We start from the raw sequence: 288,358 nt of genomic DNA on the forward strand, positions 1-288,358 counted from the left end.
TGACAATAGCATGGAAAAGAACCGGGCATTTCTCAGTAAGGTACATTATACAATTTCATTGTATCGACCGCCAGAAAATTATTCACGGCATTCTAAACCTGGCATCCAAATTTCTCATACTCCCATGCAGTAATGAAGGCGTGTTGCACTGTTGGAGGGACTGTTTTTGGGATGAGTCATTAAACTGGCTCGTCTTCTCTCTCAGGTGGATGGAAAAGATTTGAAGAAGAGTTCTCCTTGGTGGTCCTGGCCAGTATTTATCCCCAAAATGAATTATCTGGTCATTTATCTTTCTAGTGTCTTTGGGAGCTTGCTATGCTGAAAATTGACTGCCAAATTTCCTGTATTACAGCACTGACTAAATCGGCTGTTAAGTTGCTTTGGGGCACCTTAAGGTCACGCAAGATGCTACAGAAATACATGTTCTACCTTCTTCCTAAATGGGCACCCATTGCATGAAGTTCTGCACCAGGACCCCTAAATCTAACCTCCACCACGCTCCCATCCCAACCCCCCAATCATTTCACATATAATTCCAGCTTGGATCAGTTTGTAGCAATCTCGCCTGTGAATCAGAGGATTGTGATTTTGAGTCTGCGCTGGAACATTTCAGTACATCCCCGAGTGCTCTGATTGTTGGAGATGCTTTTTCTTTGGATGAGAAATTAAAGTGGAGGTTAAAGCTGTAATAGAATTGGTATTGTGCAAGGATGAGATCTAATGGACTAATGGACCTTTGTCCTCTAAACAGATATTGTGGTTTCTTTACTGGAATATTTTGATCCTACCTTGGGATCTGTAGCAATATTGGATGATTTTGACCCAAGATGTGTACACCATTTGATTTTATCTGCCTCTCAATAACTGAAAACATTTCCTATTTCAGTTTTTTTTCAAAGTCATGCTGTAACTCTTACAGTCAGCCAGCCAACTTTCTCATGACAGTGGATGTGTCTCCACCAAAACTGCACTCTGATTTATGCACAGCAGAGGCAGGAAAGTTACTGAGATGTGTTATAATATCTGCTGCCCCTGTATTGCACAGTGTTTTCAAATTCATATTTAAAGTGAATGAGATTGAAAACACATCAGATTATTGTTGCACTCTTCTGTTTTGGGCAAACGTACCAATCATGCAACAAGGACTGGTAGAGCAATAATGTGGTTTCTTTATTTGAAGACTATATATGAGGTTATGTAGGCACATCTGGTCTATAGGACTGCCACTGTGTTCTGTCTACATGGTACATGGGATTATACATCACATCCTGCCTCATGGTGGATAGTGATGGACAGCAGTTTAAGATGTGCTCCCATCACATCACAGCACTTCTGTTCAAAAATTCTAAAAATCAATGTCAAAAATGTTCACTGTGGTGTAAAGCATTAGTGTTAAATATGTAACTATGTCATCAGTGATGTAAGATCACATGACAACAGAGCATACTGAGTGATGGTTCTGTACGAAGCTTCGTGCTAAGCCTTGTTCTGTATACAGTTAGAATAATGTTTAATAAAAGCTAAAGTTTATCAAAAGCCTTGCCTCTAGCTTTCTCTATCAATCCCGACCAAGGACAAACTTAAGTAAGACCCACAATGATGATAACAGATTCATATGCATTATAAGACATAACGGGCCATCGCTAAAGCACATTGCATGCTAGACTGCCAAGTACCACTTTGAGAGCAATGTAATATGCAAGAGCTGGTATTTACTGTGACCTTGTTTCATTGTGAAACATAGCGCAAATACTCGTGCATAAGCGATCTTAAGTGGCTTTTTTCAGTGACATACAATGCTCATGATTCCTTACATGCCACATCCTAAAGCTCAACGCTCAAATTTTCAGAAGCAGGCATGACCGCAAGGTCTGAGGTAAAATGGTTATTATGACTATTGCTGCATAATTCCATGAATCCAATTAGCATAAATTGGAGTCTGCGGCCAATGTTTTCACCCTGGGGTTGTCAACCTCCTCTACAGAAGGTTGAAAAAAAATTCATCGAGCATTTTAAGAGAGACTGTGAATGTAGACAAGCCGAATGCCAACCACTGGCTTCGGATCCACATGGGGAAAGTGGCAATGTGTGACCACAGGTAGAGTTTGTGGGGCAGTGAGAATGCAGGCTGGTGATCTTTAAAAAGAATTAGCGAATGAAGACCAGACGTGGGTGGAGAGCAGGTTCCTGTGCTGGAATACAGATCAAAGAAAGGAAAGCCACACGCAGCACAGGATCCCTCCCGAGAAGAGGTGAGATTATCAGTCATGGACTGACATCTTCTCCCTCGCAATTTTAATTATAATGGTAGGATAATATCGAGTGCCTCTCATTAAAAAAGGTGAGCACCACGAACAATCTGAAGGAGTGATGGCCCACTCAAACTAATTATAGCGAAGAAAATAATTAAACTAACAAAATTAAGTAAACAGCACGAAGCTGCATCTACTTCTGATTAATGTGACTTCACTGAAGGAGGCCAGAAGGGTTGCTGATGTGTAATAATTAGTTGTAACAAATAACATAGGCATTTTTGTCAGATTTTTGTTTGACTGTTTCCCCCACCCCTTTCCCTTGTTTGCAAGAGGTATCTCCAACAGATGATGCGGCACTACCTAGGCCAATTTGGAAAAAGCTCCTGTCTTCAAACATGTCACGTTCCTCATGGACACGAAGTGACCTGCTGTACTTTTAAATCTCACACACTGCTTATGTTCTTCAAGTACCTAGTGCCTTGCATCAGTCCCTGAATGAGGTTCTAGCAGACCTGAGAGTAGGGTCGCCAACTCTGCCTGGATGTAACCCTGGAGCGTTCCATCACATCACCTCCCCCTCCAACTGTCCCGCCCCCATGTTTTGCCTATTGGTCATCCACCATGTAAATCCTCACAGGCAACACCTCCCTGTACTAAGTGGAAATTGAACAGGCTCAACAGAGATGGGGTTGGAGACAACGGCGGGGTGGGACTGGGAAAATGCTGGGGCGAGGGGGAGCCGGGTCAGGATGCGTTCCCCTTTCTGCGGCACTTTCCCCAGGGCTGGGCTAGGAACAGGGTTGGCAGCCCATTCCACAGAGGCAGGCAGCCAGTTAGTCCAATTGAGGTTCCACTTGTCCAATGTGCGATGCCACTGATATTTTACTGATGCCCCTATTGGCTTTGGGCCTCTTTATTTTATGTATTCCATGCAGGCAACTGTGGGTGCCTCCATGTTGAGGCACTCTTGCACTTGTCTGCCTCAAACGATGGGGCTGCCAGCCTGATATCACCCTCTGATCAGCCCAGAAGCCTCAGGAGGCCACCTGCTCTCCTTAGAAGGATGGAAAGTGTGGAGGCCACCAATCAGGAGAGTGTGCTGCTGACATGGGCAGGCTCAGAATGCCTAAAAGGGCCCAATCTCAGGGTCCCAGTGCTTGCCAGAAAATCCAGCCCTTCATTAGGCTTCAAACTTGTTACGGCACAGCAGGTGATAAATGCTAAGCTGCTCAAATCCCAGAGAGAAACTTGAAGTAACTGCCACAACTATTTGCAATTTGTATTTATTTCAAGATACAGGCTTTGAATTCAGTAAAAAGGCCACCGAGGCTTAGAGGGTTTTTACAAAACTAAATTAAACATTTATTAATAAAAGAAATAATGTTAAGCACATACATAGAGGTACAAATTACTACTATGATAACTCCTAACTCCCCTAATTAATCTAACCCCCAGTTACACCTCCATTAAACCAACAGTAAAAACACACAGGTTTTAAAAGCCCCAGGCAAAGTAACATGATACCCTGAACAGTCGAATTCAAAATGAGTTCTCTTAACTTCAGTTCTTGCAGACAGCAGTTTGGGCACAGAGGCTGGAGGCTTTTCACACTTGTTAGATCTAAGAATGCCTTCTTTCCTACACACAACCTCACCTCCTTTGTACAGATTTCTCCCTTTTCAATGTAAATCCCATTGTCCCAATATGTCTTTTCAACCATAATTTCGAATAATAAAAATCTTTCATAGTACCGATTTTACCAGTAAGCTTTGCGAAAAATGAACACACTGTTTGACTTAGCCTCTGTTGACTAGGTGTAACACCTTATCACCTGTTTGAAATTCACTACTCGGGTCTATCTAAAAATGCAAATTTTCCTTTTACACCTCACATTCTAAAACTTTAGCCATGTTTACCTATTGAACATTTCAAACATTGGGTTTCTCTTCTGACACATCAAAGGCTTCAAACCAACTGTCTTTAATTCAATTAAGCCCCCCACACACACACACTATCCTGTCCTTACAATAAATTCCAATAACATTATGAAAATAATTATATTTTCCTGACAAAATGGACTCGAAACGTTAACTCCGTGTCTCGGTCTCTCCACAGATGCTGTCCGACCTGCTGAGTTTTTCCAGCATCTTCTGTTTTTATTCCAGTCCTTCATTATCCCAGTTGGCTGTTAGGCAAACACCTTTTCATTTCCATGTCCAACATCTTCAGAAAGAATAAACAAAAAAAAAGTTATTTTGGCTCCAGTGACTTTTCTCCTGGGTGTTGCTCCCATTAGTTTTCTAGAGATTAACCTTATATTCCTGGAGACTCCAGGGTAATCCTGGAGGATTCACATCACAACCTGTGGGTGTTCTTTTCTGACACTGTATGGATAAAACTGCATTATTGACATCCCACACGTTGACAAGTGTAAAAAGTCATCAAAATGAGAATCTGTAATGTTAATACAATGGTTGATAGAATTGTTTGAGTCTGGCCAACTGTACTTACCAGCTGGATTTGTCTTATCGGAAAAGGAGTGCCCCTTTAAAAATCCCAAGAAGCAGCAGCTATGATGTCCAGCTCAATAGCAAGAGGAGCCAAGATGAGGTCACAGGAGAAATGACAGTTTTCAAATTAAGAGTATCTTGCTTAGGAACGAAGCCAACTGTGAACCAATCTAATAGAACAGCTGCTAAAACAGTGTACGGCTTCTCACAATGATTCCAAATACAATTTTAGCAACTCACTGCAGGAGATATACAAAGGGAGAATCAGTTGTCCAGTTAAATAGCTGAAGACAATTATCTGCACTAAACACTTTTGTGGAAAGCACTGATGCATATTCAACAAGCTCTTCAGCTTTTGAGACCTACATTGCAGGCAAAGGTTGATGATAGGATTGCTGCCATTTTCGATCCATATTTTGTGAGGCAGAGGTTTTAATTTAAGCTGTACAGGGATGCGGTTAATAAATAAATTATGCAAATTTGAGATAAACTCCTGTTACATTAAAGGAGAATTTACATATTCCTTTATGACATTGTTCAGGTTACTCCTCACGATGCAGTGAGGGGTTCAGATTTCATGCATACTGCAACCTTAAGTACCCCTGGCAATCCAGGTTAAAATATTTGCACAACATTCATGCTGCACCTGCAAACTTTGGTTTACGCCAAGATATTTCAGCTAAATTTACTGATGTTTTATTAGTGCTAGCAGACCTCCCTACAATTGCTCACTGCAGGTAGTTCAAGACCCACTGCAGACTAATGTGGCAATAATGCACACATTAATTTTTGTCACCAGACCAATATATCAAGTGGCTGGCGCAGGGTAAAAATACTAAACACATTGCAGAGATTGGAACTTGCAAGCCTCACAGATTCCATCATTGTAACATTGATGCCCTGCCCCATTACAAAACTATTTTAAGGGTTTTTTTTTCATGCATTCATGAGATGTGGGTGTCACTGGCTAGGCCAGCATTTATTGCCCATCCCTAATTGCCATTGAGAAGGTGGTGGTGAGCTGCCTTCTTGAACCGCTGCAAGTCCATGTGGTGTAGTTACACCCACAGTGCTGTTAGGAAGGTGCAAAGTTAAAAGATCTGTGAATTTCTGTCTTTATCTCAAGTGTTTTTAGATGAGTAAAGCAAAACCAAATTTCACAAATGGCATCAGCTAACTGGGTCTTTGGGCAGTAGGGTTGCCAACCCTCCATAGTTGTCCTGGAGTCTCTGGTAATTAAAGGTTAATCTCCAGGACACAGCCGTGAACAAACTAAGAGAAAAATAATTGGGATATTAATAAGATGGTATTTATTTTTCTATTTCTTTGAACATTTTCATTTATTAATAAATTATTGGGGCAGGATTTTCCCTGTGGGCATCAGGACTCCACGTTCAGGCTCAAACAAGGGTCAGAATCCTCATCATGTTGGGAACAGTCACTTACCTGTGATTTTCCATGAATTGGCCAATTAATGGTCAGGGGACAGGGTCACCGTCCAATTAAGGATGGCAAGTGAGCTCTTGATGCTGGGGGGCCAATAAAAGGTGTATTCCAATGTTGGATCCAGCGCCCTTGGTTTGTTGGGGCTGAAGGATCTGGGTTGCATGCTTGTTGCAGGGTGACCGAGTCAGTATAGTGACAGAGAAGATCAGGAGATCGTTATTAGAATAAACCCATGTTGTTTATTTACAAACAAAACTCAGCAGCTACACTTGTGTGTTCACAACTCAAAACTCTGTCTTCACTCTTCAGTGTCTAACTCAAGACTCTCTCACACAGAGGTAGCCCGTGCTATTCTGCTATTGGGTATTAAGATCATGTGATCTTACATTACAACACTTGTCTTAAAGGTATATTACACACCAGATTACTACAGCCAACGTATTATTTACCTTTTTAATGTGCAATCACTTTTTAACTATGTAACTGCTTTATTTATTTTATATTAACGAATGTAGGCCAGTTGTGCTGTAACCCTGTGTGTGGGGCCTGTCGCATGGTGGTAACATGGTACATCGAGGTGAAAGAAGAACCCAGATTGAAGGTGAACTGCGCTGTGGGCTCAAAACGCAAATAACGATGGTCAAATTAGTCAAGTCCAAGCCTTGCCAGAATTAGCAAGGTCTGAAAAACAAATTAAATTGTGCAGGAGAACTGGCCTTGAACTGCAAGAAAGATAGACCCTTTTTGTGCTGGTTAAAGGCAGTAAAGACGCCTGTCTGTACCGGGGATTGATAACAGTGTAAGAGATAACAAAGCAGAATCAGGCTGGTTCTAATACTTCAAGCATGGGCTTGTGAGAGGCCCAGGACATACAGCCAAGAGAAAAGGCACAGATATAATTAAAAACCAATTAAATGGACTAAAAGCAGGCTTTACCTTATATGGCACAGGGTCAGAGCAAAAAAAAAAGACATAAAGAAAGAGTCCACAAAAACATCTCTGCTGCAGTGGGTTTTTCATCATCGGCAGTCCCTTGGAATTGAGGATGAGGCTTGGTGAGACCACATCCGCCGCCTGTGTGCGAAACCTTGGCTGGGGGCCTCCAGGTATCACAGCCAATCTTCCATAGCCACAGGGCTTTTGGTCTGACAAAGGTCTGCGCATGGCTCGGTTTAGCGTGGGGACTCCAGTGCGCAGCCGGGTTCCACAGGGCCTTGGCGGTTGGTGGCCGGGTTCAGTGGCATGCTGGCCCGTGATGACTGGGGCCACTTCCCTGTTGCAGCCTTCTTCTGCCTTCACAGCCATTGGGACTGCAGCCCTCCTCTGCTTGCTCCGTCGTTGAGGACTCCTTGGATCATTCTTTGTCTGGGACCTCCTCCTCAACCTTACCGCCATAGGAGACCCTACCAGGAGTGAACACTCTGGACGGCATCGCTCTCGGGTTCAGTGGGACACACAAGCCTCTCCACCACGGCAAGGTGACAATCCTCAGAAAGGAGAGGGTTAGAGCGATTTGGACAGTAGCTCAGAAGACACGCACGGAGGATTCGTCATCGGATTGACCACTGAGATGGACTCCAGCTTGCAGGGAAGCGAAGCAACTAGTATAATTGTGAGAATGTACTAATGCTTAGTGGTTTAATAAAGGTGTATCATCTTTGGTGAAACTTCACCCTAGTTGATGTGTGCTGTTGATGTCCAAGGCAAGAACCTTTAGACCAGGTAGAGGATCCTACAAAGGCCCTTAAAACGGCAACAGGATATATTTACAGGTAAGAGAGAGAGAAAGCAATTCAAAACGGAGGCATCCACCTCTCGCCAACACTTTGAAACTTTAAATTTAATAAAGGGCCTCAGCAGTCAGGTCACTGCTGTGGAGAGGTAACCCCTCCACAGGGCAGCTTGCAGCTATAGATGAAGCCAAACAGACAGGGAGAACCCCTAAATCTACCTGAAGTGCTGGCAACCCTACCTCACTCTGCTGTCAGGAGGCCGTTCCAGGCCTATTTCCATCTGCCTATGGGGACCTGCAGGCCGACTGGGATTTTCCAATAAATAGAGCTAAAGTGACCATTAATTGGTTGAACAGACTTTCCGCCACTTGACCGAATGCAGCCGGAGAAATGGCACACCAGCCAGCATGGGGTTTCTGTGCCCACCCCCACCTTTCGAGACCTAAAAATTCAGCCCTTGGTGTCAGGAAAAGGGCTGATTGGCAGTGAAGAATCACCCAGTTGATAACCGAAGGGTCTGTTCGCTATCTATGGCCATGGGAAGGCGGGGCCTGGTGAGGATGGACATGTTGGGTGACCAATGGCCAGAGCGTAAGGGTTGCGTGGTTGGAAGCAGGCGGTGGGGCAACATGCAATGAAACTTCCAGGAATAGATCCAACCAGGGTTGGCAAACTCTCCTATGAAGCTTCTATCTGGATTCCTTTGTTCTGTTGCCAAGTTGGTCAGTAAGTGCACCTGGACCAAGTGAGAAACATCTGTCTGAAAATGGTTTCATGTTTTAACCATTGTTTGAATCCATGGGAGTTCTTCCCTGGTATTATTTATTGGCATACGTACTGATGTTATCTCTCAAAATGTTTTTTTTTTCAGTGTGGTTGTTAAAAGTCAAGTCTAAATGGGAAAACAGGCCTTAGAATTCATTAAATTCCAAAACCTTCAATCCATTTTTCATTATGATGTGCGTCTGCTCTGATGTTGTTTGTCGAGGGGAATCTGCAAAGAGGCTCTTATTTTTTGTGCAAAGAAGCATCTCCTTTATCATTCAGGCAACATCTTATAGCCTTTAATCTTCTTCTAACCTTCACAACTACTGTGGCAGCTGGATCTCTGTGATCAGTCACCTTCAGCCTACTAGCAGGCATCATCAGTTCAAGGCCCAGGATATTCTGATACCTGGGCCTTATTTACATTTAGTTGGCCCACTGCCCAATGAAAACAGATGTCAATCGATCTGGGAAATGTCCATTGGCATTTGGAGGGAAGATAAGGGGTGCGGGTCAGGGTCCCTCAATTGGGGAGCAAAGTGCCTGAGGCCCAGATTTCCTTCACAGAGCCTATGGAAGCATTCCTGTTTCTTATGTCCCTTCAAAAGGAGAGTGTCAAAAGGAAAAAAAATGAATTTGCATTTATGTAGCACTTTTCATGACCACTGGATATCGCAAGACGATTAACAGCCAACTAAGTACTTTTGAAGTGTAGTCACTGTTGTAAGAGAGGAAACGCGACAGCCAATTTGTGCTCAGCAAACTCCCAAAAGCAGCAAAGTGGTAACAACCAGATAATCTGTACTTTTGTGATGTTGATTGCGGGATAAATATTGGCCAGGACACCGGGGGATAACCTCCCTCTCTTCTTCGAAATAGTGTCATGAAATCTTTTACATTCAAGCAGGCACGTAGGGTTTAATGTCCCATCTTTTCTTTAATATTCATTCACGGGATGTAGGCGTCACTGGCTAGGCCAGCATTTTTTGCCTATCACTAATCTCCCTTGAGAAGGTAGCAGTGCCATTTCTGAGGGCATTTTAAGAGTCAGCCACGTTGCTATGGGTCTGGGGTCACTTGAAAGCCAGACCAGGTAAGGTTGGCAGATTTCCATCCCCTAAAGGACATTAGTATCATAAAAACCCATCTGGTTCAATCAACAATGGTTTCATGGTCATCATTAGACTTTTAATTCCAGATATTTTTGAATTTTTTTAAAAAATTCAAATTCCACCATCTGCTCTGGTGGGATTCGAACCCAGGTCACCTGAGCATTACCCTGGGTCTCTGATGCAGGGACCATACCACTATGCCACCACCTCCCCCACTGAAAGACAGTACAGCACTCCCTCGGTATTGCACTGGGGTGTCAACTTTGATTTTTATGCTCAAGACCTGGAGTGGGTCTTAAACTCAAAACCTTATGAATCAGAGGTGAAAGTGTTACCAACAGAGCCACAGATGACCTCAATCTTTTTGGATCCCTTCTCCTGCTGTCCAGGTTTCAACCAACAATTCTATCATGGGAGAGGCCATTCTCAGCTGATGAGTGTTGTTACAACTGGTCCCCAGATGAAGTACCCCAATTTGTTATGCTCTCGGGTGAGGAGGAATGAACTGGCTTCCTTTCTTTATTCAACCCACTCGGTTGGTCACAACAAGGTTAATTTAAAAAGGACCTCTTCCCTTGTGGATACCTTTTCCCAGTCCAAATGTATTTATGTTTTAAAATGAGCCAATTTAACCAGGCTTTCTTGAGTCAAAGAAAGACAGAGTTTGTTAGTTACTAAAACGTGAGAGAAAAAAAAATCACACATACACACATATTAGAAATGAAAAGCAAGTCCAGAAATAGATGTTAAAGAAGGTATACGAATCAGTCTTTGGCTTGTCTGAGAAGGGTAGATGTTGAAATGTTGCAGCCTGGATGACTCCGGTAGAGCTGCCTTTGGCCGTTGAGCAGTTGGTTTGGAGATTTTGTTCTGCAGTTTAGCTGAAATGAGGTGTTCTGTTTCCTTTTCGACTATGGCTCTGCTGACTTGCGACATGTTTTCAGCAATCAGAGAGAGAGACTTTTTTATCTACAAGTGTAAGGATGCCCAGTTCATGTTCTTCAGCTGTGACCTTCACAGCACACACTAGCACCAGAATAAAATGCCAAAACTAGCACACAGAGACCAGGGTTGCAGTTGGCTGTTAACCCCTTTTCTTGTGTATTCATGGAAGGGAAAAACAAACCTGTCTTTTGCCCAGAAGCTGCTTTCTTTCAACTCTGTTCATGCCCAAATCTGGGATATAACTCAACAGGAGATGGTTTCTTCTGAGATGGTAATCAGTTTCTTTGCATTGCATCCCTTCATTTGAAGTGTCTCTGTCTGAAGGAGCCCTTGACACCTTTTTAGGTGTGACATTCCATTCTCTGGATTAGTTGGTCACATATAATCCACATAGGAATTTTCCAGCAAGTGGTTACTTTACAGTCTCAGCCAGCTTTTGCTGGAAGGTCCTTTTTAAAATAAAACACGTCTTACTTAAAAGTTCAATATGTCCATAAATAATTTGGTGCTATGATCCGTGGTCATGACTGTGTTCTGAGTTTGGGTCCTTCAATTTTATACTCCAGGCATGGGACTTGGTTTTTAAACAGACTGTGGACATACTCTAGCATCTGCTTAACACTTAGGTATTTTTTATTCGTTCATAGGATGCGGGCATTGCTGGCTAGGCCAGCATTTATTGCCCACCCTTGTTTATTAGTACTACATCTAAGTATTAGTACTATATCTAAGTAGGTTACAGAGTAGGCACATAGCATGATTCCATCCTCTCTGTCGAGAGTCTAACATATCACTGACCAGTGTCAGTGATGCACCATCGTCTATGTCATATATTAGCATGTACCAATGTTATACTACACCTCCCCCAAGTATGCTAACCTACTTTTTAACAACATGAAACTATGGCCAGAATTTTCCAGCCCCATTGGCATATGACGGGAAAGCCAAAAATAGGTTTCACACTGGCATGAAAGTTCAGCAGGATCACCCATTGGTGTCCGCCATGGCGGAACACCAACCCTTCTGGAGATCAGCACGATCCCGATTAGCATCCCAGTAATGGGATGGAAAGTAAGGCCTGACTGAAATCGGCCCCCAGGCCAGGTTTACTGTTACACCTGCGGGAAAACACGTGGGCCCAGAATACACCTGGACAAGCGCGACGTGCAACAGTCGGGACATGGCATTAGGGCTTTGCTCAGATCCCGAGCATCCAAGGAGCAGAAGCTGATGGAGCTCTACAGATACCGGACCCTGGAGGAACACATACATCGCATGCCGGGTGGACTCTCACACGCCATGAAGCAGCTCACGGAAAGTGGGAGGTCTCCGTTGATGTCTCGGGTCTGCTTCGGAACATCGCGGTCTTGGCCACGGGCTGCTACAGATGATCGGCGAGGGTGGGGGAGAGGAAGGACGAGGTGTGAGTGGGAGAGGAATGTGTACAAGGCGGGGGGGAGGGGGGAGGAACGAAGGTGTTGATGGGGGGTGGATGTGAGGTTGGGAGTTGGGGAAGCAGGTATCCTGGGGGGGTGAGCTTGGGAGGGAGAAAGATGGAGTCTGGGAGGAGGAGGGTGTGACAGGCTAGAATGTGGCAAGGGGGCATGAAGATGTAAGGGAGGTAGTGCGGAGGGGGGAAGGAGTGAGGAAGCGGGGAAGGAGTGCGGAAGGGGGTGAAGGAGTGCAGAAGGAGGGGAGACTTCGGAGTGGGGGGGAAGAATTCGGAGGGGGGGAAGTATTCGGAGAGGTGGGAAGGAATTTGGAAGTGGGAAAGGAATTTGGAAGCGGGAAAGGAATTCGGAGGGGGAAAGGAATTCGGAGGGGGAAAGGAATTCGGAGGGGGAAAGGAATTCGGAGGGGGAAAGGAATTCGGAGGGGAAAAGGAATTCGGAGGGGAAAAGGAATTCGGAGGGGGAAAGGAATTCGGAGGGGGAAAGGAATTCGGAGGGGGAAAGGAATTCGGAGGGGAAAGGAATTCGGAGGGGAAAGGAATTCGGAGGGGAGAAGGAATTCGGAGGGGAGAAGGAATTCGGAGGGGAGAAGGAATTCAGAGGGCTGGACGTTTCTGGGGAGGAGGGAGTTTGGAGGGGGGGAGGTGTCTGGGGGAGGAGGGAGTAAGGGGTGGGGGATGTCCAGGTGAACAAGGGAGGGGTCTGTGGAGTCAGTGACTGCCTCCTGGGAAGCCAACTGGGGGTGAGTGTGGTAGGAAGGAATTGTGAGTATGAGAAGGGACAGAATGAGTTGGAAGGGTGGGAGAGTGAGGGGGCGTCGGTAGCAGTAGAGGAGATGTTGAGGATGGTTGGTGCGGACTCGGAAGCAGACATGAGTCTGGGAGTGGGAAGGAGGAGGTCAGGGTAGTCGATGTGGATGGGGGTGGGATTCTCAGAAAGGTAGGGAACATGCATGGTCACCTGGACTTCCTGGAAGGACAAGTGCCTTGAATTAGTAGGTGACGGTGGGGAGGTGGAAGGTGATGCTGGGGGTTCGACAGTGATGTGGGAGAAGGACATGGGTGACCGGGGGAGGGAGAAGGACAGGGTTGCTGATCAAAAACTTTACTCCTACCATCATTGTCGAAATTGAAAGTGAGCGGAGCCTCATGTTGGACAGGCACAAGTGCTACTTGGGAGTGCGGTCAGTGGGTGGGCAGAGATGCAGGTCAGCTCAGATGGACAATGGAAAGGGAACCCACCACACTCACAATCTGGCGGTCACCATATGGACACGTGTCCACAGCAGGAGGAGGCAGGTTCAGCCAAGCTCCCTAGCACTCGCAGGACTACTGGGGAAGAGGCATCTGTGAGGTCCGAGTCAGATGCGAGCATGTGTGAGAGAGTTAGAAGTTTTGTCCTCTTGAGGTGTGAGATCCCTATGGATGTGTGATGGGTTTGTGAGCGAGAGAGTTGAAAGTGATGAGGTGGTTGACTTACCCTGGTGAAACGGATGAGAGCGTTCATCCTCTTCCTACACTGGAAGACTGACCTCCTCTGTGCTCCGGTGGCACTGACCACTGCTACCACTGCCTCCCAGGCCGGATTAGTGACTCTGGTGGACCTCCTGTGGCCAGAGCGGGGGTAGAAGACATCACAGCAGCCTTCAACTGTGTCCACCAGGTGCCCCCGAGAGGCGTCACTAAATCTGGGGGCTCCCATCTTCTTTGCTTTCGGGGCCACCTGTCACCTGGAGCAGTCCTGGTCTGCAGACATGAAGTAGGCTGTGCTCTGGTGTGCTTTAAATATGGCGCCCAGAGCAAGGAAGCACTGAGGTCATGAAGTGGTAGGCAAATTCGAGCCTGCCCACCAGCAAACTGGAGTGTTTCCTGTGAATTATTAATAAGGCAGGAAGCACCAGGACTGTTGCGATACGACACGAAAACCTGCCATCGTGGCCTGCAGCTAAAATGACTTTTTTTCCGCCAGCTACTGCATTTTGTGCAAATCTGGGACGATTCCACTCTATGTCTTTAACCAATTACATTGCATTTCTGTAACTCACTTTTTGTAACTCCAGATTCTGGCTAACTCCAGCTCCTACTCTTCCCCTCCCCAAGTCACAGTCCTGGGGGATTCAATTGCCCTCAGTATTCTTGGCCCTTCCCAAAGATGTCTTGGAGACAAGAGAGCTTTCTTCTGCATCTGGTAGGGCATCCTCATCTGCAGAATAGGACAATACTTTATCAGCGTTACTGGGGAGCTGAATCCAGGTTTCAGGATCACTGAACTATAAGGACAACAAGGGCTTTTCAACGAAAGACCGATCCAAATGACAAAGCTGAAGAGAATTGACCTTTGAGACCGCTGGGGCTTGAAGAGGAGAATTCAGGACACTGAGGAGCTTGTTTCTTCAGCGAAGGACTCTGGAAAGAAGCTTCAGAAGTGGAATGATCTTCAACTCCAGAAAGGAATGTTGCAGTTGCATCATCAATTGCTGTATCAAAGACCGAAAAGGTTTTGAAGATCTGAGATTTCAATGAACTTTGATGACAAAGGAAGAAAACGACCAATTTCCTCCAAGACTGTCAGGAAGAGAAGAAGATTAGAGATTTCCCAATGATATTTCGGGAGGACCATCTACTTTCTGTAGGCAGTGGTAAGAGAGCCACATTTCTCTCTATGTTGCTCCATTATGGGCAATGGAAAGAATTGCTGAGGACATGGAGACAAAACAGCGCCATCTTCTATAATGCTACTGGACCTACTGCATAAGGAAAGGGTCTAACTTGAAGCTTTTGCTCTTTTTCATGAAGACCTGGCACTGCTCGGTACTGGAGAAAATGGCATTTTCTTAACTCCCACTGCTGGCCTCTCTGCCAGTCTATCAAACGGGCAGGGTCTGCTCACTAGGTACAAGTATTGTTACCTCTCTCTCCAATGTGCCTCCTTCTACCGCCAACATTTCTTGAGTTAGTTTCAAAGGTTTCTTCAGTCTGTGCTTCCTTCAATACCATCAATATGTTTTTTACATTAATGTCTCATCTGTTGCCACCATGTTCTGTGATTGAGTCCTTCTATCTTGGACCCTAGGCATGGGACTTAGTTCTTAGACATACTCTGGTATCTGCTTAACACTTGTTTATCAGTACTACATCTAAACAGGTTACAGTAGCTCCTAGGCACGATTCCAACCTCACAGTCAAGAGTCTAACACATGACTGACTAGTGTCAGTGGTATATCATCATCGACATCACACATCAGTATATCCCATCTGCTAATCATTTATACTACAATGAGTAAAAGGATATTGGGATACCAGTGGTATCTTGGAACCCTGATCTTGAAATGTCAATGGGGATCATGTTCGGGTAACGTGGTGGGGGCAGGGTGGTCATGACTGGTTAAAAAAAAGAGCCCAGTTAGACTAACAGCTTTCCGGCATTGAACAGGAACTGGTAGTATACCTTTCAAGGTGATTTTAACTGCGCTATTGCCTCATTCCTGTTGCTGCGATTGAGTTATAATCGACCCCTCAGACTCCATTCACTACGTTTTAGGAAAAATTATTTCAGCTTTCACCAGGGCTCATATTTGGATTTAAGGACTGGGTTCCTCCAGTGCCCTGTTGGGAGTGGGGCATGGGAGAGGAAAATCAGGAGCAGTATTAAACCTATGCCCGCTTCTGTCCTACAGCTTGGATTTCCCTAGCTATTGGCTAATTCTTAACCATGTCCCAGTGTAGTGTTATCAGGATTTCCTCTTTCACAGCATTAGGCTCCATTGCGGTGAGGGTATTCCTCTGGATGCCTATCTGCAGGTTCATTCTGGCCAGCTAGACTTAAGATGGTGGTTCAGGATGTGACAGGAACAGAGGTCAGCTGTAAGTTCAGCCTCACTCTGCCATTCTACTGTGTGCACAATATTGCAGTGCTTGTTACTTCTCAGCCTTTGGCCAGGCTGTGTGTGGCTGGTGGTGGCAGAGAGTGAGCAGAGAGCTCAAAAGAAGTGGCAATTAACAATGTACGAATAAGTAACCCAATCTGGAGGCATGAAACATAATGGATGAGCAAGTGACAGAGCGGTGTAGTACATTATACACTCTTTCTTGCTTGCCTTTGCACAAAGTGGCACAAGGAAATGTGCCCTGTTTGCCACTCCAGCGGACTCCCCATAGATGGCAGTAGGGTACTATTGCCTGTCAAAAGATGGTGGCCAACAGTCTGTACAACACATGGGCGCCATGTGCAATGCTCCACAATCTTGCAAGCCTGTCACCCAAGTAAGGTTTTGAGCCCCATTTCCATAGGGAAAGTGATGGACATGTTAAGGCCTCTGTTAATTGCTCACTGCGCCTGTAAATAGCCAACTGACTGATTTGGCAAAAGTTGCCAGGGGTGGTTTAGAAACACCTGGTGGTGTAAAGTCTTAATGCAGCAGTGACCTTCACACTTATAGGAAAAGCCATGCTTGTGGTACAAGTTGTTTGCCGTGCTGAACACCAGCTGAGGTAACCGCTGTGTGACAGCCTGTCTTGCAAAGTGAAGACATCGCAGACAGGCCTCCTCTAACAGGATTAGGAAGGACAGCAGACTTACTCATAGATAATATTTCAGTAGCAGCAAGCAAATTGTTCAGGATAAGATTTTCTATTGGCGTTTCACTGTTGTCTCCGAATAAGGTTCTTAGCGCAGCCACTCAAAATAGGAAGCATAATCACACCTGTCTTCCCTTTCTCAGCCATGGTTCGGAGGGTAGCACTCTCACCTCTGAGTATGAAAATTGTTGGCTTAAGTCCCACTCCCAAGACTTGAGCATAAAATCCAGACTGACACTCCAGTGCAGTACTTCATAGATTGTCATGCAACAGGAGGTGCTGTCTTCCCTCTCAGATAGCTGTGAAAGACAAGCATTGGAGTTCTCCCTGGTTTCCCTGGCTGATATTTATCCCTCAGCCAACATCAGAAAAACAGATTATCTGGCCATGATCACATTGTGATCTTTGCTGAGTATAATCTGACTGCTGCTTATATTGCAATACTTTAAAAGTACTTTATTGGCAACAAGTGCTAAAGTGCTTTAATATGCCTCAAGGCCACAAGAGACACTACAGAATTGCAAGACTGTTCCTTGTCCAGTCACTATTTCAGTAGCAGCAAGCAACCCTGAGCAGGGTGGAAATTCAATCAGGAGTTTATATGGTGTCTTTGAATGTGGGTTTTGGATATGAAGTACAATCCCATCTGTTTATCCTTTCTCCTGAAGAACTTCTCTTCCTCCTCCAAATCTAGGAGCCTCATTGGAACCAAAGGAATTCCCATGGTGTCTGTAGTGGCTGCCACAAGTGGATGGGTCTCTGGAAGTAAGAATGGTGCAAGCAAAAGGAACTGTAAGAAGTTGTGTGTGAACTGCAAGGAAATAGAATGCACCAATAAGAATAGAGGTAATGTCAAATGACAAGTAACAAAAATGTTAGCTTTGCAACCAGCACAGAATCCCCCTTTAAGAAGACCAAATCTACAGACCAGCATATCCAGTCTGTGTTGTTTTATAAAGGCAAGCTGAGCTATGGGCCATGATTTTACCTCCCCCACCAGAGCAGGCTGGGAGTTGTGGGATTGGGGGAAGGGCTGTTTAAAATTGGGTGGGCTGCTGGTGAGTGCCGTATCCTGGACTAGCCATATAAATGCTGTGGCTACAAGAGCAGGTCAGAGGCTAGGAATAGTGCAACGTGTAATCCACCTCCTGATTCCCCAAAGCCTGTCCACCATCTACAAGGCACAAGTCAGGAGTATGATGGAATACTCCCCACTTGCCTGGATGAGTGAAGCTCCCACAACACTCAAGAAGCTTGACACCATCCAGAACAAAACAGCCACTTGATTGGCACCACATCCACAAACATTCAATCCCTCCACAACTGACGCACAGTAGCAGCAGTGTGTACCATCTACAAAATGCACTGCAGGAACTCACCAAGGCTCCTTAGACAGCACCTTCCAAACCCACGACCGCTACCAACTAGAAGGACAAGGGCAGCAGACACATGGGAACACCACCACCTGGAAGTTTCCCTCCAAGTCACTCACCATCCTGACTTGGAAATATATCGCCGTTCCTTCACTGTCGCTGGGCCAAAATCCTGGAACTCCCTTCCTAACAGCACTGTGGGTGTACCTACATCACATGGACTGCAGCAGTTCAAGAAGGCAGCTCACCACCACCTTCTCAAGGGCAACTGGGATTGGGCAATAAAGGCTGGCCCAGCCAGTGAAGCCCACATCCCGTGAATGAATTTTTAAAAAGTACCCGTCACCTTCCCATGGCGACTGGGATTTTACCGGTGGCAGGAGAGGTGATAAGTGGCACGCCTGCTCTTAGGGTCAATTGAGGCCTGTACGTGGCCAATTAATGGCTATTTAAGGGTCAAAGTACCCATAGAAGATGGGAAGCTCACAACGTGTGGAAGGCATCCCAGTGAAACCTGGCAGCCTCCCTGCAGACTCAGGGGTGTGGCCCTCCTGATAGGGTATCGTGTGACCCATGGAGGCCCCCCACTCCGGTGGCAAGTATGCCCCCATTAGAAGGCCCTCGCCCTCATGATTGACCCCTGCCACCACCCCGCAATGACCCCCTGCTGGAATGTGTGTGTATGGACGAGCACTACATTGAGGACAGAAGGAGGCTTGGATAATCTGTGAGGTTCACAGACGAGCAAAGGCCAGTGAGGTGAGTGTACACGTGACTTCGAGGGAAGCATAATCCGGCAAAGTCAATGACATCAGGAAAGCAAGGTAACAGAATAATTAGCATAGGGAATAAAGAGCATCTGTATTAGCAGCATTGCTCAATTTGCACAATTAACAGTGGAATCACAAATAGCACTCTCAGCAACAGCACCAGGCTCGGATTACCTGGATACTTGTAGCTTCATCAGCACATCCACTGCACTGAATTAGATTTGCATTAGAAAAAAACAGGAAATTGCGGAGTAAGGGAGTTATGCCATTGTTTGCTTCATGGAATCGTTTCCTGGTACTTCTTGTTAGAGAAGAGGAGGTTGAGAGGAGATCTGAAAGAGGTGTTCAAAATTATGAGGAGTCCAGAGAGACAAGATAAAGAGAAACTGTTCTGATTAGCATAAGCTTCGAGAATCGGAGAACACCAATATAAAGTGATTGGCAAAAAAAAACCAACGGCAATATGAGGAAAACATTTTTTCCACATTGAGTGGTTATAATCTGGACTATGCTGCTTGAGGGTGCAGTAGAGACAAATTCAAATGTGGGGTTTCAAAATGGACTGGAATAAACACCTGAATAGAAAATGCTTGCAGAGAAAGGGGAGGGACTGGGACTAGTTCAGTTGCTATTGCAGAAATGCATCATAGACACAATGGGATGAATGACCTCATTCTGTGCTGCAACCTACGATTCTGCATCACCCTGTCCTAGGCCCAAATATCTTCAGTTGCTTCATCAATGACCTTCCTTACATCATAAGGTCAGAAGTGGGGATGTTCGCTGATGATTGCACAGTGTTCAGTACCATTCACAACTCCTCAGATACTGAAGCGGTCCATGTCCAAATGCAGCAAGACATGGACAATATCTAGGCTTGGACTGACAAGTGGCAAGTAATATTCATGCCACACAAATGCCAGGCAATGACCATCCCCAAAAAGAGAGAATCTAACCATTGCCCCTTGACACTCAATGGCATTACCATCACTGAATTCCTTACTATCAAAATCCTGGAGGTTACTTACCATTGACCAGAAACTGAACTGGACTAGCCATATAAATATTGTGGCTACAAGGGCAGGTCAGATGCTAGGAATACTGTAGTGAGTAACTCACCTCTTGACTCCCCAAAGCCTGTCTACCATCTACAAGCACAAGTCAGGAGTGTGATGGAATACTCTTCACTTGCCTGGATGAGTGCAGGTCCCACAACACTCAAGAAACTTGACACCATCTAGGACAAAGCAGTTCGCTTGGTTGGCACCCCATCCACAAACCTTCATTCCCTCCACCACCATGCACAGTGGCAGCAGTGTGTACCATCTACAAGATGCACTGAAGGAACTCACCAAGACCTCCTTTGAAAGGACCTTCCAAACCCATGACCGCTACCATCTAGAAGGACAAGGGCAGCAGACACATGGGAACACTGCCACCTGGAAGCTCCCCTCCAAGCCACTTACCATCCTGACTTGGAAATATATCGTTGTTCCTTCACTGTCGCTGGGTCAAAATCCTGGAATTTCCTCCCTAACAGCACTGTAGGCATAAGTACACCGCATGGACTGCAGCAGTTCAAGAATGCAACTCACCTCCACCTTCACAAGGGCAATTAGAGAGGGGAATAAATGCTGGCCTAGCCTGCGATGTCCATATCCCATGAATGAAAAAAAAAACTTGCTGAAATTTTGAACATTTTATTTTTGTAGCCTTGCTTCCCCACTCAAGTCAATGGCAATTTTGAATTTTCTGCGCTTAATGCTAGTTTTCTCGATGCAGCCCCTTAAACTGAAAAATAATAGTGCAGAAAAGCCTGAATCACCTGGTATCGAAGTGATTTATGGCTTTCACAGCCTTCGAGGCCATTAAACCTGTGGAACTTCATCTCTGCAGACTGAAATCATGTGAACGACTATAATCTATCTATAATAAAAGAAAGGCTTTGACATTTGACTAGTACAAATAAGTTATTGTTGGATTCATTTTGAAATAGAGTTCTTGAGGTAAGTGCAACATAAGAAATCAATGTATTTAATTAGTGAATCTATTTAAATTCATGTGTTCAATCTAATTGATGAAAGTTAAAGGCCTCTGCTTTCTCTCGAATATTTAATTCTAAGCTAAAGCCCACACCAACACCTAACTTCTTGTAGGTTTACTGTGTATTGTGTAGAGTCCAATACTGCAACTCTCTGAGATCTCTGCATTCCTCCAATTCTGACCTTTTGTGCATCTCTGATTTCCTTCACTCCACCATTAGCAAGGATGCCTCAGTTCCCTAGGCCCTCAGCTCTGGAATATTCCTTCCCTAACTGTTCTGCCTCTCTACCTCAATCTCCTCTGTTCAGCCGCTCTTTAAAACCTATCTCTTTGACCACGTCATCAGTCACCTGTCCTAAAAGAATGTTAGAACATATTAAATAGGAACAGACGTAGGCCATTCAGTCCTTCGAGCCTGCTGCACCATTCAACAAGATCATGGCTAATCTTGTGCCTCAACCCCACTTTCCACCCTATCCCCATGTTCCTTGATACCCTTAGAGTTCAAACGTCTATCGCTCGCAATCTTGAATATGTCAGACAACGAATATTTCCTTGTGACTCAATGTCAACTTCTCTTTGATACAAAGGGAAGCAGCTGTACTAAAGTATCTGTGACTGTCATTGTTGAAAGTGAACGTTTGTTCCATATGAGATGGTTATAGGGATCAGCCTCCTAATGTCATCTTCTAAATAAATGTGAACAGAATAAATCGCTAGCTGAGAATATCTCTGAAATCTGAACACACCCCGTCCGGCCCGTTTAGAATTTGATGCAAGTGATCAGGTTTAGCACAGTGAAACAGTCGGAATTTCAGGATTTGATGGCTTTGGATCCTGTCGCTATTGATCTGCTTAATTAGCCCATTGGTCAGATAGCGGGGGGTAAAGCCCATTGGCTACGTTGCTTCCCACAATGGAAATTTTGGATGAATCTAAGGAGAAGCTGGATAAATACAATGCAGGAGAAAGGAATAGAGGGATACTCTGATAGGGCAAGATGAAGAAGGGAGAGGTTGTGGTTCATGGGGAGCAAAAATACTGGTATGGACCAGTTGGGCCAAATGGCCTGTTTCTCTGTAGATTCTTTGTAAGTTCACAGTGGAAATCCTGAAGTACAAAATGACACAATTAATGGTGTACATCGCCGTTCATGACAGTCCAAGAGATACCAGGCCCATGTCATTCTACAACTAACAACCGGCCAATTAAGAATGTGTCCATTTGAAAACATAAATACTTCAAAACAATATTAATTCCATCTGGACTAGCACTTAGCCACTATGCTGAAAAAGTCTGCAACAGCATAGATGTTAAGAGTGAGCAGACTGCAATGCATCCTCCCGCCAACCAGCATGAGCTCATTCCCCCAGTGTGCGGTACAATGTCCGCTTCAGCTTTGCACAAAATAAATTAGTCTCCTAGAGCCTGCAGTGAGGCTTGTTGCTAATACATCACTACCTTTTCCTTTTTTAATCTGATCAAATGTCAACATGTAATTCATAATGATATAGCACTCATTTTATTTTGGCTGTCTTCCTGTACAAATCTTAGAATGAATGAGAACACAAGAAATAAGAGCTGAAGTCAGCCATTTGGCCCTTCCAGCTTCCTCCACCATTCAACAAGATCATGGCTGATCTTCTACCAAAACCTACCTTCCCGTACTATCCCATATCCCTTAATTCCTTTAATGACCAAAACTCTATTGGCCTCTTCCTTAAATATCCACAATCTACAGTTCCCTGGAGAATTCCAAGGACTCACAAGCTTTTGAGTGAAGAAATTTCTCCTCATCTCAGTCCTAAATTTTTTATTCTGAGACCGTGACTCCGTGTTCTACATTCCCTGGGCAGGGGAAATGTTTCAATTAGACTACCTCTCATTCTTCTAAACTGTAGGGAATATAAGTCTTGTCTACTCAATCTCTCCTCTTAGGACAACACCTTCATCACAGGACCCAGTCTAGTGAACATTTGTTGCACTCACTCTAAGTCAAGTATGTCCCTCCTTAGGTAAGGAGACCAAAACTGCACACAGTACTCCAGGTGTGGCCTCAATGTCCTGTATAATTGTGGTAAGAGTTTTTTACTCTTATATTCCAATCTCTTTGTAACAAACATTCCATTTACCTTCTGAATTGTTAGTTGTACCTGCAAGTTAACTTTTGTTGATTCGTGTACAAAGACACACAGGCCCCTCTGTTTGCAAAGTTTCCCAGTTTATCATTATTCAAAACATATTCAAACTTCATGTGCTTCCAAGAGTGCCAAGTATTTCACTGTTTCATCAACAATATTTGAATCTACAGAATCAACTGGAGTCACACAGAGAGAAAGAATGACGGAGCCTGCAGACATCAGCAGCTTGGGAAATACACAGTGCCCCATGATATATTGTGCCTTAGACATCAAACCAATGTACCCTCAAGCTCTGGATGCAGAGTTGAAAAAAATATTCCTTCCTTTAGCATTGAAGCTATCGTCCAAACAAACACCCAGTTTCTTGCTGACATTGCAACAGCGGTAACTTAATTAATGTTGCCATTAACTTTGAATTCCTCATGACACATGGAAAAAAAATGCAAGCAACAAGCTGTAAAACAATTTAGAAACAAATGTCAATATGCCACTAGCAATGTCTCACTGTAATTGTCTGGAAGGCATGTGTACAGTTGTTTTTTGATAAAGATATAGTAATGTCTTCACTAGCCGCCGGTTTCATAGGGAAGAGTTCTTACAATCTGTCGAAGCAACTTCCAAGCATTGCTGGACGTCCCTAATGCACCCTCAAGTTGCAAGGATGCAAGCCTATTGAATTCAAATGCAGTACGACCACCCTCCTACACTTAAAGATACTTTACTGTCATAACACACTCATGGCTATCTCTCCTAGGAAGAAATCAGTAATGATTTATTTTAAGGTTGGTAAATAATGGAATTAACAAAGTAATGGTAATGTCATTATTCAGACATAGCTGTCAAAACCCTTGTTTTCTGACTAGTAGTTATTTATTCAGAACTGAATATGAATGCCTCAGCATGTAAAACAATCTATCAGCTGAGCTCAATGCCTGTTCATCTCTGATATTTGAGTTCTAAAACAATCCTGACTAAAGGGATAGAAGAATTCACCTCTGGCTTGTAAGATATGTGAAAGGCACTTGGCTACAATCCCATAGCAAAGAAACTCCCCATAACCAGACACAAATTGGCACCAAATTTTTAATCTCTTTCAGAAAATTCAAGGAATGCAAATATTTTGCATTAGAACAGTCAGAGCGTTCTTCGGAGAGATTCTTACTCTATATTCCCAATTAACATCTCCACTTGTCTGGATTAGTGTAACTCCAACAGCACTCAAGAAACTTGACACCGGCTAGGACAAAGCAGCCCGCTTGATTGCCACCCCAGCCTGTCATGACAGTGGACCATAGCCCGAATTACTTACAGACATATTGAACTTATAAGTAAGATGTGCATTTTTAGAAAAATAGAACATACAAGAAAAAGTTAGCTGAGGCTGTAAAGTAACCACTTGCTGGAAAATTCCTTTCTGGATTACACTTGACTATCTAGTCCAGAGAACGGAATATCTCACCTAAAATGTGTCAAGGCCTACTTCAATCAGAAACACGTCAAAGGAAAAGATGCAATGCAAACACCGAACTGTAATGTCCTGTGGCTGTAGAGGTAATGAAGGCTGATTATCATCTCAGTAGAAACCTTCTCCTTTGAGTAATATCCCAGATTGTGGACATGATGTAAGTTGAAAAGAAAGCAGATCTGGGCAAAAGCCATGCTTGTTTTTTTTCCCTTCCAGCAATACACAAGAAAAGGGGATAAAATGTCAACTGCAGCCCTGTGCTAGTTTTGGTGTTCCAGGCCTAGTGTGCGAGGGTGTGCTGTGAAGGTCACAGCTGAAGAACATCAACTAGACATCCCTATGCTAGCAAGTTAAAAATGTCCTCTCTCTCTGATTGCTGGAAGCAAGTCACAAATTGCAAAGCCACAGTCAAAAAGGAAATAGGACAGCTCCTTTTGGCTAACCTGCAGAAGCAAGAATCTCCAAACCAATTGCTCAACACTGTCAAAGTCAGCTCTACCGGAATCATCCAACTTAACAGCCGCAAAGTTTCAAGATCTATTCCTCATGGACCAGCCAAAGACTGGTTTGTATATCTTTTTAACTTTCGTTTCTATACTCACTTCTCATTTCTAATCTGTGTGTACATGAGTGGCATTTTTATTATTTTTTTCTTGCGTTTTAGTAACTAATAAACTCAGTCTTTCTATAACTCAACGAAGCCTGGTTAAATTGGCTTCTTTTAAAACATAAATACATTTGGATAGGAAAAGGTATCCATGGGGGGAGGGATCCTTTTTAAATTAAACTTGTTGCAACCAACAAAGGGGGTTGAATAAAGAAGAGGAGCCAGTTCATTCCTTCTCACCCAGGGGCATAATAATTTGGGGTACATCATCCAGGATCAAAACAAATTGGGACGACCTTGCCTGGGGACTGGTCGTATCAATCCGCAAGCATTCACTCCCTCCAGCACCAATGAACTGTGGTTGCAGAGATAATGAAGGCTGATTATTATCTCAGTAGAAACCATCTCCTGTGAGTTATATCCCAGATTGTGGACATGATGTAAGTTGAAGAGAAAGCAGATCTGGGCAAAAACTGTGGTAGCAGTGTGTACCATCTACAAGATGCAGTGCAGGAACTCACCAAGGCTCCATAGGCAGCACCTTCTAAACCCATGACCTCTACCATCTAGAAGGACAAGGGCAGCAGACACCTGGGAACGCTACCACCTGGAAATTCCCCTCCAAGCCACTCACCAACCAAACTTGGAAATATATCACCATCTCTTCACTGTTGTTGGGTCAAAAGCCTGGAACTCCCTCCCTGACAGCACTGTGGGTGTACCTACATCACGTGGACTGCAGCGGTTCAAGAAGGCAGCTCACCACCACCTTTTCAATGGCAATTAGGGGTGGTGTTATGACATGGCAAGATGATGTGTGCCAGGCAGATCAAATCTACGAGGGAAATTTGATCGCGCTATCACAACGGTTTTGCAATTTGTTTTTATTTTGAGATGCATGCACTGAATTCAGAAGTAATAAGTCCACCAAGACTTTTAGAAACTTTTTTAAAAACTAAATTAAAATATTAACAAAAGAAAACATTTTAAACAGATCCAGCAAATTAACACAATGCCCTGGACAGTGGAATTTCAAATGACTTTTTCCCAGCTTCAGTTTTGGTAGACAACAGGCTTGTCCTGAAGGCTTCATTAAGGCTATTCCACACACTTCTGTTAGATCTCACAGGGCCTTCTTCTGACACATAGCCTCATTCTCCTTTATATATATTTCTCTCTTCTAATACCTAAATTTTATTGTTTTATATGTCATTGAAACTGTATCCTCCCCACAACATAAAAACTTTCATGTTGCTACTATATATTGTCAGTAACCTTTGAGAAAAAATAAACACATTCCTTAACTTAGCTTATATGGCTATTTGTAAATAGACTGAGATCCCTTTGAAATCTGAATCTCTCTTCATCTATCTAATAATGCAATTCCCATCACACCTTGCTAAGCCAATTCCATGTCTACCTATTAGCACATCAAGCACCTAGCTTCTTTGATAAGTCAAAGCCTGCAGTCTATTTGATTCCAAATGTAATTACATCACACACAGTCAGACCTAACTTTAATTACCCCGATAAACCTACTTTACAATAAACCAGAAGAATATTATGAAAATTATTATACCTTCATGACAGATGGGCAATAAGTGCTGGCCTAGCCAGTTATGCTCACACCCATGAATGAATAAACAAAAAATTCTGGGAATGCTTGATGCTGGTGAAGGGTGAGAAAAGTAGAGGTATAGGGGTTAGTTGTCCTCCAAGTGCCAACAAAGGCACAATGTCAGCAGGCCAAGACCCCTGATCACCCAAGCTTGCATTCTCAGATTTACCCAATTCCCCAGGATCAAGAGTCATTTTAATATTTTGGGTGGACTCTGCATGGGAATCCCACTGATGGTGGGGAAACAATACCGGTAAAGGGAAAGAAACCAAGAAAGAAAATCTTGTGTTTGTGTAGTACCTTTCACAACCTCAGGACTTCCTAAAGCACTTTATAGCCAGTGAAATACTTTTTGAAATGTAGCCAATGCTGTATGAAACTGCAACAACCAATTTGCGCACAGGAAACTCTCAGAAACAGCAATGTGATAATGACCACATAATCTGTTTAAGTGATGTTAGTTGAGGGATTAATATTGGCCAAGAAATCAGGGAGAACTCGACTGCTCTTTTTGAAGTAGTGCCATGGGATAATTTCCATCAATTGGAGAGGGCAGCTGGAGCCTTGGTTTAACATTTCATTCAAAAGATGTTATCTCGGTGCTGCATTGTTCAGTACTCCACTGGAGTGTCAGCCTAGATTTTATGATCTAGTCTCTACAGATTTCTGAGTCAGTGGTGAGAGTGCTACCAACTGACACATGGCAGAGACAGAAGGGGAAACTTCTTTAGCCAGAGAGTGGTGAATCTATGGAATTCATTATCACAGAAGGCTGTGGAGGCCAGGTCATTGAGTGTATTTAAGACCGAGATAGATAGGTTCTTGATTGGTAAGGGGGTCAAAGGTTACGGGGCGAAGGCAGGAGAATGGGGTTGAGAAACTTATCAGCCACGATTGAATGGCGGAGCAGACTTGATGGGCTGATTGGTCTAATTTCTGCTCTTATGTCTTATGGTCTTATGGGAATCGCTGCCACAGCCATGAGGAATTTGCAGTGACTTGGCAGTGGCCAATGGACAGCTGAAGAACTGTTTACCTTTTCGCAAAGTTTTCTAAAATTGGGAGGAGGAGGGAGTACAATGAACCACCCCATAATCCCATTGTACTGTCTTGAGGCCCTGACATTTTAAACACCTCCTTCCCATGCTTGGCCTCCAGGCTTGCTTTGGCTCACAGAAATTAGTTTGTATGACATATTCCCATAGTTAACATGGAGACAGGCCATTTAGCCCAGCTATTCTGTGTTGGTGTTTACCCACTATGTTAGCACATAGTTCTAATCAAAACTGATCAATTAGTTCCTTTGTGGCTGAATTCTCCAGTTTATATTGCAGTATATATATTCAGGAATAACGTAAAATACTGTGCATGTGCAGAATTTTTACCTTTGTCAATTTAGCTGACATTTTCTGGATGTTAGGGTTAGTGTTCGCTCTACAATACAGCCCTGTGAAGAGTCTTGGGCATTCTATATTCTGTATTAAAGATGCCATACAAATACAAGTTGTCGTTATTGTTGAGAAGGTCAAAATCTCAGTCTCCAGCAGCCAGGGGTAAGATAGTGTCATGCCCAGTAAAAGGCAGGTCATATTCATAACATTAAACATGGACTGTGCTTGTAGGGAAGCTTCTGGAACTGCCTTTAGGAGGCGGAACCCCGTTCAAAGGTAGACTGTGTAATACATAAAATAAGGCTTTCAAGTTGAGATATGGCCTGATGCCCACTGCAGCAGTCACTGAGGGAGCCTCCTGAGTATGGTTCATTATGACACACTACTCCATGCAGACCCGCCTCATCAGAAACGTCAAAGTGCAAGGCACAACACAGAAATTCACTGAAATTACAACACAGAAACAGGCCATTCGGCCCAACCAGTCCAAATTGGCATTTCCTCTCTGTGTGAGGAAACAGTTCTCATCACGTTTCCCAGCCCGGTTTCACCTCCCTTCAACCCCTTTATCATCACCCACCTATTCAACCAAATCCTGAACATTGACGAAATCTCTGACTTAACCACGATCCCGCCAGGTGGTTTCCGCAGCCTCACAAATCTCTGCCTGAAGAACTTTCCCCTTGCCTTCTCTTGCATTTAGCCTCGTATCTCTGGCCCCTCATTCTTGACCCATTCGCTATTGGAAACAGCCTGCTTCTACCTACCCAGTCTGGGTCCATCGTCATTTTAAACACCTGCATTACATCACCCCATAACCTGTGGTGCTCTAACGAGAGACAACCCAGCATTTCAGCCTTTCTTCAGGTTTATATTTCCTTATTGTCAGGCAGTCTCTGAACAAATGTGTTGTAACCTCCCTAAAGCCTTCATTTCCCTCCTGTGACTTTGATGTCAATATTGCACACTGCTCCAACTGAGTTCTCATTAGAGTTTTACTGAGGCTCATCAATTGCTCTTGACTTTTAAATTCTATACCTCTTGAGATAAAACCAAGAATTCTATTAGCTTTTCTTTTTACAGTTTTATAAATCAATTATTTACACCTCATCTTAATACGCCCACCCAGCCTCACGCTGCGGACTGTGGTGATTTCTAGTTATAAAATCCTCGGAATGACAGCGCCTCACCCAAAATCACACCACGCGAGAGATAAACCTTCTCCCACGTACCATTCATTAGGACCGACTTATTGCATTGTTAATCGAGATGAACATAAAGTTCAACCTGAAGACATCAATTCAGAGCTTGTCTCAGCCCGACCGTGAATAGCCTCGAGCAAGAGTTCCAACTTACACTTCAAAACCAGCATAATCCATCTGAAAACATCCCATATCCAGGCTGGTTTCCCACGCTTCAAATTTTTCACAAGTATAAATGCCTTGCATATGGGTAGGTTAGCAGAGCAGTTACGCTACTGGACTGGTAATTCCGAGGCCCAGGCCAATGACCTGGAGACTAAAGTTCAAAACCCACCAGGGCAGCTGTTGAATATAAATTTGGTTCGTTAAATAAACCTGGAATAAAAACACTTGGATCAGAAATTGTGGCCATGAACCTATTGGATTTTCACCAAAAAAAAAACAACCGGTTCACTGATGACCTTCAGAAAGGAAATCTGCCGTCCCTATTTGGTCTGGACTGTATGTGACTCCAGACCCACAGCAATGTGGTTGATCCCTAACTGTCCTCTGAAATAGCCCAGCTATACACTCAGCTGAAAAGCGACAATCCAAATGGGCTGCTGCAGTTCAAGATGGCGTCTCATCGCCACCTCCTCATGGGCAATTAGGGATGGGCAATAAATTCTGGCTTTGCCGGCGGCGGACGACCACATCCCCTGAATGAATAAGAAGAAATATAGTCCAGAATTTTCCGTCCCTATTGGCGTCGGGCATCATGGCGGGCGTGAGCGGACAATATGGCGGGAAGGCCAAAAGTCGGTTTCATGATGTCATGAAAGAAGTTTGTGATTGTCCACCCCACCTGTCAATGGTGAGAGCCACGTTTCCCGCCACCGGGAACGTCATTTTAACACATCTGCAAATAATTATAATCCCTGTCTGCCAGAACCATCCCCCCACGCTGGATCATCCGGGTACCACGCCAAGGTGTTTCACAACTGTACATAAGTGACATGCACCTGGCGAGCTGCATTTTGCTCGGGACATTGAGGTTTGTTTGCCTACCTTGCTTCGGGCAGCACTCGCTCTCATCAGCACCAGGCTACGGCAGGCAGCACCACAACCCTTTCGGAGGACTCATGGGCAGGTCTCTTACTACCAAACCAGCCATAAGGCGGGGGTGGTTTTTCAGGGCTAGGGCTTGCTTAGGGAAGGGGGAGGAGGGGCCTCAGGCAAGGGAAGAGGCTGCAGGGCGAGAGCTGTATTGGGGAAGTGGGGGTATCTCAGGGTGTGTTGGAACACATGTTGATCTGTGTAAGTGGCCTCATGATGGTGCGGGCTGAGGAGGCAATCTCCAGAGGAGTTAAGGCCAGATGGGGTGTGTGAGAGAGAGTGAGTGATGTCCTAGGAGGAAAAACAGTTTGGACCAGTACTCTTATTTCCCAGTTTTTACTGTTTTTCCCTCCTGGGATCCCTTGAGCTGGCAGTGAGTGAGATGCCAATGAGTATGTTATGGCCTTGTGAGTTTAGAGTGATGAGATGGTTGCCTTACCCCCGCGGTACAGATGAGATCATTCATCCTCTTTCTGCACTGGATAGCCAACCTCTTCTGTGCAGTGTTGGCACTGACCACCACTGCTACTGCCTCCCAAGCCGGAGTGGAGAGATTGCTGGACCTCCTGCAGCCAGAGCAGGGGTGGAAGGCACCATGGGGGACCTCCAAAAGGCATTCCAGTGACGGGTCACTGAACTCTTCTTGGCTTTCAGGGCCATGGCTTCACGGGAGCAGTCCTGGGCTGCAAGCATTGAGAACTGTGTGGGTGGCTGCATTTTAGGTATGGTACCCAGAGTGAGGAAACAGTGAGCTAACAGCATGGCGAGCGATTCAGAGGCTGCCCGCCAGTGATACGGCATGTTTCCAGTGGCTGCATAATTAATGAGGTGGGAAGCCGATGATACTGCGTAAAACGTCCTTTTTCCTGCCCGCTACTGCGCTTGGTGCAAATCTGGGAAAATTCTGCCCACAATGTTCAGTATTTCTCAAAATAGCTGCTTTAATTTTAGTCAACCCCTTTCATGGTATCCAGAAATCAATTCATTAATTCACAAATGTACACCCAAGATGTGAGAAGGAACGGAACACATGGGACACACTGAAAGTTATTAGTGACATTTAATCACAGTGTGTGTTTTTGCACCCTCTGTTCAAGAATAAAGAGGAAAATGGCTGTTTCTATGTCATTTGACCTTGTAACAAATTATATGATTGTGGTTTCAAAACATGAGAAAGAAAATTCTCCATGTGGATGAAAATTATCAATCACTTATAATGTACCTGGATTAATGATCCTTTCACGCTTTGCAGGCAGTTAGTGAGCCACCTAACCAGTATAAATGTGGAAGCATTTGTTAATGCAACGGCGGAATGCGTTGCATTAGTGTAGAATGGCTCAAGGCCAATTCGTAGATCCCAGTTTTCAGGTAAGTGGGGGCAGGGACAGTCCCAGTCATGCAAATGTGGCAAACAGCATTCTCATTGGTCGCAGAGTGACATAACAAAAGCAAAATGCTGCAGGTGCTGGAAATCTGTGATTTAAAAAAGGCAATGCTGGAAATATTCAACAGGCCAGGCAGCATCTGTGGAGAGTAAAACAGTTAATGTTACAGGTTGATGATCTCTCATAAGAGCTGGAAGGCATTAGAGAGGTAATGGGTTTTAAGCAGGGAGAGAGGCAGGATGATGGATGAATGTAGGGGGAGGAAAGGGCAAAAAAGAAATATAGAGAAGGTCTGTGATAGGGTGGAAGGCAGGAGTGGTGAAAAGACGAAAGCAATGATGGTGCAAGGCAAGAGGGGTTGGTAATGGGGTGAATAAAGAAACAAAAATGGGTGTAGGGGAGGTGTAAATGGCAACAGCAGGGTCATTACCAGCACATGGTCTCCTAAAAAGTAGAAGCAATGGTTATGACCTGAAAATGTTGAACTCAATGCTGAGACTGGAAAGTTGTAAAGTGGGTTAATTGATAACCTCAGTGAAGGCACCCCTGGGTAGCAGCAATCGTAATATGATTGAATTTTACATTCAGTTTGAGGGAAAGACGAATGAGTCTGAGACTAGTATTTTAAACTTAAATAAGGTCAATTATGAGGGCAGGAAAGCAGAGCTAACTAAAGTGAGCTGGCAATTGAAGTTAAGGGATAGGTCAATAGAGAAGAAGTGGCAGACTTTTAAAGCGATATTTCAGAATACACAGAATAAATACATTCTAATGAGAAAGAAAACGTCCAAGGGGAGCACCCACCATCTGTGTTTAGCTAAAAAAGTTAAAGACAGTATCAAACTTAAAGATAAAGCATATAATTGCACAAAGGCAGGTGGCAGGTCAGAGGGTTGGACAGATTATAAAGAAGAACAAAGAATGACAACAAGATGAATGAGGAGAGGAAATTAGAGTATGAGGGGAAGCTAGCTAACAATATAAAGATGGATAGTAAGAGTTGCTATAGGTATTTAAATAACAACAGGGTTTAAAAAGTGAGCATAGGTCCTATAGAAGTGAGTCTGGGAATTAATAAAGGAAAGTAAAGAGATAGCAGATGAATTGAACTGGTATTTTGCATCAGTCTTCACTATAGAGGATGCAAGTAACATCCCAGAAATAGCTGTAAATCAGGAAATGGAAGGGACGGAGGAACTCAGGAAAATTACAATCACCAGAAAGGTGGTATTGTGCAAATTGTTGGAGCTGTGGGCTGACAAATTCCGGGTCCCAATGGACTTCATCATAGGATCTTGAAAGAAGTGGCTAGTGAGATAGTTGATGCGTTGGTTTAATTTTCCTTTATTCAAAAAGGACAGGGGGAGATAGAAAGCAGGAAACTAGAGGCCAGTTAGCTTAACATCTGTCATAGGGAAAATGGTAGAAGCTATAATTAAAGATGTTATGGCAGGGCACTTAGAAAAAATCAAGGTAACCAGGCAGAATCAACATGGTTTTGTGAAAGGGAAATCATGTTTAACCTATTTATTGGAGTTCTTTTAAGGAGCCACACGTGCTGCAGATAAAGGGGAACCAATGGATGTATGGTACCCAGATTTCAGGAAGGCATTTGATAAGGTGCCACATCAAAGGCTATTGAGGAAATTAAAAGCTCATGGTTTAGCAGGCAATATATTGGTATGGATAGAAGATTGGCCAGCCAACAGGAAACAGGATAACCATAGATGGGTCTCCTGGTTGGTGGGATGTAACAAGTAGTATGTGTGCCACAGGGATCAATCCTGGAGCCAATAATGTATATTGTACAATATACATTACTGTATATATAAAGGACTTGGATGAAGGGACAGATGGTATGGTTGCTTAATTTGCTGACAACACAAAGATAGGAAAGCAAGTTGTGAATAGGATGTAAGGAGGCTACAAAGGAAGGTTAAATAAGTGAGAAAAGATCTGGCAAATGGAGTATAATGTGGATAAATGTGAAATTGTCCATTTTGGAAGGAAGAATAAAAAAGCATATTATCTAAAAGGTGAGATTTTATAGAGCCCTGAGATTCAGAGGGATCTGAGTGTCCTGGTGCATGAATCACAAAAGGCTAGTAAGCAGGTACAGCAGGTAATTCGGAAAGTTAATAGAATGTTATTATTTATTGTGAGGGGAATTGAATATAAATGTAGGGAGCAGTTATACAGGAGCACTGGTGAGACCACATCTGCAATACTGTGTACAGTATTGGTCTCCTTTTACGGAAGGATGTAAATGCGTTTGAAGCAGTTCAGAGTTTTACTAGACTAATACCTGGAATAAGTGAGTTGTTTTATGGGGAAAGGTTGGACAGGTTAGGCTTGTATCCAATGGAGTTTAGAAGAGTAAGAGGCGACTTGATTGAAACCATTGACAGAGTTGATATGGAGAGGATGTTTCTTCTTGTGGGAGAATCTAGAAATAAGGGTTACAGTTTAAATATAAGGGGTCGCTCATTTAAGACAGAGATGAGGGGAAATATTTTCTCTCAGAGGGTCGTGAGTCTTTGGAAATCTCTTCCTCAAAAGGCAGTGGAAGCAGAATCTTTGAATTTTTTAAGGCAAAGCTAGATAGGTTCTTGATAAGCAAGGGATGAAAGGTTATTGGGGGTAGGCAGGAATATGGAGTGGAGGTTACATTCAGATCAGCCATGATCTTATTGAACGGCAGAGCAGGCTCAAGGGGGCCGAGTGGCCTACTCCTGCTCCAAATTCTTATATTCGTCTGTACAACGTAACCTGGCCACAAGTTCTCTGAAGAGCCTGTACAAAGGACTTTTCCTCAAGCCTGGGTAATAAGTCTTTCCAATTGTCCATAAGTGGTTGCATCATTAATTAAAAAAATACGCTTTCAATTTATAACATGCAGTCGACCCATGATGCTGTCTGCACGTATGGTTTTGGGAGTCATTTTAACTGTTGGCCCTTGTGTAGAATGAGCAACGTCAGATCATCCATTCTGCCCAATTTTCCTTTCCATCCTATCTGATATCAAAAAATATATTTACCTCCATTGTGTGTACTTTTTGTATGTTCAGTATTTATGTACTCTTCTTCTCCTTGAAAGACAAGGAGCCTTTAATGGCCCCATCTCATTGAAACATATGGACATGAATTTTACCTTTGGCATGGCGCACGCGATCAGCGGGCCTGGGAGCAGTCGGGAAACGGGCCACCGACCGCGATTTAACAATTAACGGCCAGCCAGCGTGAAATGTGTGCTGAAAAGCTCAGCGCTGCTGGGGTGGGGGTGGGAAGGGGGCGGGCGATGACATTTCCACGGGTGTGGGTGAGCGCTGCAAGAAAGTTCCCTGAAGGCAAACAGCTGCCTCGAGGAGCTGCAGACCTGAAAATCATCAAAGCTTTAAAAAGCTGCAAAAAAATTGTCTATGCATCGCAATGAGACACCTGAAAATATAACTGATAAAAATGCCACCCACAGATATTTATTTTTATTTTATTTCATAACGGAGATTTCATCCCGCCCTAGGATGAGGTTTGATGAAAAATGTAAAGGCCGCCTGACTGATTCGCCCATCCGCCAACCGTAATGTTGGACGGGCCATGAAAAATCAGAGACAATTGCGCCGTTAATGGTCTTAATTACCGTCTTAATTGTTGGCAGGCGCGCTTCCGACTTTTGCACGCGCCTGCCGAGTGAAATATCGTGTGAGTGCGCGATGACGCCGGGGCACTCGCCCAACGTCTTCTCGCACGATTTTATACCCAATCGGGTCAGGCGTGCACCCGCCTGCAGGGCGTAAAATTCAGCCCTATGAGGCTCAACAAGGTTGATGCTGAGAGGCTGTTTTCCATGGCTGGAGAGTCCAGGATCAGGTGTCCTAGTCTAAGGATAGGGGGTCAGCCATTTTGGAGTGAGGTAAGGGGAAATGTCTTCACTCAGATGGTTGAGAGTCTTTGGAAATCTGTATACCAGGGAGGTGTGGATGCTCAGGCTGAGATTGATAGATTTTTGGACTCTAAGGGAATCAGGGAACATCGGGAATGGGCAGGAAGGTGGAGAATAAGATTGAGGTAGATGATTATCCATGATCTAATTAAATGGCTCAAGGCTATCACAATGCACAACACAAGGAGGTTCAGGTGCCACCAGAAATACTCTATGCTTGTTTGGGCAGAACTTGAATATTGCCGAAGAGAGAGACATGTTGCTGAAGCTTTTCATTTTGCACTCATCAGGACTTGGCCCCCCCAAGTTGAGCTCCTAACATGGCTCATTTATGATATACACTCATATGCAGGGACCCATTCTCCGCAAACAAAAGGAATATGCTCAAGCCTTGAACTAACTGGGGGCTTGGAGAGCCTATACTTCCCCATTGCTTTCTCCATGGCAGTGACTCAGTCAATCAGAATAGACTTGACAACCAATCCACATCCTTTTCCCCTGTAGTATAAATTGTTGTAATCGATTGAAATTTGGCATTCTTGTGTTTGTCCTGATGAGTGCAAGGTGAAAAGTTTCAGCATGATGTCTCTCTTTTCATACATACACGTATATCTTCAAGAGGGAATTGTTTAGAGTGACCCATTCTCAGTAGCCAAAAGTTCTCTCCCATTGGGTGAGCACGTGCCTGACCCGAACAAGCGTAAAATGATGCGCGATATTTCGGTCAGCGGGTGCATGCGGGAGTCGGCAGCACACCCGCTGACAGTTAAGTGGCCTTTTAAGGCCCTTAATCAATTAATTGAGTAGAACTTTTCGCTGCCCATCCAACCATTCGGTTGGCAGGCAGGTGAAAAGGCCAAGTAGCCTTTGCATTTTTGATGAAATCTCACCACGGGCAGGCAGAGGTTTCAACCAGTGATTTTAAAAAAACGAAAACTGTTCACACTCCTATTTAACATGTCCCTGCTCGAGGACGTGTTTTCATTATTTTATATATCTTTATTTTTATTGTTAAAAATCTTCAGCTCCCTGAGGCATCTCTGTGCCTCGGGAAGCTTTTACTGTGTGTACCTGCGCGCAGTCACGAACTTCAGCGCTCGCGCTCCTCCCGCCCTCACCCCGGCAGCGCTGAGCACTGCAGCACGTGTTTCATGCTGGCTTGCCGTTAATTGGTCAGCCAGCATGAAATCTCAGTCGGGGCCCGATTGCGGGCGGCGGGCAGCTTCACAACTGCTCCCGGGCCTGTCCGCCACGCCCGCCTGCCAAGGGCAAATTTCTGCCCAGTTTCTCTGTTTCAGTCACATCTATTCTGACAATGCAAGCTTCCATACTAGCCCTTTCAATACGTCTTCCTTTTTCCACAACTGAGGACTCCCCCTAACAGTGGCTTATGGGACGCTCAATCATATCTGTTCCCTTTCATGCAGTTCCACTCTCACCCCTTCCCCTCCCTCCCAGAACTATGATTGGGTTCCCCTTGTCCTCACATACCAAACCACCCACCTCCATATTCAATGAATCATCCTCCACCTTTTATGCCACCCCCAGCATGATACCGTCACCAAACATATCTTCCCCTCTCTTCCCCTTTCAGCGTTCAGAAGGGACCACTCCCTCCGCGATGTCTTGGTCAACACCATCACTCCTGGCACCCTCTCCCCTTCCCACAGCACTTTTCCATTGCAAACAGGACTTGCGACACCTGCCCTTATACCTCCTTCCTTCCCAGCATCCAAGGCCCCAAACATCCTTCCAGGTGAAACAATGATTCATTTCTACCTCTTCCAATTTAGTCTCCTCTGCGCTGGGAGACAAAACTTAGGTTGGCTGATCGCTTTGCAGAACACCTCCATTCAATCTGCAAGTGTGACTCTGAGCTTTGATTACCTATCATTTTAATTCCCCACCTTGCTCCCACTCTAGCCCCTCTGTCTTCAGGCTCCTGCAGTGTTCAAATAAAATTCAACAGACGCTCAAGGAACAGCCCTCATCTTTCAATTAGGCTCTTTACTGCCTTCCAGACTCAAGTAATATTCACACCACACAAGTGCCAGGCAAAGACCATCTCCAACAACAGAGAATCTAACCATCTCCTCTTGACAACCATTGGCATTGCCATCGCTGAATTCCCCACTATCAATATTCTGGGAGTTATCATTGACTAGGAAGCCAACTGAATCAGCCATATAAATACTGTGGCTACAAGAGCAGGTCAGAAGCTGGGAATTCTGTGGCAAGTAACTTACCTCCTGACTCCCTAAAGCCTGTCCACCATCTACAAGCCAAGCCAGGAGTGTGATGGAATACTTTCCACTTGCCTGGATGAACGCAGCTCCAACAACACACAAGAAGCTTGACATCATCCAGGACAAAACAGCCTGCTCCATACCCCACCCAGCTTAAACATTTACTTCCTCCACCACCAACACACAGTAGCAACAGTGTGTACCATATCCAAGATGCACTGGAGCAACTCACCAAGGCTCCCTCGGCAGTACTGTCCAAACCCACAACCTGCAACATTTAGGAGGACAAGGGCAACAGTTGCATAGGAACACCACCGCCTCCCCTCCAAGTCACACACCAACCTGACTTGGAAATATATCATTGTTTCTTCACTGTCGCTGGGTCAAATTCCTGGAACTCACTTCATAATAGCACTGTGGGTGTACCTACACCACAGATACTGCACTGGCTCAAGAAGGCAGCTCACCACTGCCTTCTCAAGGACAATGGCAACAGATGCTAACCCAGCCAACGATGCCTAGATCGCATGAAATTATAAACAAAAAAAATACATTGAGCTAAACAATTTCATATCCTTACTTCTGCCTCCGTGTTATTTCCTTTCTCTTTACTGGTTTTGGTTTCTCTCCCCTGTTATTCCCTTCTCTTGCTTTTGGACAGCAGCTGTTCTTAATTTTGCCATTCGCACCTCCTCGGGTCAGATATTTTGTTTCTTTACTTCTCCCATTACCATTCCCTTTGGGCTTACGTCCTTTAATCTCTCCTGCCTTCCAATCTATCATAGACCTTGCATTTTCATCTTTCTCAACACCCCACCCCCGACAAAACCCCATTCACTCACTGAAAACCACTTATGCGCTAACATTTTCCAGTTCCGATGAAGGTCACAGGCCTGAAATGTCAGGTGGAATTTTCCCTGAATTGCACTAAGTGCGGTGGCGGCCGTGAAAAAAGATGTTTTTCCCGCCATCCGCAAGGGCAGGTTTTTGCCCCGTGTCGTCCGCTTCCCACCTTATTAATTATGCAGCCACTGGAAACACGCTGTATCGCTGGCGGGCAGCCTCTGAATCGCCCGCCACGCCATTACCTCACCGTTTCCTCACTCCGGGTGCCACATCTAAACTGCAGCCGCGCCCACAGTTCTTAATGCTCGCAGCCCTGGACTGCTCCAGTGAAGACATGGCCCTGAAAGCCAGGAAGAGTTCTGTGACCCGTCACTGCAATGCCTTTGAAGACCCCGCCATGATTTCCTCCACCCCGCTACGGTGCAGGACGTCCAGCAATCTCACCACTCTGGCTTGCTGGCGGTAGCAGTGGTGGTCAGTGCCAACGCTGCACAGAAGTGGTTGGCCATCCAGTGCAGAAAGAGGATGAATGATCTCATCCGTGCTGCCAGAGTAAGGCAACCATCTCATCACTCTAAACTCACACACTCACCAGCCCATCACACATTCACTGGTATCTCACTGTCTGCCAGCTGAAGGGAGATCACCACTCATTCTCTCACACACAGACTCCACACACACATTCCCATCTGGCCTCATCTCCTCTGGAGACTGCCTCCTCAGCCCTCATTATCTTGAGACCACTTGCACAGATCAACATGTGGCCCCCAACATACCCTGGGACACCCCCCTTCCCTAAGCAAGCCCTAGCCCTGCAGCTGTACAAAGCCACCCCCGCCTTACGGCTGGTCAGGTAGGTAGAGACCTATCCGTGAGCGCCCCTAAAAGTGATGTGGTGCTGTCTGTGAAGCCTGGCACTGATGACTGCGAGTGCTGCCCAAAGCAAGGTAGGCAAACAAACCTCGAAGTCCCGAGCGAAGTGCAGGTCACCAGGTGCACATCACTTATGTACAATTGTGAAACACGTTGGCTTGGAACCACACCGACATGAGCTCATGATCCAGCATGGGGGGATGATTCTGGAAAGCAGAGCTTATAATGAGATGCTAAATTATTGAAATTAGCTTCCCAACATGTGGCAGTGGGAAACCCGGCCCACAATTTACAGTTGGAGCGGATGATTGCAAACTGGTTTTACGAAGATATGAAGCTGATTTTTGCAATCTCCTGATATTTTCCACTCCTGCCCGCAATGAGGCTCACTGCAAATGAGAGCAGAAAATCCCGGCCATTAACTCTCTTCCTCTCTCCACAGGTGCTGCCTGATCTGTTGAGTATTTTCAGCATTTTTCTGCTTTTAATTCAGATTCCTGGCATCTGCGGTAGTTTGCTTTTGTGTTTTTTTTTTAAACTTAGAGTAGGTTAGATACCGCAAGCAACCCAAAGACCTCACTAATATACCTCACTAATCACAATCACACTTCTCATAATGAATGGAAAATAAATGGACTGCACTCGATTTGATTAATTGCTGGGAAATTATAACATTTGCTGCAATGAAGTGAAACTTTGAACAGAGGAGGAAAGGGTATTTAAGGAACTGCACAGGCAAGTAGAAGGTACTGATAAAGTTAACATGCTGGTGTGGATTGTGAGGATATGAAGCTGGGGTTTCTGACATTCATTGGAAGACATCCTAAGTGAGCAATTGCCCCACCAGCCTTTCTTACCGTGCTGCTGGTTTGGCATCTAGTTCCTCACGGCGACTATCACGCTCTCGCTCTACAGTGATGTCACCATCATGCCCTTTGAACTTCACTTTTTTCAGAGTGAGATTATGTACCATGAGGCAGAAAAACAACTGTTGGTGAAACGCAGGGTGATTTTGTGAGACACCCCCTCAAATTTGTAGCAGAATCGGAAATGCTGCTTCAAGCACCTGATGGTAGGTTTGATCACCGTTCTTCTCGTAGCACACGCCTTGTTGCTCTTTTTGTTTGTGGTCGGCACAAGGGTGTTGTGAGCTACGCTTGCAAAAATAGACTTGGTCTCCAGGGAGCTATACTTCTACAAATGATTGCTTTAAAATGGAGACATTATGAAGGGCCCTGGAGGACAGTTATTGATCAGCATGATTCTGTGCTGATGAATGTGTTGTAGCTTGACACTGAGGAAACAGAATCCTTTTCAGTGTATATGTGTACCCCATGTGCACACAAGCCCAAATAACAAGTGCAACCAATGAGTTTTTGGGCTCTGGAAAAATTAACCAATCTTTTGTCCAGTGTTGTATCCTACTACTGCTGCCAGCTATTGACAAAAGTGATTCCACTGCATTTGCTCTGGGTTATCAGGTATCCATGCCACTGGCAGCCCATCTGGGGTATCGACTTTATACAGGAGGATGCTAAATGCAGCCATACCCAAGCCCAATACATCCTCTTCCTTCAGGGAATAGAGGAGTAGCAGGAATTCTCAGGCTTGGGACACGGTCAATGGCCATTGCATGGATGGAGTGGACATAATCTCTATCCCAAAGATAGGCTACACTAAACACTTGGGGAAAGTGGGGACCTGAGCTGTGCAGTTTGCAACACATCTACCCCATTCCCACTGGAGTTTCAATACTATTGTACTGGAGGAGCTGTGAACATCCAGCCCTTTCATTTTTTGTTTAACCATTTATGCATTGAAGTGACAAAGTAAAAAATTTGAACTAAGAGTGTTGCTTTTTGTTGAGGGTTTCCTGTTCCATTTAGAGGGAACTGACATCAGAAACAGAGCCTAGAATAGACTGAAGAAGGGAATTCCACATACCCACAACATTGGCATGGAAAAATAGATATAACATTCAACTTGGCCAGGGTTGTAGCCAGATCAGTTCAGTTAACTTCAATGGAAAGTCATGTTAATGTGTATTTCGCTGCCCGTTGGAATCCCCTAATACATTGCATCAGGTCTGGGAATTCGGGTGCAAAACTGGGCTGGGTGATAGGGTCATATAGCCCTAGCAGGAAATCTTGTGGTTCTATCTGACCAGTCTGGTAGAGAAATCTGAAACTCTGTTCTGTAACCTTGCAAATCTGCATCACTTAGGCTAATGACTGTGGGTTAATCAGATGGACTGCTGCTTGGATGCTTGGAGTTGAGTACCATGTCCTTAAAGTGCTATTAGAACATAAATGGAATAACAGTGGTACCATTTGTTAAATTTAAAATATTACCCTTTAGTTGCACAACTAACAGTGATTAAACAGTAATAACTTTTGTCTGTTGCTGCACTAATTTTTTTCCATGTAAACCATCAAGAATTTATCTGTTCTCACCAGCTGTTCTCAATGGTGGAACGTGAAATGAAGGAAAATAATTTGTTCTTCACTGGCAAGAATCAATGTGTTCTCAAGTTTAAGAAGCTTGTACTACAATGGAGTCTTTATCACAGCTCACTCACTGAAGGAAAAAAAGAAATACTTCTTGCTGGCTGCTGGTGACCCCTGGGGAAATACAGTTCTCTATGTAAGTGAATTGCCATTCATTAAACGTAACTGCAAAAGAATTAAGCATAAGAGATAGTTGTTAAAAATGCTATCCATATCACACTGCTCATTGCACACTTTCAGTGTCTCCTCTACATTGGTTTCAAGCAATAGCACAATCTATTGGAATTTCTGGACAATTTGCAAACCTGGAGTTAATGTAACTATTTAGCCAATACAGACACAACTACCTGCACTCCCGAAACAGAGGCAAGGAGCAAAATCTTGCAGAAGTAATAGGGGCTTCACCTACCGCTGGAAAGTTGGGGATCGAGAGACCCAGGTCGCCTGCTTTGGAGAAGCCCCGATGAATCACAAGTCAATCAGGCAGTTGAGAGGCAGGACTTTCCCCAGGGTCAGGACCCCGGGGGCAGCAGTCCCACCCACTGAGACCTACTGGCCCATCAGAGGCTGGCAGCTGTTTTGCTCAACAGCATCACCAGGGAGGGGGTGGCTGTTGCCGGAATGACAGCTACTGGAGGCCGAGGATCGTGGAGCAACCCAGGCTGTTTGGGTTTTGAAACGCAGCCGTACTACATGTCCCATCTGGCTTGGCATGATAATGTGACTACACCATGAGGCAGTCTCTCAGGAGGCTGCCATCTTGAGATCGGTTCAATAAAGACCTACAATGAGAAAGTACTGAGAAGCACAGCTGTCCTTAAACATGAAACACAGCCAACAGTGATGGCAGAAGGGGTTTCACAGAGTAGGAAGGTGCAGAAGGGTTGGGAGTAAGGGCAGGGGGATAACTCACAGCAGGACCACCTCTCTCGATGTCAGGTCCCTCAATCAGACGCTTTGGAAGGAGGGACCACCCCCCGGGAGACAACAAGCACCTCGCACAGGTTTGATTGTGCTGCTCATGTGGTGACAGGCCTCAGCTAGGTCAATGCCAGTAGCAGCAGGCTGAGGCCCTTAAGTGGTCATTAATTGTCCACTTAAGGGCCTCAATTGGTGATGGGACAGGAAGGCTGACCATATATCTTCCTACCCCATACTTAATCATGGTAGAGGTGGGAAGGCAGCAGGGTGCTCACCTGCTACCCTCCCAGCTCATTAAATGCCCCCCCCCCTCCACTTCCAAACTTGCCACGAGAGAGGGCAGAAAATTATGCCCATGTTAGCTCCTCTTTTATCCATCTTATGTTCTTACTTCCAAGTTTGCGGACAATACAAAGATCGCTGAGACTGTAAGCTGTGAGGAGGACATTAAAAAAAGCTACAAGGGCATACAGACCAGTTAACTGAGTGGGCAAGAAGGTGGCAGATGGAGTGTGATGTGGGAAAATGTGAGGTTATTCACTTTGATGGGAAAAATAGAAAATCAGAACTTTTCTGAAAATGGTGTGCAACTTTTTAAATGTTGATGTTTGAAGAGATTTGTGTGTCCCTGTACAAGAAACACAGAAAGTTCACATGCAAGACGTTATGGCACAGCGGATGGTAAATGTTGAGTTGCTCAAATCCCAGAGAGAAACTTGAAACAGCTGCCACAACTGTTTTTGCAATTTGCATTTTATTTCGAGATGTGTGCCTCGAATTCAGTAGTAATGGGCGGGATGTCCTGCACCCGCCCGCCACCACCATCTTCCAGTCCCACCGCAAGTCAATGGGCTTCTGGCTGAGGCGTCCCTCACCAGCGACGGGGCCAGAAAATCCTGGCCAGGGCAGAATTCTCCGGTCGGCGAACGGGGTGGGGGGGCCGCTCACCAACACGTAAAATGATGCGCAGTGATGTCAGGCGGGCGTCCCGACATCACTGCACGCCATTTAGGTTTTCAGTTCGGTGGGCGTGCAGCCGAGTCGGCTGCGCTGCCGCTGACCTGTAAAAGGCCTATTAAGGCCACTTAAATAGTAATTAATTCAATTAGCTGAGCTGCCTGTCCAACCTTAAGGTTGGCGGGCAGGCAAAGAGACCAGGCAGCCTGCGCATTTTTTAAGGAACCTCATCCACGGACGGGATGAGGTTTCATGAAGTGTTTTAAATGTCAATAAAAAATTTTTAAATAATTCTTTCACATGTCCCAGCTCATGTGACAGTGTCACATGAGGGGACATGTTTTAAAAGTTTTTGTTCCCTTTATTTAAATTTACACATGTCAAACCAAAGTTCCTGAGGCACCTCTGTGCCTCAGCGAGATCTCTGCGCTCTTTCACACGCATGCACAAAAGAGCACAGGGAATGACTCAGGGAATCCCCCCTGCCTGCACAGAGAGTGCTCAGCACTTCCGGGCGAGCATCACGCTGGGCGGGGCCTTAATTGGCCCACCCACGTAAAATGGTGGCGGTGCCAATCGGGTTTGCACCCGTCCCTGCACAACCACCCCGACGGGGGGAAAATTCAGCCCATGGATTTCAACAGACCTAGGCAAAGCACACAATACCCTGGACAGGGAGATTCAAAGTGTGTTTTCTTAACTTTGGTTCCTATTGACAGCAACTTGATGCATATAGGCTGGAGGCTTTTCGCACTTGTTAAATCTTAGAATGCCTTCCTTCTTACACATAACTCATCTCCTTTGTACATGTTTCTCCCTATTTAAGGAAAATTCCATTGTCCCACTGTGTCTTTGCAACTTACTCTTCTCATAATATAAATCTTCCACAGTACTCATATTGTCAGTAACAGTTGGGAAAAATAAACACAGTGTTTGGCTTAACTTCTTATGGCTAGGTATAACATCTTACCATCTCTTTGAAATTCACTACTCTGGTTTATCTAAAAATGCAAATGTTCCTCACACCTCACATTCTAAAACTTCAACCATGTTTACATTTTAGCATTTCAAACCTAGCTTCTTTTTTTGATCACTCAAAAGTTCCAGAGTAGCTGTCTCTTATTCAATTAAATGCAACACACACGCATCCACACAGAGAAACTAATCTAAACCCCACTATTAACCTACCTTCACAATAAATCACAATAACATTGTGAAAATTATTATATTCTAATGACAAAGTGCAGCAAGGAATTAGGAAAGCAAATAACATGTTGGTCCTTATTGTAAGGGGGCTGGAGTACAAGAATAAGGGGATGTAAGTATAGTTACAATTGTATGGGGCTTTGGTGAGCCCTCACCTGGAGTACTGTGTAGTTTTAATCCCCTTATCTATGGAAGGATATATTTGCATTGGAGGCATTGCAAATATTGCTAAATTGATTCCTGGAAAGAGGGGGTTGTCCTATGATGTGTGGCCTATGTTCTCTGGAGTTTAGAAGAATGGGAGGTGACCTCAATGAAACCTATAAACTTCTGCGGGGACGTTTCATGTTAAAATGTTGCTTCTCCTGGCTGGAAAATCTAGAACTAGGGATCATGGTCTCAGGATATGGGATCGATTATTTACGAGTGGAATGAGGAGGAATTTCTCCACCCAGAGGGTTGTGAATCTTTGGAATTCTCTACCCCAAAGGACTGTGGAAGCTCCATCATTGAGTATATTCATGGCTAAGATGGAAAGATTTTTGGACTCCAGGCGAAACGAGGGATATGGCGATTGGGTGGGAAAGTGAAGTTGAGGTAGAAGAGCAGTCATGGCCTTACTGAATAGCAGAATAGGCTCAGGAAGTCATATGGCCTACATCTGCTCCTGTTTCCTATGCTCCTGGGATTTCTGCATTAGTGTGTAACCATATGTGTGCTGAGTTCATTTGTCTTTCAAATGACAGGTTGACATAAAAGATTCCATGGCATCATTTTGAAGAAGAGCAGGGGGTTCTGCCCAATGTTCATCCCTCAACCAACACCTAAGCATGGATTGTCTTGTTACCTATCACATTGATTTTATGGGAGCTCGCCGTGCTCACATCAGCTGCCCCATTCGTTACCTTACAGCCAGGACCACACTTCAAAAGTACATTGTCTGTAAAGTGCTTTGAAATGTCCTGAAATCCTGGCAGGTGCTGCAAAATGCAATTTTTTTCTCTTTCTCCCTGGCCATGAGCAGGTCCAGGCCAGAGGTATAACTGGATACATCTTGGCTGGAAAGCATACTGCAGCTTTTGGTCTCGGACTGGTATTACTGAAACAAGAAGATGTTTAATTGTGATAAATAAATTATGCATTCTTTTTGAACAATTTTCTCATGGTAACACCTCACCAGAATAAAGACGACATGCAGATGAAGTAGAAAATGCTAATATTAAAGTCTGCAGTGACAAGCTTCACAAATTAGAGTCATACGGACTCGGAAGGTCAACTGTTTTTCTCTCCAGAGATGCTGTTAGGCCTGCTGAGTTTTTCCAGCCTTTTGTGTTTTTGTTTCAGATTTCCAGCATCAGCAGTATTTTGCTTTTAAATTAAAGTTATATTGACAACAGCATGTGTTACAATTGAGGCAATCACTTAAAATAAAAATGAAAACTGTCACCAAATCACGGGTTAATAACCTAATCGCATCATACATGTTCATATTCATTAAAATGGAATGTTTTTAAAAATCACAGCATGCATAGTGCCAAAACAAATTATTTTATACTGTCTCCCTTTATCATTTTCATATTTCCCTGCACTTCAGTTCATGTGATAGGATTATCCACTGAATTGCTACCAGGCAGCTGCTATTATTACTCAACTTGAAGACACTTGAGTGTGGCTAATTTGACTTACCCTCCAGTGCTTTCTCTCTTCTTGAGAGGGGTAGCACTAGTACTCTGCTCTTAGCCTCCCACAATGGGAAAACAAAACATTGATGACTCATCCACCACCTTAAAAATTCGATGCGTTCAGTACTGGGATAACATGGCTGCAGTGTGTACCATCTTACAAAATGCGCTGCAGCAACTCACCAAGGTTATTTCAAAAGCACCTTCCAAACTCGTGACCTCTGCCACCTAGAAGGACAGGGGTAACAGTTGCATTGGAACACCACCAGCGCTTGCAAGCTCCTCTCCAAGTCACATACCACCCTGACTTGGAAATATATTGCTGTTCCTTCTACGTGGCTGGGTCAATAACTTGGAACTCCCTCCCGAACAGCGCTGTGGAAATATCTTCACCACAAGGACTGCAGCGGTTCAAAAAGGCAGCTCACCATCACCTTCTCAAGGGCAACTAACGATGGGCAGTGAATGGTTCACTAACGTCCTTTAGGGAAAGAAGTCTGCCATGCTTGCCCAGTCAGGCCTACATGTGACTCCCGATGCACAGTAATGTAGTCGACTCTTAACTGCCCTCTAAAATGGCCTAGCAAGCCATTCAGCTCAAGGGCAGTTAGAGATGAACAACAAATGCTGGCTTTGCCAGCGATGCCTACATCTCATGAAAGAAATGCTGGCCATATAGCAACGTACGCACCTCATGTAGGAATTATTTTTTTTTAAATATACAATCAAGGTTATGTGGCATGAAATTGTAAACTTGTCCTACAAATTCTACTTATGATTTCCATATAAGTTACAAAGCAAAGAAGTTTGGAAAATTACCTCACCACATGAGGAAGTGAGGAACCAGGCCTAACCTATTCACTTTACTGCCATGGAACCTGGAGACAAATTCATTTTCAATAGCTTTAGCTGCATTTTCAAAGATATAATTAAAATGACTAAGAACATTTACTCTAAACTTGAAAGAATTAACCAACAAATTACCAACTACAGAGTCCAGAGCATGAATTTATGATTTAAGAGAAAAGTGTGTTTAGATTTTTAAGTTATATGAATAATGGCCATTAGGTTGATTTAATACTATAGGATTCTTAAAAAGGAACAAATGCAAATTCAGCATTTAAATGTGTGCATTTAGGGTTTTGTAGTAGGGAGAAACTGTTCCCACCAGTGAAAGGATCGGGAATGAAAGGGCACAGGTTTAAAGTAATTTGCAAAAGAAGCAAAAGCGATATGAGAAAACCCTCTTCACGCAGCGAGTGGTTAAGGTCTGGAATGCATTGCCTGAGGGTGTGGTAGAGGCAGGTTCAATCAAGGCTTTCAAAAGGGAATTAGACTGTTAGTTGAAAAGGAACAACGTGCAGGGTTATGGGGAGAAGGCGGGGGAATGACGACAAGTAAATTGCTCATTCAAAGAACCAGTGCAGACACGATGGGCCAACCCTTCTGCACCATAAAAATTCTGTGATTCTGTAAAGTGTGAGAATGGATATTTTTTTTTAAATATTTTGTGGGAATATTGTGTTATTGTGTGAAGAAGGCTGGGTGTCTGTGTGTGTCTGTGATTTAATTAAGTTGGGCAGAGATTTATAGGAGTCAGGTTATCTGGGGTGGGTTTAAAACATGAAAAGGAAAGAAGTGTTAAGTTTGAGGTACAAGTAAATAGGTTATATCTAATATTTGCATTTTTAGATAAGTGGAGATTTTGTTTGAATATCAAAGGGGAGTCAGAGGTAGTGAGAAACATGTTTGCACCTTGCAGGATTTCCATAGGTAAATAGTAAGTGGGGGTATTATAGTTTATTGACCCCGAAAGCAAAGACAAGAAAGAAACATAAAATATTTTGTCTTTGGAAGGGTTTTAGTTTCAAAGAGGTGCAAGAACAATGGAACCAGAGATAAAAGGGGGGAAAAGGTATTTTAGAGTTACTGTGAAGAGCTTAGCTAGAGATAGCTGGAGCTGTTTGAGTTGTTGAGCTATAGCTGGAGCTCTGGGCTGGGAGGGGATAGCATTTGAACCAGCCATCCAGTTGAGCCAGGAAAGTCTTGGGCTGCAACAAGCAGTTTTATTCTGAAATGGATTCCACTGCAGAGTGGAAGAGGGTAGAGGTCATGTGGTATGCCTTTATTAAAACTACAGCAGTTTGCCTTGTGTAATATTACTGGATTTCTCTTATAGTTAACATCTATAAGGGAGTGTTGCCTGGAAGTGTTTACTTGTGGGTCTGACCAAGTAGAGAGTTTTTGGGGGGAATGTTTTGTTAAGACTAACCTTAATTGTGTAACTGTAATCTTGTGTGCTTAAATTTTCTTTTATTCTTGTTATAAAACTTTTACTTTTAATTTTTAAAATCCCAAAAGTGTTACTGGACCTCCTACTGCTGAGATCGGTGCATCTTCTTCTCATTTTCAGAATACAAAAAAAAGGGCATGGCCTGAAAGCCAAGTTTCCCTCTGGGGTTTGGTTTCCGCAGCAATTAACACCGGCTGTGATCATAATAAAAGTATTTGCATGAGAAGGTGGCCCTGACTCACATGGCCAAATTAATGCAATTGGTCACGTCATAAAAGCCGATTTCATTATTTAAATGTTAGCGATGTTCTCAGAATTGTTGGCAATGTGACTGATCTCGAAAGAGCCAGCACAGGTTTGATGGGCCAAATGGCCTCCTTCTGTGCTGTACTTTTTTGTGAACGTTACACGGAAGCATTCAATTCTCAAAGAAACTTTTCAATGTATCGTGCAATGATTAACACTATCAATCTGTAATCATCTTAAGACGTATTTGGAACAATATGCATACCTTTGGACATCCAACTTCAAAAGAGAATTGTTACTAAGGACAGAGAGTTGCAACAACAATGATTCTGTCTGCTGGAGTGTTAATGTTTGAGAAGTGTTATGACACAGTAGATGGTAAATACTGACCTGTTCAAACCCCAGATGGAATCTTGAAACAACTGTCACAACTAACTTTCAATTTGTATGTTTTGAGATGTGGGCTTTGAATTCAGCCTTAAGACCACCGAGCCTTAAGAGGTTTATATAAAACTAAATTAAGCATTTATGAATAAGAGGAAAGATTGTAAGCACATGTGCATGTCTACAAATTACTACTATAATAACTTCTAAATTCCCTAATTAATTTAACTCCCAGTTACACTTTCGTTAAGGCAATAGTAAGGCACATAGGAGAGAGCTTTCTCCCCATCGGGGGGGGGTTATGTAGGGGTGAGTGGGCACGCAGCCGATCAGTGCCCCCCATCGGCTGGACACCGCTATTTTCCCGCATGCATGTGAAAGAATGCAAGATCTCCCTGTGGCATAGAGGTGCCTCGGGGAGATTACTTTCACTTATAAACATTGAATAAAGGTTAAAAAATAGTTTTAAGGACATGTCCCCTCATGTGAAACTGTCACATGTGTTGGGACATGTCCATAACTTTTATTGTAAAACATTCTGCATTTTTTAAATCACTTTATTCCCACCCGTGGATGAGGTTTCATGTTTTTTCACAAGCCCGCCTGGGATCCTGGCCTGCCCGCCAACCTCGCGTCATTCTATGCGTCGGTAAGTGGGTCCCGCCCCTGCTCGCCGACCAGAAGATGCTGGCCTTAATTAACATTTCAAACCTAACTTCTCTTCCTACATCAAAGTACCCAGACTAGCTGCCTCTAATTCAATTAAATCTCTCTCACACACACACATACACACATAGACACATCCAACTATTACTCCATTTTACAATAAATTCCGATAACATTATGGAAATTATTATATATTGCTGACAGAAGTGATAAGTGATACATGGGAATCAACTGGTTTTCATTGTAATCAAGGTTGAACAGGGTATGTAAACGCTGAAAGGTAAGAATAATGTACATGGGGATAGTTCATTTGACTGACAGCACAAGCGTACAGCACAGAATGAATCAGTCTCAAGCAGGTTCATTGGATTCAATAATTGGTTTAAAATCACACCGCCTGATGTTAGCAGGCAAACTCTCACACAACTTGTACAATTTTCTTCTTTGTCAATGATATTAACTACATATTTTGGCCAATTTAAAATTTATGAATCATGTTAAATAGTGGACAATGCAATTTCATATGAATGCGTTTATGATTTGTATGTTAATATTGAAGAGTAGCTGAAGCTCAGGTATTCCCTTTGCTGGCAAAGTAGAGAATGTCTGAAATAAAGTAGTCTATCTCAAGTATCGTGGGTTATCAATCCTGGCATAAGTGCAAAGATTGATTTCCATGCGACTGGAGCTCTGAGTGGGATCAGGAAGGCCCTGTGGCTTTTATCCATTATGGCACAAATAACATGTAATGTGACTGTGACAAAGGTGAACTATCCCTTCTCAACCTGCCTTCAGCCTTTAACGTGGGTGACCACACTATCTCCCTCCAATATGCCTCCTCTGTCGTCCAACTGGGTAGGAGTGCTTTCATCTGGTTCCAATCTTATCTATCTAATCGTAGCCAGATTATCACTTGCAATGGCTTCTGTTCCTATTCCTGCACCGTTACCTTTGGTATCCACCAAGGATCTATCTCTTGTCCGCTCCTATATCAAATCTACATGTTGCTTCTTGGTGACACTGTCCAAAAGCAAGGCATTAGTTTTCACAAGTTCAATGGCGATACCCCGCTGCACCTCACCACAATCTCTCTCGGTTCTTCCACTGTTGTTAAATTATCAGTCTGCTAATCTGACATCTAGTACTGAATGAGCAGAAATTTCTTCCAGTTAAATATTGGATAAACTGAATTAGCCATTAACCCCAGTCCCCACTCCAAACTTCATTCCCTAGTTACCATCTCCAGCCCTCTCCCTGGCAACAGTCTGAGCCTAAACCAGACTGTTTGCAACCTTGGTGTCATTTTTGATCCTGAGATGAACTCCTCACCAGATATCCACACGATTACTGAGCCTATTTCCACCTCTGTGACATCATCTAACATTGTCCCTTCTTCAGCTCATCTATGTCTGTGTCACCTCTACACTTGACTATTCTAACACACCCCTGGCTGGCCTCCAACATTATACCATCCCTCAGCTTCAGCTCATCCAAAACTCTGCTGCCCAGGTTCTTAATTGCACCAAGTCCCATTTACTTATCATCCTACATTGGTTCCAGGTTAAGCAATGCATCAATTTTAAAATTCTCATTCTTGTTTTCTAATCTCACTATAGCCTCACCCCTTCCCTATCTCTGTAATCCCCTCCAACCCCATAACCCCTATCTAATTATATTCTCTTGAGCATCCCTGATGTTAATTGTCTTCAGCTGACTAGGCCATAAGCTCTGGAATTCCACCCATAAACCCCTCCACCTCTCTAACTTCTCTTTCTTCCTTGAAAAAGCTCCTTAAAACCTATTTCTTTGACCAAGCCTTCAGTCACCTGTCTCAATATCATCTAATGCAGCTCAGTGTCTATTTTTTTTCTTAATGACCCTCCTGTAAAGGACCTTGGGATGTTTTATTATGTTAAAGGTGCTATAGTAATACAAGTTATTGTTGTATCTGTTTCTTAGCACCAACATTCCTCCTACCTTTGAAATTATAATTCATACTGTCAATAGTTAGAAGCACTTTGACATTTATGAACAAATTCTGAACCATCTCTAACACAACACTGTGAGACCTGTGATGGCAGTTGTACAATCTTTTTTGATTGTTAAGTGGAATGTTTTGTGACTACTATTAGCTATGGCTTTCTCCAGGGCATGTGACTGGTTAGGTTCTCCCATGATTTGAAAAAGGAGAGAAGGGAAACTTTCATCAATTTATCGCCTCAACACATTGTTGAATTGTCTCAAAGCAATTCAACAACCTGCATTTATTTTGTGCCTTTCACATAGAAAAAGGCTTGACACAGAAGCATTATTAGCAACTCGATCAAAAATTTACTGTGTAGCACTCAAGGAAGTCTCTCACTCATGGAAGAAAATGCAATTGACATTTTTACACTCACCTGGTGGTCTTCATGCTTGGTCTCTATCCCTTCTAGGCTTCTCCAGTAAAGCAACCAACGGGAAACATCCACATTCATCCTTAACAAAATGGTAAACAAAATGGCCTCTGAGAACCATTCAAGATGTACTTGACCTTGGAAAAATAGCTGATCAGAAGGGAATTCAGGATGTGCAGCTCCAGAGGAGGTTTCTAGCTCAGGTTTAATCCTGGTGCAGATCCCAATTTTACCAATGGACCTGCTTCAGAATAGTCCCTTTCTAGAAAAAAAAATATAAATGTTCTTGATGTCATGAAGCAGGAATGGTCCTTCTGACCCCACAAGGAAAACTTGGGCCTCCCGGCTCAGGGCCTCTCTGCACCAACAACACTCCCTTCCCCACTCCAACCCCACCCAACATCCCCACCAGTTATGGCTATGCTGACCAAATCCCCCAGTCGGTACTTACTTTGCCTGGGACTTTTTCTATGGGTCCTGGTTAGCAACCTGAACAACACCGCCCAACCGCGCACACCCCCTCCCACCCCGCCCACTTGCCCTCTCACCAATATTGACTTCTACCCAGCAATGGTGACATTATTCCCATCGGTTTTCTGTCAAAGTCAGGGAAAACTCCTTTTCCACAACCTCAGGACATTCCAAGTTGCTTTGCAACCAGTGAAGTCCTTTTGTAGCAGCTGTTATAAAGTAGGAAACTCAATTATGCCCAAAATGCTATGAGGGGCATAACAAGTATGGTGGTGATGTGCTACAGTTCACTCTGAGCAGATTTGGTAACATGCATGTTGCGGTCTGGAGCCATGGAATGCGATGGTAGAGGTCCCAATATTTTTTTTTCCATCACATGGCTGACCAGGAATTTCTCCTGCTCTTACCACCTGCCATTGGCATGTATTGGAAGGATTTGCAGGCTGGTAATCAACCTATTTGGCTGCGTTATGAATGTAACTTCCTTAGCCATCAAGTCCTGGGGTGGAACTCAAGCCTGGAGCTTCTGGGTAAGAGGCAAGGTTCCACTGCACCACGTGACATTTGCATCATTGGACACAAATGCAGAGGAAACTTCAGGTCATATTCCCTGTACTTTCATTTCTTTGGCACTTTATATGTACATAGTCCTCTATGTAAAAATACTTAGTCACCATAGAGTGTGATTACAATTCAGGAATCTTTAAAAATGCACGAGAGCTATAACTCACAAACAAGAGAAAATAAAGGTCTATGCACAGATTCAGCCAGGTTGCATTTGAGCAGACCATATGAAGCACATTACAGGCTAAATGATAAGAAGTAATGCAATTAAATTAACAGGCTAACTACTGAGAACAACAATTTGATATTCTTCAAATCAGATGAGAAATCTGGCGTTGCTGAAGTTAAATCATAGCCTGATATTTTACATGATTCTTAGTTGTGCTATCACAACTGCAATGTCACCCATCTAGTTTGAATCACCAGGAATCTGACAGAGCAATGAACATCACCAAGTCACATCTCCAAATTAGTCGATTGACAATTAGGTATACTTTTCAAGGAATCCAATCAAAATAGGCTCCTTTCTAACCTGTGGTCAAACATTCATGAAGACTGGAAACTGGATATTGTGACAAGTAACTTTCATTTATACAATGAAAATTCCTTTGTGGCTGGTGCAGTATGACAAGACATAATCACAATGGGCCACAAGGAACTTCAGGAATTCTCCATGGCAACAGTGAATATTGTATTTCATGACAAGACTATGTTGGGAATTTATCCAAAAATGTGAGTACACAATGGTATACACTTATATAACATTATACTTCATAACATTTCTTTTCATGTTGATGTGCTACATCAGAAAATACAATCCATGTATCATCATTGCTATGAAGCTATTAATGTATGTAATATTTTGGAAAATACTTTTCTATCAAAATAGAGGTTTAGTCTGCGGTTGTGTCTTAACTGGATTAAAGCCAGCTAGTCTGAGTGCTTTGGTGGGTACTAGAATTGATATGTAAGAGAGATAGCGTATATTTGCATTTTTTGAATAGAGCATTCAAGAAGTGGGGTGAAAACTGATGCCTTCCTAGCAGCTACCAAGCAACATGTTTATATGACTAATAAAATTGGTACTATGAAAGGGCTTTTATTGTTAGAGATGTTTAGTTCAGAGGTTGTTGATACAATGAGAATTAACATTCAATGGGGCCGGTAGGTATAACTTCAGCAGTTTTCGGGTGTGCAGAGCAGAGGCAATGTGAGATCAAAAGGCAGCTGTAAGCCTCCAACTGGCACTCCAGGAACCAAGTGAAAGAACCCATTTTGAATTTGAAAAGTGAAAATGCTTTGCCTGGTGTTTGGTTAAGTCTATGGGCAGAATTTTAGGTATGACGTGTGGGTGGTGGACCCCACACTGAGCGCTTAAAATGTCGCGCGCTGACGTCGGGCGAGCGTGCCGATGTCAGCGTACTCCATCGCGAGATTTAGCTGGGCGGGCCCGCAATGAAGCGCGACGCGCACCCGCCATTAATTAAAGGCCTTATTAGAGCCCTTAACTCAGCAATCGACGCCGATTTTGAGGCGTCCGTGCAATCTTCGCCTCGGCACACGGGCCCAACGGGCAGGTGGGTAACTCATTTTTTAACAAACCTCACCCACGGGCGGGATATGTGGCCTCAGAGGAGTTGTTAATGTTTTATCTGAAGTATTTATTGCAGAAAGTGTTTTAAACTTGCCTGTTTGATTGTTGGCAGTTCAGATCGATTTCCAATAGCTTTCTCGGTACTTTGAAGCTTCAGCTCACCAGTCTGCAGACAGTAATCTTTATCGGGCCTGCAGCTTTCTGGAGGCCTCCATTTAGCCTGGGGGTATGGGTTCTGACATCTCCACTGGAGGCAGCTCCTTTGAGGAGGAAGGGAGGGATAGAATAAGGATAAGGCCAGGAGTAGACAATCAGCCTCCAGGGGAGCCACCTTTGGGAGGTCAGGCACAGGCACAAGGGACGCAGAGCCAAGAGGTTGTCCAAGGTGGAAGGGGCCGCAGAAGATGCCTCTATCCTGCTGCCAGGGTATACAGGCGGCGAAGCAGCTACCTCAATATGACTGAGGTGCAATCCCGAAGGAGGCTCCGACTGTCAAGGGGGACAGTGAACTATATCTGTCAGATTGGCCCTGAGATCTCCACTAACTCTGTGGGTGGACACCCCATGCCAGCGACTCTGAAGCTCACAGTTGCCCTCCACATCTATGCCTCTGGCTCCTTCCAGGGCTCAGTGGGTGATCTTTGTGGTGTTTCCCAATCAGCTGTCAATACTTGTGTCAAGCAGGTTACAGACGCTCTGTTCAGACAGGCATTGACCTTCATCCACTTCCGCTGTGACGAGTCAAGTCAGGCACAGCGAGCCAGAGGCTTCACAGCCATTGCTGGCTTCCCCCGCGTCCAGGGTGCAATAGACTGTACATGTGTGGCCATCAAGGCGCCAGCAGGTGAGCCCGGTGCCTTCGTCAACAGGAAAGGCTTCCACTCCATGAACGTGCAGATAGTGTGTGATCACAGGATGCTGATTCTACAAGTCTGTGCAAGGCACCCAGGCAGCTCCCATGACACCTACATCCTCAGACACTCGCAGGTACCGGGGCTCTTCAGTGCTCCGGCTCGGCTGGATGGTTGGCTGGTGGGTGACAAGGGCTATCCCCTCAGAAGGTGGCTCATGACGCCTCTCTGCCATCCAAGAACAGAAGCTGAGGAGCGCTACAATAGGAGCCACGGCAACACAAAGGCTGTGGTGGAGAGAGCCATTGGTCTTCTCAAGATGCGCTTCCGTTGTCTGGACCGCTCAGGGGGCGTACTCCAGTACCCCACAGATCGCGTCTCTGTGATAGTGGTAGCATGCTGCATTCTGCACAACCTTATGCTGGAAAGGGGGGATGCAGTTGACGATGAAGCTGCACATGATGAATCCAGCAGTGGCTCAGAGGATGAGGAAGCACAGGGCAATGATGAGGGGCAGCACGCCAACCCGCTACTACACCAAGGAGGCAGGGACACCTGGGCCAATTTAATCCAACAAACCTTCAGCTAGCTCCACACACATGGATCTGCAGGACCAGCATTGCCTGGCGCTTCCACATGTGGCACTTAGGTGCTACATATTCCACCTTATCAGCTGCAACTAAGGGCTTAGTAGAGAAACATCAATGTCCACTCAAACACTCATGAGATGTCTGTGCAACATACAAATGCAGCACAAAGGAAACCCCCTCAGCCACTGTTAGAAATGTGGACTTTATTGCCACCAAAATAAACAACACACGTCGCTCTGACGCAGATAATGAAACATCCCCTAATCTAGGGTCAACACAAAATCACCAGTGACATACCCGTGAAGTGCCTAAGATGCCTTATGCTTACGTTTGCGGGTGCTTCGTCTAGGTGCCGCCCCATCGCTCGGAGTGGCTTGTGAGACAGCCTGCTGACTCCGCTGTCCTGATGGCCTCGATGACCTTGGCGGGCATCCTCTGGCCTGTGGAGCCTGTGCTGGCTCCACCTGGGAGGGAGTGGCCAGTTGTCGCAGCCTCAATGGATGCAACGGTCACTAGCAGAGGGGCGGAGGAGCTGCTGCCCTCATCCAGAGTGCCCTGAGAGGAGCTCGCAGAGACGACAGGCAGCTGCTGCGCCGACGTGAGGTCACATTGGACCTCCCTGCTCACCGCAGATGGATGGGCACCGAGCTGGGACACTTGGTGCCCAGAACATCTCCCACATTGCCAATGACCACCTGTGGCCATTAGCGCTGTGAGGGCTTGCAGGTCATAGTGTAACCCAATCAGATCATTCTCAATCTGCTGGAAGACCCTCTCCATGAGAGTCGCCAATCTCTCAATGGAGGAAGCCTGAAGCTCTGAGGTTCATGCCATCACTGACACTTTGCCTGGATTCCTCCACTACATAGACCAAGTGAAGCACACCCTCATGCAACCCTGCCAGATGCTCCCGCGCATCCTGCCGCTTGTCCTGCAGCTGCTGCATTGGTGACATCTCCAGAGGCACATCATCACTGCCTGACTCAGCATGTGCCTGGTCCCCTGCAGTCCTCCGGCTGCTGGCGCCATCAGCACTCTCTGTTCGTGCCATCTCCTCCAGCGATTGTGAAGTGCCCTCTCCACTGTGCCCCGGGACACTAGCCGACGTTATAATCCCCACCGATGTGGTTGTCACTGCGCTGGTGCCTGGCTGGCTGAAATGATGTGACGCAAGTTGCAAGTATTGGCCCTCAGGTGTGGAGGGGGGGGCTCTGGACTTGTTTCTGGCGGCCATGCGGTGGTGATGCTGAAATTAACAACAAGGACAGTGCATCAGTTAGCGTTCAGTCAGTAACACCATTCATCCCTTTACCCCCCCAGCCTCATAATGCGCTCAACCTTCAAGAACCTAAGGAGATGAACGTTGGTGGGGTGGTAAATAGTCAAGAGGAGGCCCAAACATTACACGCGCATACAGACAGGCTGGGCAGATGGCCTAAGGAATGCCACATGGAATGTTATGTGGATAAGTGTGTGGTTAAGCACTTGGGCAAGACAAACAAGGTACGGGAATACATGAGTAATGGTACGACCATGGAAAGATTACAGGGACCTTGCTGGGCAGACCCGTTAAGGTAGCAGAACAGGAACATAAGGCGTTTAACAAGGTCAAAGTCAAACTTGCCTTTATAGCCAAGGAATAGAATGTAGGAAATCATGTTGCAAGTGCAGAAAACGCTGTCGAGGCCACATCTACACTTCTGCGTTCACTTGTGACCTGCGCTTCATGGGAGGGATGGCATTGGAGTGGAGAGAGTGCAGAGGTTCCTGACCAGGATGTATGTTGGCCTGGAGAGTTGGAGTTATGAGGAAACATTGCAAACACTTGCGACATTTGCCGTGGAGCACAGGAGATTGACAGGTCACATTGTTGACCTTCATACCGTTATGAGGGGTATAGAACGGGTGGACACAGGGCAACATTTCCCCTTGGTGCAGGGATCACTAATGTGGTGGCATTTAATTAAGTTGAGTGCCATGAGGTTGACGGGTGAGAAGCTGAGGACATTTTGGACAGAGTAATGTGGGATGCACTGGCTGAAAGGGTGGTGGAGGTACAAACGCTCCTAAGATACAATAAGTCTTTGGATGTGCAGCAGCGATGACATGGCATGTTAGGCCATGAGGATAGTGGTCACAAATGGGATAAGACGACTTTGGAAGGGGCTAGAGACGCGCATCCTCAAGGGGCCGAGGGACCTTTGCATGACCCACACGTCAGAGTGTCTCAGTATGTGAATGAGCAGTTTTGCTGCATTAACGATTGCAAAATCATCAGTGCTTTGGATGGTAGGGAGACAGAGTGGATGGGACTGTGGGCCTCAAATATCTGGCCGCTACGCCCCAGGCCTCACCGACACCTGCCAACCTGGCCGCCTGCCTCCTCCCCAGCTCCATGGCCTGCTCCTCATGAGTGGTGAGGTGCTACAGCACAGCGTGCCCACCACCAGTCCGCAGATACTCCCGGCTATTGTGCTCTGTTTTTGCCTGCAGAACAGAGAAGAGCATTTATTGGGGCTGATCGCTCATATACTCTGCACGCGCACACCGCACCCCAACCACAGTGGCCCATCTGAGGCCTCCAGCAGCTCCTGTCCACACTACTGGTGATTAGTCCCCAGAAGATAGTACTGCTGCTCCCAACCCCCTCTCCCAACGGCTACCTTGGACACATTCGGCGTCCATCACTTTGAATAACACACGGGTCTTAGCGCCCATGGCAAGGAGGCGCAACTAGGTGTGACGTCGAGGCCAGCAGATGGCTCTTGGCCACGACACCTTGAGGCTCCCCTTCCACCATCTCATCACTATCAATACGACATGTGTTAGAGTTCTGAGTATGTGTCTAGCTGCCTCCCCTGCAGGTTGCACCCAGACTACTCAAATGCGACAAACACCAACGGCGGAGAAGAAAAGAGTTGACGTTTCAAGTCCTCACGACCCTTCAACAGAACTGAGTATAGTTAGGAGATGGGTGAAATATAAGCTGGTTTAAGGTGGGGGGGGGGTGGGGGGCGAGAGAGAAGTTGAGGAGGGGGGAGGTGGTTGTAGGGACAAGCAAGCAGTGATAGGAACAGATAATCAAAAAATGTCACAAAGGAACAGAGAGGTGTTAAAGGTGGTGATATTATCTAAGAGAATGTGCTAATTAAGAATGGATGGCAGAACACTCAAGATACAGCTCTAGTAGAGGTGGGGTGGGAAGACTGACAGGGCAATACAGGTATAGATTTAAAAATAATGGAAATAGGTGGGAAAAGAAAAATCTATATAAATTATTGGAAAAAACAAAAGAGAGGGGGAAGAAACGGAAAGGGGGTGGGGATGGGGGAGGGAGTTCAAGATTGAAAGTTGTTGAATTCAATATTCAGTCCGGAAGGCTGTAAAGTGCCTAGTCGGAAGATGAGGTGCTGTTCTTCCAGTTTGCGTTGAGCTTCACTGGAACAATGCAGCAGGCCAAGGACGGATATGTGGGCAAGAGAGCAGGGTGGAGTGTTAAAATGGCAAGCGACAGGGAGGTTTGAATCTTTCTTGCGGACAGACCGCAGGTGTTCTGCAAAGCGGTCGCCCAGTTTACGTTTGGAGACATGTTTAATTTAGTTTGATGTAAAGTCTCTCGAGCTGGTGGTCTGATTCCTGAATTTAGGGTCTCATCTCAAACATAACACTTTAAATTATTGGTTATGACAGTTATTTAAAGTTCCTCTCTGGGATTTTTAAATAACTCAGCTTTACCAACTGCATTGGTCATAACATCATACTTATATTGATATGTAGGAAAACTAGAAACAAATCTAACAAAATAAGAAGTAAAATTCAATTATTTTGGAAATTTGAGTTTTGTTAAATAGACAAATGAAAATACTTGGGGGAAAAGAAAACAGGCGGCTGAAAGTTGAGTGATCAGGATCAGAAAAGGAAGCAATATGTCTTTGTCATTCTGTGCTTTTCATTAGTTATCCAAAACAGATCCCAAGGAAGCTCTTTACTGAACAAAGCATCTTAACAATGGCCTCAGAGGTCAATAGAGATTTTTGTTAGACTTTTTTAAATCATTCCTGGGATGTGAGCATTGCTGGTAAGGCCAGCATTTGTTGCCTATCCCTAATTACTCTTGAGAAGGTGGTGGTGAGCTGCCTTCTTGAACCGCCGCAGTCCATGTGGTGTAGGTACATCCACAGTGCTGTTAGGAAGGGAGTTCCAGAATCTTGACAGAGTGACAGTGAAGGAACGGCGATATATTTCCAAGTAAGGATGGTGCATGGCTTGGTGGTGTTCCCATGCATTCATTCCCCTTGTTCTTCCAGCTACTAGAGGTTACAAGTTTGGAAGCTGTTGTTGAAGCAATCTTTGTGAGTTTCTGCAATGCATCTTGTATATGGCACACACTACAACCACCATGAGTCGGTCATGGGGGAAATGAATGCTAAGGTGATGGATAAGGTGCTGGTCAAACAGGCTGCTTTGTCCTGGATGGTGTTGAGCTTCTTGAGTGTTGTGGGAGCTGCACTCATCCAGGCAAGTGGAGAGTATTCCATCTCACCCCTGACTTGGGTCTTTTAGAAGGTGGACAGGCTTTGGGGAGTCAGGAGGTGAGTTACTCGCCACAGAACGTCCAGCCTCTGACCTGGTCTTGTAACCATAGCATTTTCATGGCTAGTCCAGTTCAGTTTCTGGACAATGGTAACGCCCCTAGGATGCTAATGGTGAGGGATTCAGCAATAGTAATGACATTGAATGTCAAGAGATGGTGGTCAGATTCTCTCTTGTTGGAGGTCGTCATTGACTGGAACTTGCGTGGTGAAATTGTTACTTGCCAATATCAGCCCAAGCCTGAATGTTGTCCAGGTTCCTTCTGCATGTGGGTACAGACTGCTTCAGTATCTGAGGAGCTGTAAGTGTTACTGAACACTATGTAATCATTGGCAATTGTCCTCACTTCAGGCCTTGTGCTGAAGGGAGGGTCACTGATGAAGCAGTTGATGATGGTTGGGCCTAGGACACTATCCTGAAGGACTCTTGCAGCGATGTCCTGGGACTGAGATGATTGACCTCCAACAACCACAACCATCTTCCTTTGTGCTAGGTATGACTCCAACCAATGGAGAGTTCTCCTGATTCTCACTGACCCCAGTCTTGCAAGGGCTCGCTGATGCCACACTCAGTCAAATGCTGCTTTGGTGTCTCACCTCACTTCTGGAATTCAGTTCTTCTGTCCTTGTTTGGCCCAAGGCTGTAATGAGTTGAGTGGCCCTGGTGGTAACCAAATTGAGGGTTCATGGGTAGTTTATTGCTGAGTAAGTGCCATTTAATAACAATGACCCCTTTCATCAATTTGCTGATGATTGAGATTAGACAGATGGGGCAATAATTTGGCCAGGTTGGATTTGCCCTGCTTTTTGTGGATTGGACATACCTGGGCAATTTTCCATTTTGTCAGGTAGATGCCAGTGTTGTAGTTGTACTGGAACAGTTTGGCTAAGCTTCAATATTACAGCCGGGATGTTGTCAGGGTCCATAGCCTTTGCAGTATCCAGGACCTTTAGCCCTTTCTTTATATCAGGCAGGGTAAATCAAATTGGCTGAAGACTGGCATCTGTGATGCTGGGGGTGACAAGAGAAGGCCAAGATGGATCAGCCACTCAGCACTTCTGGCTGAAGGTAGTGGCAAATGCTTCAGTCTCGTCGTTTGCATTGATGTGCGATCTCCCCCGTCATTGAGGATGGGGATATTTGTGGAGCTTCCTCCTTCAGTCAGTTGTTTCATTGTTAACCACCATTCACAACTGGTTGTGGGATCACTTAGCTCTGTTTATATCATGCTGCTTATGCTGTTTAGCATGTATATAGTCCTGTGTTCACCATGTTGGCACCTTATTTTTAGATACGCTGGGTGCTGCTCCTGGCGTATACTCTTCCACACTGCTCATTGAACAAGGGTTGGCTCTCTAGCTTAATGGTAAAGATAGGTTTAGGGAGCCCTTAAAATGACTATCCATATTAACAGAGGTCCAGACCTTCAGTACTGTAATATCTATCTAAAATATTAATGGCTAGAAGCAGAGCCTGAATTATAAAACAAGAATGTGAGATGAACCACATTTTGTTGCATCATTTTGATGTTGAGATATAAAAGGATCCAGTTTTACAGATGATGGAGAAAATCAAAGAACTCAGTTCAGGATAAAGAAGTATCCAGCAGCACTGTGACCGACTGCTTCAATGAGATAAGCTCTCAAAGTTTAAGAATTATATGGCAGCTGTTAAGAAATAACGACATCTGATAATGCAGAAATAAATGTGATTGCATAGAATTTATAATCAAGATGTCATTCACATCACAGAGAGAGGGTTGAAATGGAAAGAAATCATCACAAAAGACAGTCTAACCTTAATCTGGCACTCCAACCATTTTCAAAGCCAAAAGGCCGTAAGCTCTTTTATGAACTAACATTTTTTTTGGAGGTAAGGGCAGCTCTTTACTAGCTGCAAGGCACATTCCTGCCTCACTGATAGGGGAATGATGTGCCTGGGCTGTGCCTGTAGTTGAGAAAAAATGGCCGTGTTCCAGTGTTAGAATTTACTCATCTTCTTTTTCCCAGGGTGAAAGAGTCAATTACTCGGGGACATAGATTTAAGGTGAGAGGAGAAAACTATAGAGGAGATGTGCGGGGCAAGTTTTTTACGCAGAGGGTAGAGAGTGTCTGGAATTCGCTGCCAGAGGAGGTGATGGAAGCAGGTACGATAGTGGTGTTTAAGAGGCAGCTTGACAAATACATGAATAGGATGGGAATAGAGGGATACGGACCCCAGAAGTGCAAAATGTTTTAGTTGACAGGCAATATGATCGGCGCAGGCTTGGAGGGCCGAAGGGCCCGTTCCTGTGCTGTACTTTTCTTTGTTCTTTGTTCTTTGTTCTTTGAGCAGATCTAGAAGAAGATGAGAATAGATTATGTTGCCAAGAAGCACAGTTCACTCTCAACTGGAGAGATATGAAGGTTCCGTGATATACTTCGCTAACATAGTGTGAGCGACAATAGACTGAGAAAGTAGAGAAGCAAATTTCACGACCATCCCTGCTGCTTCCCTATCTCTGACCCAGTGAGGAGATAAAAAAACATTTCTATTGAACACAATCTGTGCTGTTGTGTCAGTAGGATATGAGACCAACATTATTGTTAAAAATTGATAAAATCTCTGTCATGTATAGGTGGCAGAGAAAATAAAAATCCTGCTTCACAGATAACTACAAAACAGTTTTGAATGATTTTCCTGAACTACACAAAATCACAAATGTAAAATTATATTTATTTCAGTTCTAGGCATGCTATCAATGTTATCAATGTCATAAACACAAGTAAAAATATAATAAATATCCCCTGCTCTAGTCAGCCTCACTTATAAAGATATTTATCAGAGCAGTTTACTGACTGCATAATGTTCTCTATATTTGAGCAAAGATAAACCTATCGGGGAGGTCTTGTAGTGCAGTAGGTAGTGTCACTGCCTTTGAGTTAGAAGCTCTGGGTTCAAGTCCAGGACTTGATGGCCAAGGGGATGCCTTCATAATGTGGCCAAACAGTGTATCAACCTGGAAATCCTTCCAACACACACCAAATTCAGATGATAAGAGTGGGAGAGATTCCTGGTCAGACATGTGATGGAAAGAATGTTGGAGCTTCTACCATCACTATCCATAGCTCCACACTACAACATGCACGTAAAGGTACATGTTGCCACAGCAATTCAGACTTCCTGAGTGAACTGCAACACACCACCATCAAGTCTTTTGGATTGAGCTGTGTATTTTCTTCCTCCTGCCATTTTCTTCCAATATTTTTCCTCATTCCCTGGAGGTACTGGGACATATTGGGATATGGCTTTATGAGGGTCAATAGCAACTCCTCATCAAAATGGCCATTCTTCTTGTGTCCATAAAGCACCGTTTAGCATATTCCACCATGAGAAATCGTCCTTGTTCTTACCTGGCATTCCCTAAGCATTTATAATCTAGCAGGGGCCACTGACTAGTCACCAAAAATTTGTGCAAGAGACAACTTCATATAGAACCTGTAAAATTGCTTCAAAGATAGCAAAGTACTTTTGAAATGTGGCTGCTTTTTTAATATAGACAAATCAGTTTACACACAGCAAGGTTCCTCCAACACCATTGAAATAACTGACCAGATAATAGTTTTTTGCATCATTGCATCTGAGAGATAAATGCTGACCATGGCACCAGAATAACTTCCATATAAGGGCAAAGCACTGAGGATGTTGAAAATCTGTAATCAAAGCAGAAAACACCAGAAGTATTCAGCTGGTTGTTGTAATATGCCTTTAAGGAATAACAGCATGATATCATTAGAAGGGAAGTGTGTCATGCAATCCAGTCTTAGTTTCACTATTGCTTTTGAGTGGTACACACACACATACACTCACACACACACACAGCTCTGCTGCTGATGCCTTCAAGCTTTCTATCCTTCTATATTTGTTCTCACATGCTAGTCTAAATAAATTAACCCACAACGTAATTACACAATTCCTTATGAGTAATTGGTGCCTTTATATCTTTGTAACAATATGGCACTAGTCTGGCACCAACCGGGGAGAGAGAAACTGAGTTAAGATTTCAGGTTGATGATCATTGGCAGAACTCAGAACAGACGTGAAACATTCTCCACAGAAAACCTCACTATGTTTCTTTAATTAGTGCCACAGGATCTTTTCCAACCCATCTGAATGCTATATAAAAGCAAATTCTATCCCTGCACAGCAGATTATTCCATAGATTCACCAAAAAATAATTTATTCATGCTATTGCTGTAAAAAGAGACATCTTTTTAACCTATATAAGAGGACAACAACAATATATATGTATGTGAAGACAGTGCTGATTAATTGGCAAGTGGACTCTGTATGTGAAGACAGTGCTGATTAATTGGCAAGTGGACTCTGATTGGTAGAGACATTGTCATGGAGAATGCATCAGTGATGGTGACTGGCAGTTAACTGCCAAGTTAACAATGCTTGGCAAGAGTCCCAATGAGTGCAAGATGAAAAGCTATGACATGTCTCTTTTTTCAGCAATACTCAAATTCTGTACTCCCAAACGACTATTCCTTATATTAGTTCTTCAGAGGTGGTATCCTAAAACAAAAAGGTAATAGTGGTATTTGATCAACTTTATTGCAGTAACAAAAACAGAATTACCTGGAAAAACTCAGCAGGTCTGGCAGCATCGGTGGAGAAGATATCAGTTAACGTTTCGAGCCTTCACGACCCTTCGGCAGAACTGAAGCATAGTTAGGAGAAAGGAGAAATATAAGCTGGTTTAAGGTGGGGGGGCGGGGGGGAGAGAGAAGTTGAGGGTGTGGTGATTGTGGAGATAAGCAAGCAGTGATAGGAGCAGATAATCAAAAGATGTCACAGACAAAAGGATCAAAGAGGTGTTGAAGGTGGTGATATTTGTCTAAGAAAAGTGCTAATTAAGAATGGAAGACAGGACACTCAAAGTACAGCTCTAGTGGGGGTGGGGTGGAAAGACTAACAAGGTTTTAGTTTTAGATTTAAAAATAATAGAAATAGGTGGGGAAAGAAGAATCTATATAAATTATTGAAAAAAAAGGGGAGGGGGGAGAAACGGGGTGGGGATGGGGGGAGGGGGAGTTTAAGATCTAAAGTTGTTGAATTCAATATTCAGCCCGGAAGGCTGTAAGGTGCCTAGTCGGAAGATGAGGTGCTGTTCCTCCAGTTTGCGTTGGGCTTCACTGGAACAATGCAGCAAGCCAAGGACAGACATGTGGGCAAGAGAACAGGGTGGAGTGTTAAAATGGCAAGCGATAGGGAGGTTTGGGTCTTTCTTGCGGACAGACCGCAGGTGTTCTGCAAAGCGGTTGCCCAGTTTGCGTTTGGTCTCTCCAATGTAGAGGAGACCGCATTGGGAGCAACGAATGCAGTAGACTAAGTTAGGGGAAATGCAAGTGAAATGCTGCTTCACTTGAAAGGAGTGTTTGGGCCCTTGGACGGTGAGGAGAGAGGAAGTGAAGGGGCAGGTGTTGCATTTTCTGTGTGGGCATGGGGAGGTGCCATAGGTGGGGGTTGAGGACTAGGGGGTGATGGAGGAGTAGACCAGGGTGTCCCGGAGGGAACGATCCCTACGGAATGCCGTCAGGGGGGGTGAAGGGAAGATGTGTTTGGTGGTGACATCATGCTGGAATTGGCGGAAATGGCGGAGGATGATCCTTTGAATGCGGAGGCTGGTGGGGTGATAAGTGAGGACAAGGGGGGCCCTATCATGTTTCTGGGAAGGAGGAGAAGGCGTGAGGGAGGATGCGCGGGATATGGGCCGGACACGGTTGAGTGCCCTGTCAACGACAGTGGATGGAAAACCTCGGTTAAGGAAGAAGGAGGACATGTCAGAGGAGCTGTTTTTGAAGGTAGCGTCATCAGAACAGATGCGACGGAGGCGAAGGAACTGAGAGAATGGGATGGAGTCTTTACAGGAAGCGGGGTGTGAGGAGCTGTAGTTGAGGTAGCGGTGGGAGTCGGTAGGCTTGTAATGCCGTCTCAATTTCTCTGCTCCTCTCACCCATTCTAATCTGTCTCTCTCTGAACTCACTGCACTCCGTTCTCTCAGGTCCAACCCCAACATTGTCATCAAACCCGCTGACAAGGGTGGTACTGTTGTTGTCTGGCGCATTGACCTCTACCTCGCGGAGGCTGAGCGTCAACTCGCAGACATTTCCTCCTACCTCTCCCTGGACCATGACCCCACCACAGAACATAAAGCCATTGTTTCCAGGACTGTCACTGACCTCATCTCCTCTGGAGATCTTCCTCCCACAGCTTCCAACTTGATAGTCGCCCAACCTCGGACGGCCCGCTTCTACCTCCTACCCAAAATCCACAAACAGAACTGTCCTGGCAGACCGATCGTGTCAGCCTGTTCCTGCCCCACGGAACTCATTTCTCGTTATCTTGACTCCCTTCTCTCTCCCCTTGTCCAGTCCCTTCCCACCTACATCCGTGATTCCTCTGACACCTTACGTCACATCAACAATTTCCAGTTCCCTGACCCCAACCGCTTCCTCTTCACCATGGATGTCCAATCCCTCTACACCTCCATCCCCCACCAGGATGGTCTGAGGTCCCTTAGCTTCTTCCTTGAACAGAGGCCCCAACAATCCCCATCCACCACTACTCTCCTCCATCTGGCTGAACTTGTTCTCACACTGAACAATTTCTCCTTTAACTCCTCTCACTTCCTCCAAATAAAAGGTGTGGCTATGGGTACCCGCATGGGTCCCAGCTATGCCTGTCTCTTTATGGGGTATGTGGAACATTCCTTGTTTACAATAATTTATATAAATTTTTCTTTCCCCACCTATTTCCATTATTTTTAAATCTAAAACTAAAACCTTGTTAGTCTTTCCACCCCACCCCCACTAGAGCTGTACTTTGAGTGTCCTGTCTTCCATTCTTAATTAGCACTTTTCTTAGACAAATATCACCACCTTCAACACCTCTTTGATCCTTTTGTCTGTGACATCTTTTGATTATCTGCTCCTATCACTGCTTGCTTATCTCCACAATCACCACACCCTCAACTTCTCTCTCCTCCCGCCACCCCCCCACCTTAAACCAGCTTATATTTCTCCTTTCTCCTAACTATGCTTCAGTTCTGCCGAAGGGTCGTGAAGGCTCGAAACGTTAACTGATTTCTTCTCCACCGATGCTGCCAGACCTGCTGAGTTTTTCCAGGTAATTCTGTTTTTGTTTTGGATTTCCAGCATCCGCAGTAGCTTTTAGCTTATTGCAGTAACGGTCATCAAAAATCATCAACTGAGAGCAAACAAGCCAGCCAGCTTTGAGCGACAGAAATTTCCCTCACACCTGGTGTCAGTTTCAGGATTAACTCTAAAGGGACATCTTCAATATTGAGTTAAACTGATGCAGCTGCTAAAACATTTTTTTTCCTAATGACTTTACCTGCTAATAGTTCCTTACCTCTGGAGGGTGGAAAAACCTGTCAGCCACACTAATAGCTAATTTCAAAATATTTCTATAAACATTGCCAGCTTTATGTATGTAATCTAATTTCAACATGGGAAATCTATTCATAATATTATGCATAACAAGTCACTCATAATGCAAATGTCATTCACAAAATGAATATCTGTTAGTTGCTATGTCACTGACATAATTCTAAAAAATTGAAAGGCATATTCATTAATAGAACAGCCAACCCTTTCCTATTAATCTATTACAGTACAGAAGGGATTCAGCCCATTCTTCTTATACTGGCTCTTTGAAAGAACTATCCAATTAGTCCCATTCCTCATTGTGCCCTTTCCCCACAACCCTTCAAATATTATCTAATTGCCTTGGCCATAGAGGTAGGTTTAAGAAGGAAGGAGGGATAGAGAGGGGAGAGGTGTAAAGAAGAGATGCATGGGCAAATGAAGGAAAAAACAGTACAAACCGGGAAATAAGAATACTGGTCTGAACTGGTCTTGCATACCTTAAAATGGGACACAATGTTCCTTCTGGGATGGCTACCAATGGTGGAAATATCTTGGAGGGCTTGAGGCTGAAGGCGATTAAAGAAATAGAGAGGGGTGAGGCCATGGAGAGATTTGAACATAAATCAAAACGTTTCTTGAGCAGAAACTAATACTTACCCCTCAAACAATGTCACAACTGGTTATTGTCATATTGCTGAGTAAGGGAGTTTACGATGGGGAAATTGGCTGTTTCCCACATTAAAGCAGTGATGACACTTCAAAAGTATATCATTGGCTGTAAAGCGCTTTTGGACGTCCTATGGTCATGATAGGTGCCATTTAAATGCAAGTTTTGTTTTACATTAAAAGCCTATTGGCACTGAACAATGGGTGGTTAGGAATGTTAATCTGCTATTCCACTACACATTAGATTCGAGATAATGGAGAGCCATTGAGAATATTGCAGAGTAGCTGGCGTCCTATGGTTAGATTGACTTTTCATTCAATGCACCAGCAGGGGCCTAAACTTAACCGATAATGTAATGGCTGTGAGGTTCAGTGCTAAGATGGCGAGTGAATTCTCATCTAACAACAATTTATATTTATATAACATCTTTAACGTAATGAAATGTCCCAAGGCTCTTCACAGGAGCATTATAAAATGAAGTATGACACTGAGCCACATAAGGAGACATTAGGTCAGATGATGAAAAGCTTGGTCAAAGAGGTCGGTTTTAAGGAGTGTCTTAAAGGAAGAAAGTGAGCTACAGAGGCAGAGGGGTGTAGCAAGGGAATTCCAGAGCATGGGGCTTAGGCAGCTGAAGGCACAGCCATCAATGGTGGAGCAATTATAATTGGGAATGCCAGGTCTGATGAACACAGCCACTCAGTACTATGTACAGCTTTGGTCCCCATATTTAAGAAAGGACATATTGGCATTGGAGGCAGTTCAAAAGAGGTTCACTAGGCTGATTCCTGGGATGACTTATCAAGAATGGCTAAACAAAGGTTAGGCCTTTATTCATTAGACTTTAGAAGAATGAGGGGTGACCTTATTGAAATGTGCAAGGTTGTGAGGAGGGCTTGACCGGGTAGATGTTGAGATGATGTTTCCACTAGAGGGGGAATCTTGAACTAGGGCACATTGTTACAGAATAAGGGGACACCCATTTAAAACTGAGATGCGAAGGAATTTATTTTCTCAGAGGTTAGTGAGTCTGGAATTCTCTATCATAGAAAGTTGTGGAGGTTAGATCACTGGAAGTATTTAAAGAGGAGGTGGATAGATTTTTGAAATATTGGGGAGTTGAGGACTATGAGGAGTTGGCACAAAAGAAGAGTTGAGGCCTGGGACAGATCAGCCATGATCTTCCTGAATGGCGGGGAAGGCTTGAGGGGCCAAATGGCCTACTCCTGCTCCTATTTCTTATGTTCTTACATTCAGAGGGTTGTGGGGTTGGAGAAGATTTCAGAGACAGGGAGGGGCAAGGCCATGGAGGGATTTAAAAACAAGGATGAAAATTTTAAAATCAAGCTGTTGCTTGACTGGGAGCCAATGTAAGTCAACAATCACAGGAGTGCTAGAGGAATGGGACTTCCTGCAAGCTAAGGCACAGACAGCAGAGCTCTGGAGCTCTCAGTTGATTGCTTCTCATTCAAATTGGTAACTTTATTCGGTGACTTTACAAGTTAAACTCCAACACACAAAATTGAGGGAAAGATCAGATATAAACTTTTGTTCTCTATCTGGAAATGTCAGCTATGTTACTGGTCAACAACAGGGAGGTTGATAGACTATACGGTGAGCTGTGAACAGGCACTGCCTTTTAAGTGAAAAGGTTGATTCCAGGACTGTTAATGTGTGAGTTTAGCCTATAACTGAGAGACAACGTGCAAACTGTGTATTCTGTGCATTCATACATTTTGTGTAAAATGGGCCAATTTGGCGGTTCACAAATAAACCTCATCACAGTAGAGACCATTTTTTAGTCTGTCTTCAGAAAAGATAAGCAAATACAAGTGCGGCATGTGCAAAATCATTTGCATTAATTAACTATACACCACAAGGGGTCTTATGGAAATGGTCCCTGAGTTAGACGATCATTTAATTGGATATTAGGCAGGCAAGGTATTCTCCAGGCCATAGAGGGTATGAAGTCCACTTAGAAGAGCGATTGTTGGTCAGTTGCATGAGTGGGTAGTCAGATGTATTATGTTATTCCATTGTGCAAACAGGGATTTCTAGATCAGTACAGCCGAACCCGACTCAGATAGCTGAGGATAAGAAAATTAGCTACTTAAGCTGTGACAAAATGAATTGCAAGGTCAATATAGAATCATAGAATGACCCAGAAGATAAGGAGACCATTCGGCCCATCATGCCTGTGCTGTCTCTTTGGTAGAGCTAACCAATTAATCCCACTCCCCTGCTCTTTCTCCATATCCTTGTACAATGCTTTTTCCTTAGTGTATTTATCAAATTATCTTTTGAAATGTATTATTGAATCTGCTTTGATCACTCTTTCAGGCAGTACATTCCAGATCACAACACCAAAAATGTTTCCTCCTGTCACCTCTGCCTCTTTTTGCCAATCACCTTAAATCTGTGTCCTCTGGTCACTGACCCTTCTGCCACTGAAAACAATTTCTCCTTATTTGCTCCATCTCAGACATTCACGGTTTTCAACAACTCTATCAAATCGCGTCTTAATCTTCTCTGCCCTAAGGAGAACAACCCTGACTTCTCCAGTTTCTCCACATAAATGAAGTCCCTCAACCCTGGCACCATTCTTGTAAGTATTCTCTATGTCCTTTCCAAGGACCTGACATCCTTCCTAAAGTGTGGCACCCATCAATGAGCCCAAAAGTCCAGCTGAGGCTTAAACAGCGGTTTTATGTTTCCCCTTGTGGGGCATTCTAGAACGAGAGGCCATAGTTTTAGGCTAAGGGGTGATAGATTTAAATCAGCGATGAGGAGGAATTACTTTTCTCAAAGGGTCATGAATCTGTGGAATTCATTACCTCAGAGTGCAGTGGATGACGGGACGCTGAATAAATTTAAGGAGGAGATAGACAGATTTTTAATTAGTGATGGGTTGAAAGGTTATGGGGAGAGGGCGGGAAATTGGAGTTGAGGCTTAAATGAGATCAGCCATGATCGTATGGAATGGCGGGGCAGGCTCGAGGGACTGAGTTGCCTACTCCTGCTCCTAGTTCTTATGATCTTATGTTTATAATCGTTTACCATAACTTGATATTGTACTCCATTTCTCTATTTAAAAAGCCATCGATCCCATATGCTTCTTTAACCTCCTTTTAAAATTGGCCTGCTACCTTCACAGGATTGTGCATGCGAATCCCCATGTGTTCCTGGACCCTATTTACTAAAGTTGTACCACTGAATTTATAATGCCTCTCCTTATCCCTTCCCTCAAAACTGCAACATTTTAATGGCCCAGGAAATGATAGGAAATTGTTAAATCTTCCTGTGAACATTGTGTTTTGTTACTCAGATATTTTGTGTAATATAAAACAGGTTGTCAGTTCACAATTGGCCTTGTTTGAGGAGAACACTTTTGAGACTGCCTTCCAAAAAGATATAATGCATGTAACAGTACTTACAAGCAACAAAAGGTCTATTGTTACGATCCCCAGGTCATGCTATAGTTTAGCCAGATACTGGATGCTAAAACTTTTCTCCATATTATCAGAGATTGAAGTCCACCTCCAGGAATGACCAGTGGCACCAATACAGAAAGAACATCTACAATAGACATGTTAAGCTTGTAACCACCGCATACTCCCAGATGGTGCTTGGAGGCTCTCAGCATCAACTCTTGTTATTCCAATCGGGAACTGACAGCCTTTTTGTTCTCGCTTTATTTTCATTGATTTTCAGATTTATCATCTTCTGAAGCATTTTGTTTATGTGGTTCTTGGAGGAGAGCACTGTGACACATTGAATTTGTGAGCACGGGCCATGTGAGTGCTACAAATAATAGGTACTTAATGATGAATTTAAGTCATCAGCTTTTATTTTATGTGGTTCAGTGGGGCTGCAAGAGATGAGAGAGAGGACTCTTTTTACATTGACTGCTGAATGTGGTTGCTTCTCAATCAACGTATATGATAGTTTGAAAGATGATAGTTTTGGGATTGATTGATAGGGTTTTGAGTTTCATTATGACTGTTCTTAGTGTTGTTATTAATGATCGCAATTATTAAGTATGAATATCAATATTATTGTTTTATTGCTCTTGATTATTAATATACCCAGGTGTCTAAACCGATCCAAATCATTTCTGTGGGGATCTGCCAATGTTCCAGTTGAGTTATGATGGAGTCACAACAGCACACTGGTGACAGCCGCAAGAAATTTCAGGGCCATTATATTTGGCCAAGATCCTGGATTCGAGACGAAATCACATTTTTAAAAATTCTATCATGGGATGTTGGTGTCACTGGCTGGGCCAGCATTTGTTGCCCATCCCTAATTGCGCTTGAGAAGGTGATGGTGAGCTGCCTTCTTAAAATGCTGCAGTCCATGTGGTGTAGGTACACCCACAGTGCTGTTAAGGAGGGCATTCCAGAATTTTGGACCAGCGACAGTGAAGGAATATAGTTCCGTGCCAGGATGCTGTGTGGCTTGGAGGGGAACTTGCAGGCGGTGGTGTTCCCGTGTATCTGCTGCCCTTGTCCTTCTAGGTGGTAGAGGTCAAGGATTTGGTAGGTGCTTTCAAAGAAGGTTTGCTGAGTTGCTGCACTGCATCTTTTAGATGGTATATACTGTTGCTACTGTGCACTCATGGTGGAGGGAATTCATGTTTAAGGTGATGCATGGCATGCTGATCAAGCAGGCTGCTTTGTCCTAGATGTTGTTGAGCTGGTTGGAGCTGCACTCATCCAGGCAAGTGGAGAGAGTTCCATCACAGTCCTGACTTGTGACTTATAGATGGTGGACAGACTTTGGGGAGTTAAGAGGTTACACACTGCAGGATTCCCCATAACCTGCTGTTGCAGCCACAGTATTTATGTGGCTAGTCCAGTTCTGGATATAGATAGTGGGGGATTCAGTGATGGTCATGTCATTGAATGGCAAGAGGAGGTGGTTAGATTCTCCACTGTTGGAGGGCTGGTTCTTTCTTGGCAAATGTTACTTGCCATTCATCAGTCTGTGTGTTGTCTAGGTCTTGCTGCATATGGACATGGAGTACTTTGTTACCTGAAGAGTGACAAGTGGTACTGAACATTGTATATCATCTGTGAACATTGTAGTGCAATGGGTTAATAGCTATGGCGATGAGTTAGTGATGTATATTATGATGTAACAGTAACAGTAGTCCTGTGTTAGAGACTCTGTGAGAAGATGAAATAGTCTGTACTCAAGAGAGGTGTGCCTACCTGTTAGCTCATCATGTTTTTAGTGTATATAGTGCAAATAAAGCAGATTGAAGTAACTACCTGAGTCAGACAAAAGTTACTGAAGATAAGGTGGACCGATATAAAAAACAAACATCGCCACTTCTGACCTTATGATGAAGGGAAGGTTTTTGATAATGCAGCTGAGCCTGAGACTAGAGCTACACTTAACTCCTGCAGTGATGTCCTGGGGTTGGGATGATTGGCCTCCAATAACGACAACCATCTCCCATTGTGCTCGGTATGACTTCACCATGAGAGAGTTTTCCCCCTGATTCCCATTGACTTCAATTTTGCTAAGGCTTCTTGATGCCACACTAGATTAATGTCAAGATGTCAAGATCAGTCACTCATCACACCTCTTGAGTTCAGCTCTTTTGTCCATGTTTGGGCCAAGGCTATAATGAGGTCAGGCCTTGGTTGAGCCTGAACTGAGCATCAATGAACCCTTACTGCTGTGTAAATGCTGCTGATCACACTGTCAACAACACTTTCCAACACTTTGCTGATGATGGGGAGGAGGATTGGCATCGTAACTGGCCAGATCGGTCTTGTCCTTTTTTTTGCAACATGACATAGCTTGGCAATTTTCCACTTTGATGGGTTGATGCCAGTGTTGTAACTGTGCTGTGGCTTGGCTAGGGAGGTGGCTAGGCCTGGAGCACAAGTCCTCTGCTGGGATACTGCTGCTGAGATGTTGCTAGGGCCCATAGCCTTTGCTGTATCAGTGCCTTCAGCCATTACTTGATATCACCTGGAGTGAATCGAATTGGCTGAAAACTAACATCTCTGATGCTGGGGACTTCAGGAGGAGGCTAAAATGGATCATCCGCCCAGCACTTCTGGCTGAAGATAGTTGAAAATGCTTCAGCCTTGTCCTTTGCACTGATGCACTGGACACCCCCCATCATTGAGGATGGGGTATTTGTATAGTCCCCTTCAGGTGTTAGTTGTTTAATTGTCCGCTACCATTCACAATGGATGTGGCAGGACTGCAGCTTAAGTCTGATCTATTGGATATGGGAATGTTTAGCTTTGTCTATCGCATGCTGCTTCTGCTGTTTAGCATGCAAATAGTCCCGTGTGTAGCTTTCCCAGGTTGACATGCATGCCTGGTGCTGCTCCTGATGTGGAATCCCACACTTCTCATTGAACCAGGGTTGATCCCATGGTTTGATGGTAATCGCGCAGAATTCATAATTACAGAATTGTTACAGCGCAGAAGGAGGCCACTCAGCCCATCGTGTCTGCACTGGCTCCCCGAATGAGCATTATGACTCAGTGCCATTCTCCTGCCTTTTTCCCTTAACCTTACACATTGTTTCTAATTAAATAATCATCTAATGTCCTCTCGAATGCTTCGATTGAACTGCTCCACCACACTTCCAGGAAGTGCGTTCCAGGCCCGAACCACTCATTGTGTGGAACAGTTTTTCTCACATCGCATTTGCTTCTTTTGCAAATCACTTTAAATCTTTGCCTTCTCATTCTTGATCCTTTTACGAGCGGGAACAGTTTCTCCCAATCTAACCCCCTCATGATTTTGAACACTTCTATCAAATCTCCTCTGAGCCTTCTCTTCTCCAAGGAGATCAGTCCCAACTTCTCCAATCTATCTTCATAACTTAAGTTTCTCATCCCTGGAACCATTTTTGTAAACCTCTTCTGCGCTCTCTCCAATGTGTTCACATCCTTCCTGAAGTGTGGAGCCCAGAACTGTACACAATACTTCTCCAGCTGAACTCTAAATGGTGACCTGTACAAGTTCAGTGCAACCTCCCTGCTCTTGTACTCTATGCCCCTATTAATAAAGCCTAGGATACTATATGCCTTACTAACTGCTCTCTCCACTTGTCTGCCACCGTCAATGACTTATGCGCGTTTACACCCAGGTCCCTCTGCTCATGGACAACCTTTAGAGTTTTACTCCTTATTTTATATCGGACAGGATTTTTACCTCGTCAGGCAGGCGTGGCGGGCAGGCCTGAGAGCAGTTGCGAAGCTGACAGCCGCCCGCGATCGGGCCCTGAGCTCGATCTCACACTGGCTGGCCAATTAACAAGCATGAATCAGGCGCTGCAACACTGAGCGCCGCCTGAGTGGGAGCAGGAGGAGGGTGAGCACGGAGATTTGCGCGTGCACGTGGGAGCGCGCGCTGAAAGCTCCCTGAAGGCACAGATCTGCCTCAGGGAGCTGAAGATTTTTAAAAACACAGATGAAAGAATTTAAAAATGTTAAAAACACGTTCCCTCATGTGGCTCTGTCACATGAGCAGGGACATGTTATAAATAAGATTTCAACATTTTTATTGTATTTTTAATTCCTGTTGGAAAACTCATCCCACCCGTAGATAAGGTTTCATAAAAAATCCAAAGGTCAGTGAAAATTTCCATTTAATTATGACTTTAATGGCCTTAATAGGCCTGTTAATTGTCAGTGAGTGTGCTGCCGACTCCCGCGTGCACCCGTCGACCACAATATCATGCAAGCGCACAATGACATCAGGGCGCTCACCCAACGTCATCGCACGTCATTTTACGCTCGAGCGGGTCAGGCGCAGACCCGCCCGCTCAGCTAAAAATTCTGCCCATTGTCTCTTAAATGGTAGAGCGAGGGCTGTGTCAGGCCATGAGGTTGCAGCTTGTGCTGAGTACAATCCTGTTGTTGCTGATGGCCCACAGCACTTCACAGATGCCCTGCTTTGAGTTGCTGGACCTGTTTTGAATCCATCCCATTTAGCATTATAGCAGTGCCACGCAACATGATGGGTGGAATCCTGAATGTGAAGGCAGGACTTTGTCTCCACAAGGACTGTGCAGTGGTCACTGCTACTAATACTGTTATAGACAAATGCATCTGTGACAGGTAGATTGGTGAAGGTGAGTTCAGGTAGCTTCTCTCTCTTGTTGGCTCCCTCACCAACTGTCACTGGCCCAGTCCGGCAGCTATGTCATTCAAGACTCAGCCAACTTGGTCAGTAGTGGTGCTACTGAGCCACTCTTGGTGATGGGCATTGAAGTCCTCCACACCGAGTACATCCTGATCCCTTGATACCTTCAGTGCTTCTTCAAAGTGCTGTTCAAGGTGGAGGAGTACTAATTCATCAGCTGGGAGGGTGTCGGGTATGCGATACAGAGTAATCATCAGGACATTCCCTTGACCATATTTTACCTGATGCCATGGGTCCAGTGTCAACGATGTGGACTCCCAGGGCAACTGCCTCCCAAATGTATACCACTGTGCCACCACCTCTGATGGGTCTGTCTTGCCATTCGGAGGAGTTTAGGACGTTGCAGTATGATATAATTTGGTGACCATGACTATGTCAGGCTGTTGCTTGTCAGAGACAGCTCTTCCAATTTTGGCCCAAGCCCCCAGATGTTAGTACAGAGGACTTTGCCTGGTACTGGACACGATGTGTCATTATCATTTCCAGTTCCTAGGTCAATGCCAAGTTGTCCATCTGTTTTTATTCAATTTTGACTTTTCTATAGCTCTTTGGTACAACTGAGTGGCTTGCTGGGCTGTTTTAGAGGGCAGTTAAGAGTCAACCACATTGCTGTGAGTCTGGAGTTACATGTATGCCAGACTGGGTAAAAACAGCAGATATCCTTTCTTAAAGGACAGTAATGAACCAGATTGGTTTTTACAACAGCCTGATAGTTTGATGGTCACCATTACTGAGCCTAGCTTTTGATTTCAGAGATAAAGGCGAAACACTGCAGATGCTGGAAATCTGAAACAAAAACAAAAAGTGCTCAAAGTGAAGAAGAATCATACGGACTCGAAACGTTAACTCTGTCTTTCCCTCCACAGGTGCTGTCAGACCTGCTGAGTTTTTGTTTTTGTTTTGATTTCAGGTGTTCTATTCATCAAATTTAACCAGCTGACACTGTGGGATTTGAATTTGTGTTCCCAGAACATTAGCCTGGCTCTTTTGGTTGACTAAAGTAACATTACCTCTACACCTAGCTTAGCCCACTCCCATTAAATAGCCTGCCAGCAAGGAACAAGGCGCAATGACCATTTAATGTATCACAATAGCATCAGAGCCCTGAATGCAAGGAAAATCAGGGACAACGAGCCTGAAGTTTCCTGGAATGCACTAATGGGGTGTTAGTCACCACTGTGTGAGTCACAGCAAAGAAGCAGAGTGCAATGCAGCAGTACAAATGGAGGAAGCTGGGTTCAAACTGTAATAAGTCCAATCACTTGTCACTTCAAGGGTTAAATTATGAGGAGAGATGACATAAACCAAGCTTGTATTCCCTGTTTTATATATAAAATTAAATGGTGATTTCATTGAAGTTTTCTGGGGGGAATCTAGGACAATAGATTAAACTCAAGCCAGGCCATTCGGGAGAGAAGTTGGGAAACACTTCTTCAGGCAAAGACTGGTAGAGGGGGGAAACTCTCACCTGTTAAAAAAAAAGTCAATGTTAGCTCAATTAATAATTTTAAATCTGAGCTTGATAGATTCTTTTGTCAAGGGCATTAAGGGATATGGAACCAAGGGGCTGAATAGTGCTAGAATACTGATTAGCCATGATCTTACTGGGTGGCGAGCAGGACCTTCTTGAGGAACCAACTCTTCCTATGTTCTTCTGCTCCAATAACACTGCCTCCTACTGTAATTCATTATTTCACACAAATTAATGGGCGAGATGTCAGCCAAAGCATGAACAAGATAAGAATACAGGAGAGCGGTTGTCATTAAAAAGAACTGAAAACAGAAATAAGCTTTTCAGTGCCTTAAAAGAGGAAGTACCGATACATATAGGAAATTCACACCACTAACAGGTTTGCAATTAGCCAGAGGACCTAAATAACGACAAGTCATCAAAAGATTAATCGATATCACCAACAATTAATGAGTGGATTAATTCACTTCATTTCACAGGAATACAATTACAATGTGTAGGGGTTCTTCTTCTACCTGTTAAGTTGTATATGTATAAAATTAAAGAAGTCCTAATATGTCAAACAAAATATTGGCCTAGATTTTATGTCCCTTCTCTTGCCAGTTATCCTGAGGGACCGGAGTGTGATGGTGTCTTGGGTAGGCAGGGTCATACGTACGAACATACGAACTAGGGGCAGGAGTAGGCCACTCGGCCCTTCAAGCCTGCTCCACCGTTCAATAAGATCATGGCTGATCTGATTGTAACCTCCCACCTACCCCCGATAACCTTTCACCCCCTTGTTAATCGAATCTATCTAGCTCTGCCTTAAAATATTCAAAGACTCTGCTTCCATCGCCTTTTAAGGAAGAGCGTTCCAAAGACTCACACCCCTCTGAGAGAAAAAATTTCTCCTCATCTCTGTCTTAACTGAGCAACCCCTTATTTTTAAACCATGACCCCTAGTTCTAGATTCTCCCTCAAGAGGAAACATCTTCTCCACATCCACTCTGTCAAGATCCCTCAGGATCTTAAAGGTTTCAATCAAGTCACCTCTTACTCTTCTAAACTCTGGTGGATACAAGCCTAACCTGTCCAACCTCTCCTCATAAGACAACCTTCCCATTCTAATAAAAAATAATCTAATTCCTATTAGTCTAATAAACCTTCTCTGAACTGCTCCTAACACGTTTACATCTTTCCTTAAATAAGGAGACAAGTACTGTACACAGTACTCTAGATGTGGTCTCACCAATGCCCCATATTAACTGAAGCACAACCTCCCTACTTTTGTATTCAATTCCCCTCGCAATAAACCATAACATTCTATTAGCTTTCCTAATTACTTGCTGTACCTGCATACTAACCTTTTGTGATTCATGCACTAGGACACCCAGATCCCTCTGAATCTCAGAGCTCTGCAACCTCTCACCATTTTGATATGCTTCCTTTTTATTCTTTCTACCAAAATGGACAATTTCACATTTGCCCACATTAAACTTCATTTGCCAGGTCTTTGCTCACTCATATTACCTATCTATATCCCTTTGTAGCCTCTTTATGCCCTCCTCACAACTTACTTTCCAATCTGTCTTTGTGTTGTCAGCAAATTTAGCAACTATACCATCTGTCCCTTCATCCACGTCATTTATATATAAATTATAAAAAGTTGAGGCCCCAGCACTGATTTCTGTAGCACACTACTCATTACATCCTGCCAAACAGAAAAGGACCCATTTATGGCTACCATCTGTTTCCTGTTAGCCAGCCAATCTTCTATCCATGCCAATATGTTACCCCCTACACAATGAGCTTTTATTTTCTGCAATAACCTTTGATGTGGCACCTTATAAAATGCCTTCTGGAAATCTAAGTACAGTACATCCACCAGTTACCCTTTATCCACAGCACATGTGACTCCGTCAAATAAATCCAATAAATTGGTTAAACATGATTTCCCTTTCACAAAAGCATGTTGACTCTGCCTGATTGCCTTAAACTTTTCTAAGTGCCCTGCCATAACATCTTTAATAATAGCTTCTACTGTTTTCCCTATGACAAACGTTAAGCTAACTGGCCTCTAATTTCCTGCTTTCTGTCTCACCCTGCCCTTTTTGAATAAAGGCGTTACATTTGCTATATTCCAATCTAATGGAAACTTCCCCGAATCCAGGGAGTTTGGAAAATTAAAAATACCACATCAACTATCTCACTAGCCACTTCTTTCAAGACCCTAGGATAAAGTCCACTAGGACCCTGGGATTTGTCAGACCACAGCTTCAACAATTTGCTCAATGCCACTTCTCTGGTGATTGTAATTTTCCTGATTTCCTCCCTTCCTTCCATTTCCTGATTTACAGCTATCTCTGGGAGGTTACATGTATGCTCTATACTGAAAACTGATGCAAAATATCTGTTCAATTCATTTGCCATCTCCTTACTTTCCATTATCAATTCCCCAGACTATAGGACCAGTGCTCACTTTGTTAACTTTTCTTAAGTAAATATCTATAGAAACTCTTACTATCTGTCTTTATATTTCTAGCTAGCTTTCTCTTGTACTCTAACTTTTCCCTCCTTATTAATCTTTTTGTCATTCTTTGCTGCTCTTTACATTCTGTCCAATCTTCTGACCTGCCACCCGTCTTTGCGTAGTTATATGCTTTCTCTTTAAGTTTGATACTGCCTTTAACTTTTTTAGCTAACCATGAATGGTGTGTTCTCCCCTTGGAAGTTTTCTTTCTCATTAGAATGCATCTATTCTGTGTATTCTGAAATATCCCTTTAAATGTCTGCCACTGCATCTCTATGTATGTGTCCCTTATTCTCATTTGCCAGTTCACTCTATCTAGCTCTGCTTTCGTTCGTCACAATTGCCCTTATTTAAGTTTAAAATACTAGTCTTGGACCCACTTTTCTCTCCCTCAACTAAATGTAAAGTTTAATCATATTATGATCACTGCTACCTTGGGGTGCCTTCACTATGAGGTCATTCATTAATCCTATCTTGTTGCACAGTACCAGGTCTAATATAGTCTGTTCTCTGGTTGGTTCCGGAACATGCTGTTCCAAGAAACTATCCCAAAAAGATTCTATGAGCTCCTCACCTAGACTACCTTTCCCGATCTGATTTTTCCAGTCTATATGTAGATGTAAATCTCCAAGATTATCGCAGTACCTTTCTGACAAGCTCCCATCTCTTTATTTATACTCTGTCCTACTGTGTAGTTACAATTAGGGGGCCTCTACACCACTCCCACAAGTGGCTTTTCACCTTTATAACTTTTCATCTCAACCTAAACTGTCTCTACATTCTGGTTTCCTGACCTTGGGTCATCCTCTCTAATGCACCAAAACCAACATTAATTAACAGAGCCACCCCTCCATCTTTACCCAGCTTCTTGACCTTCCTGAATGTCATATACCCTTCAGCTTTCAGGGCCCAATCTATATCACCCTGTAGCCATGTCTCTGCAATGGCTATCAGGGTCACACTCTACAACATCACTCCTTCATTTCTCAGAGGCTGTGCAGAATGCTAACTCTATGAGAATGAGGTTAGTTTACATCTCCCTCTACTTGAGTCATGTGAATACTGGGCACAGAGGGCCATCAGTTCATGCCAAGTGTTCAGCGTTGGTAGGTGTGCAAGGAAGTGGTTAGTGAATAGCCTCACACTGGTACACCGGTAGCTCAGGGGCTGCTGACATCCTTCCCAGGCCTCCTCCTGCAGCTTTGCATCCCTATTTTCAGCAGGACTCTCCACAAAGGCTGAGGTGCACAATTCCTGTATAATTGACTCCTGGCCCTGAAATTCGACAGGGTCTTGTCCTGTTTTTATAATGATATAAAAGCACCAATCACTCATAAGGGGTTAGGTAAATACATTGTGAGTTAATTTTTTAAACTAGGCACATGAGAATGTATATACATGGACCAAAAGCTTAAAGACATCAACAGCAGGGCTGTGTGTGCTGTGTTCTGCTCACAGACCAAAGTGAAACTGAGACTGGATCACATGACACATTTCCATTCTAGAGATGGCATGCTGCCATCCCTTAAAGGCATATTACTAGATGTATTTCGATGTTGGCCGCTGTCTGGAGATATGTCCAATCCAAGTCAACCAGAAAATCCCAGCAAATGTACTGAAGGAATGCAGCTCAGTAACAATGAAGAAGAAAGAAATAAAAAAGCATACAATTCTCTCACAGCTCACATGTCCTCAGGACATCCCAAAGCGCTTTACAGCCAATGAACTACTTTTGAGGTGTCGTCACAGTTACAATGTGAGAAATATGGGGCTTGAACCAATAATCTTCTAACTTCAACACAAGAGGGTTTTCAACTGCGCCAACTTGGAGACAGTTTACTAGAATTGCACTTTTTGTTGCTTTACAATGATGAAAAATATTTTCTGCAATGACGATGTGACTTTCTTTTGTGCAGCTGGCATTGTTTGTCAAAAACTAGAACAGGACGTGTACAGGAGTGGGGTAATGTTTGCAAATTGCCTGCCACATGGAAAAGTTTTGACACCTGTAGCTTAAGGTTGCAATTGATGTCATGCTGTACGAGGAAGAATGTAATTTGCAGAGGGTGCTTCAGCTGAAAAGGCTTCCACAGACACTTAATTGAGTTTGCACATACAAGAAATACTGAAAGATTCTGGGTATTCAACATCACTACTAAAAATTTCAAATAAGACCGTCGACGGAAGGATGCATTGTTATGTGTGTTTGATCAAGGGAAGGTTTTGAGTGTGAGCTTTGGGCAACTGTTGAAAATCTTATCATTTCGTTATTAATAAGAATATTGATGCATGTAAATAGATCCCCAGAGTCTCAATCTTTAGAGATTATACTGATATTATTAAAAAATGGAAAAGATAAGGAGTGAAAGTGAATAGTGTGACAATTTAATGTCATTTTAACCTGCCAGTATGACAGCATAATTTCACCCCAGTAGAATTTTGTGTCTTCTGTTGTATTACAGGCTTCTGAAAACGAGAGAATAGAGTGGAAAGGATTCAGTGGGAATAAGGCTTGGCTCTTCTACTTTGACCTTTTTTGCATCCCTCCCTCTACCTCTCTACCTGTTCGTACAACATTCCTTACCCCACCTCGCTTCACACTCACTGGGACATTATCCTGAAACCCTGTCTACTTTGCTAGCGCCCAATCTTCCCATAAAAACCTTGTCAAAACAAATCTCCTTGATCATGCCTCAGATTATCTTCCCTAATTTATCTGTCATGCTACGACCGGGATGGGAGGAGTGCGTGAATTCTCCGCAGTCTGTACCATTAATTTAAATGTTCAATTTTCTCACCAAAATGGCCAATTGTGTACCTATACTTCTCGTACCCAGAAGAAAAAAGACTCGGGCCAGGCTTCTTGCAAAAGCTCAGAATGATTATTTTATTTTAAATCAAAACTCCTTTTAACAAGTTGCAAGTACTGGTCAACACACAATTGAAATTGGGAAGTATAGCTATTTATCTCTTCCTAAAGAATGCCCCCAGCACACACACAGACACACACACAGGCAAACAAAGGACAAGCAGATAGAGTCTCACTGTAGAGATGGGCTTTGAAGGATGGGGGCTATAAAATAAAGGATAAAGTCCGCAGGGCCTCGACGCTGTCAACCTGGAGTTCCCTCATGGGCTGCTGGTCCTGGTGGACCTCTGGAAGTTCTCATCACCAGCTTTGCAGGTACAAATGTAGACTAGTTACACTCAGATGAAGGTTCTTTGGCTACAGGTTGATAGCCACACAGTTTTAAGCAAGATAGAGAGAGGGAGCCAGTCAAGGTAGCCTTCTTTCCTCAGCTTGTTCTCCAACAAGACTGCTTTCAAAACAAGGTGAACTTAGGACCTTCTTTTTGTAGAAAATCCCAGGGTAAGTATCATGCCAAATCCTTCCATTTTGTAAAAGAAAACTTCAGTCCTGAGAGCTATGATTCTAACAGTCACAATCAATCAGGGTAATGTTCAATTGTTCTGTGTTTGATTATGTGAGTCTGCTTACAATTGCTGCTCACTGTGCTTGATTAGTTAAACCTGGGTGTGGACTCAGAGAAAAGTAAACAAACTGTAGAAAGATCTGGAAGCCAGAGCTGAAGCATGGAGTAGACATCTTAAAGCACTGTGAATAAAACCTGTTATACACATATCGAGATATAAAATATACAACACTCAGCATCTACATTTTATCCTTTTGGGACATTTTAGCATTATAAATGTTCTGTTTCTGTATGTTAGTTATTGTGTTCCTGCTGGCAATTGAATTATGCAAGATGTTCATTCCATTTTGATTGTAAACCAAAAATTAAGGAATAAAGATGAGCTAAAACAAAATTCAAAATTCAAACAAATTTGATACAATCTATGTGCTGAATCTATTTTCTGTGGAGACAGCAACATTACCATGAAGAATAAAGGCATACATTTATAGAGTACCTTTCACAACCTCAGAACGTCCCAAAGCACATCATAGTCAATGAAGTACTTTTTGATAAAAGCCAAAAACTGCAGATGCTGGAAATACAAAACAAAAATAAAAATACCTGGAAAAACTCAGCAGGTCTGACAGCATCTGTGGAGAGGAACAGTTAACGTTTCGAGTCCGTATGACTCTTCAACAGAACTAAGGAAAAATAGAAGAGAGGTGAAATATAAACTGGTTTAAGGGGGGGTGGGACAAGTAGAGCTGGATAGAGGGCCAGCAATGGGTGGAGATTGCCAAAAGATGTCATAGACAAAAGGACAAAGAGGTGTTGATGGTGGTGATATTAGTACTTTTTGAAATGTAGTTAATGTTGTGAAGTAGGAAACAAAGCAGCTAATCTGTTCACAACAAACTCCCACAAACAGCAAGGTGGTAATTATCAGATCATACTTCTTTTTGGTTATGTTGGTTGAGTGAAAACATTGGCTGGGACACTAGGGAGAACCTCTGTTCTTTTTTGAACACTGTTATGGGATCCTTTACATCTCTGAGAGTGTAGATAGGAGCTCAAGTTAATGGTCGGGATTTTCCGCTCCCCATCATGGCAGGCATCATGGTGGGTGCAAGGGCTAAATCTCACGAGAAGGCCCAAAGCCAGTTTTACAATGATGTAAAATGAAAACGCAATTGTGCGCTTCAGCCGTCAATGGCCACGTTTCCCACCACCGAACATCGCAAATGTCAGTAGCATAAGCTGTCCCAGTTTCTGCTGAGCTCAGCTGATTGACACTGGGAATGTTGGAAACCTGTTTGGCTGAGGGCAGCGCTCATAAGCTTTGAGTTTAGGCTCATATCATCAAAACCCTGCAGAGAGACAGTGGGCAGATGGAGTTGGGCGTTACATGAGCCTTCCCCATGTGTTAGCACATCTCTCCTTAAACACCGCACCTTTACCTGTCATTAATACAGATGGGATAGGAGCACACCCCTGCCTCAGTCATTCAGAGCCAATAATACACATGACAGGACCCTATGAGGAATGGGAACGAGGTTCAATCCACAAGCACGCTTCACTTGAAGGTGCAGGCATTACTGATATGGAGCATTATGTTGAAATGGGACACTCACTGTGGTGAGATGGTAGCGCACTGCACAGAAGAGAGTCCCAGGAGAGAGACCATTGCCATAAGTGGGTGCAGGAACCAAAGTATCAGACATGATAGACAGTAACACAGCTCATCGTAATAAAGAGGCATAGACAAGAGAAGATATCAAATCATCGTGAGTCTATTTACATTTGTGAACATTATATACATGTGGTTAACACCAATGTTGTGCAACTACAGCTTCTTCACTTTCCTTACTCTGCCGCTATATCTTGGTGCTCCACCGACATCAAACAGCGGAGGTGGAGAAAGCCTGCTGATTGTTGTTGTCTGTGATGACTTTGGAGGGCATCCTCTGGAGGGCCAAGACCTGGTGAGCCCCAGCCTGCTTTGAATGTTCTGCTGTGGGGCAGGTGCACCCTCCTTGGCCTGTGGAGCTGGAGGTGATGGGGTCTCAAGAAGGGAGGATTTGAATCAGCCGGACATTCCCAGAGTCACCTGGATGGATGGCCCCGGGGTGTCGAGCTGCTGGTCCTCCTCCCTCTGGGTGGCTGAGGATCCCTGGTTGACTCCATGAAGAGAAGGGGCAGCTGGAGTGAGATCGATCTGCCCCCCACCCCTCTTGCCCCTTTGATGCCACCAATGGCTACAGCGATGGAGTGCAGCTCTTGCAGCAGTGCACAACCGATGTCCTGGACCAAGGTCTCTACAACGGCCACCAGCCTGCAGCATTGACCTCAGTGCATTGGCATGCCGGCACTGTCACCTCAGACTGAAGTCAAACAGACTCCTCGATCGTGCCTTGCAATCTGAGGAGTGCAGCTGACATTCCTTCCTGATGTTCCCGAGCTTGTCTTTGCAGTTCCAGCAACTGATCTAGGACCGAGTCTGGAGGCTCGTCATCGGACTCGGACTCAGCAGAATCGTGGCCTCCACCGGATCTCCAAGTACCAGCGATCTCCGATGCCTCTGCCTCTGCCTCTGCCTGCTGTGGAACAGATGGTGTGCTGCGCTCACCAGATTGTAACACTGAGGCTACTCTAGAACTAGGTCCCACTGAGGCGTGTGTCTCTGAACTGGTGGAGGGTGTAGGTGAGCGCTGTGATAGATCTTCAAAGGTGCTGTCCTCAGGTTCCTCCTCTGAGGTGTTGATGGGGCTGGCATTGAGGGCCTGGCTGGTGGATGCCCTCAGTAGCTTCCCAGAGGTGCCTATGAAAGAAAGAAGAGACAATTAGTGCCTGGCAGGTGACTCTGAAACAGCAGAAATCACTCACAGTTTGGTCGTCTGATGGATATTCTAGTGCAGGATCCTCTCTTGGGTTGGCGCTGCCGACTTCACTGTCCTCTACCTCCTCTGCAGCCAACTCCCCAGCTCTGTTCCCAAAGTCCGTGAGAACCTTGATCTAGGGCACTCCACCCACAGTATGGGACATCTCCTTCTTATTGTGAGCCAGCTTGTCCTACATGAAGACAGATGGAGAGAATATGAGCAGCTGAGGGCAGATGATAAGGGGTGCCTGGCATGTGTGGGCGGTGAGTGGCCATGATTAGGACACAAACTCCAGAGGAGGTGAGGTTGGATGCAGATGTGGGGGTGTGTGAGAGTGAGCGGTGATGTCCCTTGAGGTGGCAGTGAGTGAGATCCTTGTGAATGTGTGATGGGCTTGAGAGTGTATGAGAGTGATAAGATGGTTGATTTACCCTGGCAGAACAGATGTGAACGTTCATGCCCTTCCTACGCTCAGTGGCTGACCTCTTCCACAGGGCGTTTGCACTGACCTCCATTGGGACCGCCTCCCAAGCTGGATTGGTCACCTTGGTGCAAGGCCTGCAGCCAGAGCGGGGGTAGAGGACATCACGGTGGGGCTTGACTGTGTTCAACAGGCTATCCCAGTGAGGTGTCACTGAACTTGTGCGCAGCATGCTTTCTGCCTTTGGGAGCCATGTCTTCACTGGAGCTTTGCAGAGATTGTGAACACTGTGCAGGGGTGCCATTTAAATATGGTGCCTGGAGTTAGGGAGCGCTAAGGTCACGACTGGGTGGGTAAATCAGTTGCTGTCCACCAGAGGAATGGCACGATCCTGGTGGATGAATAATAATCAGCTGCGATGTGGGTGATTTACTGCAAAAAGCCTCCTTTGCAGCCGGCGGGTGGAATGCTGTTTTTCCCATCAGCCATCGGACTTTGCACATTTCAGGGAAAATCACAGCCAATGTCTCATCTGAAAGATGGCATTTCCAACATTGCAGCACTACCTCAGTCCTACACTGGAGTGCCAGCCTAGATTTGTGTGCTTAAGTCTCTGTAGTGTAATTCAAACCCACAGCTGTGTAGCTCAGAGGCAAGAATGCTACCAACATCTATGAGTCATAGATGAAGAAAGGAAGCCTTTAATGTCAAGCAACAGACACTGGGGGTTCGGTTAGGTTAGCTGGTTAGAGTGTGGTGTAGAATGATGCCAGCAACATGGGTTAAATGCATGTCCTGGCTGTAGTAATTCATGGAGGCCTGCCTTCTTGTGTTACATGTGGAGTGGTGTCCCTCAAGCTATATAGCCAATTTGTCTCTCTCTAATAGTGAGAGATGCCTGTGGTCCTTCATGGACTACTTTTCACCCTTAGCATTATTCCACAAGCTAACATTTTCTAAGTTTTCTGTGATTTTTTTCAGTGGAAAATATCGGAATACCCTGTGTATCTTGTATTTATGATGATATAAAGGCACATATCACTCATAAGGGATTTGGTAAACATCTGGTGGGTTCATTTATTTAGATGAGGCACATGGGAACAAATACACACGGATAGGAAGCTTAAAGGTGTCAGAGCTGCAGAGCTGGGTGTGTATGTTCTGCTGAAAGCAAAAACGAAAATGAAACTGGATTGCATGACACACTTCCTTTCTAGTGATGTCATGCTGCAATCCCTTAAAGGCATATAATAACAGTGGGCAGATTCCTGGTTTTATGGACACAAGAAGGAAAGGATATTGATACCAAAGAATGCAAGAAATGAGAATGTTTTGTAGAGTTCCTGAACAAAGACCTGTGCAATGAGGATGGGGGAAATTGGATGGGATAAATTGCCTTTTCTCAATCATTCCTTTTCCTATTCTAATGAGCCATAAATACCAACAACACCTGGAAAATGTTTATACAGATTACTTGTGATGTTGATTAAGGGATAATATTGATCAGGGCATCAGGTAGAACTCCCCTGCTCTTCTTTGAAATAGTATGACAGGATTTTACATCTGCTTGGGAAAGCAGTTTAACATTGCAGCTGAAAGGAGACACCTTTGACCATACAGCACTGTCTCAATACTGCACTGGAGTGTCAGCCTAAATTTTTGCACTCAAGTATGTAGCGTGGGATGTGAAGACACGACCTTCTGACTCAAAAGCAGGAACGCTACCTACTCAGCCATGGATGACACAATCTTAGTTAAAATTACAATCCAAAAATGAACCATGTACAACAAATATGAAAATGTCCTTCTTTATACAAATCAGAGTCTTCCATTTCTAGGTATAGTGCAACACAATTTCCCTGAAATCATAATTTGCAGGTCAAGCCATAGAAAAATGAAAAAGCATGATCACATTTCAGAGGTCAATTCCGCTACCATGTTGTGGACATGTATCCCCGCAGATTCACTTCCAAACCTTAATACCAAATTGCACTTGAGTGGCATAACTCTGTAATATTTGGTTGGATCCACAACACGTATTAACACAGCAAAACATTATGACCTCTGTGGTCAGTTAAACTGTATCATAGGTGAGCATTTTTTTATTACTGTGACTATATATTTTTTCTTGACTAATCTTCAATGTCTGAACTATGCCTGACAGAATCTAGTGATGCGATCTGATTAAAATCTTTGCTGTGGCATATTATTAATATATATTGTAAGACATATACCAAAAGAGTCATAGCACATATCCATCTGTCCGTCCATCCATCCATCTTTCTGTCTGTCTATCTATCCATCTATCGATCCATCTATCCATCTATCCATCTATCTATCTGTCTATCTATCCATCTATCCGTCTGTCTGTCTGTCTGTCTGTCTGTCTGTCCGTCTGTTTGTCTATCAATCTATCTATCTATCTATCATCACTTTCCCACCCACTTCCCATCCCTTGATTCCCTGAGAGATCAAAAATCTATCCATCCCAGCCATACTCAATAATGGTGCATCCATAACCCTCTGGGGTTAATTCCAAAGACTCAGAACTCTCTGAGAGATGAAACTTCTCCTCATCTCAGTTCTAAATGATCCATCTCTTATCCTGATTTTCTAGATCCCCAGCCAAGATGTCTGTCCTGTCAAGCCCCTTCAGAATCCTGTACGTTTCAAAGAGATCACCACCCTGACGTTGTACCGGCTGCCGTGACAACAGTTAATCACAGTTGGCAACCATCTGGCATCCAATTTTGTTTGATTATGCTCCTATGAAATGTCTTGGAATGTTTTGCTATGTTAAAGGCACTATATAAATGCAGGTCCGAGCTTTTCTTATTAATATTCCAAAACGGGAATGTTTTCAGCATTAAGTTCTAGCTGATGTGACAGCTGGAAATATGTGACAGCAACTGCTAGGAAAGAAACTTAGAAAGTTGTCAGCCACAAAGGATTTAAGATTTTTGTGTGTTCTCTTAAAGGTACAAATAAAATTTCTAAATCACTTGATTTCCACATTCCTGATATTAATAGTCACCTGAATTCATTGCTTAAGACACAGTCTACTTAATGCCAACTCACTTTAACATTTTCATTACTGTACATGTATCCGTCACCAAGAAAGGTAGCAGGTGAAAAATGCTGAAGCATTAGTGAAAAAGAAACAAATTAAGTTCCCCACAAACGCAGGTCTTGGATAATACAATTTATCAACAGTATTAGCAATTGGGAGCGCAGAGACGCAGATTAACATCACAACCGTAAAAAAAAATCAAAGTAAAACCAACAAATGGCATCTGAAAAATCCCATTCAGGACAGGAGCTGCAATTCGAAATAGAGAACAAAAAGATAATTATGCAGTTATGAACTTCAATCAAGCGCCATAAAGCCAAACTATTAAGGAAGAGATAAACAGCTTCAACTGCCAATCATGAATGCTTTTACACAATGGGAGCATTTATGAGGTCCCATCCACCTTGACATTTTGAATTATTGTGCCTGAGTGTCCAAGATAGTAGCTGGAACATTCAGTGATAATCATGCTTTACATATGTTGAAGCCAAGAGAATTTTTGAATCCACGCACACTATGCACAACTCTGTTCTAGGTAAACACTAAACAATGTCAGTGTTGCATCTTGTGAAGTCTTCCATTTTGCTTCTACGTCTGTCATGTATGTCTACATGGCGGGGGGATTTTCCCTATGTCGGGCGGGCCGAGTGGGAGTGGGCGTGGGTGAGCGCGGACCTGATCGCCGCCTGCGATCAGGTCTGCACTGCCATTTTACGTGGGCGGGCCAATTAAGGCCCGCCCAGCGTAATGTGCAACTCCCGAGGATAGCGGGAGTGGGCGGGCAGCGGCGGGAGTGCACTTTCCGCCAGGTCCAATGGCGACCCAACGGCCTGTTTAAATGAAGTACTGGCAACCTTGGCAAGGCTGCTCACAATGGCGAGTAGAAGGGCTCACCAGAGGGCTTCCAGGCCGGAGGGTAGGGCAGCGGGGCAGTGTGCCCCTCGATTTTCGGGTGAGTGCCTAGCTGCCCTCCTGGAGGGGGTGTCAGCACGGACGGACGTCCTGTTTCCGAGGGGCGGGAGGCAGAGGACCCCCACCTGACCAAACGTGCCTGGGAGGAGGTGGTTGAGAGTGTGAGCTCCCATGACGTGGTGTGATGCACGTGGATCCAGTGCCACAAGAAATTCAATGACCTCCAGCGCTCGGGGAGGGTGAGTACCATGTTGGCTGAGGTCACTTAATGCAGCTGTCAGCCTTTCCCTCCAAAGCGCCCCCCACGAATGTGGACTCCTGGCCTCCTCCCCCTTCTGGCCCTCCCTTCCTCCTCAGGGGAGGTCCCTCCAGTGGAGTGCACAACTCCCATTCCCAGGCTAAGGGAAGGCTTCCTAAAAGCTGCAGGCCCCAAAAATGATCTTTACTGTAGAGTCCTGACCTGAAGGCTGTTACTCCTGTCCAAGCAGCTGTGAAGAGTTTTGACGTATTCCTGCTCACACAGTCGAGTGTCAGTAACTTTCACAATTAAATATTTAACAGATACCACTTGCGACCCCACTCATCCCTCTTATCCCGCCCGTGGATGAGGTTTATATAAATGTCTCCTACCAGCCTGCCTGTTGCGCCCGTGCAATGTCCTGAAGATCGCACGGGCGCTGAAAAATAGCAGACAATTGCTGCTTCAAGGGTCTTAACTGGGTGATTAATTAATGGCGGGCGCACATTGGAGAACATCACGCGCGCGCCCACCTAAATATCGCAATGGCGCGCGGTGACATCGGGATCCTCGCCCGACATCACACACATTTTACATGTCGGCGCGTGGGGCTTACGCCAATGAGAAAATTCTGGCCTATGTGACTGTAAGGCGCTGGTCCAAAATATTTTATAACATTGCAAGACATGGTACTACAATAGTCATAGAATTTTATCCATATAAATAGATATATATATATATGTATTATGTCTTGCCAGTGATGTTCACATCCCAAGAATGAATTTTAAAAATACATTCGTTATCGTAGATGTGCCAATTAAGACTAGTATCGAGTCTTACTTTTACCTTTCCGACTTTACTAAATGTATTTTGATCACTATTTATCACTCAATCAACATCTATAACATTGTCAGCCATGACTCGGTTGGTAGCACTCTGACTTCTGAGATTGTGGATTCAAGTCTCACTCCCGGTCTTGAGCATAATAATCAATGCTGACAATCCATCCCAGTACTGAGGGTTGCGCTGTCGGAGGTGCCATCTTTCAGATGAGATGTTAAACCGAGCTCCACCCCAACCCCTTTCCCTGGCAGGTGGGTGTAAAAGTTTCCATGGCACTGTTTTGAAGAATGATGGAGGAGTTATCCCTAGTGTTCTGGCCTATATTTATCCATGAATCAACATCACAAAACAGATTACCTGGTCATTGTCACATTGCTGTTTGTGGGTTCTTGCTGAGCACAAATGGCGACCACATTACTTACAGTACAACAGTGACTACCGTTCAAAGTACTTCATTGGTTATAAATTGCTTTGGGATGGTTGTGAAGGGTGCTATACAAATGCAAATACAAAGTCCCTCTTTTTCCTTTATTGCAACCGTGACTACTTCATTGGTTCTAATGTGATTTGGGACACCCTAAGGCTGTAACAGATGCAAAAAAATTAAAGTCTTCCTTTCTCATGCTACAAAATGTACAAACTTCAGCTGTAATTGTGCAAAATGTTAATGCTTCATGAGCACCTGCCTGTTTTATCACACTATAGATTCGGAACAACCAACTGCATAAAAAGCCCACAGAGTTTTCCCGATTGTTATGCATTCCAGATTTTAATTGCTCTACTACTGGGGGCAATGATTTCTGCTACCTCGGCTGTTAGCTCTAGAATTGCTTCCCTAACACACTCTCCCGTTCTACCTCTCACTTTCTCATCCTTTAAGATGCTCCTTAAAACTTACTTCTGACCTCATCTCTCCTAATATCACTTTGTGCAGCTTGATTTCAAATAATGTCTGATAACTCCTTGGTATGACTGACTATGAAAATTTTTTTATTTAAATACAAGTTGTTGTTATCAATACTCCAGAAACAGAATTTTTCAGCATCCTGCCCTAGTTGATGTGGGAATATATCAAAGTGCTCGATAATGTGGGCAATGAGCTTGGAAAAGTGTCAGTCCAAGAGCTCTTTACACACAGATTAGTAAAGGATTATTTTTTGCATGTTTTCTTGAGTGCATGAGTAATACTTATAAATCACTTGATTGCTACATTCCTGATATAAATAGTCACACTGCATAAGATAGAGTCAGCTTAAAGCCAACTCACTTTGACATTTTCATTATTCTACATGTATGTGTCACAGGAATATGGCAGGTGAACAATGCTGAAACATTCGGTGAAAAAGAGACAAATTAAGTTCCCTACAAACAGAGGACCTAGATATTATAATTTATCAACTGTATTAGCAATTCTATAACACTGGGAGCTCAGAGACACTGATGAGCATCACAAGAATATAAAAAAAAATCAAAGCAAAACCAACAAATGGCATCTGAAAAATCCCATTTATAGCAGAGACTGCAAACTGAAATGGAGAACAAGAGGACAGTCATGCAATTATGAACTTCAAGCAAACACCTTAAAGTCAGCCCATTAAGGAAAAGATAAACACCTTTAACCGTCAATCAATGAATGCTTTTACACAATGCGAGCACTGATGAGTTCTTGTCCAATTTGACATTTTGAATTATTGTGCCTGAGGGTTCAAGATAATGGCTGGAACATTCTGTGATTAGCATTCTGTGATTTGCATACACTGAAGCCAAGAGAATTTTCAAATCTGCTCAGACTTTGCAGAACTCTGATCTAAGTAAATTCTATACAATGTTGAAGCGTCGCATCCTGTGACTCCTTCCTTTTTTGCTTATATGTCTGTCATAGATATCTGTGAGTATTGTAAGGCACTGGTCCAAAATATGTTATTCTGGATTAAATGGAAAATTAATAATAACAGGAAACGTATTCTCTTGCCTCAGCTGTTGTAACAGAATTTGTACTTCTATCAGAATTCCCATATTCCAAGAGATCACTGGACAAAGTGCTAGAAATGCACAGCAGGTCAATCAGTACCTGGGAGATCAAGAAATCCATTCAACCCCATTAGAGTAAGAGTTCACAATCCACCTCCCTTATTCATCCAGCGTTTTCTTCATTGAAGTAACATAAGCTAGTGTCTCAGTGGGATCTTTCATGAGAACTGAAGATAGAGATGTCTCTAATGAAGGGCATGTCTGAAACATTTCATTTTCAGATGTTGGCTGGCCTTCTGGATAATTCTGGCATTGACCGTCTTCCAATTTCATATTTCCAGCATTGACAGTTTTTCTTTTTACCTCTTGCAAAAAAAAAACCTAGATTTAGGGCAGAATCGTCCGTGCCCGCTGGCGATGGGACTGTACGGTGGCGTGAGCGGACAATATGGTGAGAAGGCCAAAAATCGGTTTCACGGCGTCGTGAAACCAGCTTGTGATCGTCCGCTCAGCCTGTCAATGGCGGGCCGCACTTCCCAGCATCGGATGTCGGGAACCTTATTGTAATACATCTGCATATCATTATAAGGCCAGCCCACCAGTTGGACCACACGTCCATTACAGCGATGTGTTTCACAACTGAACATAAGCGACGTGCACCTGGCGAGCTGCACCTCATTCGGGACTTCAAGGTTTGTTTGCCTACCTTGCTTCGGGCAGCATTCGTGGTCATCAGTGCCAGACTTCACAGGCAGCACCACATCACTTTTAGGGGGCTCACGGGCAAGTCTCTACCTATCAGATCAGCCATAAGGCGGGGGTGGTTTTGTACGGCTGCAGGGCTAGGGCTAGCTTGGGGAAGGGGGAGAAGTGGCCTCAGGCAATGGAGGAGGCTGCAGGGTGAGGGCTGTACTGGGGAAAGGGGGCATCCCAGGATGTGTGTGGGGGCATAAGCTGATCTGTGCAAGTGGCCTCAAGATGGTGAGGGCTGAAGAGGCAGTCTCCAGGGGAGATGAGGCATTTCAACACTCCACCCTGCTCTCATGTCCACATGTCCGTCCTTGGCCTGCTGCATTGTTCCAGTGAAGCTCAATGCAAACTGGAGGAACAGCACCTCATCTTCCGACTAGGCACTTTACATTATTGAGTTCAACAATTTTAGATCATGAACTCTCTCCTCCATCCCCACCCCCTTTCCGATCCCCCTTTTTCCAATAATTTATATAGATTTTTCTTTTCTCACCTATTTCCATTATTTTTAAATGTATTTCCATCCATTGTTTTATCTCTACCTTTTAGCCTATTTTGATCCCTTCCCCCCACCCCAGCCCCACTAGGGCTATCTGTACCTTGCTCATCCTGCTTTCTACACTTAATGTCACCATTAACACATCTCTTAGCTACTATCACCACCGTCAACACCTCTTTGTCCTTTTGTCTATGACATCTTTTGGCAATCTCCACCTATCACTGGCCCTCTATCCAGCTCTACCTGTCCCACCACCCCCCTTAAACCAGCTTATATTTCACCTCTTTTCTATTTTTCCTTAGTTCTGATTAAGAGTCATTCAGACTCGAAACGTTAACTATATTCCTCTCTGCAGATGCTGTCAGACCTGCTGAGTTTTTCCAGGTATTTTTGTTTTTGTTTTGGACATGTGAGGGTGTGTGTGAAAGAATGAGTGGTGATGCCTCTTAAGCTGGCAGTGAGTGAGACGCCAGTGAATGTGTGATGGCTTTGTGAGTGTGTGAGTTTAGAGTGATGAGATTATTGCCGTACCCTGGTGGCACGGTGAGATGATTCATCCTCTACCTGCTTTGGATAGCCTACCTCTTCTGTGCAACATTGGCACTGATCACCACTGCCGTCGCCTACCAAGTCAGAGTGGTAATGTAGCTGCCCCTCCTGAGACCAGAGCGTGGATGGAGGACATCACAGCGGGCCTCCACAGTGTCCAAAAGGTACTTGAGGGATATGTCTCTAAACCTGGGGGCTGCAGTCTCCTTGCCTTTTGAGGCCATGTCTTATTTGCAGCAGCCCTTGGCTGGAAGCACTGGTGGGCGCGCAGCTGTACTTTAAATGTGGCGTCCGGCGCAATAAAGCAGCAAGGTGATGGCATGGCAGGCGAATTGGAGCCTGCTCGCCATGGAAACGGTGTGTTTCCCGGGAATGCATAATTACTGCAGCGGGATTGGGACGATATGGCATAAGAAGCTGCTATTGCTGCCCCCTGGGACGATTCCACCCTTGGTGTCTATGAAAATTAATTAGTTAGGTGCTTAACATATTTTTCTAATGGACAGGAGTCAAGCCTTGCAGTTAGCCTGCCCTGTTTAAACTTTAATGGGTCTTGACCTCAGCATGGGGATCAGTGAAAAGGACACATGCGCGTGTTTATTTTATAAGTTGACTCTCCTGTTGCAGTGTTCTGCGCAACAGGAACACACAGCATAAATTCAATTGCCGGTGCATTCTGTCTAATCTTCTAGCTATTAAAATGAATGGACAGTAAAACCACTGACCGCCGCCCCCACTCAACCCCTTCACCAACCCCCCCACCCCCGCCACCTGCCCAAATTCTTGCCGTGTGCTCCCACTGTGTGAAGCACTGCACCGAAAGGGCTGACAATAAAACTTACTCCACAGACCTACGTTTCTGAATGTAACGCTAGTTTTTGTAAAGGAGATGACCTCAGACTTCTTACGTTTTCAGAATGTCTGACTGCTGATGCACAGCTTCCTGAGTGAAAGGGAGTCGCTGTCCAAACAGTTCCATTGTCCTTCCCATCTCTGGCATCTTTTCCCATCTTAAATGGGGTGACCAGGCATTGGTTGATCACCCCTCATATGAACCAACATCGTCGGATTTGACTTTTCAGAAATTGGTACTTCAATTCGAAGTCGGAATTGGTTCACACTCTGGCATAAGTAGCTCATGCTCTAATCTCAGGTCATCCCTCACAGGCATCATGTGATCCACGTGGACATATCTCACTTTTTCACCAATTTCAACGAAGTATCTCTTAGTGCCACAAGCTTCTACGGCATTTCCCATGTCCCACTGGTGTGGCTTCTGAGGGGATCTCACAACACACACACGTTCCCATACACGTTCACTTCTGATACAGCATTCCCCTGTCTTTGTATCCCCCTGACATTTCTGAATAGTTCTTTTTTTTCACAATTTTAGCAGTTGCATTTAGTAGAACTTAATTCAAGTGCGTCCTTAATCTTTGCTTCATTAAAAGCTCAGCAGATGTGTAGACTGTACTGGGGTGCAGAGTTGTTCTACACTCCAGCAGAAAACTAGCTTTTCTCTGTTTCAGGCTGAAACTTGAATATCCATGCAGCGTTTGGCCCTTGAGTGGCTCTTTCACTTTGCTCACAGATCTTTCTTCTGCTTCATTTGATGTTGGGTGATACGGTGGAGTGAGAGTATGTTTGGTACCATTTTACTTCATGAAATTCTGGAATGGAGTAAAAGAAAATAGAGGGCCATTATCTGAGACAAGCTCCTCCGGTAACCCACGACAAGCGAAAATGGACCTTTATGGTCTATTTTTCATTCAGCATTGCTCTTTAAGCCCATAAGCTTTACTTTGAGCCACTTCGAGTGACTGCTCATAAGCACCAAAGAATTGTCATTGTCCTTTTTGGAAAAGCCTACATGCACTTTTTGAAATGTTCAAGTTGATCCTAAAGGTGTTTTTAGCAGCTTATTCCTGCGATTTGGCAAACCAATGATTCTTGATCACCATCTCGACCAGACAAATAAACAAAACCTAAGTTAAAAGCAAAATACTGCGGATGCTGAAAATCTGAAACAAAAACAGAAAATGCTGGAAAAACTCAACAGGTCTAACAGCATCGGTGGAGAGAAAAACAGAGTTAATGTTTTGAGTCAGTATGACTCTTCTTCAAGCCTTCTGGTTATAGACTTGATTATGAACTATACTCGTGTGTTCAGTATGGAGTTCTGCCAGAAGCTTATGGATTAGTTATGATGACTCTATGACCCCACTTAATGCAGCAATGTTCACATGACAGCTCATTATGTCAAATGGGGAAAGATTACAGTTCCTTATCTGTAAACCAGTCAAACTCTGTCCAACCATTCAAAGTCTGTTTGTAGGCTCTTTTTAAAACTAGGTATCTCTGAGTTTCAGCTGCATTTTCAGTGGCAGTGATTGGATAGTTCTCATCCACAACTCCTATTATGAAGATTGCACCTTGTACGTCTGAGTCTTCAGGCAGTAAATGTGACAGTGCATCAGCTGTGACATTCTCCTTTGAACTTCGTTATTCAATGTTGTAATCATACTGGGAGAGAAGGACAATCAATCGCTGCATTCTTGACATGGCCATTGTCGCCATTGCAGTCTATAGTCCGAGACTGGCTATGAGAGGTACATGATCTGTTGCTAACACAACGTTTCTACCAAGCAGAAACTGGTGGGACTACTACAATTAGAATCAGTGCCATCAGTTTTCGCTGGCATACCATTTCTCTCCATCCTCTTTAGCTCCCCTTCAACCTTGGTTTTGAGAGTTTAAGGAACTTGCAATATACAGGTTTTTGCATCAGGCCTGATTCAGGTGTGCGTCTTCACACCAATTATATCTACATAACAGTCTCCGAAAATGTTGCTGTAGCTATTCAATAGCTGATCAAGCTCCTTGGTTGTCTCAACTTGAAAAAGATGCTCCCAGTCGAACTTCAGCTTGTGAAGTAAGTCTCCACCCATTACCATCGGTTTGTTAACATTTCTCAACACAGCAAGGTATGACTTGAGTGACTTGCCCTTATATTGGACATTGCACTCCATTTGCAGGGTGACCAACTATCATGAAATCAAATAAAAGACTCTTTGACTGAAGGACCGGGATCAGGGTGGGTGTGGTGTGGGGGGTGCGGTGGAGGGGGGTGGTTGCGGTTGGTGACTATAAGCGTTCTCTTTCCTGCTTTGATCTTCGGTCTGCAAGCAGTTTCAATATGGCGCATCTTTTGGCAGTTAAAGTATTTGACATTTCTGTATGAACATGTTTGTATCATGTGGTTGCCATTGCAACGATAACAAGTTACTAAACCTCTTAATAACTGCACTCTTCTGATCAAGTCTCTCCACTTTGGTCTTGGCTGAAGCCTTCTGACAGTGGACAGAAGCTATACTAGTCACTTGCTTAATTAGGACGAAATTCCCGAACATTCTTTGCTGCCACATCCATGGTAAAAGACAGGTTAGCTCAAAGGTAAGATTTTGTGCGTGTAATAACTTTGACAGGACTCTTTCATCCACCAATCCCCACACGAATCTGCCTCATAACGCACGGTCTAAAAATATTCCGAGGTTGCAATGTAATGATAAATTCTTCAGAGCCACAATGTACTCGCCAACTCTTTCACTACTTTCCTGGTTTCTGATTCCGAGGGCAGAATTTTCAGGTTGGCGTGCGGCAGCGCGCCCGACCCGCTCGAGCGTAAAATAGCGCGGGATGACATCAGGCGAGCGTCCTGACGTCGTCCCGCGTTCACGCGATATTTCAGTCGGTGGGTGCGTACAAAATTCGGGAGCACGCCCGCCGACAATTGAGAGGGCAATCAAGCCCATCAAAGATCCTATCATCCCCGATTTTCCATGGTCCATCCAACTGCACAGCTGGCGGACGGGCGAATCTGCCAGGTGGACTTTGCATTTTTGATGAAGTCTCATCCAGGGGCCGGATGATTCTGTTGTTACATTAAAAAATATAAAACAGAATTTTCATCACGTATATGTTCAGGTGACTGGTTCTGATGCGTGGACATTTTTTTCCAGATTTCAAAATCTTCATTTATTGGTTTTAAGTTCTGCGGCTCCCCGAGCCAGCTCTCTGCCTTCTGGGGGCTTTCGTTCCACATTCCCCCGCGCCCACGCTTGTGTCAGCACCCGCCATCCTCCCTCCCCCCCCACCCCAGCAGCGCTGAGCATTTTAGCGCACGCTTTACTCAGGCTGCCCGACCCAGCATGAAATCGCGGTCGGGGGCCAATCGCGGGCAGCGGTCCGTTCCCCGTCCACTCCCGGACCCGCCAATGGCGCCCACACACCGACCTAAAAATCCTGTCCCTAATGTGTAGCTTTCTGCTATCTCGTATGGCTTAGGATTGAAATGTTCCTTTAACATGGTGATAATTATTTTGAATGGCACACCTTCTGCCTTTTTGGGTGCCAGAGGGTTTGTTAACTTGTCATACACTCCTGGGCCAACCTCTATTAGCAAAACTTCCTTTTTAGATCTCAACAATTGCCTTATTCTGAGTCTGGACCTCTTCCCTTTCACCTTTGAGTGTTAATATATTATTAGCTCTGAAGAACATGTCCATTGCTTCAATGTATAAAACTGAATGGTTCTCGAGCTCTCTCGCACATTCCTAGCTTTATGATGTGCCCCATGCGCGCAACCATTTGTCCCATTTTCAAATGTAACAGTGACCCAGTGAGCACTTTACCATGGCTGTCTGTAACAGTGATAAAGAAGCTAAGTCAGCCTAATCAGAACAAACTCACCAAAGCCAATCAGTCAGGAGCTGAATCAGATGGATACTCAAACTCTGCAGCAACTCAACTGAGTGCAGCCATGCTTTTCCAGACTCAACACAATTTAGCCAAAATCTTTACCCTTCTAACAGGTATGTCACTGGAAGCTAGATTATTTCATTCACCATGGCTGCTACAACCGTTCGCTGCAAAAGGTTTTGCACTTTAATCCTATTTCTTTGCTCAAATCTGTAATGTATTGGGAGGAACTTGTAAAGAGAAACAGGCACAAAGGATGGCTACATTTTATGTCCAATGATATCATCATCCACTGGACATCCTCATATGAATCCCCATATTCTTGGGAATGAAGGGCTTATCTTGGGAAGAAAGGTTAAACAGGTTAGGCCTCTACCCATTGGAGTTTAGAAGAATGAGAGGCGATCTTATTGAAACATTTAAGATCCTGAGGGGCCTTGATAGGGTGGATACCTGGAGGATGATTCCTCTTATGGAGGAAACTAGAACTCAGGGACATAGTCTAAGAATAAGAGGTCTCTCTTTTAAGACAGAGATGAGAAGAATTTTTTTTTTCTCTCAGAGGGCCATTAGCGTGTGGAATTCCCATCCCCAAAACGTAGTGGAGGCTGGGCCTTTTAATTTATTCAAGGCTGAGTTAGATAGATTTTTGTTAAACAGAATGTCAAGAGTTATGGGGCGGCACAGTCAGGAAAGTGGAGCTGAGACCAAAGCCAGATCAGCCATGGCCTTATTGAATGGTAGAGCAGGTCCAAAGGGCCGAATGGCCTACTCCTGCTCCTAAGTCTTATGTTCCTCTGAATTCATCACAATCATGCAGCACTTAAGACAGTGTTCTACACTTTTACTGAGTACAATTCTAAGAGGATTTTAGTGAATTCACTTAGAGATAATAGGGACATGATAACACAAAGCAATTACAGGGACAACTTAAAGGAATGGATAGACAGAGGAAGGGCGTTATTTCAGAAGAAGGAGAGTCCCTGGTTTTAATAAAAGAAAAAGTAGAAAGATAAAATCATGTCAGGGATGAAGGCAATCATTTAGAAGAAAAAAGATTTAGCAGAGCAACAGATACCAAAAAAAGGTTTCAACCTAAATCAGATTTTAAAAAAAGTGGTTAATTGATATCATATTGGTCTAAATTGATCCAATTTGATTCAACATTTTAGATTTATTAGACAAGCAAATGAAAATCTGGAAATCAGGTGAAACTATGTTTTGGTGCATGGTGTGAAGATTCAGATTGGTGTGCTATGCTGGAAAGCATTGCAAGTGAAGTGGCATCGTTTCACAACAGGTTCCAGTGATATCGACATCACCACTGCTACCTGCTGCCAAAGGTAAACTGATGGAGTGGAATCAGTCTGCTTGTTGGAGAGAGCTATGCACAAGGAATTCGTGAATTTTCTGAAGATGTTAGTCAGGGAATAAAGAAGGGTTGCGAGTTACATCAGACACTTCAAGCAGAATTGCAGGGAAAGTAGTTTCTCACTATGTGGCTGCATGTGTTGCAGAGTCCATTGTTAGCTCATGGTTTCACCTTGAATGAAGAATCCTTTTTTGTACTATTGGATTTGAATGAGACCTTGTTCATACAGAGTCTTGTGTTACAACAAATAAAATTATGACCTGCAAGGTGGCATCATATTGTCAACTTGGCAGCTAACATTTTAGCCTCACGCCAACCGAAATGACTAAATTAGGGATAAGTCTGTCAGGTTTCACAAATAAACATTACCATCCCAACAGAAGCCTTTCAGGTGGTTGCAAAACTTGGCTGCAATGTTATACTGAAATGTTTAATTCAAAAAGCAAATCATGTAGAGCTTGTTAAATTAATTACAGATGATATAGTCAGGGATCAGAAATCAGATGTCTTCACTCCCAAGGTGTGAACTGTAAGATATACCTAGAACGCTGATGCCCAATGAGGCAGGTGAGTGGCCCCAGAAAAAATTAAGAGATCGCGAATGGACAGGGGAACAATTGAAGAATTGGCAGAAAGTTATATTGAGGATAAGGAAAACATTAAGTAAATATTTCCCAAGAATGCCAGTGCTTCTTTGGAAGTGTCATACAGGGTGTGTGCTGTATGTACAGAACCTTAACAAAAACAAAAATATCTGGAAAAACTCAGCAGGTCTGACAGCATCTGCGGAGAGGAACACAGTTAATGTGTCGAGTCCGAATGACTCGAAACGTTAACTGTGTTCCTCTCTGCAGATGCTGTCAGACCTGCTGAGTTTTTCCAGGTATTTTTGTTTTTGTTTTGGATTTCCAGCATCCGCAGTTTTTTTGCTTTTATGTACAGAACCTTTATGTAATCACAAGTCCACAAACACTTGGCTGATCTAGAAAGTGGGAGTATTCTGGAATGTATGACAAAAGACCAGTTGTAAAAGTGGCCATTTTAGTAGTGGGCAGGATCATCATTGTGAGCACTGAAGATTAGGAAGTATAGTCCCAGGGAAATGATAATGGCACCATCCAGTTAATGAAGCTATGGAGCCTCTACAATCCTTTAAATGCAACCAGAACGCTGAGATATCTGTCAAAACCTGCATTAAATGGAAGACGACAATGAGAAAATAAGAGATCTGATGAAAGTCACATGGCAAGAGATCCCTTTTTAAGATTGGCCTCATGTGGTTTTCGAATCATTATCATCCTAATGGTAATAGTATGCAATTTTCAATGTGCTTTTTAGAGATTGGCTGATAGACAACAGCATTATGAATTGGATAAGCTAATCAGGAGATAATAATTCTGAAAGACTGGCACTGGTAATGCCACAATCCCAAGTGGCAGACTGCAAAGAAATATGGATTTGGAAGTATTTGAGGCAACTCAGCTCAAAAGGATTAAGGGACTGTAGCTTTGGCGAGAACAGATGTTCCATGAAATTAAACTGTTTAAACTGTCAAGAGTTTCCTGTTGTCACAAACTGGAACGAACACTAAGGCCAGAATTTTTACCTTGTCGGGCGGGCGCGCGCCCAACCCAAACGAGCGTAAAATGATGCGCGATGACATCGGGCGAGCGTCCTGACGTCATCGGGCACCCGCGCGATATTTTGATCGGCAGGTGCGCGTGGGAGTTGGCAGCCCGCCCACCGACAACCAACAGGCCTATTGAGGCCATTAAAGTACCAATTAAATGTAATTTTTTGCTGCCCATCCAACCTTACGGTTGGCGGGCAGGTGAAAAGGCCAAGCAGCCTTTGCACTATTTTTATGAAACCTCATCCACGGGTGCGATGAGGTTACCAACAGCAATTAAAAATAAAGTAAAAATTTTAACTTTTCATTCATAACATGTCCCTATTCATGAGGGGGCATGTTCTGTAACATTTTTTAAAATCTTTATTTTTAATCTTTTATTTTTTTTATGCCTTCATCTCCCTGAGGCAGCTCAGTGCCTCGGGGAGCTTTTCCTGTGCCCACCTACTCGCATGTGTGAAGTTCCCCCGCTCGCCCTCCTCCTCCTCACCCACCCACCCACTGCAGCATGCGTTTCATGCTGGGCAGGCCTTAATTGGCTTGCCGGCGTGAAATTGGGGTCATGGCTTGATCGCAGGTGGCGGCTAACTTCCCGACCATTCCCATTCGCCCCCACCGAGCCCGCCCGACGAGGGCAAAATTCTGCCCTAAGATACAAAAATTGCTACCTCCAGCTAAGGCGATGTACACTAAAGAACTCTTCTCACTTGTCAAATCATAATTCCTTTTAATTAGTTTCTAGTATTGGGCCTTGCTGGAATGCAATATATATTAAACTTTTTCGGACCGGATTTACATTTATTCCTTTACCAGAATTAGTAAAGAGATTGATGTTTGCGTTAGGATTTCTTTGCATTTAGAATTTTCATTTCTTCCAAAGTCTACAGGAGCTAATAACCTCAACGGCAAACTGAGACTGAAAATAGAGTTGGTCTGGATCTGGATCTAGACATGTTTGCACTGACCCTAGGATTGGGTAGAGCCGTGGCTGAGTCAGAGAAAACATGACTGGATGAATTTTGTCCCAATGCTGCCTTTAGAGACATTGTCTAGGGAATTTGAACCTCCTTCGGGGGAGCAGAGTCAACAGAAGGCAACAGGCAGGTGAATGAGGATTAAATTGTAGAGGGTACATGGAACAAAGTTATATCTCCCCCCCAAAGGACAACAGGGTAATATAATTCCCAATTCCCACTTGTTTTTTGTAAACTAGTGCTTAAAGATTGTAATATGTAGGCTCGGATTTTGCAGTAGCAATGATCGCAAAATTGTCAGTGTTCACTGTCATTACTCCTCTGAAACTGATAGAAACATCTGGAGTTCACACATGCACAGTTAAATGTGGAAATTCAGAAGTTGCTGTCGATGATTCTATGCTTCTCCAGAGGATGTTGAAGACTCCCCGGTTTGCAATTAAATAGAAATCACTGAACGGACAGGAACTTGTCCTTCTACATACACTATTAGTTTTGCTGTATAAAACCTTTAATAAATTACACCTTGTTGAATGAGGCATAACTGGATTTTTAACAGTATCCTAAGTTCATAGTTACTGTTAAACAGCCACATTAGTCCTGAAAAAGTAATTTTAAATTTATTGGATGTCAGATTTCTCCATAACAATAAGAAATTCCCTACATTTTTAAAATAAACTCTTGAAAGTTTGTTATCATCTACCTTAATCCCATATATAGGTCCCAATCTTTTATTTTACCTGTAATCTTTAAAATTAACAGCGAAGAGATTCAGCAGTTATACTTCCTGGTTTGTGACAATGCTTCAATATGATTGGCTGTTTGCCTTACTTGATGACAGGATGCCTGGAGACCCCCTTGCTTCATCACTGACCACAAAATCCAGCCCATTAATTCTTTCTTATGCTAAAGTAAAGCTATGGCTACTACCAAAATGGTGCCAGCATTGAACAACTAGATAGAAACTACATTGGGGCTCACTTTTTAAAGTCAGCATTTTCTAAACTTTATTTATTCTTTGCAATTTACAGTAAAGTCCCAGTGAGTCACTCAGTGATTGACAGGGTCATCGGTCTCTTCAGGCTCTTCGGATGAAGAATGTGCTGCACCTATAATTGCATAGTCTGTCGTTCCATGGTGCAGTGTATGGCACTGCCCTCCTCCACGTAATTTTCCATAGTTGTCTCTGCTGGAATTTCCGTGCTGGCCTCCTGCGGGCGAGCGAAAAGTACCTCGTCGTGAGGTTGGTTAGCCTCACCCTGATCCTCCTTGTTCTCATTGTCTTGTGCAGTCATAACTTGTTTGAACCCAGCATGGTAGATACAGTTGGCAATTGTGGATTCTGTCACCCACCTTCCACGCTCTTTTCATCATGAACATGGCCTCTAGAACAGTTGGATTGAACTCCGGCCTCTTATTGATGGCTTGATAACCTGAGAGATCAGCTGCTATCAGTAGTGGGTTTTCAGGTTCCTAATCTGCTCCTGATCCATTGGTTGGAACTTGTTCGTGGTGTTGGGAGGCAGGTTTCACACTCCTCAGGCTAGTAATGTCAGGGTGCATGAGGCAATTGTCTGTAATGTTGGCCATCTTCCTTTTCTTTCGTTGCCAATTTTTGTCCACTTTCCTGACCCATGCCTCAAAAACACCAGCGGTCACTCAGGCGGTTTTGTTAGCCTTGTTATGCGCGGGTAGTGTCTTGCCATTCCTGAAGCAACGCAGATTCCTGGACATTCCTATCACAGGAAGCAGCAGCTTTTCGGTGCCATCCATGTTGGCAAAGACCACAGCATTCTGAGGCGGTCCTAGCTTTGCTTCCCACCATTACATGTTTCACCTTTAAATGTCAAAGAGCGGTCTGCAAAAGATGGTAAAGCAATTTGGTTTCATCTGCATTAAAAATGTCTCATGGTGCATACACGTTCAATAAGTGGGCAAGACCATTTTGGAGACAATTATCTGTCATTGCTACCATAACCGCTGAACCCTCACTGCTTACCGCGCTGAAGACGATGCCATGTCTTGTCTTGAATCGGACCAGCCATCCGTCGCTACAGGTGAACTCCATGTGACCCAGCTTCTTTACCATGGCAACTCTCCTTTCCTGCAGGATTGGACCAGAGTTGGGAACCTTCTCTGCTTGAACCACATTAGCACAGCTTCTTCAATGTCAGGATAGGCAGACATTTTCATCCTGTTCCTTCCCAGAGAGAACACCTGTTTGTCGAACTGTTCCAAGATGTTCACCTTGTGTTTCATAATGGTGGGCAAACTCAATGGCGGAGTCTCCCACTCCTTCACAATTCCGCTTTCCATTTCACGCCACAGTTCTCCACTCGCTGTATCAACTTCACCTTCTCCTCGATCAACAACACTTTTAACTTCCTCACAGGTTTAGCCATACTCGCGGGTTTTACCTGTCCTTTCACAAGGGGATCTTGATGTCAAATGGTGGCTTGCCCAGCGCTCCATGATTTTGCAATCTTGTGTGGTCTAACTCCACTCCAATCAGTCATATAACAAGCTTAGACAAGTTCAACTAATCTGGAGTTGCCAATGTAGAATTTCAGCTTATCATGAGTATCGTTCTATGAGACTTGCAATTCTGCCTGTGGAAATTGTTGACGACATCGACATGACTGGAATTTTGTGTCACCTGAGTTTGATTCATCGCGATTTCACTGTATAATTATTTGAATAAGCTAGTTTAAGAAATTAGTAATTAATCACAATGAAGACAAATAGCAACATTCCACTATATTTTCAGAGCCAGATGGGTTGTTCATCAGTAGTTATTACTCAGATCACATTAAAAATCCAGATAAGGTCACTGAATAAAACTTAACCATAGGGTTTCTAGCAGTGTTACGAGAGCAGAAAAGGGGAAGCTATTGCCAGATTAATTGATTGTGCTGATGCTGCCTCCGGGGGAGGGGCCCATAGCATAGCCGGTAGCTAAGCAGTGAATAACAGACGCTAACTTCAGGATTTTCCAGTTAATCTGCACCTTCACTAAATCCTGAAGTTGCATCGGATTCAGGGGGGCAGTGATGGCGAACACTGCCAGTTCACTGTCAAAATCTCTGCAAATGATGGATCAATAAATTCAATATGCATTTTTACAACACATTGCTTTCTAATAATACAATTGGGAATGTTGCACATGAGAAACACTGTTCATTACAGCTGCTTGCATAATGCAGTGCATAACTGTTGGGATGGCACTGGGTAAAGATACTAGTGGAATAAAATTTCAGGCTGTCCTTCGAAACTGAAATTATAAAATTCCCAAAAGGCTTTGGATCCGATGGTGCTGTCTGAATCAATTTACTTCTCATTCTTGTTGTGTCTTTCACCATCAATTTCTCTGTTGCTGAACTTTTACACATACCAGCATGAATGGTTTCTGCATTTTTTAAAAAAAACTCAATTCCCATTGTAGCTCAAGGAGCACAAATGATAACCAAGTGGCTTGCACTTGACATGGACCATCTTTCTCAACAGATAACCTTGCTTCATGCATCTTGCTGGCAGCTACCGTTTGGCATTTCTCCTTGGTTTCCACAAATGAAGAAGCGGAAGTAATTTAGCAAAGCTTATCGGGTAGGTGATCGTTTGACTTTGTTGGCAGGGATTTCCACTCGGCATGCGGGTGCGCGCCCAACATGCCCAAGCGTGAAATAGCGCGCGATGATGTAGGGCGAGCATCCCAACGCCATCGCGCGCCCGCTGGAGAATTCGGACGGCGAGCGGGCCCGAGAGTCGGCAGTGCACCTGCTGACAAAGAAGAGGCCTATTAAGGCCATTAATCAAATGATCAACCTGTATTTCTCGCAGCCCGTCCAATGGGCAGAATTTTGCCCTCAGCGTGCGGCATTGGCGGCGGTGGACAGGGATGGTCAGGAAGATGACTGCCATCCGCAGCCGACAGGACTCCGGGATTTTACGCGGGTGGGACATTTAAGGATCCGCCCAGCGAGCGGCAGCGCTGAGTGCCACCTATGTGAGCGGGGGGAGGAGGGCGAGCAGAACTAGCGCACAATTCACACATGCGCGCGAAAGAGCACTGAATAATCTCCCCGAGGCACAGAGCTGCCTCAGGGAGATAAAGGATGTATTGAAAATATTATTAAACAGCACAATAAAAATTAATGAAACATGTCCCCTCAGGTGATTTTGTCACGTGAGCAGGGACATGTTATTAATTAAAAATTAAAAGTTTTTATTTCATTTGTATTTGATTTCGTAAACCTCATCCTGCCTGGTGATGAGCTGCCTTCTTGAGGATGGGTTTTCCAAAAAAATGCAAAGGCCGCTTGGCCTTTTCACCTGCCCGCCAACCGTTAGGTTGAATGGGCAGCGAAAAACTCAGACTGAGCACAATTGATGACTTAATGGCCTCAAAAGGCCTTTTAATTGTCAGCGGGGGCGCAGCTGGCTCCGGCCTGCACCCACCGACCGAGCTAGCTGGTGACTGCTCATTGACATCGGCACGCTCGGCCGACGTCTTCACGCGTCCTTTCATGCTCGGTCAGGTCGGGCGTGCGCCCACCCGCCAAGCTAAAAATCCTGCCCAATGTTAAGGTTGGCAGGCGGGCAAGCAGGTCAGGCGGCCTTTGGAATTTTTAGGAAACCTCATCCACGGGCAGGATGAGGTTTCCGACGTTAATTTTTTTTAAAAATTTTGTCAGAATTTTTCAAATCTACATGTTAAGTTGAGTGAGTCCGCTGTGTGGACAGTTTTTTTTCCAGGTTTTTAAACACTTTAAATTCATTGGTTTAAAATACTTCAACTCCCTGAGGCAGCTCTCTGCCTTCAGGGAGCTTTCAGTGCGCACTCCCTTGCGCATGTGCAGACTTCTGCGCTCACCCTCCTCGTGCCCCCACTCCAGCAACGTTGAGCTTCGCAGCGCACCTTTCACGCTGGCTGGCTGTTAATTGGCCAGCCAGTGTGAAATCACGATTGGCAGCCAATTGCAGGCAGTGGGTCATTTCCCAGAGGCCCCCGGGGCCCGCCCACTACGCCTACCCGACGGCCCGAAAATCCTGCCTTATGTGTGCGTGAATGTGTGCACATTCATATCTTTTTATTCATTCACAGGATGTGGGCTGGACCAGCATTTATTGCCCATCCCTACTTGCCCTTGAGAAGGTGGTGGTGAGCTTCCTCCTTGAACTGCTGCAGTCCATGTGGTGTAGGTACACCCACAGCACTGTTAGGGAGGGAGTTCCAGGATTTTGATCCAGCGACAGTGAAGGAACAGCGATATATTTCCAAGTCAAGATGGTGAGTGACTTGGAGGAGAACTTCCAGGTGGTGGTGTTCCCATCTATCTGCTGCCCTTGTCCTTCTAGATGGTAGTGGTTGTGTGTTTTAGAAGGTGCTGTCTAAGGAGCCTTGGTGAATTCCTGCAGCGCATCTTATAGATGGTACACACTGCTACCATTGTGCATCGGTGGTGGAGGGAGTGAATGTTTGTGGATGTGGTGCCAATCAAGCGGACTACTTTGTCCTGAACAGTGTCCAGCTTCTTGAGTGTTGTAGGAGCTGCACTCATCCAGGCAAGTGGGCAGTATTCCATTACACTCCTGACTTGTGCCTTGTAGATGGTGGACAGGCTTTGGGGAGTCAGGAGGTAAGTTACTCATCACATGATTCCTAGCCTCTGACCTGCTCTTGTAGCCACAGTATTTATATGGCTTGTCCAGTTCAGTTTCTGGTCAATGGTAACCCCAGAATGTTGATAGTGGGGGATTTAGTGATGGTAATGCCATTGAACATCAAGGGGCGATGGTTGGATTCTCTCTTGTTGATGGTCATTGCCTGACACTTGTGTGGCATGAATGTTACTTGTCACTTGTCAGCCCAAGCCTGGATATTTTCCAAGTCTTGCTGCATTTGGACATGGACTGTTTCAGTATCTGAGGAGTCACGAATGGTGCTGAACATTGTGCAATCATCAGCGAACATCCCCACTTCTGACCTTATGATGGACGGAAGGTCATTGATGATGTAACTGAAGATGGTTGGGCCGAGGACATTACCCTGAGGAACTCCTGCAGTGATGTCCTGGAACTGAGATGACTGACCTCCAACAACCACAACCATCTTCCTTTGCACTAGCTATGACTCCAACTAATGGAGAGTTTTCCCCCTGATTCCCATTGACTCCAGTTTTGCTAGGGCTCCTTGATGACACACTCGGTCAAATGCTGCCTTGATGTCAAGGGCAGTCACTCTCACCACACCTCGGGAGTTCAGCTCTTTTGTCCATGTTTGGACCAAGGCTGTAATGAGGTCAGGGGCTGAGTGGCCCTGACAGAACCCAAACGGGGCATCAGTGAGCAGGTTATTGTTAAGCAAGTGCCGCTTGATAGCATTGTTGATGACCCCTTCCATTACTTTACCAATGATCGAGAGTAAACTGATGGGGCGGTAATTGGCTGGGTTGGATTTGTCCTGCTTTTTGTGTATAGGACATACCTGGGCAATTTTCCACATAGCCGGGTAGATATCAGTGTTGTAGCTGTACTGGAACAGCTTGGCTATGGGTGCGGCAAGTTCTGGAGCACAAGTCTTCAGTACTATTGCCGGAATATTGTCAGGGCCCATAGCTTTTGCAGTATCCAGTGCCTTCAGCCGTTTCTTGATATCACGTGGAATGAGTCGAATTGGCTGAAGGCTGGCATCTGTGACCTCCGGAGCAAGCCATGTATGCGCATGTATGTCTGTTTGTGTCTGTTTGTGTATGTTTGTGTCTGTGTATGCTTGTGTATGTTTATGTCTGTTTGTGTCTATGTATGTTTGTGTCTGTTTCTGTATGCTTGTGTCTGTTTGTGTCTGTTTGTGTATGCTTGTGTATGTTTGTGTCTGTTTGTGTATGTTTGTGTATGTTTGTGTTTGTTTGTGTATGTTTATGTCTGTTTGTGTATGTTTGTGTACGTTTGTGTCTGTTTGTGTCTGTTTGTGTATGTTTGTGTCTGTTTGTGTATGTTTGTATCTGTTTGTGTATGTTTGTGTATGTTTGTGTCTGTTTGTATCTGTTTGTGTATGCTTGTGTCTGTGTATGTTTGTGTATGTTTGTGTCTGCTTGTGTCTGTTTGTGTCTGTTTGTATCTGTTTGTGTATGCTTGTGTATGTTTGTGTATGCTTGTGTATGTTTGTGTATGTTTGTGTATGCTTGTGTATGTTTGTGTCTGTTTGTGTATGTTTGTGTATGTTTGTGTTTGTTTGTGTATGTTTATGTCTGTTTGTGTATGTTTGTGTACGTTTGTGTCTGTTTGTGTCTGTTTGTGTATGTTTGTGTCTGTTTGTGTATGTTTGTATCTGTTTGTGTATGTTTGTGTATGTTTGTGTCTGTTTGTATCTGTTTGTGTATGCTTGTGTCTGTGTATGTTTGTGTATGTTTGTGTCTGCTTGTGTCTGTTTGTGTCTGTTTGTATCTGTTTGTGTATGCTTGTGTATGTTTGTGTATGCTTGTGTATGTTTGTGTATGTTTGTGTATGCTTGTGTCTGTGTCTGTTTGTGTATGTTTGTGTATGTTTGTGCCTGACCCTGTGCTTGCCTTTGTGCATCTGTATTTATGTATGGGCTGGATTTTATGCTCCCCCATTGGCAGGTTTGAAGATGGGGGGGCTTGTAAAATCCAGCGGGTGGCCTGCACACTGCCTAACCGCTCGCCTCCCCCGAAATGTCTGAAATTTTACGTGGGGCGGTGAAGACGTCAGACGGCCCACCCACCCTTTGACCTATTGAGGCCCTGAAGCGGCAACTTAGTGGCCACTGAAGGGCCTCATCTCATCTCTGCTGCTGTTTTATCCACAGCAGAGGGAGGCCTACACCATGTGAGAAGCCTTGTAGGTTTAACTGCACAAGCTGGTGTCGGGCAAGGCAGTTGGTGAGGGGGAATGTTCCTACTTTGTGGGTCCCTTGTGCCCATCAGAAGTACACTTTCCCCTAGATTAAACTTCCCCCTTTTCCTTTGCCCCCATGCCTCTGAATCCCAGACCCCAACCCGCCCCCTCCCACCAAACCCCTTTACCACACCTGCCAGCCTGGCCTCGGCGATACCCCAGACTTACCTCAAGTCTGGGCTTCTCTTCATCAGGACTGCCTATAATCCCAGCAAAGGTCACCACTCCCGTCTGGCATCGCTAGACTACACAGCTGCTGGCCATCCACTTGGTCAGCAGCTCTCGAAGGCAAGACTTCCTCCTGAGATAGGGGCGGAAGTCTCGCCTAAAAGTAATTAATGCTGCTCCCAGTGTTAAATTGCTAAAGGGCAGCCGTCTGTATATAGATGACCTCGCCATCGACTTTTTAACCGGGGACAGGGTGGGGGAGTGGGGACCATGGCATCCATAAAATCCAGCCCTATTTGTGCACCTGTGTGTCTGCATGTTCATGTATGTGTGCATATGCATGAAGCTGTGTGGGTTATATGTCTGTGTGCATCTGGTCATGTGTGTGCGCGTGCGTGCGTGCGTGCGTGCGTGCGTATGTGTGTGTGTGTGAGTTGGTGAGAGTGTGTGTGTGCATGAGAGTGTGTGTGTGTGTGAGTGTGTGTGTGTACGTGTGTGTGTGTGTACGTGTGTGTGTGTGTACGTGTGTGTGTGAGTGTGTCTGTGTGTGTGTATGTGAGTGTGTCTGTGTGAGTGGGTGTGTGTGTGTGTCTGTCTGTGTGTGTGTGTGTGTCTGTATGTGTGTGTGCGTGTGTGTGAATGTGTGTGTGTGTGTGTGAATGTGTGTGTGTGTGTGTGTCTGTCTGTGTGTGTGTGTATGTGTGTGTGTGTGTGTCTGTATGGGTGTGTGCGAGAGTGTGTGTGTGTGTGTGTATGTGTCTGTATGTGTGTGTGCGCATGTGTGTGTGTGTGTACGTGTGTGTGTGTGTACGTGTGTGTGTATGTACGTGTGTGTGTGTACATGTGTGTGTGTGTGTGTACGTGTGTGTGTGTGTGTGTGTGTGTGTGTGTGTCTGTGTGTGTGTGTCTGTGAGTGTGTGTGTGTCTGTGTGTGTGAGTGTGAGTGTGTGTGTGTGTGTGTGCGCGTGTGTGTAAGTGTGTGTGCATGTGTGTGTGTGCGTGCATGCGTGCATGTGTACATCTGTGTGTGCGTGTGTGTGTGTGCGTGCTTGCATGCATGTGTGTGTGTGCGTGTGTACATGTGTGTGTGTTTGTGTGTACGTGTGTGTGTGTGCATTTGTGTGTGTGTACGTGTGTGTGTGTACGTGTGTGTGTGTGTATGTGTGTGCGTTTGTGTGTGTACGTGTGTGTGTACGTGTGCGTTTGAGCAACTGAGACAGATTGAACACAAAAGCGATTAGATGTAAGCGACATCAATTTAACTTAGTAATATTGTGATCTGGTGAACACAAATTTGAGATTGAATGTAATACATTCTAAGCACTTGCTCTGATGGCTGAGTGGCTAATGAACTGCTGGTTCTGAGTCACAAAGACCAGGCACTCCCAAGTTTGAACCCTAGGCTGCGTCGAGTTAGTTCCCCAGCCGCCCAGGGACAGGAGCTGCAATGATACAACTCTCCTCAATGTTCCTGGGATAAGGAGGTGGAGTGACATTATCCAGAGCTCCCACTCCTAATTGCTGCCCAGGGATTGCTGCTGGAAAGTAACCAGTGGTTGAAAAGCAAAAGGCATCCCCACAGTTCATTGGCCCATTGACTTTCATTGTTTGGACTGAGATGAAGAAGGCCCTGTTGTCTTGGTACCAGGGGGAAATCAGCACACAAGTGATACCCTGGCACAAAAGTCAGCCCTCCAGGAAAATGGGAGAGAAAATTAAAGGCAATTTTTTTTTTTAAAAATGGTATTAAAAACTTATTCCAACTTACAGAATTAATATAAAGCTGTGCATTGTCAAGGTCTCAGGTAGTGTTCTCATCTCTGAGTCAGAAGGTTGTGAGGGTTTCTCCTGCAATTCTGAGAAAATAGCCAGTGGATCAACTTTGTCATCACTTCTCTATCCAATTCAACACTCATTCTGTCCATTTTCTACCTGTCTCTTGATTTACCCGCTCTCCACCAGCTGAGGTCAATCACTCGTTTTATTAACAATACAATATATTCAATAGATCTTAGAATATGCATTTAAAAAGTAGTATCCAAACCCACCTGATGCTTGAGGAGGCAGTTCAAAGCTATGCAACTAAATGCTACCTACCTTTCTGCGCTACCAGTCCCTTATCGAAATGTTCAAATATAGCCAGCTGCACAGAGCTGCTCACATTTCGCTCATGTGTATAGTTTTATATCTCTAAATAGTGGGTAATTTTACAATGCTTCTATTAACCATGGATAAAACAGTAAACACCTCACTTTCCACTTTCTCATGAATACAACTATCTATGAAGAGAATCTAATTAGGCCTATTTTGGGCTATAAGGTAAATTCTGTATCCTAATAAGCTAATTTCCCTACAAATTAGCTCTTCTTCCATTGGGCTAACCAGATCAGTGTAACTTTCGAAATTCGTCACCTTACAATTCTCTCCCTTGTTACATAAAATTGCCATCCCACCACGTGACATTATTAATTATAAGCCTGTCTTTAGCCCTGTAGCATTCAGCACCAGCTTGACTCCCCTATTCGACAGAAGCCCCAATCAAGAAAAAAAGTGGCAGAATTGAGCATGCACTGCATCCGTTTTTTGGAAAATGGGCACAACACATACCAACCTAGCAGTAAAATGGCCTGCTGCCAATCTGTGATGGCATTAGTCCAATTGAAAAGTTGTGGGGCCCATTTTTTTAGCATCAGCAGGCACCTAAATCTTGCCTTCGTCGAGCAGGTGTGGCGGGCGGGCCCCGACAACGATTACACGCTGGCTGGCCAATTAACAGCGAGCCAGCGTGAAACGTGCACCGCAGCGCTGCCGGGGTGGGGGGGTGGGAGGAGCGCCAGAGCTGAAGTTTGCGCATCAGCACAGATGCACGCAGTCAAAGCTCCCCGAGGCACAGGGCTGCCCCGGGAAGCTGAAGGCTTTTAACCATAAAAATAAAGACATTTAAAATCATGAGAACATGACTCTGTCACATGAGCAGGGACATGTTAAATAAGGAACGTTTAAAAAGTCATTTCTTTTTTTAATCACTGGTCAACACCTCATCCCACCCAAGGATGAGGTTTCGCCAAAAATGCAAAGGCCGCTTGGCCTTTTCGCCCGCCTGCCGATTGGCAGGCCGTTTAATTGTCGGAGGAGTGTGCTGCCGACTTTCATGCACGCCCGTCGACCAAAATATCGCACGAGTGCGCAATGGCGTCAGGACACCCGCCCGACGTCATTGCGCGTCATTTTACGCTCGTTCGGGTCGGGCTCGTGCCCGACCAACGGGAGAAAAATTCTTCCCTAGGTGTTAGGCCTCTTAAGGATGTAACCTAGAGGCCTAATGCCTGTTAAGCGGCCCCACTGACAAATTTATCCATATGGAGACGTGACCAGCTCCAGGGGTAGGTTGCCCCAGTTATACAGGTGAAGCTCAAGAATCAATTTCCATCGCTCCAAAGGCCTTTTGATTCAGGCCTGCGCTGCCTCTAGAGCGCCAACTTGAGGGTTGAAAGTAGATCCATATTAATTGCTACCTCGTAATATTTACACAGATATTTTTTGATTGCGAGACTAATTTTTGTCCTTGCACCCATATGCTCGATTACAGCTCCCTAAAACTTTGGAACCAGAGTGCAATGGCCAACTCCTCTCATTAAACAGACGGCTATGTCTTATTAAAGCCCACAGCGCCATTGGAACCAGCTCCACTTCAAAACATCAGTGGCCACCTCTTTAGAATTGAATCATACCTCCCTTCTTAACAAACCATTACTACGTATAAATAAAAATTAATAGCATGCATTAGTGCTGTTCAAGTCAGTCCGATTAACACGTTTCTTACAGTAGGCCATCATCAACTTCCCAAAGCAATTAAAAATTGACAATAACTGTGCCCTTTCCAGCCTCACCATAACTCAAGTGCAATTTTTTTTTTTAAATTGCAGCAATTTTATCATTTGTTTAGTAAGGTCTTGACTCTGGCCTACATAATCAGCAAGTTAGAAAATGTGCTGTTGGAATTAAGATAGAGATGGTGACTTTGTAAAATAGGAGGTTTTTATCTACAATTCTATTCAAAATCCAGTTCCACACAAACAATCAGCAACAATGGATCCCTAATTGGCTTCTTATCCCTGGTGTGGACTGTTTTTGTTTGCATGCTCTATTTAATACATTATTCACTGGCATTTCTTGATTGGTAGCTGGGTTATGAGCTGCAAAAATGCTGCCAGGAAAACTGTACACTTTCATTTCTCAGGGGTTTAAGCCTGAACTACCCCTCAAGTTTGAAATCCTCCACTTCTTGAAATCGTAATGTTTGCTTCCTCCCCTCTGCCGAAGCTGTTGCATTTTAGTAAACGAATGACCATAGCAGATGTTCATCACAAATTAATACCACTGCATATGTAAATTCTCAGAAATCCACAGATTCGTAGCTAAACACAGCTTTACCCAAGGCATGCTTACACCTTGTGATGGCCTTTACCTCGTCTTCAAAGTTCAGTCATTCAACTTCAAATGGACATTCTCTTATATTTATTCGAAAGATAATCACCTCAACACTCAGCTCAGGAATTGGTGGTCAAGTTAAGTTTCTGAAAAGCACTTAAACCGGTATTAGTGCTGCATTGCTGCAGATTGGTGATAAATGCGTGCCCTTATTGTAGTAATTCAGTTTTGTGCCAGATTCTCCAAAAATATTTTTTACATTTAAGTTATGCACTTATTTGTAAGTTGTTTTCGGGTAATTTCTGAACAATTTGCTCCAAAGTACCAATTTTGTATTGCAGAAGCAATCGTGCAAAGACAACAGACATACATTTTCCTAGTGACAAGTTTGAATGGTCTTATTTGTTTATAAATTGATTGATCTTTTCACTTTCTGAACAATTAATTACTGACTAAAAATCAATTTTCTCTCGGCATTTTTTTGGTAAATTTTCTCTGTCATTCAGGTTCAGGCTAGCAGAGTTAAGGAATCTAACCTCACAGAAAGAAGGAAAGAACTTGCATTTCTGAAGTGCCTTTCATGTCCTCATGCTGTCCCAAAGTGCTTTGCAGCCATTGAAATACTTTTGAAGTGTTGTGACTGTGACTGAAATGATCCCGCCGATTTGCGCACAGCCAGGTTGCACAAGCAGCATTGGGCTAATGGCCAAATTATCTGTTGCTAGGTGTTGGTTGAGGGAGAAATGTCGACCAGGACATCGTGGCGAACTCCCATGTGCTTCTTTAAATAGTGCCATGAGATCTTCTCTGTCCACACACAAGGGCAGCCATGGCCTAGATTTAATGTCTCTCCTGAACGATGACACCTCTGACGGAGTAACACACTCCCTCAGTACTGCCCTGAAATGCCAGCTTAGAACTTATGCTAAGATCCCTGGAGTGGGGATTGAACCCACTATCTGCTGATGCAGAGGCCAAAGGGGCTGTGCCATTTCATTTTATGCACCCATTAGAGCAGTGATAGGTGTTAAACCCATGTCGAGATGGGAATAATCTGCTGAACAGTATGGAAATTAGAGCCAGGTATAAAATAAAGTGGCCTTCCACTGGCCCCACAAACTCTTCCTGGTTGAAGAATGAAGTTCAGGAAGCAGCAAGTAAATAAGGAAACGAGCTTGGCAAGGTTTTTGCCAGCTAGCTTGACTGGATGTCTCATGAGTGTTTTACATGGAAGAACATGGCAGAGCCAGCTAAACAGTGTGCGAGAATGTGACATTGATACTGAAAAGAAAATGCCACAATATCGCTGAGTCTGACCTACGAGACATCTTCAACGAAATAGTACACAGGAGAGACAGAATGCTGGGTGTCTATGGCAGGAATTGTAACAAAAACTGTTACTCATGCCATGTAATGGGGCTGGCACTGGCACTGACTGCCAATTTTTTCATCCCAAGGACTGCAGAGCAATGCTTTGGAAAGTTCAATGATGTGACCAGAGCAGACAAGGTAACACATCATCCACTCTCCTTTGGACAACCAAATGCCCTTCATCATTTAAAAATAACAGCTATAGAACTTATTGCAGTACACTATGGTTAAGAGGGAATTTAATTTTAAATCTTATTGTATAACTGCCTATTTCCCTTAACAATAACTTGCATGCAAATTCTAAAACCCTTTCCTTCCTTTAACAAGTGATATCACCACATCCCTCGATGCAGCGCTCCCAATTGCTTCACATTTCTCAATTGCTTTACCAATCCAGCATGGATTTATACAGGGTAAGTCCTATCCAAGGAACCTAGTTGTATGTTTTGAGGAGATAACAAACACAGTAATTAAGGGAGTTTCTATGCATGTTGTTTATATGAATTCACAAAAGGCATCTGGCAAGCTTCTAATTAAGAAACGATTACAAAAATGATAGCACATGGAATTGGAGTCAAACTATTAGCTTGAATCAGGAATTAGTTAGGACGAAGCAGAGAGAGAGCAGGGATAATTGGTATGTACTTACATTGGCAGGAATTATTTGGCAGTGCCCCTCCCAATGACCTATACTGGGGCCACAGCTTTTCACTACATTTACAAATGAAGGACTAGGGAGCCATATATCTTAGAATGCTGATGACACCAAGATAAGGGCAGGACAGGAGCAAAAGGTTGCAAAGGAATATTACTGGATTAATTGGATTGGCAAAACTCTGGCTGATGGAATTCAATGTGGAAAAGTATGTGGTCACCCATTTTGAACCAAAGAAAGATAGATTAGCGTATTTTATAAATGATGCGAAAATAGGGGCTGTGGATAGGTGCAAAAAATAATGGAATATTTGCCTTTATCTTAAGAGGGCTGGAATAAAAAGGGGTGAAAGTTACAATTGTTACAATTATACAAAACTCTGATCAGACCCCCTCCAGTCCTGGGTATCACATTCAGGAAGAATATACTGGCCATGGAGTGGGTGCAGCACGGATTCACTAGAATGATCCTGGGGCTAAAAGGGTTAAATTATGAGCACAGGTCTCAAAGACCAAGGGCAGAATTTTCTGCCTATCAGGCGGGCGGGCCCGAACCAATCTCCGGCGGGCAGGGAGCCGATCCCCACCGGAGAAGCGGGCCCCGCCGCCATTTTACGTGGGCGGGCCAATTAAGACCCGCCCAGTGTGACGTCCGGCGGGAAGCGCTATGAGCTTCCTGTGCGGGCGGGGGGGGGGCGGGATTCCCTAAATGTGAGAGTGTGCTCTTTCACGCAGGCGTACGACAGAGTGCACATCTCCCTGAGGCTAAGTGCTGCCTCAGGGAGATCGCTTACACTTTTAAAAATGTTAAAAGTAGAAAAAAAAAATCCTTAGCTTGTCCCCCTCATGTGACAATGTCACACGAGATGGGACATGTTCATAAATATCATAAAAACTTTTTAAAACCCTGCATGAAACCTCATCCCGCCGGTGGATGAGGTTTCATGTTTTCTCTATTTGCCGCCGGGGCTCCTGGCCTGCCCGCTAACCTTAAGGTTGGACGGGCAGGCCCTTTAATTGCTTAATTGATCCTGTCAATGGCCTCAATTGGCCATTAACAGGTCGGCGGGCCCGCAGCTGATTTTGCTGCGCCCCCACCTTCCTGAAAATTTAAATGGGTCGCGGTGACATCGGAGGTTCCGCCTGACATCATCCCGTATTATTTTACGCGTCGGCGAGCGGGCCCCGTCCCCTGCTCACCGACGGCAAAATTCTGCCCCAAGTTTGTGTTGCCTTGTATGTAGAAGATGAAGTGGTGAACGAATGGCATTTACGGTGATTAGATGATGTGATAGAATGGATAGAGAGAAACTATTTCATCTGTTGACAGAGATCAGAACAAAGGGGAATAATGTTAAAATTAGAGCTAAGGGGCAGAATTTTCAGTTCAGTGGGCTGGCACTGTCAGGGGGCCCAGGATTGGCCGGGAAACAGGCCGTCACCTGCAATCAGCCCCCAATCGTGATTTCACACGAATGGGCCAATTAAGGCTCGCCCAGCATGAAACGCGGCTCCCCATTGGTCGGAACGGCAGGGCGGAGGTGGGGGCCTGTCAGCCACTGGGTCGCCATTGGACCCGGCAACCGGTTTTCAAACAGTTCAAGCAGCCCCTTGAAGGCTGCCAGGGAAGAACGTCCCTTTTGTCTCTCGTTACCTAACATGATGGAGTCGAATGGGGGCTGGAGAGGCCAGGCAGGAGGGCAGGTGGAGTAGGCACTCGGCCCCTCCCCCACTTTTCGGATGAGTGCCACGCTGCCCTCCTGGAGGAGGTGGCAGCCAGGAGGGACACCCTTGACCCCAGAGATGGGAGGAGGAGGCCACCGCACCTCACCAAGAGGGCGTGGGGGGGAGTTGCCAGCACTGTTGAGCAGCCATGACGTGGTGTGGCGCACCTGGGTTCAGTGCCGGAAGCAGCTCAATGACCAGCTGCGCTCAGGAAGGGTGAGTACCGTGTTGGCATGGGTCAGTGTGCAGAAGTGTTAAGGTGTAGACATCCCCCCCCACCCCCCGTGGAGCTCAAGGGTGCTGGAGTCTGAGTGCCAACTGTCAATGAGACCGGAGCTGGCCAAGGGGGTGAGCCCTGGCTGCTTGGACTGAGTGTCTTGTGGTTCAAGGGCCACGACTCGGATGTGCCATGTAAGGGGTTCCTCAGTTGGAGTTGGCCAAGCTGCAATGGCGCTGCAGGCAGAGTGGGCTAACCAGTGATCCTCTGTCCTTTCAGGAGAAGATGGGCCATAACCAATCAAAGAGGCCATGGACAGGTAGAGACACGCCCAACCTGCTGCTGCTCACCAGGTTTAAGCAAGATGCCCTAGAGCTAGAGAGGTGGCACACTCCACATGCAACCGGGCGTGGAGGGGTGGGGGTGCCAGACGATGGTAAGAGTGCAGTACACAGAGGTGAGACTTTAGGATTGTGCGACCATTCTAGTGTAGTCTCTTCATTAATGTGAGCCTCAAACCTGGAGTCCCCATTAATCATGATGCAGATCTCCATGGTCTCACCAGGGTACCTGGCATGCACAGTGACAGTGTGATGGCTTAAACTAATGACGCCCTTGTTCTCCCTTAGATTCGCCAGTGCGCACTTGGTCTCTGGACCCTGAACAGCCACCCCTGATGCCAGGGGACCGCCGGTCTTCATTTGCACCTGTATCACACCCGCTCTCCGACCCAGGCACCAGAACAGATACCCGCACCTCGGTGGGCATTAGATTGGTGACTAGATGTCAATGCACGTCGGTGAGGGCACTTCACACCCGCTTGAGGTGCAGGCGGAGAGTGCCCAAGGGGGCCGCAGTCAGAGGATTGCTGGGGACCAGGACGATGCTGAGTTGAAGGCAGATGACGAGCCTCTGGAGTCGTCCATTAGGCGACAGGTGCTGATGTCCAGCGGGATGTGAGGGAGGATCTGGCATAGATCCATAAGAGTCTGCGTGCCGTGGTCTCCATTGTGGAGGAGTCCATGCAGAGCATGAGTACTGCATTGATCCTCATGGCCGAGCACACTGCCTCCTCCATGGAGAGAGTGGTGACTCTCATGGAGAGGCAGCTCCTGGGACAGAATCAGGGGTTCCTGGGGTTGCACTCGGACCTGCAAGCCCTCACACAGGCAATGACCTCAGGTGGTCAGTGCCAGTGTGGGAGATGAATGAGGCACCCAGTATCCCAGCTAGGTGCCCATCCATCAATGGCGAGCAGGGAGGTCCAGAGCGACCTCATGCTGGCGCACGAGCTGCTTGTCATCTCTGTGGGCTCCACTCAGGGCCCTCTGGATGACAGCAGCAGCTCCTCTGCCCCTCCACCAGTGACCATTGCATCTGATGAGGTTGCGATGACTGGGGAGATGCCAGCCATGGCACTGGCTGCTCCCTCCCAGGCAGGGCCAGAATAGGCTCCACTAGCCAGAGGACAACTGCCAAGGTCATCAAAGCCAACAGGACAGCAGAGTAAGCAAGCTGTCTCCAATGCTGGTGCCAGCAAGGAGGGGGCACCAAGATGTGGCACTCGCAAATGTAAGTTAAAGACACCATGAATGCAAGAAGGACAGTTCACGGGTGATTTTCTGTTCATTTATGTTTTGCTCATATGTCTACAGGTGTGGACATCAACACCAGTAATGGTAATGTCATTATGCATTCAATGTGATAACAGCATTAAATTTGCTTTTGTTCTGATGGCCTGAGCATGCTTCACCTTTCTCCTGGTGTAGAGTACGCCAGTATGTAACGCTGGACGTGAGTGACTCGATACTTTATTGTACAGGCACTGAGTGGACTTTGTGTTCAAATGACGGGATCATTGCAGACATCCGGGGTGGAGGCGGCAGCCCTGGCATGAGGTGGAAGCAGATCTTTGGCAGCCGAGCTGAAGGAGCGTTGGATCAAGGCATCCCTGGTGTCCCTGCCTCCCTGGAGGTTGCTGAGGTCTGCCTCCACGCCCTCAGCATTCTCCTCACCATGCCCCTCTTCTGACTCACTACTGGATTCATCCTCTGTGGCCTGTGCAGCTGCGTCAACATCCTCTTCCTCCAGTGGGTCCCCCCCTTATCAGTGCCAGATTGTGGAGAGCGCAGCATGTGACCACTATCAGTGACACCCGCTCTGGCGAGTATTGTAGTGCTCCCCCTGAACGGTCCAGGCATCAGAAGTGCATCTTCAGAAGACCTATGGTCCTATCACCGCCCTTGTGAAGGCGTGGCTCCAATTGTGCCGCTGCTCAGCCTCTGTTCTTGGATGGTGGAGAGGCATCACAAGCCACCTTTTGAGGGGATAGCCCTTGTCACCCAGCAGCCATCCATCCAGTCGGGCTGGAGCAGTGACGAGCCTCAGCATCTGGGAGTGTCTCAGGATGTAGGCGTCATGAGAGCTGCCAGGATACCTTGCACAGACTTGCAGAATCTGCATCCTGTGGTCACACACTATCTGCACATTCATGGAGTGGAATCACTTCCTGTTGACAAAGGCACCTTGATGGCCACAAGTGTGCAGTGGACGGCACCCTGGATACAGGGGGACCGAGCAATCACTGCAAAGCCTCTGGCTCGCTCAGCCTGGCTGGCCTCGTCCATATGGTAAAGAATAAATGTCATTACCCGCCTGAACAGAGCTTCTGTCACCAGCTTGATGCAACTGTGGACAGCTGATTGGGACACTACACAAAAACCATTCACTGACCCTTGGAAAGAGCCAGAGGCATAGAAGTTGAGGGCCACTGTGACCTTCAGAGCCACTGACATGGGCAAACTACCCACGTAGTCGGAGCTGATCTCAGGCCCAATCATCTGATAAATGAAGGTCACTGTCTCCCTGGAGAGGTGCAGCCTCCTTCGGCATTGCATCTCAGACATATTGAGGTAGCTGCATTGCTGCCTGTAAACCCTGGCAGCAGGATAGTGATGTCTTTTGCAGCCCCTTCCACCTTGGACTACCTGCTGGCCCTGTGCCCCTTGTGCCTGAGCCTCTCCTCCCACAGGTCCCTCCCCTGGAAGCTGCATTGGGACACCTGGCCTCCTCTCCCTTCTGCCCCTCTCTTCCTCCTCAGAGGAGGTGCCTCTAGTGGAGAGCACAATCCCCATTACCAGGGTAACAGAAGGCTGTCTGATACCTGGAAGGGTCCACACGGTCAAAATCCCCCAGGGGCCTCGGAGACACCAATAAGTCCTGAAATGAAGCTTGGAAATGCTAAGAATGAAGCCCTGAACAGAGGTGAAGCTGCCAAGTACCAATAAGCAACCAGCAGCAAACTATCTCCCAAATTCTTCACGACTCACACTTGCATTGCTGCTGACCCTTTTGATCCTGCCCTTGGATGAGGTTTAGCAAATTGTTGGCTCCTTCACTGCCTGTTTCGCCCGTTCAACGAGCGCAAAATCGGGCGGGCAATGTAAAATCGCGAACAATTGCCTTTTTAATGGCCTTAAGGGCCTCCTAATTGATGGCGGGCGCGGCTTCGACTTCTGCGCACGCCCGCCGATGAAATATCGCTCGAGTGACGATGACATCGGGACGCTCGCCCGATGTCATCACGCAATATTTTACGCTTGAGCAGGTCGGGCACACACCCGCCCGCTCAGTGAAAAATTCTGCCCAAGATGTTCAGGAGTGATTTGAAAAATCAGACCTTTACACAAAAGATAATGGGCCATAACTTCCAAGCTCTCCAGCGTTGTTTTTGAGGGCTTACCCCAAAGATGCGCTGGGGAATCCCCTTCGGAAGTTCCCAGGTAAGGGTTTGCATGGCCATTGCCCAGAATCGCAAACCTCCTTTGGGCAATTTCCCTGCACTGGGAACCACCCAAAAATGCGATTTAAATCCAAACTTTGCATGGTTCCAACTGTGTTACACCAATAGTTACCCAGAAAACATTAGAAGAATTAAAACCTCTTCTAACTATTGTACAGACCAGACCAACCCCCACTCCCGACCCCCGCCACTGGAATCCTACCACCCACAGGGGACTTACTCCACCACCTCCCCCCTGCCATTAGCCACCACCCCATGGTATTCCCCATCACCCCCTGACCTCCGTAAGATTCCCCCCACCCGCATGGGGCTCCTCCTATTTGACCGCCTCTGTGTTCACCATCCAATTAAGGGTGCTGGGCAGGCTTCCCATGCTGCAGGCCCAGGCATGTTGACAAGAGCTTGCAGCCCACAGAGAGGACTATCATAAGACTGGCACCTTTATTTAACTAGCTGCACCAGCCATTTAGAGCGATGCATGTGGAACTCACTGACACAGTGGTGGAGATACTGCTGCTGCATGAAGTTAATGGGGAGAGGGCTGTCTTGTTCAACACTCCAGGGCACCTTCCTCAGTGACAACAGTTCAGAGGATCTGGCAGGAGGTCATTGATAGAGTTAGTGCTGCTGCCAGCAGCCAGAGGAATTGAACACAAACGTGAGACGAAAGGGAAAATTGAGCGCGGTTGCCAATGCACAGTCGCAAAATAGTTCCTTGCAGCAGGTACATGCTCCAAGGATATTTGGCAGAAAGTGTTACTCATTTACTGCTGCCCATACTAAGCATTCAGATAACCTTACAGTTCATTAAAAGCTTACCATCCATAGCCATAATCCAACAAGATCCACATTTCAGTTGTAATTTCCCATTGCCTTCACATCCAAAATCCATCAAATAAAAGTGAGCATGTTAATTTTTTCAATAAATGTTAGACAGGGGGACAAGCAGTTTAGTGCCACTATACATGCTCTTGAGGTTTCCAACATTTTAAGAACACTTTGTGCTTTTAGGACAAGGTACCTTATAACAGGAAGGAGCAGAGTCACCGGAGGACAGTGCAAAAATTCAGGCCATTGATCTGCATCAAAGGAAACGAGTGTGAGGGAATGGGAAGTCTTGTGGTGCAATGATAGCATCCCTACCTGTGGGCCAGAAAATCTGAGTTCAAGTCCCACTTCAGGACTTGATGTCTATGGAAGGTGCATTCATAATGTGACAAAATAGGTTGATTATCAGCCTTTAAATCCTTCCAATATACTTGATGGCAGGCAGTAAAGAGCAGGAAAGTTTCCTGGTCAGCCATACTGCAGAAGGCATTGGAAAACCACTGCACTACTTTGCCAGGCATAATTGGGACCAATCCAGTGGAAGTCTATGGTCGCCAACACCCTCTTAGGTCATGGTACCGGGAGGAGGGGTGGGGGGGCGTGATGGAAAATTGCCAGCAGCTCTGACAACACACAAAGTCCTTGGCATCATCTTGGACAAAGAAATCCACTTGATCCCATCCGCCACCTTGAACAGTCACTCCATCCGTCACCAGTGAAATGTGGCTAAAGTATATAACATCTACAAAGATGCACTGACAGCAACTCACCAAAGCTCCTTCTTCAGCACCTCCTAAACCCACAACTCCTACCACTTGGGAGGGCAAAGGCAACAAGTTCACATGAATCACCTCCAGGATCACCGTCCTAATTACACACCATCCTTACTTGGAAATACATCACCATTCTTGGAATTTCTTTTCTAATAGTACCATAGGTCTGCCACAGACTGCAGCAGCTCACCACCACCTTATCAAGGGCAATTAGGGATAGGCAATAAATGCTGGCTGATTACGGCAGGATGCGTGCATTGAGATATCAGATGCAGAAATTAACATGCCTGTTTCACTGTCGCACAGTCTTCCAGCTCTGGGCCACATTCAAACTCTTAAAAGTATCTCATTGATTCATGCCATAAGATGAGGCCAATAGAGAAGATAGAGCAACCAATAAAATATATCATTTCAGATTTCTCCAAGTTATTACGGCTATATTCACACAACGGGAAATTATGCTTTTGGAATTATTACAATCTCTATCACATTTGGTACAACCATCCATTGTTCACTTGAATCACTGCTTTTTATCATTTCTATGACACAACAGAACAATTGATCAATTTGTACACTTCCTTCAAACAAAGTATAATTGGATATATATTATGTATCTGGCACATAAAAAGACATAACATGCTTAATAAAATATTACCATTAAATTATTTAGGCTATACACTTTTTTTTATTCTAAAGCACAGCTGAATTACCCATAGCATTATTCTTTGTAATTTATTTTTCTCTGGCGAGTGTCATTCACCTGCGGAGCTAGTTGACAGTGTGGGTGGTAGGTGTAGCTTCACTGCACACATTTAGATTGCTACCATGAGTGGAAGACATCTCCAGTAATAGATTCATTTCCAGAGGGATAAAATTGAAAAGCAGCAAAGTTATGATAAACTTGTACAGAACCTTGATGAGACCACGCTCGGAGTACTGTGCACAGCTCTGGTTTCCATATTAGAAAAAGGGTGTACAGCAGAATTCCCTAAATTTTTTTTCGCATTTTGCAACCTAATCATTTAAGTGTGCGGGCCTTTTATTTTACTTTTTTTAGCGCAGCCATGCACACGTGGTAACAAAGCGACAGACTTGTGCTCAGCCTGTGTAGAAACTTTCATGATGCTGCAAGGCTGTGTAGCTTAGAAGTAACATTGATGTTGAGGCATTGAAAAAGGGGAAATAAAAAGATTTTCAGAAATGACAGTGATTATAACTAGCAAGGAAGATTGAACAGGCTGGGGCTCTTTCCTCTAGAGAGAAAGGAAGCTAAGGCTGAGCAGATAGAGCTCTTTAAGACTATTATGAAAGGGTTTGATGCAGTTGACGTTAGAGATGACGGTTCCACTTGTGGAGCAGACTGAACAAGGGACCATAGATATAATCTAGTCATCAATTAATCCAGTCAGGAATGCAGGAGAAACATCTTTACCCAGAAAGTGGGACTCGCTAACACAAAGAGTAGTTGAGGCAAGATGGACGCATTTAAGGAAAATCTTGAGAAGCACATGAGGGAAAAAGGAAAGTTATACTTGAGGAAGCAAAGTGTGAGGAGGCTTATGTGGAACGCAAACGCCAGCATTGAACTGATGGGCTGAATGGGCTGTCTCTGTGCTGTACACTCTTTGTAAGGATTGACAAGGTAGCGATCTCATTTAACTGGCTTGGTTTTTTTTTTATTCATTCATGGGGTGTGGGCGTCGCTGGCTAGGCCAGCATTTATTGCCCACCACTAATTGCGCTCAAGAAGTGGTGGTGAGCTGCCTGCAAAGGTCAGAGAGGGAATTCCCTGAGGGTTTTGTTTCCTCTAGGAATAAAGAGAGTTGTGTAGCAGATTCAAGTTGACAATTTATAAGCAAGAAAAAGACTGAGATAAAGGGGGGGAAAAAAAGCGATGTTAACTTAGATGTTGGTGGGATTAGATAAAGAAGTGTGGGAGGAGGTTTGTGTGGCCCATTGACACCAAATGGCCTGTTTCTATGCTGTAAATATTATGTAAGACTAACAAAGGGAAGAGGAGGAACTATAAGATACAAAAAAGTATAGAATGCATATATTTATTGATCAGAATATGGGAAACACACTGGGGATATTAGAACAAGGGGGCATAACCATTATATTAGAGCCAGGCCCTGTAAGTGTGATGTCAGGAAGCTCTTCTTCACAGGAAGGATTAGCAGAAAGCTGGAGCTCTCTCTCTCCACAAAATGTTGTTGAAGCTTGGGGTCAAACTGAAAATGTCGAAAGTGAGATTAATAGTTTTTTTGTTGGGCTAGGATGTTAAGCACTATGGAACCAATGTGGGAATTAAAATGAAGATGAGCCATGATCAAACTGAATCATGGAACAGAGCCGTCAGGCTGAATGACCCACTCCTGTTCCTATGTTCTGGCATATGCTGAGAAATTTGAGAAACGCGATGCAGAAACACTGCTACGCCATCATTGAACAGGGTGGATTGCCAGTGCGACAAGTTTACATCGGCATTTCTCATTACAAACGCTGACCTAGGAATTTAAGACACCAAACATTGACACAAATGTACAACAGAACTGTGATAACAAGGAGTACGGTTTTGAGGACAGGAAAAGCATCAGAGGTTAACAATTATGTAATTATACTCGTTCACCTAATGGCTAGGCCCATGCCCAAATTGCGTGAGTGCCTTGGCCATAGCTAAATTCAGCAGGATCCATTTTTTAGGCGGCAAAGGCAGCTGCCTGAAAGGAGCACAAGCTTCTTTTCAGTAATGAAATGAGCCTCTTGTGCCTATTCCTGGAACCTTGGGCAAAATTTTCCGGCCCCATCAAAGTGGGGACAGGGCCAGAAAATTCAGCGAGCCATTCAGAAGCCCATTGACTTCAGCGGGACCGGAAGATCCCGCTGGCGGGTAGGGCCGGAAAATTCCGGCTCTTGTCGCAAAACCTTGCATTGGTCATTGGAGCTTGCCTTGCTGCAAGCTCAGCATGCATTTTCAGACTCTCTCGTGGCCTAACAAGCACTTTTTAAAGGGGATGCCGGAGGTCCAGGGGACGTTTTTTTTTATCATATCATAATGTGGAGTCAGGAAGAGTGGCATTGCTTGTGACCCCTCCTGATTGCTCCACACACCAGATACCACCCTCCCACACTGATACACACCCACCAAACCCCTCTATCCCTCTCCAGGATTCACCAGCCTGCTATCCAAGATGGCCACGTTTGAATACGCATTATGTTGCCCAATCGGCACGCACGCCTTGTTAGAATTATGATAATAAGATGAAGGACCGATTGCTTATCTCATCACCTTTCCACTAACCCATTCCGCTTTTGACCATCCTCTCACTCCTCCCTGTGCTTCCACCTCTTCCTCTTTGAATGGCCCAGTCAGTCCATGCGATTTCCCCCGACTCCTTGCTCTGCTGTCACCCACCTCAGCCATAACCCTTTGTCTATCACCCTGTATTCCAGCATCCCCCAGCCACCCCAAGCCAAGCCAACAACCTGTGGCCAGAAACCAAAGTTTCCTCACCTTCAACCAAGTTAAGGTGATTGACAGAAGAGCCAGAGGTGGCGTGGGGATTTGTTTTTTTTTATGCAGCGAGTGGTTAGGAGCTGGAATGCACAGCCTGAGAATGCGACGGAGGCAGATTCAATCATGGTTTTCAAAAGGGAATTGGATAATTATCTGAAGAGAAAAATATTAAAGGGCTATGGGTAAAAGACAGGGGAGTGGGACTAACTGAGTTGGCACACTACCTCAGCACTGTAACCATTCTATGATTCAAGACCTCAATTTCATCCTCACCTCTTATTCCTAACTGAAACTTTAATTTGCCTCAAAGAGGTTTTGTTCGCTTTCGACATTCAGCATGATTTTTTTTCAAAAGGAATCAAATTAGATAGAGTAAAGAAAATGCTGAAGTGTCTATCTCTCTCTCTCTCTCTCTATCTATTTTTGTTATCCTCTCTGGCTCTTTATCATGTTGGTATTAGAAATTGGACCCGCTTTCTCGTGGATGTGAGCAATCAACCTTTTCTAACCGTCAACAAAAAGCAAGTGGAGATAATTAGTTGACTTCAAAAGTCAATTGGTGCTTTTCCTTTGAAAATTGAAGCCACATTAAATACAGAAAGACTCTCACATGCACATATACACTCTCTGGCAATGTTCGCACATAATACTCCTGTGTTGCCTTACATTCCCAAGTGTCACTCTAGCCATAATTAGAAATGTTCCAAAATGATATAAATAATGAAAAATATGATCTGCAGTGATGAAGAAATATCAAAATTGACATGATGATTTACTGAACCTAACTCGGTAAAATATTAAACTAATAATTAACTGTGTTCGTTGAGAAAAATTTGGAAATGATGATTTATGAAATGTTGCCCGGGAAGTCGAGAAATGATCAATCTTGTAATTTAACTCAGCAATACAGTAAAATTGTCACTTTAAAGATTAATTGTGATGCAAAATTCGATGCATATTTAAGAACGGATAATTGAAAATATGTATATTTATTTCAATTTATTCAATGAACATTGATGCATTAAAAAGTTGAAAATTAAATGGACAGTGAAAAAATTAAATTATTATTGATGGAGAAACAATTGGAGTGAAAGCGGGCCCCATGCAGAATCTCCCAGGAGGCAGAAATCAGGGCTTGGTAGGAGTAGCCCAGTTGTCCATCACGGTCAGGCAGCAGAAGAATTGATAGAGCACCAAAGCTGAATGCCAAGGCGCTGAAAAACAATAAATGGGCCTTAATTTGCTGTGGTAATGCATCTAACATTTGTCAGACTTGCCTTTGCACGTTTCACTTCTTGCATTTTTCTTTGCTGGGCAATTGTGAGTTGATAACAGGGCAGTGAGGGAACCTGGGCCTGGAAACATGAATGAAAAGTCAAACACCTGAGCAAACATCTAGCAAGAGACAACCTAATCACCTCCACTTGACATTCAACGGCATTACCATCACTCAGTTCATAGCACCCTCACCTTTGAATCAGAGGGTTGTGGGTTCATGTCCCACTCCCGGAAACCAAGAACTGTGATTGTACTCGAAAAGAGTTGCAATCTGTGACTGTTGATAACTCGAAAGAGTATCAACATACTATTGGCCAGAAACTTAACTTGATCAGCCACATACAGACTGTGGCTACAAGAGCGGATCAGAGGCTGGGAATTCGGTGGCGTGCAATTCCTCCTGACTCCCCAAAGCCTGTCCCCCTTCTACAAGGCACAAGTCAAGGGTGTGATGGAACACTCTCCACTGGCCCGGAGTCGTGCAGCTCCAACAACACACGAGAAACTCAACACCATCCAAAATAAAGTTTAATTGGCCATCCCCCCCTTTAAATATTCACTCCCTTCATCATGGGCGCAATGTGTCTCCAGTTTGTACCATGTACAAGATTCATTGCAAGCCCGCCAAGGTTCATTCGACAGCACCTCACAAACCTGAAATCTTTACCATCTAGAACAGGGGTGATCAACCTCCAGCCCATGGGCCGCATGCAGACCATCAGGGATCGGAGTGTAGCCCGTGAGGCATTTTGTTGACCATTGCCCATGCGCGTGGCTGCCTGATTCTGCTGGTTTCCATCTGCGTAGTTTTCTCAGCTGTTATTACTAAAGTGATATGTACACAAAGCAAGGGCACATGAAGTGAGATGCGTGCTGGTTGCACACAACATTGACTGTGAGAGCCGTGCGTTCCCTCTCTGTCCAATCAAAGTGCTCCTACAGGTTCGATCTTCTTACTCATGGGGTCATAGTTAGTGTACATGCCCGATTTCAGCCTTGTGGCTCACAGAGATTAAGGAGGGCCACTCCTGTGGGCCACTCACTAGCCTAGGTTGCCCATCACTGATCTATAAGGACAAGGATAGCAGATGTACGGAAACATTGCCAACTACAAGCTCTTCTCCAAGTCACACCATCCTGACTTGGATATATATCGCTGTTCCTTCACTGTCACTGGGTCAAAATCCTGGAACTCCCTCCCTAACAGCGGCACCACATGGACTGCAGCGGCTTCAAGATGTCCTTTCCCCATAGTCCTCTTCATTTAATTATACTCACCACCATCTTCTCAAAGGTAGTTAGGGATGGGCAAAAGATGCTTGCATTGTTAGCCATGCCCACATCCCTTGAATGAAAAAAACCTATCTCCTTCACGATTAGATTAAAAGATTGCGAATTACTGACACAAGAAATAAAGAGAGGGGAAAAAAAGATTGGATTAAGCAGAGCGAGCAAAGAGACCAAAAGGGAAAGCAAAAGAAAAAATTGTCACGTTTTTTCACATCTCCATAAACAATTAATCCTTAAATGAATGAGACTCCACAGTCACAATAGTTAATTTTCAACACAAGAGGGGTTTATCGCCAGTAATTAACACGTCACATTATTGCTAGGATACTTCTAAAAAGAATCATGGAATCATTGAATGGATGTAGCTCAGGAGGAGGACATTCATCCCTTTGTATCTGTGTTACCTGTCTACATGAACAGATCACCTAGTCCCGCAGCACCACTCTTACTCTGTGGCCCTGCATTTTTTTCTTTCTCTTTTGAAAGCCACACTTGAATCTATCTCCACCACACTCTCAGGCAGGGCATGACAAATCCTAACCACTCGCTGCATAAAAAAGCTTTTCCTCATGTCTCCTTTAGCTCTTTTGCTAATCACCTTAAATCGGTGCCCTCAGGTCCTCGACCCTGCCGGCAATTGAGGCAGTTTCATCTTTCTCCTCTGTCCACACCCCTTCACAATTTTGAACAAATCTCCCCTCAACCTTCTATTCTCTGAGTAGAACATCCTCAGCTTTTCCAATTTATCCATGCAACTAAAGTCCCTCATCCCCAGAACAACTCTCAGCAATCTTTTCTGTACCATCCTCTAATACCTTCACATCCTTCCTGAAATGTGATGCCTAAAATTGGAGACAACATTCCAGTTGAGGTCGAACCAGTGTTTTATGAATGTCCAGCGTAACCTCCCTGCTTTTTTTTACCTTATACCTCTATTTATAAAGCCCAGGTTCCTGTATCCCTTATTAACTACTGTCTCAACCTACCCTGCCATCTTCAATAATTTGTGCACATGTAGCTCCCCCCAACAACCCAAGGTCCCTCTGCTCCTATACCCTCTTTTAGAATCGTACCCTTTATTTCTGGGTGTCTCTTCTCATTCTTCCTAACAAAATCTATCACTTCACACTTAACTGCACAAGCCTCGACAAGACTTAGGTTTCCATGGCAAGTTGAATTCTTATTTACTGTGCAAATACATCATCTTCAAACTGTAAATGGTGAGTAGCATTGGGCTGCAGGAACAATCGGCATAAAGTAAACCATAATTCCAAGTTTGGTACTACAGAACTTGAGTGTTGCTGAAAAAAGAGACATGTCTAAGCTTTTTGTCTCATCAGGACATCTCGCAAGCATACCAATATAAGAGGACAACAACAATTTATACTGCATGTGAAGAGAGTGCTGATTGGTTGGCAAATAGCATTCCCATGGAAAATGCACCACTGATGGTGACTGACTGTTAGCTGCCAAGCATTGTTTAAAATTTAAACCAGGCAGCTTTACCCTGATATGTCAAGGCATTGCCCTGAGGCATTGCTAGAGTTTGGAAGATGGTGGTGCTGAGCTCTCGCTGCCAGACTCGCTTGGACCAGTTCTGTATCAGTATGGAAACCCGTCCCATCATCCCGGTGGAGCTTAATTTTTCAGGTTTCCCACCCTCCAAGATATCTCAATTCCTCCTGTATTCCTTGATCCCATCGTGATTGTGGTGGATATCCATTTGTTAGCCCCTGAACATTTTGAGATGGATGTACCTATGCCCCCCTGTGGACCTCACCCTTCCTCATCTGGAGGCCACTTGCACAGTTAAATATATACCTCCCCAACACACCCTAGGATACCCGCACAATGCCTTTTCCCCATCTGTAGGCTGCACTAAGTGTGCCATCTGTTGCCCAGTATGATGCCAGAAACCCCACAGACTGAGGCACATGATGTTACAAAAACGCCCTGCACACAACATTTTGGGCACAACTGAGATTGGACTGACACCCCCCACCCCTCCCCCCCCACTCCTCCTTGCACAGGGACAAGGACCGTGTTAGCAAGCTCAACAAAAAACTGAAGCGCTTCTTTTTTTTTTATTCATTCATGGGATGTGGGCTTCACTGGCTGGGCCAGCATTTATTGCCCTTCACTCAGTGCTCCTCCCATTCTGGCCCCAAGTGGTTTATGTCAATCGGTAACATGCTCTCTCCCTGTCCTGGAACTGAGGACGCTAACACTATGCGCCCTCCCCGCTGTCATGTGTCTGAGTGCAACCTTCCCCACTCGTACTCCCCAGTGCAGCCCTAGCCCTGCAGCCCATTAAAAGACACCCCCGCCTTACCACTAGTCTGGCAGATAGAGACTTGCCTCTGATACTCCCCCCCCTGAACGTGGTGCTGCCTGCAAAGCCTGGCGCTGATGACCACGAGCCCTGCACGGTGCAAGGTAGATGAATGAACCTCGAAGTCACGAGCCAGGTGCAGGTCACTTATATACCACTGTGAAACACATTGTGCTAATTGTATGCTGATGTGCCCTGATCATCCAATGTGGGGAGTATGATTCCAGCGAATTTATCGTGATACAAATATATTGAAATTATGTTCCTGATGTGCCGCGGTGGGAAACGCAGCCTGGCATTGAAGGCTGCAGCACACAATCACAAACTGGTTTTACGATGTGTAAAACTGATTTTTTTGCCTTCTCGCAATATTCTCTGCTCCCGCCCACCATGACGCCTGCTGCGAACGTGAGTAGAAAATCCCGGCCATAGTAGGAGATCAGGAGAACCTGATGAAAATTCACAGCCATGGTGATCAAATCAACATATTGTACGCTCAGTATGTATTGACACAATCGCGTCAGCCAATGAGTTGGAGTGGGGATGGGACTTATGGCAGGATTGAGAACAAGTACTTTTGCAAAAGACAACTTTGATGTAAACAGCAAAGTCTATTTTTCTGCAAAGAACATAATCTATTTAAACAGAGTCTATGCACTACAACAAAGCAGTTTATTTACTTAGAAAGCAACAAACAGTGTCTATTTAAATACATCTGTGCACCTGAGCAAAAAAAGGCTGCTAAATTGGACAGCAGTGTTAATATCGCTGTTCATTGACCATACATATTAGCTGACCCTAAAATCTAGGACCAATTAAGACTAGCCTGCACTGCTTAAACTATCCTGCACCTCTTAAAGGGGAGGTGTACTATGGTTGTAGCAGGTGGCAGATTTCAGCGAGAACCTCCTTAGTAAAGCACTGACATTTCACATATTGTTCATCACTAAGGTTCAGAGAGGAGAATTGTTTCCGAACACCTGAGTAGATATGGTCTTCTGCTGAAGGCCTTTCTTCCCTTCCTCCTCCTTCCTCTTCTAGTAGTTTGTCCTGCTCTGCGTAACATCTATTCATTCTCCAAGTCCTTTTGTGTTCAACAGGGATGCATACTACTGCACTCTGGGAGAAATCAATTGGCACAAACTCCTTCAAGTCAGGGCAAAGTCCTTCAGCACAAGCCACACCACTTTCTGGAGAGTTTTGTAACTTGAAACAACTACGAAAAGCGGCAACATTTGTGCAGTCATAGCAGCAACCAGAAGAAATCAACCAGCAACTGACCTGGTAGCATGTGAGGTTAAGAGAGTGAGCTGGAGAGTTGAGCTCAAAATGGCCATGTTAGTACCTATCAGCATTGTCTGCTGATTGATCTGCCTGCTCAGCATCATTCTGGCAGACATTAGCTGCATACATGCTAACATACGCACCAACATGGCTTCTGGTATGATGTATAGCAGAAGCATGCATGCATACATCAGATGCTATCTTTGTCCCCGAACAGCAACCCATAGCAGCCAAAGAATGGGCAGGATCGAGTCCAGATTTGCACCCTGTATATTTACTCAGCAAACAGAGTCTAGTAAAGTAGAACAAAAACAAAAATACTTGGTAAAACTCAGCAGGTCTGACAGCATCTGCGGAGAGGGATGCAGTTGACATTTCGAGTCCGAATGACCCTTCATCAGAACTGAGACATATAGAAATGAGATGAAATATATGAGTTTTTCCAGGTGTTTTTGTTTTTGTTCTAGATTTCCAGCATCCGCAGTATTTTGCTTTTATTCTAGTAAAGTAGTCTCTATGAACTACAGCAAACAGAGCACATGACTGAAACTATGGCAAAGACCCCCAATTAAAGCAGGGTTATTCCTCTAACAAATGCAGTCAGTGGAGGATAGTTACATAACACAAATTACGTAACATTAATCCTAGTCACATACAGCAGTGCAGTCAGAGACATGAATGATGAGGGAAGTTACCCCATCATCTCTCTTCTGGTCAGCAGAAGTGGTGTCACGTTATGTGACCTGTTGTGTATTTCTGTCTAAGATGCAGTGACATATGGGCCGGGATTCTCCAAGACTACCAGCGGCAGGCGTGTTCAGTGGCGTGAGCGGACAATATGACGGTGTGCAACCAGTTCGCAATCGTCCGTACAGCCTGTCGATGGCGGGCCACATTCTCCGCCATCGGACGTCAGGAACCTCATTGTAATACATCAGCATATCATTATTAGGCCAGCCCGCCGGAATAATCCCCCCCACCGGCTTGATTGTCTGCCCATGTCGGTGGGAAAGCACACCAGCGTGTTTCACAACAGCACATAAGCGACATGCACCTGGCGGGCTGCACTTCACTCGGGACTTCAAGGTTTGTTTGCCGACCTTGCTTTGGGCAGTACTCGCAGTCATCAGTGCCAGGCTTCACAGACAGCACCACTTCACTTTTAGGGAGGCTCATGGGTAGGTCTCGACTGATCAAATCAGCCATATCTAGGTGGCTTTTCAATGGCTGCAGGGTGAGGTCTTGCTTGGGGAAAGGGGGAAAAGTGGCTTCAGGCAAGGGAAAAGGCTGCAGGACAATGGCTGTGCTTGGGAAGGAGGGTATCCCAGGGTGTGTGTGGGGCACATGTGGATCTGTGCAAGTGGCCTCAAGATGGTGAGGGCTGAGGAGGCAGCCTCCAGAGGAGATGAGGTCAAATGGACATGTGAGGGTATGTGAGAATGGGTGGTGATGTCCCTTGAGCTGGCAGTGAGTGAGATGCCAGTGAATGTGTGATAGGCTTGAGTGTGTGAGTTTAGAGTGATGAGATGGTTGCCTTACTCTGGCTGCGCGGATGAGATTATTCATTCTCTATCGACATTGGATGGCCAACCTCTTCTGTGCAGCATTGGCACTGATCACCACTGCCATCGCCAATGAAGCCACAGTGGGGGTAGAGGCATAGTAGGCCTCCGTGGCTTCCAAAGGGTGATCGAGGACTGCAGTCTTCTTGCCCTTTGGGGCCATGTCTTCTTTGCTGCAGCCCTGGGCTGGAAGGACTGAGCGCGGCTGTACTTTAAATGTGGTGCCTGGCGTGATGAAGCGGTGAGGTGATGGCGTAGCAGGCGAATGAGAGCCCGCCCGCCATGGAAACAGCGTGTTTCCCGGGAATATATAATTAATGAGTTTGGGACGATACAACTTGAAAACCCACCATCACGGCCGACGGGTAAAACGTCGTACTTCCGATCTCCAGGGTGTCGTAACTGTGGGGAGGGGGTGGGGGGGGGTACCCCAAAGATGCACTGGGGAACCCCACACGCCACCCTCCCACCCCAGAAGTCCCACATAAGAATTGCCCAGGAAGTTCAAACTTCCGTGGGAAATTGCCCTGCAATGGGAAGCACCCGAAACTCCGATATAAGCCGGAAGCTTTGGATGGTTCCAACTGCCCTACAGCAATAGCTACCCAGAAAAAGTCGGAAATAAAACCACTTGTAACTCCTGGGTAACTATGGTCTGAAAGTTCCCCTTGTTCAGGCGCTGGTGATTGGCCGGGAAACAGGCCACCAACCATGATCGGCCCACATCCGCGACTCCATGATGGCTGGCCAATTAAGGCCATATCTTCCCAATGGCCGGGAAGGGCCGGGAGGGCGCTGGGTCCAATGGCGACCCAACCGGGCGCTTTAAACCCGGCAGAGGCAGCTCTCCAGAGGCTTCCAGGGGAGAATCTTTCTGCGACCTGGAGACTGGAGCAAGGGCCAAAGACGTGAGATGGGAGGGCAGACCCCCCCTCACCCCGGGTTTTTTGGACGGGTGCCTTGCAGTCCTCATAGAGGAGGTGGGTGTCAAGCGGGACACCCTCGTTCCCAGGGGTGGGAGGAGGCGGCAGCCGAGGCCAGGGGCCACAACGTCGTGAGGCGCGCATGGGTGCAGCGCCATAAAAGGTTCAACGACCTGCTGCGCTCGGCGAGGGTGAGTACCGCGTTGGCATGGATCAGTGTGGTGAAATGTTAAAGGCTGGCCTCCCCCCGTGGAGCTCAGGGGTGTTAGAGTCTGAGTGCCAACTGTCAATGATGCTGGATTTGGCCAAGGGAGTGAGCCCTGGCTGCTCGGACTGAGTGCCTTGCGGCTCGAGGGCCACGACTCGGGTGTGCCCTGTGTGCTGCTCCTCAGCTGGGGTTGGCCAGGCTGCACTGGCGCTGCAGGTAGAGAGTGGACTAATCAATGCTCCTCTGTCCTTTCAGGAGGAGAGCAGCCATAACAACATCGAGAGGTCAAGAACACACGGAGGCTTCCCAAACCTCCTAATATTGACAAGGTTTGAAATGGATGCCTTGGAGCTGGAGAGCCGCAACCCACCTCAGTCAGCCAGTCGTGGAGAGGCAGGGGTCTCTGATGAAGGTAAGAGGGCAGTGCACAGAGAGTGAGAGTGTCAGATTGTGTAAACATTCTTGTGTAGTCTCATCGTTAATAGGAGCCTCAAACCTCAAATCATTGAAAGACGAGGGCACCGTGATGCAGATCTCAATTGTCTCACCAGGGCATCTGGCATGCACAGTGACCGTATGATGGCTTAAACTAATGACATGTCATTGTTCCCCCCCTTAGCTTCGCCAGCACAGACACGTATGCAGGACTCTGAAGAACCACCCTTGACACCAGAGGACCAGTGGGATTCAGATGCACCTGCGTCACACTCTCTCTCTGAATCAAACACAAGCGCAGATATCAGCACCTCGTTAGATCGTCGGCTGGTATGTTGGTGCACAGCAGTGAGGGCACTTCACACAGAAGACTGCTGGAGACCAGGACAATGCTGAGTCGAAGGCAGATGATGAGCCTCTGGAGTCGTCCATTAGGCAGCAGATGCTGGATGTCCAGAGGTATGTGCAGGAGAATCCATGAGGGCATGCGTGCCACAGGCCTGAATTTTACAGGTGGAGGGCAGGCTCGGCGGGAGTGGGCAGGGGCAGTCGAGCCGATCATCACCAACGATCGGCTCCGCACCTCCATTTTACACGGGCGGGCCAATTAAGGCCTGCCCAGCATAATACGCGAGCCATAGCGCTCAGCGCTACCTGTGTGGGCGGGAGGAGGAGGGAGAGTCGGGGCCAGCGCTCTTTTGCGCTTGTGCAGGCGCTCTGGGGAGACAATGGAGACCTGCATCATGGTGCCATTGTCTTTCAATGATCAATGGGGGCTCCAGTTTTGAGGCTCCCCATCAATGATGAGACTACATTAGAATGTTTGCACAATCTGACTCTCTCACTCTCTGTGCACTGCCCTCTTACCTTCATCAGAGACCCCTGCTTCTCCACAACCGGCTGACTGAGGTGGGTTGCGGCTCTCCAGCTCTAAAGCATCTATGTCAAACCTTGTCAATATTAGGAGGTTTGGGAAGCCTCCACCTGTCCTTAAACTCTCGATGTTGTTATGGCTCCTCTCCTCCTGAAAGGACAGAAAGTCCATTCTCTTACTGTATCGCATGAGGTGGGAAATATTTTGATATTTACGAAAAAATTTTGATTTATTTAATAAAAGCTTTAGGAAACCTCATCCCCTCGTGGATGAGGTTCCCTGAAAAACGTAAAGGCTGCTTGGCCTTTTCGCCTGCCCGCCTAGCTTAAGGTTGGATGGGCAGCATTAACAATTACTTCAATTACATTCTTAATGGCCTTAATAGGCCGTTTACATATCAGCAGGCGCACAGCCGACTCCAGTGCACGCCCGCTGAATAAAATATCGCAACACAGCGCGATGAGGTCGGGACACACCTCCGACATCATCATGTGTCATTTTACACATCAGCGTGTCGGGCCCGCCCCCTGTTGCCTACTGAAAAATCCTGCCCATGGACTCTGCTGTTGAGGAGTCCATGCGGAGCATGAGCACTGAGTTGATCCTCATCACCGAGCGCAATGCCTCCTCCATTGAAAGAGTGGCGACCCTCATGGAGAGACAACTCCAGGGACAGAATCAGGGCTTCGTGGGGTTGTGCTCAGACCTGCAAATCCTCACACAGGCAATGACCTTAGGTGGGCAGTGTCAGTGTGGGAGATGAATTGGGCACCCAGCATCCCAGCTAGGTGCCCACCCATCAATGGTGAGCAGGGAGGTCCAGAATGACCTCACGTTGGCACACGAGCTGCTTGTCGTCTCTGCGGGCTCCTCTCAGGGTGCTCTGGATGATGGCAGCAGCTCCTCCGCCCCTCTGCCAGTGACTATGGCATCAGATGAGGCTGCAATGTCTGGGGAGATGCCAGCCGTGGCACTGGCCACTCCTTCCCTGGCGGGGCCAGCAAAGGCTCCATGGGACAGAGGACGACCGCCAAGGTCATCAACGCCTTGTGTGTGGGCATTAACAACATAAATGGTAATGTTCATTTGTTTTGAGTGTCAAAATTATATATAAGGCTGCTGACCCTTTTTTCCCCGCCCTTGGGTGACGTTATGCAAAAAGTGGGCTGCCTACCTGCCTGTTTTGCCCACACGATGAGTGCAAAATCGTGCGGGGAATGTAATTGTCTTAATGGCCTGAGTATGCTTCACTTGTTTTGTAGGTGCAGGGCACGCAAGTATTTAATGCTGGAGGTGAATGGCTCTAAACTTCATTGCACAGGCACTGAGTGGACTTTGGGTTCATGTGAAAGGGTCATTTCAGACATCCGGGGTAGAGGTGGCAGCCCTGGCATGAGGTGGAAGCAGATCTTTGGTAGCCTAGCTGAAGGAGCGTTGGACCAAGGCGTACCTGGTGCCCCTGACTCCCTGGAGATTGTGGAGGTCTGCCTCCACACCCTCAGCGTTCTTCTCACCGTGCTCCTCTTCTGACTCACTGCTAGATTCATTCTCTATGACCTGTGGAGCTGCCTCAAGATCCTCTTCCTCCATTGGGTCTCCCCTTGCCAGTGCCAGATTGTGGAGAGCGCAGCACGCAAACACTATCAGCGACACCCACTCTGTGGGGTATTGTAATGCTCCTCTTGAACCGTCCAGCCATCGGAAGTGCACCTTCAGAAGATCTATGGTCCCCTCTGTTACCGCTCTTGTGGAGGCATGACCCCTATTATAACGCTGCTTTGCCTCTGTTCTTGGGAGGTGGAGAGGCATCATAAGGCACCTTTTCAATGGATACTCCTTGTCACCCAGCAGCCATCCATCCAGTCGGGCTTGAGCACTGAAGAGCCTCCACACCTGGGAGTGTCTCAGGATGTAGGCATCGTGGGAGCTGCCTGGGTACCTTGCACAGACTTGCAGAATCTGCATCCTGTGGTCACACACTATCTGCACGTTCATGGAGTGGAAGCCCTTTCTGTTGACGAAGGCACCGGGCTCACCCGCTGGTACCTTGATGGCCACATGTGTGCAGCCTATTGCACCCTGGACATGGGGCAACCCAGCAATCACTGCAAAGCCTCTGGCTCGCTCAGCCTGGCTGGCCTCATCTATTTGGACATGAATAAATGTCATTACCCGCCTGAACAGAGCTTCTGTCACCAGCTTGACGCAACTGTGGACAGCTGATTGGGACACTCCACACAGATCCCCCACTGACCCTTGGAAAGAGCCAGAGGCATAGAAGTTGAGGGCCACTGTAACCTTCAGAGATACAGACATGGGGTGTGCACCCACACAGCCGGAGCTGATCTCAGGCCTGATCATATGACAGATGGAGGTCACTGTCTCCCTTGAGAGGCGGAGCCCCCTTCAGCATTGCACCTCGGACATATTGAGGAAGCTGCATCGCCGCCTGTAAACCCTGACAGCAGGATAGTGGCGTCTTCTGCGGCCCCTTAGGCTTTGGACTACCTGCTGGCCCTGTGCCCCTTGTGCCTGCGCCTCTCCTCCCACAGGTCGCTACCCTGGAAGCTGCATTGGGACACCTGGCCTCCTCTCCCTTCTGCCCCTCTCTTCCTCCTCAGAGGAGGTGCCACCAGCGGAGGCCACAATCCCCATTACCAGGGTAACTGAAGGCTCTTTGATACTTGGAAGTGTCCATACAGTCAAAACCCTCCGGGGGCCTTGGATACACTAATGACTTCTGAAATGAAGCCTAGAAATGCTAAGAATGAAGCTCAGAACAGAGATGAAGCTGTCAAGTTCAAAGAAGCAGCCAGCAGCAAACTATCTCCTAAACTCCTCCCTAATCACAATCGCAATGCTGCTGACCCTTTTTTTCCCGCCCTTGGGTGAGGTTATGCAAAAAGTGGGCTGCCTACCTGCCTGTTTTGCCCACACGATGAGTGCAAAATCGTGCGGGGAATGTAAAATCATGAACAATTACTTTTATAATGGCCTTAAATGGCACTTTAATTGATGGCGGGTGCAGCTCTGACACCCGCGCAAAAACTCCGACCTGAAGATTGTTCACATGTGGGGTTTTACATCCAATCGGGTCGGGCGCATGCCCACCCGCTAGGCATAAAATTCTGCCCTATAGTACTAACCGCAATCCAACCCCCCGCCACCACAAAGGATCCCCTGAATACCCCACACCCCCCATCCACTACCCCCTTACCCCCCACAGGCCCCCTCCACTACCCACCACACCCCCCGACCTCCCTCCCTGCCCTGCCCCACCAACTGCCCTCCCCAGCCCTTGACTACATTCCCACCCCACCGACCAACCTCTCCACCCCCAGCTATGCCCCCAAACACCTAACTACCCTCCCAACCGCCCCCCGACTACAATTCCAACCCTCGATTATCCTCCCCACCGCCCAATAACCATGTGACCCCCCCCATTGACCACCTGACTCCCCCCCACTGTTCACCCAAGCCTCCCACTGACCACTCAACCCCACCCCTACTGGCCATCCAAACCCCCCCACTGACCACCCTACCATGACCACCTGACTTCCCCCTACTGACCACTGCCCCTGCTGACTACCCGTCCCCCCACTGACCACCTACCCTCCTGACCACCCAACACACCTTAGCCCCCCAACACCCCACGAACCCACCCTACCCCTCCCCCAATCCTATTCATTTATCTTCTCTCTGGCTTCTCAAAGTGGCTGGACCTTTAAACCTACCTGTTTTATGGCAGCTACTGCCATAAAAATGGGGGTGTCTTCCGTACCTTCGACTCAGCTGCCCTTGACTACAAGGCCCCAGGAACTTGCTGCTCTGCGCCTTTCTCACCAGGCCCGAGTCAGAAGTTTGGTGCTGGAAAGGTTTTCTGGGTAAGTAACTAGGCACAAAGTGGCAATCTGACTGTGTTTACCACTCCACAGAATTCACAGCCCCATATGAGTTTTGGTCCTGAGCTAAGCAGGGCAGGAAGCTGTCGACTTTAATGCCTTCTTTGTGCTGAGGTAGCTAGCTACCGAAAATGAACCGCAACTACACCTGGCACCTCGAAGCTGGGAAAGAAGTGAAGTCAACTCGGATTCCTGCCCTTCATATCTCCAGCGACTCAGCTGGAAGCTTATGTGGGCGGATGGTGAGTAAGGAAACAGTCCAATAATCTGCCAAAACCCACTGTCAGGCTGGCACAGGAGAAATGCCCAGTGTAATGAAGTACCAGATGCCATGACATAACACCTGCAGGCCAGATGGGGCAAGGGGAAGTTGGAGCCGAGGAAGATAGCTGCTCAATGAAAATCGGACTTGGCAGCTTAACATTGAGGGCGCTTTGGGGACTATTCTTTCTGTAACAAACAGATTGCGTCTGAGTCTAGTGTGATTGACTGAGCACACCATGGGGGAGCCCTGGAAACACTGAATGGTGCAGACCCGAGATGAGACACAACCAGCCGGCAGCAGGCAGGAGCGGAGCACTTCACAACATGTCATGTCATGCACTGCACCTGCTGCAAGCACCATCACAAATCCAAGTGCCCCAGGGCTTTTCAATAGTGATCATCCTGTCACTTAGAGATATCTAGCTCATATGTACCAGCCACAAGCTTTTTAAACTCCCCTCGGTGTTTTGACACATGTATCAGCCTTTCAGCGTGTTACAAGAAAAATCCGCTCTTCTTTCTCAATGGAATAGAGCCGTACAGCAGAGGAGACCATTCAGTCCATCGTGCCTTTGCCTTTGAAAGGCTATCCAATTAGTCTCTCTCCCTCTACTGTGCTTATAATCCTGCCATTTTTTCCCCTTCAAATATCTATCAAATTCCCTTTGTAGGTCACCGTTGAATCTGCTTCCACCACCCTTTCAGGTATTGCAGTGCAGATCACAACAGCTCTCAGTGCCCTCATCTCCTCGCATGGCCTTTTTGCCAAATACCTTAAGATCAGCAATGTCAGTATGGACTAATCAGAAAGGTTGGATGGTATGACTGAAGGCTATTAGAAGTAGTACGATGTAACAATACCCCATAGCCTGTTATGCACAAACTTAACTCATTTTTGTTTTCAGCAGAACGATGGTTTCTGAGTTGCAACTAGAGGCATATTTCTTTAGTGTTGAGAAGCAGGAGCTAGATCCATCAATTTTTACCATTTTTAAGGCAAATTGATGGGATAAACTCACTAATCCTGTTCTCCCTGTGGGGAGCAGCGCTTAGAAAGAGTGCGGTTCGGAGAACTACAGTTACAATGTTGTAGCCCACATGCCTCCAACTGGCACTTCCCTTGAACACAACTCCGTGCCGAATATGGGATTGGCGAATTTCTCCAAATAAAACGAAATACCTGAAATGTGAAGAAAAAGAGAAAAAAAAAACAATGTATATAATAAAGATTCTACAATCGTACCCTTCTTACCACAGCTCAACATTAGCATCACTTTCGAAACAGCTGAAAATACAAATGTCTATCCTTACATTAAGGATCATTTCATTGATAAAAAAGAAAGATTTGATGTAGTGCTTTTCTAAACCACCAGCTAACCCAAAAGACTTTACAGCCAATGAAGTAGGAAATGCAGCAGCCAAAATGCACACAGTAAACTCTTTCCAAACAGCAATGTGACAATGACCAGATTACCCGTTTTCATAATGTTGATTCAGGGGAAAACAGTGGTTAGGACACCGAGGATACCTCCCCTGCTCTTCTTCAAAATAGTGCCACGGAATCTTTTACATCCACCCAAGGAGGCCGATGGGGTGTCAGTTTAATGTCTCATCCAAAATTCGGCACCTCCGACAGTGCAGCATTCCCTCCCCACTTCACTAAAGTGTCAGCCTTGATATTTTGTACACAAGCCCTACAGTGGGACTCGAACCTGGAGACTCAGAGGCAAGAGTGCCGCCAATTGAGCAATGGCTGACACACCTAATTTAGTTTAATTTCATTCCCACAGTTTCCAATTTTGGCTGCAATGGCGAAGCAGGGCAACAAAAGGGAAACGGTGGGCGTGATTTTCCAGCCCCATCCACCACCGCGATTGTCTGGTCCCGACGAAAGTCAACGGACTTTAGGCTGGACCACCGCATCTCCTGCAGTGGGTCCCACAATGACAGGGCTGGAAAATCCTGACCAGTGACTCTGATTTGTGATGTCACAGAAGATAAGGGTGATCCCATGCTATGACCGAGAAGCCATGTTGAAACTGCTACAGATAGCACTGATTTTCGAACCTGTGCTCCTTTTAGCACTGTCGCCCATGGTGTTTTGACTCTATAGTGACCAGAGCAATTTCTCTCAATGAATGATCGAGATAAGTTACTAATCTCACTTTCTCAGTGAGAAACTATGCTTGAGAGTGAAGCAGTAGAGGAGAGATGAAGAGGAATAGCACTCCACTGAGGTGAAAGAGAAGTAAGAGTAAGAAGTTGCATTTATATACAGTCTTTCACAACTACGGGACATCTCAAAGCATTTCGCACACAATGAATTACTTTCCAATTGTAGCTCCCATTGTAATGTGGGAAACATGACAGCCAATTTGTGCACAGCAAGCTTCCACAAACAGTGATGTGATATCTCTTTCTCAGTGACAATGGTTGAGGGATAACTATTAACTTGAAGAACTACCCATCCTCTGGGATCTTTTACAACCACTTCAGAGGGCATGCAGAGATTTTAAGGACTCTTCCGAAAGACACCTCTGGTAGTGCATCACTCCCCAGCACAGCAATGGAGCGTCAGCCTAGACTATAGGCTCAAATCTCTGAAGGGCGGCTTGAGCCTATGTGTCCTCTGGCCTGAAAACTGTAAGTTTTATCCACTGAGCCAACACTGACAGACTGCAACTAGAGTCTCTGACTTATAGCGTGCAACACCACGGGAAATCGACTAATATCTGTTAAACAGTCTGCAGCATGGTTTGAAAAATTACAGGCTTCTTTTCAAGGACATCTATCTGGTGGCCTTCCCTGTTCTGTTCTCTTTAAGTCTAGTCTTTATCATTATCTTTGACATCAACTCTGAGAGATCCCCATGAGCATCTTTTAGACCATGTCGGAAGCTAATTGAGCCATTATTATTCATTTTGACTCTCAAAATCGACCTAACTGAGTTGTAATTATTGTGTTCAAATTTTCACCATACATTTTTACATTTATTGGTTTCTCAGTCCCCTTTAAACTGTGCAGAAGCGTATCTCCGCTCTCTGGTGTAGAATGGAAACCGATCTCAAAACCCAGACTGCCAATTGCACTGTTGGCTTGAAAGGAAATAGGAGATTTCAATATTCCAATTTGCAAAACAAGTTCTCCCATTAGAGCAAATGATGCTTCACAAGAGACATATATTATTCCCTCTTCAATAAAAAAGCATCTACAGTTAAAACTAAGTATGATCTTCATGTTATTTCTGGATTATTAACTAAACTTGTCCTAACTTCAAAGATTGAAGGTGTGAAACTTGGTTACATCCTGTTTTCATATATTTAAAAAGTAAGAATATAGAAGGATACGGGGAAAAAGCAGACAATTGGTATTATAGCAAATAGCGCCAGTTGAAGATTTAACACTGTCATACCTGTCATGGGGCAGAAGCCTGCTTTTTATGCCGCAGTTTCTACAATTCAATGACCACGTCATTCTTTTAAACTCCCTTTTAAGTTTAAAGCATTGCTTCCAGCAAGTTAACCAATCAAGCCATCATCAACTTTGTCGTTCCCAATAGGAACAGGAAGAGGCCATTCAGTCTCCATGACCTGTTCCGCCATTCAATTAGATAACGGCTGATCAGTATGCTAATTCCATCTGTACTTAATATCCATCACTTAACAAAAATCTGTCAATCTCAACATTGAAATTTTCAGTTAACCACCACCCCCCCAAACTCCCCCACCCACTCCCGCACCCCCGACCCCCGCACCCCGGCCAGAACAACTTTTTGGGAAAGACAGTTGCAGATTCTCACTACCCTTTGTGTGAAGAAGTGCTTCCGGAGATCACCTGTAAATAGCCTAAGTCTAATCATAAGGTTATGCCTCACTTCTGGTCTCACCAGAGGAAATAGCTTCTTTCCATCCACCCTATCAACCCCTTTAACCATCTTAATCACTTCAACAACATCATCCTTTAATCTTCTATACTCAGTGAATACAAGCTTATTCTATGCAAACTTTTAACCCATTTTATCCCAATATCTTTCTTATGAATCTGTGCACCCGCTCCAAGGCAAATATATCCTTCCTGAGTTGCAGAACACAGAACTGAAAGCAGAGCTCGAAATGGAGTCTGACTAGAGCTTTATGTCACTGTAGCATAACTTCAACCTCTTTGTATTCCAACCCTATCATGATCAGGGCCAACAGCCCATTAGCCTTTTTCATTGTGTTTTGTCGTAACTATCCAATAGCTTTTCGTGATTTCAGTATTTGGGCTCCTAAATTGCTCATTGTGTAAAATGAAACAAACACAATGCTCAAATAACGTTATTCTTTCAAAGGTCTTCCTGTGTGCTTTTTGTTGATTGGTAGAATTATTCTTCCTGTTATTGACGGTGCAGTTTTCATGTCTCCACATGCAAAATGACCATTCAAACACTCATCAGATTTGGAGTTCAAGATAGAAATGTAGAGCCAGGAGTAGGCCATTCAGCCCCTCAAGCATTCAATTAGATCCCGTGGTCCTGTACCATTAAAGGATGGCAAACATCTGATCGAATCCCAGCTAATTGTTTTAGCATAAACAAAGAAACTGTGCCAAAATTTCCAAGAGCTTTTATATAACCATTAATGATATCATATTGAGTTTACCACAGTTTTTCCCGTAATATTATTTACCGCAAAGGACAAAGTATCTGTCAGGTAGGGAGCTCAAGAAATACAAAATATATACAGAATAAATTTGGGTAGTAAATAAATCAAGGCCCAATAAGTAACAAGTTTGTACCCTGGAATTAAAAATCATGTATGAGTTCACTATAAGCTCATCCAAGTTTCTGAAGAGATTGCACAATATATTAAGCTGTCCAGATCAGAAAGTTCAATTCTGGTCTTTGCTGAACTCAGTCTTTGGGTCATCTGATAATTGATTTAAGCACTCAGAGGCATCGAAAGGGACAACAGCACGGTGCCAATGGGAAGTGTGTGTGTGGATGTAGACTTAGTGGAATGCTCTCCACAGTTGGGAAAGTTCACATACAATTTATATAGTGCTCTGATCAGACAACAATTTGAACACTGTTTCTGCTCACTAAGATTCAAGCTCTGGATGTAGTTCGGAGAGAAACAAAAACTGCAAGACTGATCCTAGTCACCAAAATTTGATGAAAAACTTGAGAAACTTGTGCTTTTCAGCCTTAACAAGAACACTCAGTAAAGGTTTATGAAATAGTAAATAGTGCGAAAAGGTCAAGACAATATTTCAAGTTAAACCATGATCTAGATGATGGAGCCCAGGTTCAAACTAGTACAAGAAATGTTTAGGACTGCTATCAGAAGGTTCTTCACACAGAGTTATCACGGAATGGCATGGGATTCTGGTTGGTAAGTAGCTTAATCACTTGAAAGAAACAGGGGATGCCGTGGTGAGTATCGTGTTCAATGGTTTAATTGTTCTGAGTTTGATTATGTTTGTCAGGTAACTGATCTATGCTCACTGTGCTTGATTGGTTAAGCCTGGGTGTTGACTCAGAGCTAAAGTAATCAGAAAGACCTAAAGCTGAGCTGGGATAAGCATGAGTGCAAAACATTTTGTGACTGTAATGACACTTAAAAGCACTATAAATAAACCTGTTGCACACTTCAGTGTTTTCTCCATGCTGCTCTGAAGTAAATCAAGCATATAAAATATACAATAAACTGGAATAACACAGCAGTGAGGAGATTATAGCTCCTTTGTAAATGGATGAAATAGGGTGGCATGAATGGCCTTCCTCATCTGTATCTAACCTGGGATCTATGGTTCTTCCATGCGCAAATCCGAAGGAAGAAAATTGGCGAAATTGTAACTTAACCCACCTGTCAGGTACTTGACGTGATTGGATAAAATACTATTTTATCACCAAATTTTATCATCCAATTTTACTCCCATTGAAATCAGTGGCGAGCAATGTTGGATTTGCCATAAGATCACCTTCTTGCCTGATTCCCTAGAATTCCCACACAAGTCAGATAAAATGTTTTAAAGAGTGCTTCACTATTCCTAAATCTAAAATAGGACTGCATTCAATAAAGGTGCCAATACATTGTTGTCAGTGCCTCAGACTCCTGTCCCCGATAGTCTGTGTAACTACTGCGCAGGAAAGCTTCTTTGCCTCATTTCACTCTCTGGGCGGAATTGCCCCAGATTTGCACAAAGTGCATTAGCAGGTGGGAAAAATGTCACTTTACCTGTCAGCTGCAATGGTGGGTTTTCGCGCCGTATCATCCCATTCCCGCCTCATTAATTATGCAGCCACAGGAAACACACCATGGCGCTGGCGGGTGGCCTCCGATTTGCCCTCACCACTTGCTCGTGTAGGGCGCATTTTTAAACTGCAGCCACGCGCACACTTCTCAATACTTGCAGCCCAGGACTGCTTCAGTGAAGACACGGCCCCAAAAGCCAAGAAGAGTGAAGCACCCCGATTCAGTGGCTTATCCCTGGGATGCCTTCTAGGCCCACCATGATGTCCTCTACCACCGATCCGGCCGCAGGAGGCCCATCAACCTTACCACCGATCCGGCCGCAGGAGGCCCATCAACCTTACCACGCTGGCTTGGGAGGTGGTGTGGAGGTGGTCAGCGCCAACGCTGCACACAAGAGGTCGACCATCCAGTGCAGAAAACAGTTGAATGATCTCATCTGTGCCACCAGGGTAGGTCCACCATCTCAGCACTCACACACTCACCAGGCCATCACACATTCACTGGCATCTTACTCACTGCCAGCTCAAGGGACATCACCACTCATTCTCTGACATGAACCCTCACATCACCGTCTGGCCTCATCTCCTCTGGAGACTGCCTTCTCAACCCTTACCATCTTCAGGCCACTTGCACAGTGTGCCCCCACACACGCCCTGGATACCCCCACTCCCCAGTACAGCCTTCGCCCTACAGTCTCTTCTCTTGCCTGAGGCCACTTTTCTCCCTTCCCTAAGCAAGCCCAAGCCCTGCAGCCATTCAAAAGCCACCCCCGCCTTACAACCGGTCTGGCAGATAGAGACGTGCCCATGAACCCCCCTAAATATGACATGGTGCTGCCTGCGAAGCCTGGCACTGATGACCATAAGCGCTGCCCGAAGCAAGATAGGCAAAGAAACCTCAAGGTCCAGAGTAAAGTGCAGCTCGCCAGGTGCATGTCGCTTATGTCCAGTTGTGAAACAGATGATCCAGCATGGTGGTGGGGGAAACGATTCCAGTGAACAGGGCTTATAATTAGATGCTAATGCATTAAAATGATGTTCCTGACATGCGCCGATGGAAAACACAGCCTGCCACTGACAAGTGGAGCCGACAATCGCAAACTGGTTGCACGACAGCGTGAAACCGATTTTTGGCCTTCCCGCCATGATGCCTGATGCTGACGGGGCGGGAAAATTCTGGCCTCTGTCTCCCATCCCAGTCCTTCTCAGTGTAACTTTAGATGCACAGCAAACAATCTTTTGTGTTACTACTCTGTGATGGATTGTCCAGCCAGGTGAACTGTGCACCAGCTTTTCCATCCACCACTTGATGTGTCATGGTATAGCAGTTAGGCATGACTGAGACTCTGGTAAGGCTTTGGTGATGACAAAACAAATTAACAACAACTTGCATTTATATAGCGCCTTTAACATAGCAAAGCATCCCAAGACTCAACAAGTGTGTTATCAATAAAAGTTTTGGCACTGAGCAACAGAAAGAGGCACCAGGACGGATGACCAAAAGCTTGGTCAAAGAGGTAGGCTTTAAGGTGCATCTTAAAGGAGGAAAGAGAGATAAAGAGATGTAAGGAGGGAATTCAAGAGATCAGGGCCCAGGAGCTGAAAGCACAGCCACCAATGGGGGAGGGATTAAAATTGGGGATATGCAAGATACCAGAATTGGAGGAGCACAGAGATCGAGCAAGTTATAGGACTGGAAGGGGTTACAAAGAGAAGGAGGGAAGCCATGGAGGGATTTAAAAACAATGATAAGGATTCTAAAATTAAGGCATTGTACCCAATATACGTTAGCAAGCGATGAGGGATATTTTGTGATAGAGGTAATGGTGGGGCTAAGACACTCCTCGTTATTAAAGTGACAACCAGACAGCAACTTCAAAGAACTACAGATGAAAGGCAAAATCAGGAAGTTGTTCCTTCAAAAGATGCATGGTGATGATGTCTTACTGAGAGATTCATCATTAAAATGTATGGAACAGCATCATATTGCTGTATTTATCTGATATCTACATCGTAGATTCAGCAGAAAAAGTTAGGACTTGTCCATTCCAGTGTAAATGCCTTGCTAACAGCATGATAAGTTTTATTTACTGCCAAGATACCTCTCTGAAACTGAAGATTAATTCTAATAAGGATAGAGTCTTGTTCCTTCAGATTTTAAAATGTAGACAATGGACTCGCCCCGTGACTGGTCACTCCCTGTAGTTAATGGACACTCCCTGTGACAGGTCACTCCCTATAGTTAATGTGATGTGCCCAATCATAAACCCTCCATAAAAGAGGTCAAATAAATGAAATGGAAGGTAGGTAATCCTTTGCTTGTCCTTTAACTCCCCTAACTAGCTTCAGGACAGCCTCATTTTACCTCAGAGACACCTACCATTTTAACAGGAGATTCCCTCAAAGGTATCAGGGGTCCCACCAGTGGCATTCACTGAATGCTTGGCAGTGATCATCTTGTCTTTGGTCTACTGATAATGGTTATTAATGTATGTTGTACACTCTTCCTCATCCTATTTGACCTGGAAGAGAGCTTTGACTTTGTTCAATGTCTCCAATACGGCTCACTTTACACCCACAGGAGATAATAACTAGTTCCAAATAGTAATTTCTCGCGGATCTTGGGTTTATTAATCTTAAGTAGCCTCACAGTGATCCATAAAACTGTATTTTTGTTGCCTGTCACTTTGTGTTAGACTTCTGTCTGCCACTGCTGTGCATCTTCCCTCAAGCATTGGCAGCATAGTTCACTTTCATGCCATCTTTAATGATATTTCTATCTAATTCTTATGCATCTGCCACTGAGATGCATTTTACTAATACTACAAACACCTCCAAGTACACGCTTGAATGAGCTTGATTACAGTTCATGGAAAAGTTAATCTGTTGTGATCTCTTTGTTTGATTAAGAAGTACAACAAATTGTTAACTAGGGGAAAAGTGACCCAGGAAAGGTTTCCCTTTAGGGTGTGTCAAAATATCATTGACACTAAGATCTTTTAATTCAATGTTGAATGTTTTTGCCCTCTACTGATCATATTTGGCTAGTATTGAAGCTGTCAGCAATGCAGCACTCATTCCCAGTCGAAGCAGCAGGTTTATTTCTTTGCATGTGGCTTGCTGAATATACAGCCAAACAACTGGATGGCAAACGAAGGAGGGTGAATGTTGGACGTGGAACAAACAGGTTGCAGAAATGCATTACATCAGGTTAGTAATGCTGTTACAGAAGGGGAAGAAAATCAAGCCCATTATTTTCTTCGATTCATAACATCAATAAAATGACCCCCAACTGCCAGTTGTTCTCATGCGCTACAGGAATCAAAAATCAGACTGTTTAAAATAGCCCCCAAGACCAAAACACTGCAGATGCCAGAAATCTGAAATAGGAACAGAAAAGGCTGAACATACTCGGCAGGTCAGGCAGTATCCGTGAAGAGAAAAACGGAGTTAATGGGCGGAATCATCGGTCCTGTTGGCAGCAGGTGTCATGGCGGGCGTGAGCAGCCAATAATCGGTTTTATGCCATTGTGAAACCGGTTTTGCGATCACCCACTCCACCCATCAATGGCGGGCCACTTTTCCCACCACACATCAGGAACCTAATTTCAATGCTTTAGCATCTCATTATAAACCCTGTTTTCCGGAATCATCCCCCCTATGCTGGATCATCCAGGCACGTCAGCGTGATTGATGTATTTCACAACTGTACATAAGCGATGTGCACCTGGCGAGCTGCACTTCACTCAGGACTTCGAGGTTTGTTTGCCAACCTTGTTTCAGGCAGCACTCACAGTCATTAGCGCCAGGCTTCACAGACAGCACCACATCACTTTTAGGGGGGGCTCATGGGCAGGTCTCTACCTCCCAGACCAGCCATAAGGCGGGGGTGGATTTTCAACGGTTGCAGGGCTAGGGCTTGCTTAGGGGAGGGGGAGAAGTGGCCTCAGGCAAGGGAAGAGGCTGCAGGGCGAGAGCTGTACTGGTGAAGGGGGGTATCCCAGGGTGTATGTGGGGGCACATGTTGATCTGTGCGGGTAGCCTCAAGATGCTGAGGGCTGAAGAGGCAGTCTCCAGAGGAGATGAGGCCAGATGGAGATGTGAGGGTGTGTGTGAGGGAGTGAGTGGTGATGTCCCTTGAGTTGGCAGTGAGTGAGATGCCAGTGAATGTGTGATGGGCTTGTGAGTGGGTGAGTTGAGATTGATGAGATAGTTGACTTACCCTGGCAGCACTCTATCACAGACCTTCCCTTTTCTTCTTCATACCACCTTTCGTCCTTTCTATTGCTCAAAACAAACTACATTTCTAACTTTTCTCAGTAATGATGAAAGGCCGCAGACCTGAAACATTGGGCGTAATCGTCCTCCATTTGCACGAAATGCAGTAGTGAGCATGAAAAAAGACGTTTTAGCCGCTGGCCATTTTCAAACCATATCGTTCCCTCCCCACCTCATAAATTATGCAGTCACTGGAAAGACACATGATCACTGTAGGGCGGCCCCCAATTTGCCTGCCACACCGTTACCTCGTCGCTCCCTCACACCAGGCGCCATGTTTAGACTGCAGCCACGCATACAGTTCTCAATGCTTGCAGCCCAGGGCTGCTCCAGTGAAGACATGGCCCTGAAAGCCAAGAAGAGTGCAGCCACCCCGAACTCTTATGTCAGTGTTGGCACTGACCACCCCTGCCACCGCCTCCCGAGCCAGGGTGGTGAGGCTGATGGGCCTCCTGCGGCCAGAGCAGGGTTAGAGGATATCACAGTGGGCCCTCCATGGCATCTGGAAGGCATCCCATGGATGTGTCACTGAATCAGGGGGCTGCACTCTTCTTGGCTTTTGGGGCCATATCTTCACTGGAGCAGTCCTGGGCTGCAAGTAGTGAAAACTGTGAGTGCGGCTGCAATTTAAATATGGCGCCCTGTGTGAGGAAGCAGTGAGGTAATGATGTGGCAGGCAAATTGGAGGCCGCCAGCCAGCGATCCAGCGTGTTTCCCATGACTGCATAACTTATGAGGCTGGAAGGGGACGATAGGGCTTGAAAACCCACCATTGTGGCTAGCTACTGCACTTGGTGCCAATCTGGGACGATTTCACGCCCGCTACTGCACTTGGTGCCAATCTGGGACGATTTCACGCCCGCTACTGCACTTAGTGCCAGTCTGGGATTTCCATGCCCACTACTGCACTTGGTGCCAATCTGGGACGATTCCACCCTATGTTTCAGGTCTGTGACCTTTCATTAGAACTGAGAAAAGTTAGAAACGTAATAGGTTTTGAGGAAGGGGAAGGAGGAAGGGTGGTATGAAGAACAAAAGGCAAGGTCTGTGATGGAGTGGAGGGCAGGAGAGATTAAATGGCTGATTAAATGTCCTACCCTCCACTCCATCACAGACTTTCCATTTTTCTTATTCTTCCCATGGGAACAAAATTGTTAATTAAAATATTTGCGTAAAAGAAAATAATTAAGTGAATTATTGAATGAAATCTGTCAGGTATATGAATGCTTCAAATAAATTACTTCATAGAAATATTTTCACGTTCTGACTTACTGCTTTAATATCTATCTCATTCAGCCCATAAACCCATTACTCAATTTAGTAATCCATAAAAACATTGTCTTTATATTTTTTTAAATCTTATTTTTAACTTTCACCCCTTTATTTCTCTGACATAGGACAGGTGACCCAGCTTGTACTGAAGTAAACCTGTGAACTAAGGGAGAGCAACAAGCTTCCTGAATTTAATTTTGTAGGGGCATGAATTATTAAAGCATTCTGTGAAAAATGTTATTGTAGGTATTCGTATAGATTTGTGCGTTCTGCTTTTATACTATTGAGCTTTTCGCAAAGATCAATTTGCCTGCAGGCAAAGAACATTTTGAAAGACTTTAGTTGTGACAAAACATTAGGGAGAATTTTCCCTCCGTCAGGGGTGTTGTGCTGGGGCAAGCGGGGGTGGGCTCGGGCCCGATCGGCACCCCCGATCGGGTCTGCGCCGCCACCTTATGTGGGCGGGTCAATTAAGGCGCTCGGAAGCGCTGAACACTCCCTGTGCGAGCGGGGTGGGGGCTCCCTGAGTTGGGACCTGTGCTCTTTCGCGCGCATGTGTGCAAAAGAGTGCAGAAATCTCCCTGAGGCACGGAGCTGCCTCAGGGAGATTAGTATAAGTTCCCAAAATTTTAATAAAGAAAAGAAAAAATTTTAAGACATGTCCCCTCCTGTGACACTGTCACAATGTTACATGAGCTGGGACATGTCAATGAACATTAATGAAAAATTTTATTTAATTTATAAACACTTCATGAAACCTCATCCCGCCCGTGGATGAGGTTCAATGATAAATGCGAAGGCCGCCTGGGCTCTTCGCCTGCCCCCCACCAACCTTAAGTTGGACAGGTAGCTCACGTTTATTAGTTTAACTGACATTTAAATGGCCTTAATAGGCCTTTGATAGTTTGGCGGGCATGCAGCCAACTTGGCTGCGCACCCGCCAAACTGAAAATCTAAATGACGCGCAGTGAGGGCGGGACGCACGCCCAACATCACCACCCGTCATTTTATGCCTCGGCGAGCGTGCCCTGCCCCCACTCGCCGAGCTGAAGATTCAGGCCATTGTGAAAATCTCTCAAATTGCAACAGGTCAGACCTCTAAGACCATATACCCACTTTAGCTGATGTAGCTAAAGCAACAAGGTGAAAGGGAAAAGGTAGACTGGCATTGATACTGCGCTTTTCATGAAAAGCAGATGTCACAAAGTGCATTGTAGCCAATGGCGTAATTTTGAAATATAATCACTGCTCTAATGTAGGAAATTTGCACACAGCAAACTCCCACATACAGCAATGTGATAGTCACCAGATAATCTGTTTTTTGTGGTGTTAGTTAAGGGGTAAATATTGGCCCGGACACGAGGGAGAACTCCCCTGCTCTTCTTCAAAATAGTGCCATGGGATCTTATACGTCCTGCCGAGCAGGCAGATGGGGCCTCGGTTTAACATCACACCTGAAAGACAGCACCTTCAACAGTGCAGCACTCCCTCAGTCTAGTTAGGAAACACGGATGCTGCCCTCTGCACTCCCCTCCATCCAACACACAGGAAAAAGTGTTTCATGTCTTTTCTCAACTGACTTTTCATGAATAAGGAAAGTAAGGGAGATTTTAAGTCCTGTCAGAAACAATTCACTGTGCATGAAAGAAATAGCAGATAGGTTTGTTGGGCAAGGGTGTTAAGGGTTACAGAGCCGAAGCAGGTAGATGGACAAAGGATATAGATCAACCATGATCTACTTGAAGGGTGGAAGAAGCTCAAGGGCCGGTTCTGTGTTCCACGTTTTTGGGATTGGGCTTTTCAAATTCCTGTGGAGTATACATGGACCATGAACAAGGTATGCATGTTGAACGTTTCGAGTTCTGCCAGCAGGATCATTGTTTTCTTCAGACAGTCAAGCAATAACAGTGACAATCAGGAGTTCAAATAAACAGCAAGCTTGAAGCCAATCGATGTAATGTCCAATTCCTCAGATGTTGTTTTAAACAAGTTCTAGATTGATTGTATCACCTCTAAGCATTACAACGGCAATCTACTTTTTTACTTAAGTACACATCCAGAGACGAAATGATCAATTCTCAAGTGAATGAAGAGAACCAAAGATTTAGACAACACAACTTACAGCCTTTGTGTTGTTTATCTATTAACATTGCATTAAAAAGACACAGGCACACAGCTAATCCGTTCAAGTGAATTCACATGTCCCTTGAATTATCTTTCCATTATTGCTTAAACCTTTTGAATGGCCAATCTCCAATGGTCGTGGCATCGAACCTCATGAGTCTCAGCCAAAATCTCAGGACTCTAGCTGGCATCTTTTCTGGTTCCTTGGTATTTAGTAAGGTCACCAACAGCTTGTGGTCCGTCTCGATGGTGAACTGCAGGCCTAAGACGTAGCTGGGTGAACTTCGCTCAGCCCCATGTGGCTGCCAGTGCCCCTTTCTCGATTGCAGCGTATCTTTGTTCTGTTTGAGTTAATGACCGAGTTGTGTAATAAACTGGCCTACGTGTTCCATCTTTCTGGATTTGAAAGCTCCTAGTCTAATCGCTGACACATCCACAGCAACTAATGCCGCCGCTCTGGGTCATAGTGTGCCAATATGCTTGGTGAAGTGAGCACCGGTTTGATTTCTTGGAATGAGATTTGTTGGTGTTCTCCCAACACCATGCTTCATCTTTCCTAAGCAACTGTCATGGTGGCTCATTCACATGTGCCAAATTAGTAGGAACTTCCCTACTTGATTGAACATCTCCATGAAGCAGCATTGAAGCTCCGCAAAATTGCGGGCTGGTGGAAAACCCTTGATTGCCTTGGCTTTTTGGGGATCAGCCCTGATACCCGATGCCCGGATGATGTGTCCTAAAAACACAATAGTTGGTTGTGAGAATTCGCGCTTATTGTTGAGCGTTAGCCCTGCTTCTTCCAGGCATTGCAACGCTGCTCTCACTCTTATCTCGCGTTCCAGTGAGGTGGACCTGTGGAGCAGGATGTCATCCATGTGGCAGATGATGCCCCCCCTTCCCCCCCACCCCACCTTCTAATTCCTCCAAAATGCCTGACATTGTCGCCTGAAAAATTGCTGGAGCTGATGTGATTCCAAAGGGCAGGCAATTGAAGCAGTAAGTCCCGAAGGCGGTGATAAATGTAGTCAGTAGTTTGGATTCCTCGTCCAAGGGTAGCTGCCTGAAGCTACTGTTTGCATCCAGCTTTGTAAAAATGGCACTTCTTGCAAGCTTTGCCAGATTCTCAGCTATGGATGTGATTGGGTGGATCCCCCACCCCATCCACTGCCTTGTTTAACTGTGAGAGATCAGCACAGATTTGTATTGGGCCATTCAGTTTCAGTGCTGGAACCATGCCTGAACATCAATTTGTGGGTTTGCTGACAGGCGAGATGACACCCTGATGCAGCATTGACTCAATCTCTTGCTTCACTTCCTGCAAAAGTGGGTGCGGAGCCTTCCTTGAGGTGAACAAACACACAGGTTTTGCATCTGGTCTCAGTGTGAGGTGGTAGGCTGATTTCAGCTTCCCCAGATATCTGACTAGTTTTGGAAATTCTGTCCCTAATTCCGTGACTTTTCTGAGCTTTCTAATTCATCAACTTTGTAGATGAGTTGCAGATCTGTGCAAGCTGTTTGACTTAACGGGTGAAAATTCTTAGTTGGAGATCAAATGCACAGTTTCTGCGATTTCTTTTACTTTGTACTGGCGTTGAGCAGCCTACTGTCCTTTGATCTTCAGCAGAATACCTCCCGGGCTGTGGAGTCTTATGGCTGATGGCTGGAGGAAGTCTGGCTTCAGCATTGTTTTGTGTCTGAAAGAATTGAAACTCCTGTTCCAGTGTCTAATTTGAAGTTTGTTTTGTGTCCATTGACCATAATATCTGTGCTCCAATAGTTCCCATTTGATCCTGTGATTTCTCCCAAGAATGGCACTTCACTAGTTTTCAGCTTCTTGGATGGTGCCTAATTTTTGTTGTTTCTCCTATAATTTTTACTGAGACATACCGATTTTAAATGGCCTCTTTTCTTGCAGGAATGGGATTCTGCATTTTTTGGTGGGTCAGTCTTCAGGTTAATGCAGCCTTTTTCCACCAGAGCAAGAACATTGAATAATGGCAGCCACCATGCCCTCTTCACTTTTTCCTTGTTATGGATCAGATGCCTCATTACTTCTATATGTTACAAACTGCAGTGCATCAGCTGATTTTTCTCCACGAGATTTAATTTTCGCCTCAAGTAAGAACTTGATTCTGTTTCCTGCCTCTATATCTGCACAGACTTCAACAGGATCAAACCTTCCCTTGACTGCATAAGATTGGATAAAATCTCTTCTAAGACTCCTGCAACAACGCAATCCCAAATTAAGTCATCTTTCAGGGCTCTGAATTTGCAATTTTCAGATAATTGATAGAAATCATTAACGATCAAGGAATCTATGCTCTCTCCCAGTCCTTCGGTATGCCTATTGCATTTTGCTCTGTGTGTAATGGTGTTCTTTTGATGACTCAAATAAGTATCAAAGGCTTTAATAACTTCTGTGCCTTTGAGCAGAATCTTCTGCCTGCCGGGCGGGCTGTTCGGGAGTGGGCACGGGCGGGCACGGAATCGGCTGCGCACCTCCATTTTACGTGAGAGGGCCAAGTAAGGCACAGCCAGCGTGACGCACGCCTGGTAGCGCTCAATGCTACCTGCGCGGGCCGGGGGGGGAGGAGGGAGAGTCAGGGCCTGCGCTCTTTCACGTTTGCGTGCAAAGGAGCACAGAAATCTCCCAAAGGCACAGAGTTTCAAAGTTCGAAATAAAGAAAGTGAAAAAGCATTTACACATGTCCCCTCATATGACAGTGTCGCATGAGCTGGGACATGTGTATCAAATGTATGTAAAAATATTTATTAATCCTGCCTGTGGATGAGGTTTCATGAAAAATGCAAAGGCCGCTTGGGCTCTTCGCCTGCCCGCCAACCTTAAGGTTAGACGGACAGTGTTCAGAATTAGTTTCATTAGTTTATTAATGGCCTTAACAGGCCTTTGACAGTTCAGCGGGTGTGCAGCCACCTCCAGCACGCGGCTGCCGAACGGAAGATCGAAATGACGAGCGGTGATGTCGGGACGCACACCCACGTCACCGCATGTCATTTTACACGTAAGCATGCACGGCCCTCCCCCACATGCCGATGAGAAAATTCTGCCCTATGTTTATGCCCTGTCAGACCATTACATTATCTGCACTACTGCCTATGGCATAGAGTAAGGTACTGACCTGTTCCTTGCTTGTCTTCTCTGCTAGTGCCAAAGCTGCTCTGTACCTGGTAAACCTGCGACACTAGTTCTGCCACTTCTTGGCTTGATCTGGGTCTTCTAGATGGTCGAAGTACTCCAGTAGAGGTAGGATTTTATCCATGGCTTTCTTTAACTGTAGACTTTTCTGGAGTTCCATTGAAGATTTCCCCATGCTGTCCCTGTCCCACAATCATTTCTCTTGTTGCTTCTTCCAGTTGCTGGGCTCTTCACTGATTGCTTCTTTTATCATGTTTTCCATTGTCACCATCTGTTATCATCGTCATGGCCCTTCGATGGGGTTGGTCGTGGTTTGTATTTATAGATAATGATGAAGGCAAGGCGGTTGGTAAACTCTACCTTTTATTTAACATAATAAGAACTGTGTACAATACAGACTTGGCATGAGGCTCTACATAGAACTATCCCTCTCCACGTTCTGTTGTCATGTGATCTTACATCACTGATGATGTAGATTATATACTTATACATTTACATGACATCTATATCAAAATGCTAAATTATTTTAATTTTATTTTAATAAAATAATATTTTAATTGTATATTAAAAGATAATAATCTTAATATTATAATAAATATAATGTTTAAATTAAATATTTTAATTTAATTTAATACTTTAATTTAATTTAATTCCTTTATTAATTTAGAAATAAACTATTAAAATGTTTTTAAATTAAATACATTTTAGTAGTTTATTATGCTTAATGATTTAATTATTAAATTATTTTAATAAAACTAAATTATTTTAATTATACAAAGGAAGTAGCATTTCTACTGAGTATTATTTGCAATTACTAGACATTAAGTTAACTGTTTTGACAATGTCACTATTAATTTTACTTATTTTTTTCAGATTAATTTTGATTTATCTTCAAAATCATGAAGGGTCTGGACAGAGTTGCTGGGGCAAAACTCCTCCCAAGGAGGAAAGGCCGAGAACCAGAGGATTGGCTAAAGAATCAAAGGCAACATGAGGCAAACCTTTTTATGCAGCACGTGGTTAGGACCTGGAATGCATTGCCTGAGAGCGTGTTGGGGGCAGATGTAAAAGTGTGTTGGATAATTATCTAAAGAGAAAAAATGTGCCGGGCTACAGGGAAAAGGTGGGTGAGTGGAACTAACAGTTGTTTTTGCAGAGATCCAACAGGAACATGAGAGAGCCAAATGGCCGCCTTCCGTGTTGTAACCGTTCTATAATTCTATGAATTCCAATTGCCAGGAGCGATCTCTAAAACTGGAATTTTGAACCCAAGAACAGCTTCTGAGCCATGTGGCCTGTGCCGTGTACCTGGACTACCTTTTCGAATTTGTAAAGTACTTTCTTGCACATCATGGACCTGATTATGCGCTTGAAGAACCCTACAGGTAAATAAGTATAAATGACTTAGATTAGCTTGGTCTGCCGTGTTCTCCCACATCTGCATGAAACTGAGTGATGCTTTCTTTCAGTTCCAATCCTGTACAGTCAGTACTTGTTTCCTCATGACTTCAGTGATTAGTTTGGGAATCGTACCCCAAGTGGAAGCTTCACCATAACATATGACAGTGGTACCTGTGCTACAGTGTCACTAGTATCTGTGGCATAAAACACCACTGGAATAGGTGGTCACAATTGTTTTATTTCCTTTAATTATCAAGGCCCATGATCGATCAAACACTCTGGCACTCCAATTATGCCAAGGCTGAACCCCACCAATGCAATTTTGGTGTTTACAGCAATATTTTGCCAAAATTGCAAACATGATTCTGCCTGTCTGAAGTAAGTATAGCTCAACAGCACAAAACAAGAGTGTCCAACTGCTTGAAAGGGAGCGATCCCAGGTCACTGAGAACACTTAAACTGGCAGGCATGTAAAATTTCAATTCTCTCTGATGTCTACGCAGCAAAAAGCTCTGTCCCCTAATATTGCATTTGCGCATTTTCCAATTATTGCTCAGAACATTCTTGATTTAGAGGAAATAGCTATGGGCCAGGATGTTCGTTGGCACCTAATTGTTCAGAATGGCAGTAGGCATATGGGTCCCATGACAGAAAGTGCGCTCCACGATATTAGATCGGGTTTGCCTGTAGCCATTTGAGACTCACACGGGAAGTATTCAAAATGCTATTGAAATATTTTTCTGCACTTGCTGGACCATTCTTTGAAATTGGGCTGCCCCAGCACTTGACTCACCATGTTCAATGCTGTCAGTAAACGAGGGCAGGATTTTACGCCCTGCAGACGGGCACGGGCAAGCATCCCGACGTCACCGCGCACTCGCGTAAAATTTCATTCGGCAGGCGCCGCCAGAGTTGGCAGCGCGCCCGCTGACAATTAGAAGGCCTATTAAGGCCATTAATTAATTAATTTAAAGCTATTTTTCACTGCCCGTCCAACCTTACAATTGGCGGGGAGGGTGAATCAGCCAGGTGGCCTTTGGATTTTTCAGGAAACCTGATCCATGGGCAAGTTGAGGTTTCCGACATTAATTAAGCAAAACTAAAAATGTTTTGACAGCATTTGTACGATGTCCTTGTTCAGGTGTGAGTCCTATATGGGGACGTATTTTGCACATTTTCAGAATCTTTATTTTTGATTTTAATATTCTTCAGCTCCCTGAGGCAGCTCCCTGCCTTCAGGGAGCATTCAGTCTGCGCTCCCCCGCTCGTTCGCAGACTTCAACGCTCGCCCTCTTCTCGCTGGTGGCTCCAGCAGCGCTGAGGCTCTAAGTGCGCCTTTCACGCTGGCTGGCTGTTAATTGGCCAGACAGCGTGAAATCGAGGTCAGGGGCCGATCATGGGTGGCGGACCGTTTCCCAGCCGCTCCTGGGTTCGCCCGCTGTGCCCGCCCGATGACCCGAAAATCTGCCCTTAGGATATGTCAGCATGGCTGTTTAAAGGCTACATAGGCCGGGACTTTCCACCCCGTTGTGGCAGGACCTGCCGAGGGAGATTCGGCGGCCTAGCCAAAACCCCATTGACTTGCGGTGGGACCGGATGATCCAGAAAATCCCGCCCATGGTGTTCCAATTTCCAATTTTCACCCTTTTCTCTCACCTTCGCCTGGGCCGACTCTGACTCTTCCCTTCCCTTCCTCGACTTCTCTGTCTCCATTTCTGGAGATGGGCTATCAACTAATATTCACCACAAACCTGCGGACCCTCATAGCCACCTTGAATGCGTTTCCACACACCCTGGGCAGAATTTTACGGCCCTGTTTCGGCAGGGACGGGGCCGTAAAATGCGGCGAGGACATTTTAAACCTCATTGGCCTCGATGGGAACATAAAATCCCGCTGCTGTAAAATTTCGCCCCCCTGTTTCCTGTCAGGGCTCCCTTCCATTCTCCCTGCTTGTCCACCTCAGTCGCATCTGGTCTGGTGGTGCAACTTCCATTTGTTCTGGTGATGCAACTTCCACACCAAGATGCACTGCAGGAACTCACCAAGGCTCCAAGGAAGTAACCACGACCACTACCATCTAGAAGGACAAGGGCAGCAGGCACATGGGAACACCACCACCAGGAAGTTCCCCTCCAAGCCACTCACTATCCTGACTGGTAATCCGGAGGTGTCTTCCTCATTCCTCAGTGGAGGATTCCCACCCAGCGTGGTTCATAGCGCCTTCCACGGTGGAATACATTTGAACACGGTGGGTATCAGGGAAGCAGGCCCGTTGTCATCCTGAGAAAGGAAAGGAGATGCCTCACCCATGGATGAACAACAACTCTTCTCAGCATGTTGTGCACGACCTTCTGCTGCAAGTAACTTTTGATGGAATTGTGTTACATTGGGGAAAAATTAATTGGTTTATGAACAAAATGTCACTTGAAAAGTGTGATGGGCTATAGGGGTTTGAAGCTACTATTAAAGAATGACCTTTGCCAATTGCTATATTTTTTATGTTCAAATAAATGGTAAGTCTTGTATTGACCAACCATTTAGTTTACTATTGACGTTCTACCACTTTAACCCTTCAATCTACACTGCTTATGATGCTGAGGATTTTTTTTCTATACCTCCACTAACATGGAACATTACCTGAATATCATAAAGGGTGTACCATGTCGCATAAACAGTTATGCCTGGTTATAAAAAAAAAGGCCAAAGCAGCCAGCACTATATTATGATGACTGTGTTGTCCCTAGGGTCAGAATATAGTCACATTCTTTTTTGTATTATTATCTTTTCATGGGATGTGGGCTTCGCTGACTGGGCCAGCATTTATTGCCCATCCCCAATTGTCCATGAGAAGGTGGTGCTGAGGTGCTTTCTTGAACCGCTGCAGCCCATGTGGTGTAGGTACACCCACAGTGCTGTTAGGGAGGGAGTTCCAGGATTTTGACCCAGCGATAGTAAAGGAATGGTGATATATTTACAAGTTAGGATAGTGAGTGGCTTGGAGGGGAACTTTCTGGTGGTGATGTTCCCATGTGCCTGCTGCCTTTGTCCTTCTAGATGATAGTGGTTGTGGGTTTGCAAGGTGCTGTCACAGGAGCCTTGGTGAGTCGCTGCAGTGCATCTTGTAGATGGTACACACTGCTACTACTGTGCTACGGTGGTGGAGGGAGTGAATGATTAAGGTGGTGGATGGGGTTTAATCAAGGGGCTGCTTTATTCTAGATGATGTTGAGCTTCCTGAGTGTTGTTGGGACTGCATTCATCCAGACAAGTGGACAGTATTCCATCACACTCCTGATTCCTGCTTTATAGATGGTGGACAGGCTTTGGGGAGTCAGGAGGTGAGTTACTTGCCACAGGATTCCCAGCCTCTGACCTGGTCCCGTAGCCAAAGTATTTATATGGCTACTCCAGTTCAGTTTCGGGTCAATGGCGAAAACAAGCTGCTTTTGGAATTCATAGCCAAAATAGAGATTACACAATGAAATCAGAAGGTACAGAGGGGAGCCATTTAGCCCATTGTGTCTGTGCCAATTGAAGAAGAGTTATCCAGTCTGATTCTACTTTCCAGCTCTTGGTCCGTATGAAAACAATCCCAACCTGTCCAATCTTTCCATGAGGGAGAAAAAGAAAGCAGGTGAAAGTGAGAATGAGGATAAAACAAGGGGACAAGAGTAATGCAAAGCTGTGGTCTTATGAACTAAAGCCGGAATCTTAAGGCCCCGTCACGGCGGAGACGTGGCCATAAAATGCAGCGAGCCTCTTAAAACTCCGTTAACTTCAGCGGGACCGTAAAAGCCCGCTGTCATAAAATTCCACCCTCAGATAAAAGAGAAATGCTACGGATACTGGTCCTTGTGGGCATGGGGCGGGAGGACGGTGGTGGGAAAAAAGATTGGAAATAGGATAAAAGGTAGGGATAAAACAATGAATAAAAATGAAAATAAATAAATATAAAATAAAAATTAAAAAATAAAAATGAACATAAAAAAAGGGATAAGAAAGAGACGAGGATGGAGGAGGGAGTTCATAGTCTGAAGTTGTTGAACTTAATGTTAAGTCCAGAAGGCTGTAGAGTGCCTTAGTCGGAAGATGAGGTGCTGTTCCTCCAGTTTGCATTGGGCTTCACTGAAACATTGCAGCAGGCCAAGGATGGACATGTGGGCATGAGAGCAGGGTGGTGTGTTGAAATAGCAAGCGACAGGGAGGTCTGGGTCATGCTTGCAGACAGGCCAAAGCTGTTCCGCAAAGCGGTCACCCAGTATGAGTTTGGTCTCTCCAATGTAGAGGAGACCGCATTGGGAGCAGCGAATGCAGTACACCAAATTGAAGGAGGAGCAAGTAAAGCGCTGCTTCACATGAAAGGAGTGTTTGGGCCCTTGGATGGTGAGGAGGGAGGAGGTAAAGGGGCAGGTATTGCACCTTCTGTGATTGCATGGGCAGGTGCCGTGGGAGGGGGTTGAGGTGTTAGGGGCGATAGAGGAATGGACCAGGGTGTCCCGGAGGGAACGGTCCCTACGGAATGCCGACAGGGAGTGTGAAGGGAAGATGTATTTGGTGGTGGCATCATGCTGGAGTTGGCGGAAATTGCGGTGGAAATGACGGAGGATGATCCTCTGAATGTGGAGTCTGGTGGGGTGAAAAGTGAGGACAAGAGGGACCCTATCATGGTTCTGGGAAAGAGAGGAAGGTGTGAGGGCAGAGATGGGTTGTACACAGTTAAGGGCCCTGTCAACCACAGTGGGTGGGAAACCTTGGTTAAGGAAGAAGGAAGACATGTCAGAAGTGCCGTTTTGGAAAGTGGCATCATCGGAACAGATGCGATGGAGGCGAAGGAACTGAGAGAATGGGATGGGGTCCTTACAGGAAGCAGGGTGTGAGGAGCTGTAGTCGACGTAGCTGTGGGAGTCGGTGGGCTTGTAATGAATATTGGTGGACAGTCTATCACCAGAAATTGAAACAGAGACGTCAAGGAACGGAAGGGACGTGTCAGAGATGGACCATGTTAAGGTGATGGAGGGGTGGAAATTGGAAGCAAAATTGATAAATTTTTCCAGGTCCAGACGAGAGCAAAGTGTTAATGGCCATGTTAATGAGACAATGGTGTGAATGATGATGTAAGCATGACATCAGGATCAGATGACCAAGAGGCTCCAAGAGAGCAAGACATAGAGTAGACTGCGCCCATAGAACCATGTGCTTACCATGAGGTCTTTGTAAATAGTTCTTAATGAATAGTTCAAGAGAAACTATGTACTGACTAGCTCAAGTCACTCATAGAGTAAGCAAAACCTCATCAAAACAAATGAGACAAGAGTTTTAAAGATGATTTTACAAATCATCAATACAGCATAAGTCAGATGTGACAAACTAACAAATGAAAAATATAAGAACAAAGATGAATCAGCTGCATGGGCCTCAAGGGCTGGATTGCATAGTCAGAAATTGGACATCTCTGTGTTAGGGCACATGCCTATCACCTGTAGGATCTTTTATGAATCCAACATAAATTGATGGGACAAAGTGCTCTTCTCCCTGTTGGCTGTGTGATTCCTACAGGAAATAAGCTCAGGCAATCTCAACCATCTTCTTCTTGGACATGGGCCCACAAGACAAAAGCTCACAAAATTCAACAAAATTGACACTAGATTATTGATCTGGACAAGAAAAGCCACATTTCGCCTCAGGGGAATTCAGTTGCTCGTTTTTCTGAACCAAAGAAGTGCAAAACATGAAGCCTGAAGGTAGCACATAAATCAATGCACCTGTTAACTTGTAGACATCTCAGGTGACCCTGCTGAAATCTCAGAACGACAAGCTTGGAGTTGTAGTCTCTGTGCCAAAAGTAAGTGTTCCAGATGCAGAAGATTTTGTTTGTAGATTTATTAGAGGAGATGGCATGATAGTGTGAAGGCTCCTGTGGATCTCCCATGACAGATGCTGAACACAGTGGCAAGGTGATCAGAGTCTGTAAGGTTCCCTGACCTTAACTGAGTACTTGGAACAAGCCAAAAAGGCAACAGACAATGCTTTTGTTGCAACAAGTTAACAGAATTTATTAAGTAAATGATTGAATCAAGATACTTAATATAGGCAAGAGTGGACAAACTGCTTTTGATCTTTGCTCCTCAAAGCTGCCTGGACACAGGTGACATTGTCTTTGGTTCTCTTCGGTGTCTTCTCTCCTCTGTTTCCTCCTCCTGTGATGCTGTGTGCTTATATGCCTGTGTCTGGGGGACCTCGATGTCCCTATTTCTATACCCATGCCAGGGGCTGCCTACGTGCATTCTGCACATCGTCCCCTGGCTACCTGACCCCCTTGACGATGTGTGGCCTGGCTGTCTAGGCCCGGGCTCGCTGGTGTCATTTTCACGCCAATTGCCGATCACGAGACACCGAGGCCTGCTTTCGGTGACAAACCGGCACGCAGCAGCTGTGTGTGGAAAGCGCACTTTTTTTAAAAAAATTAACCCTTTAGCTCCTTCATAGCTGCAAACAGTACAATCAAACACCGTTACAATTTAGAACTGTTCCATAAATATTACCAAAAAAAATTAATCAGAATATCTTCATAAATGGTTCAAACAGTATATTTACAACTTATTACACAGTCCTGGATCTTCTCACCTTCCACATTACAGTTGCCTTGCTTTATCTCTCAACTAATAGGCTACTATATCATGTCCTGTGTTAACATTAGCTTTACTCGCAGTTTACATCAACTTACATCACCTCAACAGTCCAATGACTGTTATTTTTTACATGGTACCTGTGAGTGAAAGTGCCATGGCCTTACTCATCTACGCTGCTAATGGCCTTAAGGCGATAACACAGGAAAGCTTATCTACTCAATAAAAACTCAAAGAGCAAGCAATCATTTTTATCACCCCAACTGTACCAGTCATAGAGGGTTTTGCATGCCGAGCCTGGGGTTTTTTTTTTGGACAGCTTCCAGGAGGCAGTTGCCCAGATTCTGTTAATAAAATGTAATCTTCAACATAAAATGGATTCCTGAATACAACCTTTGCCACTGGTGTTCCTACGAGATGTGAACTGATGCTGCTGTTTTTATTAAGGATGTATCCACCAATTGACAACACTAACAAGAGCGCTTCCCAAGCAGTCACGCACACAACATCCAAACAGGATTGGCAGCAAATAAGAAATATAAGCACGAATATAACTGAGTTTCCTGTGTTTTAAGGAACAGATTTCCCTGAGTTGGCTGCATTCAGGCAAGTATGGGCCTTAAGGTTTTGGCCATCACCAAAGAGGTAAGTTTAACAAAATTTACCTGCATGTGGAGACGAGGACCATTGGAGACTGTCAGTCGGCCCCCTCTCAACTATTTGCCTCTCTCTCCCTCTGTCACGTAATCATCCCTCCCCTACCATGCCCAGTGCCCCTGGCTTTACTCACTGACCCCCTCCCTTCCCTCAGCAGCCCCGCCTCTTCTCACCGTCCTCCCTCACTTCCCCCACCACCCCCACTGACCCCCTCCTTTCCCTCAGCAACCCCGCTTCCTCTCACTGACACCCTTCCCCTCCCCAGCATCCCCACCTCTTCTCACCATTCCCCCCTCCCTTCCCCCACCACCCTCACCTCTTCTCACTGCCCCCTCCTTTCCCACAGCAACCCCACCTCTTCTCACTGACACCCGCTCTCCAACGCCCCCCTCTTCTCACTACGTCCCTCCCTTCCCCCACCATTCCCGCCTCTTGCACCACCCCCGTCCGTTCCCTTGGCAGCCCTGCCTCTTCTCACCGCAACCACCCAACCACCCCCCCAATAATTCCCCCAGGACCCCTGTCTACTCAGTCCCGCCCAATATCAGAGAAGAGGCAGGGGTGATGTAGGTGAAGAAAGGGGGGATGCTAGCAGAGCCGGTGGTGGGGGTGTTGTGGGGGGGTGGGGTGTGGGTAGTAAGCAGAACAGGAGGTGAGGGATGGAGTGGGCAGATAGATCTAAAGGTATAATAAAGAAAACATTTGGAATAATTAAAAACAATTACCTGTCATTGAGTTGACGGCAAACCTCAAAGGGCGTGTCTTCAGCTCGTGACACCAAACTGGGGGGGGGGGTGCGTGGCTTCACTGCTGTTGCCCCCTCACCACCAGCCTTTTCAATTGTTCACCAATGGATCCACACTGTAGCCAGGAGAGCAAGCTTCCCCTGCAGCAAACAAAAGAGGTAAGAATGTAGTTCTAAATACAGTCACTGGCGTATGGTTCTGCATCGCCACTGACCACAAGATCCAGGTCATTGTCTGCTAACTGGGTGAGGCTTAGTTGGTCAGCAATTTTCTTTCCACATACTATTGATGCCGATGCGATCCCTTCGGCCAGACAAGACTTTCGCCAGCATGCGATTTTCAACCTCTTGCTAATTAATACAGCGTAGCGGAGGATGCTTCGCAGGGGGAGCACAGCCTTCTTCAATGACTTTCATCCGTCTTTTCAGTTGAAAGAGCAATGGTTTGAAAACATTCCTAGTGGTTTACCTTCGAGGGCAGCATGCTTGGTTCCCCCGCGGTGCATTCTTGATTGTTTGGTTTCCCACTGTTCTGAGCAAGAACCTCAGCACAGACAAGTCAGTGCAGTCAAAGGCTTTCGTCCGAACCAGGAAATGTGCATCTCAACTCCAAGCAAGGACGATCGCACTTTCTGTTTTTCTTTTGCACTGCTCTGCTTGCTTGTTCTACGGGATCATCTTCGTCAAGTTTATGCGTCAAACAGTGATGCATTCCTTCAGAATCATTGATCATCGAACATCAACCGTTACATAGATAAAAACAAAAAGCTAAAAGCTACTGCGGATGCTGGAAATCCAAAACAAAAACAGAATTACCTGGAAAAACTCAGCAGGTCTGGCAGCATTGGCGGAGAAGAAATCAGTTAACGTTTCGAGCCTTCATGGCCCTTCGGCAGAACTGAAGCATAGTTAGAAGAAGGGAGAAATATAAATTGGTTTAAGGTAGGTGGGTGGGTGGGGGGAGGGGTGGGGGGGTGGGGGCGGAAGAGAGAGACATTGAGGGTGTGGTGATTGTGGAGATGAGCAGATAATCAGAAATGGAAAGCAATGAAGGTGAGCAGGGCAGAAGAGACAGTCGGAAGCGCGTGAGAGGTAAGGGACACCAAGTGGTCTGGAAACTTGAACTTGAAATGGCACCTGAGCGCAGATATCAATTCAGGCCAGGATTATCATGAATGGTAACAAACTCTAATATTGTCAAAAGGCCCTGCTTACCTGGTGGGATGCCTACGCATGCCAAACCTGCAGCCTCACCCCACCCACCTCCGCTTCCTACCTTACTACGGTAGGCAGGAATCAATCTCACCAATTAATAGGTAGCAGAGCAGCACCTTCTGCTTTTACCAATCAGTGGTAGTTCAAACATTCTTTATTGGGATCGCCCAATTCCAGGCCATATCAGCGTATACTTTTTCTATGAATTTAAACTTAAATTTGTTCAGTTTCTTTAAGAACTGAAGAGGTTAAAGAACTTTGATATATTGCTGAAAAAAGAGACACTTTGGAGCTTTTCGTCTTGCACTCATCAGGGCACTTTGCAAGAATACCAATATAGGGGGAAAACAATAATTTCTACTGTCTATGAAGAGAGTGCTGATAGGTTGGCAAGTGGACTCTGATTGGTTGAGGCTTTGCCATGGAGAATGCAGCTCTTTTAGCTGTGCAAGGTTATAACGATGGCTCTGCTTCTTGGCCAACCTGTTCCTCTTGTGCTCACCGCCCCACCTATTGCATCCACAGTCAAGCGAGGGCAATCCTACCCTACAATTCTGGAAAACCAAAGCAAAACATTGGAGGAGGGTGGTGCCATCGACTGTTTCAAAGGATGCAGAAAGGTCAAGGAGGACTAGGAGGGATAATACTTCAGCAACGAGTATTGGTTTGAAAACATTCCTGGTGGTTTATCTTCAAGGGCAGGATGCTTGGTCCCTCGAGGTGCTTTCTCAATTGTTTGGTTTCCCGCTATGCTGAGTATAAGACAGCTGAAGTAAGATTATGCTGATGAATTCCATGCCAAGAAGCAGCAAAGAAATTCATCCCCACAGCCTCAGTGCTGAAAATCCTCGTGTTAATCCCTGTGGAATTTCCCAGGTCAACTCAATATCATAATTATGCACAGCTCCAAGTGCAGATTTGGATGCCTGCAGGGAACACGTTCTTGATGGGAGTGGAAAATTGTTTCTTAATGAATTGAAAGTGTTGATGACAATTAAAGAGTAATGCATCAATACGCTGGCAAAAGCCCTGCAAGTTATTAATAACATTTTTCGAGACAGAAGCTGGGGGAAGGAAACTAGAAGTTGCCTGGCAAAAGTGAAGTGAATGAAGAAACTAGGTGCATGGGGCTCGGAGAAGAGAAGCACCCAGCTTCCTCTTATATAATGCCTGACCCTGGGCTCCCAGTGACCTGCCACCTTAATTCTCCACCTTGCTCTCACACCATACCATAAATAACAGAAGGCTTCATGAAGAAAATTTGCAGGGTTATGGGGAGTGGGGCCAATTGTATATTTCTTTCAAAGAGCTTTCACAGGCATAATTGGGGAATTAAGTGGGCTCCTTTTGTGTAGTTTGACCATTCTATGATCTCACAGGTACATGGGTTATCCACTGACTGATGCGTGGCTTCTGATGTTAACTTTTTCCAATTCTGAGATCTTGGGGGGAAAAAAACCCCCTCTCATTTATTATTAATGACTAAATTCTAGCTTTGGCTGCTTAAGAGATGAATTGCATTGAAATGGCGGGGTGCTTGCCAGAAGTTGGAGACCCAGCTACTTGGAAACAACATTAATGAGGTGCCATACTGCAGGTAAATGTGGGACTGTTCACCAGTGACCCAACCAAAGGCTACTGGGAAGTTAGACAGGGTTCATTGAGAGCTGGGAAATAGAGACCAATTGATACTCAGGGAAGCTAAAACCAAAGCATGGACTCGTGGAATGGAGTTAACTGACTATTTCCTAATAAGTGAGGTGGACCAGGAGTAAGGAAATTTGAATTTTGATGTGGGTTATATAACAATGTGGTTAAAGAACTGTCATGATAGCTGCATGCAATAGAATGCACTCAAAAAATAACTCAGCCAATCCAAACTGACATTGGAGAGAGGGTTTGGGCATCAAATTGGTTGAATGGACGATCTGAAGAGAGGTCAGTGATTCTGCAGCAACAACTTACACTTACGTCGCACCTTTAACCGAGTAAAATGCCCCATGAAGTATCAGAGGTGAGTTGTGAAACAAAAAGCTTGAAGCTGAGCCACATGGGAGATGTTAGGATGGGTGTGCAAAGGTTTGGTCAAAGAGGTGGGTTTTATAGAGCTTCTTAAAGAAAGAGAGAGGCAGCGAGGTTTAGGAAAGGAAATCCAGGGCCGGAGGCCTTTGGTGGTCGCAATGGAGCATATTAAATTAGAATACTATTTCCATACAGATGCGACACATTCAAAACATAAATATGTATCAATAACTTTGATAGTTAAATCTTGGAGTCTATACATTAACTATTTCTGCAAACCAAAGCTTTAAGCTTAATATGTTGTCAGTGTTGTCCCATTACCCGGCGTGCTCAAATTGGTCCAACTTGAAAATATGTTATCCGCAATAACTCAAAAATTATTAAGTCTCGCACTATGACTTGGAGGAAAGTATTAGTTATGTAAATTATAGGCCAAAGGAAGTTAATTGGAAAATACTGAGTTTGTCCCTGCCTGAATTTTATTTTGGAAAAGTCTTACAGGTTTCCAAATTAAGGCAAAGCTGAAGTCATTATTTGTGTCACCCAAATAAATACAAATGTTTTAATTTCTACACATAAGGGTATCGGATAGTTTGATATTTTTGTTACCTCCATACAAATGAAAATTTTAGAAACCAATTTAAATCTGCACTCATTATACATGCTGGTTTTAAATGAAGAGTTGTTTGTCAGAGGTTACTTGTTTTTACTATGGTTACAGCACAAATTGCATAGAAACTTTCTCAATAATGAGCTGTTTAACCTTTTTCTATGTTTCAACAATCAGATGGATAACAGAAGAACAAAAATAACATATAAAAACAGGTTATGATCTTCTTGGCCAATATGAAACATGGAATAATGATGTGTAAAGGAACTATTATATTTTTCCTGATATTACTGTGGGATACTTTAAAGCAGGCTTATGGGCAGGGTTTTACGTGTCGGCGAGCAGAGGCGGGGCCCACTCGCCGACGCGTAAAATGTCGCGCGGTGACGTCGGGGGAACTCCCGACCTCACCGCGTCCCATTTAAATTTTCAGGAAGGCGGGGACGCAGCGAAATCAGCTGCACACCCACCAACCTGTCAATGGCCAATTGAAGCCATTGACAGAGTCAATTAAGTAATTAAAGGGCCTGCCCGTCCAACCTCAATGTTGGCGGGCAGGCCAGATGCCCCAGTGGGAATTAGAAAAAGCATGAAACCTCATCCACCAGCGGGAGTGGGTTTCATGTAGGTTTTAAAAAATCATTAATAAAGTTTTTGTGAAAATTATGGAGATGTCCCAACTCATGTGACAGTGTCACATGAGGGGGCATGTTAGGGAAATTTTACTCTTCTATTTTTAGGTTTTTTACATTTTGATCCGATCTCCCTGAGGCTGCACTTAGCCTCAGGGAGATGAGTGTGCTCTTTCGTGCGCATGCACGAAAGAAGGAACTCTCGATTTTAGGATTCCCCCTCCCCCCGCCTGTACAGGGTGTGTACTGTGCTTCTGTGCGGACGTCACGCTGGGCGGGCCTTAATTGGCCCGCCCATGTAAAATGGCACTGCGCCCCCTATCGGGGGCGCCGATTGGAAGCGTGCCCGTACGCGCCTGCCCATCAACTTCCCCCCCGACAGGGGGAAAATTCAGCCCTATGTGCGTGTGTATGTGAAGAATTTAAGTAAACTGCAGACTGTTAGACTGCAAGGTTTGAATCATCAAAGGGATTCAGTGTAAAAAATAGGTATTTGAAATGCTAATGGATGAGCTAAGTAAAATGGAATTTGCATTTTTAGATAAGGGTTGTTGGCTTTTCAAAGGGGTATGGTAAGATGGTTACAACTGGCCAGATAAATAAGGCAAAGTTATTACATTTATTTTTCCTAAAAGTGCTGACCATAATGACAACGCTCTGGGAAAGGTAACTCCCAAAGATAGATTGGAACAATGGAATTTACAAATCAAAAGGGAAAAAATATATTTAAAGAAAGATGAAAAGCTGTATGAGGTGTGGTCGTGTGAGATCTTGAAAGGGGCACTGCGTGAAACAGACTTTTGGAAAAAGCCCTGAGCCTCCCTGCAGGAGTTTGCTGTTCTAGTAAGCAAGGTTGTGTTAAAAGCCTTTGGGCTTTCACTGTCGAGTGAAAGGGAGAAAGAAGCTGTGAAATACCTCCCTTATAAAAACAGTGGGTGCTTGTGGTAATCTTGCTGGATGTTTTACAGATTCAGAATCTATTTGAACCATTGCCTGAAATAGAGTGTGTAGCTGGGAGTCTAGTTAAGTAGAGGTTTTAGGGACTGTTGTAAGACTAAATAACCTTTTAATGGAAATCTTGTTTGTTCAAGTTTTCTTTTCTTTTGTTAATAAATGTTTTCACTTAATCTTTAAAATCTCGAATGGTGGTGGTAGACTCATTACGTCTAACTTCAGTGCACAAGCCTTCTCGTAATAAAGACAAATTGCAAAATCTTTGTGATAGCTTGGCCAAGTTTCTCTTTGGAATTTGGTCAGCCTGGCAAATACCATCTGCCATATCATAATAGGTGCAACAGTGAAAAGTTGTTAATATTTGATCCCATGTGTTTTTAAGTGAAAAAACTTGGGTGAAAATCAAATTAGCTATTTATTTAACATGAACTCTCCGGTTAACTAATTCACTGTTCATAACATATTGAAGTTCTTAGATTTGTGTGTTTGCTGTGGTTTTGAATATGAATTTATTTTGTCCAAATTTATAATGGAAAAGTTCCAATGTAAGCCTGTGGCATCACATTTCCACCTTTGAACCAATGGCAATGTAGTGGTTTTGCATCTCCTGAGTCCACAGTTTTTACTATAGGAAAGGTCTTCTTCAGAAATCAACTTGACTTCTCTGCTTCTCAAATTGTCATACATTTCATCAAAGGGTTACATGGAAATAAGGATAGAGGGCATTGCTTGAAAATGAAGACCGAATTATATCTGTATGCCCTGATCCTGTTATTCCTCTGGTCTCCTTTCACCTAAATACTTCACTTATTCTTCAATCTGCTTTGTCCGATGTCCTAGGAAATCAAACTGTTTTTCATCTCCAAATTAGTTCAGGCAAATTCAACTATGTTTTTTCATGTCAATTCCTCAAACAGGGCTCAAAGATTGTTACTATAAATAAGTTACCTTGACACTGATATGCTTAAACCTGTGACGTGATCCAGCAATACAAAGCTTATTGAAATATCCAGTCACACAAAGCTACACCAAAATCATTTATTTTTCTAATATTTTAGAAGATATTTCTCAGCTGTGTTTATGATGATTGTGAGAAGTATTTTCAAGAGCCTCTTGTTAAGAACAGAAGAAATAGGAGCAAGACCGGACCATCAAGCCTGCTCCACCATTCAATACGATCATGACCGATCATGGGCTTCAGGTCCACTTTCTCACCCACTTTCCATATCTCTTTATTCCCTGAGAAGCCAAAAACCTGTCTATCCCAGCCTTAAATGTATTCAACAATGGGGCATCCACAACCATCTGGGGTAGTGAATTCCAAAGATTCACAACCCTTTGAGTGAAGTAATTTCTCCTCATCTCAGTCTTAAATGCTCGGCTCCTTTTCCTGAGACTCTGCCCGTATGCTAATCATTGGGCGGAGTCGTCCCAGATTTGTACTAAGTACGGTAGCAGGAGGGGCAAATGATGTTTAACGTGCCGGCCGCAATGGTGGCTCCTCGCTCCGTATCATCCCAAACCCGCCGCATTAATTAAGCATTCCCGGGAAACATGCCGACGGGCTCTCATTTGCCCGCCACACCGTCACCTCACTGCTTTATCATTCCGGGCGCCATATTTAAAGTCCAGCCATGCACATACCTTTCAACGTTTCTAGCCCAGGACTGTTGCACAGAAGACAAGGCCCTGAAAGGCAAAACGATTGCAGCCCTCAGACACAATGATACGTCTCTCAAGTGCCTTTTGGATGCCGTGGAGGCCCGTCCTGATGTCTTCTACCGCCGCCCTAGCAGGATGGGCAGCAACATAACCAATCCAGCTTGGGATGTGGTGGCAGCGGTGGTCAGCGCCAATGCCCTGCCAAAGGGGACAGCCACCCAGTGCCGCAAGAGGATGAATGATCTCTTCCGTTCTGCAATGGTAAGTCACTCTTCTCATCACTCTCAACTCACACACTCACAAACCCTTCACTCATCAAAAGGCCTCTCACTGCCAGTTCAAGGGACATCACCATTCACTCTCTCACACACAGCTTAATTGTCCTCATCCCATCCATGGGACCACTCACCACCCACGCATGCCAGGCATACGTATCATCTGGCCTGGCAGGCATCCTGCTTACACTCTCTCTATCTCTATCCATGCAGGACAAGCTGGCACACAGCAAGAGGGAGAAGTCCGCCACTGACCGAAACATCGTGCGAGTGCACGATGACATCAGGACGCACGCCCGACATCATCACGCATCATTTTACTCTCAGTCGGGTCGGGCATGTGCTTGCCTGCCAAGCTAAAAAATTTTCCCATACAGCGTAAGATGAAGAAGAAAATGTGTACTTATGACAGATGTCAGGTGGACAATATAACTGAGAATTGGGCTGAATATAGAAGGTTCAGAGGGGAAGTGAAAAAGCAAATAAGAAAAGGAGGAAGTGTGGAAAGAGACTGGCACCTAACAACAAAAGGAACCCTAAAGTCTTCTATCAATATATAAATAGAAAAAGGGTGGTGAAAGGGGGAACAGGGCCGTTTAGTGACCAAAAAGGGGGTTTACGCATAGAGTCAGGGGGCATGGCTGAGGTATTAAATGGCTACTTTGTATCTGTCTTTACCAAGGAGCAAGATGCTGTGCAGGTCATAGTGAAAGAGGAGGTAATTAAGGCACATGAAGGATTTAAAATTGATCAGGAGGATGTATTGGATAGGCTGTCTGTGCTTTGAGTTGATAAAACACCAGGACCAGATGGGATGCATCCAAGGAGACTGAGAAAAGTGAGATTGGAAACCACAGAGACACTGGCCATAATTTTCCAATCATCCTTAGACTCAGGGATGGTGCCAGGGAACTGAAGAATTGCAACTGTTTTCCCCTTTTTCAAAAAAGGATGCAAAGATAAGCCCAGTAAAATTACAGGCCAGTCAATTTAACCTCATTGGTGGGAGAACTTCTAAAAATGATAATTCCAGACAAAATCAGTAGTCACTTGGGCAAATGTGGGTTACTTCAGGGAGGCCAGCATGGATTTGCTAATGACAAATAGTGTTTAACTAACCTGCTGGAGTTTTTTGATGAAGCAACAAAGAAGATTGATGAGGGTAATGCTGTTGATGTGGTGCACATGGACTTACAGAAGGCATTTGTTAAAGTGCCGCACAATAGATTTGTGAACAAAATTATAGCTCGTGGAATAAAAGGGACAATAGCAACATGAATCTGAAATTTGCTGAGTGACAGGAAAAAAAGAGTAGCGGTTAATGGAAGTTTTTTGAAGTGGAGGAAGGTTTGTAATGGCATTCCAAGCAGTCAGTACTGGGACCATTGCTCTTCCTGATATATATTAATGACTTAGACCTTGATGCACAGGGCACAATTTCAAAGTTTGCAGATGATACAAAACTTGGGAGTATTATGAGCTGTGAGGAGGATAGTATGGAACTTCAAAAGGACATAGACAGGTTGGTGAAATGGGAGGAAAAGTGGCAGATGAAATTTAATGCATAGAAGTTTAAAGTGATACATTTTGGTAGGAATAATTCAGAGAAACAATATAAAATAAAGGGTACAATTATAAAGTGGGTGCAGGAGCAAAGGTGTATATGTACATAAATCATTGATCATGACAGGACAGGTTGCGAGTGCTGTTAACAAACATAGAGCATCTTGGGCTTTATTAATAGGGGCATAGAGTATAAAAGTAAGGAAGTTATGTTAAACTTGTATAGAACACTGGTTCGGCCTCATCTGGAGCATTGTGTTCAGTTCTGGGCGCCACACTTTAGGAAAGATGTAAAGGAAGTAGAGAGAGCACAGAAAAGATTCATGAGACTAGTTCCAGGGATGAGGAACTCCAGTTACATCGATAGATTGGAGAAATTGGGACTGTTTATCCTGCAGAAGAGAAGGTTGAGGGAGATTTGATAGAGGTATTCAAAATCATGGTGGTCAGGGGGGGCGCCTAGACAGAGTAGATAGGGAGAAACAGTTCACAATGGTGGAAGGAACAAGAAACAGAGGGACACAAATTTAAAGTAATTGGCAAAAGAAGCAATGACGACATGAGGAAAACTTTTTCATGCAGCCTGAAAGTATGGTGAAGACAGGGTCAATCGAGGCATTCAAGAGAGAATTGGATTGCTATTTAGAAAGAAAGAATGTGCAGGACTACAGGGAGAAGGCAGGGGAGCGACACGAGATAAGTTGCTCCTACGGAGGGCTGGTGCAGACAAGATGGGCTGAATGGCCTCCTTCTGTGCTGTAGCAGTTCTTTGATTCTGTAATTTGCAGAACACAATCAACACACAAATTGTACTCTGAATGCATATAACTGCAACCACAGTAAAGATTTCAGATAGGTTTCAAAACTTTGCTCGTTGAATAATTTATTTTAATTTGATCTGATTGCTAAACAAAAAAGAGCATCTTGCTTTTGAAAAAAAAAGATTTACAACTGAAAATAAAATTAAGGCAGCAAAAGTTCCAATTTGTTCAGGATAATTAATATATATGCTTGAAATTAATGTTCCCCATTGTTGTCTTTAATGTACAATTTGTATTCTGTAAGAATGGTTCTGAGTTGTCATTACTAAAGTAACGAGTTTGAGAATTTAATTAGCAATTGAACAAAGAAATTCTCAATGTGTGATATTTGAATGTTCTTATTGTTGCAATATAATTTTTTAGCATGAAACTTTAAAGGCAACAGAGGTAGATTGGCATTGACCTTCCAAATAAAGGCCCAGAATTATCTCAATCTCGGATTACGCAGCAATTATGCCAAAATCTACGTTCATTTATCTGCCGATTTTGCCCAATCCAATCAAATAATTGCAGGCATCACATGGTGATCATAATAAGTCACTTGTGTGGAGTTTTCCTCAATCCTTTGCTCGGAATATCAGCAATATGCCATACTTACACTTTGTTACAATTAAAACATTAGGCAAATCAGCGTCAAATTGTTCATATTTCATCGTATTATAAGTGAAGTTCATGACAAAAAAGTTAAAGTTAATGATAGAAACTGGTTAATTCATTCTGACACAATGTAAGTTTTTAAAAAAGCAAAGCAATCAATATTTAATTATAGTGTTGGCCCATTGACCATTCCCCTTTTGATACAAAGCTTTAACACTGCCTTTCATGGCACAGTAATGCTACATGTTGCATGCAGATTAGCCAATGAGCAGGCAGCAGGATTAAATTTCATGGCAAGGATTTCATTGGAGTAACCTACAATTATCCATTAACACTCAGCGCTGTCAGCAAGTGTATTTTAGTTAGTTGAATTAAATATTTGGTGATATATAATTAAATATAATAACTCAATGATGTTTCCCTATAGTCCTCCGAGATCTCTGTGTTCCTTGAACTCTGGCCTCTTACTTGTCCAAGATTTTAATCATTACACCATTGATGGTTATGCGTTCAGCTGCCTAGGCCCATAACTCTGGAAATCTGTCCCCACACCTCGCTACCTCTCTAGCTCTCTCTCCTCCTAAGATGCCCCTTAAGACCTACCTCCATGTCCAACTGTCCTTTTAGCTCCTTATGTGGTTGATGTCAAATTTTTTTTGATAATGGACATGTGAAGAGCCTTGAAAATTTTACTATGTTATAGGTGCTATATAAATGTAAGTTGTTGTTGTTGTTGTTACTGCAAAATCAATGGAGAGGCTGTTGTGTGGAGGGTTGTTGGACACTGGAGGGCCTTTGGGACTAGGCCTTGTATGGGAGCCAGCCGCACCATATCAGAATCACAGTGTTCTGCTGCTATGTCTTGGTGCTCCCCCAACATCCACAAAGGTGGAAGCAGCCTGCTGACTGCTACACCCTGTCTGTGATGGCTTTGGCAGGGCTCCACTGGAGGGATGAGACCTGGATGACCTCAGCCTGCTTTGAGTATATTGCTGTGGGCCAGCTGCATCCTACTCAGCCTGTGGAGCTGGAGCTGTGGGGGTCACAGGAAGAGAGGATTTGGATCGGCCAGGCATTCCCGGAGTCACCTGGATGGATGGCCCCGAGGCTTCAAGCTGCTGGTCCTCCTCCCCCTGGGTACCCGACAGCCTCTGGCTGACTCCTTGAGGAGAAGGGGAGTGAGATCAAGCTGCCCCGCACCCCTCTCGCATTGACACTGTTGGAGGCCAACTATGGTGTCAGCAATGGAGTTCAGCCCGCGTAGCAGTGCAGGACCGATCTCCATGGTGGCTGCCATCTTGCCAGTGTTGACCTCAATGCTTCGGAATACCAGCGCTATCACCTCAGACTGAAGGTGGACAGACTCCTCCATCACCCCTTGCAATCTGAGGAGGGCACCAGACATCCCTTCCTGATGTTCCCGTGATTGTCTTTGCAGCTTCACCAACTGATTGAGGACTGAGTCTAGAGGCTCATCATCTGACTCGGATTCAGCAGATTCCTTGCCTCCAGCAGTCCTCCGAGTGCCAGTGACCAAGGATGTCCCTGCCTCTGCCTGCTAAGGAACAGATTGTGCGGTGCTCACCAGACTGTGGTCCCGAGGCTGCACTACACCTAGGTCCCACCAAGGAGCATGTCTGTGCTGGTAGAGGGTGTGGGTGAGCGTTGTGATGGGTCATCAACAGTGCTGCCCTCAGGCTCTTCATCCGAGCTGCTCTTGTAGCTGGGGTCGGGATCGCAGTTGCCTGAGGGTGATGTGTCAGATGTGCCTAGGAGAGAAAGTGGAGATTATTAGTGCTTGGCAGCCGCGTTGTACACAGAACAGTGGACTCAGAGTAGCGTTGAAATAGGGATGATGTGGTGCAGGATCCTCACATGGGTGTTCACCGCCGACCTCACTGTCACCGCAGGAACAGTCGCATCCTCTCCGGCCATCTCCAACATGCGACTCTCGAACAGAGTGAGGACCTAGATGTCCGGCACTCCACCCCTGGTCTGAGACCTCTCCCGGTGATTGTGCGTGATCTTGTCCTGCATAAAGACAGATGGAGAGACTGTGAGCAAGGTGTATGCCAGGCCAAATGAGTAGGATGCCAGGTGTGTGTGTGTGCTGAATGGAGCTTTGGACGGAATGCGGAGGCAGTCTCCATAGGAGATGAAGCCAGATGGAGATGTGAGGGTGTGTGTGAGAGAGTGAGTGGTGATGAGCCTTGAGCGGTCAGTGAGTGAGATTCCAGTGAATGTGTGATGGGCTTGTGAGTGGGTGAGTTGAAACTGATGAGATGGTTGACTTAACCCGGTGGCATGGGTGAAATCAGTGAAGTGTTTTGTGATTTCTTAACAATTAAGAATACACAGACACACACACCACACACACACCTATCCACTCCTGAACCCCCAACTTCCTGTGTGAAAAATAGAGGGTTCCTTCATTCCTTATTCTACACCAAAGGGCAATACATCTGGGACTTAGCACACCCTACTGGCAGGTTTTTTATGTTACCCTTCCTTTTAACTAAAATGTCCTTTTACAAAAAATCATAAACATTAAACACAAACATCATATCCCTTCCACTTCAGCCAGGAACAAATCAGTCAAGTGATTTGCAGATTCACTTTGGTCCGGATAGGAGTGCTGGCTTAGGTATCTCAGTTTGTTTGCTTAGAAATGGAAGGTTCTACTGTTCCACTTGTCTTTGTTCAGGTTCAACAGTTGCAGCTACAGGTGCTACAGGTTTCTCGGTTGAATCAAGTCGGGCTTCACCAACTGGAGCAGATGTTTCTCAGGAATCTTCCGCTGTGACTGGAGATCCCTGGAAATTTGGTTCCTTGGATTTGGCTTCTGTAATCTGGTCAGTGTGTCTCTTCCAGATTCCACAGGAAGATTCAACATCATAGGTCAATGGTCCTCGATGCTTGATGATTCTTCCCAGGAGCCACTTTGGCGTCTCACTGTAATTTCGGACCCAAACAGACTGATCCAGGTTAAACTCACAAGCTGGTTTACTTGTGTCATGTGACCTTTTCTGATCAAGTTGCCTTGAACCAATCTTTCCATTCAAATTCAGACACAGTAAATCCATTCTGTACGCATTCGTCTTCCAAACATCAGCTCAGCAGGAGATACACCCGTTGTTGAATGTAGAGTGTTACAATACATCATCAAAAAGTTCTTCAGCTTCAACTTCCAATCTGTTTGCTTCCTTCCCTTCAATATGATCGTTTTGAATGTCTGGACAAAGCGCTCTGCTCCACCATTTGAGGATGGGTGGTGAGGCGAGATGAGAATCTGCTTGATCCCATTGTTTTTCAGGAATGTTTGAAATTCACATGATGCGAACTGTGTGCCATTGTCAGACACAGTCTGCTCCGGCAATCCAAAAGTAGTGAACACATTCCGGAGAGCATCAATGGTCTTTGCTGTAGTCAACTTCATGGGAATAACATGAGGCCACTTTGTGCGGGCGTCCATCACAATCAGGAACGTATGTCCAGGAAGTGATCTGGCAAAGCCCACATGAAGTCTCTACCATGGGTGGTCGGGCCAAGCCCACGTATGTAATGGGGCAGGTGCAGGAGAAGACTTCATTTCTTGGCATGGAAGGCAATCACTGACCATGCCTTCGAAGTCTTTATCCAGGTGTGGCCACCATGCATGTAGACGAACTAATGCTTTCATTTTCACGATTCCCATGTGACTGAGGTGAAGTTCTCCTAACACTCATGTTTGGAATTATGGAGGAATAACAACTCTGATTCCCCATAACAAACAATCATCTTGCAGAGTCAGCTCAAATCTACATATATAGTAGTCAGTTCTTGAGGTGCACACCAACCCTAATATGTGTATAGCTAAAATTTGGATAGCACAGCATCTCTCTGCGTTTCAAGTCGAATTTTATCCACTCTGACAGATAACATGTCTATCTGGTTCACATTGAAAGCAGTGGCTTCACTTCCGGCTAAGCAACCAGGTCAAAGGCTTTGGTCTGTAATTAACGTGAATTTACACCCATACAAATATTGGTGGAATTTCTTGACTCCATAGATTAGTCCAAGAGCTCCCTTCTCAATTTGGGCATAATTTTGTTCTGCCTTGGACAATGCGTGTGAGGCGTATGCAATCGGCCTTTCACTGCCATCAGGAAATGTGTGGGAGAACAGCTCCAGCACTATGTCCAGATGCATCACAAGCCAAGCTGACAGGTAACTTTTCATTGAAGTGTGCCAGGACTTTAGCAGAAGTAAGTTCTTGTTTGAGTTCCTTGAAACTTTCCTGACAGACTTGTGACCAATCCCATTTTGCATTCTTCTTCAGCAGATTATCCAGTGGTGCTGCCTTGGTAGCCAAACTGGAAACAAACTTCCCGTAGTAATTCACAAGTACCTAAAACGAAAGAAGCTCCTTAACATTTTTGGGCTGTGGTGCATTCACCACTGCCTCCACCTTTCTGGGTGAGGTTGAGAGGCCAGTTTCATCGGTCGCATGTCCCGGGTACTCCACTGAGGGCTTCGGGAATGAGCATTTGGATTCCTTACAGCGGATGCCGTATTTTTCCAGTCTACGCAGGGCCCTGCCTAATTTCTCTAAATGAGCTGGGAGATTTTTCCCGGTGATGAGCACGTCATGTTGGAAGCAGGTTACACCAGGGAGGCCCTGAAGTATCTTGTCCATGGCCTGCTGGAATAAGACTGGTAATGGTGCGATTCCAAATGGTAGTCGTTTGCATTGATATAGAACTCTGTGTGTGCTGATGGTTATATACTTCCTGAAATCTTCACTCAGCCGCATTTGCAAAAATGCCTGTGATAGGTCAAGCTTTGTGAATAATTCACCTCCATTCAGAGCAGCAAACAGATCCTCAATTTTCGGTAGCGGGTACTGATGCACTTCCAGGAAAGGATTTTATAATCACCACATATTCTGATAGACCCGTCATCCTTCACTACTGGGACTGTTGGAGCTGCCCACTCTGCATAATCAAATTTCTCAATTATCTGAAAGTTTTCAAGTCATTCTAGTTCCTGCTCGATTTTCTGCTGCATTGAGCAGGGAACTGAATGTGGTTTGAAGAACCTTGGAGAAGCTTCGGCCCTCACAGCAAGTTTGCCTTCAATGTCTTTAATAACTCCAAGACCTTCTCTGAAGATACCAGTATGCTTGTATAAAAAGGACTGCAACGTGGGGTTGCAATGCATTTTATTTATTTTATTCCAGTCCAGCCGAATTTCTTTTAGCCAGTTTCTACCCATAAGCAATGGACGATCCCCTTTCACAATGATAAGTGGCAGACTTGCTATTTGATCTCCATATTTAGCTTGAACAGATATTTTTCCAAGTATATTCACAGGCTCACCAGTGTAGGTGCTAAGCTGGAGGAGGGTTTTTTCTAATGGGCATTTCTTGAAAATTTTCTCCCGTGTCTTCTCTGAAGCAATAGAAACAGATGCTCCGGTGTCAACCTTCATTTCAACCATTTTACCATTTAAGGCAATGCCGACTTTTAGTCCTTCATCTAGTTTCAGATCAGACTGAATGCAATACAATTGCTCTTCTGCATTGTCACTGTGAGTTTCACTTTCTGTCTCGTCTGGATTTGCGTTTCTTTTGTATTTTGTTTCCAAGCAATGCGTCTTTTTAAACTTCCTGTTTATTTTCAAGCACGACTTGTCTGTGTGCTCCTCATGATGCCCTTTTCTTGGTGGTACTGCTTTACTGTGATCAGACTTTGATCTACATACACGTTGTATGTGTCCTTTTCCTCCACAGTAGTGACAATCAGTGGTTTTCCACTTCCAGGTTTCTGCATTATGCCCTATTCCATTACAGCAGTAACATGTTTGAAAGCGACTATACCTTGACTTTACTATTTTAACTTCGGCATTGCTAGAATGCGCTTTCATACCTCCAGCTTGTTTCTCTGCCATTTCTATGCTTTGTGCAATTTTGAACGCTTTCTTCAGTGTCAACTCTTGCTCCGCTAACAATTTACGCTGAATTCTTTCATTTCTTAGTCCACAAACCAAGCGATCATGCAACACTTCTTCCAGGTAACTTTTAAAGTTACAATGTTGCGCTAATTTTCTCAACTCAGCCAGGAACTGGGAAACTCACTCTCATGCTGTTCTCTTCGGTGAAACTTCAATCTCTCGGCAATAATTGCTGGTCTGGGATCGAAGTGCTTTTTCAAAACGTCCACAAGCTCTTTAAAGCTTTTATCTGCTGGCTTGTCAGGAGCAATGAGATTTCTCAGCAAAGTGAAATTTTTCATTCCGATGACTGCAAGAAACACTGAGGCCTGATTTACCTCTTCAATGTCTCATGCTCTCATTCGCAACGAAAAACTGTTCCACTTGCTCGACTAAACAAAGTCCATAGTAGCTGGATCAAAAGCCTCTAAAGCCCCTACTAATGATGATCCCATCCTCGTCACCATTTGAAGTGTTTTGTCACTTATTAACAATTAAGGATACACACACACAGCTATCTGCTTCTGAACCCCAACCTCCTGTGTGAAAAACGGAAGGTTCCTTTATTCCTTATCCTATACCAGAGGGCAGTACATCCAGGACTTAGCACACCCTACTAGCAGGTTTTATATAACAATTCTTTTTAACTAAAATGTCCTTTTATAAAAAAGCATAAATATTAAACACAAACATCACAATCATTCATCTGTTTTCTGCACTGGATGGCCGACTTCTTGTGTGCAGCATTGGCACTGACCACCTCTGCCACCGCCTACAAGCTGGAGTGGTGAGACTGATCGGCCTCCTGCAGTCAGAGTGGGGGTAGAGGACTTCTCGGTGAGCCTTCACGGCATCCAGAAGGTGACCCAGGGATGCACCACTGAATCGGGGGGCTTCAATCTCCCTAACTTTCGGGGCCATGTCTTCACTGGAGCAGTCCTGGGCTGCAAGCATTGAGAAGTCTGCACGCGGCTGCATTTTAAATATGGTGGCCGGCGTGATGAAGCGGTGAGGTAACGGTGTGGCTGGCCAATCAGAGGCCTGCCACCAGAGTTCTGGCATCTTTCCCACAACTGCATAATTAACGAGGCGGGAAGGGGATGATACGCAACGAAAACCCGCCATTGTAGCCGGCCAGTAAAACGTTTCTTCACACCCATGACTACACTTAGTGTAAATCTGGGAAGATTCTGCCCTCTGTTTTCTCCCCAATGTAGGGGAGACTTAATTATGAGCAGCAATTACAGTAGACTTTAAATTGAAAGAAGTACAAGCAAATCACTACTTCACCTGCAAGGAGTGTTTGGGGCCTTGGATAGCGAGGAGAGGGGAGGTAATGGAGCAGGTGTTAAACCTCCTGTGATCGGATGGGAAGGTGCCATGGGAAGGGGACGAGGTGTTGGGGTGGTAGAAGATTGGATCAGGGTGTTGCAGAGGGAATTCCCCCTTCAGAATGCTGTCAAGGGAGGGAGGGGGAGATGTGTGTGGTGGTGCCGCAGGGTAGTCCTGCACTTAACCCTTATTCCATCATTATCATGTGATGTAATGTTTGTTTCGGCTAAAGTACTTTTCTTTAATTAGCTTTTGCTGGTATTGAAGTTAGTTATATCTGTCCACGTTCCTATTAACTTTACTTTCTACTCCTGTTTTATAAGCCAGTTATTTACATTCAGCCAAATTCAGCCTGTCTCCCCTGGTTGGCCTTGACACATTTTTCCATAAGTGTCCTGTAGCTATTAACTAGCCATGGTACTCTTCACTTATATTAAGCTATTATATGGCCCGCCATCCTCCAGTCTCCATGAGTGGAAAGAAAAGGTGGACAAGACCGTGATATACTGCAGAGGTAGGAAGAGAACTACGAATAAAACAGGGGATTGTCAAATTGCATCAGCAAATCCCAATCAGCATCAGCAAAGAGAAAGAGAGAGACAAGTAAACAGTTTGGGTGGCTTTCATCATCAACTGTGGCAACTCTCAAAACATTAACTAAAACAGAAATACCTGGAAAAACTCAGCAGGTCTGGCAGCATCGGCGGAGAAGAGCAAAGTTGACGTTTCGAGTCCTCATGGTCATTGTGCGATTTTATATTGTACTCTTGATGCTGAGGGCTGCATTTGGGAAGTTACATGGCCATTAAACTGCTATTATTTAATTTGGCACTAACTGATGATGAGATTAAGGGCACAATTATTTGAAATGCACTCTCAAGCTGCTATTAATTCAAGATAAATGAATGCCAATTGAGTTGTTTTCCCTTATACCTGTATAAACTTGATAATCCTTTTACACAATATCAAAACAAGTATATTGTGCCCTTCTAGTCCACATACATAAAATAAATATACGTTTCTGTTTTGGAGATGCAACTGGATATATGAAATAAAAATAGGATACTTGAAAGGGTGCCAACAGCATCTAAAATAGAAAAACAGGCTAATATTTTGAATGAAGACCTTTGTCAAAACTAAATATCATGCTAATCCTTATGAAATGTTAATTTATCTTTCTCCTGCAGATGTTGACCACTCACTGCTCTGTCTGTCTTCCTTTTGCATTTAGTTTATGAATCTTATTTAAGATTTGAAATAAGCTTTCAAACCCCAGCCTGCATCAATGGAAATCCCAACCGTTTAATCTGACACACTCGAGGGAATCCCCACGCAATTTGCCTAATAGCATCACTGTGCATCCACTCCGCATGTGGCTGCCTGAAGTGAATGCCTGAGGGAGAAATTTATTCCCGGCATAAACTTGGAAAATAATTCAAAGGATTCCAAATGTGATTATCTACCAGTGGTAATTGTCGATGGATCTAGCTCCTCCTTCAGCCGCTGATGAAATATTACAAAAGGGCATGCTATATTTTCCCATTAAGCAGGGCATATTTAATGCTCCTCATTTTTGCTTGGGACTTCCCTGTGCTTCCATCACCATCATTTAAAAACAAAATCATTCACGGGATTTGGGCATCGCTGGTAAGGCTGGAATTTATTGCCCATCTTTAGCTGCCCTGCAAAGGTGATGGGCAATTTGATGCCACTGGATGGCTTGTCACGCCAATTCAGAGGGCAGTTAAGACTCAACCACAATTGGCGTGAGACTGGAGTCAGGTATAGGCTCGTTCAGGTAAGGATGGCAAATCCTTCCGGAAAGTAAATTACTCACGTTCTTTGTATATATTAATCCAAGCTGTGAGACACCTGCTTTTCCATTCACTTTATTGCCCAGGTCAAGTCATTGAATTTCTTTCTGCGATACTGGCGTTCTGAGGGGCCAAACTGCAGGTACTTGCACGATCAGCCACCTCGCACCAACATGCCATGGCAGTGTGGAGGGACACTTTCTCCCATCTGTTGAAAATGATCTAATCTTCGTCTTCTATTATTTCTTAACGAAAACTTGCTGGGCACATTAGCAGAGAACCTTGACACACACCCAGTCAGAATTTTCGGCTTAATTTCCAGTCCACAAGAAGCCTTCAGTTGAGCTCCAAACCGTGCACTTCCCTTTTAAGAGGCTCAGGCCCCCAGTAATTGGCATTGGGCCTACCAAAACCCACTGCCCCCTCACCACTAATGTGCGAGTTGTCTAGTTACCAGCGTGAATCACACAGACATCAAACTTAAATGAGGCACAAACCTCCATGCCTCATCCTATCATTATTGGATGAGTGGCAGATATTTCTGCCCATTTTGTGCCCATTTCTGGCACATATTTAATGCGTTCACCCCTTGTCTTTTGTAATATTTCACCAGCGGTTGAAGAAGAAGGTTACTCCTTGGGAAATTACATTAAAATAGAACTATCTATATAAAGCTCTGGTTTGACCTGTCCGAAGTGCTGTTTTCAGTTCTGGGCAGCTCAGGAAGGGTAGCTTGGCCTTGGGCCAGGTGTAATGCTAATTCACCAGAATGATAACAGGGCTTAGCTGGGGCCCTTCTCCTTGGACAACAGAAGGTTAAGAGGAGATTTGAAAGATGTGTTTGAGATCATAGGGCTGGACAAAGTAGATGGAGGAAAACTGTTCCCATTGGTGGAAGGATCGAGAACCAGCTGACACCGATTTAACATGATTGGCAAAAGAAGCAACAGAAACACGAGGAAAACTTTCTTATGCAGCGAGTGGTTGGGATCTGGAATGCATTGACTGAGGGTGTGGTGGAGGCAGGTTCAATCACAACTTTGAAAAGACAATTGGGTAATTAAGTGAAGAGAAAAAATTTGTAGGGTGATGGGGAAAGGGCAAGGAAGTGGGACTAGACAGGTTGCTCTTGCAGAGAGCCAACACGGACACAATGAACCACCTCTTTCTGTGCTGTAATCATTACATGATTCTGTGGGCTGAAATTTCAGGATGGCAGGGGCTCGGCTGATGCCATATTACGTTCTAACCAGCAGCGATTGGCATAAGGTGGGACTTCCCCCCTTCACTCAGGAGGAAGTCCCGCCTTGGAGAGCTGCCGGCTAATCTGATTGGTCGGCAGCTCTGAAGTCCCTCCAGGCACAGTACTGTCGTGGCTGGAAGAGGCACTGCAGGCAGCTACCTGGCACTAAGTCCCAGGAATTGGAGGACAGGGGTCGCAGAGCGGGGAGGGTAGAGAATGCCTGGGGGGGTGGTCGTGAGGTGGGTGATCGGGGTCCCGGGGATAGGCTGGTAGGGCAGAGAGGTTCAGAGGTAATAGGGCCTTAAGGGGAGGGTGCCCCAATCAGAAGAGGACTTTTGATGGAGGCACCACCCCTCTTCCTGCCCAAGATCAAACATACTTTATTTTCACATTTCCCCCCCCATGAGCTGTCATCCGCCCACCAGCCTAAAAATTGAAGCTGGGCAGGAAAAGGCCACTAAGTGGCCATTTAAGGGCCTCAATCGGATCAAGGGTGGGCTTCCCATCCAACGCCCTGCCCATCCCACCATAAAATCGTGACCAAGTTGGGGCAGGCAGGAACCCAAAGAGAACCCCGTCGATATAATTTCATACTCCCACCCACACCCCCCAACCCTCCACCCACCTCAGAACCTGCAGGGAGGGAGGGGGGAGTGTAAAATTCTGGCCTATGATTCTGTTAAAGGGTTAACTTATGAGGATAGATTCTATAGACTAGGCTTGTATTTCCTTGAATATAAAAGAGTAAGGGATGACCCAATTGAGGTGTTTGAAATGATTGAAGGATTTGATGTATTTTCTATGGTGGGAGAGTTCAGAACAAGAGGGCATAACCTTAAAATTGGAGCTTGGCCATTCAGGAGTGATTTCAGGGAGGACTCCTTCAGGCAAAATGTACTGGGAATCTGGAACTCCACCCCCCGCCCCCCCCCCCACCCACAAAAGCTGCAGAGGTCAATTGAAAGATTAAAAACTGAAGTTGCTAGATTTCTGCTAGGCAAAGGTATTAATGCACAAGGTACTAAGATTATAAGATGGAGCTAAGATACAGATCAGTCATGATCTAACTGAATGGCGGAACTGGCCCAAGGGATCAAATGGCCTATTCCCCATTCTATGTTCCAAACTATTCACCCTATAGTTTTGTTTTTTCTTTCACTTCCTGGGGGAATGTGCCCTGACTGCATCCACCAATGGCCCACAGTGGCTGAAATCAGCTCACTCTGTGGGAAACGGCCCTTGTTCCACTAACGATCACCATCAACAACAAACTGTGTGCCAGCCACACCCAGCGAGTCAGCGTCATGCCCAAAGGCTTCCAGCTGGCTCGCTGCATCCACAGGGAATGCGCCCAAAACTCGGCTGCAACACCAAGTGCATCAACAGCTCATTTAAGAGGCACCGAATCGACAAAGGGAAGGAACTGCGATCTCTTGTTCCCAAGTGGGGCCCACAAGCAAGACGTTAATTGTGGTTGTGACTCTCTACTAAAGGAAACCTTGAATAAACTGCAACAGACACGTGAAAATTTATTCCTAGTAGTCACATCAAAGTTAATTAGTGATATTTGATTCATATTTTCATTTCTTACTGGTCTTTATACATTATTTTATTAAGTGCTGAGAATAACATGACTTATACCATGGCACAGAATGTACCAACACTCAAAGCATTATTCACTTAAATGTTATAGGCTATATTGACCCCCTAGCAGTCATTTACATGCCTTTCGTTGTTTAAGGAAGTACTGTAATGATTGATGTTGTATCTTCTTTCTGTGCAAGTACTGCAGTACATCATTCTGGCAGCGATAATAAAATCACTGGGGCCACCAAATCTATATTTCTTTTTTTACACAACAGTTTGGCTTTTCAGCACTGATCTGTACAAATAGACTTCTTCAAAAACATACAGACCCTGTTTGACTTAATTACTTCAGAACTTGTGCCACAAATGCAATTCCATTCCCACCCTTTACGAATTAAATTCAGCCAAAAAGTTTTTTTTCACTTCAACATTCTTTAAAAGGGTTTATTAATTTAACAGGATGAGCACTTTAAAAAGTACAGTTTTCATCACGTTGCTGCCCCATTTTTCAGTATGAGCGAGGTAGAAGCGAGACAAAAATTGGAAAGGAAAATAACTGAAAAGTTCCAAACGTAGATGGATAGATTTTGTTGAGACAAGGCGAGTGAACGGCGTTCAGACACAGATCAGTCATGGTCTAATTGAATGCTTTCTGTCCAATAAAGGCCCAAGTTAGCACTCACATCAGAAATAGGTGGGAGCTTCACCTATATACTCATTGGGGGCTCTTTGACATAACATGGAGGCCCCAGGCAATTTTTAAGTTCAACTGAATGGAGTGCACAATTTGCGAGCCCTGCACAGTGGAAGTGGTAATCGAGCAACCGAGCCATTGGCTCCTAAAGTGGAAGTTGCAGATCACTTGGAAACACTGTGTGTGTCTCCTGCCAATACAAGATGGCCACAAAAATGGCCACCAATACCAATGACTCTACACCCCAATGTATGGCTTTGATTTATTTAACCACGGTCTGCAACCCTAATTACAGAGCTGATTCTGACCTGCACTCCTGAACTGTGTGTAATTCATCATTAAAATTTTGATATGGGAGTGAAATAGGATTGGGATTCATCTTATCGTCAGGATATTGAGCTGAGGTTAGGCTATGATATCCGAATGAGAGAATCACCCGAGTGCCCTTTGTTCGGTTTTCTGCAGAGATTAGCTAGACAAAGTCATTCAGAACTAAATTGAAAATATCAAGCCATCTTAATTCAAGTGTACCATAGATGTGGCAGATATGATGATTCAAATTACCTTCTAAACAACCTTTGAAAATACATTTTAAAAAACCATTTTGTTTCTACACTGTGGCATCGCAATGATGTCACAGAGTAAAACAGCACCGCTGTTCATGCGCGGCATTGGCAGCAAGCATAGCCTCTTGGAAAACAAGAAACAAGAATGTTCTATCTGGTCTAATCATCATGAGAGCATGGGCACTGCAGGCCATTCAGCCCCTCAAACTTGTTCTGCATTCAATTAGATCATGGCTGATTTGTATCTTAACTCCATCTACCCGCTTTGGTACCGTAACCTTTAATACATTTGTCTGACAAAATTATGTCAATCTCAGTTTTGAAGTTTCCAAATGACCCATCAACCCCCCTGCCCAGCCTCAACAGCTTTTTGGGAGAGAGTATCCCACAGTTAGACTACCCTTTGTGAGAAGAAGTGCTCCCTGACATCATTCTGAATGGCTTTAATTTTAATTTTATGTCCCTTTGTTCTGAACTCCTTCACAGTCGGCATTTTCTCTATTTACCTGATCAAACCCTTTAGTCATCTTAAACGCCTCAATTAAATCATCCCTTAACCTTCGATACTCAAGGAAATATAATCCCACTCAATGCAACCTGTCCTCATAATTTAATCCTTTTAATCCCAATATTATTCTGGGGTGAATCTGTGCAGCATGGACACCAAGGGTTTTTTTTTATTCATTCATGGGATGTGGGTGTCACTGGCTATGCCAGCATTTATTACACATCCCTAATTTCCCTTATTCAGAGGGCAATTTAAGAGTCAACCATATTGCTATGAGTCTGGAGTCACATGTAGGCCAGACCAGGTAAGGACGGCAGATTTCCTTCCCTAAAGGGCATTAGTGAACGAGATGGGTTTTTACAACAATCAACAATGGTTTCATTGTCATCATTAGACTTTTAGTTTCAGGTTTTTTTTTATTGAATTCCACCATGTACTGTGATGGGATTAAAACCCAGGTCCCCAGAGCATTATCCTGGGTCTTTGGGTCGCCAGTCCAGTGGCGATACCACTACACCACCGCCTCCCCATAATCTTTCCTGAGGCGAGGAGAGTAATCTAAATGGAGTCTGATCATTTTGCATGCTCACTGCATTTCACTGTTTGTTGAGCACATTTTTAAAAAGAAAACTAGAGTTAATCACTCATGACATTGGGCGAGTGGTGCAACTAATCCTCCACCAACATATACTAACCACCTCTAGCCTCTAGCTTACCTTCGCTTTTCCATCCCATCGCCATATCCCTTGATTCCCTTAATGTCCAAACATCTTTCAATCTTTGTCTTGAATGTACTCAGTGACTGAGCATCCATAACCCTCTGGGAATGAAAATTCCAAGGATTCATAACCCTTTGGGCAGTATTTAATGGAGACAATGGGAGTCTCAGTGGCAGCTGAAGAGCCGGCAAGAACCCCGCTTCACCTCTTTTCAGGAAGACCCACCTCATGAAATGCCAACCAGACGCTTAACTGGGCAGCAGCAAGACTTCCCCGGGATCAAGGACCCCAGGAGTGGACTCCCTTCCACCAAGAGCTGCCAGCCAATCAGAAGCTGGCAGCTCCTCAGTGCTCAAAAGCGCCACCAGGAAGATGGTGGCTGCTGCCAGCATCGCACCCACTCAAAGCCCAGGGTTACCAAGGCACCCAGGCACAGGTGAGAGACGGCAGGAGGGAAGTCGTGGGGTTGGGGTCACGGGAGAGCAGGAAGGAGAGAAGCAAGTAGGAGTGGTTGGCATCAACTGCCTTTTGGGCTTTCAGCACGACGTGTCCTTTGCCTGCCACTGGATGGTGGTGAGATAAGTTCCTTAAGCGGGCATTTATTGCCCGTTTCAGGACTTCAGTTGGCAGTGAGGCAGGGAGGCCATTTACAGGCCTTCCCACCATGGATTTAATCAAAGCAGAGGCAGGAAGGCAGCAGGGTCCCCACCTGCTACCCTCATACTCAATTGAATGCTTCTGCTACCCCAAACTTGCCACAGGGAAGGGAACTAGACTCTGGCCACTGTGTGAAGAAATATGTCTTCATCCCAGTCCTAAATGGCCTGGCCCTTACCTTGAGACTATGAGTCCATAATTCTAGACTCCCGAGCCAGTGGAAACAGCCTCCCGGTTAATCCCTCTAAGAACTATATACATTTCAATGAGATCACCTCTTATTTTACTAAACACATGAGAATATAAGCTACTCAATCTCTCCTCCTGGTACAGCTCTCTCATCCCAGGAATCAATATAATAGTTTGACAAGTTAATGCATCTACCAAAATAAATGAACATGAAATAATGTTTTTATCATCGAGCGGAAGGAAATTCTTTGGTTGCTGTATTTAGTACCATCATTTGGAATGCAGTTAGTGTTGCTCACCTAATATTCAGGGCAGTTCTTCCTCTGATCTCAGTACTCTGCTTGGAATGGATGCAGAGGATGGACCTCTGCAAGCTGTGTGTAATGCATAATAACTGGAGGTTTAATAATTCTCGCTGCGCTGCAAGTAAAGACTGTAATATTTCTTCAGCTTTATCAATGTGCTCTCTTAGATTCAGATGAACCTGAAGCAGTGAGAAAATATCAACTGCTTATTCACAGCAACAGATGTAATCAATGATAATCTTGTAGGTGATTCCTGTACAAGGCAATATACAGCAACCTTTATGTCAAGTTCATCTATCTTTCTATTCACCTCCGTGCTGAGACTAGCAGTGGCTCTATAATGGAAACATTATGAGGACCCTTGGGATATGAATATATCCCACGAGTGGGCTGAACTAATAACTCACAAGTGACAAAAGTTGCAAATGAATTATGGCGCATGCCACAAGAGAGATAAAAATTATGCCCCATGTGTTTTTCTTATACCTATGATACCCACTAAAATGAAACTGGTAAAGAATTAGATAAAACTCAAGTGGGCGTAAAGCATATGGTTAGTGGTGCATTATATTCCTTTGTGGTTTGGCTGCAATGTTGAGTACTAATAATTCTATAGTTGCTAATAAATCTCTTGTGGCAATTATCAAGAATAATCTAATTTCTGACAGCACGATCCCACAGCAACGTAAATGCAAAAAGCTCTTCACATTTCACTGTAATTCAGCACTTCTCCATTTATGAAAAGTATTTAATGGAGGTAGCTTGGTATAAAGCCTATGCTCCGGGCCAAGTTGTGAAGCTCGCATTGTCCTGATTAAAACTTCACTCAGATCTGCTCTTTACGGACCTGGGGTGTTCCTATTTATTCTCATTGCCATGGAAGTCTTTTGGGTTTGCTCTCGCTGATACAGCAGTTTGAGGGGAACCAAGGACCTGACTTTAAAACGGATGGATGGTGTGTCTGTCTGGTGTCTATGAAAACTCTTGGGTCTCAGGCTATTTTGCCTTCGATCTTGGTTCAGTCTTTAGTTAGGAATTCAAGAATGGACACGTAGCATTCACTGTAGGACTGGTTTTCCTTTTGTAGTCCCCTGGCATGAGCATGTAAAGAACTGGTTAAAAAAGGAGGGGTGAAAGGAGAGAGTGAGAAAGAGAAGGTAAGACTCCCATCATTTCTTCTTAAGGGGACAAAGCATTCAAGTGTCCTTTTTTAAATGTTTGAAGTCTTACAAAACCTTTAAGAGGCTAGATATGATAAATAGTTATGTACCAAATGTTTTGGGAAGTTTCACACACTCACGTCTCTTCAGGCCAGGTTTGTTGATACTCTTAGATCTGAGCAGAGGAGAATGCCTGTGTTGTATTTCATTAGAAATTAATGACTGTGGGTGCAGTGTAAGGGTCTGGCACATATAAAGTTATGTGGGACTGAGTACATGTAAGAGAGCATGTGATGCACACCCAGAGTCAGTCTAGTGTTGAACAGAGCCCTGTGTGCCAACCAGCATGGAGACAGCTCCAACTTGTACCCTTTACTGTATATTTGTAAATAGTTCTAAGAGTCAATAAAGACTTGCAGTTAACCTACATACAACTACGAAGACTTCTTTCAACCTACTTAACTGTAACCAACACCCTACACCAACGGGGAGGTTTGAATAATAAAAAGAAATCTGTTGCTGCGGTGGCAATGGATGTTTATTGCTCGTCCGACTCCTAGACCAGAATTTTCCAGCTCCTCATGCTGCAGGGATCTTCTGACCCAGCTGATGTTAACGGAGATTTCAGTGGTTTGCTGGCCGCTCTGCAAGGAAACCTGCAACGGGGTATGGAAAATTCTGGTCCTAGTTTGATTTTCACTCCTCCACATGATTTCCTTCAATCACTTTAATTGTGTTCTGAAATCCACTCTTCCCCAGGTTCCATGTTTAGATGTGGCCTTAGTTCCCAGGACCAGCAAGAATCATATCCTCACCATGGATCAATCTGTCCTCTAATTGTTATCCTATCTCTAACTTCTCTTTCCTCCTGGTGTCCTCAAGCATGTCACTGCCTCCTAACACGCTCTAACCATTTCTCCCCAAGCTTCCAGTTTAAATCTCTGCAGTTGGCTTCCACCCATGTTACTGCACTGAGATTAACCTGGCCAAAATCACAAGTGGCATTTTTTGTGGTTGTGGCATTAATGCATTATTCTTCCTTGTCCTATTCAAATATTTGGTCTCTTAGAGTTGGGTAAACAGCCCTTATGGCAGAGACTTGTTGAAGTGAGTAGGTGTTGAAAAAATGGCATCACTACAGGACATAATTACAAATATATAACGTATGGGTTCCTTGGAGATTTTTCAAGTCTTCCTGAGGCTAATGTAAGCACTTAATGATGACATGCTTACAATCGCCTGGAGGGAGACCATGGCACAGATAAGTGAAAAGTTATGTTATAATTAATACCTATATCTCACATGGAAAGGATTGTGTTTTATTATCTCATTCACTTGATTTAATAAAGATTTAATACTAAAGTTTCAATGTTTCCTGGTTCTCAAGCTTATATCAGGGCAGTAGGGATATATAGTACATAAGATTATATAGGATACAGGAACATAGGACTTAGGAGTCCTAAGGCTCCATCCTGCGCTCAAATTCACCTATGAAATGGAGCAGTCAAATGAATTCCCCTTCCTTGACATAATAGTTGAGAAATCTGCCAGGGGATTCTCTACCATGGTCTACCACAAGCCTGTCTTCACTGGTCAATATACGTGTTGGGATTCTTACAGTTCCACACACTATAAGATTGGTCTTATCAGCAACTTTGTAAATAGGGCCTGAGCCATTTGGTCACCATGCAAGCTTGATGCTGAAATAGGGCGCATCAAAGGCATCCTGCAGGATAATGGCTACCCTGATCAGATCATTTTGCACTGTATCTCACACAAGCTCATGAACGGACTTAAGACTTTCAGCTCTGAAAGGTGCCCAGTCTACCTCAGATTACCCTGGAAGGGCAAGGTATCTCAAAAATTTGAGCAACAGGTGAAGCTAGCTGTTTTACGCTGCTACAGTACAGCAGCAACACGAGTGGTATTCATCACTAACAGGATGCTGCCGTCAAGCCAAAAAGACGTTCTGCCCATCACACTAATGAGTAATGTGGTATATGAATTTCAGTGCCGGTGTGATGCTAGGTATGTAGGCCGTATGTCCCAAAGACTGGTGGATCTTATCAAACAGCATGTCCCAGCCACAGCTCGCAACAGGCAGGGTACGGACAATACCCAACCAGCCTGTGCTTGCAAAACTCAAAACACAGTGTCCAACGTTAGCTGTGATTCCACGATTGGACAACATTTGCTGAATAACCCTCAATGTGCTAAGAATTACGCTGATGACCAATTTAAGATTGTCAGTCAAGGCTCTCAAAATGGTGCATCTGCATGTACTGGAAGCTACATATGTTAATACACAGGGCCCTGTTCTTTGCAGACAGAAAGAACATGTTCACACATTGCATATGTTTCAGCTAAACAAAATAAGTGACAGCCATTTACTAACTCATTCCTCAGGGCAATGCCTTGACCAATCAGGGTCAAGCTGCCTGGTTTAAATTTCAAACAATGTTTGGCAGTTAACTGTCAGTCACCATGAGTGGTGCATTCTCCATGGTAACACCACTTGCCAATCAATCAGCACTCTCTTCACGTACATTCGTACAAAAGAACATACATTCTTTTCCTGTTTACACTGGTATTCTGGCGAGTGTCCTGATGAGTGCAAGACGAAAAGCTTAGACATGTCTCTTTCCCTTGCCTGTCAAAAATCTGTCTAACTCAGCCTTGAAAAAATTCAATAACAGCTTCCAATGCTCTCTGGGAAAGAGAATTCCACAAACTGATGAACCTCAGAGAAAAAAAATTCTCCTCGTCTCCATCTGAAAAGGGAGACCTCATTCTTAAACTGTGTTCCCTACTTCTAGTCTCCCCCACAAGAGGAAACATCTCCTGGTATCCACCCTGTCCAGTCCTCTCACAATCTAATATGTTTCAAACATCATTACCTCTCATTCTTCTAAACTCCAATGGGTATAGGCCCAACCTGTTCAACCTTTCTTAAGGTAAGCCCTTCATCCCAGGAATGAGTCTAGTGAACTTTCTCTGAACTGCTTCTAATGCAATTACATCCTTTTTCCAAAAAAAGGAGGCCAAAACCTTACACAGTCCTCCAGATGTGGTCTCACCAAAGCCTTGTACAGCTTCAGTAAAATTTCCCTCCTTTTATACTCTACACACCCTGCAATATTTGCTAGCATCCCATGTGCCTTCCTAATCACTTGCTGCACCTGCATACTAACCTTTTGTGATTCTTGTACCAGGCCCCCCAAGTCCCTCTGTATCACCGAGTCCTGCAATCTCTCTCCATTTGAATAGGATACTGCTTTTCTATTTTTCCAGCCAAAGTGGACGAGTTCACATTTTCCCACTCACTTAACCTGTCTAAATCCCTTTGTAGATTCTTTACCTCTTGTTGACAACTTACTTTCCTGCCGACTTTAATGTTGTTAATATATACGGATATACAGCACAGAAACAGGCCATTTGGCCCAACCAATCTATGCCGGTGCTTATGCTCCTGAGCCTCCTGCCGTCTTTCCTCATCTAAATTTACCATCATACCTCTCTAATCCCTTCTCCCTCATACGCTTGTCTGGCTTCACCTTAAATGCGTCTGTTCTATTTGCTTCAACCGCTCTCTGTGGCAGCGAGTTCCACATTCTCGCCACTCATTAGGTAAAGAAATGTTTCTGGATTCTCTATAGGGTTTCTTGGTAACTATCTTATATTGGTGCCTCCAGTTATTCTCTTCCCCACCAGAGGAAACATTCTCTCTGTATCCACTCTCTCAAAACCTTTCATAACTTTAAAGACCTCTATTAGGTCACCCCTCAGCCTTTTTTTTTCAAGAGATAAGAGACCCAGCCTGTTCAGCCTTTGTTGATACGTATGCCTACACATTTTTTGAAATCATCCTTGTAATTCTTCTCTGCACCATCTCCAATGCCTCCATATCCTTTACATAACATGGCATATATATCGCATTACTTACAAATACAGGAACAAGGAGCAGGAGTAGGCTATTTGGCCTCTCGAGCCTGCTCCGCCATTTAATAAGAAAATGGCTGATCTGATAGTAACCACAAATCTGCATCCCGTCAACACGATAACCTATCACTCCCTTGCTTACTAAGAATTTATCCACCCCCGCCTTAAAAATATTGAAAGACTCTGCTTCCACCACCTTTTCAGCAAGAGTTCCAAAGACTCATGACCCTCTGAGAGAAAAATTTTTGCCTCATTGAGTTTTGGATGACACACAACTTTCATTATATCGAACATGAGGAATACCAATATAATCATTCTTGGATAAAAGCAAAATACTGTGGATGCTGGAAATCTGAAATAAAAACAGAAAACACTGGAAAAACTCAGCAGGTCTGGCTGCATCTGTAGAGAGAGAAAAACAGAGTTAATGTTTCAAGTCTGTTTGACTCTTCAATCATTCTTGGAGTTCCCCACAAAACATCATTCCCTTGACACCAATTCCAACCCTGTCCCTGGTTTCTCATTCAGGTTGAAGAAGACCATGCAAAAACTTGGTGTCCTATTTGACCCAGAGCTAAGATTCAAATCCTCTTCTTCAACATGACTGCTTAACTCCATTGCTGCCATCTGTACCCTTACCTCAAATCCTTTGCCACTGAAGCCTTTCTGCAAGCTTTTGTCACCTCCAGACTCAGTTATTCCAATCCTCTCCTTGCTAGCCTCCCTTCAACCATGCCCTATAAACTCTAACTCGTTCAGGGTGCAGATCCCCAGATCATCTCCTGTACTATATCCGATTCAACTATCACTCCCAACTGCATTAGTCTGTGCTAGTTTGCTGTACTTCAACATATCACAGTTAAAATCCTCCTCGTTATCAAATCCCTTCATGGTGTCACACCATCCTATCTCTGCAACCTCCTTCAGACTGATTTCCCCTCCCCAAACCCTTCAGTCTTCTGACTCTTGCCTGCTGTGCATACCCCCAATGCCCTCACTGACTGATCAAGAAACCGTCAGCAGCAGTGGTTTGAAATAAGCAAACAGCATAAAAGTTCAATGTGTTGGGGCGTTAATTGGAGGTTCAGTGACTCAGCCAATGATCCAGAAGAATGGAGGTTGTCAGCATTGATGCACTGCAATCTGACGGAAGTTGATGGACATGGAAGGCAATCATCAGGGGGAAAAAAAACTGAGTGCGTAGATTTGGATGATGAGTCAGTGATGTGATAAAGAAGCATGAGAGGAAAGAGAACCTAGCACTGGGAAATGCCTAAGGAAACACATAGAGTCACAGAGGCACTGCAAGACCATACAACAGCAATTGCCAGCTTCAGAAAGCACAAGTCAATGGCTTATGATTCAACAAAGTATTCATGAGCAGGGTTGCCGTAGCATGTAGCACATCCACCAGAATGTTCATGGCGCTGCTTAATTAGCAGCTTGTGTTACTCAAATAAGTAAATAGGGAAAAGGCTTGTTAGTTGTTTTTATTTACCCACAGAGTGTGGGTGTCACCGGTAAGGTCAGTATTTATTGTTCATCGCTAATGGTCCTTGAGATACAACTGGGTGGCTGGTTAGGCCATTTCAGAGGGCAATTAATAATCAACCACCTTTCTGTGAGTCCAGAATTATGCATAAGCCAGATAGGGTAAGGAAGGCAGATTTCATTCCCTAAGGGACATTATTGAACGAGGTGGGTTTTTATAACAATCTGTTGCACGTTACATGTTCACCATTGCTGACAGCAGCTCTTCATTCCAGATTTATTTAATTAGCTGAATTTAAATTCATGGTCAGAATTTTACAGCCCTGTCGCGGCAAGGGCGGGGGCGTAAAATGCAGCCAGCCATTCAAAAGTCCATTGGCTTTGGCGGGACCGGAAAATTCCACTCATAGGAGGGAACACAAAATTCCATTCCGTGTCTCCGTATCATTGGTCCAAGCCTCAGGATTACAAGGCCAGTAACATAATCAGTATACTATCATACCCCAAAAGTTGAGGACACCATCAAGAGAATGTAACAAATAGGAACAGGAGTAGGCCATTCGGCCCTTCAAGCCTGCTGTGCCATTCAATAAGATCATGGCCTCAACTCCTCTTTCCTGTGTACCCCCCATAACCAAATTTTAAAATTGTCAAATCTCCATTTTCGAATCCCCTCCATAACACTTGACTGCCTTAATTGTAATTCAAAAATCTAACTAATTCATCCATGAATATGTTTTCCTTCATGCTTTTTTTCATGTGACGTGGGTATCGCTGGCAAAGCCAGCATTTGTTGCCCATCCCTATTCCCTTGAACTAAGTGGCTTGCAATGCCACTTCAGAGGGCAGTTAGGAGTCAACCACATTGCTGTGATTCTGGAGTCACATGTAGGCCAAACCAGGTAAGGGTGGCAGATGTCCTTCCCTAAAGGACATTAGTGAGCCAGATGGGTTGTTATGACAATCAATGATAGCTTCATGGTCACTATTACTAAAACGAGTTCCATATTCCAGATTTATTAATTGAATTTAAATTCCACCAACTGCCATGATGGGATTTGAACCCATGTCCCTAGATTATTAGCCTGGGCCTCTGGCTCACTAGTCCAGCAACATTACTACTACTACTACACCACCCTCTCCCCCAAATGACCCAGCTGCCTCTGAGTTACAGAATTCCAAAGATCAATGACCCTCTGAGAGATTAAATTTCTCTTCGCCTCCATTTTAAATGGGAGACCTCTTATTCTGAAACTGTGCCCCATAGTTCTAGATTCTCCCATGAAGGGAAACATCCTCTCAACATCTACCCTGCCAAGCCCCTTCAGAACCTTACATGTTTCAAAAGATCATTTCACATTCTTCTAAACTCCAATGAGTATAGGCCCAACCTGTCCAACCTTTCCTCATAAGATCAGTATCTGCATTCCAGGTATCAACCTAGTGAACCTTCTCTGAACTGCCTCTAAATCAGGTATGTTCCCCCATACATAAGGAGATCAAAACTGAACGCAGTGTTCTAGGTGTGGTCTTACCAATACCTTGTACAGCTGCAACAAGACTCGGGGGGTGGGGGGTGGATGGTGGAGTGGGAAGTGTGATTGAGCCTCAGGAAGGGGAGCAGGTACCATGGTTGGCAAGTGGTGCAAGGTTGATTGTGGGGTGGAGGGAGGAAATAGGTGGTTGGATGGGGAGAGGGGCTCAGGATTGATTGTGGTAACCATCCCATCTTATTTTTTGTAGACTTTCTGGAGGTGTGATTTCCCAGAAAGAAGACAGCATTTGATGCCCAACTATCACCTGAAGCAGGCGATTTAAATATTCAGATGGCCTAATACCTGGTTCAGGCATGGGTAAAGGACCCCTCTGATTCAACCTTCCCCAATGTGGTGGATAGCACAATTTTGGTCAGAAGTATTCACACGCTTCCTGCCCGTCATTTTGGAGCCTTAAGAAGCTGCATATCACCTGAACGATGGATGCCGGGCTGCCCTATATAAGTTTCTACATGCTGGTGGTTAGATATAGCCAGCTTACAATGCCAAAGGCCGGTCACGCTTGACAAACTTCACAGAATTTTTTGAAGAGGTAATGGACATGGTTGGTGGGGAAATTTCTTCACTGTTTTGCGCATGGACTTTTAGGAGAGTCTTTGATGATACAAGAGGTTACTGGAGAAGATTATGAGAGATGGAATTAGTGGAAGGATAACAAACCTGATCAAAAAGGGATTAGAAGGCACAAGCCAGAGAATAGAAGCGCAAGGTAGCTTTCATAGAGGTTGAAGTCGGTAGTGGTGTCATACCGGGGTCATACCTGAACTCACCGTGAATGTCAACGATTTGAATATAAGGTAAAAGGGAGTGGTGTTGGAATTTGTGGATGGTACTAACGTAGGAGGTACAATTAATTATTTGTAACAGCGAAAAACGCCTCAAGGGGGCATTGGCAAGATGCCAGAACGGGGAAAAAGCGGGGCTGCTGGAAATCACTTACTGACAAGTGTGAGGTGATACATTGTGATAAAAAGATAGCAGCAGAAAATATACTCTGCACAGCAGTAAGCTCAGGGTGTAGAGGAGTAGAAGGATTTGAGGCTGCGGAACACTAAAGGCAGCTTTCCAGTTTGATAAGGCCAAAAAGGCTAATGGAATTCCAGATTTATCATGACCATACTGAGTGTAAAATCCAAGAGATAATGATAAGCTTAAATCAAATCTTAATAAGACACCAGTCACAGCACTGTATGTTACGTTACTCGTACAGAGGAGTTACACTCCTACGTTAGTACCATCCAGCACTGGGCTCCATGCCACAGGAAGGATAATGAGACTTTAAAGAGGGGACACCATATATTCACTAGAATTTGTTAGGTATAAGGAATTACAAATCCAAAGAAAAACTTGAAAAAAAATTATTTTCATCATGCATATTATGGAGTGATATGATGGAAGTATTTAAATGAGTAGATAGAAGCATATTTCTAGTAGTTGAGGTGTCTAGAATGAGGCATTATAGACATAAGTTTGAATGTAGCAGACTTACAACAGAGGATAGAAGAAAGCTCCTTACACACAGTTGCCAAGTTGTGAAACTCACTAAGGGGGATGGTGACTGAGGCAAGAACTACGTCAACCTTTAAAGTTAGATGGGATAGGTAGATGAGGGAAAGGGAATAAAACGATATGGGAAGAGGGCAGGGTAAAATGTGACTGGAACTATTTGGTCACTTGGAGGGTAAGCATCAACATAGGCTAGTTGGGCTGAGTGGCCTATTTCTGGGAGGGATCTTTGATGTAATTCCATCCCTCATTGGCCAGAAGTTTCTTCACTTAAGAATTTGGGAGCCATTTGTGTGTCCCAACCCCACTCGTGTCGGAGGTGCACCCAGCAGTGTGATCCTACAGGAAGCTGCCTCTATGTTCCCCATCCAATTAAGGATGGCGGGAGGGACACAAACGTGAGAGGCCCAATGGGATGGCTTGCAGGAGTAGCCGGCCGCTGCTGAGGCAGAGGGAAAGTGCGAGGGTGCCTCAAAATGGAGGCACTGTCAAAAGGCTTGGATTAAGAAAAATGGAGGCCGAGTGCTGTTAGAACCATCGGTGTGGAGGAGAAAACACTCGACAAGGCTGCTTTTGGCCATAGCTGTTGTGCCCGTTCATCTTAGCGGCTCACTGAAAGTGGCATAGACAGCAGTCTCTGATGCCCCTCTGACTTCCTGCCGTGAGGTTGCCTCCCCTGTGTTGCCAGGCTCCTGACATGATGAGGGGCCCACACACCTTCCAAAAAATTGCACTGCTGCACAGAATTAAGGGATAATTGTCCTTTTGAGCAGCTCACTTGGCTACCCACCACCAATGGACAGACAGCTGCTGGTGCATGGAGCACACTTCCGGGACGATCTCCAGGAGGTGGGAACACGTCACACATCAGCCCAATTTCCCCACCCACCGCCTACAAAGTCACCGCTGCGGGGTTGGGAAAATACCTCTCATTATGTTAATTAGCTGAGTAGCACCATTACGAAATAGTCACAGGTTTGAATCATTTATACTCCCGGAAATTACGCACTATCAATATGCTAATTCAGCCCAATATTCTTGGGAGGATGTGGTGGCATAGCGGTATTGTCACTATAGATATTCTATGCAACTCAGGGTAATGCTCCTGGGACCAGTGTTCAAATCCCACCACAGCAGGTGGTGAAATTTGAATTCAATAAAATTAAAAGTCTGACAGTGACCATGAAATTATTGCTGATTGTTGTAAAAACTCATCTGGTTCACTGCTGTCCTATAGGGAAGGAAATCTGCTGTCCTTACCTGGTCTGGCCTACATGTGATTCCAGACCCACAGCAATGTGGTTGACTCTTAAAAATGCCCTCTGAACAAGGGTAATTAGGGATGGGCAATAAATACTGAACAAATAATATTTTAAAAATTCCTGATGGATTTAGGACTCTATGTTGTTCACACAGTCGGACCAATGTGTGTATAAGGGCTAGATTGGTAAAGAGAGAAATGATAAAATATTAATTTTCTATTACAGTTCACCCATATGGTTAAGGAAGAGATTCAAAAGATATATTTACCCAAATTACTGCCAGCAAACATTGATGGCTTCAAACAGATATCATGAGCACGTCTCTACAGATGATGAGGCCACCCTATGTGTGGCTTGCTGAGTCACGGTGAAATCTAAAAGGGTTTTGTTTTGTATGTCTGTTTTAAGTTCATTTATTTTCCCTTTCCACAGACCTAGAGATAACAGTTAATTACACAGAAAATCCCTCTTCTGTTTAATTACTAAGAGACACCTTTTTTCCTTTAATTTCTAAATTAAATCTCCCGATATTAAAAATCCCCTTCCCAGTTAACATGCGAATTCCCTCTATAGTAGCAGATGCAAGTTGCATGATATCATTATTGGAGAACTAAAGACTACAAATAATCCAACCAAAGTAATCAATATTAGCTCACTGTAACTAGGGAAAAAGTATATGTGTGAATCTTTTACTGCGCAAATGAAATCATAATAATCCATTAATGTTGTATTAAGTATTGGGAAGTGCTTGATGTCTATGAGTAAATAGAAGTTTTGTATGAGCTTGCCATTTTCTTTAATAAATGGATTGACCCATGTCTCTCTGATGAAAAGCCTATAAACGCCTCCAGAAATGTCACATCTTTTACAATCAGAGGAAAGAAAGTTTCATAACTGGGTAAATAAAAACTATTCTGAAGAATTCGCGTGGCAAAATTACCCAGAAGGGAAGATTTACCCTGGTTGTTATTATGTACTAGGGAGGTGTCCACTAGTTCTCATGACTTCCTTAACACTTGCATTTTACTCAATATAAATGAACATAGGAGATTTTACCAAAAATTTTACAATGTCTCCTAAGTCATAGAGCTATAAAGTCATAGAGTTATACAGCACAGAAACAAGCCCTTCGGCCCATCGTGTCCGTGCCGGCCATCAAACACCTATCTATTCTAATCCCATTTTCCAGCACTTGGCCCGTAGCCCTGTATGCTATGGAATGTCAAATGCTCATCTAAATACTTCTTAAATGTTGTGAGGGTTCCTGCCTCTACCACCCCCTCAGGCAGTGTGTTCCAGATTCCAAACACCCTCTGGGTGAACAAGGTTTTCCTCCAATCCCCTCTAAACCTCCTGCCCCTTACCTTAAAACTATGCCCCCTGGTTATTGACAGCTCCGCTAAGAGGAAAAGTTTCTTCCTATCTACCTTATCTATGTCCCTCATAATTTTGTATACCTCTGTCAGGTCCCCTCTCAGCCTTCTCTGGTCTAAGGAAAACAACCCTAGCCTATCCAGTCTCTCTTCATAGCTGAAACGCTCCAGTCCAGGCCACATTCTGGTGAATTTCCTCTGCACCCTCTCCAGTGCAATCACATCCTTCCTATAGTGTGGCAACTAGAACTGCACACAGTACTCCAGCTATGGCCTAACTAGTGTTTTATACAGCTTCAACATAACCTCCCTACTCTTATGTTCTATGCCTCAGCTAATAAAGGCAAGTATCTCATATGTCTTCTTAGCCAGCTTATCTACCTGTGCTGCTGCCTTCAGAGATCTATGGACAAGTACGCCAAGGTCCCTCTGATCCTCTGTACTTCCTAGGGTCCTACCATTCATTGTGTACCCCCTTGCCATGTTAGTCCTCCCAAAATGCATCACCTCACACTTCTCAGGATTAAATTCCATTTGCCACTGCTCTGCCCATTTTACCAGCCCATCTATATCATCCTGTAATCTAAGGCTTTCCTCCTCACTATTTACGACACCACCAATTTTCGTGTCATCTGTGCACTTACTGATCATACCTCCTATATTAACATCTAAATTGTTAATGTACACTACAGACAGCAAGGGTCCCAGCACCGACCCCTGCAGTATACCACGCGTCACAGGCTTCCAATCATAAAAACAACCTTCAACCATCACGCTCTGCCTCCTGCCACTAAGCCAATTTTGCCAAATTGCCCTGGATCCAATGGGCTCTTACCTTCTTGACCATTCTCCCATGCGGGACCTTGTCAAAAGCCTTACTGAAGTCCATGCTGACTACCTCATTGCACTACCCTCATCTGCACAACTAGTCACCTCCTTGAAAAATTCAATTATACTTGTTAGACATGATCTCCCCCTGACAAAGCCATGCTGACTATCCCTGATTCGTCCCTGCCTCTCCAAGTAGAGATTAATCCTGTCCCTCAGAATTTTTTCCAATAGTTTCCCTACCACTGACGTTAGACTCACTGGCCTGTAATTACCTGGTTTATCCCTACTATCCTTCTTGAATAATGATACCACATTTGCAGACCTCCAGTCCTCTGGTACCTCTCCTGTGGCAAGAGAGGATTTGAAAATTAGTGTCAGAGCCCCTGCAATCTCCTCCCTTGCCTCACATAGCAGCCTGGGATACATCTCATCTGGGCCTGGGCTTTTATCCACTTTTAAGCCCACTAAAACCATTAATACCTCCTCCCTTTCAAAGCTAATTTGTTTAAGCATATCACAGTCCCTCCCCCCTCCCTGATTCATACACCCACAATGTCCTTCTCCATAGTAAACACAGATGAAAAGTAATCATTTAAAGCCTCACCTATGTCCTCCGGCTTCATGCACAGATTGCCACTTTGTCCCTAATGGGCCCTACTCTTTCCCTGGTTATCCTCTTGCCCTTAATACATTGATAAAATGCCTTGGGATTTTTCTTTATCTTGCCCATCAGTGTTTTTTCTTCGCTCTCCTAATTACTTTTTCAAGTACCCCCTACACTTTTTATATTCCTCTAGAGATTCCATTGTTTTCAGCCCTCTGTATCTGCCATAAGCCTCCTTTTTTTTTCCTTATCCAATCCTCTATACCCCTTGACATCCAGGGTTCCCTGGACTTGTTGGTCCTACCCTTCACCTTTACGGGAACATGTTGGCCCTGAACTCTTACTGTTTCCATTTTGAATGACTTCCACTGATCTGATGTAGACTTTTCTACAAGTAGATGCTCCCAGTCCACTTTGGTCAGATTCTGTCTTATCATGTTGGAATTGACCTTCCCCCAATTCAGCACCTTTATTTCCAGTCCATCTTTGTCCTTTTCTATAACTACCTTAAATCTTACTGAGTTATGGTCACTATCCCCGAACTGCTCCCCCACCGACACTTCTACCACTTGCCCGGCTTCATTCCCTAAGATGAGGTCCAGTACCGCCCCTCCTCTTGTAGGAGTATCTAAGCGCTGGCTCAAAAAGCTCTCCGGGATGCACTTTAAGAATTCCAGTCAATGCCTCAATTCAACTGCCTTACTTGTAAGACTCCTTGCATTAAAATAGATATAATTAAGCCTTCCATTATTCCCATGTGCCTTAACAGGTCTATATTTGCTCTGCCTTCCAGGCTGACTTAGTTTCTCTTCTATATTTGGCTGTGCATCACCCCCTACAGTGCCTCCACTCTGTATCCCATCGCCCTGCCATGCTACTTTAAACCCCCCCACAACAGCGCTGGCAAACCTCCCTGCAAGGATGTTAGTCCCGTTCCGATTCAGATGCAACCCATCTGACTTGTACAGACCCCATCTTTGCGGGAAACAGACTCCGTGATCCAGGAATTTAAAGCCCTCCCTCCTGCACCTTCTCTTCAACCACACATTCATCATGTCTATTCCTATATTCACTAGCACGTGACACAGGGAGTAATCCAGAGATTACTACCTTTCAGGTCCTGCTTTTTAATCTGCTATCTAGATCCCTAAATTCTTGTTGTAGGACCTCATCCATCTTTCTACATATGTCTTTGGTACCAATGTGAACCACAGCCTCTAACTGTTTGCCCTCCCCCTTCAGAATGCCTTGTAGCCGTTCTGTGACATCCATGACCCTGGCACCAGGGAGGTAACACACCATCCTGGAGTCATGTCTTTGGCCGCAGAAGCACCTGTCTGCACCCCTCACTATTGAGTCTCCTACCACTATTACTCTTGCACTCTTACTCCTCCCTCCCTTGTGCAGCTGAGCCACCCACAGTGCCATGAATTTGGCTCTGGCTGTGCTCTCCAGAGGAACCTTCACCATCACCGTTTTCCAACACAGAAAAACGGTTCTTGAGTGAGATGCGCTCCGGGGCTTTCCTGACTGCCTGCCTGCCTCCCTTCTTCTGACTGGTGGGTCACCCATTCCCTCTCTGGCTGCACTTCCTTAAGCTGCAGAGTGACCACATTTAAAAACGTCCTATCCACATAACCCTCAGCCTCTCGGATGCACCGCTCTGTCTCCAGCTGCCGCTCAAGATCCAAAACCCGTTGCTCAAGCTGGTCAAGCTGGTGGCATTTCCTGCACATGTGATCATCCAGACTGCAAGGAGTATCTAAGAATTCCCACATGCTGCAGGCCGTACAACACACGGGACTGAGCCCCCTCGCCATAATTTTTATTTGTTTTTAATTAAAGGGCCATTTCCTTAAGTTTAAGCCCCACTCTGATCACTGAAGTCTCGCTCTTTACAGTTCCACTCTGATCACTGAAGTCTCACTCTTTACAGCCCACTCTGTTCGAAGTCTCGCTCTTTACAGGCCCGCTCTGATCACTGAGGTCTCGCTCTTCATAGACCCGCTGTGCCTAGTGTAGAGACCAGAGGCACTCTTCCACCAACTAGCTAAGCATTTTTTGGTGGCATTATCATAGGAATGAGCATAGGAACAATAGTCAGACAATCAGTTTCTTGAACAAAAACAAAAGATGCTGGAAAAACTCAACAGGTCTGATAGCATTTGTGGAGAGGAAGACAGAGTTAACATTTCGAGTCCATATGACTCTTCCTCAGAGCTAAAGGGAAGTAGAAATGTGGTGAAATATATACCGTTGAATGGGGGTGGAACAGGTGAAGCAAAGGAGAGATTACAAAAGATGTCATCAACAAAGGGTCAAAGGGTTGGTAACCGTAGTGGTTCTGGCTAAAGGTGGTGCTAATAGTGACATTAAGAGTGGAAAGCAGCATGTGATAATGGCAGGACCAGGGTAAGCATTCTGGAAAGTGACAGATGGCCCTAGTGGGTGTGGGGTGGAGGGAGGGGACAGTGGTGGGAAAAAGGATTGAAAATAGGCTAAAAGCTAGGGATAAAACAATGAATAAAAATGGAAATAAATTTTTAAAATAATAATAATAAATAAAAATGTAAAAATAAATTTTAAAAAAGGAGGGAATCAAAAAGGGGTGGGAATGGAGGAGAGAGTTCATGATCTGAAATTGTTGAACTCAATATTCAGTCTGGAAGGCTGTAAAGTGCCTAGTCGGAAGATGAGGTGCTGTTCCTCCAGTTTGCGTTGAGCTTCGCTGGAACATTGCAGCAGGCCAAGGATGGACATGTGGGCAAGAGAGCAGGGTGGTGTGTTGAAATGGCAGACCTGCTGAGTTTTTCCAGCATTTTTTGATTTTGTTTCAGATTTCCAGCATCCGCAATATTTTGTCTTTATCTTAGTGTTTAATTCACTGCCACTTCTCTTCCAGGAATGCTTACCTTGAAGAAGTACTGCTCTTCTCTCTGACAGGATTTCCACTTGTCTCTTTTGCCCTGCTCACATTCATTACTTTCCATTTCTCCCCTGGTGTTTGACAAGGTATTTACTAAACTCGCTTTCATAGCCATATTTCCTTCCTCGGTAACTGTCTCCATCTCCGACTTACCCCACGTGGATTTCAACTGAAGTTCCATCCCTCATGTTTCGAATCCACCCAGGATTACAGGTATCTCCGGGACATAGAACACCCCTCGGACTGCTGTTCTCGCTGCATCCTGAGATCCACACTCAGTGCCATGCACTGCTATATGAACACATTCAACCTCTCCCTCCAGCAGCACCGATTCACCCTATCTCAAAGCTGTCCTTGCCCTCAGTTTAATTTTATTCTTCGTCTCATCAGACGCCTTAACAAGAAACTTTGTCTCTTTCTTTCAGGTGCTAAGGAACGCAAACTCCAACAACTCATTGATACCAACACCCATCCAGGAACCTCCACCCCCTACCATCCCTCTGACCCCATCCCGTCTTCAAATCCCAGCCCCGGCCATGTATTCACCATACCCACTGACCTTCCCCTCTCTGAGTTCAGTACTCAGTAAAGGGCTCAGTTTCATACCCTCATGTCCTCACCTCAATGAATTCCGGGCTTGGCACAATGCTGAACTCTTCTTCCGTCGCCTTCGTCTCCATGCTCACTGCTTTGGGCAGGAGTCCTCTCCCCGTTCAACGGATCCTTTCACCTGCCTCTGGTATTCTCCCTCCACCTGGACCCCTCCCTCTGGCCTCTTACTTGCCCTTGATCTTTTCATTGAGAACTGTCGGCGTGACATGGGCCATCTCAATTTCTCTGCTCCTCTCACCCACTCTAACCTCTCTCCTTCTGATAAAAACAAAAAGCTACTGCGGATGCTGGAAATCCAAAACAAAAACAGAATTACCTGGAAAAACTCAGCAGGTCTGGCAGCATCGGTGGAGAAGAAAAGAGTTGACATTTCGAGTCCAACATGACCCTTCATGACCCTTCAACAGAACTGAAGTTCTGTTGAAGGGTCATGTTGGACTCGAAACGTCAACTCTTTTCTTCTCCACCAATGCTGCCAGACCTGCTGAGTTTTTCCAGGTAATTCTCTCTCCTTCTGAACTTGCTACACTCCATTCTCTAAGGTCCAACCCTGACTTTGTTATCAAACCTGCTGACAAGGGTGGTGCTGGTGTTGTCTGGCGCACTGACCTCTACCTCGCGGAGGCTGAGCGTCAACTCGCAGACACTTCCTCCTATGTCGCCCTGGACCATGACCCCACCACCGAATATCAAGCCATTATTTCCAGGACTGTCACTGACCTTATCTTCTCTGGAGATCTTCCTTCCACAGCTTCCAACCTCATAGTGTCCCAACCTCAGACAGCCCACTTCTACCTCCTCCCCAAAATCTACAAACAGGACTGTCCCGGTAGACCGATCATGTCAGTCTGTTCCTGCCCCATGGAACTAATTCCTTCCTATCTTGACACCGTTCTCTCTCCCCTTGTCCAGTCTCTTCCCACCTACACCCACGATTCCTTTGATGCCCTACATTATATCAACAATTTCCAGTTCCCTGGCCCTAACCGCCTTCTCTTCACCTTGGACGTCCAATCCCTCTACACCTCCATCCCTCACCAGGATGGTCTGAGGGGTCTCCGCTTCTTCCTCGAACAGAGGCCCGAACAATCCCCATCCACCACTACTCTCCTCCGTCTGGCTGAACTTGTTCTCTCACTGAACAATTTCTCCTCAAACTTGTCTCACTTCCTCCAAATAAAAGGTGTGGCTATGGGTACCCGCATGTTATGCCTGTCTCTTTATGGGGTATGTGGAACAGTCCTTGTTCCAGTCCTACTCAGTCTGCCTCCGACAACTCTTTCTCTGATACATCAATGACTGTTTCGGTGCTGCTTCATGCTCTCACATAGACCTGGAAAAATTTATCAATTTTGCTTCGAATTTCCACCCCTCAATCACTTTCACATGGTCCATCTCTGACACTTCCCTTCCCTTCCTTGACCTCTCTGTCTCAATTTCTGGTGATAGACTGTCTACCAATATTCATTACGAGCCCATCGACTCCCAAAGCTCCTCACACCCTGCTCCCTGTGACGACTCCATCCCATTCTCTCAGTTCCTTCGCCTCCATCGCATCTGTTCTGATGATGCCACTTTCCAAAACACTGCTTCTGACATGTCTCCCTTCTTCCTTAACCAAGGTTTCCCACCCACAGTGGTTGACAGGGCCCTTAACTGACCTATCTCCCGCGCCTCTGCCCTCTCACATTCTTGTCCCTCTCAGAACAATGATAGGGTCCTCCTTGTCCTCACTTTTCACCTCACCAGCCTCCACATTCAAAGGATCATCCTCCACCATTTCCAACAACTCCAGCATGATGCCACCACCAAACACTTCTTCCCTTTACTCCCCCGTCAGCATTCTGTAGGGACCGTTCCCTCCGGAACACCCTGGTCCACTCCTCCATCACCCCCAACACCTCAACCCCCTCCTACGGCACCTTCCCATGCAACCGCAGAAGGTGCAACACCTGCCCCTTTACATCCCCCCTCCAAGGGCCAAACACTCCTTTCAGGTGAAGCAGCACTTCACTTGCACTTCCCTCAATTTAGTCTACTGCATTCGCTGCTCCCAATGCGGTCTCTACATTGGAAAGACCAAACGCAGACTGGGTGACTGCTTTGCGGAACACCCTTCGGTCTGTCCACAAGCATGACCCGGACCTCCCTGTCGCTTGCCATTTCAACACACCACCCTGCTCTCATGCTCACATATCCATCCTTAGCCTGCTGCAATGTTCCAGTGAAGCTCAACGCAAACTGGAGGAACAGCACCTCATCTTCCGACTAGGCACTTTACAGCCTTCCGGACTTAACATCGAATTCAACAACTTCAGACCATGAACTCTCTCCTCCATCCCCACCCGTTTCTGATCCCACCCTTTTTTCTTATTCATTTTTATTTTTAAATTTTTATTTATTTATTTCTTCATTCATTCCTACTTATTTTCATTATCGTTGTTTTTTAAATTACTTCAATTTTTATTCATTGTTTTATCTCCAGCTTTTAGCCTTTTCGATATATTTTTCTACCACCGTCCCCTCCCCCCTACCCCACCCCCACTAGAGCCATCTGTCACTTTCCAGAGAGCTTACCCTGGTCCTGCCATTATCACGTTCTGCTTTCCACTCTTAATGTCACCATTAGCACCTCCTTTAGCCAGTACCACCACTGTTAACAACCCTTTGACCTTTTGTTGATGACATCTTTTGCAATCTCTCCTTTGCCTCCACCTATTGCTGGCCTTCTATCCAGCTTCACCTGTTCTGCACCACCGCCCCCACCCCACTTTCAACAGTATATATTTCACCACATTTCTACTTCCCTCTAGCTCTTAAGAAGAGTCATACGGACTCGAAACATTAACTCTGCCTTTCTCTCCACAGATGTTGTCAGACCTGCTGAGTTTTTCCAGCATTTGTTGCTTTTGTTTCAGATTTCCAGCTTCAGCAGTATTTTGCTTTTAAATCAGTTTCTGGAGCCTGTTCAGTTAGTTTATGCTTGTTCTGCATCCAAACTCCATTTAGCTGCCTTAGTTCCACCTACCCTCAATATCCGTGCATAACAGCATGCTATTAATCGTGCACTTGCGCATCTGAGTCAGAAGGTTCTGGGTTCCAGTCCCACTCTAGAGACTAGTAAGAAAATCTTGACTGACACTCCCTGTGAAGGAGTGCCGCAGTATCAAAGGTGCCGTCTTGCAGTTGAGACATTTAACCGAGGCACCATTTGCTCTCAGGTGGATATAAAGGTACCATGGCACTATGCTGAAGAAGAGTCTGGTAGTTATCCCTGGTGTGCTGGCCAATACTTAATCCTCAATCAACTTTACTTAAACAGATCATCTGATTATTATCACATTGTTTCTGAGCATTTGCTGAGCGCAAATTGGCTACCATGTTTCCATGTTTCCAACAGTGAATCCACTTCAAAGTCACCACTGGCAAAATGCTGCAGATGCTGGAAGTCTTCAATAAGAACAGAAAATGCGGGGAAATACTCAGCAGGTCAGGCAGCATCTGTGGAGAAAAAAATAGAGTTAACATTTCAAATCAATGATCTTTTATCAGAATTGGAAAAATGTTAGAGATGCAACAGGTTTATGTTAAGTACAAAGACAGGGAAAGTGGGGAGGGGAAGAAAGAACAAAGGGGAAGGTCTGTGATAGGGTGGAAGGCAGGGGGGATTAAATAGCGGAAGGGGATGATAGCGCAAGACCGAAGGAGATGGAATTGGGAAAAGTAAAAAATCAAAAGGTGGGTCTAGAGGAGGTGTAAATGGGAACAGCACAAACATCAGCAACAGCTGCTGTCCAAAGAAATGGGGACAATGGCTATGATCCAAAATGACTGAACTCAATATTGAACTTGGTTGGCTGTGAAGTGCCTAACCGAAAAAAGAGGTGCTGTTTCTTGAGCCTCGATTGAGCTTCATTGGAACAATGAAGGGAGGACAAGTGGGAGTGGCACAGGCCATTAAAATGACAGGCAACCGGAAGTTCAGGTTCGTGACTGTGGACTGAAGGGAAATTTTCTGCAAAGGAATTACCCGATCTGCGTTTGATTCCGCCAATGTAGAGGATACCACATTATGAGCGGCCGATACAGTATACCAAATCGGACGCAGTACGAGTTTCATCTGAAAGGAGCATTTGTGGCTTAGAATGGTGAGAAGGAAGTAGAAGGACCGGTGTTGTACCGTTTGAGCTTGCACGGGAAGGTGCCCTGAGAAAGGAAGGGATGTCATGGGTGATTGAAAAGTGGATCAGGGTGTGCCGCAGGGAACAGTTCAATCAGAATGCTGATAGGAGAGGATAGGGGAAAATGTGTTTGTTGATGGCATCACATTGGAGGTGGCAGAAATATCGGAAGATGATCCATCGAATGTGGAGACTGGTGGGGTGCTAGTTAAGGACAAGGGAACCCCTATCGCGATACTGGGAGGGAGGGCAAGTGTTGAGAGCAGAACTGTGCGTAATGGAACAAACATGGTCGAGGGTCCTGTCTACCACAGAGCAGGGGAATCCTTGATTGAGGAAAATGGAAGACACCTCAGAATCAATAGTGTGGAAGGTGGCATCATCAGAATAAATGTGATGGAGTGGCAGAAACTGGGAGAATGGAATATAGTCCTTAAAGGAAGCAGTATGGGGAAAAGGGTCATCAAGGTAGTTGTGAAAGTCTGAAATAAATCTGGATTTCAGATTTCTAGCATCCACAGTATTTTGTTTTTGTTGTATTTGTGGACTTTACTTGGTTGACTGCCTAGCTCCAGAAATGTGGATCGAGAAGTCGGAGAAGGGAAGAGTTAGACATGGACAATGAGAAGACCAGGAAGGGTGTAAATTTGAAGCAGATTTCCTGAAATTTTCCAGTTAAGAGTGCCAGCAGAAAATGGCACCAATAGACTCATCAATAAATGGGAAAAACAGCTGCGGAATCCTGAGAAGAAGTGGAACAAAGAACATTCCCATGCATCCTGCAAAAGGGCAAGTATAACTAGGATACCTATGGGTTCCCATAGTGACACCTTTTATTCAGAGAAAGTGAGAGGCATTAAAGCAGAGCATGTTCAATGTAAGAATAAGGTCAACCATATGAAGGAGGGTGGTGGTGGATGGGGCAGGTTGGACCTCCATTCAAGGATGAAGAAAGAGCCTGTAAGCTATCTTCGTGGGAATGGAATTGTAGTGTGACATGACGTCCACAGTGAAAAGGAAGTGGTTAGGGCTAGGAAACTGGAAACTTTCAAAGTGGCAAAAGGCATCTAAAGAATCACGGACATAGGTTGGAAGAGATTGGATAAACAGAGAAGAGGCAGGGACACAATAGGAAGCCATAAATCCTGTAGAACAAGAATAGGCTGAAACAATGAGTCTACCAGGGCAATCCTGTTTGCGGGTCTTGGGAAGGAGGTAGAAGCAGGATGTCTAGGGTTGGGGACCATGAGGTTGGAGACCATGGAGGTAAGATCTCCAGACAATACAAGTTCAAAGATGGTCTGCCAGAGGTTGTCGTCCAGAGAAAGGAAAGAGTAAGTGTCAGAGAGTTAGGGTTCAGCCTACACAAGTTAGAGGCCTGTCCACCAAAGGCTAACAGTGCTGCATTTGTCAACAAGTTTAATGACAATGTCAGCACTGGATCTGAGGGAATGCAGTGCTGCAAGTTCAAATGAGGTAGGATAGAATAAGGGGAGTAGAGAAATTGTAACAGCCACTGTCAAGCCAGTGTTCCTAACGGAAAGATCTAAAGAGTGAAAATAGAGCAAAGAGTGAGATTGGAAGGAGGGATCAGAGGCAAATGAAGGAGAAGAACGATCCAGAGACAGCATTGGTATCTTAAAAATTGTTGAAGCTAGTGGTCCTTGACCCCTGAAATCAAGAAAAACTGTTTATTTTTAAAAGCGCTGGATGAGATGAAAGATGAAGTGGAACTATAGACCAGGGCAGCCTTGAGTCAGTGAGTGAGTCAGTGCTACTGAAGAGAGAAAATGAGAGAGTGGATGTGACAGGTACGCTATTGACTGTGGATCTCAGAATGCCGAAAGGAAGACTGAATATCATGCAGAAATGTAGAATCATGGATAGATCCAAGAGTGGAATTTCAATTGGAATCCACATGGAATAAGTTGGAAGGAGAAACAGTTTTTGAGGAATGAGACGGGGCTGTGAAAGCAAGTTTTAGTAGATGCCTGAACAAAGGTATTTCATTGGTTTTAAAGCTCTTTGAGATATCCTGAGATTATGAAAGGCACTATATAAATTCAAGTCTTTCTTTTCTGTTTTTAATTGACCCCAGCCTCAACAGCTTTTGGCAGGAAGAGGAGAGACCCTTTGGATGAAAAGTGTTTCCTGACATCACCCATGAAGACCCTGGCTCTAATTTTAATGTTATTCCCCTTTGTTCTAGACTCCCCCAACTGGAAGAAATAGTTTCTCTTTATCTAGTCCATCAACTTCTTTTGTTATCTTAAAGATCACAATTAGATTAACCCTTAATCTTCCGTATTCAAGAGAATACAAGCCAAGTCTATTCAACCCGTCTTCATAATTTAATTCTGCGAGAATCATAGAATGCTTACAGCACAGAAGGAGGCCATTCCGCCCATCATATCTGTGGAGAAACACAGTTAGTTAGCACAGGAGTGCTGTCTTTGGCTGCAGTGGAGAGCTTCAGTTGGAGATTGGTGACTGAGGGAGTTTAAGGGTTAAATTAATGGTTAAATTTGATCTAAAGCCTGGTCTTTCTTTAATTTAGCAATTAACTAAAAGTTGCTGCTTGGGTTGAAAGAAGATGAGCTTTAGACTGGACAGGAGAGGCCAGTGAGAGCAGTACAAAAGGGTGTGAAAAACAGAGGCCAAGACCAGAGAGGAGAGGCATACCCTCTGGGCCTTCAGGTGGTGGAATTCAAAGCGAGGTCACAATTCAAAAGGAGACACGATGCAGGGGAGGCAGGTGATTGGTGACTAGGGTCAGGTGAGTACTTCCACTTCTACTTTTCTACTAAGTAAACTGCTGCAGTCCATTAACTTAAACAAAATAAGTTGAGGACTTTGGACTGTAGTGGGAGTGTTTGGACTGGAAAAAGGCCCCTAGCATAGTTAGTATTCTTCAAAGGGAGTAACTGATGAGCTTAATTTATAAGGAAGTCTTGGCAGCATAGCTCCCACCCGTGATATGCTCCTCCTGCGCTATGTGGGAAGTCATGGACACTTCCATTGTCCCGGGCGGCCATCTGTACAGGAAGTGTATCCAGCTGTAACTACTGGCTAACCACATTTTGGAGCTGGAGCTGCAGGTGGGTTCACTGTGGAGCATCCACAATGCTGAGATTGACATGGGCAGCACATTCAGCGGGGTGGTCACACCGCAGGTAAAGACTGAACAGGTAGAAAGGCAATGGGTGACCACCAGGCAGAGTAGAGGAAGGCAGGTAGTACAGTAGTCCCCTGTGGCTGTTCCCCTTTCTAACAGATATACTGTTTTGGATACTGTTGGGGGAGACAACTTCTCAGGGGAAAGCCGCAGAAGCCAAGTCCATGGCACCACGGGTGGCTCTGCTGCACAAGAGGGGAGGAAGAAGGGTGGCAGGGCTATAGTGATAGGGAATCAATAATAATGGGAGCAGACAGGTGTTTCTGCAGCTGCAAAAGAGACTCTAGGGTGGTATGTTGCCTCTTTGGTGCCAGGGTCAAGGATATCCCAGAAAGGCTGCAGGGCATTCTGAAGGAGGGGAGGGTGAACAGCCAGTGGTCATGGTACATATTGGCACCAACGACATAGGTTACAAAAGGGATGGGGTCCTACAAGCTGAATATAGGGAGTTAGGATGTAAATTGAAAAGTAGGACCTCAAAGGTAGTTATCCCAGGATTACTACTAGTGTCACATGCTAACGAGAGTAGAAATAACAGGATATATCGGATGAATACTTGGCTGAAGAAACGGTGTCGAGGGGAGGGATTCATATTCCTGGGACATTGGGACCGGTTCTGGGGAAGGTGAGACCGGCACAAACAGGACAGGTTGCATCTGGGCAGGATCGGGACCAATGTCCTCGGAGGCAGGGCAGGGGAGGGGCATTTGCTAGTGCTGTCAGGGAAGGTTTAAATTAGAATGGCAGGGGGATGGGAACCTAAGCAGGGAGACAAAGGAGGGGAAATAAGGATAGAAATGAAAGACAGAAAAATAGGAAGCAAAAGTGGAAGGCAGAAAAAACAAGGGCGAAAAACAAATGGGGTAGTACAGCAAACTAAAGCTAAGATGACTATCAAGGTTAAAAAGACAAGTATAAAGACATTGTATCTTAATGTGTGGAGCATTCGCAATAAGGTAACTGAATTAACAGTGCAAATAGATATAAGCCATTATGATATAGTTGTAATTATGGAGACATGGCTGCAGGGTGACCACGGATGGGAACTGAACATCCAGGGGTATTCAATATTTAGGAAGGATAGACAAATAGGGAAAGGAGGTGGGGTAGCACTGTTAGTAAAGAATAAAATCAATGCAATAGTGACAAAGGGTATTGGCTCAGAAAATCGTGATGTGGAATTTGTTTGGGTGGAGATAAGAAACACCAAGGGACATAAAATGTTAGTGGGGGTTGTCTATAGGCTGCCAAGCATTAACAGAGATGTAAGGGAAGGTATTAAACAGGAAATTAGAAATGCATGCGATAAGGGTACAACTGTAATCATGGGTGACTTTAATCTACATATAGATTGGACAAACAAAACTAGCAATAATACTGTGGAGGAGGATTTCCTGGAGTGTGTACATGATGATTTTTTAGATCAATACATTGAGGAACCAACTGGAGAGCAGACTATCCTAGACTGGATATTGTGCAATGAGAAAGGATTAATTAACAACCTTGTTGTGCGGATTCCCTTGAGGAAGAGCGGCCACAAAATGATAGAATTGTCCATTAAGATGGAGAGTGAAGAAGTTGAATTCAAAACTAGGGTCCTGAATCTAAATAAAGGGAACTACGAGGGTATGAGATGCGAGTTGGCAATGATGCATTGGGGAACCTTACGAAAAGAGCTGATGGTGGATAGACAATGGCCAATATGTAAGGAAGATATACATAAATTACAACAATTATTCATTCCTGTCTGGTGCAAAAATAAAACAGGAAAGGTGGCTCATGGATTACAAAAGAAATTGAGGATAGCATTAGATCCAAAGAGGAGACATATAAAATTGCCAGAAAAAGCAACAAGAGGATTGGGAGCAGTTTAGAATTCAGCAAAAGTGGACAAAAAGGTTGATCAAGAAGGGAAAAATGAAGTATGAGAGTAAACTTGCAGGGAACAGAAAAATTGACTGTAAACGCTTCTATAAATATGTGAAGAGAAAAAGATTAGCAAAGACAAATGTAGGTCCCTTACAGTCAGAAACGGGAAATTATAATGGGGAACAAAGAAATGGCAGAAGAATTGAACACATATTTTGGTTCTGTCTTCATAAAAGAGGACACAAATAATTTCCCAGCAATGTTAGGGAACCACGGGTCTCGTGAGAGGGAGGAATTGAAGATAATCAGTATTAGTAAAAAAATGGTGCTGGAGAAATTAATGCTGTTAAAGGCTGAAAAATCCCCAGGGCCTGATAATCTACATCCCAGAGTACTAAAGGAAGTGGCCCTGGAAATATTGGATGCATTGGTGGTCATCTTCCAAAATTCTATAGACTCTGGAGCGGTTCCTACAGATTGGAGGGTGGCAAATGTAACCCCACTATTTAAAAAAAGAGGGAGAGAAAAAACAGAGAATTACAGACCAGTTAGCCTAACATCAGTATTGGGGAAAATGCTCGAGTCTATTATAAAAGATGGGGTAACAGAACACTTGGAAAGCATTAACGGGATTAGACAAAGTCAGCATGGGTTTATGAAAGGGGAATCATGCTTAACTAACCTACTGGAGTTTTTTGAGGATGTAACTAGTAGAATAGATAAGGGAAAACCAGTGGATGTGGTGTATTTGGATTTCAAGAAGGCTTTTGATAAGGTCCCAAGTAAGAGGCTAGTAGGCAAAATTAAAGCACATAGGATCGGGGGTAATATACTGGCATGGATTGAGAATTGATTGACAGACCGGAAACAGAGAGTGGGGATAAATGGGTCTTTTTCCAAATGGCAGGCGGTGACTAGTGGTGCACCGCAGGGATCAGTGCTTGGGCCCTAACTATTCACGATATATATAAATGACTTGGATGAGGAAACCAAATGCGATATTTACAAGCTCGCTGATGACACAAAACTGGGCGGGGCTGTGAATTGTGTGGGGGTTGCAAGAAAGCTTCAGGGTGATTTAGACAAGTTGTGTGTGGACAAATGCATGACAGATGCAGTCTAACATGGATAAGTGTGAAGTTATACATTTTGGTGTGAAAAACAGAAAGGCAGAATATTATTTAAATGGTGATATATTGGGAAATGTGGATGTACAAAGGGATCTGGGTGTCCTTCGAAACCAGACAATGGAAGTAAACAGGCAGGTGCAGCAAGCAATTAGGAAGGCAAATGGTATGCTGGCCTTTACTGCAAGAGAATTTGAGGTCAGAAGTAGGGATGTCTTACTGCAGTAATACATGCCTTGGTGAGACCACACCTGGAGTATTGCGTGCAGTTTTGGTCTCCCTACCGAAGAAAGGATATACGTGCCATAGTGGGAGTGCAGCAAAGGTTCACTGATACCGGGGATGGCAGGACTGTCATTTGAGGAGAGATTGGTTCAACTAGGTCTGTATTCACTAGAGTTTAGAAGAATGAGAGGGGATCTGATTGAAACATATAAAATTCTAACTGGGCTAGAGAGGTTAGATGCAGGGAGGATGGTTCCCCTGGTTGGGGGGCCTAGAACTAGGGGCTACAGCCTCAGGATACAGGGCAGGCCATTTAGGACTGAGATGAGGAAAAATTTCTTCACACAGAGGGTGGTCAACCTATGGAATATTCTATCCTAGGAGGCTGTAGAGGCCGGGTCACTGAATATATTCAAGAAAGAAATTGATAATTTTTTGGATATTAGGGGCATCAAGGGGTATGAAGAGAAAGCGGGAATATGGCATTGAGATAGAGGATCAGCCATGATCATATTGAATGGCGGAACAGGCTGGAAGGGCCGAATAGCCTACTCCTGCTCCCAGTTTCTATGTTAGCCCCAATCTCTGGTCCTTTCCCTATAACCCTGCAAATTTTCTTTCTTCAAGTGCTTATCCAGTTCCCTTCTGAAAGCCACGATTTAATCTGCCTCCATCACAGTCTCGGGTATTGCATTCCAGATCCTAACCATTCACTGTATAAAAGTTGTTCCATATGTCGCCATTGAATCTTTTGCCAATTGGCTTAAATTAGTGCCCTCTGGTTCTTGAACCTTCCACAAATAGGAACAGTTGATCCCTATTGACTCTGTTTAGACCCCTTATGATTTTGAAAGCTTGGCAATTTATTCAAATGGTTTGATAATTTTACTTGAGGTCTTAATCGAAACTGACTTCAGTTAAAGCTATTCTAAAAACTGTTTTATTACCAAAAAGCAGAATACTGCAGATGCTGGAAATCTGAAAGAAAAACAAAAAGTGCTGTAAATACTTAGTATTAATTCTAATCAGGCAGCATCGGTGGAGAAAGAACAGAGAACATTTCAGATCAATGTCCTTTCATCAGAAACTGGTCAGGTAGAATATAATAGACTTTGCTATACAACTAGAAAAATAATAGATTTCTCCTGTGTCATGAAATTAACATTTTTTGTTATATTATTGTGGTTATTGTAAAGTAGGTATATGGGTGTGAGTGTAGGTCATTCTGTCTTTGTGATTTAATTGAATTAGAGTCAGATAGACTGCAAGCTTGAAATTATCAAAAGAAGTTAGGGGTAAAAGGCAATTGAAATGCTAATGATTAAACATGGATGAGGGCTTAGCATGTAGGGTGTGAAGGAAATTTGCATTTTTAGATACACGAAAGGGTTGTTTAAGTTTCAAAGTGATGATAGGATGTTTGCAGCTAACAAGATAAGCAAGGCCAAGCAGTGTGTTTATTTTTCCCAAAGGTACTGACCATATTGACAACATGAAAGATTTTTATATTATGGGAAAAGTAAATTTCCAAAGACATATAGAAAAATGGAATTTACAGATTAAAGAGAGAGAGAAACATATATAAAGAGAATAGAAGGCTATGTTGTGGGGTCTTGTAAGATCTAAAAAGAATGTGCAAAGCAGCCTTGGAGAAGCCTCCAGCCACTTTTGCAGAAGCCTGCTGTGTCCAAGAAATAAGGGTGGAGGAAAGCCTTTGTCGAGTGGGTGCCTTGGCAAACTTTCTGGCTTGCCTATATAAATTTAAAATCTACTTTGGTCTGTCAGGCTAATTCAGTATTTTGGGATTTGTTATAGTATTAAGTAACTATAATCTTATGTATATGCTTGAATTTTTTTTTGTTAATAAACGTTTTAATTTAATTTTTAAAATCCCTAAAGGTGTGAGTGGACTCATTACTTCTGAATTCAGTGCACAAATCCTCTCCTAATAAATACAAATTGCAAAATCGTTGTGATAGCTTGGCTAAGTTTCCCTTGTGGATTTGGTCTGCCTGGCACACATCACCTGCCATGTCATAATACCTGATAATCAATTCCATTATTTTACACACAATTAAAGAATAATAACCACCTAGTTACCTGTGTCAGTTTTGTCATCCTTTTTGAATATGGGAACCTATTTCCATTATTTTTAAATGTATTCCACCCATGGTTTATTTCACCCCACCCCCACTAGAGCTACCTTGCTTGTCCTGCTCTCCGATCTTAATTAGCACATTCTTTTAGATAATATCACCACCTTCAACACCTCTTTGTTCTTTTGTATGTGACATCTTTTGGTTATCTCCTCCTATCACTACTTGCTTGTCCCAACAAACACCCCCCCTTCTTCCCCCACCCCCCCACCCCTTAAACCAGCTTATATTTCACCCCTTTCCTATTTCTACTTAGTTCTGTTGAAGGGTCATGAGGACTCGAAACGTCAACTTTGCTCTTCTCCGCCGATGCTGCCAGACCTGCTGAGTTTTTCCAGGTATTTCTGATTTGTTTTGGACGACTGGACACATTGTACAATCTCCTTGCTAAAGCTGGCCATGGAGCAGTCACTGGTGGAGGCACTCATAGCCCCTTGCAATGTTATCATCCCGGTTTGAACCAGTCTCCCCCATGGTTCAAGCTAACAGTGCTGCCTTGCAGGGTTAGGAAAATGCTTGCACCTGAGCTGAGAGCACAGCATGTAGTCCAATGGGCAAATCTGCAGCCAATCATTTGGGTGGAGTGGGGCGGAGGTGGTTGGGATTTTGGGCAGCCATGCAGCACACTAATCTCTGGCCATCCATGTGGTGGCCAGCACTCTCCGGGAAGTGTTAAGGGGCCTACAGGCTTAACCAGGACAGGGTCTTAATACATTCAATGAAAGTGACAGTGGTGCTCAATTTCTATTCCCGTGGATCCTTTCAGGGCTCCACAGGTGACCTCTGCAGGATCTCACAAGCTTCCATCCACAAATGCATCCATGAGGTCACAGATGCCATCTTCACAATGGCACACAACTTTGAGCATTTCGCTGGGGACCAGGGCAACCAGAATGCAAGAGCGATTGGATTCGTCCAGATCTCGGGTTTTCCACAGGTGCAGGGTCCGTTTGACTGCATTCAGTTGGCGCTCAGGTCTCCGTCACAACACACGGCGGACTACATCAACAGCAGGGATTCCGCTCATTGAATGTGCAGCTGGTGTTCGTCAACCACAAACACATCCTATAGGTCTGCACACGGTTCCCAGGGAGTGCACATGACTCCTACATCATCAGTCGCTCACATATCCCTGTAGTCTTCCAGGGTCCACAGAGGCTGCAGGGATGGCTCTTCGGGAACAATGCCTACCCACAGAGGATATGGCTGATGATACCCGTACGGTGGTCTCAGACTGCAGCAGACCGAAGGTATAATGAGGCTCATGCTGTAGCTCGCAACTTGGTGGAGCAGACCACCGAGATGCAGAAAATGAGGTTCCAGTGCCTGGACCGGTCTGGTGGAGCCCTGCAATACAGTCCGCAGAGGGTGTCACGCATCATCATCATCTGTTGAGCCCTTTTCAACCTGGCACTGCAACGGGGAGAGGAGCTGGCTGAGCATGAGATGGAGGAGCTGGAGGTTTCCTCTGATGAGGAGGACATTGATGGGAATGAGACATCGAAGGCAACGATGGCAGCAATGAGGCCCTCGCACTGGCTAGACAAGGCAGGCATTTTCAGGAGGCCCTCATAGTTGCTAGATTTGTAGAGAATGATGACGACATGCAGTGAGGAGACACCATCGATCCTCACATTGCATCTGTGAACGTTTAACTCCAATCTGGCTGATGATAATCCCTCTGTGATAATGCTCCTGTCACGGAGACGCAGTGGAGGCCCTAATAGTCTCTTGATTGCAGGAGGAAGATGACGACATGCAGTGAGGACACTCCATAGATCTTCACATAGCCTCTGAGAATGTCTGACTCCTGTCTGGCCGAGGGAAGCTCGCTTGCGCTCTGTGATCAGGGTCATATCATAGAGACGCAGCCATGAAACTTTAGATGCGTCTGATGCTGTGTCCACCTTCAGCACCTGAGCCCTTCAGGAGCACAGTGTCACTGGTCACAGATGCTGAGGAGATGGGGGCCAGCCACACCTTAAAGCTGCTGAGAGCACACAGAAAGAATGCGGGAACTGTGTAACGTCTGCCCACTACATTCTAGCAGCAATGACCAGCACCATGAAGGTCCAAGCATCAGTAATGTGTCCAGGGAGTGTGAGGCCGAACCAACACTTTGGTCTGAAGGCCACACAAAACACAGGGAAGAGGCCCTGGACTGAGACACCTGCCCTTATCTTGTGCAGAAATGTTCCACATCTGAGTGACACGAACACTGCTCATCAGAACAAGGAGCCATTCTTGGGAGTTTATTGACAATAGTAAACGTTATGTACAAGTGACTAACATCCATGCCCAAGCTGTGTAACTGATTCTTCTTAACCTTCCTAACCCTGCTGTTACGTCTTGGTGCTCCCGGACATCCATAGCGGAGGCAGAGGCAGCCTGCTGACTGCCACGTCCTGTCTGTGATGACTTGGGTGGGCGTCCTCTGGTGGGCCGAGACCTGGAGGACCCCGGCCTGCTTTTGGGGTCCTGCTGTGTGATAGTGCCACCCTCCATGGCCTGTGGAGCTGGAGCTGCTGAGGTCACAGGAAGAGGGGATTCAGATAGGCAGGACACTCCCGGAGTCACCTGGATGGATGGGCCCGGAGTGTGCAACTGCTGATCCTCCTTCCTATGGATGCCCGTGGGCCCCAGACTGACTCCTTGAGGAGAAGGGTTAGCTGGAGTGAGATTGAGCTGCCGGGCACACCTCTCACATACACACTGTTGGAGGCCAACTATGGCATCAGTGATGGAGTTAAGCCCACGCAGCAGTGCAGGACCAAGGTCCTGGACCAAGGTCTCCATGGCAGCCGCCATCCTACCAGTGTTGACCTCGGTGCGTTGAAATGCCGGCACTATCACCTCAGCCTGAAGACGGACGGACTCCTCCTTCGTGCCTTGCAATCTGATGAGCGCTGTGGACATCCCTTCCTGATGTTCCCGAGCTTGCCTTTGCAGCTCCAGCAACTGTGACATGACCGAGTCCAGAGGCTTATCATCTGACTAGGACTCAGCAAATCTCTGGCCTCCAGCAATCCTCCAAGTGCCGGACACCTGGGAAGTCCCTGCTGCTGCCTGTTGTGGGTCAGACAGTGCGATGTGCTCAACAGATTATGATCCCGAGGCTACTCTAAAGCTAGGTCCTACCGAGGCGTGTGTCTCTGCGCTGGAGGAGGGTGTGGGTGAGCATTGTGATGGGACTTCAGGGAGGGTCCCTTCAGATTCCTCTTCAGACGTTACTTCGGGACTTGATTGGAGGCCCTGGGCCATGGACTATGTCGTCTGTTTCCCAGATGCGCCTGCGAAAGCAAGGAGAGATAATTAGTGCATGGCAGTGACCTGTCAAAGAGGACACATCACTCACAGCATGGTTGTCTGATGGATGTTGTATTGCTGGATCCTCACTTGGTAGAGCAGCGCCGACCTCACCGTTAGCACAGGAATGGTCCAGATCATCGTCGGCCAGCTGGATGGCTCTGTTTTCAAAGCCCGTGAGGACCTTGATTTCAGGCATTCCTCCACCGATCTACGACCTCTCCCTCTTGTTCTGTGCCAGCTTGTCCTGCATGAATAGAGATGGAGAGAGTGTAAGCAGCACACCTGACAGACTAGGTGATAAGTATGCCTGGCGTGTGTGGGTGGTGAGTGGTCCCATGGATGGGATGAGGACAATGACGGTGAGTGTGAGAGAGTGAATGGTGATGTCCCTTGAACTGGCAGTGAGCGAGGGCCCTGTGGATGTGTGATGGGTTTGTGAGCATGTGAGTTGAGAGTGATGAGAAGAGTGACATACCGTGGCGGAACAGAGGAGATCATTCATCATCGTGCAGCACTGGGTGGCTGTTCTCTTTTGAAGGGCATTGGCACTGACCAGCGCTGCCACCATCTCCCAAGCCTGGTTGGTCACATCGCTGCCCATCCTGTGGCCAGAGCAGGGGTAGAGGACATCCCAGCGGGCCTCCTCGGCATCCAAAACACATTCCAGTGAAGCGTTCACTAAACCCGCGGGCTGAAGTCTTCTTGCCTGTCGTGGACATCTTCCCTGCAGCTGTCGTGTACTGGAAGCACTGAGAAGTGCGTGAACGGCTGGACTATAAATATGACGCCCGGCTTGATGAAGCAGTGAGGTGATAGTGGGCGGACGAATGAGAGCCCATCCACCATTGAAACGGCGTGTTTCCCGAGAATGCCTAAATAATGTGCCGGCTTTGGGACAATATGGCGTGAAAACCCACCATCGCAGCCAGCGGGCATAGTGTTATTTTACCTGCCCGCTACCGCACTTTGTGCAAATCTGGGACGATTGCGCCCAATGGTTTGAAATAAAATTCTTGAAATATAATGTGGGTTAGAACATTGTGGTGAAGGTGAATCTGTTTTCTGGCAAAGGGTTATATTTTGCTTATGCAGGAGATGGCATCGCACTTGGTCACACTACACAATTCTCATCAAGAACATCTTTACCCCCAACGATATCAAAAGTATATAATTCCCACTTGTTTAAGAAATAAAACCGTGCAGCAACTGTGATGCGGGTAGGAAGGTGGAGTTGAGGCAGAAGATCAGCCATGATCGTGTTGAGTGGCGGAACAGGCTCAAGCTCCATATGGTCTACTCCTCCTCCTATTTCTTATGTTCTTATCAGTGTGCTGGTAATGCAGGAATCCCTCTTCTAAACATCACATTGGTAATCTGGAGCAATATTGCATTCAGTTATCAGAACAGGGATTTAATTGAATTATTTTTAAAAACTATGACCAAATTTTTCGCTTGGCCTGCGGACGATGTCAGATACTCTGGAGCGTAAAGTAGTGCGTGATGACATCGGGTGAACGTCCCAATGTCATTGCGCACTCACACAATATTTCAGTTGGTGGCCGCGAGCAAGAGTCGGCAGCGCGGCTGCTGACAAGAGCACTATTAAGCCCATTAACAGCGCAATTAACTGTGATTTTTCACTGCCCGTCCAACGCTATGGTTGGCGGGTGGGCGTATCGCCCAGGCGGCCTTTGCATTTTTCAGGAAACCTCATACAAGGGTTTCCGAGATTAATTTAAAAGAACGGTAAAAATGTTTGGACACAAATTTCAGCATCCTTATGTTTAGGTGACTCATTCTGATGCCTGGGCATTTTTTCCAGATTTTAAAATCTGTTTTTATTAAATTTAAGTTCCTCAGCTCCCTCAGGCAGCCCTCTTGCCTTCAGGGAGCTTTCATTCCGCGCTCCCCTGTACCCGCGCTGACTTCAGCTCTCGCCCTCCTCCCGCCTCCACCCCGACAGCGCTGAGCCTTTCAGCACGCCTTTCACGCTGTCTGGCCGTTAATTAGCCAGGCAGCATGAAATGGCCGTCGGGAAACAATCGCGGGCGGAGGTCCATTCCCTGGCCGGCCTCGGGCCCGCCAATCGCGGCTGCCTGCCGACCTGAAAATCCTGCCCTTTGCTTACCATCACAAGAAGGGATCAAGGGGGCAAATGTGGCAGGGGTTAAATGGAATGATTTGACTATCTCTCAACCACACATGTGCACACATGCATGTGCTTCCAAAAGGCACCCACCGGAGAGTGCAAACATTCCGATTATGAATTAAGATTTACCACCTTGCTTGTGATCAACAAATGTCAGTTTGCCTTTTGTTTCCCTGAGGACCAAAATACCTGCTGCACAATCCTTTCGAATATGTTTTCTTCACAATTCGGTGCATACCCTGGAGAAACGTGGAAACTGAAATCACAGGGGCAATTGATGACAATCTTCCACCAGATGAGAGAAGGCAGGGGCGGAGACTCCCTTGCGCTGTCAACTCCACCACTTCTAAAGGGAAGGAGAGAGAAACAGATTCACCTTTACTCAGTACCACAACTAATAAAACCTCAGATGAAAAACGACCTTGAGGTGGGCACGGCACTGTTGGTTTTAATCACGCCTAAAAGGACACAGTTATGGACAAAATGAAGGAATTGCAATGTACTCCAACTTGCATAGTAATCTAACACAGCTGGGTACCGCAATGTTGTGGATCTTAATTCTTGTAGTCATTAAATTATTAACTCTGACCTTAATAAATACCCAGCCTCTGATGCCACAACACCACATATGTTTGGCTTCAGGTTTAAATGGAATTTCTAATGAAGCTCTGTAGTCTAGTTTAGTGTCTTGATTCCATCTGGCATAAAATTCTCTACTAGCAGGAGAAGCACTTTCTTGGCTTCTATTTTCTGACATTTACGCCCATGGCTATTGCTCACTATGAATGAAACAGCCAACAGTGAACTTTAGATGTCGGTTCTGCGTTTGCGGCCTTCTTTCGTGTACTGTGTCACTTGTTCACGCAGATACATAGAAAGAACCTACAAGCCCGTCTATTTGAAATTCATTCAAAAGCAGCAAGAAATGTGCTTCACACCATCTGGACCTCTTCTGCTGACTCTGCAACCAGGATTGAGGCGACACATCTCCATGAATCAAGCAAGTTCAGCAGTGAACTTTTGCCACATGAGAGAAATATAAAGGATGATTACGTGGAGTTTTCTAAACCAAAAATTACTAAAAGATTTTATTTTTAGTCACAATACACAGACCCCATTTTACTTTCCACAATGCCGCATAAATATCCACAGATGGTGCGTTGCAGAGTGAAAATGTGGACAGTGATCAGTTAACAATGGAAAATTTCTGGTGATGATGAATGACAAAGGAAGGTCCTGCCATTGGTAGAAGCTTCATTATAATCTGGTAATGTGACTGAATTAACATCATTTTAGAGAGCAACATGATTTTCAGGCTTTACGCCGAAGATACACTGATTCTTCATTTTGTCTATATGCTTTCAGCTGCCAGACTGCAATATTCAACACAGAAGTATTTAAGAGGGACATGGTGTAAGTGTTAAGTGGTCTTTTTCCCCCCTTTTACATGCAGCTAACCTTTGATCTATGCTGCACTCATTTTTGTAACAAGCAATTCCATGAGACAATGGTGGTCCATGTAGGAATCCCTTTATATCTATGCTTTTGAAGGAAAGAGGAGAAGAGGAATAACAGAGAGATGCAGCTATGTCAGAAAACATTGCAGAAGCAATGCCTCTATCTCCCATTACTTCTCTGACTGCGCACGTAGACAATGTAGGCATCTGCCCTCACACCTTCCTCTCCCTCCCAGAACCATGATAGGGTCCCCCTTGTCCTTACTTATCACCCCACCAGCCTCCGCATTCAAAGGATCATCCTCCGCCATTTCTGCCAGCCCCAGCATGATGCCATCACCAAACACATCTTCCCTTCACTCCCCTGGCGGCATTCCGTAGGGACTGTTCCCTCCGGGACACCCTGGTCCACTCCTCCATCACCCCCTGCACGTCAACCCCCTCCCATGGCACCTTCCCATGCAACCGCAGAAGGTGCAACACCTGCCCCTTTACTTCCCCTCTCCTCACCGTCAAAGGGCCCAAACACTCCTTTCAAGTGAAGCAGCATTTCACTTGCACTTCCCTCAATTTAGTCTACTGCATTCGCTGCTCCCAATGCGGTCTCTACATTGGAGAGACCAAACGCAGACTGGGTGACTGCTTTGCAGAACACCTTCGGTCTGTCCGCAAGCATGACCCAGACCTCCCTGTCGCTTGCCATTTCAACACTCCGCCCTGCTCTCATGCCCACATGTCCGTCCTTGGCCTGCTGCATTGTTCCAGTGAAGCAAACTGGAGGAACAGCACCTCATCTTCTGACTAGGCACTTTACAGCCTTCCGGACTGAATATTGAGTTCAACAATTTTAGATCATGAACTCTCTCCTCCATTCCCACCCCCTTTCCGATCCCCCCCTTTTTTTCCAATAATTTATATAGATTTTTCTTTTCCCACCTATTTACATTATTTTTAAATGTATTTCCATCCATTGTTTTATCTCTACCTTTTAGCCTATTTCGATCCCTTCCCCTCACCCCACCCCACCCCCACTAGGGCTATCTGTACTTTGCTTGTCCTGCTTTCTACCCTTAATTAGCACATTCCTTAGATAATATCTCCACCTTCAACACCTCTTTGTCCTTTTGTCTGTGACATCTTTTGGTTATCTCCACCTATCACTGGCCCTCTATCCAGCTCTACCTGTCCCACCCCACCCCCCACCCTCCACCCCCCACCTTTAATCAGCTTATATTTCACCTCTTTTCTATTTTTACTTAGTTCTGTTGAAGAGTCGTATGGACTCGAAACATTAACTGTGTTCCTCTCCGCAGATGCTGCCAGACCTGCTGAGTTTTTCCAGGTTTTTTTTTGACAATGTAGACTTGCCTAGTCTCAGCCTCCGGATATATTGTACCTTTGGACATGATTTGCCAGTGACACCGTGGTCAAGTTGTGCCATGGGCTACAAATAAATCTGCAAACATAAACTGTAGAGCAGGACTGCCATTATCAATAAATGCTGAGGGCAGTTCAACTTCCCTGAACTATTTTGCCTCAGGCTCATTCTAGGCTGCCATACAGGACATCAGGAACATTAGATAATCTGCAGTTCAGAAATGTACATAAGCAGAGGTCTGATGCTACTTGGTTTGTCAGTGTAAGGAGCTACACAAGCAACGGCAGGAGAAATAATCCTAATTAGTAGGATTTCACAGAGTCCATCCAGTGCATTATCAATTTCACACATTCACCTTACATTCTCTTGTACACGTCAGCAGCCCATTTATTAACTACGAGAGCTACCACTCCATCAGTGCCCAAGTCAAATGTATATGATCATACAGCTCAATGCCTACTTCCCTGGCTGCACTTTATATAAAGACAATCCACCAGGACCGCATAACCTAACTTAGAAATTAAAGTCCACGTTAATTGTGGCAAGCAGTCGGTCTCCACTTCTTTGGTTCCAGAGTACATGTTAAAGATTTCTACCTTCTGAGTTTAATAGACGTATCTACCAGAGTCAAGGAGGTATAAATATCTCAAGCAGGGGAGGTGGTGATGATGTAGTGGTGTTGTCACTGGACTAGTTACCCAGAGACCCAGGTTAATGCTCTGGGATCTGTGTTCAAATCCCACCGTACCAGGTGATGAAATTTGGATTCAATAAAAAATGTGGAATTAAAAGTCTAATAATGACCATGAAACCATTGTTGATTACCATAGAAACCCATCTGGTTCACTAATGTCCTTTAGGGAAGGAAATCTGCTGTCCTTACTTAGTCTGGTCTGGCCTACATGTGACTGCAGATCCACAGCAATGTGGTTGACTTTTAACTGCCCTCTGAAATGGCCTAACAAGCCACTCAGTTCTCAAGGGCAATTAGGGATGATCAACAAATGCTGGCCTAGCCAGCAACACCCCCATCCTATGAACAAATAAAAAAAAGTACATGATTTTTTTATTAGTACAAGCGCAGATGTCAGCTGTGTTATAATTTGACACTCTTGCCTCTGAGTTGGAAGGCTGTGAATTCAAAACCCACTGCAGCAACACTTTACTGTGGTACTGAGAGAGTGCTGCAGTATTGGAAATGCTTTATTTTCGATGAGACATTAAAGTCCCCTGGCCTTATTTCAGAAATAAGCAGTGGAGTTATCCCTAACATCCGGGCCAATATTTGTCTGTCAATCAAAATCTCAAAAACAAATAATCTGGTCATTATTGCGTTGCCGTTTGTGGGAGCTTGCTGGACACCAATGGGATGTTGCATTTCCCGCATTACAACAGTGACTACACTTCAAAAGCACTTCATTGGTTGTAAAGTGCTTTGGGACATCCTGAGGTCATGATAGGCGCTATACAAATGCAGGTCTTTGTTTAAGCTGTTCACCAAGCAAGTCGAGGTTTGCTGTTCCATAGTGCTGCCTCTCCCGCCCCATCCAATAGTTAAAAACCTATAAAATCAGTGAAGCAATCATTTGCTTAAAAGTATCGGCAGTTAAACCATCAGCTGAGGTCAATGACATAATAAAGGCAGAGGCGCAGGCTACATGCACAGCTTATGATAATGAGCTGGAAGCATGAATATCGTGTTGCTTGCAACGGCACTAATAGATATGTGCAGTTTGCCCCCATTTTTGGGCGTGATCAAATTTCTAGGCCATTAACTGATGGTTTTGTGAATCTCCAACACTGCCATAAGCCATTGCACACAACCAGTGAGATCTCTAAAAATTCTAGAAAAGGACATCATACTTCCAAGACTTGGCACACGCAGTTTTGTAAGGAAATTTCACTCCACTTTGCCTCAGGATCATTTCAGGTCTAAACACCCAATTCACACAATATACATTTAGTAGTATCAGGGCCAAGGCAAAACTGTCTCACATAGACACCAAACTACATTTACCAATGTAAAATGGTAAGAGTTAGGCTCAATTTCAAGGACCAATGTCTTTCGCCCCAAAGGCACCTGTAAAATATTCTTTCTCCAGGCCTAGCAGCCACCTAAAGCAGGCATGAGGCCCTGCGATTTGCAAATGAGGAACTTCAAACCTATTTTTGAACATCTCAGTGAAATTCTCTCCCCCTACCTCCTTGAAAAGCTACTCCTCTAAAAGCAGTGAGCATGGTTAGGAAAGGTGGATTGGATGAAACAGTTATCAGAAGAGCATTGAACATCAAAAGCGTTCATGATCATGAGTGGACTCACAAAAGGTAGGGTGAAACTTTAGCTGGAATGAATTAGAGATGAAGGTAGGGGCTGAGACAACATGTAATTATATGACTGTAATGATACGAGTATCAGCCTTCGATCAATTTTAGGGCATTCTCACTTTGATTCAAAAGGTTGTGGATTCAAGTTCTACTCCAGAGACTTGAAAACATGGTCAAGTCTGACACTCCCAGTGGAAAATATTCTTTTTAATACTGTATTTAATCTTAATTCATACTTCAATCTATATTTATATGTTCAATGCAATAGTTAAAATTATTCCCTAGGAATAAACATGCACCAATAATAATGGACAGGAACCTTGGACTAATGGGGGATTGGGAGCAAATTGCATGTTTGTCCAAATGGAAAAGCCATTATGAACCAAATGGTCATCCTTGTCTGTATTTATCCTATGATGTTGTGCCTCGGGAGATGGGCATTATCACTGTAGTGATATAGGAATGTGGCGATGATGGTGTGTTACAGTTCACTCAGGGAGTCCGAGTCGCTGTGGCTACATGCACATTGTATTCTGGAGCTGTGGATAGTGATGGCACAGACTCCAATGTTCTTTCCATCACATGGCTGACCAGGGATTTCTCCCGCTCTTACCACCTGCCATTGGCGTGTGTTGAAAGGATTTGCAGGTTGATACTCAACCTGCTTGGCTACATTATGAATCCACCTTCGTTGGCGATCAAGTCCTTGGGTGGGATTCAAGCCAAGAGCTTCTGGCTCTCCCTATAGACCTCCCTAGATGAATGTCCAGAACTAAAAATAAAAAGCAATGCGGAATGTTTTGAGCTATGACTATGCTTTAATGGCATTAGCGTATCTCGATGAGGTTTTGCTGAATCTGAGTGATTTGAAATAGTTGGTACATAGATTTTCTTGAAACTATTTATTAAGAACTGTTCACAAATACCTCATGGTGAGGACCTGGTTTTCAGGACACAGTCTGCTCTGCATCTTGCTCTCTTGGAGCCTCTTGGTCATCGGACCCTTGATGTCATACTTACATCACCATCCTCTGTGTCATTAACATAACCATTAACCCTTTTATCTACATCTTACACCAAGCATAATCACAAAACTATTACATTATTTTGTGAAACTATTTATATTCCTTTCCCCATGTTACCCTCATGTACTATTTACAGTTTCCGTCCAAATCCTACCTCTCCCCCCCACCCCCATCCTCCCAAGTCACTCTCACCAAAGGCGTCAATCCCCATCAGTGTTCTCGGCTCTCTTGGAGGACGTGTCGGGTGTATGTGTTCCGTTATCTTCTCCTTAGAAGGCAAACACACTGTGGCATGGGATAGGAGCTTCTCATGAATGATGATGCCGAGCGCTGTGACTCTTAATGACAACCTGACTGTAGAGAAAACAAATCAAGTAAAAGCTGATTCAAGAGAGAAATCTTCAGGGCTCAGATGATCACAACCCTTTGAAAAGGAAGACAACAAACTGACATTCTCTCTGTAACCTTCTTCTGCATTGCACACTGGGGAAAGGTGATGCTTTCACCTCCTATGAAGAACTTCACAGGTTCATCGTTCATTGCTGCTGTGATAATGCCTGAGACATGTCTAAACCTGGTAGGTGAAAAGAAGAACAAAGAACATCCTGAAGACACTGCGGGATGTGAACAAAGGAAGACTTCACTATTACTCTTAGGGCAAGATTTTCACTTTCTGTAGGCAGTGGTATCATTTCCAATTTTGCTTCAATGTGAGGATGCTCACTATAGACAATGGGATTGTGGTGTCAACATGAGAAAGTATGATTACCCCATCATCAACAATGGAATAAACCTCCAGACCAGGATCTATATGAAGTTCCTGAGCAGTATTCTTCAGCTGTAGATGTAGTTTGGGTCTCTGCTTCTTTCCTGAAAGAAAAACTTTAGCATATCCATGATTTGCTGGTGAGATTTAACTGTGAACTGCAGTTTACATTTGTACAAATTAATAAGCTCTGAACTTCCTCTCTTGGCCTGTGTTACGATCCCAGCTGATGTTACTACTGGGCAAGCCTGACCCCAGGGTGGAAGTCAGCTTGACAGATCCTAACTTTTATTTGTCTGTTTAAATACATGGAGAGCAGCTACTGAACAGAGTCACAGGAGTCAGCTAATGAACTTTTAACAAAAGAATAAAACATGTATTAAACACGAAAAGATGAACTATATTACATTACTCCTTCACCCATAACTATACCTTTACAGATATATACAGATTTGTAAGGATAACACAAGTTACAGAAGCTATCTTCTACTCTAATGTACACAGTAAGTACGCAGTCCATGTAAACCACCCCAAACAGATGGTATGAATCTCTCATCATCTCCCCCCAGATGCTTGTCACACCATGAGCCAACCAGTCTCACTAGGCTCCATCTTTCACATGAGGGCTTCCAATCTCCACTGCCCAAGAACTCACATTGGAATCTTCTCCCAAACTGATGCTTTTACTCAGACACCTTCTGTAAAGGTCCAGCTCAAGAGTTTCAAACTCCCCTTCTGATGTCCCTCTCCCCTGGGTCACCACATGCATTCAAGCTTTCTTCCACGCACTCTCTCTTACTGACTCAACCATCAAGCAATACACCACTACTTCACATGCCCATAGCAAAGAGTTACAGATCTTCAACCATCTCTTTGGACCTTCTGGCCTCTCACTTTAAATCTGATTCCTGCAGCTTTTCTTCCTTTAAGCTTGAAGCTTAGAGCCTTCCTCTGCTTGTCACTCATAACTTCACTTTCCAGGACATTTTTCCAGGTTCCTGTCCCTCCTTTGACTAGAAGGTCTTCTTGGGACTTTCTCCTGTTCCACTCCTCTGGATTTTGAAGATTTTCTTCTTTAGTTTGGAGCCTACTATGTATTCCTTTTCATGTCTTGCCTGTCCTGGCACCTTCTTCCAACTGCACTCAAACTGCTGTTATTTCTCTTTGTGTATGTATGTGTAGGCGGGTGGGTCCTGCCTCTCTGGGCCCCTGTTGCTAGGCAACAGCACAGTTTTTTCAACTCTTGTTTGCTTAACTTCTCTTTATGAGCCATAAAATTCACTAGAAATGCAGACACCTTTTAAAGTGAAACTAAAACTCAACTTGACCTTTTCTTAACATAAATGCAGAAATATACATCAAACTTAAACTTTAAAGCTAAAACTCATTCCTAACACCCACAAATACAAATATAACTTACTTAAGCTATCTCTATTTCCTAACAGTCTGAGCCAACTTGGAGTTAAGGATCTCATACTCCCTGGATAGTTTACCGCTGGCTGCTTCCAAGCCACTCATCATCAGTCACCATGGATATACATCACCATTCCTTCATTGTCACTGGGTCAAAATCCTGGAACTGCCTCCCTTACAGCACTGTGGTTGTACCTACACCACATGGACTGCAGCGGTTCAGGAAGGCAGCTCACCGCCACCTTACCAAGGGCATTTAAGGATGAGCAATAAATGCTGGCCCAGCCAGCTATGCTCACATCTCATGAATGAATTTTTTTTAAATGTCATCGATGGAATAACTAGACAAAGTCACCTCTTTATTAAAACAGAAAGTGCTGGAAAAACTCAGCAGGTCTGGCAGCATCTGTGGAGAGAGAAAAAAGTTAACATTTTGAGTCCATCTGACTCTTCTTCAGAGCTAAAGAGAAGTAGAAATGTGATGGATTTTATTTCACATTTCTACTCTTTAGTTCTGAAGAAGGGTCATACAGATGTGAAACATTAACTCTGTTTCTCTCTCCACAGATGCTGCCAAGCATGCTGAAGTTTTCAAGCATTTTCCATTTTTATTTCAGATCTCCACTATCTACAGTATTTTACTTTCACCTTTTTATTACCTTCTTCAACAAAAGGATGATTCTGCTCAAAAAGAAATGCAGAAGTTTCAGAGACATTGGCAGTCAAGTCAAAGAGTGTGGAACGATCTAGGACCTCTTCTTCCAACAGGTCCTCTGCTTCTGCAATGGCCCCATTCTCCTAAACTCAGTCCAGAAAGAGCCGAACAAGGTCGAGAGGCTCCTCTAGTGGATGGTCACCGTCTCTTTCAGCGCCTCCTATTCTTACCTCTTCTAGCCAGTCTTCAAAGAGGATTGAGAGATCTCCTGTGGTCCAGTGGATGGTGTTTCTGAAATAAAGAGCAAGTCGCTGCGTAATGAGTGAACTTCCACTGCTGCTGCCGCTTCGAGTTCTGCCGCTCCTCAAACCAACTTTGGAAGTTCACCCTTGAGTATTGCTCCACTGTCTCCTACTGTTACCTCATCGACCTTTGTAGAAGACCAAGTCTCAAACATGCTGACCCCCTGACATTTGCTGATTCTGTAAGATGTAAAATATTTTGTTAATTTCTTCCTCTTCATGTCTAAGGGCTGTAATAAACTGACCCTTCCCTTTGAGGTCGGTGTCTCCTGGCCCTTGATACTTTAAGTTAGATAGTTGGATATTTACTTCCTTAAGCCAGTTCCAAAGCCAGGCCAATTTGTCCAATATGACTGTGACCCTAACTCCAGTGTCCCATTTAAGTTCTGTTCTTGGACTTCCAAATCTAGGCCAGAACTGATTATCGGAATCTTTGATTTCTCCCAGCAAATCATCAGTTTGGAATGCTGTATTTATAATTTCCTGGACTTTGAAATGGTTGGAAGCTGGTTCCAGCTTCCTTCCTCAAAATTGAACTTTAGATCTGCAGAATTGTTTAAAGTGTCCGGGCTTGCCACAGAGAAAGCATTCAGCTCCCTCTGCTGGACAGTATTTGCTGCAGTGTTGTCTTTTGCCACTGCGCCTGGAACATTTTTATACAGGTGGAAGGGTTCTCCCCACCCCTTTGGCAGTTTTGGCAGGCTTTTTCATGGGCTTTTTTATGGATGGGGCTCCCAACTTTGGGTCTATATACTGGATTGACCCCTTCCGAGCCTTGACATCTCCTCGATTCTGCTTTCACAATTCTGCCTGCTCGCAAATTTTTCAGCCTTCTCTAGTGTTAAATCCTCTTTCCATTGCAAAAAATCCAACAGCGCATTGCCGAGCATGCCAACTACAATGCGGTTGCGAATTAACTCATGCTTTAAGACTCTATCGCAGCAACTCGTCAGCAGTCGATACAAGGCATTAATAGATAAATCAATGGATACACCCAGCCTTTGGCTCTGCTGATTGAATCTTGTCCTTTCAATGACTAGATTCTTCTTAGGGCTGAAGTAATTATCGAAGGCCCTCATAACCTTGTCGTAGGACGCCAAGGTCTCCTTTACGCCTTGTTGCACCAGGACATCATCAGCCCCAATTGCATATAAAAGGGTGTAGACCTAGTGTTTCTGTTCTTTCTCTTGTGAACCCAAAGCCATTCGGTACCTATCAAGCTGTCCCCTCAGGACCTCCCATCATTGCCCTTGCTGTGGACTGTCGATGTGTTGGAAAGGCTGTGGAAGGGGCAGTGGCTGTTCGATAGCTGTCAATATCATGCATGGTTCACTGTCCCCTACCAAGGTACTCTTCAATTTTGTTCTTCTTCATAGTAAAGTCAAGCTGTTCCAAGGTCTTCACCCTTGGGTTACCAATCTGTGGTTACTGGCTGTTAAACTGTGGCCTCCAGCACCACTGCCATGTTTTGAGCTGTGACCATGCTTTGATGGTGTTACCATGCCTTGATGAGTTATTGCTGAATCTGAGTGACTTGAGATAGCCAGTATATAGCTTTTCTTGAAACAATTTATTGAGAACGATTTACAAAGGCCTCTTGGTGAGTACCTGGTCTGAAGGACATGGGCTGCTCTATTGGAGCCTCTTGGTCATCTGACCCTTGATGTCATGCTTACATCATCATCAACCACATTGTTTCTTTAACATAACCATTGACCCTTCATAGAACATCTGCAAAGTCCTACAGATCTGAAATCTTTGCACAGCGTTGTCAGTAAATCAATGACTTAATATGAAATACTGTTGGAGATGTGTCTGGGTGGCTGCATCATTCAAAACAGGCACATTAATTACTGTATAAAACAGGCTAATTGCACTTGTGTTGTTCCAATATGAGTCTCAATTCTTCTAGTCTGCTGCGTAAGAAGCATGAATTCTAAAAATTCTCCCCTTAAGATGCATGAACATGGGAATTGTTATGCCAGCAGTGACTGTGCATTAGCAAATTTTTGCATCATATGGAAAGCTTATAAGTTACATTCTGATTTCACCTGGCTGCTGCTGCACTCCAGGTAGTCTTGGTTCAAACTGTGCTTTCGGAAAGTGAGCCCAGTTGCTTGCGCTTCCCAGCACCTTTAACCTATTAAGGCTTACACTGACTGATTCCATCGGCGGTATTTTCTTCACCCGCCCACCACCGGGATCTTCCGGTCCCGCCGCTTGGTTATTATTTTAAAGCATTGGATGCAATGCAGGAACTGAACATTGCTCCAAGCAATAGGGAACAAATACTACGGATGCAATATTCCGAAACAAAAAAAAGTGCTGGAAAAACTCAGCAGGTCTGGCAGCATCTGCTGAGAGAGAAACAGAGTTAGTGTTTCAAGCCCAAAATGAATCTTCTTCAGAGTTCCAAAGTCATAGGGAAAGAGCAAGAGAACTGGGAGAACCTTAATTGAAGAGGCCAGAGAGTGTGCACCAAGCTTCTCCAATGCAGCGTTAGAGGTCTTTGTTCAGGAGGTGCACTGGAGGACTCATGAAGTCTAGAGGTGCTCCAGACAGATATTAAGAAGACAGAGGGAGCAGGCAACCATTGTGATCAATGCCAGAAGTCTAGCCCTGAAGTCTTGGATGCAGTGCCAGAAGAAGCTTAAATGATCTGACACGAGTCATCTAGGTCCACCACATGCCATATCCACCTAACTGCTCTATTCACAGCAGCCCCTTACCTGCCAACAATCTTACCAACAAACTGCAAGCCTCTTGGTCAAGGTGAGGCAGGTAGCTGTCTTCTGATATAGATCATGAGTCACATGGCATTTACTGTAATGAAAAGCTACTTGTGTTACTGCTTTTATACAATACTTATTTTTCTCTGAATGAGTTGGTAGCAGGTGAGCAAATTATCAAGTACTTGACCATGAGACTTGTAGTGTTTGTGCGGAGGCCTGGCTGAAATCTGTAGCAATAGGGCACATAAGGCTGAAGCACCTTTTGGATGCAGCTATCCTACAGAAGATGGTTAGGAAATGAATCTGAAGAATTTTGGGTATTCCACACAATCCCTCAAGATGAAAGTGATGGAAAAAGGTGCCTCTTCCTTTTTATTGTGGCAGTTGCATGGGAAGGCTGAAGATCTGCTACTCCCCAAATGTGGGCAATGCTAGGGCTAGACAAAGGCAACCAAACTAGGCTTCCAGTTTACAGCAGGCCCATGAACTTCAATTAAGCAGCCTACCAAGTTCTGCATCCCCAGTTACTCAAAAGTCTTTAAATACAGGTGAGATGGGTTGAAGAACTTCACTTGCCTGAGTGGTAATTTGGCCTTGAGCATTGCTTACATATTGCAGAACTGGCACAATTTTCATTCCATTCATTTCAATAAAATGAACACCAGTCAGGTTCCACAAAGGGTGAACAAGATATCCTACTTCACAATGAAGGTGCAAACTAACCCCAGGGACAGTATTAGATCTTCCAAGATTAAAATGGGCTCAAATGCTTGCAGAAATCTAGTGGGTTAAGAACAAGCATATTTTACTGATACACCATTTACCATTGTAATTGTTTTCTACATGTTTAGTGCATTATATTTTCTCATGTGGCATATTATACAGATCATAATAAATACACACACACACACACACACACACACACACACATTCACAAGGAGTGAAGTGCGTGCTTTGAAATGCTGGGAAAAGTCATTATTAAATTGTCACAACTCAATTTGTCAGGGGACCATGGCTGATTCTTCAGAATCCCCCTACAAATAAGTCCCATACATTTATAGCAAACTTGTACGCATAAAAAAAAAATCAGCCTTAACAGTAAGGTCTTCCTGATGTGGCTTATCTTGCCCTGGACCATTCTTTCAATCCATCCTTGGCTAGCTATCAATGGGCAAAGGAGAACTGAGTGTTTAATTTAATAGTGGTTATATCATTCATGTCCACAAGAGCTGCATAATCCAAGCAGATATTATGATTTAATTCCAATAGAGAATTCACTCAGACTGTCTAGGTTGTGTTGAGCATAAAACCTGTCTGAAGAATCAGAGCATTGAGAATGTCGAAAACACAGAAGACTGGATAACCACAGCATTATTGGTGTCACGTTCCATGACATATTGATAATTTTCTCCTCACATAAATGATTTACAAAACAGCTATTTAAGCGTTAGGTTTTAAAACAAGGTGGATGCAGAGATCAAAGGAGAAAATCACACACTACAGGCATTGACCAAATGTACATTAAAACCATACATTTGTTTTATTCTTTCACAGGAGGTTGGCGTCACTGGCTAGGCCAGCATTTATTGCCCGTCCTCAATTGCCCTTGAGGAGGTGATGGTGAGCTGCCTTCTTGAGCCACTGCAGCCCATGTGGTCCAGGCACACCCACAGTGCTGTTAAGGAGGAAGTTCCAGGATTTTGACCCAGCGACAATGAAGGAACAGCGATAGAGTTCCAAGTCAGGATGGCATGTGGTGATGTTGCCATGCATCATTGTCCTTCTTGGTGGCACAGGTCTTGGGTTTGGAAGGTGCTGTCAAAGGAACATTAATAGTTACCAAAGTCATTGGAAACAAGGGAATTACCTCATCTCAGAGTATTTTAACAGTTGCATTGTTTGTTGAGCTTCTTGTTAAGTTGAGGGGTGGGTGCAATAGCGGCTTTGATCATTGGCTTTTCAGACCATTACATCACCACCCCCAGCACATCTCCAAGCAAGAGGGAAGGGTCAACCCATAACTTTCTGCAGAGTCAGAAAGAGTGGAACATGAACCCACACATGAGCATTCACACGAACATATGAACAAACGAATTAAGAGCAGGAGTAGGCCACTCGGCCCCTCAAGCCTGCTCGGCCATTCAATAAGATCATGGCTGATCTGATTTTAACCTCATATTCCTGCCTACCCTGGTAACCTTTCACTCCCTTGCTTATCAAGAGCCTATTTACCTCTGCCTCAAAGATATTCAAGGACTCTGCCTCAACTTCCTTTTGAGGAAGAGAATTCCAAAGCCTCACAACCCTCTGAGAGCAAAAAATTTCCCTCAACTCTGTCCTAAATGGGCGACCCTTTTTTTCTGAAATAGTGACCCCAAGTTCTACATTCTCCCAGAAGAGGAAATATCCTTTCCACATTCACCCTGTCACGTCCCCTCAGGATCTTATATATTGCAATCAGGTTTTAGTAAAAGAGAAAGCTACCTTTGCCAAAGCTAAGCAGTAAGAGCAGTCAGGTAGTGCTTCCTCCTGATGTGAGATAGCATGGTATATTCTTTATTTTGTTATCTGATAAGGAAGAATGTGCAGGGTTACGGGGACAAGGCAGGGGAGTGGCACTAGGTGAGCTGCTCACTCAGAGAGCCAGTGCAGCTACTAAGGACCAGATGGCCTCCTTCTGTGCTGCGTCAACCCTGTGATACTGTCATTTGCATCATTACACAAAGACAAGCAATACTGATGGAACTAAGTTAATCTGATCAGAACTGCAGCTCTTTATGCTTATCTGTGAAATGAAGCAGATTAATGATTTCTATCAAGCCTCATCTAAGTGGTGATAACACAGTTCACCTTTGGAAAGACTAAAGAAAAACACACACAGAAGACATGAACATCTGGTCCAAATCACAAGGGGGTGGTAATGTTATATCCTTCAGTCACGCTATTATATAAGTAGGTGTCGGGCAGTGAGAATCACCTCCAACAAAAGATGTCCCTGTAATGGAGCGAAAATGAACCTCAGAAATTATCTAGAAGGAGACGTGATTTTTGTAACTAAGTCTCCAGCAGAACATTACAAAGAGCAGGATTTTTAGGTCGGGATGCGGGTGCAATCGGCGGGCCCGGGAGCAGCCGGCTTACAGACCACCGCTTGCGATCGGTCACCAACCACGATTTCAGGCTGGCTGACTAAGTAACGGCCAGCCAGCATGAAGCGCGTGCTGAAATGCTCAGCGCTGCCAAGGTGTGGGGGCGGGAGGAGAGCGGGCGCTGACGTTAAGCGTGGGCGAGCTGCCTCAGGGAGCTGAAGACGTCAAAGCCAATAAATAAAGGTTTTAAAATCCGGAAAAAAAATGTTCACGCATCACAATCAGTCACCTGAACATATACATGATGAAAATTCTGTCTATGCATTTTTATTTTATTTAATAACAGAAACCTCATCCTGCCCTTGAATGAGGTTTCATGAAAAATGCAAAGTCCGCCTGGCCGATTCACCCATCCGCCAACTGTAAGGTTGGATGGACCACAAAAAATCGAAGACAATTACAACTTCAATTGCTCTAATTGGCCTCTTAATTATCAGTGGACGTGCTTCTGGCTTTTGCACGTGCCTGCTGACCAAAATATTGCACGAGCGCAGGATGACGTTGGGACACTCACCCAACATCATCCTGCACAATTTCACGTCTGATCGGGTCGGGCGTGCGCCCACAGGCCGACCTAAAAATTCTGCCCTATATTCTTTTTACATGGAGATAAAAGATCAGTAAATTGTATTGTAACACTCCCAAGCACATCAATAGCACTGGGAATTCCCACAAAGGTTTGCCTGATTGGCCACTGCAACTTTGGCATAAGATTGTCAGGAAATCCAGATAGACCATGTAAATGGGGTCTCTATTGATCTTCGACTGATGTTACAGCAGCCGGGATGTGTGTATAGTCATGGTATGACTAGGCTGTGTAATTTTAACTGTAAGGGAGGCAATATGGCTTCATTAGGCCATGGCTCATAGTGCAGGTCCCCGAGATCATAAACAATACGTTAGAACATATAACATATTAGTAAGTAGCGGATTCAACTCAATAGCCCAGATATTGTAATTGTAATAAGAGCAAACCTGTCAACATTTATTGCCATTACCATGTAAAGCTGATAGCCACTTCTGGCACAGGTAGACATGGCAATCCAGAAGTTATTGATGCTTTCTCCTTTGAAGGGTGCAGTGCTGCATTTCTTGTAGGTGCAATCAATATAGAATCAGTGATTTGACATGAACTTCAGCTTTTAACATAAAATTCCTGCTGTAATTGCTATTGAGAGTGTTAAGTCTTGTTGAATGAGGCATTACTCAGTATTTGAAGCCTTACTAAGTCATGATTAGTGCTGAACAACTTCTTTGGCTCTGAAAACCATTCTCTCCATTCCATAAATTTTTCAAATAATAAAAAATAATTTTAACTTTAAAGTTTGTTTGTGATAGTTCCATTTTTATCTTATTTCCTTGTTTATGTCTCAATTTTGGTTTCTGTAAAATATTTAAAATGTGAATTATGAAACCTGCTTTTTACTTCTTACTTTGCTGCCTGTGAGAATTCTTCAATCTGATTGGCTGCTCAGTCTGCTCAAGACTGGACAGGTGGCACCAGACTGAAAGTCACATCGGAAAAGGGGAAATCCATACCACAAAGCCCGCTAAGTCTTTACAGGACAGCTTTCATCGAGGTCAAGGGTGAACAACGTCTCTTCGCTATTGAAAACAAAATCTGGGAATTTGCTGATGCCTAAATTTATTAGCTTATCAATATCATGTAGATCAAGGATAAAAGAATGATTCATCATGATATTTCGTCTCTCTCTTCAGCTCCCTCTTGAATGGATGTTGGACAGGCATTGCGCACTTGATGTGCACTAGTTTCTCTTGACAGGACTTGCATTTTGGTGGATCTTGACATTTGAATGCCTTGACCACTCCCTCCAGTACAGGTGATTAGAACTAGGGGTAAGAATATAGCATCTCACAGCCTTCTGTGTCATGATTGTCAGCTGTGGCTCCGTGGGTAGCACTCTCACTGCCGAGTCAGAAGTCTGTGGGTTCAAGTCACACTCCTAAAGCTTGAGCGCATAATGTAGGCCGACGATCCCCGTGCAATACTGAGGGTGCGCGACACCATTTGGAGGTGCTGTCTTTCAGGTGAAATGTGAAACAAAGGGCCTGCCTGTCATGACACTATTTTGAAGAGGGGCAGGGGAGTTCTGCGGGGCGTCCTGGACCAACATCTCTCCTTTAACCAACATTACTAAAAACAGCTTCTCTGACCGTGATTACATTGCTGTTTGTGGGACCTTGCTGTGTGCAAATGGGTTACTGTATTTTATACACCACAACAGTGACTATACTGTAAAGCACTTTGGGATGTCCTAAGGTTGTAAAAGACACTGCGTAAATTCAAAATCTTTCTTTCTTTCTGGCTGCTTTAAAAAAAATATCAACATGAAGACTTTCAGGTTCAAACATTCATGATGCAAGCGTTAGGAAGGGCTCATCTTTCCAGATCTTCCTTACCCTGTTCCCAACCCCCTCGGATCCACCAGGCTTTTGGAAAAAAAAAACTCGAGGAAACTGAGGCAAAGGGTCCATCTCCTGTATCCACCTTTGGGAGAGACCCCAGAAAGATCACCACACCCCCCCACCCCCCTCCCACCACCCCCACCAACCCAGGAACACACGGGGCAACGACGCACCATCAGAGATCTCCATCTCTACTTCCTGCACTTTGGCTCCATTGAGTAAGTGTTCCTTGGGCCACCCAACCCAGCATATATTAATCAGAAGAGTATACAATATGCTGATCAGCAAAGCGATCTAGAGATTGTAATGAATAAATCAATGAGACCACATGGTGTTTAGTTGCAGTAAATGACTGAGGTACTGAGATACACTAGAAGAGAGATTAATTATAAATCAAAGCAAGCTTTGCTGTGTACATGAGGTTGGTTATCACCCATCTGGAGTACTTTGTACAGTTATAAGCACCTAACCATGAACAAGATTTTACCTTTCCATGAGTGTGTATGCATCCACAGGTCATTCATAAACCAATGTTGTTCACAGTAAATATAGTGGGAAGATATCTTCTGTACAGCACGGAAGCTAACTTGTAAACCTTTCCTTATGAGTGAGTTTATGAGTTTATCACACGCTGTACACAGAGGAACTCCTATCTCACCTGAAGCTTGAAGTTAAATCACGCCCTTTAGAATTTTTTATGAAACACACAAGCAAGTGCTAAAGTCACATTTCACAAATAGGTCGATTTAGTGACCCATGAAAAAGGGAGTGCCATTCAATACTACAAACGTCATGGAAAGCATATCCCGCCGAACTTCGTCACTTTTTTTTTTCCTTTTCGCCGTTGTTTCCATTTTAAATTAAAGAGGAAATATTCAAAACTAAGTGTCATGTTATTATAATGAGAGAATACCTTGGGCTTATTACTGTACAAGGCACAAGGCACCAATCACTCATAAGGAATTGGGTAAATATGTTCTGGTTCATTTATTAAGAGTAGGCACATGGGAACAAATATACATTGGCATAAAGCTTAAATATACCAGAGCTGTGTGTGTGCTCTGCTCAAAGAAGAAGTGAAACTAAGACTGGATCGTATGACACACTTCCCTTCTAGCAATGTCATGCTGATATCCCTTAAAGGCATATTACAACACTAAGGTTGATTGTTTTTTGTTAGGCAAAGATATTAAGGGATATTGAAGCAAGGTGGGTACATATAGTTAAGATAGAGATTGGCCATGATTCAATTGAATGGGGAGCAGACTCCACAGCTGAATAGGCTACTCCTGTTCCTATGTTGTTAGACCTTATTATGACACAGCTGATGGTAAAAGCTGAGTTATTCAAATCCCAGAGGGAAACCTAAAACAACTGTCATAATCCATTTTTGCAATTTGTAATTTTGAGATGCAAACTTTGGATTCTGTAGGGATAAGACCATTGAGTCTTGTGGGTTTTGTAAAATACTAAATTAAACATTTATTAATTAACAACAAATTAAACATAAAAACATGGCTACAAATTACTACTATAATAACTTTTTAACAAATCCCCAAATTAATTACCCCCAGGTAAATCTCCACTAAAGCAACAGTAATCCATGGACTTTAAATAGACACCAGGCAAAGCACAGTTGACCTTAAAAATTCCAAGTGAGGGAATCCTTTGCAAGTTGGTCGGAGGTGTACGGGCTGGTTAGGTCTTAAATGCCTCTACCCTACACACACAAACTCCTTTCTTTATATATTTAGCTTTCCCTTTGAATGCAAATTTTCCATTGTATCACTAGGTCTTTTGAACTTCAGCTCTTCTAACAATAAAACCCCTTTCATAGCACCAACTTTATTAGTAAGCTGAAAAAATAAACACATTGTTTGGCTTTTTCTAGCTAGGTGCAAAATTTTACCCGCAGTCTTGAATGGTCTATTCAACAAATGCAAATGAACATTTTACCTTACTGTCCTCCTTACTGTTAACTCAATTAACATCTCAAAACTATTATACATCGAAGCACCTAGACCAGCTGGCTTTAATCCAATTAAGACACACACCTAGACACAGACCCCCACTAGAATTCTATTAGAAAAAATAATTTCCAATAATATTGTATACATTAATATCTCTTCATCGCAACATTTAACAATTAATAGTTAAGGGTAAACAATTAAAAATTTTGATAAATTGGTTTGCACATTGGTTTAACTGTAGCACATGTTCTTAACAAAGCATTTACAGGAAAACAATTTTGGTGATATAGTTGTGCATAATTACACAGTGGGTTTTCATGTTTCAGGTCTAGGGTGATCTCTGTTAGAAGTTCCTTTAATAGCATGCTGGCATATTTTGCGATGTTCTGACTTCACCTTTAGGTACATGTCTGGCAAGTCCAAAGCCTTGGTGAGACTACACCTGCGGTACTGTCTGCAGATTTGTTCTCCTTACTGAAGGAAGGACATGCTTGTCTAAGAGGGAGTGCAACAAGCGTTCACTAGTCTGATTCCTCGGATGAGGGGATTGTTTTATGAATAGAGGTTGAGTAGACAAGGCCTACATTTCATAAAGGGTTAGAAGAATGAGAGGTGCTCTCATTGAAACATATAAAATTCCTAAGGGGCTTGATAGGGTGGATGCTGAGAAAATGTTTCCCCTGGATGGGGAATCTAGAACACGATGTCACAGTCTCAAAATAAGAATCGACCATTTAGAACTGAGCTGAGGAGAAATTTCTTCACTCAAATGGTTGGGAATCTTTGGGACTCTACCCCCTAGAGCTGCTGATGCTCAGTTGTTGAGTATATTCAGGCCAGAGGTTGATAAATGTTTGGATAAAGAGGGAATTATGGGATATGGGGATAATGCGGGGAGATGGAGTTGGGGTAGAAGGTTAGCCATGATCTTGTTGAATGGCAGAGCAGGCTGGAAGGGCCAAAAGGCCTACACCCACTCCTGCTTTTTATGTTCTTATGACATCCCCTATGGACAGCTTTGTAACTGTCTTCCCTTCCCTTCTTTAAGTAACCTTGGATGTACAGTGACGTTTTTGCTTTTTTAGTCTCTCTACATCTCGCTCCTCTTTTTAAGGCATTCCTTAGATAGATGCCAGTATCCTGCTGTCAGGGTATACAGATGGCGAAGCAGCTACCTCAATATGCCTGAGGTGCAGTGCCAAAGGAGGATCCATCTCTCAAGGAAGACAGTCAACTATATCTGTCAGATGATTGGGCCTGAGATCTCCGCTGTGTGGGTGGACACCCCATGCCTGTGGCTCTGAAGGTCACAGCTGCCCTCAACTTCTGTGCCTCTGGCTCCTTCCAGGGATCGGTGGGTGATCTTTGTGGTGTCTCCCAATCAGCTGCCCACACTTGTGTCAAGCAGGTTACAGACACTCTGTTTAGGCATGCATTGACCTTCATTGGGAACAGGCAAGCCAGTCAGAGCGAGCCAGTGGCTTCGAGGCTATTGCTGGCTTCCCTCACGTCCAGGATGCAATAGACTGTACACATGTGGCCATCAAGGCACCAGCAGGTGAGCCCGGTGCCTTCATCAACAGGAAGGGCTTCCACTCCATGAACGTGCAGATAGTGTGTGATCACAGGATGCTGATTCTACAAGTCTGTGCAAAGCACCCAGGCAGCTCCCATGATGCTTACATCCTCAGACACTCCCAGGTACTCCAGCCCGGCTGGATGGTTGGCTGCTGGGTGACAAGGGATATCCCCTCAGAAAGTGGCTCATGACACCTGTCCACCATCCAAGAACAGAAGCTGAACAGCACTACAATAGGAGCCACGGCACCACAAGGGCTGTGATGGAGAGAGCCATCGGTTTTCTCAAGATGCGCTTCCAATGCCTGGACAGCTCGGGGAGCACACTCCAGTACCCCCCAGATCGTGTGTCGGTGATAGTGGTTTCATGCTGCGCTCTCCACAATCTTGCGCTGGAAAGGGGGGACGCAGTGGACAATAAAGATGTCGAGGCAGTGGCTGCGGCTGCACACGATGAGTCCAGCAGTGAGTCCGAGGATGAACGCGCACAGGGAAATGAGGAGGAAGTAGATGCTGACCTGGGCATACTGCAGGGAGGCAGGGACACCCAGGAGGCTTTAATCCACTGAACCTTCAGCTAGCACACCACAGATGAACCTCCAGGACAATCCTGGGCTGTAGGCTCCATACTCGATACCTAAGTGCCAAATCTTCCAGGTTAGGAACAGTAACTAAGGGTCTTGTTAATAAAGCTCAATGTCCCACAAGGCACTCCTAACATTTTTGGAAACCATACACATGCAGAAGAAAAGTGGCACCCCCAGCCATGGTCACATGTCTGAATTTAATATCACAGGCAAAGAAACTTAATGAAACAAAATGACAATGGTGTTCCAATTCAAAGCAAATCATAAATACCTCATCTCGGCCCAACACAAAAGCACCAGTGATAAACCCGTGGTGTGCCTCAGGTGCCTTATATTTATGTTTCTGGGTGCTATGTCTTTGTGCTGCCCCATTGCTGGGAGTGGCATCTGAGACAGCCTGCTTACTCTGCTGTCCTGTTGGCCTCTTTAACCTTGATGGTCGTCCTCTGGCCCGTGGAGCCTGTGCTGGCCCCGCCTGGGAGGGAGCTGCCAGTTCCACAGCTGGCATCTCCCCAGTCATCGCAGCCTCACCGGATGATACAGTCACTGGGAGAGGGGCGGAGGAGCTGCCGCCCTCATCCGCAGTGCCCTGAGAGGAGCTGGCAGAGATGACAGGCAGCTGCTGCACCGATGTGAGGTCACTAAGGACCTCCCTGCTCACCGTGGATGGATGGGCACCGAGCTGGGAAATTTGGTGCCCACACCATCTCCCACACTGGCACTGACCAGCTGAGGTCATTGCCGATGTGAGGGCTTGCTGGTCAGAGTGTATCCCCAGGAAGCCCTGATGGGTCTCCTGGAGGAGGCTGTCCGTGAGAGTCGCCACTCTCTCCATGGAGGGCGCATGGCGCTTCGCCATGGGGCTCATTGTTTCGGCGAGCGTCCACGTAGACTCCTCCACCACGGACACCAAGCTAAGCACAGCCTCATGTATCTCCCCCAGATGCTCCCACACACCTGGCCGCATTTCCTGCACCTGCTGCATTGCTGACGAATCCAGAGGCACATCATCAGGCACCGACTGAGCATGTGCCTGGTCCCCTGCAGTCCTCCGACTGTTGGCGCCATGGGCACACTCTGTCTCTGCCAGCTCCTCCAGCGACTGTGAAGTGCCCTCACCGCTGTGCCCCGCGACCCTAGCCGATGTTCTAATTCCCACAGAGATGGAATATCTGCGTTAGTGCCTGTCTAGCAGAGATGGTGTTACGCTGGTGAGACTTCAGGGCCCTCAGGTGTGAGAGGGGGCCTTTGCTGCTCCTCCTCCTGGCCCTGCTCCACTGATGCTGAAAGGAAGAACAAGGACATTGGATCAGTTAACGTGGAGACAATGACAATGTGCATCCCTGTCGTCCGGATCATTATGTGCTCATCCTTCCACAAGCAATGGTCAAGCCATGTTGCAAAATTAAATCACTTAACATTCAGCACTGCTATGGCTATTGGGAGAACAATGCTGACCTCATCTGCTGGGCATACATGCCTGGCCGTGGCACCCCAGCCTCACCGACACCAGTGGACCTGGGCGCATGGCGCCTCTCCAAATCCAGGGCCTCCTGCTCAAACCGGCTGAGAATGGCTAACTGCACCTGGCCGCCGCCAGTCCTCTCACGCTCTGCAGCATTATGAGCATTCTTCTCCTGAAAATGAGAGAAGAGCATTGATTTGTACAAATTGCACATGGACTCTCTTCACGCACGGCCCACCCCAACCAGAGTGAGACATATCAGGGCTCCAGTGCCTCCTCACCCTGCTGATGCCGAACACTCACACAAAGATGCTCGGCCTGTCCCCACTGCATCCCCCCCACCCCACCCCCACCTTGGCCACATGCTGCCTACATCACATTAGGCACCACCAAGGAGGCACAAGCACATGGAGCGCAGAGGGCAGCAGATGGTTCGTTGCCACGCCGCCTTGAAGCTCCCCCTCCCAGCATGTCAGCTTGGACATGTCCTGGAGTTCCAGCTCTGTGCCTGGGTGCAGCTCCTCCAGGTTGCCCCCAAAACAGTAATGTGGCTGTCACTGTACCACATGCTACAGGTGCAGAACCATCTCTTCACCACCTCTCAGGGTGACCTCGGCATGGGCAATATCTGCTGGCCCACCCAGTGAAGGACACATGCCTTCAATAATTTAATGCAGTCACTGCACTCAGATTTGGTGGGGGGGCGGTGGCAGCAGGGGGTAAAGCTGACCTGCTGGGTTAAGTGACCAAAGCCGACATTGTCCTCACCCTGCCAGAGCACAACAAGTCATTGAAGCGCTTGCGACACTGGATCCAGGTGTTCTGCACCACGTCGAGGGAGCTCACCACCTCCTCCCAGGCACGTTTCGTCATGTGGGGGGGGGCCTCCTCCTCCCATCCTGGGGAACCAGCACCTCCCGTCGTGCTGCCACCTCCTCGAGGAGGGCAGCAAGGCAGTCATCAGAAAAATGAGGGGCACACTGGCCCGCGGCGCAACCTCTGGCCTGGTCTGCCCCAATGGCCTACCCTCTGGACTGGCCTGGCCTGCCCCGATGGCCTACCCTCCAGCCTGGCCTGCCCCGATGGCCTACCCTCCAGCCTTGCCTGCCCCGATGGCCTACCCTCCGGCCTGGCCTGACCCGATAGCCTACCCCCCGTCCTGGCCTGACCCGATAGCCTACCCTCCAGACTGGCCTGCCCTGATGGCCTACCCCCCAGACTTGCGCCACTTCCATTGCCCCTCTGCAGAGCCCTTCGCCAGCTATTGCGAGCAGCCTTTCCAAGGCTGCCAGGCTTTCCTTTATGCAGGCCGCCAGGTCACCATTGGACCTGGCAGGCTGAGCGCTCCCGCTGCCTCCCACCCACTCCCGCAATGCACGGGAGTCGTGAAGTACGCTGGGCAGGCCTTAATTAGCCCGCCCACGTAAAATAGCGGCACAGACCCAATCGCAAGCGGCAATCTGGTCCACGCCCACCTTTGCCCGCTCCGCCCCCGCCATCCGGAAAATTCTGTCCATAGAAATTAGAGTAGGTTGTTCAACCCTCCGAGCCTGCTCTGCCATTCAATATCATCATGGCTGATCTTCTATCTCAACTCTATACCTCAAATTGCATTAAGCAAGAATCGAACCTGGGTCAACGACTTGCCAGGTAACTATGCTCACCACTACAACACCCTCACTGACAAGCTTGCAAACTGTTCAATAGCTAACGTCTTCCAGTTTGGTTCTGATAAATAGTCACCATCCTGAAACAAGAGGCTGGCTTATACACTGAAGGCGGGCTCCCCCTGTCCTGGCGTAAATGCCAGGGGCAAGCCCACCTCCTTTCGGGGTCTCACCCCACTTTAATTTAAAGGCTGAAAGGTCTTTAATTGTTATGGTGGGGAGGGGAAATTCCGGCCCCATTCCAGGTGGACGTCACGCCACACGGAGCTACCAGCCACTCAGAGGCCAGCAGCTCCGTAGTACCAGCAGCACCACCAGGAGTGGAGGCTACTGCTGGTACTGCACCGAGGACATTGAGGACGTGGAAGCCTGAGATTTCAGTGAGACCAGGCTGGTGGGCCCGGGCGAGGAGGGTCGGGGGACAAGTTGGACAGGGGAGGGCAGATACAAGGAGAGAAAACTGGATGGGGGTGGGGACCCTTAAAGAAGGTGTACTCCTCCCTTCACTGGCCAGTAGCCATTAATTGCCCACTTAAGGGCCTCATTTGGGCAACAGGTGCCTGATGCCTCCCCGCTGCTAGTAAAATCGCGACAGGGCAGGGGCTGGCTGGTAGCAGGGTATGCCAAAGGCACAGCACCCTATTTTACCGGGTCCACCCACCTCCTTTCTGCCTGTGGGTGGTCCATAAAATGACTCCCTCTCCACTTGTGCAAGCAACCTTTTGGGCTCTTCCGTTATTTTCTGTTTATCTGTCATACCTTGCTCTTGTCTTATGTGGTTTGGTGTCACAGTTTGTCAAATAATGTTCTGATGAAAAGCCTTGGAATGTTTTGCTATGGTAAAAATAAACGTCTCCTGTTGCTGTTTTTTATACTGTGATTTTAAGTTAACAAGTATTTAACCAACTTTAAAATCTTCTATTCTCAAACCCTTCCAATTTGCAAAGACTGTAAAGACTTTTGACCTCTAACCTTCTACAAACGTTTCCCATAATTTCCCAAAACATTTTCAGTTTTGTCAACAAATTTTAAGCGTAAATACTTTACTGTTTCAAAATCTCATGGTAATAGTGCCATTCAATTTAGCCACATTATTAATTTCAGAGATTCCAACTCTATAATTCCCAAATTATAATTACTTCTACAAAAACACTTCCCATTAGACCTTCTATAAATCCATGACCTTTGGTCCCTGCCAAAAACTCCATTCTCTAGTCACTGAAATTCTATCCATCTCCCTGGCAATGGTCTGAACAAGGCCGTTTGCAACCTTGGTGTCATGTTTGGCCCCAAGATGAGCATCCAACACTCCCATCGTAAAGGGCACCTACTTCCACCTCTGTAAAATAATCGCTCGGCCTGACTCCACCTCAGCTCATCTGCTGCTGAAACTCTCAGCCATGTTTTTGTTGCCTCTGGACTTGACTATTCCAGTGTTCTTCTGCCTGGCCTCTCATCTCCACTCTATATGAATTTGAGCTCACCTAAACCTCTGCCTCCTGTAGCCTAACTCACACCAAGGCTCATTCGCCCATCCACCCCGTGCCCGCTGACCTACATTGGCTCTTGGCCCAGAAAAGCTTCAATTTTAAAATACTCATCCTGGTTTTCAAATCCATCCATGGTCTTGCATCTCCCTATCTCTGGCACCTTCTCCGGCTCCACAAACCTGCAAAATCTCTGCGCTCCTATAATTCTGGCCACTTGCAGATTCCTGATTTTTATTTTCCTTCTACCATTGGCGGTTGCGCCTAGGCTCTCAGATCTGGAACTTTGCCTAATCCTTTTCATCTCTCTACCTCTGGCTCCTCCCTTTAAAACACTCCTTAAAACCTGCCTTTTTGACTAAACTTTTCACCCTCTGTCCTAACATCTCCTTTATGTGGTTCAGTGTCAGATTTTGTCTGACAATGCTCCTGTGAAATGAATTGGGATGTTTTACGACAGTAAAGGTGCTAGAAAAATGCAAATTGCTGTTGTTATCCCTGTTTCTTCCCAGCATTGATATCACCAGGAGACAATGGCACTATGATAATAGCTCCCTCTGAAAGCTTCATCGACCTGTTCTATAAACCTTTGCTCTTCAATTTCAACAGACTCCCTGCTCAAACTGATACATGAGCTGCACATGGCCATATCAAAAATCTCTGTCTACATTTTACACTTCCGCTCACTCTCTGAGCTCACAAAATAAAGAATGAGCGCTTGGCTAATTTCTTCCTCTTCCAAGCTCTAGATCAACAATGCTTGCTGCTGTCTACATAACTAAGTGCAGAGTGAAGATGGAGCCTGCAACCTTCACGGCTATGACAGTATGCGTCTGTCGGTCAACTTTCTGAAGTTGAAAGATTCTGAGCTAATGCCTCACTCCAGGACATGACCCTATAAGCCAATACAAGGTGAAAGTGCTATACTGAGGGAGGCAGTGTTTGGGAAAGAAGTGTTAAACTAAGGTCGTATGCACATGGTCCTGTGATTTGACCGAAAGTTAAAAGTTGAAGCCACTGTTTATACATTAGCAGGTCGATTGCCATCCTGTCCAACATTCCCGCAACCAACACCAGTAAAAATAGAATAATTCGCCATTCATCCTCGGCACTTATGTGGGATCTTCCTGTGCGCTGATAATTATTGTGCTTCCTTACCTGACCGTTACTGGTTTTCGAAATAGTAGGCTCTATTTGAAGCAGCCCAGGTGACATCTATTGAGCAATAGTCCAGCAAGCAGTCAGCAAGGGACGACGGAAGAGACAATTTATTTAGTTATTTGATAAGTTGAATCTCTGAAGGCTCGCAACCTGTGCTAATAGGTTACAGAAGAAGGAAATAGCGTACGAGGGTATCCCGTTCAAGACAAAAATAACTATTGTCTTTGTATAAGATCTTTATTAGGCCTCAACCAGAATGTTCTATCCAATAGATGATTAGCTCATAGTTGGATGATTTAGAGATTCACATATATTGGAGGTGATGTATGTATCAGCTACGGGCCAGTGAGTAACGCTCTCATGTCTCAGTTAGAAGTTTGTGAGTTCAAGTCCTAACCCAGAGAATTGAATGCAAAATTTAGGCTGCAGAGTCAGAAGTGCTGTATTTTAGATGAGTTATTAAACTGAGGCCTGGTCTGTCACCTTGGTTGTAAGGTGGCACTATTTCAAAGAAAAAAAACGAGGAGTTCTCCCTGGTGTTCCAGGCAATATTTATCCTTCAATCAGCATCACCAACAAAACCTGGCCATTATCTCACTGCTGTTGCAGGAGCTTGCTGTGCACATATTAGCTACCATGTTTCCTATGTTAAAACAACGATCGCAATTGCACAATGTGCACACCAGCCATGAAAAAACACTTTGGAACATCCTGAGGTAGTGAATGGCATTGTAGAAATGCAAGATTTTCTTTAAGGCTCAGAGGAAGGCCATTAGATTAGTTGAAAGGCATTTAGTTACCATGATAGGCATATGGACTGTGTTTATTTACTCTGAAAACTTGTTGGAAAGATAATGGTATAGTAATGATGTACAACCTTATTAATGTGCAAATTGGCCAGCAAATTCAGGGGAATAAAAGATTAACTATTAATTGCTAATTTTCTGATCGATTTACTCTGTTCTGCTTTTGGTTTCACACAAATGCCATCCTGCCCTTAGACTCCCCATTATTTTTAAGAACTGGCTGGATTTGTGCATTAATTGCCCATTAAGCTCACTGTAGTAAGTTAAGACTGATAATTAGTAGCATAAGTACCTTTTAATAAGCTGAGAATAGATTCAAACCCCACTGCAGGACTTGTTGAGTACAAAAAGCCTATGCTGACATCCTAGTGTGGTGCAGTGGGAGTGCTGCCATGTCAAAGATGCTGCCATGAGATGTTAAACAGAGATGTCACCTGCCTGCTCAGGTGGATGTAAAAGATCTCAGGGCACTATTTTGAGGAAAGGCAGGGGAGTTATCCCTAAGTGTCCTGCCCAGTCTCTATCCCTCCATCAGCATCACAAAAAACAGATTAGCTGGTCGCTATCACATTTCTGATTATGGCTGTGTGCAAATTGCTTGCTGCATTTCCTACATTACATCAGTAATTACCCTTCAAAAAGTACTACATTGACTATAAAGCACTTTAAGGTGGTCATGAAGAGCACTATTTAAATGCAAGTCTTTCTTTTCTAATTGCTAATTTGTTGCCAATTAACCTCTCTGGCCCAGACAGGGAACAATGTAAACTGTTTGATCACAACCCTGCGTTATGACACAGCAGTTGGTAAAGGCTGAGCTGTTTAAATCCCAGAGGGAAATTTGAACAACTGTCATAATCTATATTTTCAATTGGTATGTTTGAGATGCAGCTCTGAATTCAGGAATAAAATCACCAAGCCTCAAGAGGTTTTTTTGTGTAAAACTAAATTAAACATTTATGAATTTAACAAGAAATTAAACACATACACATGTCTACAAATTACTACCATAATAACTTTTAAACAAATCCCCAAATTAATCACTCCCAAGTAAATCTTCACCAAGACAACAATAGCCCATAGACTTTAAACAGGCAACAGGCAAAGCACACTTGACCTTACGAATCCAAAATGAGGTTCATTTGCAGATACAGTTGTAGGCTTACAGGCTGGTTAGATCTTAAATGTCTCTGCGTTACACACACAAAACTCCTTCCTGTTTATACCTAGCTTCCCCTTTGAATGTAAATTTTCCATTGTATTCTAGGTTTTTAACATCACACCTTCCAATAACATTTTCATCGCACTAATTTTATTAGTAATATAAACACATTGCTTGGTTTCTCCCGGCTAGGTGCAAGATTTTACACATTCTTTTGAATAGTTTATTTAAAAATGCAAAATTGCACTTTACCTTTTAACTAACTTATGTTTATCTAATCAACATCTCATAATTACTACACATTAAAGCACCCAGACAAACTGGCTTTAATCCAGTGAAGACACACAGAGACTCATGCATAGACACGGACTCTACTACAATTCCAATATAAAAATAATTTCAATAACATTATACACATTAATACCTCTTCATGACACCCGAATGCAGTAACTTCATTTTAGAGAAATAAAGAGCTTCAAATTTAAAATTTCAACTTATTTTTCTTTCTGTCTCTTTATAGCTCGCTTTCTTAATGAGGAGAAATTACTGCATACGGATGACAGTTAAGATCTGGAAGTGCACCAAACAGGTTGGGCTTTCCAGAAAAAAACACTGAAAATTTCAACCACGACCAGACAGGCCCCTTAACAAGTTCCATTAATTGACAATGAGTGATTTTCCTGCTTCCTCCTCGCTGCCAGCCCTTTGAAAATCCAAAACTGCCCTGAGGCATCGGGACTGCAATTTTGAAAATCACGCATGGACTGGGTCTCGACTCCATGGTCATTTGAAAATCCAGCCCACCAGCTCTCATAGCATTATTTTGAAAAACATCAGCGGATTTCTCTCTAGATTACTGGTCAATTGTTATCCATCAAACAATATTAAAGCAGGTTAACTGATCATTATCACACTACTGCTTGTGGGAACTTGCTGTGCATAAATTGGCAGCTGTGTTTCTTACATCACAACAGTGAGTAATCCTCAGGAGTGCTTTATTGACAGTAAAGCATTCTCGGACTTCCTATGGTCATGAAAAATTCCAAATAAATGCAAGGCTTTCTTTTTCATTCAATGCAGTGACAACTTGCACTTGTATAGCACATTAAATATGGCTAAACATCTGAAGGTAGTTCGCAAATGGGAGTGGGAACTCTGCAGAAATTTAGAATGAGAACTAGGGAGACTTACTAGAGTTGCGTGTTATATTGTTATATTATTCCAGAATGATTTAGAAACTATATTCTTATGCGCATGTATACATGTATATGTAGGATGCCATATCACTAAGCACTGCACTATAGTCTGCATACTGAACCAACATTGTGCCACTCATATGGAGAGATCTGAAAAATGTACTGGATGTATGCTCCAGTATCTGTGCCAAAAAGTATGATTACTTCAAACTTTCTGGGAACTACAAGACAAAACAGAGTGATCAGAACGGTAAATTTGAGAAGGCTGTTTAAGATGTTGAGCTGTGTAGTGAGGTGAAGGGATTTAAAAAGGAGCATACATATGTACGTACATATGTTCACACATAACTCAGCATTAAAAATATTCAATAACCCAGTCTTACTTCTCTTTGGGGGAGAAAATTCCACAGACTAATGACATTCTAAGAGAAAACAATTCTTCTCATCCCCATCTTAAATAGGAGACCTCCTATTTTTAAATCACGCCTCCTGGTTCTAGTCTCTCCCAATAGAGGAAATATCCTCTCAGCATCCATCCTGCCAAGCCCTTTTAGGATCTTATATGATTCTATCAGATCACTTCTCATTCTTCTAAAATCTAATAGACACAGGCCAAACCTACCCAGCCCTTTCTCATAATATAACCCCTTCATCTGTAGGGGGTGGTGGTGTGAGTCAGCTTCACCTCTGACTTCTGAGCGGTCCAAATCACTCCCATTCCCTGGCTTCTAGACCTTGGACTTATTTGGGGGTTGTGGCAAAGTGCTGCAGACAACTGGTTGTGGTGCAAGGAAAAAAAAAGCTGGGTTTATTGAAGTCACAAATGAACTTATAACATTAGGATTACACTGAGATTATACAGACCTACAAAGTACACTTAGTTAAAAATGGGGAACACACGGCATAACGAGGGAAAATCACGCTACTAATCCCCTTACCTTTGTCCCACCCCCAAAACCTAACTAAATTGAACTAGGAGAGGTCAGGGATCATGCTCACCAACCCAGGGCTCCTTGACAGTTTGAAATCCAGCCAGGTAAGCCAGTTGCAGTTTTGGGGTATGCTCCTTGTGTCCTCTGGGGCCTGCCGTCCCCATGTGGTCCTGGTCTGTGGAATCTGCGAAGGTTCTTCAGTTGGGTGGAGGACGCAGTTGTGGGTGTTCGATCTTCGTGGAGGGCTGCAGTTTCAGCCTTGTTGTCTTTGGTTGAGCCTGCCACCCCGTGCCCCTCACCGTGATGTTGCTTGCGGGCCTGCTAACCTCCAGATCTCCTCCCTCCGCTTAGCTCAGCTACCTCTCCCTGCTTAAACTCTGCTTCAACCGCTCCAAAACTGTTCATCCTCCTCCCCTTCGTAACTGGTGGCCCAGTTATACTGTTTTTCGAATTTCATATCTCAATCCAAATCAAGGTTAGTTCTTTGTCTGATTTTGGTGGGCTTCTTCAGGTGATTGTTGTCTCGTTTTTAATGGACTCGCATGATGTTTATCGTTGTCTTCCTGTCCCCGTAACTAGTCTTGAACTGAAAGCCATTGTATATGTGGAGTATTGATAGGTTCACATAATTGCATTGATTGCTGCCTTCCTGCCTTAGTAGTTAGTAGCGATTATTTATGCAAGATTTTGATGGGCTTTAGTTTCGTGTAAGATGAAGTCTTTCTCTGGGTTGATTGTTTTAAAGGGAAGAATGCGTATTCTGTCTCCTCTCATTGTCTGGTTTCAGGCAACAACCCACATTGCACTCAACAAGCCCGGGCATGTCCAGTCCCAGGCCTTCATGGACCTAGCCTCCTGTCTGCAGGGTTCTACACTTAACTCAGCAGCTGGGTCCTCTGCCATAAAAGTCCAAAAGTCATATCCTTGTTGATGATGTGAAAAATGTGGGAATCTTGAGAACCTTTCACATCCAAGGAATCAGCCGAGTGAAGCTTCTCTGAACTGCTTCTAATACAATTATGTCCTTTCTTAAGTAAGGAGACTAAAACTGTACACTGTTCTCCAAATGTGATCTCACCTATGCCGTGTCCAACTTCCTTACTTTTATAAAAACAAAAAGCTAAAAGCTACTGCGGATGCTGGAAATCCAAAACAAAAACAGAATTACCTGGAAAAACTCAGCAGGTCTGGCAGCATCGGTGGAGAAGAAAACAGTTGACGTTTCGAGTCCTCACGACCCTTCGGCAGAACTGTTCGGCCGAAGGGTCGTGAGGACTCGAAACGTCAACTGTTTTCTTCTCCATCGATGCTGCCAGACCTGCTGAGTTTTTCCAGGTAATTCTGTTTTTGTTCCTTACTTTTATATTCCGTTCCCCTTGTAATAAACAACAACATTCCATTTGCCTCCCTAATCATTTGCTGTACCCACATACCAAGTTTTTGTGATTCATGTATCAGGATGCCCAAATCTCTCTGTACCATAGAGTTCTGCAATCTCTTTCCATTTAAATAATATCCTGCTTTTCTATTCTTCCTGTCAAAGTGCAGAAGTTTACATTTTTCCTACATTAAATTCCATCTGCCAATTTTTTGCACATTTAACCTATTTGTATCTCTTTGCAGACTCTTTATGTCCTCTTCACAGCTTAGTCTCCTACCTAGCTTTGTATCATCAGCAAAATTTAGCAACCACAAATTTGGTCCCTTCATCCAAGTCATTGATATAGGTTGTAAATAGTTGAGGCTCCAGCACTGAACCCTGTGGCACACCATTAGATACAGCTTGCCAACCCAAAAATGACCCATTTATCCCAGCTCTCTGATTCTGTTAGCTAGGCAATCTTCTATCGATGCTAATGTGTTACCCCGTTACCCCATGAATTCTTATTTTCTGAAGTAAGATTTTATGTGGCACCTTATCAAATGCCTTTTGAAAATCCAAACACACCACATCTATAGGTTTCCCATTATTCATGATGCTTGTTACTTCCTCAAAGAGTTGTAATAAGTTAGTCAAACACAATTTCCCTTTCACAAAACCATGGTGACTCTGCCTGATTGCATTAATATTTTCTAAGCTCCCAGCTATAACCTCCTTAATAATAGATTCTAGCATTTTCCCTATGACAGATGTTAGGCTGTAGGTCTGTAATTTTCTGTTTTCTGTCTCCCTCATTTCTTAAATAGAGGAGTTACATTCACTATTTTCCAATGTAACAGGACCTTTCCAGAATCTAGGGCATTTTGGAAAATTACAAGCAATGCATCTACTACTTCTGCAGTTACTTCTTTTAAGACCTTAAGATGAAGTCTGTTAGGTCATAGGGACTTTTCAGGCTTTAGTTCTAATAGTTTTCTCAGTGCCCTGGTGATTGTAATTGCTTTAAGTTCCTCCCTCCCTTTCATCTCTTGATTTACAAGTATTTATGGGATCTTTACCCAAACAGATTCGACATGTTGATCTTTAAAACTAAGGTCATCTCACACTATTGTACTAATACCTTCCTTAATTAAGCTACCCCACCATCTTTTCCTAGCTTCCTGTCCTTCCAAAATGACAAGTACCTTTGAATAGTCAGGTCCCAGAATTGGCCACTTTGCAGCCACGTCTCTGTACAGCTATTAGGTCATACATATTTATTTCTATTTGAGCTGAAAATCCATCCATATTGTTACAAATGCTACAGACATTCAGATACAGAGCCTATAGTTCTGCCTTGTTACTATTTTTACAAACTCTGGCCTTAACTGCTGGCACACTTTTAAGCTTGTATGCTCTGCCCCTTCCTGGCATGCTCAGATTATCTTTAACCTTATTGCTGTCTTGCTTTCTTGCCTTGTCCTTTCCCTTTAATTTACCAAACCTTCCCTCATGTGACCCCTTGCCCCCACTATTTAGTTTAAAGCCCTTTTTAAGAAACACAATGGTTTACATTTCGTGGTCAACAGCGAAGCAATGGCCCTCACCGCTGACCTTAAAGAAAGCTACCTACAAGGAACTCATGATCCCTGTGGCGTGGGTTTCTCCTTCCCCGATATCAATTTTAATCTGGCGTCAAGTCAAGGAGATCTACAGGGGCAGAATATTGCCATCGGCACACAGGGACGGGCCCAACATGCCAACGGATAAAATGATGCGCGATGACGTCGGGTGTGGGTCCCAACATCATCGCATGTCATTTCAATAGTTCATTTGGTAAGCGCACGCCGGAGGCGGCTGCCCACCCACCGAACTGTCAACAGCCTATTGAGGCCATTAAAAAAGTAATTTAACTTGTTAACAACACCGCCCGTCCAACCTTAAGGTTGGCGGGCAGGCGAAGAGCCCAAGCGGCCTTCGCGTTTTTCAGGAAACCTCATCCACGGGCTGGATGAGGTTTCCTGAAGGTTTTATAAAATAAAGAAAGAAATTTTACTTACTTCACAAACATGTCCCATCTCATGTGACAGTGTCACATAAGGGGACATGTTTAAATTGATTTTCAGTTTATTTATTGAAAAGTTTTCAAATCCATTCAATCTCCCCGTTGCAGCTCCGTGCCTCAGGGAGATTGCTGTGCTCTTTCGCGCACATGGCCCGCCCGCGTAAAATGGTGGCGTGCAGCCGATCACAGCCGATGATCAGCTCCGCGCACGCCCACGCCCACTCCCGAACAGCCCGCCCGCCATGGAAAAAATTCACCCCTAGGTTTTAAGCAACAGTGATTCCATTAAGCAAGGTAAGCAGCCAATAACATTGAAGTATTCTCACAGACAGCAAGCCAAGAAGTTAAATGCATAGAATCCCTTCACATTTTATTTTAAATTTTAGAGATATCAAAATAAATGACTGGGACATACATATGGGATGAAGCTGAAACTTAAACTTTAAAAAAAAACTTATTTTAAAATATGTGGATTTGTTCATAATGGGGAAATTATCATTCCACAAGTATAAAATTAGTTTTGCAGGGCCAGACAGGTTTCTCAGCAGTAATTACAATTTTGTGTGTCATTAAAAGCCTCGTCATACCTCATTTGGCAAGGTGTAATTTTCTCAAGTGTTTTTTTACAGTGAGCATAAAAGTAGAAGTTACCACCAATTTAATTATTTCTACTTGATTTCAGTCTGTGGGAACTTCAACAGTGTACTGTATTTTATGGTGAAGAACAGAATCATTGGCAGCAACTTTTAGATTTCCACATTTAACTACACATGTGCAGACTCCTAAAGTTGCTGTCTGTCTCAGGGGAATAATGATGTAAAAAGTAATGATGGTGAAACTCTGACAGTTTCTATCACAAAATCCAGAATGAAAATATGTAAGTTGTCAACTACAATAAACTTTAAATTGAACAATGACACCAATTACATTTGCAGGTATTTAGATATTAAAGATTGAAAAAGATCTATTGCATTTGTGTTTATTTGTATATTTTTCAAAGCAGTACCTCAAGCATGTACTGATTAGTTGACATTCTAATTGAAAATCTTATTAGAAAATGCAGTATCATATCATATTTTGACTTAATCAAAGGACTTGAGTGTTAAGATGTGCCCCTGCACAATTCCACGACTGATATTACAAGGCAAACAAAGACAATTCTTATAAATTCCTCTCAGGATTTCTACTCAATGTTAAAACTTCTACCACCAATTCATGCTTTATTGATTTCTAGATTGTACTGCCATGCAACTGTAATAGTTTTCCAACCCCTATACTGGATTATTGGGATGTCTTTGATCAAGCAAGTAGTATTTTCCGAAATGCCAATTGATTCACTTTTAATTTACTCTTCATTTTCTCCAAAAGACATAGTAATATAAAAATGTCAGTTGCAAACTTTTCTATATTGAAAACCATTTTAACCTATTGAGGATTACGCTATAAGTGTAGCTTGTTGAATGTAGCAATGTATGTTATTATTTATCTCACTGAATTCAAATGCGCAAAGTTACAAGATTCTAAAATATTCCATATATAATTACCTATTTGTCAATTACAAACGACTATCATTAATTTTAAATCACCCTATGTTCTTTGCGTATTTGAGTTGATTCAGAAGCATTATTCTTATTATCTAATTATTCCCTCAATAGACATGATTGCCAATTTTTTCAATGAAAAATGCTGGAGATCCTGAAATTGATGTTGCTATCAACAATAACTGCTATTTATTTAACACCTTCAACACAGTAATACCTCCCAACTCAGTTTATGGGAGCGTTATCAAATAAAATTTGATACCAAGCCAAATGAGGCGATATTAAGATAGACCAGAAGCTTAGGCAAAGAGGTAGGTTTTAAGGAGTGCCTTCAAGGAAGATAGAGCCATAGGGAGGCAGAAGGATTTAGGAAGGAAATTCCAGAGCTTAAGAGCTCAACAACTGGAGCCATGGCTGCCAATAATAAAGCAATTAAAATCAGGGATTTGCAAGAGGCCAGGATTGGAGGGGCACACAGATTTTGGAGGGCTGCAGGGCTGTGGGAGAGTACAGAGATAGGGAGGGGTGAGGCCATGGAGGAACTTGCAAACAAAGATTAGAATTTAAAAATGAGAGCCTTGCTCAACCGGGTGCAAGTGTAGATCATCGAGCAAAGGAGTGATGGGTCAGTAGGACTTAGAGGGAGCTAGGATACAAGCAGCAGAGTTTTGGAGGAGTTTATGTTTGTGTTTGCGAAGATGGAAGTCCAATCACTGCAAAGTTTGCACAGAAATTTGCCTATTTTAATTTGGCGCTTCTAATTGAAGATACCATCAGAGAGAAAAACAACACAGTTCTTAAAAACGCATCTCCTGTTTGTTGGTTGGCTCTCATAACTGTTACTGCTGGAAGCCTTGGAGAATTGGAGATTGTGTCAAGTGCAGACAAGCAAGCCAAAAAGGAGAAACAAAAATGCGTTCCACTTACTGTGCAGAGGAGACACAGCTTTATAATGTCCTAAGTTCCACACTGAAGTAAGCTGAGCTGCAATTAAATTCACTGTGACTTTCATTTGTCTTCCAAGACAGATAGAGCAAGCAAGTGCACTGATTGTCAGTTGATAATTATGTACATTACCAGAGGGACAAGATGTCAACAGTGGTGTTGTTTTCTGGATGGGCTTGATTGATAACATTACTTGAACTCTGTTAATAGGAATCATTATTTGGATGTCAAAAAATTCAAATTACAAAAATTTAATGGGAAAAACCCACTAGTAAGGAAACTACATTCCCACATGAATATTATACATACATGTGTGGATGAGAACCTTTTGATCTTGTCTATGAGATCTCAAAGGACTTTGCCTAGTTTCCAGAGGCATCTATCTAACGTCCATTGTGATTACACTTCAGGCAAAGGTAATATAATGTGTTCATTTTAGTAATTATAACACAGCGACATTAACTTCTTATTACTTGGTCTAACTAAATGATGCATACAACATGTCACAGGCAGAAAGCTTGATAATGATAACATGAGCTTGGAGAATACAGGGTACCTTTAAAGTCCTTGTGCAACTCTAAAAGTTAATAACTTTGAACTTGATAGAAACAAACTGTAAATGGCACATGGGAGAATACTTCATGAGATTTTAACATGATACCATTCAAATTTCTAAGCTTAAATGTAGCCGTCATCTTTTGTGATACATTGTTCAAGCCAATTTTCCAACTCACTGAAAACATTCCCCAATTACTGCTGAATGATCTCATGAACATTAACACGGCATTGAGAATATTAACATTTAAAAATTTTATGAACTACTTTTCTCTCCTGTGTGTGTGCAAAGTTATTGAAGTTGCACGAGGACTTTGTAAGTGGTCTATACAGCGCGTGTTGAGGAAGAACAATGTGTTTCATGCTGAGAGCATTTCAAGTATGTACCTCACTGTGCATGTTGCTGAAAAGGCTGAGACACTCTCTAAATATTTTTACCAAAGCCATCATGGATAGCCCTTTGGCCTTTGATGCAGCATTGGAGCTGACCATTTAACCCAAGCTCCCCACACAAGCCTCCGCCCATCCCTCTTCGTCCAACCCTATCAGCATAACCTTCTATTCTTTTCTCCCTCACCTGTTGATCTAGCTTCCCCTTAAATGCATCAATACTATTCACCTCAACCAATCCTTGTGGTAGCAAGTTACACATCCTCAACTCTCTCTGGGTAAAGAGGTTCCTCCGGATTTCCATACAGGATTTGTCCATGCAGTGGAAATAGCTATTGGGGAAGCTCCTCATTTATTGGTGTCCATAAATTTGCAAGAAAAAAGACGGAGGAAGAACGATTAGTGACAAAAGGAATTCTAAGCCTAAGAAGGTTGGGCGTGTGTATAATGGATTAATTAATGCATCTACTAATAAATTCCCATCCGTCAACTTGGCAGCAAAGATGGTGCCGAGTGAATTCATTCTATTGTTAGCAGCTCTGAATTTTTTTTTTATTCATTGACAGGATGTAGGCTTCATTGGCTAGGCCAGCATTAATTGCCCATCCCTAATTGCCCTTGAGAAGGTGGTGGTGAGCTGCCTTCTTGAACCGCTGCAGTCTCTGTGGTGTAGGTACACCCACTGTGCTGTTAGGGAGGGAGTTCCAGGATTTTGACCCAGCAACAGTGAAGGAATGGTGACATAGTTCCAAGTCAGGATGGTGAGTGACTTGGAGAGGAGCTTCCAGATGGTGGTGTCCCTTGTATCTGCTGTCCTTGTCCTTCTAGGTGGTGGTGGTCATGGGTTTGGAAGGTGCTATCTAAGCTGCCTTGGTGAGTTCCTGCAGTGCATCTTGTAGATGGTACACACTGCTGCCACTGTGCGTCAGTGGTGGAGGGAGTGAATGTTTGTCGAAGGGGTGCCAATCAAGTGGGCTGCTTTTTCCTGGATGGCATCAAGCTTCTTGAGTGTTTTTGGAACTTTCTTCATCCAGGTACATGGAGAATATTCCATCACACTGCCGAATTGTGCCTTGTAGATGGTGGACAGGCTTTGGGGAGTCAGGAGGTAAGTTACTCGTCGCAGGGTTCCTAGCCTCTGAACTACTCTTATAGCCACAGTATTTATATGGCTAGTCCAGTTCAGTTTCTGGCTAATGGTAACCCCCAGGATGTTAATAGTGGGGGATTCAATGATGGTAATGCCATTGAATGTCAAGGGGCAGTGGTTAGATTCTCTCTTGTTGTAGATGGTCATTGCCTGGCACATGTGTGTTGTGAATGTTACTTGCCACTTGTCAGCCCAAGTCTGGATATTGTCCAGGTCTTGCTGCATTTGGACATGGACTGCTTCGGTATCTGTTGCTGAACATTGTGCAATCATAGCGAACATCCCCACTTCTGACCTTATGATGGAAGGAAGGTCATTGATGAAGCAGCTGAAGATGGTTGGGCCTAGAACACTGCCCTGAGAAATTCATGCACTGATGTCCTGGAACTGAGATGATTGACCTCCAGCAACCACAACCATCTTCCTTTGTGTTAGGTATGACTCCAACCAGTGGAGAGAATCAGCCTGGTTGCTTCAGTCGACCTGGGTTAATTAAAGCTTACAAAAGTTTTCATAACTCTGGCAGTTCAGACCTCCAGCGTAGTGCTGAACCCACCAGACTAGGACAGGCTCCAGGTTCAGTTCCTTGTCTGCGCTAATTTAATTGTCTCCAGCCAGGCTAGCTGGTAACAGACACAAGAATTCTTCTCAGTAGCATTGTGGTAGAAAAGGAAAGCTCCAGACATAATGCTTGAAATACCTTGCCTCTTTCAAGCAGCACCTGACAGAACGTATGAAGGTATGGATATCAGGTTAATACAGGTGTCGTGTTGTTATAGTGATATAAATGCGCCAATTACTCACAAGATTGTGTAAGCATGTTGTGGGTTCATTTATTTAGATAAGGAACATGAGAACAGTTATACATGGATATAAAGCTTGAAGACATCAGAGCTGCAAAGCTGTGTGTGTGTGTGTGTGTGTGTGTGTGCTCTGCTGAAAAGCAAAAACTAAACTAAGCTGGGTTATATGACACACTTCCTTTCTAGTGATGTCATGCCCTATCCCTTAAGGCATATTACAACAACAGGAACATGGATAAAGTTTCAAGTCCAATATGACTCTTCCTCTGAATTCCGAAGGAGAGTCATATTGGACTCAAAATGTTAACTCTGGCCAGAATTTGCCAGCGTTGGGCGTGTTTGGTGGTGTAAGCAGACAATATGACGTGATCAATTTCACAACGGAGTGAAGCCAATTTGCAATTGTCTGCTCAGCCCAACCGGGAACCTCATTTTACTACATCTGCATATCATTATTAGACCTGCCCACCGGAATTGTTCCCCCTCCGCTGGATTGTCCACCCACATCAGCAGGAAAGCAAGCAACTTGGGGGAGGGGGGGGTGGCAAGGGCAGCCCTGCGGTTCAGGAGACTTCGGGAGGGGGGGGAGCAAGGACTGCCCTGCATTTCAGGTGATTTTCAGGGGAGGCAAGGGCAACCCCACATTTGAGGTAACTTGGTGCTGGGGGAGTGTGGGGGAGGGTGGTGCAAGGACAGCCCTGCATTTGAATGTAGCACACAAGCATTCAGGGTGGGGGGTTGAGTGGGTGAGGGAAGCGGCCAGGTATTAGGGACACCTTGCACAAAGTGACCATTCCTCTGCAACTGAGACAATTCAGGCGCAGCCACATTGATTTGATTAGAGTCAGGCTTCTAGCTTATCTGCCCACTCAAGCAACGCAGCGGTATCAAAGTGCCATTAAGTGCTCTAAAGCTTTTCACCCCTTGAGCACAGACTGCAAAGTAACGACTGTTTTAGTGGGCTGCTGAACAATTGAATTACTGCACATGTTGTAAAATCTCCTTGCTAAAGCCATGGAGCAGTCACTGGTGGAGGTGCTCACAGCCCCTTGCAATGTCATCAGCCCAGTTTGGACCAGTCTCCCCCATGGTTCAAGCTAACAGCGCAGCCTTGCAGTGCAGGTTAGGAGAATGCCTGTGCCTGAGCTGAGAGCACAGCATGCAGTCCAATGGGCAAAGCTGCTGCCAATTGGTCAGGTGGAGTGGGGTGGAGGTGGGTGGGGTTTTGGGCAGCCATGCAGTGCGCAAATCTTGGGCCATCCATGTGGTGGCCAGCACTCTCTGGGAAGCATTAAAGACTTTCACACTTAACCAGGACAGGTTCTTAGTACACCCATGCTAACCTACAGTCTCTCTCTTTCATCCCTCAGGAGGAGTACATCAGGATCATGGAGCCTGGTGAACTAGCTGTATGCTTTGTGGCTTACAGAGAGTGAAGACGACAGAGGAGACAGTGACTGAGTCTCCTGGCTGCGCAGAGGGAGGAGCAGCACCCTCAGGAAGAAGGCGCGGCTGGGGCTACCACACACTCTGCCGAAGAGCCACAGCGAGCCATTGCTGGTCTGCACCTAGTGACACCCAGGGTCTATAGACGTCGCCTTTCGTTCCTGCAGATGACTGAGAACCAGTGTCGCCGAAAACTGCGCAGGTCTAGGGAACTGGTCGGTCACATCTGCCACCTGCTGCAGGATTTGTCACCACGGGGAAATGGAGGGCGTCCACTGCCAGCGGCCATGAAATTGACTACGGCTCTCAATTTTTATGCCAGTGGCTCCTTTCAGGGCTCCACAGGAGATCGTTGTGGGATATCACAATCCTCTGCCCACAAATGCATCCATGAGGTCATGGATGCCATCTTTGTGAGGGCAAGAAGCTTTGTGCATTTCCCCCTAGGACCAGGACAGCCAGAATGCAAATGGGATTGGATTCGCCCTATCTTGGGTTTCCCACAGGTGTAGGGTGTGATTGACTGCACTCAAGCGGCACTCAGATCTCCATCACAACACACTGTCAACTATGTCCACTGCAATAGATTCTATTCGCTGAATGTGTAGCTGGTGTGCGACGATCACAAACACATCCTGTGGGTCTGCGCACGGTTTCCAGGAAGTGTGCACGACCCCTACATCCTCAGTCAGTCACAGATCCCTGATGTCCACAGATCCCAGGGTCCACAGAGGCTTCAGGGATGGCTCCTCAGGGGCAAGGACTACCCGCAGAGAACATGGCTGGTCAAACCCATGCGGCAGCCTCAGGCTGCAGCAGAGTGAAGGTATAATGAGGCTCATTCTTCAACTCGCAACTCGGTGCAGCAGACCATCAGGATGCTGAAGAAAAGGTTCCAGTGCCTGGACTCTTCTGATGGAGCCTTGCATCGTTGTTGTTTGCTGAACCCTTTACAACCTGGTGCTGCAACGGGGAGAGGAGCTGGCTGAGGAGGAGATGGAGGAGCTGGAGATCTCCTCAGATGAGGAGGACTCCAACAGGGGTGAGGTTGATGAGGTCCTCGAAGGCAGTGATGACAGGGATGAGGCCCTTGCACTGGCCAGACGAGGCAGGCGTGCTCGGGAGGCCCTCATAACTGCTAGATTTGTGAAGGATGATGACGACATGCAGTGAGGTCCTCACATTGCATCTATGTTTGACTCCAGTCTGGCTTATGGCAGCACGAATACCTTCTGTGAGAATGCTCCTATCATGGAGACGCATTGGAGGCCCTAATATTCACTCAATTACAGAAGGATGATGATGATATGCAGTGAGGGAACTCCATGGATCTTCACATAGCCTCTGAGAACGTCTGACCCCTTCTGGCCAAGGGCAGATCGCTTGCGCTCTGTAATCAGGGTCATACCATAGAGATGCAGCCATGAAACTTTAGAAGCACCTGATCTTTTGTCAGCCTTCAGCACCTGACCCCTTGAAGAGCACAACATCACCGGTCACAGATGCTAAAGCGATGGGAGCCAGCCCCACCTTAAAGGTGCTAAGAGCACACAGAGAAAGTGACGGAACTTTGTGACGTCTGCCCACAACATTCTGACAGTAATGACGAGGACCATCGAGGTGCAGGCGTCAGTGTGAGGCCGGAACAACACTTTGCTGCACAAAGCACAGGGGAGAGGCCCTGGACTGAGAACCCGCCTTTATCTTGTGCAGAAAGGTTTCATGCCAGAGTGACAAGAACACTGCTCATCAGAACCATGGAGCCTTAGGCAGGGGGACATTTTTTTCCTCTTTTTAATTCATTCACGGGACATGGGCTTCCTTGGCTAGGAAGAGTTTCCTTGGCTGAGACAGCATGGGGGAGAAATGGAATGTAAAAAAAAAAATTGTTGCAGTGTTAACAATCACTGTAAAGAGAAGGGGCAGAATTTTACGTGCCCTGGGCAGGTGAGCCTGACCCGATTGGGCATAAAATAGCACACAATGACGTCAGGTGAGCATCGCGACGTCATCACACACTCGCGCGATATTTCGGTCGGTGGGCACGCACAAGAGTTGGCAGTGCGCCCGCCAACAATTAAGTGGCCTACTAAGGCCATTAAAGTACTAATAACAGCAATTTTTCCCTGCCCATCCAACCTTACAGTTGGCGGGCGGGCGAATCGGCCAGGCGGCCTTTGCATTTTTGAGGAAACTTCATCCACAGGCGGGATGAGGTTTCCGGCTATAATATAAAAAGATAAAAATGTTCTGACATAATTTTTATTATGTTTCTGTTCATGTCAGCGAGTCCTACGTGGGGATATTTTTTTTCATAATTTCAGAATCTTTATTTTTGATTTTAAAATACTTCAACTCCCTGAGGCAGCTCCCTGCCTTCAGGGAGCTTTCAGTGCGCGCTCCCCCGCTCTTGCGCAGGCTTTTGCGCTCGCCCTCTTCCCAACCCCCACCCCGGCAGCGCTGAGCTCCTCAGCGCGCCTTTCACGCTGGCTGGCCGTTCATTGGCCCGCCGGCACGAAATCGCGATCAGGGACTGATCGCAGGCGGCGGGCCATTTCCCGGCCGCTTCCAGGCCTGCCTGCCACACCTACCCGACAACCTGAAAACCCTGCCCCAGGTCTCTTTGCACACATGCATCCATGTGTTTTATCAATCTTACCAAATATTTGCACTGTCATGACAGCTAGGGGCTTATCTGCCAGTTTATTGTTCATTATTTAATGGTCTAGTGGTGAGTTTTACATCAAACTTCCTGCCAGTGTATTCAGCATGTCTTAATTTCCAGCACTGGACCAGTATTTGTATTTTCCAACAATGAAGTGTAATGTCGAATTGTTTTTCTTGAAATTCAATCTTTGTGAACACTTGAATTTTGTAACCTATATCGTTGAAATCCAATGAACTTGAATGTTCCTCCCTGAAGAGAAAAGTTTGAGGGAAACAATGAAGAAAACATTGAAACTGGAGGAAAGACTGGTGATTTGAAAGACAGAAATTCTGCAGAAAGGTACAGCTGGCTATATAACAGGGTACAATGTTCATCTGCCCTGGTACTTGGATTTAAACCCAGCCCAGGCTAATGGGGTGACGGTCTCTAACTGCTGAGAGTAAGAAACCTGTTCATTGGAACACAGGGTCAAGAGCAGGCCACTTAGCCTCTTGAGCCTGTTCTGCCATTCAATGAGATCATGTCCATTAGTCCTCAATTTCCTGACTAACCAAAATAGCTTCTTTCGATCTGCCCAATCAGTCCACTTCATTTTCTTGAAAATTTCGATCAAGTCACGCCTTCACTGTCTAACAAACCCAATATCTCCTTATAATTTAACTCTTAAAGTTTAGGGGTGAGTATTTGTTCATATGATGCAGTTTTAAATGGTGCTACATAGACTACATTAATTTTCCAGGGGTAAGGAGCGCTGCGAGCTGCTAGTGGCATGGCCCCTGCAGGTTTATTCAATGATACCATTGAGATGCACTGTACAGTCCCTCCTCCTGCCCCATAAAGCCTGGCTCTGTGACCAAGCAACATCTTAATGTCTCCTTTTGGCCCGGTGTCAATTTCTGTCCGATTACTCACATTTTCTGCTCAAAGGACCTTTTATGTTTGTAAATTGGCTGCTTAGTGAAAAAGTATAATCGCAAGTTGAAAGTAGTTCACTGGTGGGGGACTATGAGGCATCCTAAGAATGACAGGTGCCAGAACAACAACAGTTTGAATTTACAGAGCACCATTAATGTAGGAAAACATCCCAAGATGCTTATCATGAAAGTTCTTGCCTTCTTTCATTGATGATGTGCGTATGTTGACCATCTTTACTGTTAGAGGGGTGCAACAAAGTGTAGAGTTGGGGGTTGGGGTCAGAGAGTTAGACCCTGAGACTGGGGAGGGGGGAGAGTTTAGACCCTGAGACCTGTTGGGTGGGTGGGTGAAAAGTATAGACCCTGAGACTAAAATGAATTAAGAGCTGCTGAGGTTCTGGTGGGTGTTCTCAAGCATGTATTGTATAGTGGAACAATAGTTTGGACTAAATGAAAAAAACTGAATAAATGCAGATATTATTTAAGTAATTAATTTCCTTGTATTTTTCAGTGCAGGTTGCTGAGTGTATGGATAGCTTTGAGCGCACTGGATAGCTTTGAGCACCTTTTGTCACTTAATATCAAAGATGGCAAAACCCTGCTGACTGTGATCAAACTCATTCCAAATTAAAACATTTGATGTCAAGTGATTGCTGGTCACCTTTAAATGCACTAAACGCAAAAATGATGTCAACATTTTCAGGTAGGTGTTCCTATGCTTATTTCATTGGATTATCGGTGACTTATTTTGAATGCTTTGTATGCTTCATCTCTACACAGTCACACTAAATATGGTTTAGCAGTAAAATATCAATGACTGCTGTTATTTTAATTCTACTCGTCATGAATTTATATTTTGAGCCATTTTTCCAACAGTTTTTCACAAGACGGCAGCGCTTTTTTTGGCAATGTAATCAAAATATGTCAAATTAACTGACAGGCCATGTGGCACTCCTTCCACATTGTCTGAGATCTGGAGCAGTGTGCGATGATTATCTCCTAGCCTGGTGTTGTTCTTGAATGTCACTGGTCAGGTACCCACAGTGAGGATAAGGATTGGAGCCATGTAGACTATTTATTATTCTCGTCAGAAGCTTCTGTAAATGAGTTCCTCTCCTTGTCTTTCTAACAACCTCGCTAGGTTATCGTAAGGTCAGAACAATAACCATCGATTTATTTTTTGCGCACATTTTAAAAGTTTGTTCAGCTGCAACTTGCACATGTTTTAGCAATGTCTGTTTCTGTCATATCTTCACGCTCTGACTTTCAAAGTGTGAAGTAGTGGAAGCATTCGCAGGCTGATTAGCGGTGTGTTAGGCCATGGTAGGGACACACTTTCCCTGGTGGTAATCACCTTTGTACCAGCCAAGAGGGCAGTTAGCCCTACTCAACAAGAGGGTCAGCTGTGCACCTGCAACCCACCGGGGTGCGGAATTAGCACGAGGAAACCGGAAGGGTGGCAAATGGTGGAGGGTGTGTCTACTTCTTCATGGCAGCTGAATGGAAAGAAGCCAAGGACCTGGGATCCAGACTTCATGGGTTCCTGCCTTGAGAGATGCATGCCTCAGCAAAACAAGAGATGTGTGAGTGAGTGCTCCAAGGAAGTGATTTGTGGCACCTCATCTGTATGGCTGCAGAAGCCCAGCTCTGACTTGCAGCACCATCACAGAGGCCTCATCTGCTATGCAGCTACTGATTCAGCTGTATCCAGGTGTGTAACATTAGGTAAGAGACAATCAGGCATCATGCATGGTCTCTACCTCCATGGAAGCACAGACCAAGGCGGTGGTGGTTTAAAGCAAGTGGTTCAGAAGACAAATAGTATGTTGGCCTTTATTGCAAGGGGTTTGGAGAATAAGAGCAAGGAAGTCTGGCTGCAATTATATGGACTTTGGTGAGACCACACCTGGAGAACTGTGTACCATTTTAGTCTCCTTACCTTAGGAGGGACGTGCTTCCTTGTCCTGAAAGCATAATAAATGTCATAATATTTTTCTGCTTTATTGTGAAGTAGGTTTATGGAGGTAAGTATAGTTGGGTCTGTCTATGTGTGATTTAATTTCATTTAGATTCAAGTAGACTGCAAGTTTAAATCATCAAAAGGAGCTAGGTGTTTGACATGCTGATGAGTAAACATGGATGCTGGTGTAGCATGTAAGGAGTGAAGCGAATTTGCATTTTTAGATAAATGAAAGGATATTTGAGTTTCAAAGGGATTTTAGTCTATTTACAACTAGCCAGATAAGCAAGACTAAGGAATGCATTTATTTTTCCCAACGATTACTGGCCATATTGGCACCAGGGCCAGCATCTTCTGGTCGGTGAGCGGGGACGGGGCCCGCTCACCGACGCATAAAATGACATGGGGTGATGTTGGGTGTGCATCCCGATGTCACCCCATGCCATTTAGATTGTCAGTTCGGCAGGTGTACATCCGAGTCGGATGTAAAGATGATGTAGAATCAGAGCCATGCCTCCTTGTCAAAGTTGATAAAGCAAGCCAAAGCTTCCGGAACTAATGCTTTCACTGCCTGAATAAGACAAGAGTAAAAGGAAATCAGTTGCAATGACAAAAGCCAAATCACTATTATTCATTTTGCACTGACACTGATGGCCAGTAGCATGACAGTCTGGCCATATCTGGCGAAATACAGAGACATCAAATCTTCTGATCTCCGGATCATCAGAGACCGGATGTATGGCTGAAGATGTGTGTCCTATGGAAGTCCTGGCACACGGACCTAATTAGGAATTGACGGGAAGTTTCAACTTCTGAAGGGCAAGGCAATTCCCCTGCTCCCCAGGACGCTCCGCGAATGTCTCCAACTCTTTGTTAGAGTCAGACACTTGGGACAGTTCCAATGTACTTAACTGGATGGTTACCCAGGCAATGTTAGACAGATTAACAACTAGGGCGGAATTGTCTGTGCCTGCTGGTGTCGGGCATGTTCAGCGGCGTGAGCAGACAATATGCCAAGGAGGTCAAAAATCGGTTTCACGACGTTGTGAAACCAGTATGTGATCACCCACTCAGCCCGTCAATGGCGGGCCACGTTTCTCACCATCAGGCGTCGGGAACCTCATTGTAATACATCAGCATATAATTATAAGGCCAGCCCGCTGGACTCATCCCCAAACCCCCCACCCCGCTCGGCATGATTGCACACCAAAGTGTATCACAACAGCATATAAAAGGTGTGCATTTGGCAGGCTGCACTTTGAGGGGAACTCGGAGGTGAGTGCACAGTAACGTTGCGGAACACTCGCGAGGGTTGCCTGTTGGACTTCAAGGTTGAGGCATTTTGGGGGAGTTGGTGGCAATGGCTGCCCTGCAGTTGAAGGTAGCGCACAAGCATGTATGGGGTGCAGGGGGATTGGTGAGGGAAGTGGTCACACCTTAGGGAAACCATGTATAAAGTGACCATAGCTCTGAAGCTGAGACAGTTCAGGCCCAGCCGCATTGACATGATTGGAGTCAGGTCTCTAGCTATTCTTCCCACTCAAGCAACGGAGAGGCATCAAAGTGCCACCAAGTGCTCCAGAGCTTTTCACCCCTCAGACACAGACTGCAAATTAATGAGCACTTTAGGGGACTGCAGAGCAATTAGACAACTGGGCATGTTGTAAAATCTCATTGCTAAAGCTGGACATGGAGCAGCCACTGCTGGAGGCACTCACAGCCCCTTGCAATGGCATTTTCCCGGTTTGGACCAGTCTCCCCCATGGTTCAAGCTAACAGTGCTGCCTTCCAGCGCAGGTTAGGAGAATGCCTGTGCCTGAGCTGAGAGCACTGAATGCAGTCCAGTGGGGCAAAGCTGCCGCCAATTGATCAGGTGGAGTGGGGCGGAGGTGGGTGGGGTTTCGGGCAGCCATGCAGCACTAATCTCGGGCCATCCATGTGGTGGCCAGCACTATCCGGGGTGCATTAAGGAGCCTTCAACTTATCCAAGAGAGGTCCTTAGTACACCCATGCTAACCCACGCATCTCTCTCCTTCATCCTGCAGGAGGAGTCCATCAGGATCATGGAGCCTGGTTAACTAGCTGTGTGCCTAATGGTTTACAGGGAGTGGAGACAACAGACAAAAGAGTGACTGAGGCACCTGGCTGCACAGAGGGAGGAACAGCACCCTCAGGAAGAAAGGGCAGCTGGGGCACAAGCACACGCCCCCGAAGAGCTACAGCGTTGTCGCTGGTTGGCGCCTAGCTAGACCCAGGGTCTATGGATGCCACCTTTCATTCCTGCAGATGATCGAGAACTAGTGTCGCCAAGGACTGTGGGAAATGTCTAGGAAACTGGTCGGCCACATCTGCCAGCTACTGCAGGATTTGACGACACAGGGACCTGGAGGGCATCCACTGCCATTGGCTGTGAAAGTGACTGCGGCGCTCAGTTTCTACACCAGTGGCTCCTTTCAGGAGTACGCTGGTGTCCTCTGTGGAATATCACAAGCCTCCACCCACAAATGATTCAATGAGGTCACGGACGCCATTTTGCAAGAGCATACAACTTTGCGTTTTTCAGCCGGGACCAGGATAACCAGAATGCAAGGACCATTGGAGTTGCCCAGATCCCGGGTTTCCTATAGGTGCAGGGTGCGACCAACCGCACTCACATGGCGCTCAGATCTCTTTCGGAACACATGGTAAACTACGTCAACCACAAAGGATTCCATTCGCTGAATGTGCAGCTGCTGTGCGACCACCACAAACACATCCTGCAGGTCTGTGCACGGTTTCCAGGGAGTGTCCATGATTCCTACATTCTCAGTTGGCTGCAGATCCCTTCCAGGGGTCCATGGAGGCTGCAGGGATGGCTCCTCGGGGACAAGGACTACCCACAGAGACCGTGGTTGATGCCACCCATGCAGCAGCCTCAGAGGGCAGCAGAGCGACAGCATGAGACTCATGCTGCAGCTCGCAACTTGATGGATAAAACCATCGGGATGTTGAGAGTGAGGTTCCAGTGCCTGGACTGGTCTGGTGGAGACCTGCAATAGAGGGTGTCACGCATTATCGTCGCCGGTTGTGCCCTTTACAATCTCATGCTGCAACGGGGAGAGGAGCTGGCTGAGGAGGAGATGGAGGAGCTGCATGACTCCTCCAATGAGGAGGATATTGATGGTGATGAGGGGGAAGAGGTCCTCGAAGCCAATGATGATGTGGATGAGGCCCTCGCACTGGCCAGACGAGGCAGGCATGCTCAGGAGGCCCTCATAACTGCTAGATTTGTGGAGGATGATGACAACATGCAGTGAGAGAACCCCATAGATCCTCACATTGCATCTATGAACGTTTGACTCCTCTCTGGCTTATGGCAGCGCACATACTCTGTGTGAATGCCCCTGTCTTGGAGACGCAGTGGAGGCCCTAATAGTCGCTCAATCGCATGAGGATGATGACAATATGCAGTGAGGACACTCCATAGATCTTCACATAGACTCTGAGAATGTCTGACTCCTGTCTGGCCGAGGGCAGCTCGCTTGCGGTCTGTCATCAGGATCATAACATAGAGATGCAGCCGTGAAACTTTAGAAACACCTGATCCTTTGTCCGTCTTCAGCACCTGAGCCCCTCAGGAGCACAACATCACTGGTCACAGATGCTGAAGAGATGGGGGCCAGCCCCACTTTAAAGGTGCTGAGAGCACACAGACAGAATGACGGAACTCTGTGGCGCCTGCCCACAACATTCAAGCAGCAATGACAAGCACCGCCAAGGTACAGGCATCAGTAATGTGTCCAGGGAGTGTGAGGCCGAACCTTCACTTTAGTGTGAAGACTGCATCGAGCTCAGGGAAGAGGCCCTGGACTGAGACACCTGCCTTTATCTTGTGAAGAAAGGTTTCACATCTGAGTGAAATGAACACTGCTCATCAGAACAAGGAGCCAGAGGCAGGGAGGCATTCTTTGGAGTTTATTGACAATAGTGAACATTATGTACAAGTGATTAACACCCGTTCCCAGGCTGTGCAACTTCATCTTCTTAACTTGGAGGTGTCAGCTGTGGCTCAGTTCATAGCACCCTCGTCTTTGAATCAGAGGGTTGTGGGTTCATGTCCCACTCCCGGAAACCAAGAACTGTGATTGTACTCAAAAGAGTTGCAATCTGTGACTGTTGATAACTCGAAAGAATTTTAGAGGTGTCAGCTGTGGCTCAGTTCATAGCACCCTCGTCTTTGAATCAGAGGGTTGTGGGTTCATGTCCCACTCCCGGAAACCAAGAACTGTGATTGTACTCAAAAGAGTTGCAATCTGTGACTGTTGATAACTCGAAAGAATTTTAGAGGTGTCAGCTGTGGCTCAGTTCATAGCACCCTCACCTTTGAATCAGAGGGTTGTGGGTTCATGTCCCACTCCCGGAAACCAAGAACTGTGATTGTACTCAAAAGAGTTGCAATCTGTGACTGTTGATAACTCAAAAGAGTTTCATCTTCTTAACTTGGAGGTGTCAGCTGTGGCTCAGTTCATAGCACCCTCGCCTTTGAAACAGAGGGTTGTGGGTTCATGTCCCACTCCTGGAAACCAAGAACTGCGATTGTACTCGAAAAGAGTTGCAATCTGTGACTGTTGATAACTCGAAAGAGTACCAACCACAGAAATGGAGGTGTCAGCTGTGGCTCAGTTCATAGTACCCTCGCCTTTGAATCAGAGGGTTGTGGGTTCATGTCCCACTCCCGGAAACCAAGAACTGTGATTGTACTCAAAAGAGTTGCAATCTGTGACTGTTGATAACTCGAAAGAATTTTTGAAAAAGACCCTCAAATCCTTTGGAGGTGTCAGCTGTGGCTCAGTTCATAGCACCCTCGCCTTTGAAACAGAGGGTTGTGGGTTCATGTCCCACTCCTGGAAACCAAGAACTGCGATTGTACTCGAAAAGAGTTGCAATCTGTGACTGTTGATAACTCGAAAGAGTACCAACCACAGAAATGGAGGTGTCAGCTGTGGCTCAGTTCATAGTACCCTCGCCTTTGAATCAGAGGGTTGTGGGTTCATGTCCCACTCCCGGAACCAAGAACTGTGATTGTACTTGAAAGAGTTGCAATCTGTGACTGTTGATAACTTTGAGGTGTCAGCTGTGGCTCAGTTCATAGCACCCTAGCCTTTGGATCAGAGGGTTGTGGGTTCATGTCCCACTCCTGGAAACCAAGAACTGTGATTGTACTCGAAAAGAGTTGCAATTTGTGACTGTTGATAACTCGGAAGAGTTTCATCTTCTTAACTGTCCTAACCCTGTCACTACAACTTGATGCTCCCCAGACGTCCCCAGATTGGAGGCAGCCTGCTGACTGCTACGCACTGTCTGCGATGACCTTGGCAGGCGTCCTCTGGAGGCCCAAGACCAGGAGGGCCCCGGCCAGCTTTCGGGGTCCTGCTGTGTGGCAACACCCTCCTCAGCCTGTGGAGCTGGAGAGGCTGGGGTCACAGGAAGAGGATATTTGGATGGGCCGGACAGAGTCACTTGGGTGGATGGCCCCGGGGGGATACCTGCTGATCCTCCTCCCTATGGGTGCCCAAGGGCCACAGGCTAACTCATTGAGGAGAAGGGGCAGCTGGAGTGAGACTGAGCTACCCCTCACCCCACTCGCATAGACACTGTTGGAGGCCAACTATGGCATCAGCGATGGAGTTCAGCCCGCGCAGCAGTGCAGGAGCAACGTCCTGGACCAAGGTCACCATGACAACCGCCATCCTACCAGTGTTGACCTCGGTGCGTTGGCATGCCGGCGCTAACACCTCAGACTCCTCAATCGTGCCTTACAATCTGATGGGTGCAGGGGACATCCCTTCCTGATGTTCCCGAGCTTGCCTTTGCAGCTCCAGCAACTGTGACATGATCGAGTCCAGAGGCTTGTCGTCTCAGTAGGACTCAGCAACATTCTGGCCTCCAGCAGTCCTCCGAATGCCAGGAACCTGGGAATTCCCTGCCGCCACCTGCTGTGGATCAGAAAGTGTGATGTGCTCACCAGATTGTGATCCCGAGGCTATTCTAAAGCTAGGTCACACCAAGGTGTGTGTCTCTGCGCTGATGGAGGGTGTGGGTGAGCGCTGTGACAGGACTTTAAGAAGGGTGCCTTCAGATTCCTCTTCAAAGGTTTCTTCGGGACTTGATTGAAGGCCATGGGTCATGCACTCCGTCGACTGTTTGGCAGATATGCCTGTTAAAATAAGGGGAGATAATTAGTGCTTGGCAGTGGCCTGTGAAACAGGACACACCACTCACTGATGGATGTTGCACTGCTGAATCCTCACTTGGTAGAGCAACGCCGACCTCAGCGTCAGCACAGGGCCGGTCCAGATCCTCGCCGGCCAGCTGGATGGCTCTGTTTTCAAACCCGTGAGGACCTTGATTTCAGGCATTCCTCTACCGATCTGTGACCTCTCCGTTTTGTTGTGTGCTAGCTTGTCCTGCATAAAGAGAGATGGAGAGTGTGTAAGCAGGACGCCTGCTAGGCCAGATAAGTATGCCTGGAATGTGTGGGAGGTGAGTGGTCCCATGGATGGGTTGAGGACAATGAAGGTGTGTATGAGAGACTGAATGATGATGTCCCTTGAACCGGCAGTGAGTGAGAGCCCTGTGGACGTGTGATGGGTTTGTGAGTGTGTGAGTTGAGAGTGATGAGGAGATTGACTTATCTTCTTGTGACACTGGGTAGTTGCCCTCTTTTGCAGGGCATTGGCACTGAACACCATTGCCACCTGCTTCCCAGCTGGATTGGTGAGGTTGCTGCCCATCCTGCAGCCAGAGCCGGGGTAGAGGACATCACGGCGAGCCTCCACTGCATCCAAAAGATGCTCTAGGGGCATGTCTTTGAACCTGGGGGGCTGCAGCCTTTTTGCATTTCGGGGCTGTCCTGTCTTCCATGCAGCAGCCGTGGGCCGGAATCACAGGGAGATGTTCGTGCGGCTGCACTTTAAATATGGCGCCCAGCATGATGAAGCGGCGAGGTGATCGCGCAAGTGAGAGCCCGCCCACCATGGAAAAGCTGT

General features: G+C 44.9%; 1 long non-coding RNA gene across 1 annotated transcript; it reads right to left on the reverse strand.

The window, feature by feature from the left end:
• Positions 1-3,527: 3,527 nt before the first annotated feature.
• LOC144690787 (uncharacterized) lies at positions 3,528-172,755 on the reverse strand. Its single transcript, XR_013578963.1, has 5 exons — positions 172,488-172,755; positions 69,644-69,712; positions 65,302-65,402; positions 53,051-53,129; positions 3,528-4,478 (listed from the first exon to the last, which is right to left on the reverse strand). It is a non-coding gene; the product is annotated as an uncharacterized LOC144690787 (long non-coding RNA).
• Positions 172,756-288,358: the final 115,603 nt, after the last annotated feature.

The sequence above is a fragment of the Cetorhinus maximus genome, chromosome 2 (genome assembly GCF_964194155.1).
Source record: "Cetorhinus maximus chromosome 2, sCetMax3.hap1.1, whole genome shotgun sequence".
Classification (NCBI taxonomy): Eukaryota; Metazoa; Chordata; class Chondrichthyes; order Lamniformes; family Cetorhinidae; genus Cetorhinus; species Cetorhinus maximus.